We start from the raw sequence: 283,395 nt of genomic DNA on the forward strand, positions 1-283,395 counted from the left end.
AGAAGGGTTGACTTGCAGGATCCCGATTCCTCCACCAAGGATCTAACCCATCCTCCCCACAATGAAAACTCAGAATCCCAACCACCGGACTACCAGGGAATCCCCTTGTTTCTTCTCTTCAAATGGGAAATAAGTCATCAGGGTTAGATGGGAACATGCTGGTATTTACAGAAACCCTGGTGCAATTTAAGCCCTAGCTCATTATTCGCCTGAATAATGGGGAATTGGGCACCAACAGATTGGATAGGGGTTGTCTCAGGGAACATTGTAAATCCAACTACTCTCTAGTTCTTTGGGTGAATGAAGAGGGGGAGTAAAAAGACAAGAATTCTGGGCACCTGGGTATGGAGGACTTGAGAGATGATTCTAAGAAAAGATAAAATGGCCATCATGTTCCCATTCATTTCAAGAGTTCCCAGCACTGATGCCCTAAATCAAGCAGTGGCTCAAGGAGTGTAGGAGCTGGAGGGAGACACTACAAGGGCTCATGTGTGATGCTGCAAACTACAAAAGACCCATTTTATATCTTCTAATAGCTCTTTTTCTGGGAAAAATCCCAAATTAAATTATTCTAAGAAGTTAAATGAGGGGCAGTAGTTTCTCTTCCGGAGAAGGCAATGGCAACCCACTTCAGTACTCTTGCCTGGAAAATCCCATGGACAGAGGAGCCTGGTGGGCTGCAGTCCATGGGGTCGCTAAGAGTCGGATGCGACTGAGCAACTTCACTTTCACTTTTCACTTTCATGCATTGGAGAAGGAAATGGCAACCCACTCCAGTGTTCGTGCCTGGAGAATCCCAGGGGCGGCGGAGCTGGTGGGCTGCCGTCTATGGGGTCGCACAAGTCGGACACGACTGACGCGACTTAGCAGCACCAGCAGCAGCTTCTCTTCAGTTTGCAGTTGCTTCACTACCGTTAGCTCAAAATAAAGTGAATGAAAGTGAAGTCGCTCAGTTGTGTCCGACTCTTTGCGACCTCATGGACTGTAGCCTACCAGGCTCCTCCGTCCATGGAATTTTCCAGGCAAGAGTACTGGAGTGGGTTGCCATTTCCTTCTCCAGGGGATCTTCCTGACCCAGGGATTGAACCCAGGTCTCCTGCATTGCAGGCAGACGCTTTACAGTCTGAGCCCCCAGGGAAGCTCAAAATAACCCCCATGCCAAAGCAGCACGTCTTATGAAGGACTCTTCTGAACCCCTAGTTTTTAAAACAGGTGGGCAATATAGCAGTATATACATAAAATGTGCTAACAGAGTAAATCCTATGGATTCTCACCACACACACACACACACACACCCACACACGCACACACACACCCACACACGCACACACACACGAAAGGGTAACCACGTGAAGTGGTAAATTTGTTAACTTGATTATAGCGATCATCTCAGGATATATATGTAAACCAAATCAAGGTGTACATCTGAAATATAAACAATATATGTCAGCTACAATTCAAATGCTTTCAGTTCAGTCCTTTCACACACACACACACACTCTCCTTCTTTAGTAGCTAATGTCTGTATACATCTCTGTTCCCCAATTTGTTTCTAAATATTCAAAGGGAGAATGCGTGAGAATTACCTTAAGAGGAATCATTCTCTCTGAAGCGGATGAAACAAAGCTTTCTGTGTCACGGTCACTAATATGATGGGCTTTAGTCTTGACCAGAGTTTATGAAGATATTAAAGTATGTGCATGTTTGTAAATTAGAGAAGAATTAAAAGAGGATAGGAGGAACAATAATCTCACACACAAGAACACAGTCTTAAATATCTGGAATTGAAATTATCTTATTTTCTTTATTATAAGGAACATATGAAAAATCTTTCAGTCAGGAAGAGTGAAGGAGTCTTAATGATCTAGTACATTTTAATACTCTGACTTACTAGGGTGACTCAGGTTTGGGAAGGGGAAAAGAAAATGCCTTGTATCATTTCTTGATCTTATTAGATTCAAACACAGCTAGTTTGCCACATAATACAGATAGAGCTCTCACGTTGCAAGTATATATTTCCAACTTTTTAATACTTCTCCCAAGAGCTGACTTTTAGGAATAACAAAAGCCATGTATTAAAACTTTCAAAACTCCTGGTGCTGAAGTGGGAAAAGCAAGTGGGATGAGTAGCTAGTTAAACTAGACTTTTGTCTTAGCTTTTCTACTAACTTTTTGGTCTAAGCAAATCCCTTAACTTTGAGCTTTTGTATACTGTAACACTAGGACCAGCATCCCAAGGGTGCCATGGTATTAGAATGAGATAGCCTAGATGAAAGGACCTTGAAATTTTTGAAGTGCTATGTAATGACTAAATTTCAGATGATAAGATCAAAGATAGCAAAGCTGACCAATATTATAAAAGAAAGCATATTACAGAAGAGCCTAGATTCATTATAAGTTTGTGTCTCATCTTTCTCTGTCATGCAATGTGTATAAAGAAGAAAAAAAGAAGCAGGGGAGCTGGCCTGGGACAGCTCAAATTCTTACTCATTACTATTTAAGGAGTAAGTTAAGGGCCAGCTGCTGGGTCATAACCCCTGTTGAGTGGTATCTATTTGTCAAAGTGCACAGGCACTTCCGGGTTACCCTCACAGGCAATGACAACACGTCTGGTGCTGGCCTTGGCCCGGTATCTGCAGTTGGGAGCCCTGGAACTTCCAGTCTCTCTGCAGTCTGTGACCTTCACTACACCCTCATGGCAGTTCATCTGGCCATTCTTGCACTGAATGTTGGTGGTGCTGCAGATACTACGGATGTTCCAAAGATCTTCATGAATGAAAGTGTTGAAACGCTTGCACTGATGTGAAGTCATCTTCCGTCTTTGCATCATCAAGTTGCAGTAGCCGTCATTGCCTCCTGTTGTATCAGGGTCCACGTGTTGCCTCAGGAATCGTTGGTACATGCGATCCTGGCCATAGGAGGGCTGTACCAGCCCCAGCCCCAGCAGGGTCAGCAGCAAGAGCAGAAGAAAGGCCTGGGTCCTCTGGAGAGCCATCACTGCCTTGGAGATGCCTAGAGAAGACCAAGGGGCAAGGAAAATCATCCCAGATTCAACAGGAAGTGAGCAAACCCAAAGGAGCAAGGACAATTTTTGGAGCAACAGACAGGCCATTTTTCTAAGGGTTAGACCCAGCTGAGTTCCTAATTTGATACATATGGTTACTACTGTCCTTTGTTTTCAAAGATGCTGCTTCATGATGGTGGATCACACTGTGTGTGATTATAATGCTGATGAAGGACTTGCATCTTATTCCACCTACAGCCTATCCTTAACAATAATGATCAGGATTAAACGTAACTATCATTCATTTAAATGCCACCTTCTTAGTTCACAACCACGTTTTGCCTGTGCACAGAAAGACCCAAAGCTCTATGTCACATTGCTCTGTCTGCTGCTGCAGATACGCGATATGGAGTTAGGAGGAGAGGGAACTGAAGGAGTTGTGGGAAGCAGGGTGGCAGGAAGAAATGATGCTCGATTGACTCCTCACCCCAGGACCACTGGATGCAACTTCTGAAGATACACTTAGCACTTGAGTAAGAGCTTCATCACCACAGTGTACTTTTTGTTGTCTGTCCCAAAACGAATTGTGCACAATTCTGTCTCCTTTCTCTCATTTTGCTTCTTTGTGACCAACAACATGGTTTAGCAACACGACTAGCTACAGAGAAAATTTTACTTTTCAAACAAGAGCATGGATGGCCTCAGTCACGGTAACCAACTGATTTAGTAAGCAAGGAAAAATGCTATGAACAGAGTTCAATGCAGACATCAATGGGTGCTTCTCAAAGTTCTACCTACAACAGAAAATAAAATGATCTCCAAATCCTTCCAACACACACTTTTTGGTTAGAGCTTGCCCCAAAGTCTTTCTCCACTGAACACGACGATCTCAGTAAGAACCTCTTTTGATACAGCGGTCCCAAGGACCTAGTTCTGCCACATTAACTGTATGACCTTGGGAAAATTACTTAACCTCTGTCAGTATATTTCCTCAAAAGTAAAATAAGCATAAAGGTAATACCTACCTCTAAGAATGTTGTGAAGACGGAATGATAAAAATCAATGTAAAGTGCTTATAATGCCTAGCCTATGCTAAGTGTTCAGTAGGGGTCAGCAATGATTATTTTTAGCATTTCCATTTTTTCTTGGTTTCCTTTGTTCTCTTCATTCTGCTAAAATAACAACTATACTGAATTGCACATATATAGACATCCTCCCTCTTATACTGTAGAGAACCTATATTCCCAAGACATTTGAAGGCTTTTTTGCAGCTGAAATATCTCAGCTACTAGGATTTATGCTGTGTACCTACACAAATGTTTCCTCTCCAAAGTGCATGGAATTTTCTTCCTTGCATGTCACCCTTTTTCAAAGGACTGGACAATTTTGAGTTCTTTTTCTCTTATCCTTGCAAAGTCAGCAAAACATAGTGGAATAGGATTTCAATTTCACAAATGATTGACCTAAGATAAAATGACTTGCCTGTGATTAACACTTCATTCTAAATAGCTTTTTGGTTGTGAAAGAACAGGAGATCAAGAGCAAAAAATACTAGGAAGGGCTGGCTACTCAGCTGCTACCTCCATCAGCAAGTGGAGAAGCGCCCTGTCTCATTGCCACATGATTTCCTTGGAAAGTGTCATTTGTTCTAACACCAGGGCTGAGTACGCGATAATAATGCTCTAAGCAGATGCTCAGAGATGTGAGGTTTAGAAAAAAATTTTATTTATTTATTTAGCTGTAGTTGTGGTGCGGTTCCAGAGCCCACTAATTAGTAGCTGTAGCTTGTGGGCTTAGATGCTCTGGGCCACGTGGGATCTTAGTTACCTGATCAAGGATCAAATCCCCATCCGTTGCATTGCAAGGTGAATCTATTAACCACTGGACCACCAGGGAAATCCCTGGAGATGTGAGTTTTCACAACTATGATGTGATCAATGTAATAATGGTCCAAGCCTTTGACCTTCCCCATCAAGACCATAGCATTTCCCTGGTGGCTCAGTGGTAAAGAATCCGCCTATAATGCAGGAGATGCTGGTTCAGTCCCTGGGTGGGGAAGATCCCCTGGAGAAGGAAATGGCTATGCATTCCAGAATTCTTCCAGAATTCATAGGATTCCCCAGAAATCCTATGGACAGAGGAGCCTGGAAGGCTATAGTCCATGGGGTTGCAGAAAAGTCGAACACCACTTAGCGACTAAACAACAACAACAATCAGGACCATAAGTGGACAGTATTGTAAAGCAAAATAAAGTTAAAATTAAAAAAGACCATAAGTGGGCAAGAGTCTGCTTGGAAGCCCCCTTTACCTCAACAGATGGTACTGGTTGGAGAACCTGAGAAAGTGTTCTAGCAGTCTACTAAGCACTGGAAATTTCTTGCTTCCTAACGGCTTTTTTTTACTTTATAATAGTAAGACAAATTTTACAAAAGAGTTGTGGAAAATTCTTCTCCCTACTTTGGAGAGAAATGACAATGTTTTCAATTTTGAAATAGATGAAACCATGACCTACTCTTCCATCCTTTCCTCCAGAAATTGAATACTTTCTCTGAGGGCTCTGTGTGGTACCAGGATACTGGCTTCTAACCCAGGTGTTGAGGAAACAGTGCTTTTGGTCCGTTTCAGGACATGCAGGCATCAGGGGAGGCCACCACGGGGAATACTATGACTATGATAGTCATCCATAAGAAGGCAAAAATAATGATGCATAATTGTAGTTTATTAACTACTCTCTAAGTAAGATATCCAGGTATCTGTTGATGAAATTAGGTAACACCAAACTCATAGATTAATTAGCATGTTTTACAAAGACTGTCTGTTAACTTAAGCTTGTATTTACTTGAAGTGAAGTGAAGTGAAGTGGCTCAGTCATGTCCAACTCTTTGTGACCCCATGGACTGTAGCCTACCAGGCTTTTACATCCATGGGATTTTCAAGGCAAGAGTACCAGAGTGGGTTGCCATTTACTTCTTGAAACCATATCAAATTGAAGAATAAAGTATAAGCTTGGAATTTTTCTATGACCTCCCCAAGACCTCAGAGTTGCCAGGCATCAGTTGATAAAGGAAAAGATTAAAGAGAAAATAATGTAGTAATCAATTTTTTGATCTTTATATGAAATAACCATGAGACTATCCTGGGAGTGTTCCATTCAAAGCAATATCAAATTTCTTCCTGCTTAAAGGAAGAGGTGGCTACCTTGAATGGGTTTTGTTATTTATGCAGGATTTCAAATATGTGCATCTGTGTGTGAGAGAGAGAGAGGGAAAGAATGTAATTAATCTATTGGTATTTAGTCCCAAAGGGCTTCCCAGGTGGTGCAGTGTAAAGAATCTGTCTGCCAATGCAGAAGACACAAGAGGTTTGGGTTCAATTCCTGGATTGGGAAGATCCCCTGGAGGAGGAAACGGCAACCCACTCCAGTATTCTTGCCTGGAAAATTTCATGGACAAAGGAGACTGGTGGGCTATAGTTCACAGGATCCCAAAGAATGGAATATGACTGGATGACTAACACACACACCCCTTCACAGACAGGTAAATTTCATCCCCTGAATGCCTGAAAAGGAACTGACTGATACGGAAAGAGCCATTGCTCTACCATCCAACTCTCTCAGGTGAACAGAGAAAATGCAGAAAGATCAATAGACCAAGAATCAGTGAGAAGACTTTGATTCTTACTGATTTGAGAGACGTTTTATTTATGAAGCATATTGTAAAGCTGAAAAGATCAGCAGCTCATTTTCTGGATTCTTATCAATGAATGTTGCTGCAGTGTAAGGGGAAAATGCAAGGAAGGAAGAGCAGAGCCAGCTCTGGGCTACTGGCGTGGAGCAATAAAGGACTCATCAAAGTGGACGGGCAAGCCATTTTCACAGCCGATAACAATGACTCTGTAGTCTGCTGTGGCTCTGTACCGGCATGGAGGCCGGGGGGAACCTCCTATATGCTTGCAGGTGGTGACCTGGAATTTAGACTTGCTTATTCTGAGATCGCCTCTGTAAGGTTGTCCATTCCTGTTGTCACAGATGGCCTTGATGTTATTGCTGTTGCCATGAATAAAGGTGTTGGTGTCTTTGCAAGGTCTGGTCAGGTGTCGCTTTTCCATCATGCTATTACAGTATCTGTCATTCCGGCCCTTTGGGTTGCATCATAGTGCTTGTTCAGGAAGTCTCTGTATCTGTAGTCATCTTGAGCCAGGGCCAGTGGGGTCAGACTCAGACCCAGCATGAAGACCAAAAACAGGGGGTTCAGGACCATCACCATCTCTTCCAACAAAGGCTCCTGCCAAGGGCAAAAAGAGATGCAGTAGGGCACGGAAGAGCATTGCCAAACTAGGCTAAAAGGACAGGGATTTGTTTTTATGATGGGGTGCCATGAGTCAGGCATCCTCTGTCACTAGGTATATCTTTTTCTTTTCCTTTCCTCAGTGGTCTCATCTGTCTGGTCAATCGATTTCTTTGGAAAGTCAATTTAAAAGTTTCCTGAACACAACTTCCAAATGCAAACACTGTTTCCTATCCCTGAAGATCACTGAAAATTTACATTTCTATCAGTGGTAACATTAAAAAAAATCCATTCACATTTAATTCATTTATTGACTGGGTACCAGACACCGTGCTAGGTCCTGGAACACAAAGACCATTAAGACATACCAAGTGCCTCCCTAAAACAGGGTGCAGCACCCACGGGGAGATCAGCCAGGGGGAAGGATCAGAGCACTAATATACAAAGATGAGACAATAAGATATACGCTGAAAGCTATGAAGATGAGGGACTTTCAGGGAACCTTGAGCCCAGGGAAGGGCGATCAGAGAGGATTGTTGACGATGGATCCCAGGGCAAGTCAATCCATCAGCTGCTTGTGAGGAGAGCAGTGAAAGCAGTTTCACCAGGTAGTGAATGGAAGCAGAAGTAGAAGAACTGATTCCCTAAGGGAATCAGTTTCATGGCCAAATGTGGAGTTATTACTGTTTAGAAAGAACAGGGACAAGTGTGGAAGGATCTGTGTCATACCTGGGAGTGGGTCTGGGGTCAGCTGTTACAGAGAACTGGCAGAAGAGGAATTCAAGCTTACTCTTGAGAGCTTCTTGCACTGGGAACAGTTTGGATTATTCTCAGAGAATATTTTCCCTGAAGGCCTATGTGGACAGTTACACAACAGGCAAATGGTATTATCATGTGGTTCAACAAATAAACAACAAAACACTTCAGACCTTTTCATTCAATAAAAGGCTTTATAATTTGCTGTATTAATTTCTTAACATCTTCCTCAAAAGAAGGGAGAGCTGCCATCATCACTCAGGAGCAGTCAACTAAAACTGTAAAGCTCACACATCCCGAGAATGGTGTGGCACAGACACTCAGCACAGCCAGAGAGTAAATACTGTGCTTCTGGCTGGGACATGATTTTAACTCAATGATAGAAAATTAAAAATAGAATCAGACTGGCATAATTTATAACAAAATAGAAAACAAGCTTCTTATGAGCCACTAAGATTTTATTTCTTCTGAAAGTTGAGAACTGGAGTATTGCAAGGTGCCTACTGTTTATAGCAAGTAGTTTCTGACTATACCATCAGTTCTTTGGAGGAAAATTGAAAGAATAGGGCCTTTTTAAAAAACCACCATGGTCCTACTTCACATTTTACCAAAGATATGTGAATGTCCTCATGTCTAACAATAAAAAGAACTTTGGAAACTGATTTTTATAACTTGGTTTTTCAAATCATTTTCCAATGAGTAACTCATCCAATTTATAATTGGCTATGTTTTCTTGTCAATCATCACACATGCTGGAAATTCTTAGACTGGAATAAAAATCTGATCTTCAATTTATTTTTAAATGTGCTATAATCTTTGTGAATCCTAAACTTAAATAGAAGTGGTATAGTGTCATGGATATTGAATTATTCATTTTTATACTGTGCTTTTCTTGTTGTAATCAATAAACATATTTTCATATTAAATATTTTTGTAGCCCTTAAAGAGGCCACGAGTTGTAGCACTAAACCTGTAGTGATGCTAAACAATCCTGGGAGTACAACTGTAGATCTAGAAAGACAAAAGGATTCGGGATTCTGCTGCTTACATGGGAAGGCACGTCATAGGGTGAGCTTTCTAATCAGCATCTGACACTGATCTACCTTGTCTGTTTAATCGCTGTTCAGTCACTCAGTCATGTCTAACTCTTTGCAACCCCATGGACTGCAGCATGCCAGGCTTCCCTGTCCTTTACCATCTCCTGGAGCTTGCTCAAATTCATGTCCATTGAGTTGGTGATGCCATCCAACTGTCTCGTCTTCTGTCGTCTCCTTCTCCTCCTGCCTTCAGTCTCCTTGCAGTCCAAGGGACTCTCAAGAGTCTTCTCCAACACCACAGTTCAAAAGCATCAGTTCACTGGTGCTCAGCCTTCTTTATGGTCCCGAGCTCACATCCATACATGACTGCTGGAAAAACCATAGCTTTGACTATACAGACCTTTTTCAACAATGTGATATCTCTGCTTTTTAATATGCTATCTAGGTTTGTCATAGCTTTTCTTTTAAAGAGAAAGTGTGTTTTAATTTCATGGCTGCTGTCATCACACACAGTGATTTTGAGCCCAAGTAAATAAAGTCTGTCACTGTTTCCATTTTTTCTCCATCTATTTGCCATGAACTGATGGGACCAGATGCCATGATCTCAGTTTTCTGAATGTTGAGTTTTAAGCCAGCTTTTTCACTCTCCTTTTTCACCTTCATCAAGAGGTGTTTTAGTTTCTCTTCACTTTCTGCCATTAAAATGGTCTCATCTGCATATCTGAGGTTGTTGTTATTTCTCCCAGCAATCTTGATTCCAGCTTGTGCTTCCTCCAGCCCCGCATTTCACATGATGTACTCTGCATAGAAGTTAAATGAGCAGGGTGTCAATATACAGCCTTGACATACTCCTTTCCCCATTTTTGAACCAGTCCATTGTTCCATGTCTGGTTCTGACTGTTGCTTCTTGGCCTGCATACAGGTTTCTCAGGAGGCAGGTAAGGTGGTCTGGTATTCCCATCTCTTTCAGAATTTTCCACAGTTTATTGTGGTCCACACAGTCAAAGGCTTTGGTGTAGTCAATGAAGCAGAAGTAGATGTTTTTCTGAAATTTCCTTGCTTTTTCTATGATCCAGTGGATGCTGACAATTTGATCTCTGGTATCTCGCCTTTTCTAAATCCAGCTTGTACATCTGGAAGTTCTCAATTCACGTACTGTTGAAGGCTAGCTTGAAAGATTTTGAGCATTACCTTTCTAGCATGTGAAATGAGCCCAATTGTATAGTAGTTTGAACATTCTTTGGAACTGGCCTTCTTTGACATTGGAGAATGAAAACTGACCTTTTCCTGTCCTGTGGCCACTGCTGAGTTTTCCAAATTTGCTGGCATAATGTGTGCAGTACTTTTATAACATCATCTTTTAGGATTTGAAGTAGCTCAGCTGGAATTCCATCACCTCCGCTAGCTTTGTTCGTAGTGATGCTCCCTAAGGCCTACTTGACTTCACATTCTAGGATGTTTGGCTCTAGGTGAGTGCTCACTCCATCGTGGTTATCTGGGTCATGAAGACCTTTTTTTGTACAGTTCTTCTGTATATTCTTGCCACCTCTTATTAATCTCTTCTGCTTCTGTTAGGTCCATACCATTTCTGTCCTTTATTGTGTCCATCTTTGCATGAAATGTTTCCTTGGTATCTCTAATTTTCTTGAGGAGATCTCTAGTCTTTCCCATTTTATTGTTTTCTCTATTCCTTTGCATTGTTCACTCAGGAAGGCTTTCTTATCTCTCCTTGCTATTCTTTGGAGATCTGTATTCAGATAGGTATCTCTTTCCTTTTCTCCTTTGCCTTTCGCTTCTCTTCTTTTCTCAGCAATTTGTAAGGCCTCCTCAGACAACCATTTTGCCTTCTTGCATTTCTTTTTCTTTGGGATGGTTTTGGTCTTTATGTCCTGTAAAATGTTACGAACCTCTGTCCATAGCTCTTCAGGCACTCTGTCTACCAGATCTAATTCTGTGTCTACCAGAGCTAATCCTTTGAATTTATTCGTCACTTCTATTGTGTAATCATAAGGGATTTGATTTAAGCTTACATTGCACTTTTCAGTCTCCTGGGTGTGTTTTCTCTATTTTCTTGAAAAAGTTTTCCAGCAATCAATTTAACATCCCAACCTTCACAGAAAGGAAAAGTCTGCCCCCTGTTACCTGAGATGGAAATGACTGATAAGGGAAAAGGCATTGCTCTCCCATCCAACCCTCTCAGAGGGGAGCTGAATAGAGAAAATGGGGGAAGATCAATAGACCAGGGATCAGTGAGAAGACTGATTCTTGCTGATTTCAGGGACTTTTTATTTATGAAGCATATTGTAAAGCATGAAAGAAAAGATCAGCAGCTCATGTTCTGGATTCCTAGCAATGCATGTTGCCATAATGAGAGGGGGAAATGCAAGGAAGGAAGAGCAGAGCCAGCTCTGGACTATGGTCTTGGAGGGAGAATGGTCTTCTCAAGGTGGACGGGAAAGCCATGTTCACAGTGAATAACAATGATTCTGCTTGCTGTGAAGGCTCTATACCGGCATGGAGGCCGGGTGGACCCTCCTCTATGTGTGCAGGTGGTGATCTGGAAGGCAGACATGCTTCTTCTAAGACCGTCTCTGTAAGGTTCTCCATTTCTATCATCACAGACAGCCCTAATGTCATCACTGTTGCCATGAACAAAGGTGTTGGTGTCTTTGCAGGGTTTAGTCATGTTTCGTCTCTTCATCATGGTATCACAGTAGCTGTCATCGTGGCCTTTTGGTTTAGGATCATAGTGCTTCCTTAGAAATTCCTTGTACCGATCATTTTGGGCCAGGGTTTGTGGGATCAGGCCCAGATACAGCATGAAAGCCAAAAACACGGGGCTCAAGACCATGACCATGTCTTCCAAAAAAGGCTCCTGCAAAGGGCAAAAGGAGATTAAGTAGGGAACAGAACAGCATTGCCAAATTAGGCTAAAAGGGCAAGGACTTTTCTCTCTGACAAGGTATGATGAGTCAGGTATCCTTCATTACTACTTAGTGACATTCTTTTCCTTTTCTCGTTAGTTTCCTCTGTTTTGGCTATTGATTCCTTTGAAAAACCCATTTAAAAGTCTTCTGAACACAACTCCAGCCTCAGCTGATCTTTTCTATCCCTGAGGATCACTGAAAATGTACCTTTCTATCAGCTGTAACATTACAAAATCCATTCACACTCTTTAATTCAGTTATTAGCTAATTTAATAACAAACACTATATAAGTCCCTACTGGATACCCTGGAAGACAAAGACCATTAAGACACACCAAGTGCCTTCCTAATACGGGATGTAGCATCCATGGGGAGGGGATGGGAGCACCAGTTTACTGAGATGAAACAGTAAGATAGATGCTGAAAGCTATGAAGGAGAGGGACTTCTATGGAACCTTGAATCCCAGGGCAGGGGTGATCAGAGGATTGTTGAAGACAGATCCCAGGCACTCAGATCAATCCATCAGTTGACTGGGTGGAGAGCAGTTGCACCCTGAGGTGCTGAGGTGAAGGGAAGCAGACCTAATTCCCCAAGAAATAGGTGGTTCATGGCCAAAGGTGGAATTATTATACAAACTACCATACAGTTGTGCTCATTTCACATTCTAGCAAGTTATGCTCAAAATCGTTCAAGCTAGGCTTCAGCAGAATGTGATCCTAGAACTTCCAGATGTACAAGCTGGGTTTCAAAGAAGCAGATGAACCAGAGACCATAACACTCTAATGACAGAAAGTGAAGAGGAACTAAAGAGCCTCTTATTGAACATGAAAAAGCTAGCTTAAAACTCAATGTCAGGCTCGGGCCCATTTGCGCCCGTCCCATCAGCCACGTCCAGCGGGGTGGCGGGCGCGCTGCGGCCCCTGGTACAGGCCGCGGTGCCCGCCACCTCGGAGTCGCCTGTGCTGGACTTGAAGCTCTCCGTCCTGTGCCGGGAGTCTCTCAGAGGCCAGGCAGCGGGCTGGCCTTTGATCGCTTCCGTGGGCCTCAATGTCCCTGCTTCTGTTCGTTATTCCCATACAGACATCAAAGTGCCTGACTTCTCTGACTATCGTCACCCTGAAGTGTTAGATAGTACAAAGTCTTCAAAAGAGAGCAGTGAGGCTCGGAAAGGTTTTTCCTATTTGATAACTGCAACAACTACTGTGGGTGTTGCATATGCTGCCAAGAATGTCATCTCTCAGTTTGTTTCCAGCATGAGTGCTTCTGCCGATGTGTTGGCCATGTCGAAAATTGAAATCAAGTTATCCGATATTCCAGAGGGGAAGAACATGGCTTTCAAATGGAGAGGCAAACCCCTGTTCGTGCGTTATCGAACCAAGAAATTGACCAGGAAGCTGCAGTTGAAGTGTCCCAGTTGAGGGACCCACAGCATGACTTAGAATGAGTAAAGAAGCCTGAATGGGTTATCTTGATAGGTGTTTGCACTCATCTTGGTTGTGTAGCCATCGCAAATGCAGGAGATTTTGGTGGTTATTACTGCCCTTGCCATGGGTCACACTATGATGCGTCTGGCAGGATCAGGAAGGGGCGTGTACCTCTCAACCTTGAAGTTCCCTCATATGAGTTCACCAGCGATGATATGGTGATTGTTGGTTACAGACTTGGACTCAAGTTAAAGGCTTCTTTCAGTCTTCATGTCACCTCAGAAGAGTTACTTGAGAATAAGCCTTCTGTGCTTTGAATTAGTTGATTTGAAATATTTAAGAATTGCTAACAATGTGTTCGCAAACATGTAAAGTAAATTGAATTTAATGTTGAATACTTTCAAGCATTTACCTAAAAAAGCCACCATTAAACATTGTTATGCTCAAAAAAAAACAAAACAAAACAAAACAAACAAAAAAAAACCTCAATGTTAAAAAGACTAAGATCATGGCATCTGGTCTCATCACTTTACGCCAAATAGAAGGGGAAAATGTGGAAGTAAGTGACAGATTTTAATTTTTTTGAACTCCAAAATCACTGCAGACAGTGACTGCAGCCGTGAAATTAAAAGACACTTGCTTCATCCTCTAGCTCTTACAGAGGACTGCAGGAAGAGGAACTCAAGCTTATTCTTAGGAGCTTCTTGCACTGGGAACAAATAGGATTATTCTCAGAGGATATTTTTCAGTTTCCCTGAGTACATACCTACGCTGATACACCATAGGCAAATGGTATTACCATGCGGTAAAACAAGCAAACAAAATACCTTAGATCTCTTCATCAAATCAAAGGCTTTATAATTTCCTCTATTGATTTCTTAATATCTTCTTCAAAAGAAGAAAGCTGCTATCACCTCTCAAGAGCAGTCAACCCAAACTGTAAAACTCAAACATTTTAGGAATGGTGTGTTACAGACACTCAGCATACCCAGAGAGCAAATATTGTGTTTCTTTCTGGGGCACAATTTTAACTCAATGACAGATAATTAAAAATAGAATTAAATAGGCATGCTGCTGCTGCTGCTGCTGCTAAGTCGCTTCAGTCGTGTCCGACTCTGTGCAACCCCATAGACAGCAGCCCACCAGGCTCCACCATCCCTGGGATTCTGCAGGCAAGAACACTGGATAGAATATAATAAAAGAAGTCGCAAATTGCTTACAAGACTTTATGTCTTCTGAAACATGAGAACTGAAAGATATTTGTTGTTTATAGCAGGTAGTTTCTGCTCTACCTTCAGTTCTTTGGAAAAAAAATGTGACAAACAGGGCCTTTTTATAAACCACCATCGTTCTGCTCCACATCTCGCCAAATATATGCGAATGCCCTCACATCCAACAACAAAAATAACTTTCCGCTGTAAATTGGAATTTTTACTGTAAATTGATTTTTATAAGTTTTGTTTTTCAAATTGTTTTCCCATGAGTAACGCATTCATTTTATAATTGGCTATGATTTCTTGGCAATTATCACACATGCTGAGAAATTCTTAAATGGGACAAAGATTTGACCTTCAATTTATTTTTAACTGTACTATAATCTTTATGAATTCTAAATTTAAAAATAAACAGTATAGTCATGGACATTGAATTATTTTTATATTGTGCTTTTCTTACGTGTAAATCAATAAACATTTTCATGTTAAATATTTTTATAGCCCTTAAAGAGACCACCAATTATAACACCAAACCTGTAGTGATGCCAAACAGTCCTGGGAGCACAACTGTGACTCTAGAAAGACAAAAGGATTCAGGGTTCCGCTGGTTACATACGAAGGCACGTGAGCCTACATAAGAAGGTTGAGCGAAATGATCTCTCTTTCTAATCAGCATCTGGCATTGATCTACCTTTGTCTGTTTTATCTTTTCTATAGACAAATTTGGTATACTACCAAAGAATTACCAAATTATACCCTAAGATTCTTTGGTCATTCCTCAATACTGAAAGATAGAAATAGCCTCTGAAGTGGTTTCCATTAGGCACATAAGAGTATCATTTATAATAGAATCAGCAAAAGTATTTTGAGGAGGTTAACAAGAAAGTGGTAGACGGCTGGGAGAGTCACACCTCCGCCACAGCCGCTGGGCTGCCTGCCCCCCTTGCACTAAGCTCTTTACCTTTTCATGGTGTTTCAGTCTCCTGGGTGTGTTTTCTTTTTCTACTGTTTTGGAAGACACTTTTCTTGAATTGTAATCAGTTAAGTCTCCTGCTCTGCAATGGACAAATATTACCTTTTAATGTCAAAAGGAGTTGTAGAATGGCAGGCTGTCAAGGTTGGAAGTATCCTTCACTGTGAACAGAGATCAGAATCCCAGAGTCCAAAAATTTAGTAGAACCTGAGCTGGTAGTACCTGAAAGAGTCATTAGGTGGCAGTGATGGATAGGAATGTCTTCTCCCTTGCTTGGCGGTAACAGTGGGTCCCTGTAGGCAGAATCAGTATTGTACAGAGAATATTGCTGATCACAGCAGAGGGTGTGAGCTGGCAGGCCTGGCCACAGTCTCTGTCCAAACAGTCTATGCCTTAGATATTAAGACCAAGGACACCTCACTAGATACGAGTGTCAAAGCAAAAGTCACAAAGCTCAGGATATCACAAATAAAGATTCAGCTGTCATCAGGTTTCATGCCTGCCATTCCCAAACCATTATTCATGGGATCTTAAGCAAACAGTTACCTATTCACTTATAAATGTTTCTTGCATCACCACTCAGTCGTTACCGACTCTCTGTGACCTCATGGACAGCAGCCCACCAGGATCATCTGTCCACAGCATCATTTCGGCAAGAATACTGGAGTAGGTTGCCATGCCCTCCTCCAGAATAAGTGTTTCCTACTGGCGCATAATCTACAACAGGGCAGAGAGCATATTACCCACTTTGAATCATACTACATGCCTCAGAGCACACCCGCAATATATATATATTTTTAATGACTGATTTCATTTTCCTCTTCAAACCTAAATTTGCTTATCTATAAAATGAGAGTTGCTCACTGTAAAAGTCTGAAATTCCGTGGTTCTCATTAAGGCATCAGGGAATGTTTCTAGTTTCATAGCAAATGTCCAGTGACCATGGAATTATAAAGATAAGTTTGTATGGATTTAGTTGGTGGCACAGCCATCAGCTGAAAGAAAGATGATAGGAAGATGTGAGCCCAGTCTCACTGGTATGTATCTTCCCTTAAGGCTCAGGGTATAAGCCCAGCCCTCTTCACCTCTAGTTAAGGTGCTGACCCTACCTCAGGGCTTGGCACCCTAAAAAGGTACTTGTTTGTTGGGAGGTTGAAGGCCTTCATGTTCCAGTCTGGGGAGGTAAAGGAATATCTTTATTTCTGATTTACAAAATTTGCAAAATTAATCCTGTAACAATTCAGCTGAAGTTTGCTTAGACTTATTGTAATTTTGACTCCCTGAGACATCCAGAAACGAAACCCCAACAAACACACTATGGCCACCTCTGTCTAACATCTGCTCCCCCACTTCACACATTGTTTTCAATTCTCACATGTTTGCAATTCGAAACTTCTGGAAACGAGATGTAAAATGGAATTGGGAAAAAAACAAATAAGAGACAGAATGTTTGTGGCACAGAAGTGAATCTGCCTAGGCAAATGGTACAGAGCCTCACGTTTGGTCAAGGATAGTCAGACTCATTTACATAGATCCTTCTAGACCCAAGCACGTAATTAGCAGTGGAATTTATTTCAAATGTTCTTTAGATTTTTATCCTGTGTCTCAAACCAATCCCTTGGTCTTTATAAAAATTAACATTCTCGTCCTCTCCAACAGGCAATATTTTGTATTCAAGGGAGCCATCAAACTTCATGTACCAGAGAATTACCCCCAACCTTTGATGATGATGAGTAATTACGGTCAGTGCACCTTCTTTTGATCTTGGGATGTGTTCCACTTCACTTTCAAAGAGCACCCAAAACTTTCTTTCTTCCTTTTTTGCTGTACCACACAGCTTGTGGGATCCTAGTTCCCTGACAAGGAATTGAACCCATGCCTTTGGCAGTGAAAACACAGCATAGTCCTGCTTGGATTGCTAGGGAAAGCCTCCAAAATTTTCTTAAAGAAGGTAGCAGGGAAGTTTACAAGTAAACAGAGATTGGACTTCCCTGGTGATGCAGTAGCCAAAGCTCTACACTCCCATGCATGGGGCCGGGGCTTGATCCCAGGTCAGGGAACTAGATCCCTCATGCCACAGCTAAGACTGCCAGTGCCACAGCTAAAGATCCTGTATGCTGCAACAAGGATTGAAGATCCCTGTGCCACAGCTAACAGCTGGTGCAGCCAAAGAAATAAATAGATATTTAAGAAAAGAAAACTAAGAGCTGAAAATATACTTTCTGTTTCTTTTCTTGTTCAGCGTCATACAAAACCTATATTGGGGAGGTAGGGGTGAGATGGGGCTCCAGATACCCTTCAGCAAACAGCTTTCCCCGGGCTTTGGGGATTTCATCACAATTTAGAAATCTGTCCTAGCCCTCCACTTGCTCCCAGTGGCACTAATTTGCCTTTGTCTACATATAGGACATCCCCCAAAGAAATCTGTTTTCATTTTAAACTTTGGAATCCAATTCATTTTCTTCTGAGCTTGGGCCCAGAGGCTTTAAAATAGGGGAAAATAGTTTCATTAAAATGGGTGGATGGGTATAGTATATAAACAAAAAACAGACAAAGAAATAAAACAATGGATGACCCAGATGGAAGAATCTTACAAAAATTTGGAAGTTTCCCTCCAACTTCAGAGGGTTCCAGCTATTTGTTCCTTGAGATGGGTTCCAGCCAAGTGAACCTGGAGGTCCCTCCTGGTTCTGATCACACAGTGATCAGATGAACAGGGTGGAGAGACCAGGTCTGAAAATTCCCAACCCTGACAGTGACACACAGCCCAAGGACACCGAGTTTGAACAAACAGTGAGAGTCACTCACCTCTTCCCTGGGCATGATTCGGTCAACTATTAACCCACATTTGGATTACAGATTTGTTCTAGGAGGCAAAGTTTGATAAATGTGGCCTTTTGTCCCTGAGTTGGCTTTTTCTGACATCCCTGGTTTTTACTCCTGCACAAGACAGGACTGAGGTTTCATTGTTCCCATGCTATATCTGGATCCCAAAGATGTTGTTTCTTGGGCCAGCTCCAAAAACTGCCTTGTAGAAGCCTGCAGAGAAGATGGGGTCCCTCAGGAGGATGCTGCTCCACTGTACTTTCTGTTTACCCACAGAATTTGGTCTCATGAACAGGTGCTAAGTAGGTTTTATAGAACCAGGACAGCACTTCCAGAGAAGGTTATGTAACAGCTGTTAGCACCCTGCACCTGGCCTCAACCTCCCATCTATTAACCTTCAGAAATATCCTTATCATATTCCTGGGCTTCTCTTTCCTTTCCTCTTTACCTGTCCACAAACGACTGTGAGTGTCCAATCTTCCGCTATAAAATTGAATAACTCCACCATCAATGCAGGAGAAGACAATGGCAACCCACTTCAGTACTCTTGCCTGGAGAATCCCATGGACAGAGGAGCCTAGCAGGCTGCAGTCCATAGGGTTGCACAGAGTTGGATGCAACTTAGCAGCAGCAGCAATCCGTCCATAGAACTGACAATGCCAAAAGCGAGTTGGTGAATAATGAGTGATTACTTTTATTCTGGCACCCCACTCCAGTACACTTGCTTGGCAAATCCCATGGATGGAGTAGCCTGGTAGGCTGCAGTCCATGGGGTTGCTAAGAGTAGGATACGACTGAGTGACTTCATTTTCATGCACTGGAGAAGGAAATCGCAACCCACTCTAGTGTTCTTGCCTGGAGAATCCCAGGGACTGCGGAGCCTGGTAGGCTGCCGTCTATGGGGTTACACAGTCAGACACGACTGAAGTGACTTAGCAGTAGCAACTTTTATTCTAATTGTTTCTCTTTTCACCTTGGTACAATGAGGTGATGAAAACAGAAAATAAGATTTTGAAATAAAAAGAAAATTTTACTGTTTCATTAAAATGCATCTAAATGCTTGCTCAGTATGCCAGCAAATTTGGAAAACTCAGCAGTGGCCACTGGACTGGAAAAGGTCAGTTTTCATACCAATCCCAAAAAAAGGCAATGCCAAAGAATGTTCAAACTACTGCACAATTGCACTCATCTCACAGGCTAGCAAAGTAATGCTCAACATTCTCCAAGCCAGGCTTCACAGAAGGTGAACCGTGAACTTCCAGATGTTCAAGCTGGATTTGGAAAAGGCAGAGGAACCAGAGATCAAATTGCCAACATCCGCTGGATCATTGAAAAAGCAAGAGAGTTCCAGAAAAACATCTACTTCTGCTTTATTGACTAGGTCAAAGCCTTTGACTGTGTGGATCACAACAAACTGTGGAAAATTCTGAAAGAGATGGGAATACCAGACCACCTGACCTGCCTCCTGAGAAATCTGTTTGCAGGTCAAGAAGCAACAGTTAGAACTGGACATGGAACAACAGACTGGTTCCAAATCAGGAAAAGAGTATGTCAAGGCTGTATATTGTCACCCTGCTTAATTAACTTCTATGCAGAGTACATCATGTGAAATGCCAGGCTTGATGAAGCACAAGCTGGAATCAAGATTGCTGGGAGAAATATCAATAACCTCAGATATGCAGAAGACACTACCTAATAGCAGAAAATGAGGAAGAACTAAAGAGTCTCCTGATGAAAGTGAAAGAGGAGAGTGAAAAAGCTGGCTTAAAACTCAATATTCAGAAAACTAAGATATGGCATCCAGTCCCATCACTTCATAGCAAATAGGTGGAGAAACAAAGGAAGCAGTGAGAAACTTTATTTTCTTGGGCTCCAAAATCACTGCAGATGATGACTGTAGCCACGAAATTAAAAGACGCTTGCTCCTTAGAAGAAAAGCTATGACCAACCTAGATAGCATATTAAAAAGCAGAGACATTACTTTGCCAACAAAGGTCCATCTAGTCAAAGCTATGGTTTTTCCAGTAGTCATGTATGGATGTGAGAGTTGGACTGTGAAGAAAGTTGAGTGCCAAAGAATTGATCCTTTTGTTTGTTTGTTTGTTTGTTTTTTAGAATTGATCCTTTTGAACTGTAGTGTTGGAGAAGATTCTTGAGGGTCCCTTGGGCTGCAAGGACGTCAAACCAGTCCATCCTAAAGGAAATCAGGCTTGAATATCCTTTGGAAGGACTGATGCTGAAGCTAAAACTCCAATACTTTAGCCACCTGATGGGAAGAACTGACTCATTTGAAAAGACCCTGAATCTGGGAAAGATTGAAGGCAGGAGGAGAAGGGGATGACAGAGGATGAGACTGTTGGATGGCATCACCGACACGATAGATATGAGTTTGAGTAAGCTTCAGGAATTGGTGATGGACAGGGAAGCCTGGTGTGCTGCAGGCCATGGGATCTCAAACAGTCGGACACAACCGAGCAACTGAACTGAAATGCTTACTCAAAATACCTACGATGAGAAGCTACAGTTAACCTTCCATATCCACAGGTTCCCCATCCTCAGACTCAACCAACTATGGACTGAAAATATTTGAAAAAAAAAAATTCTAGAGAGTTCTAAAAAGCAAAATTTTAAATTCACTGTGTCCCAGCAACTGTTTACATAGTATTTACATTGTTTTAAGTATTATTAGTAATCTAGAGATCATTTAGGAGAAGGCAATGGCACCCCACTCCAGTACTCTTGCCTGGAAAATCCCGTGGATGGAGGAGCCTGGAAGGCTGCAGTCCATGGGGTCGCTAAGAGTCGGACACAACTTAGTGACTTCACTTTCACTTTTCACTTTCATGCACTGGAGAAGGAAATGGCAACCCACTCCAGTGTTCTTGCCTGGAGAATCCCAGGGACGGGGGAGCCTGGTGAGCTGCCGTCTGTGGGGTCGCACAGAGTCGGATACGACTGACGTGACTTAGCAGCAGCAGAGATCATTTAAAGTATAGGGAGGATGTGTGCAAATTATATATTAGTACAAATACTATGTCATTTTATATAAGGGGCTTGAGCATCGGGTTTAGGTTCCTTGGCAAGTCCTGGAACTAATTCCTGTTGAATACTGAAGGACTACCCATAATCTATGATTAATGAATGCTATATCTTTTTGTCAGTAACTTCAACAAATGGGAAGCGCCATGGTGGCTCAAACTGCAAAGCGTCTGCCTGCAATGTGTGAGACCCGGTTCAATCCCTTTGTTGGCAAGATTCCCCTGGAGAGGGAAATGGCAATCCACTCCAGTACTTTTGCCTGGAAAATCCCATGGATGGGGGAGCCTGGTAGGCTACAGTTCATGGGGTCGCAAAGAGTCGGACACGACTGAGTGACTTCACTTACCTTACCTTCAACAGATGGGAAGCAATTGCACTGCCAATTGAAAAAAATGCTCGTATATTTAAAAAATGTTCCAACAGCATGAACTTAAAGCCATCCCCTTTATTTTGAAATGTTTTTCACTCTCTCCTTCAAACCAATAGTTTCCCTGCACAAAGACACAGGAAGCCCGGGTTCTCCTTCTACGGACTTAGTGCTAGTGTACTTTTCCCTTCAGACAGAGCACATAAGTTTAGTTCTGTCCGCAAGGCTAATTATAAAAGTAGGTGATGGAGGGAAGAGATTAATCTACCAATTCCTTCATAACAAAAGATTTTAGGTCTATAAGTGTGAAACTTCTTTAGTAACAGAAGTCAATGGTTAAAGGAGGATGAAGCCCACATGGAAATAAGGATCACTCTTCTACCTCCAGGAAGCAGAAAACACTATTGACTGAGGGAGAATGGGGACAAAGTCCTACTGGCCTACCTATATTTCCAAATAAAAACAAACATCAAACATTCAGTTTTCAACAGACTCTGGGTGTTGTGCCCGTTTGCTCTTTCCCAGTTGGAGAAGGAAATGGCAACCCACTCCAGTGTTCTTGCCTGGAGAATCCCAGGAATGGGGGAGCCTGGTGGGCTGCCATCTATGGGGTTGCACAGAGTTGGACACGACTGAAGCGACTTAGCAGCAGCAGCAGCTCTTTCCCAGGTATTTCAATGTGTTCTGAGAATAGCTGACAAAGACTGTTTGCTCAAATACAGATTCAGTAAACACTAAAGAGGGCTTTCACCAGCCTGCTGGGGGCCACTTTCTCAGCCGTCTAGTTTATGAATCACGCCGGCAAATGCTTCTAACAGTAACTGGGTGAACCTCTTAGCTTTGACTGCTTATACACTCACGTCTGCTCTTTTAACAGTAGCCAGAGCCGTTCCTCTCTTTCTAGAATGATTTTCCCAAGCCAAACTAGTTTGGCTCAAAAGAGGATGTTGAGGGTGGGGAGGGTCAGTTATGGAAAGTTACCAGGAAAAGCACGATAAACAAAAGTAGGGCTGTTATGCAACTTAAGTCTTTGCCTTCTCCAGTTGGCAAGAGTTTGTAGAGATTTGGTCATCATCTTCTTCTGGGTACAGCAAGGGAGACATTCTTAGAAATGGAGGTTTCCCTTATAAATGTAAATGTTTCTTGTTACAAAAAGGTAACTCCTACTAGGTTTTCAGGATTTTCTCCTTGTCTACTGTTTTTTAGAAAACAACCAAGTTAAAATAATATGCCAAAGAGACATTTTGGGGTGGCAAATTCTGCTCCCCTACAGCTCACTTGAGATTTCCCCAGGCCCCCAAACACTGTTGAAAATCGCTTTTACTGCCCCTCCTAAATAAGCCTGTGTCGTTATCATTTGGTGTGCTGTCACAGAGTAAGAAAGTTGAGGATCCCAAGGTTCCACTAAGAAAGTTTAGATAAGAGGTTGCTGGCGAAGTGTCTCAAAGAATTTCACAACTCAGGCTGAAGGTGGGTTAAAGGGGAGAAGACAGAGGAGGAAAGGAAAACACGAGTTCCCAAATGTCAGTTATGGTTGCAAAATCTTGACAAGTTATGGTTCGTAAATCTGGCGATCATCCTGTTTTCCTGAGGAAGTGTAGCCCTCCTCGGATTTCCCTTCGGTTCACCAATTCTGCGGTCACGCTTACAGCCTATGTTCTAGGCAACAGGCGTTTCATGCTGGCGGCTCTACTCAGCTGCAGAGAATAAGCAGCGGAGTAGGAATGTGGGCTGGAAGAGGGCAAGGCAACCCACTCCAGTATTCTTGCCTGGAGAATCCCAGTCAGAGGAGCGGGGTGGGTCACAGTCCGTGGGGTCGCAGAGTCGGACACGACGGAGAGGCTAAGCACAGGAAAGTGGGACCCCTAACTGTAGAAGAACGGAACGTTTACCTTCCTTCCCATTCCTCAGCCCCTCCAGTCCGCAAACGCCTCCCCACAGAGCTCCGTACTGTCTCTGCTGAAAAGGGACTCCCTCGCCCAAATTCCCGGATAAAGCCCAAAAAAGGAGGAGAGGAGGAGATGAAGGAGCGGGAGTGTGAGCCTACCTCGGCCTCGGAACAAGTCTGCAGAAATGGGCAAGACGGTGGAAACAAGTTTTTCTCACCCGCTTCTTCTTCCCTGCAACGACGACGTCGAGTCGGGAGAAGATGCAGAGAGGTGGAGAAGGGTCGGGGTGCGAGGCTTTTTGTAGCTGGGACAGCGCCCCACTTCCACGAGGCGCTTCCCGCCAGGCCCCGCCTCCAAAGCAGGCGTCAGAGCAACCCCCGTTCTAGGCGGAACTGGTGGTTTTCTGCCTGGGCTGAGGTTGCGCTTGGAGGTCCGAGCCCGACGCTCACTGGCCAAGAGGACACGGGCTGAGGGGGCCTGCAGACCCCTGGCCTCTGCTCCAGGGAGCAAGGCTGCCTCTCCCAGGCGTCTGCTGGCGAGAGTCCAGTAAGCCAGGCAGTTTGACCCCGCACACATAACCAGCTCCAGCTACCATATGTTCGATCAGTGTACATCTTTTGTAAAACAGTTCGGAACGCGGGAAAATTTGCACTGAACAGAGCTTTTTTCAGCAATTAGCAAAGGTGGGGTGGAGAGGGGAAAAAAGGAATTGGGCTCGTCCGGGATTTGAACCCGGGACCTCTCGCACCCAAAGCGAGAATCATACCCCTAGACCAACGAGCCACCGTAAGAAAAAGCATGCAGAGGTTGTCTCTGCATCTTACTTCTCCGTCAGCAATTGGCTGCCTGGTTGCTCTGAACTTCTATTTTCTGTGTAGACGTTTACCTTTGATTTTGCTTAGCTGTTCATTATGAAGTATCACGTCTGACTCTGACCTCACTTATCCTCCTCCATCCGCGTCCTGGACCCCTCCAGATGCCAGATGGGGTGAGGAGAGGCAGCTTTTCAAGACGTCAGTCCCCGTGTCTGAACTCCAACAAGACCCTCCCTGAGGAGTCTCTTTGAGTTCCAGACTGGAGGGAACCTGGAGAGAACCGAGTTGCAGCCTGAGGGCCCGAGCTGGGGTCGACTGCAAGACTGTAGGGTCCTAAACACCAGGACAGATGCCCAGAATGTGTATCTGTCCGGCTGCTTCTACTTCGCGAGAGTGTAAAATCCTGGGGGCAGGAATGACGGGCATCAAAATACGGGTAGCCAGTATTTTGATCTATTGGAGGTGAACCAGTCTGGGGCGTGCTCTCAAAGATCAGACTCCCGAAGTTTCCTTGAATGAGAATCAAATGTTCCATTTCCGCACCTTTGCTTAAGTTATTTCCACAGTTTGAAATTCTCTTTCCCAGTCACATCCCAATTTACGTCTAAGCCTAGTCCTCCTTCCTGCCCCAGCTCAAAAAAAATTTTTTTTGGTTGTTGTTGTTGGAACTAAAAATCTGTTAACAGTTGAATGAATTAAAAGGCTCTCCTCACTGAGTGGACATGTGCGTGTAGTGAATGACGGTCTTAGGGGGTTGTCCCGCAAGTTAGAGCTCTAAGGACCGCAGAATATAATATATATTCAGTACCAACGAGTGGTGTTGGATCTTCAATTTTTGAACCTCAGGCGGCAACCTAAATTCAGTTAGACCATCTAACTCACAGGTTCTTCAGATGGTTGGAAGAGTTAGTGCTCACTTCCCCTTTTCTGAAAACCGTACCCAAGAGGACCATTTTCAAGATAACAAAACCATCTTTGTAACGGGGTGAGGTCTGGAGAAAAACACCCTAGAACACTTAAAACGATGTGAGAAATTGGAGAGCAAGCCTCACCAAATGGTTGCAACCCCCAAAACATTCCTCTTTTCCTTCGAGCCGGAGTCGAACCAGCGACCTAAGGATGTCCATACTTGAAAGCACTACAGTCCTCCGCTCTACCAGCTGAGCTATCGAAGGAAACACAAGTCCGAACTACTTAGAATTTTCTATTGAGAACATTGATAAACAGAGGTTCTGGCACAATAGCCTACTAGCTGCCAGTGTGTGGATACCACGTAGCCGACCATCTTAGGAGAAAGCCCTTCATCCACACTTGTACCGACAACCCCTCTAGAGTTGGATTCTCCTGCTTCAGAGAGGGGCTTTCGAGCAGGCCTAACCTGTGAGCTTTTCCCTGGCGTACCTAGAGCCTGTGGATCTCGAGGCCGCCCCCAAACCGTGGCGATCTGCTGGCCTGGTGTCTTCACTTCACGCACTGCCCCGGGCCTCCTGGCCTGACGGTGTGTGTCTAAAGTGGGAGCAGACACCCGGGCATTGGAAAACTAAGGGCTGAGGTGGTGTAACACACAATTCTGATCGCGCAACTGCGAACCAAGAAGGGCGGGCGTTAGAGCTCCGGCCTGGGCCTCCCTTTTCCTCACTTCCCATGCTCGCCTCCATAATCCAGGAGCGTTTGCACAAGAGAGCTGCTTCTCCCTTCCGCTCACAAGTTCACAGACTAGCGGAGGGAGAGGCTGTGACGTATAACGCATGGCTAAGCCCAGGGTTACTATGAGAATTGACTCTTGGAGAAACTATTTTAAGGTTTTCAAAGAGGTAGTCACAGATTCTTTGAGTCAATAATAAATTTAGTGACACGAGTCTCGACCCTAATTTTCCCGCTGAGACACTGAAGTTTTCGAAAACCCAGTGAAACATGGAACCTTGTCGGACAGCCTATATTCTCCCAAACGCTTAATCGCGACAGTGGACGCTGGGGAGAGGACTTGGAGCAGGACTCCAGACCTGCTCAGAGCGGGTGTAAGGCTTCGATCCTCACCGCCCTTGTGTCCCGCCGCGGCACGGGCCGCCCCCACGGCTCTTGCTGTGGTCCCGCAAAACCAGGGCGTCCTCGGAGCTTGGCAGCACTTGCCGCAGTTTGTAACAGACTGCCACAATCAGGGCGGCAAAGCAGCACTTGCCCCCTACTACTGGAAGCTAAAAGTAAGTGTTCTGCTCGGGTGTTTATTTGGGACATCTGGAAACTGGTGGGAAATTATAATTAGCGGAATTTCCGCTGGAGTTCAAGTTACGCGAGAGAGGTGGGTAGCTGGTGAAGGAGATTTTAAAAAGAGTGAAAGAATTGCCCAATAGGCCCCAGCGAGATTTGAACTCGCGACCCCTGGTTTACAAGACCAGTGCTCTAACCCCTGAGCTATAGGGCCCTGCAAGTAACTGCCGTCCCTTGCTCTCTAAAACAGCTTTTATGCTGGACCTTTATTAAGGTGTCTGTGTGTACTGGGCAAAAAAACCTGGATGTCGTTTCAATCTGTTGTTGCTCAGCCGCTCAGTTGTTTCCGATTCTTTGCAACCCCATGGACTGCAGCAGGCCAGGCTTTCCTGTCCTTCATCATCTCCCTGAGTTCAGCCAAACTCATGTCCATTGAGTGATGGTCCATTGGTGATGCCATCCAACCATCTCTCCCCTTCTCCTCCTGCCCTCAATCTTTCCCAGTATCAGGGTCTTTTCCAGTGAATTGGCTCTTTGGATCTGGTGGCCAAAGTATTGGAGCTTCAACTTCAGCATCAGTCCTTCCAATGAATATTCAGGGTTGATTTCCTTTAGGATTGACTGATTTGATCTCCTTAGAGTCCAAGGGACTCTCAAGAGTGTTCTCCAGCACAGTTCGAAAGCATCAGTTCTTTAGTGCTCAGCCTTCCTTATGGTCCAACTCTCACATCCTTGCATGAATACCGGAAAAATCGTACCTTTGCCTATCTGTTCCTTTGCCAGCAAAGTGATGTCTCTGCTTTTTAATACGCTGTATAGGTTTGTCAGAGCTTTTCTTCCAAGGATCAAGAGTCTTTTAATTTCATGGCTGCAGTCACCGTCCATGGTGATTTTGGAGCCCAAGAAAATAGTCTCTCACTGTTTCCATTGTCTCCCCACTTATTTGCCATGAAGTGATGGGACCAGATGCCATAATCTTATTTTTCAGAATGTTGAGTTTTAAGCCAGCTTTTTCACTCTCCTTTTTCACCTTCATCAAGTGGCTCTTTACTTCCTCTTCACTTTCTGCCTTTAGGGTGGTGTCATCTGCATATCTGAGGTTGTTGATATTTTTCCTGGAAATCTTGATTCCAGCTTGTGCTTCAGCCAGTCTGCCATTTCGCGTGATGTACTCTTCATAGAAGTTAAATAAGCAGGGTGACAATATACATACTCTTGACATACCATTTTCCCAGTTTGGAACCAGTCCCTTGTTCTATGTATGGTTCTAACTGTTGCTTCTTGACCTGCATACAGGTTTCTCAGGAGGCAGGTAAGATGGTCTGGTATCTCCTTTAAGAATTTTCCACAGTTTGTTGTGATCCACACAGTCAAAGGCTTTAGCGTAGTCAAAGAAGCAGAAATAGATATTTTTCTGGAGTTCTTTTGTTTTTCCTATGATCCAATGAATGTTGGCAATTTGATCTCTGGTTCCTCTGCCTTTTCTAAATCCAGCTGGTACATCCGGAAGTTCTCAGTGGAAGCCTAGCTTGAAGGATTTTGAGCATTACCTTACTAGCATGTAAAATGAGTGCAATTGTGCAGTAGTTTGAACATTCTTTGGTGTTGCCCTTCTTTGGTACTGGAATGTAAACTGACCTTTTCTTGATCTGTGGCCACTGCTGACTTTTCCAAATTTGCTGACATATTGAATATAGCACTTTAACAGCATCATATTCTAGGATTTGAAATAGCTCAGCTGAAATTCCATGTCCTCCACTAGCTTTGTTTGTAGTGATGCTTCCTAAAGGCCTGCTTAACTTCCCACTCCGGGATGTCTGACTCTAGGTGAGTGATCACACCATCGTGGTTATCTGGGTCATGCAGATCTTTTTTGTATAGTTCTTATCTGTATTCTTGCCACTTCTTCTTAATCTCTTCTGCTTCTGTTAGGTCCACACCACTTCTGTCCTTTATTGTGCCCATCTTTGCATGAAATGTTCCCTTGGTATCTCTAATTTTCTTGAAGAGATCTCTAGCCTTTCCCATTCTATTGTTTCTCTCTATTTCTTTGCATTGTTCACCTAGGAAGGCTTTCTTATCTCTCCTTGCTATTCTTTGGAAATTTGCATTCAGATGGATATATCTTTCCTTTTCACCTTTGCCTTTTACTTCTCTTCTTTTCTCAGCTAAGGCCTCCTCAGACAGCCATTTTGCCTTTTTGCTTTTCTTTTTCTTGGGGATGATTTTGATCACCGCCCCCTGTACAATGTTACAAACCTCTGTCCATAGTTCTTCAGGAGCTCTGTCTATATAAGATCTAATCCCTTGAATCTATTTGTCACTTCCACTGTATAATCATAAGCGATTTGATTTAGGTCACTATTGGAACTCTGTAGTCTCTTGCTGGGGACAGCGCAATATGGGGTCAGTGACAGGAACTACCACTAGCTTAAGAATGCAGAAATTTGCCCAATCCAACATAGTCTAATGCAGTGAAAGTTTTCCACCCTCCACCCTCTGCACATTGTGAAAACCAAGAAGGGAAATTCTACATAGAGGAAATCGTCGACCACAGATCTCTCAGACTAAATTTCGACATCCACATTTGGTTTTCTGTTTGACTTAGGACATGCACCAACCAACCGCTTGCCCCAAGTTCATTAGATTAGCGATTTCTCCACAGCTCAAGTCTTAGTGCCAGAACAGGCATTCGTTAATTCGTTCATCCCTTTATTGGATAAACACTGAACTCCAATTCTGTGCTAGGCGGAATGAGACCTCTAGATTTGGTCTTTACTTTGAAGCCAGCGGCACAGTCTTGTGGTATAAAAGAATGTTCGTTTTCATGAAGGAGAACAGTGAGAAGCAGCTGTGCCGACTGTGAAAGAGCGGTAACAGCGCTAAGGTTCACAGACCTGCAGAGTGAGCCATCACAGAGGCAGCCTTCAGGAGGGGATGGAACTTGAACTGCACTTTGAGGGCAAGTTAAGACTTACACAAGTTTGGGGACTGAGTAATCCTTGGTAGAGAAAAAAATTATGAGCAAAGTTGGAGAGAAAGACCTTGGCATCTAAAGTGCCAAGGCAGAACACTGGCTGGGGCAGATGCCAGCCCTTGTGGAAGTGAGGTATTGTAAAATAGGTTAGCAGGAGACTTAGAAAATTCTGGAAGGAAGTTATACCCCTTTAAAAATTGAACAGGGAAATTCACAAGGCATGAATATGAAGATTGGATTGAAGGGGAGAGAAACCAAAGTCAAGGGGACACCAGAGGCTGGCCATGGTACATATTGTCAAACATAAAATGTAGGAGAATTATATTATGGGATTGGAAAGGAAGGAATAAATGAGAGAGATACAGGCAAGGGAAAGTCTGCTGAAGGTAGATATGAATGAAGAAGAAATAAGAGACAATAAAGAGGAAAGAAGGATAATTCTCAAATATCATACTTTGAAGAAGCAAAATGATACTGAAAAAAGAAAATCTAAAGGAGAGATGGGTATCTGGAGAAGGCAGAGGGGTGAAGAAATGTTAGAATTTAGGCAGGCTGGATTTGAAGTGGAGATGGAGGATATAGGAATTTATGACAGCTAGGGTACTCTTGTGTCTAGAGTTCTATAGATTGTTAAGTCAAGGTAGGATCAAATTACAGAGGTCATTCATTGAGTCAGAGCCTGTAAGAATTATGTGCTCTTGAAGGAAGAGAGTACAAAGAGAAAACAGCAGATACCTGAAAATAAGCTTTCTGAATAGCCCCGTTGCAGGCCTTTGTCCAGAGAAGGCAATGGCACCCCACTCCAGTACTCTTGCCTGGAAAATCCCATGGATGGAGGAGCCTGGTAGGCTGCAGTCCATGGGGTCGCTGAGGGTCCGACACGACTGAGTGACTTCACTTTCACTTTTCACTTTCCTACATTGGAGAAGGAAATGGCAACCCACTCCAGTGTTCTTGCCTGGAGAATCCCAGGGACGGGGGAGCCTGGTGGGCTGCCGTCTATGGGGTCTCACAGAGTCGGACACAACTGAAGTGACTTAGCAGCAGCAGCAGCAGGCCTTTGTCATATGAGTGTGTCCAACATTTTTTTTTTCCATTCAACATTTTTAAAACATTTTCCTTACTGTTTTGTAATTTCAATATTGTTAGTAAGATTGTCCTAGAAAACTTGCTTTCCCACCTGGCAGCTGAGAGTGAGGATGTGACCTAGCTCCACCAATCAGATGCATCCAGAGAAGATTTCAGTTTAGAGGTGTAAATAATCTTCTTTACTCCTCTAATCCAGGAGTTAATAATTCCACAGGGAAATCCCATATTTGTCCAGTGATGAAGGTGTCAGGTTCTTGGGTTTGGGATTTCTTAAATCGATAGATTGTTGCCTTTCTTCCATTCTGGAAAATTCTCATCCATTATCTTTTTAAGTTTTTTTTTTTTTTCTCTACTTTTCTTTCTCCATTCATGAAACGAATAAATGTATATTAGACCTTCACATCCTATCCTTCATCGCTTAACCTCTCTTTCATATTTACTGTCTTTTTGTCTCCATACTCACAATCAACTACTGCTGTATTTAACCAGCTGTTAAATCTACCCACTGAGTCAACTGTAATTATAAATTGTAATTTTCAATTTTAGACGTTTTGCTTCTTTTTCAAAACTGCTAAGCCAAATTCTATAACTTCATATTATTTGCAGATATCTGCCAGCTTTTTAAAAATCTCTTTAAACATAGCAATTATATTGTTTTAATATCTATGATAATCTGTATTATGCTATCTGTTGCTTATAGTTGATTCTTACTCATGTCGAATTGTTTCCTGTGTAACTGTTCATCTTTGAATGTATACTGCTCAATATCTTTGCAAAATTATAAGCAGTGAATTTTGAGGTCAAGATGAAAGTTTCTTCCTGGAACAAAAAAAATTACATAGCTTTTGTTTCTCATATGTTCCTGAACCATTATCAGCCCAAAAGGACTCTAAAAAAGGTTCATGGTCAGACATTGCTTGGGCCTCCAAGATGATGTAAGGCCAAACTGCAAATCAGAGAAAAAGCATACCTGTGGTCCTAGCTTCCCAGTAAAAGTTGAAAGCTGTTCTTTTTATTTTCCCTTTCTAAGCTCAGCTGATTTCTGTTGAGCTCCACAACAATTACTGTAAGTGAAAGGTTAACTTCTTATTCATTCTTATCTTGTGGGCATAGCTCTTTGGGGTCCCAACTTAATATTTGGAAGAGTATCTTAGTGAATTTCCACTTTTGGTGGGTGCTGAAACTTGACATCTGCCCTTCCTTTTTCTCCCACCCAAAGGTGCTGCCAAAACTATAACCCAATTTTGCAGTAATTAGCAAATGTCTTAAGAGCTGCAAAGATTAATGCTTTCCTTACCTCTCAGATTTCATTTTTCCCTTAGATTCTGGCCTATTAGTTTCTTGTTATCATATTAGAACTTTGATGCCTTTACGAAGATTTGGTAAAATCTTATCCAATATTTTTATCATTTTTCCTCAAGGAGGTTGGTCCAATTTAACTAGCCCACAATTACTAGAAAGGAGATTAGAGTGGTAGGAGCTATAACATCAATCGTATTCTACCACATGGACTGAGAAGCAGAGAATGCATTACTCTAGAAAGGGCCTAAGGGAGAGAAAGCACAAAAAAGAAAGCAGTGATAGTAAAAAAAGGAAGCCTGTATACCTTCCAAGTCCCTAGTTATGACTCACTCCAGAGGCCTCACTGTGTTCCCTCTTAGAATCTATGAGACTTCCCTGAATTTTTACAGCAATTTTCCCTTCTATTTTAGGAAAAATTATTTTCAACTTAAAATACTCCTAAATAACACTGAAGGTATTAATACATGTCTCTACATTATAGCTTTTATCTTCTAATATTTGAATCAATATTTATCAAATGGCAGTTTTATGTTGGCCACATATACAGATCTCTGCTCCAGTCCATTTGGTCCACTTATAATTCCCCAAATATAACTCACACCTTTTCCAGTTATGATCATTTGTTTATTATTTCTTCAACTAGAATGATTTTTAATTTCTCCATACCTGTCAAACACTACTTATCCTGGAAAGATTATCTCAGTGTTCTAATTCACAATATCTTTGTTTTTTTACCAAGTAGATTTCATCTCATTTCCCCTCTGAAACCTATGAACCTCTTTCATCTTTGCTATTCCTTCGTCTTTACTCTCTCTCTCAGGATTTTGAACAGGACCCATGTAATGGAGGTGTTCCCTAGCACCCAGAAGTAAGCATCCAGAGTGCCATTACTCATTCAACTACACTCAGGCAGTTATGGAATTATCAGACTGTTCTCTCCCTCCTGAATTTCTTCATCTTATATGATATACTGTTGAAAGAATGCACCCTTTTATTTTTTTAAGCTTCCAGAATTACTTCTAAATTCTGTGTTCCTATCTATGTCTATGTCCACCTTTTGGAAATGCTACAAAAGATACAAAGAAAGAACTGAGTGAGATGGAAAAGAAAAAGGGAAGGAGATTCTACTACACTTAGTTATAAACTGCTTTATCTTGTTTTTAGAATTCAGAGTGTTAGTATACCATCCGCAGTTTTAGTACACTATCAGCAGTATGTGAACCAAGAACTTTCAGATGTACAAGCTGGATTTAGAAAAGGCAGAGGAACCATAAATCAAATTGCTAACATAAGCTGTATCACAGAAAAAGCAAGGGAATTCCAAAAAAGAAAAAAAAAAAACCACACACACACAAAACATGTACTTCTGCCTCATTGACTACTCTAAAGCCTTTGACTGTGTAGAACACAACAAAATATGGCATATTCTTAATGAGATGGGAATACCAGACCTGCCTTCTGAGAAACCTGTATGCAAGCCAAAATGCAACTGTTAGAACTGGACATGGAATAACAGACTGGTTCCAAACTGGGAAAGGAGTATGTCAAGGCTGTATATTGTCATCCTGTTTATTTAACTTATATGCAGAGTACATCAGGCGAAATGCTGGGCTGGATGAATCACAAGCTGTAATCAAGATTGCTGGGAGAAATATCAACAACCTCAGATATGCAGATGACACCACCCTAATGGCAGAAAGCGAAGAGGAAGTAAAGAGCCTCTTGAGGAATGTGAAAAAGGAGAGTGAAAAAGCTGGTTTAAAACTCAACATTCAAAAAATGAAGGTCATAGCATCTGATCCTATTACTTCAAGGCAGGTAGATGGGGAAAATGTGGAAACTGTCAGATTTCGTTTCTTGGTCTCCAAAATCAATGTGGATGGTGACTGCAGCCATGAAATTAAAAGACATTTGCTTGGAAGAAGAGCTATGACAAACTTAGAAAGTGTATTAAAAAGCAGAGACACACTTTGCCAACAAAGGTCTGCACAGTGAAAGCTATGGTTTTTCCAGTAGTCATGTATGGATGTGAGAGTTGTACCATTAAGAAGGCTGACCGCTGAAGAACTGATGCTTTCAAACTGGTGCTAGGGAAGACTCTTGAGAGTCCTTTGGGCTGCAAGGAAATCAAACCAGTCAATCCTAAAGAAATGAAACCTGAATATTCATTGGAAGGGCTGGTGCTGAAGCTGAAACTCCAATATTTTGACACTCATTGGAAAAGACCCTGATGCTGGGAAAGATTGAGAGCAGGAAGAGAAGGAGGCAACAGAGGATGAAATGGTTGGATGGCAACACTGACTCAATGGATATGTACAAACTCAATGGATATTGTGCAAACTCAATGGATATGTGCAAACTCAATGGATATTGTGCAAACTCAGGGAGATAGTGAAGGACAGGGAAGCCTGGCGTGCTGCAGTTCATGGGGTCGCAAAGAGTCAGACAATACTTGGCGACTGAACAACAACAAGCAGTTTTATGCACTGTATTCTCAGCTCCTTGAGGGGAAGGTTGTATGGGTTTCCAAAATACCTAACAAAGTGACCAGCACACAGTGGTATTAATAAATACTTGAAATGGAGAGCAAACTACTACACAGATATGTTCAGAGTAAAGGATATTATTGCCCCCAGAAATCTGGAACCCAATAGATTCTTTTAGTTTCCTCTTCCCGAAATTGTTGGTAAAACAAGCACTGAACATCTCCAAGGGACTTCCAGCTTTCATCTAACTTAAATTCCAGGATACTAGTCTGAATTCAGGGGCCAATTCTCATTTTATATGGTCACTAAACGGTGTACCTAACACCAACAGAGATGAATACCGCCCCCCCCCCACGACCCAACACACACACAGCATCCTTACAGGAAAGAGGAGAAGTAACCTAAAAATAAACACATGGCTACCTATTGAGACTGAGAATATATAAGATAATGTTTATAACAAAAGACTGGGTGAAATCCGTTTAACGTGGCATGTGCATTTAGCCCTACTGGGGCAGATTTCCTTTGAAAAATGTCTGACTTCCTTTCTCAGGCTAATTCATAATTTCAGACCCTCAAGCAGACGCACTTTTCAGTGAGAGAAGCCCCACCTAAAAAACTCATTTGCCTAACAGGGCAACCTTTGTTTCCTACACATTTGTTCAGTGGAAAGTATGTCTTCCTGAGGGTCTGGCATCACACATTAGGACTGTGAAGGAAAGTCAGGCATTTCTCAAGGGAAATTTGCCCTAGTAGGGTTGAATACCGGAGAAGGCAATGGCACCCCACTCCAGTACTCTTGCCTGGAAAACCCCATGGATGGAGGAGCCTGGTGGGCTGCCATCTATGGGGTCGCACAGAGTCGGACACGACTGAAGTGACTTAGCAGCAGCAGCCGCAGGGTTGAATACATATGTCAGGAAAACAAGGAACACTTTCAATCTCATTTTATGGAGCTAGTATCATGCAGATACCAACAAAAGACAAAGACACTACAAGAAAGGAATATTACAGGCCACTACCAATGCAAAATGCTAGCAAATTGAATTTAACAGTATATTAGAAGGATCTTCAAAATGACCAGGTAGGATTTATCTCTGGGATGGAGAGATGATTCAACATATGCAAATCAATCAATGTGATAAACTATATTAACAGAAAAAGAAGAGAGCCACATGACCACCTCTGTGCTATGCTTAGTCGCCCAGTCATGTCCGACTCTTGCGACCCCATAGACTGTAGCCTGCCAGGCTCTTCTGTCCATGGGATTCTCCAGGCAAGAATACTGGAGTGGGGTGCCATTTCCTCCTCCAGTCCAACTCTTTAGGACACCATAGACTGTAGCCCTCCAGGCTACTCTGTTCATGGAATTTTCCGGGCAATAATACTGGAGTGGGTTGCCATTCCCTTCTCCATGACCATCTCTAGATGCAAAAAAAGCATTTGCCAAAATTCAACATCCATTCATGATAAAAAAAAAAAATTCTCTCGCTAAAATAGGTATAGAAAGGACTTATCTCGACACAACAAAGGTCATATATGAAAATTCCACAGCTAACACCATAATAAACCTGAAATCTTTCCCTCAGAGATCTGATACAAGGCAAGGATGCCCACTCTCATCGCTTCTATTCAACATAGTACAGGAAGTCCTAGTCAGAGCAATTAGACAAGAAAAAGAAATAAAAAGCATCCAAATTGGAAAGAAGTAAAATCATCTCTGTTTAGAGATGACATGGTCATATATGCCAAAAATCCTAACTACTGAGCAACAACCAAAAAAACCTGTTAGAACTAATAAGTGAACTCAGTATAGTTTCAGGATATAAAGTCAACATGCAAAAATCAGTTGCATTGCTATACACACTAACTATGCAAATAGGAAATTAAGAAAACAATCCCATGCACAACAGCAATAACAACAACAAAATACTTAAGAATAAACTAAAGAGGTGAGAGCTTGAACTTTCTGACCTGTATCAAACTCAAGGACATCACTAGTCAAGTTCAAAACAACATCTGATAGCAAGTTCTAGCTACAAGCTTGTAGTTTCAAAGTGTCCCCCACCCATTTCACAACTGTGTTATCATTTCAAACCCCAATCAATCTTTATGAAATAAGCACCCTTACTTCTTCTAATTCTTGACAAACAACCTATGTAACCCCACGCTTTTTGCCTCTGTAAGCTTTCCTCGTTTTGTAATCCAGTGGGCACAATTCAAGCGCTTCTTTGAATTTGTTCCTCCTGGGCTGCTGTCTTAACAAACCCTCAAAAAAGCATTTTTTTTTTGGTCTCAACCAGGTCTCTGTTCCTGGAATTCTTGGTTAATAAGGAATGAGAAACAAAGAAAAGATAAAGAGGGATCTTATTGTCGGATGATACAAATGTTTTAAACCTTGATTATAGTGATGGTTGTACAACTTGATAAATTTGCTAAAAGAGTCATTGAATTGTACACTTACAAGGATGAATTTAGGTATATAGACCATATCTCAATAAAGTTGTTTTTAAAAAGTATTGATGGGAATAATAGAAAGAAAATAGCTATCAGGAGACTTAATCTCCTTTGTTTCAGAAATTACATTTAACATAAGTGAAACAAATACTGTTGTTAAAAGCAAAAATTGCTAGATTGAGTAAAATTAGGTCTAACTCTATGCTGTTTATAGAAAACATATTTTAAATGTAAATACATGTGTTAACAGAAATAATCAATAAACAACAGAAATAAAAAAGAGTTTGATCTGTGCCAAACCAAAGACTATAACCCAGGAGACACAGATTCAATAAGCTCTTGAACTGTGTTGCAGTGGCCTACAAAATGGGAGAAGCTTACATTGGCAAAAACTGCAAAGTTATGTAAGTTGTTTGTCAAGGTTTAGGATTAGATCTGGCAAAAAATAATGGTGTTTGTTTAACAAGGATTGCTGCTGCTACTGCTAAGTCACTTCAGTCGTGTCCGACTCTGTGCGACCCCATAGATGGCAGCCCACCAGGCTCCGCTGTCCCTGGGATTCTCTAGGCAAGAACACTGGAGTGGGTTGCCATTTCCTTCTCCAATGCATGAAAGTGAAAAGTGAAAGTGAAGTCGCTCAGTCGTATCTGACCCTCAGCAACCCCATGGACTGCAGCCTTCTAGGCTCCTCCATCCATGGGATTTTCCAGGCAAGAGTACTGGAGTGGGGTGCCATTGCCTTCTCCATCAGACACTACTGGCCAACCACAAATCTTTCAACTTTGTTCACAAAAAAAAAAGGAAAAGGATCTTTTCTAAACAGAAATAACATATGTTTTATAGGAACATCCCAAGTTACTTAAACCAGACTTGTTAAAAGCCCTGTTTACTCTTCTCCCACTATTCCATCTTTTCTCCCATTCTCCTGTCCAAGAACTCCTAAATGGTGTTCTCCCCAGCTTCCCACATGCCTAATGTAGGAATCTCTCTTTTTTTTATCTTTGGCTCACATTTTAACCTTAGATACAACATTATTTCCCTCTTCCTATTTCCTCTTTTCATATTCCAGTTTTTGTCCAGTCATAGAAAACCTCCTCTTCTTTCTTTCTTGTTAAAAATAGTAAAGCTCTAATCACAGCTTCTAAGCAAAGTGTACAAAACATCACACATGCCAAATCCCACTCATAATTCAAGTCATCCATGAAGGGAGCACAGCTGTAACCTAAGGAAGAGTTTGTTATCAGAACATAAGATCTCTGCGGGCAAGGATTTTGTCTATTTTGTTGGGCCTCCTGCCTGGAAAGTAGAAAATGGCAACCCACTCCAGTATTCTTGCCTGGAAAACTCCATGGACAGAGCAGTCTGGCAGGCTGCAGTCCACGGGGTCACAGAGAGTCAGACAGCACTGAGCACTGAGCACACACACAAGAGCGGGGCAGCCTACAGACTAAATACTTTTAAGTTCTACCAATTTTTTTACTTCTCACTGGGTTGGTAACCTAAAGTAAGTAAAAGTAACAGGAAGCTCCTCATATCTAAATTTTATCTCCCTTACATTCTATCTTTTTAGAGTCACTTTGAGTTTATTTCCTCTTTGTAAGAGACCAAGAAGGGCCATCTGTGTTCAACAGATAATGCCAGTTCGTTAACTCAAGTACTGTTTTAATCTGAAGAAGGAAAAACTCTTTGCTAAGACAAGTTTAAGCACCTATGAGTTATATGAATACTCTTAGATTCTCCTACTCATAAGAATATCTATTAACCATCCCTTTTCAAGGTTAGGAGTACACTTATACATACCTACATCAAGAAAATGCCATTATACATTACTCTCAGTAACATAATACATTAAATGCCATTATACATTAATGCCAACATTATACATAAAATGCCATTATACATTACTCTCAGTAACATTACTCTCAAGCTTTCAAAAATGCTTTGAAATACTTCAGAACGTCACAAATTTATCAAACCTACCTCTCAGGTATGTACTACTTATCAAATAGAATCTATACACCTGGCTTTTTTCTTATATCACAAATTCAATTATACCTAATGACATAACCAAGTTTGTCATTGAAAACTGTGACAAGTTTTCCATGAAAAGGCTTTTCATGTTTTTATACAAATGCACTTTTCACTTACCACCTATTTTGAAGTGAAGGTCATTCTACAGAGATTAAAAACAGAGCCAGACAGACACAGGCCTGACCTTTCCTAAATGACTACCAGTAATTGGCCACATCTCTCAAAGTGAGACAAGTTCCTTAATATTAAATAGAAGTCTTCCAATGTTTCTCTCTCCTCTAAACCTCAGACCATGTTTTAATAGATCTTTTGTTCAAAAGGATGCAAAGCACATATTCCAACTAGTATTATGTCTCTAAACTTTAAGATCTTTAATTTTCAAGAAATCAATTTAAAGCCAATAAACATAATCTTGATATTTCAACATACTCCAAAAGAAACCTCTGAATCCGTTTTCACATAAGTTTACCATTACACTTACTAAGTCATAAAAGCTTTAAACTGGCAAACTATGCTTTAAATGTTACAAACCAATTAAATGTTTAATTATAAGAAGTTGAATGCTACACTTGACTGTTAAACTACTGGGTTCCAAAGTTAAATAAGTTATTATGAAGAGTACAGAAGGTGTGGTCAGAAGCTAGCTGAAGAAAAAGGAAAAAAACTTGAGAAACTCTGTATCATGACTAAACCATAATTCAGAGCAAAATGTTTGTCTGTTATTACCATTAAGGGTAAAATAAAACACTCTGAAAACTTGAAAAAAAAGGCATAAACAACCATATGTACTTGTTTCCTAGGTTGCTAGATGATATTAAAAACAATCTCAAAATAATCATAAAGTCTGATAAATGAAACTACAGTAGACAGAATACACTTTTGAAAGTTTTGTAATTTTAGCAAGAATTTGTGAAGACTTATATTTATAATACTGATTTGACTACTTGATCAAATCATTCTAAACGGTGGTGGTTTGGGGACAAACCAGAGAAAACGCTGAAAAGTGTAACTCAAGTCAAATATACACAAGGAGGTTAAATCACCTTAGAAATATTTCACTTTAAAAAAGATTTCAAAATGGCTAATCAGAGCTATTAGCATACTTAAGTTAGTTTAAAACACTGAAAGTCATTTTATTGTAAATCAATGTTTTGATGTAAAGAAGTATCACCACCTAAAACAAGAATAAAATAAAATGGATAGTGAACTCCGTATATCTTTTCTTCACCTGTGCTTGTGAGGTCAGCTGCTAGAAGCTGATGACAAGCTCAGTCATTCTATAAATTTTATGACAATTAAAGCAAAAACTATAAAAATCAACACTTCTCAATGTACAATATTTTACCTTGACTGTTAAGTTTGAGTACAGGACAGCAAGATGGATAGTAATCTAGATTACATTTCTGGGGTTTTCTCAATTTCCAGGAATCTTATCTCAAATCCCCAATTAATCAATCCTCCTAATTCACAATTCTGATAGAATATATGATACATTCTAAAATAAAACTTTAAAGTTGCTAAAATAAATTCAGTATTTAGTTCCAATCCAAATTCTGAAATTAGCTCACTAAGGAAAAATTAAAAGAATCAGTTACAGTGTGAAAAACTTATTGAAAATCCATATTCCTCCGAATCCTCTTACTGCTCCCTGTAATTTTAAACCAAGTATTACTTGAAATTTTTGTAATTCGAAAAACTTGTAACTCTTAGAACTCTGAAACTGTCAGTTTTTTGTCAACTAATTTCTTCTTAAAATCAGTGAACTATGAAAGTCATATTTCACAAAAAAGTAAAATACTATGAGTTTTATTTTAATAAATTAATTTTATTCATGCTATTAATATCTTGTGAAGGACTACTGTAGAGTTAGAATCATATTATTTTATTACTTTCTACGTTAGATGTCAAAAAATATTTCTAAATAATTACACATAGTATACAAATATTCATATAATGTAGACAAAATGTGTAACTAACACCAGTGAGTGTGTGTGTGTCTCTGTGTTAAGGGGGAACATTCACTCCCAGTATCATGTGTAGTAAATGTTTACCAATCCACCTACAAGTGCATGTTTGCGGTTCTTCCGTTACAGGCTGATTGCTGCTAGCAGATGCTATTTTGAGAACAGCTGGCGGTATCTTTGAGTCCCATACAGTTAAAACAAGCAAACAACAACAACAACAAAATTCTAGTTCTTAGATTCAGGAACATGTCTGAAACCATATCCACAATGGCCACCCAGCTCCATTTGGAATGCCTAAACCACAGTTACTCCATTTTGACTTAAAAATCAATTCTTTTCTTTAATGGTTAAAGCAGATGTACAACCCATGTTTGACAGGTCATAAGACAGACTGTTCTAGTTAGCATAAAGTTCAAGCCAAATTGTGTATAAGCTAGAATAATGTGCCTATACCTCAATATATGAAATTTTTTCCATCATACAGATATGTTAAAAGTAAAAAATGGAAAAGACATACTATGAAAATTAACAACAACAAAAAAGCTGATGTAGCTACCTCAGTTCAGTTCAGTTCAGTTCAGTCGCTCAGTCGTGTCTGACTCTTTGAGAGCTCATGAATCGCAGCACGCCAGGCCTCCCTGTCCATCACCAACTCCCGGAGTTCACTCAGACTCACGTCCATCGAGTCAGTAATGCCATCCAGCCATCTCATCCTCTGTCGTCCCCTTCTCCTCCTGCCCTCAATCCCTCCCAGCATCAGAGTCTTTTCCAATGAGTCAACTCTTCGCATGAGGTGGCCAAAGGACTGGAGTTTCAGCTTTAGCATCATTCCTTCGAAAGAAATCCCAGGACTGATCTCCTTCAGAATGGACTGGTTGGATCTCCTTGCAGTCCAAGGGACTCTCAAGAGTCTTCTCCAACACCACAGTTCAAACACATCAATTCTTCGGTGCTCAGCCTTCTTCACAGTCCAACTCTCACATCCGTACATGACCACAGGAGAAACCATAGCCTTGACTAGACGGACCTTAGTCAGCAAAGTAATGTCTCTGCTTTTGAATATGCTATCTAGGTTGGTCATAACTTTTCTTCCAAGGAGTAAGCATCTTTTAATTTCATGGCTGTAGTCACCATCTGCAGTGATTTTGGAGCCCAAAAAAATAAAGTCTGACACTTTCCATTGTTTCCCCATCTATTTCCCATGAAGTGATGGGACCAGATGCCATGATCTTCATTTTCTGAATGTTGAGCTTTAAGTCAAAGATAATAGATTCTTTACGGTGAGAAATACTATATGAGATATTGAGGAATATTTTATTATTAAAGGGTCAATTCTATACAAAGCACAATATTCCTTTTGGTACATCCATAGAATGGACTATTATTTAGCACTAAGACCTATAGGCATGAGCTATCAAGTCATGAAAAGACACGGCAGAAATAGTATGAACTGAATGCCTATGTTTCCCCCAAATTCATATGTTGAAACACTAACCTCCAATGTAATGGTATTTGGAGACGGGTCTTTTGGGGGTACATAGGGTTAGATAACATCATGAAGATGGAGCCCTCATGCTGGGATTAGTGCCCTTCTTAAAAGAGATGCCAAAAAGCTAACTTTCTCTTTCTCTCTCTGTACCATGTGAGGACAAAATGCTTGACTGCAAGCCAGGAAGATAACTTGCATCAGAATCCAACCATCCTAGCACTCTAGACTTCTAGCCTCCATAACTGTGAGTAAATAAAATTCTGTTGTTCAAGTCACCCAATCTGTGGTATTCTGTATGGCAGCCTGAGCTAAGACAAAAAGCTCAAATGCATTTTACTAAGTGAAAGAAGTCCATCGGAAAGGCTGCATATTACATAATTCCAGCTACAAATGTTCTGAGAAAAAGGCAAAACTATGGACACGACAAAATGATCATTGGTTGCTAAGGGTTGTGGGGAGAGAGGGATGAATATTTAGAGCACAGAAGACTTTTAGGGCAGTGAAACTGTTCTATTTGATACGGTGGATATACGCCATACATTTGTCAGAAACCATAGAACTTATAACACCAAGAGTGATCCCTAATGTAGAGTTTGGGGGAGAAAGGCTCCATGCAAATGTATATGGTTGAGTCCCTTCACTGTTCACCTGAAATTATCACAACATTGTTAACCTACTATACCCAATACAAAATAAAAAATTAAAAAAAAATAGGGTGACCCCAAATGTAAACCATGGCTGGGAGTGACAATGATGTATCAGTGTGATTCATTGCTTGTAACAAATGTACCATTCGACACCACCCTAGTGTAGAATGTTGATGGTGGAGAAGGCTGTGCATGTGTAGGGGCAAGAGGTATAGGGGAACTCTATGCACTTATTCACTTTTGCTGTAGACTTAAAACTTCCCTAAAAATGAATTCTGTTTAAGCTCTCCCACAATAGTCTTATAACACATAGTCAGAGGTAAGAAACAAAAGTAGACAGAACTGGGAGAAGAAATAGAAATAAAAAAAACACACAATCATGACTGGATATTTGGACAAATCTCTCTCAGTAAGTGTTAAACAAGTAGACAAAATATTCAGTGAGATCATTGAAAATTTCATGAACACAGTAACCAATATGTGGTATTGAGAGGTAACTGGATAGATTCCTAAAAAACAAATTTTAAATAAAGTTTACTATGCATACGTCAACTAAAAATTGCCACTTGCCCTCTGCCTCTACAAGGATTAAGTCACTAGCTGCTACAGTCACTGACCTTCAACACATCCTGAAAGGAGCTCAGGGTAGGGATCAGGAATGAGGCACTCTGTGCTCTAGGAAAAACTGGTAGAACAGGGTATTCAGGTAGTTATTTTCAGGAGAAGATTTTATGAGCTCAAATTCTTGGATCTTCTCACATCTGGAAAAGCACTAAAATCATTAACAGAAACATTTTCTCCTTGTGATTAGCAGTAGGCCTCTGCCAAAATGTGTGCTTGGCTGAACATATCCCCCTTCACTCAAATCATATAGAATACTGACTTCCCCTATCCCCTGGTGAAGGGAATGGCAACCCACTCCAGTATTCTTGCCTGGAGAATCCCGTGGGCAGAGAAGACTGTCGGGTTATAGTCCATGGGATCACAAAGAGTCAGACACAGCTGAGCGACACTGCACACTTCACACTTCCCTCCGTCTTCAGAGCAGAGAGTTCCTCAGAGCTCTCTGAGACACTGTCTCCTGAGCTATAGTCTCCCTAGATAAAACTTAACTCACAACTCCCACGTTGTACATTTTGTCAGTCCACACAAACTTCAATCACTCTGCTGACAGAATGGAGGAGTATAGGTTTCGTGTCCTGGCAGACATTCTTAGGTCTGTATGATTCAAAGGAGAATACAGGTATTTTGCACATCACTGGCAAGGGTGTGCACGCCACCTTGTTGAAGCCTGTGAAACTGGCATAATAAAAAGCACATTTGGACTTAGAAGATCAAGGTAGTTGAGATTCCCTGCTCTTGCACCAAGAACCTGCAGGTTCATTGTTCATGGACTTCAGACCTTCTAGATTTCAAAGCTCTGAGGTTCTTCCACAGATGAGAAAGACCCCTGGTACTGCGTTTCCAGGATGATCTCATTTGATTAATTTGAACATGTGAAGAGCTGTCCATGTGGCCCAAGAGAGGGTAACGGTGCAAGCATTTCTCCTAGTTTCGCCTGCATACTCACCTGTCATGCCCAGCAAAACAAACACACTTGCCCAGAGACCTCAGAAGATAGCACAATTTGGTTCCATTTTTGTGTAGTTCATCTGAGATCACCAGCGCTTCTAGTCCTGGGCATCCTTGGGTTCACAGTCTATTCATGTCTTAAGGGTCATAAAGTGGTCAGTACTGTTCCTTAGTATTGGAAAGAACTTCTCCTTGTCCCTAACAGTTGTCTTTACTATTTTGCCAAGGTTTTCTGCTTTTCCCTCTCGTTTATATCTAAGACTTCTCATTTTTTCCCCCACTGCCACCACACTGAGCACACATCTCTTCCCTGCACATTGCTTTCAAGACATCTCCAGATCTTTATATCTAAGGCTTCTCATTTTTTCCCCCACTGCCACCACAGTGAGCACTATCTCTTCCCTGCACACTGCTTTCAAGACATCTGCAGATCTTTAACTTCTTTAGTTCACCTTCCTCATTTCTGCTAGAATTCAAAAATTCTACAAAACTGATCTCTGCTGCAATCAATGGTTCTCAAAGCATGGTCCCTGGATCAGTAGCATTTGCATCACCTAAAAACCTGTTAGAAATATAAATTCTTAGGCCCTTGGTCTTCTAAATCAGCAATTCCAAGAGCTGAGTCCAACGATTTGTCTTTTTAATAAGCTCTCAGGTGACTATGATGCCTGCTGACATTTGAGAGTCAGTGCTCTGCCGCTGGAGAGATGCGCCTCTCCAGTGATGTCTCTCTCCACAGCAGCAGGGAGCTCTGGCCCCAATATGCCTACCTCTTTAACCCTTGAAAATGCATTGTGGTTCATTGACAGAGATCCCACAGAGGATCTGAGTTAGCAGTCTTGCTCCAATCCCTGCTCCCTTCACTTTTATGTTAAAACTTACTGGATTTCAAGAAGAGATCTCTGTCTCTATGCCCAAATTTCCCCTTTGTATAAGGACACTAGCCATTTTGGATTACTGTTCACATTAATAACTTCATTTTAACTTGGTTACTTCTGTAAATATCTTGTTTCCAAATAAGGTCACATATTGGGGCACTGGGGATTAGGACTTCTATATAACCTTTTGGAGGGACACAATTCCACCTAGAACAAAGACCACAGAATTTTACAGGAGGCTCTGGGAAAATCCCCTTTATATGTCCAGGGAACCCCCAACACCACCATAGGATTAATTTTCTCTTCTCCTGGGGGAAATTAAGAGACAGTGACAAGTGTCTGTTCTTAAGGAAGTAAGCCAGGTCTGGGTGCTTCTTCCCTAACATAGACTGTATATTTGCAAGAGAGAGGGGTGCACAGAACATGAACATATACAATCTCCCTATTTAAAGCTCTTCGTGGAAATGTGCTCCCCAAATAGCTTTAATGTTATTAAATGGAGGGTGTGATCCGATGTCATCAAGGAGCCACAATTTCTACTTTCTTAGAAGGCAGAAAATTGGCCCAAATATCCCCCAGTCCCACCACCCAGCCTTTTGCTGCCACCTGTTCCCCGACCCCACCACCACCTCCAACAAGTCTAGGCAGTAGTTGTGAAATAATTCTGCTACAGCCACACTAGCGAAAGAGATAGCAGCATCTGGTCGTTCTGTAATTTCCAATTCGTTGTAAGGAAAAGAAGCAAGAGTTCCTTTCCGCATAGGGAACACGGAGACTCAAGTGTGTGGACTCTAAACAGATGCTCAAGCGTTTGGAAAACTGATGTGTGTGGCTACTCTTCTCTGTGTCAAGAGGAGTGACAGTGTAATGCTAACTTTCTCTCTTTCCGACTCCGTTCCCAGGCTCCTCTCCGTAGGCCTGCAGGCTCGGGGTTCTGGGTAGGATGAGGTGCGGGAGCACGCAGAGTACCAGCCTGGGCTCAGAATCATGCCTCAGTCCCTGGAGAAGGGCTTGTCTGGCTTCTCCTTCCGCAGTCGCCAGTGGTAATAACCGGGGCATGGCTACAACTGCGCAGGGGAGACAGGACCTCTCTGGGAGACGCAGAAATATATGTTCCAAAGAAAGGGACTGAAGGCTCCCTGGAAGCAGGAACCGATCCAACCTAAAAGACAGCCTTCTCTTGCAACAGGCTGAGTTGGGAAGATTCTGCTTGGGCTGACAACTAGGCAGCGGGCATTGATTGGCGTCGGCTTTTTGGGCTCTAGGCCACTAAGAGCAAAAGGGAACTAGGATATAAGTTTTGTTTCGTTTTGGTTTTTGTTTATTTATTTATGTTAATCCTTTAACGCACGCCCTATCCATGCCTCCTGGAGACTCAAGACTGCTCTCCTAGCTTCAGAATAAAAAAGTATCGAACTCAAAATTTAGCAAAAAATTGAAGTCCAGGCACGCGGAGCTGACAGGGAAAGGCAGCTTTGCTCATTTTTACTCCACCACCATCAGTATCCCCAAGCGATATGGATACTAATCACTTTTTGTCCAATCAACAAGTAGTTTTTGAGCGCTTACTGGACGCAGAGCAGAAGCTGATGTGACCCACCTTCGGGAAGCTGCTTCATTCCACACCCTAAGAGCTGCGCTTCCGGAGCGATACTTGGCTTTGAAGTTATTTCCCTTTTAGTTCCTCGAGTGAGAAAAGCTATTTGGGTTGGGTGGATACAGGTTCGAGTTCTAGTAGAGCAGAGAAGAACTTTCTTAGTGTCCTCTGGTGATATCTAGAATCAAGGTTTGGGATCACAGAGTAGAGGACAACGCTGAAAAACAAGGCAGAAAGGTATAACTAGCAAGTGTAGGGAAATACTCGGTGTGGGTAAGGTAGCGTGGCCGAGCGGTCTAAGGCGCTGGATTTAGGCTCCAGTCTCTCTGGAGGCGTGGGTTCGAATCCCACCGCTGCCAAGGTTTTGTTTCTTGATCACGTCCTCACTACAGGACCCGGATAAGGACTTGCCAAAGGGATAGCATTTAAGCTGGGGCTTTTTCAAGTTGAGAGAAGAGAGCTGGAGAGCCTTGAAAGTGCACGTGCCCCACAGCGGGCTGCCCCAGGGAGGGGAGCAGGGAGTGAAGTCAGATGGTCTCATCATTTGCTGTTAAGCCAGCAAACTTCGGGCAGTTGCAGAATGTCCCCGTGCACACTTTCTGCGGCTGACTGCCTCCGGGATCCCTACTGTTTCCTACAGGATGATCTCTATTTATCTGCTGCTCTCCTCACTTAAACGGCACCCCCTCCCTCACTCACCCTTTCTCTTTCCTTCCCTTCCAGGCAAGGGTGATAAAGTCAGGCCAGTAAAGAAGATGGGTTAAGCTAGAAGAGAATCATCGAGGGACGCAATTGCTCCTCAGTTTACCATCTGTGCCACCAGGGAAGCCCCATCAGCTCAGGGAAGTGATTTAATTCCTAGGTTTGAGTCAGCCAAGGAAGAGTACTCTGACCCTACTTAGCACATAGTGTCCTAGGATGAGTTCAAAGTCAGAATTTGAGCTCTTTAAGGAACACTCACTTTCTGACCCTAGAGGGCAGTGCCTTTTCTGCCCAATGTGCACCACCTTCGGTTCCCAAAGGGTGCATTGGATATGGTTTGGCACCTACTGCACTCAGATTTGAATCCAGGCATCTTCTCTTCCTTAAGCCCTTGAGGAGTCATTGGTTCATTTTAGTAGGTGGTGATGGTCCTGACTGGACTCATCTGACTTGTCACTAGTCAGCTTCTGAAAGTGAAGTGAAAGTGCTAGTTGCTCAGTCCTGTCTATTTGAGACCCCATGGACTGGATCCCACCAGGCTCCTCTGTCTGTGGAATTCTCCAGACAAGTGATAGTTTGGACATTTCCGTATGAAATTTCCACATGAATCAATCAGCTGATTGTTTTCTAGAGAAAAAAATATAAGAAGCTTCTTTTCTAAAGAAATAATTCAGCAGAGCCACATGTGTGCATTCTTTGATGTCTCAGCTGGTGGAAATAGGGGGAGTTATAGAATTCTGTTGACATCTTTGGGTTGTTGGTTAGATTCCAAATAGGCGCTGGAACATTTGCAAATGCTCTAAAAACGCCATTGGATGTCATGTTCCTTTGAAGTTAGGATTTTCGTAGCTTTAATTAGCAACAGCCTTCCTTTATCTTTGTAAGAGATTTATGGCAGACTGAGGAAGCCGCAAGGAATAAAACATAGCAACACTGCAGAAGGCCCACAGCCTAGTGTGTGGTACAGATTTAATTCATTCATTACTCATTTATTCATTCACTAAATTCTTCCCCTTCCTGGGTGGAAGATGAAAAATTCAGAGTCAACGAGGCGAGTAAACTTTTGCGATAAGTGCCCTGTGCCCTGAACCCCTTGCTCTTGACGTTTGAAGTTAGGACTTCAAGAACGCTTTGTATAAAGCAAAATTGAGATGTAAAGAAAGTATTACCAGAAAGAGTAGTGAATATGCGTCCAGCATCCGGTAGCGTGGCCGAGCGGTCTAAGGCGCTGGATTAAGGCTCCAGTCTCTTCGGGGGCGTGGGTTCGAATCCCACCGCTGCCATGGAAGGTTTTTGCCAGTTGCAGAAGACTGAGATCTAAAATGAGACAGACACTGCACCTACTGGGTTAGAGGCGAGAAACGGAACTTGTGGGAGCGAGGGCCAGTTAAGACTAGTCAAACCCGTTTTCTGGCGAGAACGTTTTGCTAATTAGTAAAGTTTTGATTAGTCTTCAAAAATTGATTTCACCAAGGGCATAGGGGTCATCAAAAACAAGTTTTAAAACCTTGAAACGGAAGCTTTAGGTTCAAACGCAACTCCGGAGGAGGACGCTGTCACATTCGACAAGGGACTGATAAAAGAGCAGGGGAAAGGGGGATTGGTGTCCTCCTCTTTCCCCCCTCCCCCCCCCCCATTTTCACAGAGGGAAATTCACCGAGGCTTGGCGGGCAGTGTAAAACCGAAATTCAAGAGGCAACTCTTTTGGCAAAAGCGCAGGTTGTAGCCGTTGGGTCCATACTGTCGTCAGAGTACAGCGGTGACTTTAGAGTCAGTTCCTCAGGTCCTGAGCTCTCCATTGGTCTGTTTGCTCTGGGACGCATTTACCTCCCCAAGCCCAAGCCCCGTTTCTGGTCTCCTGATGCAGACTCTGCATCTTTCTCTACCAGGAAGCGAGAAGAACAGGGAGGGTCTGAGGGAGACTGTCTGGAGTGTGACTCAACAAAAAGGCAATGTCCACCGGAGGAGGGAGGTGTTTAAATTCTTGTAGACTTGAATCAAGGATCCTGGACAACTAACTTGGAAAATTATCTCACTGCTCCTACAGCTTGCTTTCAAAAAGTCTGAAAATGTTTTAACCCATAATCTGAACGCCTGTTAGACATTTTCACCTCTTGAATTGTGAATACAGTGAACTTTGAATCTTTGCCCACATTTCAGGGGTCCAGGAGAGTGTATGGATGGAATTTGGTGTCCACTGCAATCCAGGTTGAATTAAAATGTTACACCTTTCTTACTGTCTTTGGAGAGACCCATTTTGCAGGAGAGAGCACCCTTAGGCAAAGGAGAGAACACCTTCAGGAGGTGCTGAAGGGACAAAGATGGCCCATGTCCTTAAAAGAAACATCAAGAGAAGTTTCCAGTTCCTGGCTGAATTCTCAGTCTAAAGGTCTGCATATGATTATTCCTCTTTTGCTTAGAAAACTCACATAACAAAATTGCAGTCTTTGTTTAACATAAACATTGCACCCCTGCACTCACCGAGCTGAACTAGAATGAAGAGAAACCCAGTAAAGTTCAAACGGTCTCAATTTAAATTCATGACAATGATCTCCAGTGCATCTGCATAATAATCTTACTATTTTTCTCAGTCGCTTCACTGTACCATTCTTAAAGGCTAATCTTTCCTTCCTTCTATAGTGTCTTTAAAATAGCAACACCTCAGTATCCATTCTCACTCTCAGCTTTCTATTTCACGAAGGAGACAGAAGCATTCACAGGAGAATGTCAGCATGCACGGTACTACAAGGTACCCATCCACAGGCATCTGAGGACTTTCACTCCTCCTGTTACTGTGGATGACCTAGCTAAGATGCTAGCTAAGACCATCCGCTCTAACTGCACCCTAGAAGCCATCCTTTATTGCTTACCCAAGAACATTCTTTCTAGTAGCTGTATACATGTAAATGGATATACATGGAAAAAATCAATTCATGAATTTTTCAATTAATACTTTTTTTCTGTTTGGAGGCAGTTTTATTTAAAAGAAAACTGAGCACGATGTAAAGAAAGTTCTCATATATATGCTCTCACTGCTCCTTTTCCAATATTTTCCCTTCTAATGACAAATTGCATTGGTATAATACATTTTGTTACACTTGGTGAACCAATTGTACCATTTTGTTAATAATTAAATCCAGGCATCATCCTAGCAAAATTTCTTTGTTTGCCATTAAAGATTTCTTCAAACCTGGAGAGTAAAAGAGTCTTGCAATGAAAGTCCAAGAGAATCTGAGCATGCCTAATTATAAACACACCCTGGATAACTATCCTGAACTTTCGGAACTCTTCCTTTATTTTCCCACTGGCTTGTCTCAGCCTGCATTTTAGACAAATATCTGTTACCCTATACGCTGCTCTCCTTGCACCCAGAAAGTGTTAGTTTCATCTGTAAGAGCAATGAGTGCTGACACTTGGAGAATTAGGAACAAATATACTGCAAGTTCTGACATAGAGATATAGAAACAGAAATAGAGAAAGACAGAAAAAGAAAAAAAGAGAGAGAGAGACCAAAAGCAAGAGAAAGAGACATAGAAACATGGAAGAAAACAGTGAACAAAAAAGTTACAGAGAAAAATCAGACCAAGAGGGCTAGACAGTCTGCGAGACAGAAAGAAAAAGAGAAACAAATACAGCAATTCAAGAAGGGGGAAAGTTTAAGAGAAAAGCACGAACTTAGGGATTAGAAAGGGCTCAGAAATACATCTGGTAGTAGGAAGGTGGTGGGGAAAATAAAGAGGACTGAAGCAAGGGAACCGAAAGGTGCAGGGAGTGGGAGATAGACGCTGGAGAAACAGCTACTGACAAAAATTTCGGGTCTGTGGGCAGAAAAGAAGATCCAAGTCCCTAGACTGGCCTCAGCGAGTATCGACGGGCGTGGTCGTCCCCGCAGAACCGAACGTCACTTTCTCCATCCCTTCCCAGGAAGAGTCATGAGCGCAGAAAGTCAGACTAGGTCTAGGAGAGCAGCGCAGTCCCGGTCTGGAGTGAGTGTTGAGGCGAGGTGAGCACAGAACCTGGGGCGGCAGTTGAGTGGGATGGGGAGAGGCGGTTAGAGGCAGTGATTCTCCTCAAAAGGTCTTCATCGACCCTGCAGGATGCTTTCTTCTGCTCTCCACTCCTCCGCAAGCCCGCCACCAACCAACCCACGCTTCCGTTTGGCTGACGCCCCCTTTACCCTCACCTCTTACAGAGTTTCGTACCTAGGATGGCCGGTATCCCACCACTCCGTGTAGAAAGGAGCAGGGGGGAGAAAATGAGTCAACGCGTGACTGTCCAGGCCCAGACATTCTGAAAATAGCCACCCCGGGTGCCTGACAATCAGGGAGCTGGCATGTATATCTTTCTTTGACAAGAGGGCTTGCAACTAACCAGAGGCTTGATGTACCCAGGGTCATCCAGTGTGTTGGCCTCTGCCCTTCCTGCAAAAAGGAAGGACCCGGCATGAGTCCATGCGCACCCTTCGATAGCTCAGCTGGTAGAGCGGAGGACTGTAGGTCTACTGCATGTGGTCATCCTTAGGTCGCTGGTTCGACTCCGGCTCGAAGGAAGTGCCTCACTTGCTTTTGCCTCATCATAAATGCCACCACCTCCTGGCACCTAGTGCCTCTGCCCTGCAAACTGGCCCTTGCCCGTGCACTACAAGAGCGTCTTCATTCTCACTGGACAAAGCCAATAAAGCCCTTCCAGAGTCACTTGTCTCTTCCCCAAATCCAAGGACACACGCCCTTCATCCAAAAGCAACCTAAGTAGACTGCCCCGACTCCTTCAGCATCCCAAGTCCTGTAAGCTTTTATTCACGCACCTCTTCCTGGGGAGACAAGTGCCCCCTCTCCCACTACCACTTTGCTCAACAGGGACAGATTCCTGACAAACACGTGTCCACACAGGAGCTGCCCACGGAAAGCCCTGGAGCCCAACAAGCACTTGGGTCATCTCATAGTTCATGGAAAACCAAGGCATTCTTCTTGAAAATCCTCTCACTCAGTTTCCTAGCGGGTGGGATGGAAGGAGGCGCTTAGAGGTAGTGTTCCTTTGAGGAGCAGTGAGGTTCCTGTTCCTTAGCCCCTCTCATTTTTGCAAAAACAAAGGACCTAGTGCTTGTCAGTGGAGTACATAGACATGCACCCTTCGATAGCTCAGCTGGTAGAGCGGAGGACTGTAGACTTGATAAATGTGGACATCCTTAGGTCGCTGGTTTGATTCTGGCTCGAAGGAGGTGCACTGGTTACTTTTGCCTCATCATAAGGGCCACTAGTGAAATGTGTCCACTGACATATGCCCCCCCAGCCCCAAATACCCCTTTTCTCCTGCCTTAGGAGGCTGCCCCAACAAGGCACCCTGTTGACCCCCTCCAAGCCCTTTAAACTTTTATTCACCCACCTCTCCCCAGGGACAGCAGCACCTGCTCTGCTAGTACCACTTACTCAACATGGATAGACCCAGCCACACAGTACCTGCCCGCCACAAGCCCTGGAGCCAGACAAGCACTGGGCCATGAAATGGGTCATGGACAGTGAAGGCATTCTTCTTGAAAATCCTCCCATTCAATTTCTCTCTCCTACTCGGCCTAGTCCTAGGGTGGTCCCTTGCTTCTCTCTTCTGTCTAGCCCAACGGCAATCTCTGTGTGTCCTTGTCCATTTCTCCAACTTTCTCTCTGACTCTCTCTCTTTCTCTTTCTCTTTCTCCCTCATTCTCACATTTGTTCTCTCTTTCTGTGTTTCTTTCGAATAATCCATAAATATATAGACATAGGGAGACTGAAAACCTCCATCACTATTCGTTTTATATACTGTGGGACAGGACTGCCACTCTGAGATTTACCAAGCCACTGCCAACTGTACACCTGCATTGAGAGCCACTGGCATTGGCAGCAGCAAAAGACACCAGGGCTCTCAGGATGGGGGAGAAGGCTTGAAGTCATAATGAAAACTTCAGAGGCCCGATTCACGTCTCCTGTCAGAGAACGAGGCTGAGGCCATGGGGAACCTTCAAATTCCTTGAAACTTCACAGCTTTTCTGGTTGCTATAGGAAGCTTTGAGTTCCTTCTGAAAGACTAATGATTGCTCCTACTCTGTACAATGGTGGGAAAAACACGTGCACGGACTCCCCTGCTGCTTCTGATGGAAGACATAGAAATAGAGATGGAGATAAAGACAGAGACAGAGAGAGACCAAGGGTGACTGACTGCAAGCGGAGGGGGAGATAAAGAGAGAGGAGCAGAGTTTGTGAGCAAAAGGAAAGATTTAGAGTTGAGGGAGCCCCGAGAGTAGGAAAAGTGGGGGTGGAGGGGAGGGCAGACAGTGGTGGCTGAAGGCAGCGAGCAGAAGGGGCCAGGGTTTGATGGCTGGATGTGTGGTCTGGAGGGATACACCAACTGTTCTCCTTACACAGATCAGTGGCCTGTGCTTTCTGACCAGCTGGCTTACTTAAGGGCTGGGCCCTAAGGCTACATGGGCTGAGCCTTCCCACCAACCTCCATCCATCCCCACTGAGCCAGGCTGAAGAGGCGGTGGTGGCTGGGGGAGGGTTGTCAAGGCTTGTGGGTGCAGAGAGGAAAGCCAAGGTGTGGCCCTTGCTCTTACCCCTCTGTGGGAAGGAAACTTCTGAAGGTGGGAGATATGTTTGGAAAGCATGGGAAAGAGAACTGTCATGGGAAAGAGTACAATGGTGATGGGCTTGTGACTCTCTGCTGTCCTGGGGCCCAGCTACTGGCCTCCCCTGACCCCTAAGCCCACAAACTCCTTTTCAGTTCAGGTTCTGCCTCTGCATTCAGACTGCGTTTCCCCACACATTTTCCTCTCCAGATGAGCTGCCCCAGGTCTTCCCGTGTCCCACTGCTGACTAAAAGGGGCTGAGCCCAGGGCTGTGGTGTCTCCATGGGGGTGGTGCCACTGCTGCCCCACCTTCAGCAGTGAAAGACCTTCAGGAGAAAGGTTTTATTGCTCTGTGGCCACAAAGAGTCCCCAGCCTCGAATGTGACCTTCTGCAGAGTCCAGAGGGCAGGGACCAAAAAGAGATGCTAAGGCTTTCGTTGGATATGCCCACAGACACCCCTACCTCCTCTTCCTCCCCCTCTCCATGGGAATTGGAGGTTCCCAGGTTTGGGGGAACTAACTTTGATGTTTGGGGGATGTAGCAGGGGCAGGGAGAGGGACTCTAATGACTTGGATACTCTAGGGTGAGCCCTAGTATGGTCAAATCCTCCTATCTGGAGCCTTACAGTGAGCAGTAGGGGACTTCCATGGACATGGCCCTCATCCTCACAGAAGCAGACCTGTGGGTCTTTGGATCAGGGGTGGTCACACAGGCATTGGAGGGCAGGTGGCTTGGGTGTGGCTTGCAACACCTCTGTTCTACCTGTGCTGCGTGGGTGTCCATGCACTGTTGGGGTGGTGAGCCCACACCAGATAGGATCTGAAAGGTTTCCAAGACTCCAAGTGAGGGCAAGAGGTCCAAGTCGGACAGCAGGGTGCTCTGGCTCCTCCCTTCGTCTCCCGCCCAGGAAGCCCACAGAATCTTGAGCTACTTCAGGGAGCAGTCGCCTCTGCTAAAGGAATCCGGGTCTGTGGGCAAAGGAGGGTCACTAAGGCCCCAGACTGGGCTAGCCCAATCAACATCTTTCTGCATCACTTCCCAGGAAGCCTCACTGCATGGAAAAGCAAGACTAGATCTAGGTGGGCACCGAGGCCCCTCTCTGGAGTGAGTAACAGGTAAAGGAGATAAGAACCAGGGATGGGGGTTGGGGATGAGACAGATGGAAAAGGGGAAGGAACACCCATGGAGGCCCATGCTCCTCTTTAAGAAGCAGTGAGGCTCCATTTTCTTGACCGCCTTCATTTCTGCAAAAGGAAAGCCCCAGTACTTGTCGGTGGAAGTACTTGGCCGTGCACCCTTCGATAGCTCAGCTGGTAGAGCGGAGGACTGTAGTATTTCATGAATATAGACATCCTTAGGTCGCTGGTTCGATTCCGGCTCGAAGGAAGTGCTTGGGTTTCCTTTTTTATCCATCACGAAGACCGCTAGCGCCCTCTACCTCTGCCCTGTATATTGGCCTTGGCCCTTTCACTTTCACAGGACAGAGCCCTTCTGAAGCCAATTACCTACCTCTCCTTCCTAAAATCCACAGACAAATGCCCCTCAGCCTAACAACACCCCTTTGCTCCTGCCTTAGCAGGCGAGTTAGCCACCCTCTCAACCTCCCAAACCTTTTAAACTTTTATCCATATATCTCTCCCCAGGGAAAGCTGCACTTGCTCTGCCGCTACCACTTACTCAACATGGGCAGATCCGTGACAGATAAGTGGCCACAGGGGAGCTACCCACCACAAGCCCTGGAGCCTGACAAGCACCCCTGCCATCACATGGGTCAGAGACAACCAAGGCGTTCTTGAAAATCCTCCCATTCAATTTCCCTTTCCTACTTGGCCTGGTCCTAGAATGGTCCATAGCTTTTCTCTTCTGTCTAGCCCAACGACTGTCTCTGTTTCTCTGTCCATCTCTCTCTTTCCAACTTTCTCGTTCTCTAGCTCTCTCTCTTCCTCACTCTCCAGAGAGGGAGAGAAGGTTACCAGGTCTGGGGGAACTAGCTTTGATATTTGGGGATATAACAGAATGAGAGTGTGACCACGGTTGGGAGGTGGACTCTGGTGACTTGGACACTCCGGAGTGAGCCCCGCCATGACCCCATCCTCCTGTCTGGGAACTTACAACGAGCAGTGGCAGACCTTCGAGAACATGGACCTCGTCCTTGCAGGTGAAAACCTGCGGGTATCTGGGTCAGGAGAGGCCACACTGGCACTGGAGGCCGCACTTGGGTGTGGCTTGCCATACTTCTGTGTGACATGAGCTGGGTGGGTGACCAAGCACTGTCGGGGTGGCAGGCTCACACCAGACGGGATCTTAAACATTTGTCCAAGACGCGGAGCAAAGGCAAGAGGTCCAAGCCTGACATTGGGGTGCTCTGGTCCTCCCTTCATCTCCTGTGCCTGTCCAGGAAGCCCTCAGAATCTGGAGCTACGTAAGGGAGCAGCCAGCTCTTGCCAAAGAGATATGGGTCTGTGCGCAGAGAAGGGGAGCCAAGTGCCCAGACTGGCAGCAGCATAACCAGGCTTCTGGGTGCCTAAGGGTGTGGTCTCCCCGTCTAGCCCGACATCCGTTCCCCATCACTTCCCAGGAAGCCTCACCGTGAGGAAAAGTGATCCCAGCTCGTGGTGGCAACAGGGTCAGGTCAGCACCAGAGGGCAGGTCTGGGTTTGGGTAAGAGCTGGGGGAGACGCTCAGACACTCGAGGGCCCCTCAGCGGATCCTACCTGGGTGGTAGGATCCTCTGCTTTCCTCCGCGAGCCGGCTCCCACCTCACCTACGCATCCATTTGGGTTTCAGTAACGCCCCTTTCTCCTCACCCTCTTTCCAGTTTTCTGGCCACAGAGGGCTGCTGTCCTGTTCTCTCTGAAGAAAGAGCCCAAGGGAGAGAAAATGAGTCAACAAGTGGCGGGCTGGGCTCAGATTCTGAAAATCGCTTCTCCAGGATGGCTGGCCACCACGGATCCCCGGAGTGTGCACGGCTCTTTGCCAACGGACTTCCAGCCAACCCAGAGTATGTTGTACCCGGAGCTTCTTAAAGCCTTTTGGCTTTTGCCATTTCTCCAAAAAGGAAAGACCCAGCACGAAAGTGTGTGCGCCCTTCGATAGCTCAGCTGGTAGAGCGGAGGACTGTAGATACAAAGCATGTAGACATCCTTAGGTCGCTGGTTCGATTCCGGCTCGAAGGAAGTGCAGTTGGTGATTTTGCTCCGTCGTGAAGGCCGCCGCCACCCCCGGGAGCCCAACTGCGCAAATTTACCCTTGCAAAGCAGGTTAACATCTGAACTCTCACAGAATAGGGGCAGGAAAGCCCTTCTGGAGCCACTCTCACGGCGTCCCGTGAACTGGCGCCAAGGAATACATTTGCTTCTTCTCAAGTCCACGGCTTTCAGCGCAAAACAACAGCTCCTGGTCCCCCAACCATCGCTCCCCCTTAAGGGGACAGTACCCCAACCCTCGAGCCCTTTTGCTTGTGCATCTTCTGCCTAGCACAGCGCTGTCTTTGATACCCACATTTCTGAATTCGTTTGCTACAATAGTTTTTTAGGGCGGATGGATTCTTTAGGATTTTCTACATATAAAAATCATAAAATCTCCTAGCAGAGATAGTTTTATTTCTTCCTTTCCAATTTGGATGCATTATATTGTATGCTGCTGCTACTGCAGCTAAGTCGCGTCAGTCGTGTCCGACTCTGTGCGACCCCATAGACGGCAGCCCACCAGGCTCCCCCATCCCTGGGATTCTCCAGGCAAGAACACTGGAGTGGGTTGCCATTTCCTTCTCCAGTGCATGAAAGTGAAAAGTGAAAGTGAAGTCGCTCAGTCCTGTCCGACCCTCAGCGACCCCAAGGACCTCAGCCTACCAGGCTCCCCGTCCATGGGATTTTCCAGGCGAGAGTACTGGAGTGGGGTGCCATGGCCTTCTCTGATTATATTGTATAGTATGGTATATACTATATATCATTTTGTTTTGTTTCATATTGTTTTATTCCATTCCATTCTATTTGCCTGAATTCCTTAGCTAGAACTTCCTGTACAATGTTGAATAGTGGTTGTCCACTCTTGTTCCTGAATCTAGGGAGAACATTTTCAATGTTTCACCACTAAGACTGATATTAGCTGCAGATTTTTCATAGGTGTCCTTTATCGTATTGAAGACTTCCCTTGTATTCCTAGTTTGCTGAGTATTCTCATCAGGAAAGGATATCAAGTTTGTCTAATGCTTTTTCTTTACCAATTGGAATGATCATGTGTTTCCCCCTCTATTTTGTTAACACGGCATATTATATTCATTTTCATATGTTGAACCACTCTTACATTCTTGGGGGTATATCCCAATTGGTTTTAGTGTATAATCCTTTTACTATGCTGCTGGATTAGGTTTACTGGTATTTGGTTGAGGATTTTTGTATTTGCATTCATGTGGTACAGTGGTGTATAATTTTCTTTTATTCTTATTATTTTTCTTCTAAATTTCATATGAGGCTAGTACTGGCCTCATAGAACAAGTTTGGAAGCATTCCCTCCTCTGCCTTTTGGAAGAGTTTGAGAAGGATTGGAGTTAATTTTTCTTTAAATATTTGGTAGAATTCACTAATAAAGCCATCTGATCCTGAATTTTTCTTCGATAGGTTTTCAATTATTTATTTAATTTCTTTATTCGCTATAGATCTGTTCAGATTTTCCATTTTTCAAAGAAACTTTTGAGTGAGTTTTGATAGTTTGTGTGTTTCTAGAAATTTTTCCATTTCATCTCGGTTATCTAATTTGTTGGCATATAGGTGTTAATAGTATTCTCTTACAGTATTTTTTATTTCTATAAGGTCAGTAGTAACATCTCCACTTTAATTCCTGATTTCAGTAATCTGATGGGTTTTTTTGTTTTCTTTTGTTTTTTTCCTTTGTCAGTCAAGCTAAAGATTTGTCATTTTTTTTTTTCACGTTTTCAAAAATCAACTTTTGGTTTTGTTGATTTTGTTTTTTAAAATTATTTTTCATTATTCCTCCTCTAATCTTTATTATTCCTTCCATCTGCTTGCTTTGTTTGTGTTTAGTTTGCTCTTCTTTTTTCTTAAAACTTTTCTTCTAAACATTTTTTTCAACCTTCAGATTGAAGGTTAGGTTATTGATTTGAGATTTTTTTTTAATGTGCACTTATGGAGAAGGCAATGGCACCCCACTCCAGTACTCTTGCCTGGAAAATCCCATGGACGGAGGAGCCTGGTAGGCTGCAGTCCATGGGGTCGCTGAGGGTCGGACAGGACTGAGCAACTTCACTTTCACTTTTCACTTTCATGCATTGGAGAAGGAAATGGCAACCCACTCCAGTGTTCTTGCCTGGAGAATCCCAGGGATGGGGGAGCCTGGTGGGCTGCTGTCTATGGGGTCTCACAGAGTCGGACACGACTGAAGCGACTTAGCAGCAGCAGCAGCAGCAGCATGGCGCTAAATTTCCTTCTGAACATTGCTTTTGCTGCATCCTTTAAGTTTTGGTATGTTGTGACTTTGTTTTCACTGATCTCTAAGTATTTTCTAATTTCTCTTGTGTTAGCTAATTTGACACATTTGTTGCTCAAAACTGCGTGGTTTAAGTTCTTTCTGCTATTGATTTGTAGTTTCATTACATGGAGATCAGAAAAGGCACCTGTGTAATTTCAGCAGCTTAATTTTATTGTGATTAGTTTCGTGGCCCAAAGTCTATCTTGGAGAATGTTCCATCTATATTTCTGAGGGAGATGTATTCTGTTGTCATTGGGTGGAATGTTCTATGTGTGGTCTCTGAGATCTGCACTGTTAGGTTAGCTTACCGTGTTGAAGTTGTCTATTTCCTTATTTATCTTTTGTCTAGTCTCCATTATTTACACTGGGGGTGTTGAAGTCTCCAATTATCATTGTAGGGCTGTTCAAATCTTTTTTTCATTTAAAAAATTAGAGGTAGGTTTTCTTATTAACAAGTTTTGCAAGTTCTTAATATAGCTGGATACTATTTTACCTTTGTTAGATATGTGATTTTAATATATATAATTTTCCCAACTTATAATTTGTTTATGTGTTGTCTTAATAGTATTTTTTTTTTGAGAAAGAAAACTTGTAATTTTGATGAAGTTCAGTTTATCAATTTTTCTTTTATGGACTGTGCTTTTGATTTAGTTTCTATTAAATCTGCCTAAATCAAAGTCACAGAGGTTATATCTTATTTTGTACTTTTAGAAATTAAAATTATTTTAGTTTTACATTTAAGTCTATGAATCTTTTTTTACTTAGTTTTTATAAGTCTAAGATGTAGATTAAAGTCCATTTTATCATATGAATATCCAACTGTTCTTTCGATATTTGTTGAAAAGACTATACTTTTTCCGCTGAATTTCCTTTTCTCATTGAAAATCAAGTGGCCATAAATATGTGGGTCTATTTCTGCACCATTCTGTTTCATAGATATTTGTCTGCCTTTATCACTTAACATTTCCCTCATATATTTTCTCTTAGTTCTATGTTCTTTAAGATAGTCTTCAGCCAATCCTGAAGTACCTGTTTTCTCTAAGGTTGCTTGTCCTGTTTTATCCTTCTTTTCACACTGTGGTTATTATACTCAAGGCCAGATTATACATAGGTATGAGTTAACATATATGAATTAAGGACTACGGAATAATCTCCCATTCATATTTTAGATTTGTATCGTATTTCTTGTCCTTTTTATTCAATTCTATGTGCTATTTTTTCTCCTGTAAGTTCCTCTTATGTAAAATTTGATAATGGAACTCAATCTTGTTTTCCTATGTTATTTACTTACCTTTTAAAATATGAAAAGGGGAAAGAAGAAGGGAGAGAAAAGCAATCTTTATTTTAAGAAATTTTATCATAATGAAAAAGACAATCTTCTGTATTCAATATTTTCTTTAAATCCTATCTCCCCATTCTGAACTGTGATTCCATGTGAATAGCTGTATTTCTATATTGCCTCCACTACTTTTGGGTCAGAAAGCAAGTTGTTTCTGGGAAGCTTGAATTCCTCCTGGAGTTGATAGTTCATTAGAGTTTTACATTTCCTGGCTCAGAGTAGGCCACATGGTATCTGACATTCCCCAGTGGTTGGTTGGCTAATTTTGTGGAAATTGAGTTGCCATCTTTAGGGAAATATTTCTGACATTCATTAATTTTTAACTGCAGACATTTTGTATTTAATCTAAAAACTTTGAGTTTTCTCGAAATATATACCTGATTGTTGCTACATATTTCTGACACTTTTTCATTATGAAAAATTTCAAACATTCTAAAAATAGAGAAAATGGTATAATGAATAATGGTGTAACAAACTCATAGTTCCATGAATTACCGAATCATGGCCATGCTAATTTTATCTATACCTCCACTCATTTTTTTGGAAGCAAATCCCAAGTATCATATCATTTTGCTATAAATTATTTTCTATACAGTTACCACAACAGGAATTCTACTGATGAGGAAAACTAAAGTCAAAGCGATATTAAAAGATGATTAAAATAGAAGTATAATTTGAGACTATTGAAATTCCATCATTCAACAGAGTTGTCAAGCTAGTAGTCTCCTTAGTTTAAATATTTTCCTTCTGTTCTCCATATAATGACAGGGAAAGTTTTCCAGGGTATCTTAAAAGTGAGTAATAAGGTACAGAACAGAGTAAGAAAGTCACAGGTAAAGAATTAAGCATTTTGACATTTGCTTACATATACACAAAACAACAGTAGAAAGTTGTGCAATAAAGTAATGAAAATGGTTAATTAGGGAAGGGATATAGGATGGGTGGAGGGAGGAGGAGAATTAGAACTTTAAAAATCTATACATTGTTGTATTTTTAAGTCATTTGAGTATGTTTTATATTTTTAAAATAAATATGATCTTTTCTTCTAGAATGTACTATCTCATGCAAAAACTAGGATATTCCTATGATCAAGTCAGTTTGAAAGTATTATAACAATACCAAGATCATTGTTAATTGGACAGATAGCTATGTCGTTTTTTAAAAAATTGCCTGACTTTATAGTTAGAGCCTTAAGTTTTATAGTTTAATTAAATGTTAAAAACATATATGGCTTAAGTGTGCTTTACTAGCGCTCAGATTTCATGCGTCTCTCTTCACCTCGACCTGCCTTTCTTGCAGCTCAACAAACAAGAGCCTCAGTTTCTCGTTTAGTTTTGTTCAACTTACCTCAACCAGGTCTACCTGTTTGTGATCTCACTATTTCCTCAGAATCTAAAGTGAGGAAACTTCTCATGCCTCATTCATGTTTCCAGTTAGGTATATTCTTTTCTCTAAAAGAGCATATGTCCAGAAGAATGGAATTTAGTCAAACTGAGTCTCAGGGGGACCTCTGTACAACCAATCCTCCATACTCATGGGTTCTGCATCTGGGAACTCAACCAACCGTGGATTTAAAATAATCAGGAAAAAAAAATCCAGAAAGTTTCAAAATGCAAAGCAAATTTGCTATACCAACAACTATTTACATCGCATTTACATTGTGTTGTGTGTGTGTGTGTGTGTGTGTGTGTGTGTGTGTTAGCCACTCAGTCGTGTCTAACTTCTTGCAATCCCATGGACTATAGCCCATCAGGCTCCTCCATCCATGGAATTCTCCAGGCAAGAATACTGGAGAGGGTTGCCATTTCCTACTGCATTACACTGCATTAGGTATTATAAGTAATCTAGAAATGATTTAAAGTATAGCTTACCCTTGAACAACATGGGTCTGAACTGAATGAGTCCACTTACTTGTGGATTTTTCCAATAAATATAGTACATTTTTCATTTTACATATCCATAAATTAACTAGCTATGAGAGTAAGTTTCTTTTCTCTTACAGATCACAATATGTGGAATCAAAATAAATCAAAAGGATTTGAGTACTGATTCTGACCAAACTGTTTCAGGTTTCTGCTCTTGGGTAAGTCATTTATGAATTCCTCTGATTTTGAGGCAGAAATATCAGTATGTGGGTTTTCAACTACACAGGAACTGGCATTCCTAAACCTCCCTCCCACTGCATTTTTCAAGAGTCAACTTTATATGGAAGATATGTGCAGGTTATATTCAAATACTATTCCATTCTAATCAAGGGGCTTGAACACTCATAGTTTTTTTGATATCCCTAGGGGGTTCTGGAACCGATCTGATGGAGATAATAAGAGACAACTCTACTCTTCTTCCTCTCAGCTTGACTTAACTGGTTTTCATCTCACAATACCAGCTGCTCCTCAAGTCTAGGGGTCAGAGTAGTTTAATTCACTTGTTTATTGAGCACCAAATGTGTTCCAGGCACTATGTTTGGTGGTTGTTATTATACTAAAATATAATTCCTGTCCTACAAGTTCAGAATCTGGCATGAGACACAAATGAGAAAGTAGAGTTCCAATTAGGTATTGAGACTTAGTTTAGCAGAACCAGCCATGGATCAGGTTAGAGAGTGGGCAGGAGGTGGGGTTAAGCTTCTCAGAAAAGAAGCTGATGTGTGTCAGAGTAAACTGAGTTCTAGAACATGAACAGGAATTAGTCAAGTCTTTATTCAAGGACATAAAGTGGACACAGATAGAAAAATGTGAAGAGTGGTTCAGAATTCTGAATAGTGTTTTAGGTATGTGTGTTATTTATTAGAAGATAAGGTCCAAGGCTGGGAGAAGCAGTAAAAGCTAGGGATGATGCAGGAAAGTTTCTCTTATCCCACCCTTGGGGCTACTATTGTTTCCCAACCCAAAGGCCAAGGGAGGGATTCTCAATATTAGTGTAAATCCTCAGGGAGAAAACACAATGCTTCTGTTATTGGGATATAAATATTTCCCATGAGTGCTGTGCAGGAGAAAGACGGATGTTGGCTATGGTCCTCCACAGCTGGTCAAACTCCATTCTTTCTCTCATTACTGTACTGTATTGCCCAGTAGTTTCACAGATGCTGGTTTGGGATGAGTGACAGATGAAAGCAGAAGCATTCCCACTCAACCTTTGTTAAGGGTCAGCCTCCTTTTCATCAAGCATGAAGTCTGAGAAACTTCTGTTGAATTGCAAATCTCTCCTGTGTCTTTAAGGAATTATTTTCTCTCTTTCTTATGGCTTTATTTCCTCACCAATTGGATCTCTTTTCTTTAGCAGGCACTGCTGCTAGTTGGGCTCCTAATGTTTGGTTCAGTCAATCCTCATTTTGGGGCATCACCACTGGAAACTCAAGTTTTTTCAATTGGAGGATAATTGCTTTATAGTGTTATGGTGGTCTCTGCTGTATGTGAATTAGTCGTAATTATATATAGTATATGTAATATATTATACATATATTACATATATCCCCTCCCTCTGTCACCCATTCCACCCTTCTAGGTTGTCAGAGTTCCATGCTGGGCTCCATGTGTTATACAACAGCTTCCCGCCAATTATCTATTTTACACGATCATGTATAGGTGTCATTGCTACTTTCTGCATTTGTCCTAACCTCTCCTTCCTGCTGGAGAAGGAAACGGCAATCCACTCCAGTACTCCTGCCTGGAAAATCCCATACCAGGTTCCTCTGGTAGGTTGCAGTCCATGGGGTGGCAAACAGTCAGCCACAACTGAGCAATTTCACTTTTCTTTCACTTTCTCCTTCCCGCGCTGAAACTCAAGTTTTGCATGAAGGATCCTACTTGTCAATAGATGGACTGGTTAGAAATCAACCACTTCTTCAGTCTTCTCCTTCCCTGCACTCAGGCTCATGCCAGGAGCCAGGGAGGACAGGGTCTCAAACAGAAAAACTGATAGTTTGTACATAAAACTCACCAGCAAAAAAGGTGAATATCTGGATTTAAATGGAACATTTTTCAACCATGAGAGACAAAAGGAGCTATAGGTAAGTGCATGAAGTATTTTCATAGACAGATGAGTGGTTTAAACCCTCCATATCCACCCCTTGCCTTCAAGCCTCATGCTCTTTTTTTAGTGACATACCTTGGAGCACTATGAGATCATTGTATTTTCACTTGAAGTGTACCTGTTCAAACCTAAGGCAGTGATCAGATTGTGGAAGAAACTCTTTATACAGGGAGGAGAGGGTGGACCCTAACGGTTGACCTGGCCACGGCCACAAGAAGGGACAATGTGATGCGGCCTCCTTAGGATCAGAAAGTCCCTTTATTTACGAGGCAGAAGAAAAGCTTGGAAGAATTATACCCAAGAAGAACGCACAAAAGAAGCAGCAGATTATCCACCTGCAGCCTCTTTTCCCAAGTGCTTTGCCCATCCTCAGGAACTCCAAGTGTGCCAGGCTATTGTCAGCCTCACAGTAGAAGTCATGGGAAGGACTCCAGGATGGAGCAGGACATTTCAGTCATAAAAAGGGAAAGAAAATTCTTGCAGGGTGATCCTCACCTTCATGGAGATATCAAGACTTTTAGGGGCAGGTAGGAAGAATCCTTCTATATTTTGGTTTGGGGCTCATCTTCTTCTCACTTAAGGGATAATCAGTTTCAGTATTTCAGACAGCCACAAAGAATCCTCTATGAGGGGACCAGTCCTATTGCATTTCACTCCATTACTTATTTTCTGTGCTTCGACTTCCATGTACTATGCTCACATTTTCCATTAAAAACCTCCTGTCTCTCCTATCAAATCTATACTTATTTTCAGTATTTATTTGAGGTATCACCTTTTTCCAGAATAGTTGCTGTCTAAGTTTCAGCTTGGATTCCTTCCCATGTGCCCCCTCAAGTCCCCTGGGCTTGCCTGTGACACTTCACGTGTGACACATTTTACCTTTTCTGTCATTCTCATCAGGCAGTGAGCTGCATGAGGGTAGTGACAATGCCTTACCTTCAGATCAACGAACCTAGCACCTGAGACATAATCAACCTAGAACAAAAGCTGAATGGTTTTGCTGCTAATAAGGTAATCTCTATAGAGGCTACAGGGAGATGAGATGTCAAATGAAGTCTCTAGGGGAATTGCTTTATCCTAAACAAAACGTACAAAAGTTTTCCTACTTGGGTGGGAGCCGCAGGTGAGAGATTGTAAGCAGAGAGGTGGCACTAGTGGTAAAGAACCTGCCTGCAAATGCAGGAGATGTAAGACATATGAGTTTGATCCCTGGGTCGGAAAGATACCCTGGAGAAGGAAATGGCAATCTACTCCAGCTCGTGGACAGAGGAACCTGGCGGGCTTTAGTCCATGGGGTCACAAAGACTCATACTCGACTGAAGCAACTTAACACACAAACTTTATTGCAAATGAAGACTGCTGGGTGTGCTAGAGGACTGTAGGGCTGACAGAGAACCAAGGACTTAAGGTCATTTCTCATGCTTTGCATGGCTAATGGTGATCAGTTTTCTCCTAGTAACTGAGGCTTTAAAAACAAGTTTCAGAGTATCATTGATTTGTTCTTATAATTGGTGTTAGTTTTCAGAATTGGAATTACGATAATCAGTTGGTAAGGACTTAATTTCTGAATTTATTAGAAATTCAGGAATTCCTAATTTTGTCTCTGGCAAAATTAATAGGGCCAAAGTTTGAAGAGACTTAGCTTGGTATTATGGACTGAAAAAGCTTGAGAAACTCATCTTAACATTCCCCAGAATATTTGGCTTGAAGTTGGCACTAAATTAAAATATGCGAATAACTGACTGATTGAATCAGTGTGGTTTATCCCTATTCTCCCTTTTAAATATAACTTGCTTTAAATAGGCAAGCACTTCGTGACAAACTGAGTTCTGTTAGACCGTTGGGTTGCAGGAGAAAGTCTCCATGAAAAGGCAATATTGTGTAATAAATGTACTAATGGCCTAGATTCCTATGACTCATTCTACAGCTGAGCAGATAAAGACAAACAAGGCTGGATTAATTGACTGTCTTCCAAGGGAAGTGGCAAGACAAACGTAGACTCTGGTGCCCTAACTTAGAGCCCAGAGCTTTCTCTATCACATCGTTTGTCAGCTAAACGCTGGCAACTCTTTGCATTATGAATTCATTTGCTCCTTACAGCATTTTACAATTGAGTTGCACAGAAATGTTAAGTAACTTTTCCAAGGCTACTCTGCTAGTAAGTGTAGATGCTGGGATTCAAAGCCAGGCAGTCTGGCTTAAGTTCTGGTTGAATGGGAATCACATGCTTCACAAAATCATTTTTCTTAATTTTTGTCCAGCTCAATGGATATTGTTATTATAATAATGAGATATCACCATTTGGGATCTTAGAATAGTAGATGTGAAGATGGAACCTCCTGTCATCTTCACACCTTAGTTTTAGCTACCCTTTATAGGAAATCTTCTTCAGCTCTAAAAATCAATTAGATGAGGACCTCAGGTCCTTCAAATCATTTAAAAAAATTTTTATTGGAGTATAGTTGACTTACAATGCTGTGTTAGTTTCAGCTGTACAGCAAACTGAATCAGTTATACGTGTACATATATCCACTCCTTTTAGATTCTTTTCCCATTTAGGCCATTACAGAGTATTGAGTAGAGTTCCCTGTGCTATGTAGTAGGCCCTTACTAGTTATCTATTTTATATATAGTAGTGTGTATATGTCAATCCCAATCTCCCAATTTATCCCTCCCCCTACTCCTTCATAACCATAAGGTTTATTGTTTTACATCTGTAACTCTAGTTCTGTTTTATAGATAAATTCATTCATCATACCCTTTTTTTTTTAGAATGCACATTTAAGTCATAGCATACAACATTTCTCTTTCTCTGGTTTGCGTCACCAGTATGACACTCTCTAGGTCCACCCGCGTCGCTGCAAATGGCATTATTTCATTCTTCTTTGTGACTGAGTAATATTGCATTGCATATATGAGTCACATCTTCTTTATCCATTTGTCTGCTGATGGACATTTAGGTTCTTCAAGTATTAACAGGATCTGTGACTAGAGAAAGTGGAGCTTCGTGTGCCATATCATGATAAAATAAATTTTCGGATTGTTTGGAGAATCCTCACCAGGACTGTGTTCATGCTATTGCACAGATGGGAAAGATAATGGCTCCTGGTGGAAACCAGAGCAGTGGTATAACCGAGTTCATCCTGGCGGGTTTCCCAAATCTCAATAGCACGAAAGCAGAACTGTTTTCCGTCTTCCTTCTTGTTTATCTGCTGACTCTAACAGGTAATGTGTTGATCGTCGGGGTGATAGGAGCTGATACTCGCCTGCAGACTCCCATGTACTTCTTTCTAGGTAACTTGTCCTGCCTAGAGATTCTGCTCACTTCTGTCATTATTCCCAAGATGCTGAGCAATTTCCTCTCAGGGTAAAACACTATTTCCTTTGCTGCATGTATTACCCAGTTCTATCTCTACTTCTTTCTTGGGGCCTCTGAGTTCCTACTGTTGGCTGTCATGTCAGGGGATCGCTACCTGGCCATCTGTCATCCTCTGCGATACCCCTTGCTCGTGAACGGGGCTGTGTGCTTCCGAGTGGCCTTGGCCTGCTGGGTCGGGGGGCTCCTTGCAGTGCTTGGCCCCACAGTGGCTGTGGCCTTGCTTCCTTTCTGTGAACAGGATGCTGTGGCGCAGCACTTCTTCTGTGACAGTGGCCCTCTGCTCCGCCTGGCATGCACCAACACCAAGGAGCTGGAGGAAACGGACTTTGTCTTAGCGTCTCTTGTCATCATAGCCTCACTGATGATTACTGCCGTGCCCTATGGTCACATAGTCCTGGCTGTCCTGCGCATCCCCTCAGTTTCAGGCCGGCAGAAGGCTTTCTCTACCTGTACCTCCCACTTGATGGTGGTGACCCTCTTCTATGGAAGTGCCATTTTCCTATACGTGCGGCCATCACAGAGTGGTTCTGTGGATACCAACTGGGCAGTGACAGTGGTAACAACCTTTGTGACACTGCTGCTGAACCCATTCATCTATGCCTTACGGAACGAGCGAGTAAGACAAGCTTTGAAGGACGTGTTTAAGAAGGTAATAGCAGGATTTTGGTGGCATCTTTCACTTGCTAAGAGTTTCAACAAGAAAACAGTGAGGTGAAAGTGAGGGGACGTCATCACTTAAGGGATGTCCTATGTCCAAGCCTTCTTTGTTATCTTCTCATTGTCTCCTCATCATGGATATTACCACACGACCAAATTTTGGAACCACTAAAGAACTACAAAGGCATCAAATCCATCCTTCTTCTCTTTCAGGCAAAATTCCTTGATTCTATCTCATATAAATTCACATTATTATTGATTTATCGTACTCAATACCATTATAAGAACCTCCAACCTGTGCAATCTTAACCTATGGGTCCATAGTCACCAGAGAATCTAAGAATGAGCTTCAGAAAGTGTATAAGCACTATTATTATGTAAACGTATATATCTGAGCCTATATGCGCTTGTCTGGGAAGAGGATATATAGCTTTAATTCAATTCCTAAAGAGTTCGTGTAGGATTGTCACCAAAAGTTAAAAACTAATTCTCATTAGAGTCTTTAAATTATTTATGAAAATCAAGAATCTTAAGAAAAATGCCCTATAATCATAGAAATAAATAGATTAACTGTATATTTTTGTACATACTTTCTGAAAAAAATTGCATTCACTGTTAGGTGGAAAAGAGGTAAAACAAATTTAATAAGGGACTTATTTTCTTCATGGCAATTTCAGATGCCTTTGGAAAAGCAGATCAAAAAGGAAGCTTATGAATAGTAGCATTTAATGTGGTTTTCTAATTTACACTGTATTATAAAGGTGAATTAAAGATATATTCATTCATTTTATCAGTGGATTATGTTGCTTTCATTTGTCCATCTTTTTATTACATTTGAATATCTGTTGTCCTCATTCATCTTTTATTTTTAGTAAAATGGGAATGGAATGAGGACTTTCAATATAAAAAAATTAAGAATATCAACTACTGTTGTACCTACCAAGAATCAGATTTTGTGTTACATTTTATCTACTTCATTGTATATTTGAAAGGAAATGGAGGTTCTTATTTGTGGTGACCTTGAAATCTTGGACAAATGTTTATGTATGTATATATGTATGTATGTATTCAATCATTCAACAAAGGTTTTTTAAGCATCTTTGTTGGATACTGTGATACAGTAATATATGTTATTATATATAGTGTCTATATTATATATAATAAGAAGAATAAGCAATGGTTCCTAACCTCAAGCGACTTTGGTCTTAAAGGGTAAGACTAAGAGACAAATAATAATTCAAAGACAGGGGATGATAAGGAGGTTTACAAAATAACATTGGAGGTCATATGAAAATTGATTTATCCTGTAAAGTATTTTCTTGTTAGAGAAGCTTTTGGAAGCTATCGCTCACTACATGGGAATTAACTCCATGTTGGAGTGCATTTGTATATATAGATAAAATGATTAGAAAAAATAAATATCAAAATATGGACAGGACATCAACCTCGAAATAATGTTGCAAAATTGGCAAACTGAGCATTAATATGCAAAGAAATAGCCATAAAGTTTCAATGGTCACTAGAAATAGTGATGCTTTTATCTGGTTCTATTAGTAATACACAAACACACACACTAAATATTTCGATCCTGAAAGATTCCTGATTGAGAACTAGACGAGTGGAAGGAATAAGAATAAGCACTAATTTGAGAAGGAAAAAGAATTCTTCTGGAATGATCTAGAAGTGTTGCCCAGAGAGCAGAAGAGATATTGCCTTAAAAGCTACCTAATTTCATGGAGCATAAAAACCAGAAGTCAATCCCAGAGGGATTTGTGTCAATCACAAAATAAGAGGAAGCTAAAAATAAGAATGTGTTCCAAACACACAGAACACAGCCTGGTACCTACGAGGTGCCCAAGAAAGTTGACTGTGTCTGTCTAAGCAGGAACTACATTATCTGGAATTTTCCTTTCTATATGGATCTAAATTTCTATATGGATGTGGTGAAATTTGTAGTGAGATTTAGAAGGTGAAAATGTCACACACAACAACCACTGTGTTCTGAAGATTGGCATAGAATGCCAGGCTTTGTTGCAGCTTGCACTTATCGATGCAACAGAGATGCTATTCTGCTAGTCTGCTTTTTACTCCTTGGTATGGGCTTCTGTTGGACCCACAACTCCTCTAGCACAAATGGATCTCCTCCTCCATCTCTTGGGCCAAATGCATACGTAGTTCTGTGATGAAGGCAGCCAGCTTCTCCTGCAGATCTCCCATATCAACAAGGTTGGAGATAGTGAGAGACAGATGTAGGTTCCAGTTTTCCCTTTTTATTTCATTTTGTCTTTATGGATTTCATGGTGTAAGTTTGAATCATTCTCCCCTCACTTCAATGCCCATTGGTCCTTACCTGCTCACCCCCAGGGTTACAGATTCAGGCCCAACACAAGTCACAGAAGCAAGAGCTTGATGTAAACTTTTTCATCAGTTCCCAGAATTGTAATAAATCTCTTATTTATCACTACTTACAGTGCTTCCACTGTGATTGAATCCTAAATGATACAATTTTTTTTGCAATAATAAGCTGCAGCATTTCTCCTGTTTCCCATTATTTTTCAAACTTCTTAAAGACAGAGACTGGATCATATCTGAATTTGTTTCCATGCCATCCAGAAGAGTACTTGGTAATTTGGAACACAGCAAAGTCTCATTACTTTTTTGTTTCTTGTAGGGAAAAATTACATAAGGAATGAAAAAGTGTCAAATAAGCATGCTCGCTCAATAGTGATTTGCTGGGGACACTTTTGTATAATTCAAAGGGGATCATGTTGACAATAGCTTATTAAAGGCCCATATTGGCATAGGAGTAACATAGTTATAGGCACCATAGGAGGTGAGGAAGACAGTTTAGCAGCTCTAAGATTGTACAGGCCCTGAGTCTATGGCTGAGCTCCTGAGTGGGCCTTGGAGCAGATGAGTTCAGTAGCTATACATACATAGTCAAGACCTTCCTTAAAGATCCTCATTCCAGGAAAACCATGATTTTGTGAAGTTTTGCATATGAATATTTCCCCTGGATTCCCCATCTAAAAAAAAAAAAAAAAAAGCATTGCGGCTATAGGAAGTATTTCAAGATCTGCCAATACAGAAAAGATTTTAGCAGTAAAGACTTTGACAAGTTTTCCAGATGTTCTCTGTGACTCCTAACATTCCCCAAGCAGTGAGGATGACATAGTGGGTCTCAGCACCAACAAGCAACAAAATTACCTGTTGGAAGTGTCATCAGTAAAATAAACTCGGAACTCAGACTCAGCTGTAGAAGGTGGTGCTGCTCCTCTCAAGTAGAACCCAGAAGATAAGCTCCCAATTTCCACCACTCTAGAAAAAAGTACCTACTGAATCCTTAGCCAGGTGCTCTGTTTCTGATTCCCAATGGACATTACTTTCTCAAAGATCCAAAGATCTTATTTGAGATAAGAAATTCCCACATCTCTCCCACATAAGATCATCTTAAACTATTTCTGCTTTTCAGAACTAATTTTCCTTTATCTCCCCCCTCAAGCTGCCTGGGTATTCTTTAATTTGCTCCTTCGAGCCTTTTTTTCAAGTGCTAAAGAGTTCCTTGTCTTGATTGTAGCCAGTACTTCTGCTTCTTACCATGATAATGGAAGGAGGATGGAAGGAGGACAATGGAAGGAAAGTGGCACAGACGCCACTTTCATCTGTGCTACTGATAAAAACCCTTAAGAGACAGAACATACCAAGGTCAAGGAGTGCACTTTTGGCAACCCCAAGATACCTTTGCCCAGGTTTCAGGTCAGGGCAGCAAAAGATCCACTGATTGTCCTTGAGTGGACAATTAAATAATTGTGAAGCTATCCCAAGACCTCCAAGCTAAATATGTGAACTGTCTAGGTCCTCCCCTTCTCACTCAAGATACTAAGAAAGATTTACTTATCTGTCCACACCTTCCCCTCATTCTTCATTCCATGCAGCACAGTCATCTTCCCTAAACTTTTTGCTTTAAATGCTGGTAAAGATTGTCAGTGGGCCCTAAGCAAATAAAGAAGCCATCGGAGCAAGTGACTGTCGTGAGCCTTCCTTCTCTAGTTCCTTCACTCATGGGTATTTTGTTTTCACATTTTTAAACATTAATGATCACCAGGGCCTGTCCTTAAATTCTCCTTCTCTATATAATTGCTCTTCCCTGTTGGTTTTTACCCACATCACTGCTAACTGCTCTAAGTTTTTTATTTGTAAAATTCCTTTCCGGATCTTTCTCTTGAATCTAAGGACTTTATATCCAAATTCTCACTGGGCATCTCCACCAGTAGTCATTCAGCAAACACATTAAAGCCCAGGCTAGACAGTCACCTGTCTCAGTAGAGGGTCAATCTGTCAGGAGGTCCTGGCAGATTCTACTTTCTCCCCTCCCTCCAATCACCAATCACAAAACTCTTTATTCTTGCCTGGTCACAAAACCTTTCTAAGAGAAGAAACTTGCAAAGGACAAATACGATCAAGTCAGACAGAAATCTTGTCAAAGATCCCCCTTGGATAAGCAGTTTAGGAAGACAGGCAAGTGTGAAGGCCTATCATACCAGTGGATTCTAAGTCTGAGCGACTTCCACAAATCGGGATTAACCATACCCTAAGGTCACAAGTAGACACTGGTTTTCCAAGTGAGCAATCAAAGTGAAGAGTCTGGTGGAGTCTGGTGGATTCTTGCCAGAAATGGCAAGACAACTGTTACTATGTTATACTGTATTTTGGAAAATAATGCCTTAAAATGATTCAATTGTACTCCCTTTGGACGGCGTGGATGCCTGAACCCCTTGAGCCCAAGGGTTCCCGGAGCCCCTATTTAGCATTGGGAAGACCGCGTACAGCACTTGCGACTAGGAAGACAGACTAGGGCCTCAGGAAGAGAGTTCTGTCAGGCGTTGCAGCCCCAGCACACCTCCGGGCACCACCCTACTCCGTGTGAATGCCGAATGAGAAGCGCACTAGTTTTCTTTCCCGCTCGAAGTGCCGACGTAACATCTGCCTGAGCAAGATATTCCTCACAAAATATCTAGAGGGGCCTCTGTCTACAACGAAGTCCTTGAGTCAGGTCAAGGTTGAAAGGGACTTCGCCTAAGTGGATCTAGGCTTAGTGGTGTTGGCTTCATTTAGCTTTAAAGAGGGGGAAAAGGAAAAAAAAAAAAAAAAAAGAACAAGCACCGGGGCTCGTCCGGGATTTGAACCCGGGACCTCTCGCACCCAAAGCGAGAATCATACCACTAGACCAACGAGCCAAGCTCTCCAATCTGTCTTCCTTTTTAAGAATATTCATTTATTCTGTTCGCTGCATCACGTTGTTTGAAGACCATTTTTGATTCCTCTCCTAAGCCCAGCAATTTTCTCCAGACTTCAGGAGCATCAGCGTACGGATTCAGCGAAACCTGAGCCACAGCGTTCCAGAGGTAGAACTGTTCAGTAAGGGACTCAGGTTGAGCTACTAGTCCACCTGTGGACCCTCTTGCGAGGGTCTGAGTTCTTACAGAGTTAGAACAAACTTCCCTGCAGGTGGCCTGGAGTTAGAGAACACGTAAAGACAAAAAACCACATTGATTTCATCGAAAGCCCTCCCGCCCAGGGTCAAGAGCTGAGGAACTCGATACCACGCCCCTGCGGAGGTCAAATACTGGAACCACTGCCTCAGCCTGCCCACTGTGTCAACACCCTGTATCATGCTCTTGCTGTTTTCTTTCAGCTTAATTTAATGAACTTTGTACTATAAATCTAGATTTAAGGCACGCTTCAAGGGAGCGCGGAAGGCGGCAAACGTCGGGAAGAGTCGACCATTTCCAATACTTTCTTCTTTAGAAGCCTGCCCTCGCCCGCTTCTCCAGCACCCAGAAGGTGGGGGGTGGAGTGGGAAGGGAGAGCGTTGTCCTTACTCCGCAGTCTCTTCTACTTGGGGAACGAAGCTGCTGGGCTCTAGCTTGTCTGCCTTGGTCACACGGTGCACCGCGCACCGAGCATATTCCTGGCTCAGGGCACAAACTTGATAAACAACGAACGCAGGGCTCAATATCCGCGCCAGATTGCTGGGCGGGCTAAGATGCGAGGGAAAAGAAGGGGACAGCCCCCTTCCCAACCATTCTCTGCATCGCCACTTTCTGTTGATTCTGGAATTCAGGTTGGTTATTTAGAAGAGCTCTGAGACCGAGAGAGAAGCAGCTGCCGCTCAGACTCCGAGCTGTTGGCAAAGAGTGTTAAAGGACCGAGGGAGAGGTTACTCCTCTTCTAGTCTATTTCTGCTTCAGGGATCCTGGAGGCATCTCAGACCCAGGCTGACTAAGACTGAACCTGGTTCCACTGATAGATCGTGGTGGGGACGGCCTAGACCCCTGAATGTCTTCACCTCGAGCACGCTCTGGGCTTTGAGAAGTCCGCCTTTCTTTAAACAAGAACAAAGCCTAGTATTAGTCTACGAGAGCTGTAGCAGTTACTTTTACAAGAATCCAAGCAGATAGGAGACAATGACGTGATGCCGTGTCTCGCACCCTCACCTACCCCACTTTATCCCAGGGCCGCGCTGGTGGCCCTGGTGTTGCCCAAGTTCAGGGACTTGTCAGGCCTGAGCCTGAGAAGCACGCAGTGTGGGCGCTACCAGTGCTCTTCCAGTGACTTACATTCCCGTTTGGGCCTAGTCAAGAACATATTTATTCTTCGTATATAAAGAAGCGCTTCCTTCCAAAGAAATTCCTTTTAATTTTTAAATATCTATTACATTTTATTTGAATGTCATCTAGTTGCAGGTTTCAAAACTTAGGGAAGTCGATGGTAAAAAACGTATTGCGCGTTGGCTCCATAGCTCAGGGGTTAGAGCACTGGTCTTGTAAACCAGGGGTCGCGAGTTCAAATCTCGCTGGGGCCTAGAGAGAGTACCCTCCCTAATGAGGGTGGTGCTTCCTGCGCTTTTCTTTCTTACACTGACTCTTGAAAGTAAAGGAAGCAGTGTGTGAAGTTTCAGGGAAAATTATCTTCTGAAGATTTGAGAGGAAAGATAATAGGATTGGCGGAGTCCACATAACTGCGTTTGAGGTCAAGAATAAATCAACCTCGGCCAACAGGTTGATCCTCCGGCTCCCACCGGAGCGTGGAGTCCTGCGCATTTTCCCACTTGCAACCTGCCTGACTTCCCAGTTTTTCCTTTGTTTCTGGAGCGAGAACTGATTTGCCGATTACTCTGGAACAGCTCAGCCCAGAAGCTGTGCAGATACACCCCAATCCGGACGATTTCTGCTCTTTTACTTCCTCAGACTCAGCCTCTGGGTCCTGCCCCAGGCTACTCCAGGATTCAGTCTACCCTAGATTCAACTCTGGAGATTTCTTGACCTCCAGTTTAAGCCCGAACTTCAAATACAAAGAAGCTAGGCCACTCACTGGCTGTTACTATAATGCTCAGTAGTCGACACTTTATCATACTAGACGTACCCTTTGGTAGTTCAGCTGGCAGAGGGGAGGACTGTATTGGTGATAAAGCTTCTGTTATCCTTAGATCACCGGTTCGGTTCCGCCAAGAGGAAGTGTTTAATTTTTCGTTGCAATCTCCTATTCAACTAGGTTTTATCTCCTAAATCAGTACTGTGGAATGTTTAATTTGATTTTCAGGCAACAAAAGAACAACTTTTTGCCGACCATAAAACTCAATGTTATATGTTCTCTCTGTGATCATGCATTATAAGTGATTCGGTTTACTGAGAAGATATGAAATAACGGTTGGAGAAGGAAATGGCAACCCACCCCAGTATTCTTGCCTAGAGAATTCCGTGGATAGAGGAGCCTGGTGGGCTGCTGTCCATGGGGTCGCACAGAGTCGGACACGACTGAAGAGACTTAGCATGCATGCATGCATTGGAGAAGGAAATGGCAACCCACTCCAGTATTCTTGCCTGAAGAATCCCAGGGATGGAGGAGCCTGGTGGGCTGCCGTCTATGGGGTCGCACAGAGTCGGACACGACTGAAGCGATTTAGCAGCAGCAGCAGCATGAAATAACGGTACCCTTTTAAGATTTGAATGGTATCTCCTAATCTTGAAGACCAGCTAGTCTTAACTGAATATTGGGTAATATCCCTCAACCCCTTCCCCCAGCCCTACAATATTCCCTTACCATGAATAATTTATACTAAGCAATTCAGAGTTTAAAGAGAAATACTGTAGAAATATCTGTCCTTCAAAAGAGTGTGAACAAACAATGTAGAGAATAAGCAATGCAAAAAAGCAAAATATGCATGTGGGAATGTTCTTTCAATAATAAGAAATAAATACTGATTCAAACTAGAGGATTTTGTTTCACCACCAAATTACACAGTGTTTACTTTTTAATACTGGCCAGGATACAGTGACAAAGACTTTCTCATAAAATTGTCACTACTTTCTGGAGTAGTACAATTGGGCGATATAAATCAGGAATCTTAAAAAGACATTGTGTTTTAGAAAAAAAAAAGTGGACATTGTGTTTCATCAAGTATTCTTTTCCTACTCCTAGAAATTTATCATTCATTTTTGGAAAAAAGGAAATACAGCAAAAGATGTTTATCTGTGGGTAAATTGTATTCTGTATAATTTAAGTATTTTTTAAAAATATGCTACATAATGCAAAGGACATTTTTTAAAAACCAGAGCTTTAACCTTACAAATGATGTTTAAAAATACACCATGCCACAGTGGAAGAATACGAAACTAAATATATTCTTTCCATACAATCCAGCAATCACATTCCTAGGTACTTATTCAAATGAGTTGAAAACTGATATCCACACAAAAACCTGCCCATGAACCAGCTTTATATGTGTATTATCTTCAAAACTGGGGAACGGTAAAGATGTCCTTCAATAAGTAAACAAACAAAACTGTGGTACATCCATACAATGGAATACTATTCAGCACCAGGAAGAAATGAGATATCAAGCCATGAAATGGTATGGAAGAACTTTAAATGTGTATAAGTGAAAGAAGCCAATCTGAAAAGGCTACATACTGTATGATTCCAAATATTCAGCTGGAGGAGGAAATGGCAACGCACTCCAATATTCATGCCCGGAGAAGCCCATGAACGGAGGAGCCTGGCAGGCTACAGTCCATGGGGGTCACAAACAGTCCGACATGACTTAGCGACTAAACAACAACAACCACAAATACTCAACATTCTGGAAAATGCAAAACTATGGAGATGATAAAAGGGTCAGTGGTTGTCAGAGGTTATAGGGGAGGGAGGAATGCATTGGGGAAGCCCTGAGTATTTTTAGGGCAGTGAAATTATTCTGTATGATACTTTAATGATGGTAGATATATATCATTGTACATTTTGTCAAAACCCATAGAATGTGCCACACTAAGAGTAAACCGTAGTGTAAACTAAAGATTTTAGAGGATTTTCCCCCCCTCTTCACAAAGCACAAAAATATGATCATTGTGTGTATGTGTGTGTCTTAAGATTTTTCTTAGTGAGAGGTGGATAGAAAGGAAAGGCACTGATCTGGAGGAGTCATCAAAGTGAAACAGCAGATGACCTGTGAGGGCACAGAAGATAATTTTGATTGAGGAGAGGGAATGACATAAAAAGGAAGGCAGAATCAATGTGTCACCAAAAATCCCAAGACTTTGGTTCCTATGCAGAATCCTTGTTGTCTGCTCTGTACCTTTCATTCTTCAAGGCGTTGCAGGGAAATACTCTACCTCTTTGAGAGAGCTGTACAGCCGGTGGGATAACAGGGGCTGAAACAGCTGAGAAGGGCAATGGGACAACCATTCTGATAGGGCACTACTAAATAGACCCTGAGTGTGTCCCTTCCTCTTTCCCACACTGAGTTAGGTTCTCAACAGGCATTGCAACTGGGTGATTCAGAGACCAGGACAGTCTCCAAGGTAAGTGAATTCACTTAGAAGGGGCAAAGCAGTGGCTAAGCCAACATTCACAGAACACTCCACTGGGCTTGACATCCGGAGTCAGCCAAAAATCAGCTTTTAAGGGTTTTGGAATCACAAACCCACCTGCAAAGTCAAATTCAAAAGAACCATTTACCTGCCCTGCCCCAACCCTTAAGGCAATAATGCCTGAGTGAGAGCTGGAAGCCTGGAAGGAAATGGCTTTCTGCATGGATGCATTCATTCATCATCTTCAGTTACAAGAGTAATGTGATTAAAACTAAATCAAGTCTGTGCAGGTTATTTCCAGAGCACAGAGCTGCAGCTCCTAAACCAGTGTTGGCTCCCAAACCAGGGCTGATGGGGGCTATGGGGCACTATCTAGGAAGTCTTTCCTACTGGATGGTGCCTAAGCCAGGTCATGAGAATGATTCAGTGTGAGTGTGGATTTTATAAGAGGAGGACAGAAAGAATTCCCCCTTGTGAGAATGCAAAAGTTTAGATACAAGCAAAGTGAGGTGCAAACAACTAGTTTGAGCACAAGTTATTGAGAAGAAACCCGAGCTAACCTGGTTTGAAATAAGCATTTCAGAGCAGGATTGAAAGGTTTCGTGGAAATTCTTGCGAGAGAGAAAGGTTTTCATGGATTCAGCTTGAATTATACTACTTCTGATTTACAGCTATACTAAAACACACCGTTGGCAGCGGTGGGATTCGAACCCACGCCTCCGAAGAGACTGGAGCCTAAATCCAGCGCCTTAGACCGCTCGGCCACACTACCACGAGTGGTCCAGACACCTCGTCCCTGAGCTGTTTACTACGGTACCCGTGCTCATAATTTTGAATTTTCTTGAGTAGGTGGAATTTCCCTCAGTGTTTTCATTTATCCCTAAGGACCTGAGCAAACTCGGAGAGAGGAGAACCCATTGTATTCTCACAGGCCTGAGAAAGTTGTCAATGATTATTAGCGCAAATTTCCTTGAAAGACCTTTTCTTTAACCGAGGCAATTCCACGCAGAAAGGAGGGGGAAAAAATCTCACTGGAGACTTATTGCAAGTGGTTTCAGAAGACTAAGAAACTCCCCTCTGTTGGGTCGTTGGTCTATGGCTGTGAAACTCACAGAGAGAATCAGGTCGGAGATCAGATCAAGCAACAGGTTCGCTTCCGTTGACGGATGTGGCACGCCTGTCGCCGATAGACAGGAAAATCCTTGGTCGCATTCCCTGCAGGCTCGGTCAGAGAGAGAGATTGGTCTACTTTTCCTGAAAGTAGCACTCTGGGATAGACCCACGCACACGCGCACTGCTGTAGCCTCTGAACAATTTCCCTTACAGAGGGACCAGTGTGACTGACTCCCAGAGGGTGGTTACATCCAAGAACTTTCCCACACCGGGGAGGGGTGTGTCCGAGTTTCCATGGGTTACCGAGCCGCTAAGCTTCAGATCTTTTCTTTCGAATGGAGTAGAGGGAAAGGAAAAGTTTTAGGAGTGCTCCCAGCCAGGGATCTTCAGCACCCAAGTGGAATCGCATACCTGTCGATCTGTGCTCCGCGGTAAACCCTGGATTACAAGCCACCTTATTCATTGCTCTTTCTGATTGGCCATTTCTGGGTCTCTGGATGCAGAAACTCTCCTAGGAGTCTCATTAAAGTTTCCTAACTTCCTCTTACTCCCCGCCTCCATCACTCCAAAAAACCACACCCTGCTTTTGCCTGCCCTTGCCCCAGAGCCTCGGAGGTCCTTTCTCGGCGGCCTGAGGGTTCGCGGTCAGGGTCAGGCGTGCTTCTCTGTATTTTCTTGGTACGAAAGTCTTGCTGGTTCCCATCTTCGATGCCAGGAAGCGGGGTGGGGTGGGGAGCGAGGAACACGGAAGAACTTCTAAAAAAGCTGATTGGAAAAAAAAAAAAAAAAGCTGATTGGAAATAGGGCTCAGGAAGCACCGAATGAACGTAGAACCAAGACGGGGAAGCAGGAAATGGGAAAAGCTGGGGCCACTTTAGGAAGAGTTTAAGGCCAGAAGCGGGCTCTCCTCGCACTCCCCATCAGCTCCCTACTGCCGCCAATCCCGGTGCCCTCTGGGTCAAGTCCCCTCCACCCCCCACCTCATCTCACCCCTCTCCCACACTGGGTTAGATGCTTCCTGATCGCTCTTTTTCGCTCTTTCCCTCCCTCTGCTCCCAGTTGACAGGCAATCTGAGCTCCCAGGGTGGAACTGGGTGTCAACCTGTGGGCTCCCACCTAGTTCTTTCTCTCCAGAAGGTACCGGAGTCACGAGCGTGGCCATCTCTCGGAGATGGTCAGCAGCAAAGGCCAGCGAATCTAGCGGAAGGTGTGGCTTCTATGCCCCATATCACTGGAGATGGAGGAGCTCAAGTACCTGTCTTCAGCCCCTTTGGCAGAAGTGGACAACTTACAAGAAACTTCAGTTTGTGTTTCCACGCTTTTTGAGGACCCTCAGAAAAAAAGTGTGTGTGAGCTTATTGCCTTGAGCAGTACACGCTTCTTTGCAACAGGTCATAAGCAGTGGGAAGACTGATGCTAATCTCAAATTGGAGAGAACCTAGAGATCGTGTGCAATAAACTTTGTGCATAAGACTAGGAAGCATCAGATTGAAAGACAGAAAAGGCCTGGGGTTCTTTACTACCAAAAGGATGTAGGGATGGATGCGAGGAGAGAGAACAAGTGTTGAACATATTTATCAAATTATTTTGTCTAGTAGTGAACCAGGTGAGAAACTCAGGGTCTATGGATTGGTCCTGGGAAATCTCACATGGAGGCTTTTGATTAGAAGATTAAGTGAGATCATATTTAGGTCTCAGTGCTAATTTGGTAAACATACACATTTAAATAAACCACAGCTTCTGTAAATGTTTTGACTTTTTTTTTTTTTTTTACAAATATGGATTCCAAAAAAAGTACAGAGATTCTGGTAAGATGGAAGTGACCTGAACCCTTGATTATTTATTTATTTTTTAGTTCTAGGTCAGGGCAGTGAAAAGAACCAGCTGACAAGAAAACACTTGATCATTACAGCAGAGGTCCCTTTGATTCTAAGGGACTGCATGTTCAGGCTCCACAAATTGACAAGCTTCAAAGCATTTTCTTATCAGGACAAAGTACCACAGTCTCACCTGCCATTCTGAATTTCCTTTACTAACCAGTGTGCATGGCCTCCCCTATTCAATCACCTGTTATCGCTCGAGCACTCATTGTCTCCTTAAACTCACAGGATTCTTCAATGGGGAAAGTATTTTGATCTGTTCATCACCGAAGTGGATCATCTGTTAGACTGATAGAGACCTGAAATCAGAAGTCTTAGCTTTCCTAGTGGAATGCCAGCCTTGCCAAATACTTAATTGACCAACATCTGAAGCCCTTTGGAAAAATGCCTGATAGAGATAAGTGTGATGTTTGTCTGGCACATGCCTATTCTTTCCATTTTCAGTGTTGGGTACTAGTATTTTAGGCTCTAACATTCTGCAACATTACAGGAGAATTTAACCTTGGATTTCCTGCTATCCATACCTTGTCAATAGTGTAAATGATGAAAATTTATACACAAGTGGGAAATTTACTTTAAGACCTTGATGCTCAAGGTACAGTCTAAGAACCAGCAGCATCAGCATCTCCTGGTAATTTATTAGGAATGCACAATCTCAGGCCCATGAATTGGAATCCTAATAAATTCCTCCAAAGTTAGAGAACTGTTATAAGTACTCTATTTTCCAATCTATGCTTCAACTGTTCTATTCTCTATTTAGGGCATTTTAAAGTTCCCACCAGACTTGCACTACATTGCAATGTAAGTCTCTCACCCTAGCTTCAGTAGAGAGCCATCCAATTACTGGCTTGGCTCCCATCTGCAAGCGCTATAAAAATCTCACTAAAAGTTCTTTATGACCCCATGGACTGTAGCCCACCAAGCTATAGAATTCCATAGAATTCTCCAAACAAGAATACTGGAGTGGGTAGCCATTCTCTTCTCCAGGAGATCAAACCCTGGTCTCCTGCACTGCAGGCAGATCCTTTACCATCTGAGCCACCAGGAAAGCCCACAAAAATCTTACTAAAAATTAAATACTGGTAAATAATATGTTCCTTTTGATGAATGTATCAGATAGTCTTTTCAGCATTTATTGAGTCCCTACTTAAATATTTAGTAGCTTTTTCATAGTCTCGTGTGTTTAGTACATTGACCATCAGAGTAATACAAAATACTGTGATGTATTTATACTTACAACTTTTCTAAAATAACTATTTGAAGAAAAAGGAGAGAAAGGAAAGGGAAATCTTTCCCCTTATTTTCAATAGGAAGAATTAAGCCTCTTATTTTAAATTTGTATTTGTCTTTATAATGTTTACTGAGGTTTATGGAAGAAGTGGGACAAAAGGGAACAATCTCACCAGGCTGATTGCCTCTGCAAGCTTCAGGTGAAAAGAAATGTAACCCTGAACATGCTCAGCCAAAGGGAAAGAGGAAAGTTATGAGACATTCTTTTTTGTTTCTATTCATCCCGCTGGTAGCAATAACCTCCTTCTCCTCCACCCCCGCCCCCCTCGCCCAAATTCAGTCACTACAAAATATTGTAATAGTCTGGCTACTTTGGGTTTTGGGAAGATCCCCTGGAGGAAGTCATGGCAACCCATTCCAGTATTCTTGCCTGGAGAATTCCATGGACAGAGGAGCTGGGTGGAATACAGTCCATAGGGTTGCAAAGAGTTGAACACAACTGAAGAGACTCGGCAAGCATGCTTTGGGTTCAAGAAGATAAAATCTGACGTACACTTGATTTTCTTCTTTGATTTCTCTACTACCTTGTCTAGCTTCTGACTCCAGTTCCAGAGTATCCAAGTACTCAGAGGGCAGCTTCTTGATGAACACACAAGAGTAATTATAATGGATTTAGGCACTTAGGATTAGGTAATGGGGAACATGAACCAAGAAGCACTGCGAAACTGAGAAACAGAATCTTCTTTTGGTTCTTCAAGGTATATTACAACCGACCCCACATCCACCAAATAAATCTGTGCTCTCCATTTGGTCAGGTTAGAGGAGGTGCAGAAAATAAATAAGGTTATTATCCCTGTTGTAGCAAGCTTGCAGTTGAGTGAAAGAAGATGTTTTCTGTCATACATACAATATAAATCTAGAAGAATGAATACCCATATACGCACCACCATTAGGTGGTAACACGAGTAGTAACTGATACGCCAGAGTGAGTGCAGCCTTAGTTTCCCAAGGGTCAGAAATCTAGGGAAACTAAAGAAAATAAATTTAAGAAAGCATAAGTTGAGGCTAGTACAACTTTTTTTTTTTTTGGCTAAAATTTTGCAAAGCCTTGCTCCTTGATATTCTGGATAAATAATCTATGTACCTTAGAAACAAGTCTATCTATCCATAGATGTACTTGGATGCTACTAAGATGAATAATTGATTGGATTCTCTTAATTGTGCCTACTTTTCTATATAAATTCTTGACCTTTTAAGGTACTTTAAGGTCAGTGAAAATGCAGGGTCTTCAGCCAAGGATATCAAGGAAGTCTCTTTTGTGGGAGAAAAAAAAGCTCCTTGAATGGCACACAATGCATTTTCATGCAAGTAGTTAAAATGGTCTTATTTGAGCTCATTTTTTCTACTTGGGCACTTAGAAATTTATTTTTGTCTACAGCCTAGACAATATGTTCTGGAAAATTATTTGGTTCCTTAGGGTATTGAAAAGCTGTGAGGTAGTGTTCCTGACAAAAATATATAGGCTGAATCCAGTTGGAGTACTGAATCCCCTCCTGTATTCTTGCCTGGAGAATCCCATGGACAGAGGAGCTTGGTGGGCTACAGTCCATGGGATCGAAAAGAGTTGGACACGACTGGAACGACTTAGCATGCAGAATGTGAGACTTCTGAGAGCTGCTATGAAAAAAGAAGGGCTGAAAGGAGGGGAATTTTCAAATTGAAAAGACAGAATTGAAAGAAACATTAAAATTAAAAGCAGCGAGAAACATTGTTTGAATCTAGTTTAAACAAAAAATTGGAGGGAGCCAGTTGGGGAAATTTGAAAATATGGACTATTAAATTACGGAGTTATTATAAATGTTGTTAGGTCTAACATGGTACTGAAGTTATGCTTTTATTCTTAGTTCTTATTTTTAGGAGATGTCTGTTAAGTATTTAGGTATGGAATTTAAAGTTTACAGTAACTTTCAGATTTCTTGCAGATTTAATGATCTTGGGCAAATGACATTAAAAATTAGTGAGTACACGAGCAGGCCTATAGTGAGAGAATCTAAACCTTACTAAATAAAAGTGGTTCACTTCTTGGGCTTGCATGAATCAGTCCTCTTCCTCCCCAAAGTTCTAGTCTATGGCTATATTTGCAGTAAAAAATAAGTACAAGATTTTTTGTAGTTAAATACAATTTTAGTTCCTGTTTACTAGCTTAGAAAAACAGGATCTCTAAAAAGTGAAAACGAAATCCTTTTTAAAAAATTGTATTATTCATACCAAGTATACATGCAAATCCGTATGTCTTTAAGGAAATATTAAAATTTTCCTCTCTAGCACCTCTTTTCCCTGCTTGCTCCTAACCCTGGACCTTTGAGAGACAATAATTCCAACATACAAGCAAGAGTTAGGGGCTCTTGCTTCAGAAAAGACAAAAAACCGCGTTGTAAACCTCTTCTCACCTTCTCTGTGGATTTCACCGCCACATAAGGAAAGGGAGTGCACCATAACCTCCCTGCCTGTCGGATACCCTCTATATGCGCCTTTTTATTCTCAGGTGGGTCTCTCGAGTGCCCAGGTATCTGGAGTTCTGTCATATGCATCCTTTCTGGGCAGCAGAGGAACAGAAGGCAATGTCTCAGCCGACTATCAAGGTAAGGGACTGGAAGACAGTCTAGTAGCGACTCTGCTCAAAGCAGAGTCTTTTCGAGTGGTTGACACGACGCAGAAAGTTTTCAATTTTGCAGCATACCTTGGATTTTTGCTTGGATCAAAATCCCATTTAACACAGTAAACTTACTAAAAACACCTATAACAGGGAAGATAGAGAACCAGCATACACACGAGGGCTCCATAGCTCAGGGGTTAGAGCACTGGTCTTGTAAACCAGGGGTCGCGAGTTCAAATCTCGCTGGGGCCTACCACTCGTTTTTTTCCCCCCTCCTAAGCATTAAAGCAGTGGCTGCAAGACAAGGGTACCCATGCGGCTGTTCCGGCAGATCTCCCCTGTCTTCGGCAGAGCGTGATAAGACAGACTTTCAGGCCAAGTGGACGTAGTTCCCCTGCTGCTGTCCTGGTCTGGATCACAGCTGATAAATCCTCCGCTGCGTCAGGCACGCGCTCGCTGGGGAAACACACGCATTTCTGCCGGTAGAAGGCACTCAAACTCGTATTTCTTTGAGAAACGCCTAGTGACGTGGCCTAGTGACGTGCGTGAGCCTTGAGGCGGAAACAAAAGGCAGTCTTACTGTGGCTCGTTGGTCTAGGGGTATGATTCTCGCTTAGGGTGCGAGAGGTCCCGGGTTCAAATCCCGGACGAGCCCTTCTTTGTTTGCTTCCGGTAATGTATTTAAAATACATGTGCTGTCGTATTTTGTTCTCTCCACTCTGCTTTGAAAAGTTGCGGCAGAGGACCCCCTAGGGATGAGAAACGGTAAAGTTACGGAGAACTACGAGTTAGTTTTGAATTCTGTCTGATGATCCATTCTTCACTCTCCTGGCTGGCAGGCTGACGTGGCAGCTCCGAGCGCTTGTCTCTAGACCTCTCAGTGCATCTGCTGTGAAAGGGAAATGGTTGCACGTTCCCTTTCCCTGCCTAGCGCCAGGGATCGCGTTCAGTAAAATAAAAGAGTGTATGGGAAACTGAAGAAAGGAAGGAACAGGTTGCCCTGACTGGACTGACTCCTTTTTTTTTTTTTTTCTACACACAACCATTTCAATATTTATTAGAGGATTCTTTAACTTAATTTCAATATGCAATCATTAAAAGAAAAGAGAAATAGGAACAATACATATACATCAACAAACTGGGCCAGCCAACACCTAGACTTAAACAGTGTGCTGGGAAGTCCTGAGTAACTGCAATCGGGAGTCCCAAATGGGAAAAGGTCTCAGGCAGCGTGTCCGTGCCACAGGTGAGACTTCAAATTGTTATTTTGGGGGTTCCTACTTATAATCCCAGGCCGCAAAGTGATATCATAATCAGTTTGTGTCCCCAAATGCAGCTCTGGTTTGACTTTCACCTTTTCACAATGCTGTTTGTTTCACCTTGTGAGTCATAGGATTTCGTTAGACCTCAGAGGTTTGGCCGTACTCTCAGGGGCTCAAGGATTCCAAGATCTACTCTTTCTTATCTAAAGTACTGCCTACTTCCTGTGCTTGAGGGAAGGTACAGAATCTGGGCAGTGTCCAGGCAGGTCAGAAACAAGGTCGGAGGCTTGTTCTCCTGCTTCTGAAGCCTGAACAAGACTTCTTCCATTTTAATTTCCCTAAAAGTTGACCTCAGGATTATTTAGGTTGGAGAGCATAGAAATAAGGCAAAAGAAAACAAGTCTTCTTAATTCTATAAGTCAAGTAACAATTGCAGATAGTCAACAGAAATAAAGTGACCAAAGACACACAAGTAATGGGTTAAACATTGCAGAGAACAATTTTTGAGCAGTAGAGGATTTAGTAAAGAAAAAGTTTCAACATAAATGAGAAGTATGCTTTCATACATCAACTCTTACTTCCATTATCTTATTGGCAGCAATAGTGGTAACGATAGAATGTTCTATCAAGGCACAATTGCAGTTATCTGTGAAATTTTGTAACTTTTTGGTTCCTTGCAAAATTTTACATAAAGGTTCTAAGGAAAATATAATATTAGGAATAGACAAAGTAGGAAATAACATCTGAGTCCTTAATAAAGAGTTCTCATAGGAGGAAAATAATAGGTGGTCCTTTTTCAATATAAATGATCAACATCTGTTAGGCTTCTGGAAAAAGGGTTCCTAACTGATACATAGAAGTAGTTTCTACATCATTGGTTACAATACAGATAAACTGAGGGGCTATTTCAAAAAACATATTAAAGGATTTAGGGAAGATAGTCCATTCACAACAGTTGGTGGAGTACTCCAATAAGCATGATTCCTCAAATGTGAGAAGCTGGTCCCCGTAGCAGTCCTTAGGTAGCTTTGCCACAGTCTATCAGTAAGTGGGTACAGTTTTAAAGTAGCACATGAAATTGGCACATAATTCTTGTATTCAAGGCTTGAGCTGTATCTTTAGCAGTGCTTTATAATCTAGAAAACAGGTAAATTTTGTCCATAGACAGTCAAATTTAAGAAAGGACAGACCTTGTTGGCAGGGCAGGAGAAGTTATCCCGAGTTTGTGTCTGGCTCATGTTTCTCCAGCCTGAAGATTCCCCAATAGCTTCCTTCGTATTTGTCTTTTAATTGTAGCCTATCCTTGAAGGTTGAGGCGTGAATGACAATCCTCATTACAGGCTTAGTTGAAGAATAGTCTGTATGTTGCTTTTTCTCCCAGATGGCCACATTTCTGGTGTGCCCACAGAGTCAAACCTTTTAAGTCACTGGAATCTGGATAGACTTCTACTGCTTGGATTCAGGCCTGAATAACAGAGTTATGCCATCGTCCCGTAGAATTTGGAACACTGTGAGCATCTACATGAAAGACTTTGACTTCCCTGCTGGTTCAGATGGCAAAGAATCTGCTACCAAGCAGGAAACCCAAGGTTCAACATCAATATTCTTGACTGGAGAATTCCATGGATAGAGGAACCTGGGGAACTAGACTCCATGGGGTTGCAAAAAGTCAGGCACGACTGAGCGACTAACACTTTGACTTCTTTCCCCTGTACTTTTAACGTACCAAATGAGTGACTCCATTTTTTAAAAGAAGAGGAACTCCGTGTTACACTCTCGGCGAACTTTGGACTGCACACCTGGGAAGCCATAGAGATAAAATACCAACAGCCAAGCAGGCCTCCCTGGAGAATAAAAACCAGACCAGGCAGACCTGGTACCTCTACCTCCTGGAGCCAGAAGGAATGCAATGTCCACTATGTAATCTTAATAATACTTATTGATGTGGACTAAAGGGATGGCATCACTGTCTCGATGGACATGAGTCTGAATGAACTCTGGGAGTTGGTGATGGACAGCGAGGCCTGGCGTGCTGCGATTCACGGGGTCGCAAAGAGTCCGACAGGACTGAGCGATTGAACTGAACTGAACTGAAACTCTATGTCCAGATAGCTTTAGAATGTAAATTTATGGCTGTAACCTGATTGTATCTCTTACTAACATTGTCCAGAGTGGACTTTAGAGAATTTGGAGGTGTGGGCTTGGGCATGTACACTTTGTATAAAAGGTTGTCACCAAGTCGATAGGGGTCCTTGGCTAAGGAGGAAACTCTGCCTGGGACCGGTGTGTAATAAACTGCACTCAACTATCCAGGCTGTTCTTCTGAGTGAGTTTGCTTCCCAGAGCGTTTGGCTGTAACAAAACTGCCTGGAAACTTCAAATAGAGCTAAATACAAACTGCTTTTCCCGCCCTTGAAGGAACGCGGGTCTGAAATGTACTAACATAATCACCATTTTAAGCGTGTGTGATATATTATCCTTTAAAAGAGTTTTTATGCAGTATCATATACTGTGGTGTCTTTATTTTTTTTCTCTTTCTCCTACTCCACACTGCCTGTTAAAAAACAGGCAAGCAAACAAACAAAAACCAAAATTAAAACAAAACAAAACACTCATGTAGAGTAAGGTCATCTCTAGCGGAGGAATTAGAATGATTGTTGTTCAGGCGCTCAGCCGTGTCCGACTCTGCGACCCCGTGGACAGTGGCACGCCGGGTTTCCCTGTCCTTCACAGTCTCTGGGAGCTTGCATGATGCCATTTAACCATCTCATTCTTCCTTCAATCCCAGCAGCAGGGTCTTTTCCAATGAACAGAAACAGGGGAAGTCGCAAAACTGGGCCAGTCCAGATTGTCTATCGCGAGAGCAAAGTCAAGAAACTGTATTAAAGTGGCAGGATCAGCGGAGTCAACGATGTTTGATCCGCATAGTTTCAAAAACCACCTGGCAGCGGTGGGATTCGAACCCACGCCCCCGAAGAGACTGGAGCCTTAATCCAGCGCCTTAGACCGCTCGGCCACGCTACCCATTGAGGGCAAGGCGGAAACATACTGTATATGATCCTCTCTCCTCTCAGTCCCTCCACACCCAGTGGTTTATATATTTATCGCTTGGGGGAGGCTCTTCGTATCTAACCCCTCCTTCTTCCTGATATGATTTGCTCTCTTTCTTCTTTGAAGCCACAGTGCTTGAGATTTATGGGAACAGTCTTAGTGCACAAGAGCGTCTCGAGAGGCTGGACAATCTTTGTTAGTTCTAACGGGTACCGAGCGCCTGCCTGGGCCGGGTACAGTCTGGTCGCCCGGGAGAATCGGCCCTCCCGGGTCTTGGGGTTGCTTTCCATGGAAGGCGCCACATGGCAAGAGCCTTTGGTTCTTGAGAAGCTGAGTCTGGAGTCCTGCGGCGAGAAAGCGCCTGGATCTTCCTAAAGGAGACGCAGAACCTCGCCAGGCGATGAGTTCTATAGCTTACAAGGGAGAGCCAGAAAAGTTCCAGCCTGGCCGAGCCCAGGAACCAGTCAGTAATGTGCCGAAGCCTGAAGAAGCCTCCCACTTGGGCCCCAGTGTCCAGCCCGCAGCGGACCGAAAACAGATGCTCTGTCAGTAACACGGGGCCACTCCCCTCCCCAGTATCACAGGATCACCCCTCGGCGTGTGACTGTCCCTACTGCAACTGCCTGCCTTCGTTCCCGCAGCGTCTTTGGCTCATTCAGAAGCGAAAACATGCGGCGCAATTATTTTTTGTTGATCCTGAATTTTTTTCTTAAAAAAGATCTGTGGAATAGCAATCCGTAATGTGGACGAGAGTGCAGTGATTTATTCTTCCACTAGGTGTCACCCACGTACATAGCAAAAAATTTTACAACCAACTGTAGACGTGGCTGAAAGTTTCTTTACTAAAGTTTGAAAAGAAAGACTGGCTTGTGTGGCTCGTTGGTCTAGGGGTATGATTCTCGCTTAGGGTGCGAGAGGTCCCAGGTTCAAATCCCGGACGAGCCCTATTTCTTTTCCTTTTCTAGTCAGCTGTCTTTCCCTTGCCTTCCATAAAGCCTGTGACTTGTTGATGTTTCCTAGTCAGCTGTCTTTCCCTTGCCTGCCTCCCATAAAACCTCTGATTTGTTGATGTTAAACACCATCACGTTAAACAAGCACCCTATGTAGCTAATAGTACAGTAAGGAGCACCATTTTATACTCCACTATTACAGATTTAAACATATCTTTAGACAAATACTCCTTGTTGTATTGTTAAATCACGAGGATAAATGCCAGATGTTATTAAGCATATTTCATATAAAATTTCTTCTACAAAATCATTATTTCTAAAGTCAAGTATCATTTCTCTTTTGTAGTTTCTTGTTATTAATCAGGAAGTGTTCCTTCAGAACTTAGGGAGGTGGAAATTTTCCTCTGCAGTAAGCCTGTGGCCCACACTGGGTTACTGGGACCTCCACAAGTCAACAAGCGTGACCACATGTCTTGTCACAGAAAGCCTGGACTCCCTCCCTCATTCAAACCTAACATTCCAGGGCCCTTGGGTGTGTTAGTAGGGGTGCGGGAGTTTCTTGTAGAGTAGCACCCTGGGAAAGAACTTCTTAACAGGGGTGCTCATACATGCCTGCAAATTAGCCTCAACCTGTAAATCTGTTTCTAACCATTCACTGGGGGTCCAACCCCAAACCAATTAAACCAAAGTCTTTGAGGATGGTCATTTCATAACAGATCTTCAAATGTAATTAAGGTTGGCCTGGGAGTTACAGATGCTACCTAGTCGCTCTACAGGCCACAGCTGGAGACCACGCCCAGCATCCCAGCAACCAGAAACCCTGCATCCCATTCCACCTGCCTCAGAATCACCCTCTTCCAGCTGGTACTTCCTCTTCACTCCTTAAGTTTAGTTCTGAGTACAATCTTTTCTCTGGGATATGGGGTGGGAGGGCTGGTAACTCTCATCCTCTACACAAGGGCTAGACTCTCAGTTTGTGACCTTCACCCTACTCGCTCCCTACCTGCTGGATATGCAGTGTTCACACCCCCTTAATTAAGTCAGATGCAGTCTGACTCACCTGATGAACAAGACCTAGAAACCACAAGTAATTTTTCAGTTCAGTCAGTTCAGTTCAGTCACTCAGTCACATCCGACTCTTCTCAACCCCATGGACTGCAGCCCATCAGGCTCCTCCACCCATGGGATTTTCCAGGCAAGAGTACTGGAGTAGGGTGCCATTGCTTTCTCTGCTGAAGTACTTAGATAACAGTATTTGATGCATAGTATTTTCAGAGTTGTTTTAGAGATATTAAAACCCCCCACCAAATGGAAGATGTTAACTACTTCATGACCATGAGCACATAGTCCCCAGCCTCCAGAGCCTAAGGACTGATACTGTTAACCCCTGTGACAGTGCCTGTTCCCTCACCATCAGCCAATCAGAGAAGTGTGCATGAGCTGATCGCATACCCTGTGACCCTTTCCCTCACCTGGCTTTTTAAAATGTTTAGGAACTTCCCTCATGGTCCAGTAGTTAAGATTCCATGCTTCCACTCAGGGGACACGGTTCAGTCCCTGGTCAGGGAACTAAGATCCCATATACTGCACTATGCAGACAAAAACAAAAATGCTTTCCTGAAACCCTTCGGGAGCTTAGACAATTTAGAGTATGAGCCACCTCATCTCCTTCCATGGCCCTCCAATAAACTTTTTTCTTGCTCCAAACTCCAACATTTCAGTTTGTTTCACCTCACGGTGAGTCAGGCACACAAACTTGTGTTAACAGAGAGAACGATCCTATTAAAACCTTTGTTGTTGTTCAGTTGCTATGTTATGTCTGACTCTTTGTGACCCCTTGGACTGCAGCAAGCCAGGCTCCTCTGTCCTCCACTATCCCCTGGAGTTTGCTCCAATTCATATCCATTGAGTTGGTGATGCTCTTTAACCATCTCATCCCAGTAGCATATTGGACACCTTCCAACCTGGGGGGCTCATCTTCTGCTGTCATATTTTTTTGCCTTTTCAAACTGTTCATGTAGATCTCCAGGCAAGAATACTGGACTGGGTTGCCATTTCCTCCCCCAGTGGACCATGATTTGTTGAAACTCTTCACTATGACCCGTCCATCTTGGGTGGTCCTGCCCGGCATGGTTCAAAGCTTTATCAAGTTATGCAAGCCCCTTCACCATGAGACGGCTGTGATCCATGAGGGGGATTAAACCCTAGGAGAGAGCAGATCATTGCTCTGCTTAAAATCCTTTGATATATCTCTGTTTCATTTCACATTTTATCAAACTTCTTGCCATGACTTCAAAAATCTCTGCATGACTCTGCCATTTCTTAGACTCCTCTCACTTTTTTGACCTCATCTCTTATGTCTCTCCCATTGTCAGCTGTGTTCCAACTACATTAGCCTATGGTCGTTCTCAGAAATGCCCACCTCAGTGCCTTTGCACATGCTCTTCTCTCTGCTTTGACTCTTATCTGAGCCAATCTTACTGAGCCAATCCTGCTTTTAAGATCTCTGCTCAGATGTTATCAGAGTGAACTCTGTATGAAATAGCACCCACTCCCTTTGCTCTCTGCTCCTCCGTCTCTACTTTAATTACATTCTTTGCATAGACCAGCACCTAACTTTTGCTGGTGCTCCTGCTGTTGTTTAATTCTCCCTCCTCAGCCACTAGAACGGAAGCTCCGTGAGGACAGGACATTGTAATTGTTGTTTTCACTGCCAAAGTCTATTTCAGAGGCTGGAACAGTTCTTAGCACCTAATAGATACTCAAGAAATATTTGTTTAATAAACTGTGTGGATTGTTTTATTTATTTTTAACCACAGAGCAAGGTCCTAACTGCCAGATCACCAGGGATTTCCCTGTGTGAATTATTTTAAATCAAAAAGGAATCCCTGGGGACTTCCCTGGCAGTCCCTGGTTAAGACCTTGCTGCCCCAATGCAAGGGATGGTGGTCCAATCCCTGGTCAGGTAGCAAAGATCCCACATGCTTTGGGGCCAAAAAAAAAAAAAAAAAAAAAAGAACCCAAAACATAAAACAGAAGCAATATTATAACAAATTCAATAAAAACTTAAAAAATGGTCCACATTAAAAAATAGTTTAAAAAAGAAAAAGGAATCCCTGATTCTGGATGCCGAAGGGAATAAGGAGCATGGAGGTATTGGAGCTTGAACAGAGGGCTCTTGCAGGGTCAGGTATCCTATGCATGTGCCATCTTCTAAGAAAGCCTGAGAGCGGGGCCATGTGTGCAATATATTCTTTGGCAGCTCTCCTCGGTCACAGTATGGACCTGCAAATGCTTTACAGAAGCGTTGAAAGGTTCTCCCAACTGGACATAAAGAAAGGTACAAGGTGGGCTCTCGCAGCTGTAAATTGTGCCTCAGTGCCACTGACTTCTGTAGCAAGCTCTCCCCAGGCAGAGCTGCTGAAGTACAGAGTTGCTTGGGCAAATTCTGAACCACAGGGTGTTTTGAGGTCACACTGTAGGGTTGCATTTAGCAGGGCTATTCTGTTAGAGCCTGTAAAATAATGGACTTAATAAGATGAGGAACAAAAGTCCATAAAAGGGAGACTGCAGAGGAAGAGGAGAAAGAAAGAAAAGGAGCTGTATAATCCAATAGGACTTTATCACCTTCACTTGACCAGGTTTCGTGATAAGCGATCTGTGACTGTGAGTCAAAGAAACAGTGCTCACACGTAGGGAGAATGCTGGGAGGAGTATATAAAACAAGAAGTGAAAACCTGTTGATGGTCACAAGACAGGTATTAATAGTCAAAGTGACTCTATTCTCAGGGGCTATGACCACCAGTTAAAATCTGCCCCCTTGTGGACAAACAAAATATACCATGAGTTTTCCATTAGGGTCTTGGAGATGATTGATTTAATCCCCTTGCAGTCTAAAATCCTGAAAGTGAAAGTGAAGTCGCTCAGTCCTGTCCGACTCTCAGCGACCCCATGGACTGCAGCCTACAGGCTCCTCCGTCCATGGGATTTTCCAGGCAAGAGTACTGGACTGGGGTGCCATTGCCTTCTCCGCAGTTTGAAAGCAGCAATTCGAAAATATCTTTTCTTCAGGTGCTCGGGCTTCTTTATGGTCCAGCTCTCACATCCGTACATGACTCCTGGAAAAAAAAATAGCTTTGACTATTCCGACATTTGTCGGTGAAGTGATATCTCTGCTTTTTAATATGCTGTCTAGGTTTGTCACAGTTTTCCTTCCAAGGAGCAATTGTCTTTTAACGTCATGGCTGTAGTCACCGTCTGCAGTGATTTTGGAGCCCAAGAAAAGAAAATCTGTCACTGCTTCTACTTTTTCCACATCTATGTCCCATGAAGTGATGGGACCAGACGCCATGATCTTAGTTTTTTGAATGTTGAGTTTTAAGCTAGCTTTTTCACTCTCCTCTTTCACCTTTATCAAGAGAAGTTTTAGTTTCTCTGTTTTCTGCCATTAGAGTGGTATTATCTGCATATCTGAGGTTGATATTTCTCCCTGCAATCTTGATCTCAGCTTATGATTCATCCAGCCTGGCATTTCGAATGATGTACTCTGCATATAAGTTAAATAAACAGGGTGACAGTATACAGTCTTGTTTCCAAATTTTCAACCAGTCCACTGTTCCATGTCCAGTTCTAACTGTTGCTTCTTGACCTGTACACAGGTTTCTCCGGTGGCAGGTAAGATGGTCTGCTATTCCCATTTCTTTAAGAATTTTCCACAGTTTCTTGTGATCCACACAAACCAATCAATCCTAAAAGAAATCAATCCTGAATATTCACTGGAAGGACTGACGCTGAAGCTGAAGCGCCAACAGTTTGGCCACCTGATGCGAAGAGCTGACTCATTGGAAGAGACCCTGATGCTGGAAAAATTGAGGGCAGGAGGAGAAGGGGGCAACAGAGGATGAGAAGTTTGGATGACATCACCGACTCAATGGACATGAGCTTGAGCAAACTCTGGGAGATAGTGAAGGGCAGGGAAGCCTGGAGCACTGCTGCCCACAGAGTGGCGAAGAGTTGGACACGACTCAGTGACTAAACAACAGTAGCTTTCAGATTAAAAACTAATTTTCAAGGACCTCGTTACTTTTTGCTGAATCTTCCGTGTGCATTATATGGAGGTGGATCTTATAGGGGGAAAAGCTATATTACTGTCCAGGGACATGGTGTTGGTGGGATTAAGCTGAACTACTTATTAAAGTACATGGCATCCCATGGATATACAGGGAAAGCAGAAAATAGAGCTAGCACCCATTAGCAAAACTCTTGAGTTGTTTCTTTAACTAAAAGTGAAGGTTCAGAGTGACAATCAAAGATTTAAAATCTTCAGGTAGAGGTGAATCAACATTTTTCTTTTCTTGTATTGATCTTTCTGATGTTATGTCCATATAGGGCTATAGGCTTCCACCAAAAAGCATCAAAGAGGATTGTTAAATTTTGCCAACAATAGGCTTTTGATACTATTTTTGATGGTGAAATCTAGTTCTTTTAGGACATTCACTCTTAGATTTTTCCATTCAATCAGTATTTAAAGAGTATTTATTGAGCAAACACTTGCTGAACGTTTGCAGTATTCCAGGCTCTGTGCTTGGAACAGAGGTTACTTCAGGGAACCGGACAGATGCTGTTTCTACCCTCATGAGACACTCAAATAACTTTTCAAAAGCTGAGGAACACAGTTAATTTAATATACTAGTGATAAGGACCATAAAGGAAAAGCACAGAGTGTGATGCAAGCAGAACAGAGACTGTCCATTTAGGCTGGGGCTTCTGGGAAGGCTGGCCTAAGGAAAGGAGGGGCACACAGGGTTTAAGCGGGTAGAAGGGGAGGGGTGAAGGGGATAAGGCACATAGGCAGGAACTAGACGTAAAATCTTGAGTTGACAGGAACCCTGATGAGTTCAGGGATCTGAAAAGAGGAGTTTTAGGAGGGTTAGGGAGACAGGGAGAGTGGTTTGGGGTGAGGCTCCTTTGCGTGGCCTGGTAGGCAGAGGTAAGGACTGTGGTCGTTATTTTAAGACTTATGAAAAGCCACTGATACAGTTTAGGTGTGGGGGCGGGCAGGGGCGGTGGAGAGCACAGGCACAGAACTAAATTTGTGTTTTCCAAAGATTACTCCGCATAGTAGGGTTGACAACAAAGCCATGGAGAACCCCTGTGTCAGCTTTCTAAGGAGCAAGCCCAGAGCCCCACATCAGGGAAGTTTAGGGATGAATGTGTTTTATCAACTCTAAAATTGTTCGTTGTTTTCATCTCGTGCATTCCGCCAACTCTGCCAGTTCCCAGCCACTTCAGAGGAGGTCAGTGAGGCCTATGGAATTAAACTCAGGGTCACAGAACTATTTAGTAGCAAAGCCAGTGTAAAGAGAGGAACCTAGCTTCCATGACTCCCAGACCACTGCTCATTTCACTCTAGCTGGAGGCCTCTGAGGAGGGAGGGTGTTTTTCTTTTTCTTTTTGTCGGTGGTGGGCTTTATTTTTGGTTTTGTTTATTTATTTATTTATTTTTAATTTGGAGAAGGAAATGGCAACCCACTGCAGTACTCTTGCCTGGAAAATCCCATGGACGGAGGAGCCTGGTAGGCTACAGTCCATGGGGTTGGAAAGAGTCGGACATGACTGAGTGACTTCACTTTCACTTAAAAAAAAATTGCATCTGGGTTCTTTAAGGCCTTCATAATGACTGGGATCAGGAAATCATCATTTGAAGGAATCTTATCTGATTTTCAGGGAAACTGGAATTGACCCCCACGAGGACAGCAGAGATGGGAGTGGTAGTGTGAATGTGGGGTGTGAATGTGCTTGGAGGTGCTGCAGGGGAAGGATGGGTTAATGCTCCTTCCTCAATGTGGACTCAAGGGAAACTGTTCAGGGCTCGGCCTGGGACACACATGAGGAGTCAGGTACATTATGCTCAAAGCTTTCTCAGAAGTAGGCAACAGAAAGGCTTACCAAGTAGCTATTAGATATAGTTAGGGCAATCTCCCCTCAACCTGACCTCCCCTGGCCTACCACTTGGTGGCTGTCATTTCAGGAAGACAAGAAAATTACCAAAAAAAAAAAAAAAAAACTGGTTTGCCCCCAAGGGAGTGCAGTCCCCCACACTGCCTGTGTGCATAGCCTGTGGCTGTACCTGCAAGGCTGAGAGGTTAATAGCCTCTGATTCAGAACATGTCCTGCCCAAATCAGCAGCAGCTTGTTTTTGGACATAGGCAAGCTCCAGTCTACCTCACCTGGATGGAGACAGGTGAGGTAGTGGGAGGGCAGTTGGAAGAGGGCCCAGAGGCTTGTGAAGGTATTGAATGAATGCCTTCCTGTATTTCTACTGGCATGAATCCTGCCAGTAACAGCTTATCTAGGAAACAGCTTTGCAGTTGCTGAAGGTAGCCAATCAAACCTTCCAGAATAGGGTGGCTTCATGTTTGTTTGTTTGTTTGTTTGTTTTGCAATAGTGTTTCCTGATTTAGGGAAATATATTTGTGACCAGAATGCCAATTCCCTAAGCTGTTTCACAGGCTATTCCATCTCACTCCTGAATCAGAGTTCTGCTCCCCATTTGGGGGACTGTTGCCTGGGCTCTAGCCCCTTGTTTCTGCATAGCTCACCCTGACTGCTCAGGTGGCACTCATGGTAAAGAACCTGCCAGTGCAGGAGACTGTAAGAGATGCAGGTTTGATCCCTGGATTGGGAAGATCCCCTGGAGAAAGGCAAGGCAACCCACTCCAGTATTCTTGCCTGGAGGAGACTCCAGACGGGAAAGAGGAGGCGCGCATTGAGTCAAACACTGAGCACACAGGCACGTGTAGCGCCCTGACCCCAGCCTGGGAGGCAGAAAGCACAGAACACATGGCTGCTCCCCCAGCGTGGAGGGAAATAGAAGTGGTGGCCAGAGAATCCTCATCTTAAGAGGATAGCTTTCGGGGTCATTTAAATGCAGTTCAGAGCCTTTATTTGCAGAAGTAAAAGGAACACTTGGCAGCGGTGGGATTCGAACCCACGCCCCCGAAGAGACTGGAGCCTTAATCCAGCGCCTTAGACCGCTCGGCCACGCTACCCACTGAGAGAACAATAGGGGATGGGGAGGGTGACTTGAGGAATATACTTTGTACAGTGCGCTCTCCTCCGCTTCCCTCCGCAGCCTGTGGTTCGTATATTTATCGTTCAGAGGAGGCTGTTCGTATCTCTTTCACCACCCCACCCGCCTCTTTTCTTCCTGATTTATTTTGCTTGCTTTCTTCTTTGAAGTCACAGTGCTTGAGATTTATGGAAAGAGCCTTATTGCACAAGAACGTCTGGAGAGGCCGGACAACCTTTATTGATCTTATGGTCAAATTCTTCCTTTATTCTTTTCTACCACCTCTATTTAGAGATGAAGGAACTGTGACTCTGAGAGGTGACATGGCTGAGAAGCGACCCAGAAGAAGAAAAAGATTTGAAATCTTTCATCCATTCCATAAACCTTTTTTGATCTCCTGTGAGTACCAGGCAGTGTGCGAGAGCAAGCAAGTGCATTAATCTGGCTCTCCAGAAGCACACTGCATTGGGGAGAGAAAGCCAAAGACATTCTTTGCCACACCACTGAGTAGTCACTACTGCTAAGTTGTGTACAGGAAGCTGGGAGGAAAGCTTTCTATGGCACTCAAGGATAAGACGAAGTGGTTAATTCAAAAAGTTCCTGGAGGAACTGATAAAGTCCCATGCCCTTTGCTTGGCAGTCAAGAGATATTGCTTGATAGGTGGACTTATGTCAAATGCCTGAGAATTTGTGGGAACCAGCAGAAATTGCAAGCTCCACTTCCAAGGTTAGAAAGAAGCTTGAGCTATCATCTGACTGTTGTCCACATCAGAGTAATACGTGAAAATGGTTTGGGAGGGCTGCTTGGTGAAAATGAACAGTGAAGAAAGAAAACAGATTCCAACTCAGAAGCACTTCCCACCTTCTGTCTTAAGAGTAGTGCTTTTAGTGGGCATCTGGATGATAAAGAAATAGGGAGGGAGAGCTAGAGGATGGTGGAGGGTGGGGGTGAGAAGTACTTTCTGCTTTAACCAAGCTTCCTAAATTGAAGGTGTTCACAACTGTTTCTCTGCCAGTCATCCCCGCTTCCAAGGCAGACACACATGTTCTTACTACTCCCTTCCTCCCTGCCTGACCCTGGAATCTCCCTCCCTGGTGGAACTCAGATCTCGCCAGTTTATCTCCAGGGTGTTGAGTAATCCACATCATAATGGAAAACTTAGCTTAGTTGTGGGGTGGGTGCCACTCTACAAATTATGATGCTATTTACCAACTCGAGGCTCATCTAGTGTGGTGATCCTTAAATATCAGGGAACATTATAATCACCAGCGATGGGCTACTAATTACAAATGCAGAATCCAGGGCCTCGTCTCCAGAGATTTTGATTCTATGGGTCTAGGGTAAAGCCCAGGTTTCTGTATTTTTCATCAGTAGCCAAGGGACTCTGATGGGTTTCCCTTAGAAACCACCACCTGCACCTTTTTTTTTTTTTTTTTAATCTGCGGGAGCCAGGTAGTGATAGACGAAGGAGTGGCTGAGGACTGACTGTGAGGTCACCAGCCCTTCCACAATATGCTCCCCACCTTCCTTCCATTCCCATCCTTTGGCACGGGCAATTTGTGCTTCCTCAGCTTTATGGTAAAGTACTCAGAAGATGCATCTTCAAGGGGGCCCCTTGCCTCTTCTTATGGAGTAATGAGCACCCCTCAGGCCGAGCTCCTTTGAAACTCTGTGGTCACCGCTGTGGATGGGCATGGAGGCCCAGCACTTGAGGAAGAGGACATATAAAGGTGATGAGGGGAGTAAGCATACCCTATATCAGAGTGGCCAAGAAAAAGGACAGTTTGAAAAGGACACCTGGTGAAGGGCCTGCTGATGGATGGTAGGACCAGTAGATGTACGAATCCGTGTTAAGGTATTTTTTTCTCTTTTGTTATTAAAAATGTTCAGGAAGTCTGTTAAACTCCACATCCTTGTGTTTTGTGTGTATTAGTGAATATAGGGCAGGTCTGTGTCCAGGCTTTGGGAGAAGGGTGAAATAGGCCAGAAACAGCTACAGCCCCATGGAGAAGCACTTGTGAGAAGCCAGGGACGAACCAAGAAGAAAATCGGAGCATCTGTTTTGCACAAGAGATTAAAGCGCTCCCCAGAGATCTTCTTGAACAGTTGCAGAAGGGAACTAGAATGCTAATAGTGATGAAGCGTGGAGCTTGGATTATTGTTATACAAGGGAAGGCAATCTCCCAAATCTAAAATATTGGATTTATTTAGGTTACATCCCCTTTGGCTTATTATTTCCTTTGTTACCACTCAGATGCCTGGCTCCTAGTTTGCCATCTATGTCTCCTCATCCCATGCACTTTTTCCCAAATGATCTTTCATAGAACCCTGTTCCTTTGACTGTTAATAGTGGTGTCCCTCAAATGACGCTCCAAGCTCAAATCAATTTGAAATATCTTGAATTAAATGCAACTAGTCAAGCTTCTTTAATGCTGAGCTTCTCAGAACCTCACGCTCTGTGAATCTTGTGACTGCAAAGGAAAGGATATAATGAACAGTGTTTCCTCTAACTTTAGGTCATGAAACTCTTTTCTTGAAGTACACTCATTAACATTTTACAGAACGACATTTGCCTGAGGCAAGGTGGCCCTCCAGTGTTTTTTGTTTTGCTTTTTGCTCACACTAGGTGGCATGTGGGATATTAGTTTCCCAACTAGGGACTGAACCCATGCTCCCTGCATTGTGAGCATGGAGTCTTAACCACTGAACCACCAGGGAAGTCCTTCCAGTGTTTCTTCTCTCCTTCTCTCATAGTAACAGGGAGCCAGAATTTTAGCTGGGCACATGCACACCCAGAATAAACCCTAAGTTTCCCAGTGTCCCTTGCAGTTGGGTCTGACCACGCTATTGCCAATGAGATATAACTGGAAATAGTGTGCGAGACTTTGGGACGTGTCCTCAAAAGGCAGTGCATGCCCTTTCCCTACCTTTCTTCTCCCTGCCGGCTGGCTGGACTGCAGACTGGAAAGCTGTGTTCAGAGCAGCCTTCTGGACTGTGACACAGAAACCACACAATGAGAGAGAAGAAGCCAGCATCTTGGGACACCTCACTAATCGTAGGCTAACTACCTTAGGTTTCTCTCTGGTGGCTCAGAAGGTAAAGAGTCTGCCTGAAATGTGGGAGACCCGGGTTTGATCCCTGGGTCAGGAAGATCCCCTGGAGAAGGAAATTACAACCCAGTCCAGTATCTTGCCTGGAAAATCCTATAGGAGCTGGGCCAACTACAGTCCATGGGTCACAAAGAGTCAGACACGAATGACTTCACTTTGTTTACATAAGAAATAAACATTCATTTTGTTTAGACTATTACTTTGAGCTTTCTATCATTAGCAGCCATTTGGGAAGCATGTAAAAGTGATCTTTTTAGGCTTTTTTTTTTTTTTCCTCAAAACAAGCTGTATATTAGGACATACACAAAGTCTAGGGATTTACACATAAGCTAACAAAAATAATAAAGGATATTCCAAAAAGGATACTTGGAATAGGAGAGGGCCTTAGCTGATTAAATGGGCTTCCCTTGTAGCTCAGGTGGTAAAGAATCTGCCTGCAGTGCAGGAGACCTGGGTTCAATCCCTGGGTTGGAAGATCCCCTAGAGAAGGAAATGGCAACCCACTCCAGTATCCTTGCCTGGAAAATCTCATGGACAGAGGAGCCTGGTGGGCTGCAGTCCATGGGTTTGCAAAGAGTCAGGCACGACTGAGCGACTAACACTAACACTTAGCTGATTAAGAGTATTTAGAATCAATAAATATATTCTAACAAATATACTAATTATAATTGTTCAAAAATTTTCTTCTAAAGCTTATGTCTGTCTCTCTATATATTTCAGTTCAGTTCAATTCAGTCGCTCAGTCATGTCCTACTCTGTCCATCAGCAACTCCCAAAGTTTGCTCAAACTCATGTCCATCGAGTCAGTGATGCCATCCAACCAGCTCATCCTCTGTCGTCCCCTTCTCCTCCTGCCTTCAATCTTTCCCAGCCTCAGGGTCATTTCCAATGGGTCAGTTCTTTGTATCAGGTAGTCAAAGTATTGGAATTTTAGCTTCAGCATCAGTCCTTCAAATGAATATTCAGGACTGATACATATATATCTTTGCTCTCCTTCCCCTATCAGTAGGTCCAAGGGCTCTATACAAATATGTATGTATTTGAGTATAATAAACTGTTTTTCTTTCAATAAACTTCATTTGTCAAAGACAAATACAGTACTGTAAACAGTCTCCAAGGGCGTTGGCCCCGTGGCCCCACTCTTCAATCTTTCCCAGCATCATTTCCAATGAGTCAACTCTGTACAGACAGTTCCTCAGAATCCACGGGAATTCTGAGTTTTCAGAGTCCAGAATGGTGCAGAACACACACCCAGCTGCTTAAGCTCATCCAGTCAGTAAGGTGAGCAAAAGGTCCCCTCCAGTCCTCATGCCTCCTTCATCCATCACTTCGTTTCTTAGCACTCCTGAGACAAGCTTCCTGGGTTCTTAACTGGAGGGCATTTAAGCACCAGCCCTTGGTGCTTCACCACAACACTCTTAATTGTTGTGAGTCAAATCCAGGGAAGGGACCAAGGAGTTGGAAATGTTTTCCTTCCTGAGTGGAGCTTGTTCAGGGTACTCTTGACACGAAGCCTACTTGTAAGTGGCAGCAAACAGATCATAACAACAATGAAAATAAAAATGTAAATTACATAATAGATTAAAAGGTATAAATGAAATAGAAAAGAAAAAAGTAGAGCATGTAAGTGCGGGTCAGGCATGTGTGGGCTAGAATTTCAGGTGGGTTGGTCTGCGTGGGCCTCACTGGCAGACTTGAAGGAGGACAGTGAGTGAGCACAGCATCTGTGAGGGACAGACATCGGGCGTCCGGCGGAGGGGGTGGCCAGAGCAAACACCACAGGCAGGAACCCCCCGACCTATACAGAAAACACAGCGAGAACAGATATGGATGGGGTGCGAATTTGTCACTAATGTGGCTCTTCTCAACTCCCACTGATTTTGTCATTCCCTTCATATCTATTAGTTACTGTTCTTGTTTAGCCACCAAGTTGTGTCCAGCTCTTTGGAATCCCATGAACTGCAGCATGTCAGGCTTCCCTGTTCTTCACCATCTCCCGGAGCTTGCTCAAATTTTTGTCCGTTGAGTCAGTGATGCTATTTAACCATTTCATCCTCTACTGCTCTCTTCTCCTTTTCCTTCAATCTTTCCCAGCATCAGGATCTTTTCCAATGAGTCAGCTCTTCCCATCAGGTGGCCAAAGTATTGGAGTTTCAGCTTCAGCATCAGTCCTTCCAATGAATACTCAGGACTGATTTCCTTTAGGATTGACCGGTTGGATCTCCTTGCAGTGCAAGGGACTCTCAAGAGTCTTCTCCAGCACTACAATTAGAAAGTATCAATTCTTTGGCGCTCAACCTTCTTTATGGTCCAACTCTCATGCCCATACATGACTACTGGGAAAACTATAGCTTTGACTATATGGACCTTTGTCGGCAAAGAGATATCTTTGGTTTTTAATATGCTGTCTAGATTTGTATTGGTTATTATTCTTCTCTAAAGAAGAACTTTCCTTTATCACATGAAAGATATTTGGCTACCCTGAAATATAATTCCTACAGGCTAGGCAGAGTAAATGTGCAGCTCTTATATTTTAATTATCAATTTTCATAAGGATTGATTCAGACTCAGAGGGGAATAGTGATCTTTGTCTTTTCACTGATGTGTCCCAAGTGTCTAAAATAGTGTCTGGCACAGGTAAATAAATAACATGTGAATGAAAAAATTTCCTCATGCTGCTGCTAAGTCACTTCAGTCGTGTCCGACTCTGTGCAGCCCCATAGACGGCAGCCCACCAGGCTCCCCCAGCCCTGGGATTCTCCAGGCAAGAATACTGGAGTAGGTTGCCATTTCCTTCTCCAATGCATGAAAGTGATAAGTGAAAGTGAAGTTGCTCAGTCGTGTCCGACCTCAGCGACCCCATGGACTGCAGCCTTTCAGACTCCTTCATCCATGGGATTTTCCAGGCAAGAGTATTGGAGTGGGTTACCCATTGCCTTCTCCTAAAATTTCCTTATAGTAGGTGACAAAAATCCTGTATAAATAGTGACAGAGGAAACTAAGTCTTAGTACAACTACGAGTCAAGAATTGAGTGTGAACCCTGCACTCAAGGAGTTTTTTAAGGGAATTTGATAAGAATGTTAGTCTCCTGGTTAGTGCTATTGGCTAATAGATGTTTCTAGATGTCCCTGGGTCCCTAAGGAGGAAAAAAACCATAATAACGATCACGTTGAATTTCTCTCAGATTAGTAGGAAAGAAGACCTAGAATTAGCTTTAATTTGATATAGAAGCAATAAGGTGACGCAAATTTTCTTGCCTAAGTTTGTAGAATAAGATCTATACCTGTTAGGCAGCAAAATATTTGTTACAATACTGCACTGATTTTTTTAAGTGAATCAGTTATCAGGAAGGGTCTTTTTTTCCCCCCCTTGATATCTTTCCAGACATTTTTGAAGAACATTCAAGAACATATTTGTTTTCACAAAAATGATATCATATTTTGTACTTTATTTTATAACTTTTCATTTAATTCATCAGACTTAATGGAAAAGAATATGAAAAGGAATGGGTACATATATATCACTGAATCACTTTGCTGTACATCAGTAACTAGCACAATATTGTAAACTACCCATGCGTGCGTGCTAAGTCGTTTCAGTCATGTCCAACTCTTTGTGACCCTATGGACTATAGCACTCCAGGCTCCTCTGTCTATGGCAAGAATACTAGAGTGGGTTTCCATACCCTTCTTCCAGGGATGGAACCTGTGTCTCTGATGTCTCCAACAGTGGTAGGCGGGTTCTTTACCACTAACGCCACCTGGCAAACCTGATTAAAAAAATATAATTTATCAGACTTACCTAAATTTTTATTTTATTTATTTATTTAAAAAACTTTTAATTTTGTATTGGGGTACAGCCAATTAATAGCATTGTGATAGTTTTAGGTGAACAGCAAAGGGACTCAGCCATACGTATACATGCATCCATTCTTCCCCAAAACCCGCTCTTGGGAGGGGTCTTGCTCTGGTTACAAGGTACTGATGGGAAGGTGGGGGCACAGAGGGACAGGTGGAATCCAGGAGACACAGAAGAGCTGGCGCCATGGAGAAGGGAGGCGCTCAAGCCAGAGATGGAGAGAGATGGGGGAGTTAAAAGGGAACTTTGAGAGTTTTACAGCAGATGGAGATTTTTAAAACTAGTTTTCTGTTATTGTTTGTGTGACAGCTGAGGCCCTGCGCCCAGGGAGGACTCCCACACTCCCAGGGAAAGTCAAAGCAACCTCCAAATATCTGTTCCGTCACATTTCCTCTGCAGGAGAGAGCAAGTGAGCCTAGGTCTGTCTGGAACGTTCTTGGATCCTGTGGGGAAAATACCCTGGACGTCTCTATACTCTCTATCCAAGACAACTTCAGTGGTGTCTATAATACTGTTTGCTAAAAGCTGGTGCAATTGGATTTGCTTGGGGAGATTTGGGAGAATGGTGAGCTCTTTAGTCTGTCTGTCAAGTGCTGCTTTGCAGATCACTCCACATGGTGGCCAAGAACAACAACATTCATTCAATCCTAAATCTGGAGGTTGAACTCCACTAGGCAATTCTTGCTTGAGGTCCTGTATGTGGTTTCATGCACAAGGAAGTGAAATGGGTAGAGCAGTCTGGGCATCTCCCTCGCTGTATGGCCTCCCCTCATGTGGTCTCAACAGTCAGACTTCTTTCTGTAGGACACCCAGAGTCAACATCCTAGGAGAACCACTGCCCAGTGGAAGCTTGTGACCTTGGCTGAGAGGTCACCTGATGCTACTTGATGGGAGCAGGCACAGAAGCCCACCCTTGTTCTCAGGAAAGGACAGAGACTCTGCATCTTGCTAAGTGAATTTCCAGATGTTCAAGCTGGTTTTAGAAAAGGCAGAGGAACCAGAGATCAAATTGCCAACATCCACTGGATCATGGAAAAAGCAAGAGAGTTCCAGAAAAACATCTACTTCTGCTTTATTGACTAGGTCAAAGCCTTTGACTGTGTGGATCACAATAAACTGTGGAAAATTCTGAAAGAGATGGGAATACAGACCACCTGACCTGCCTCTTGAGAAACCTATATGCAGGTCAGGAAGCAACAGTTAGAACTGGACATGGAACAACAGACTGGTTCCAAATAGGAAAAGGAGTACGTCAAGGCTGTATATTGTTACCCTGCTTATTTAACTTCTATGCAGAGTACATCATGAGAAACGCTGGACTGGAAGAAGCACAAGCTGGAATCAAGATTGCTGGGAGAAATATCAATAACCTCAGATATGCAGATGACACCACCCTTATGGCAGAAAGTGAAGAGGAACTAAAAAGCCTCTTGATGAAGGTGGAAGTGGAGAGTGAAAAAGTTTGCTTAAAGCTCAACATTTAGGAAACGAAGATCATAGCATATGGTCCCATCACATCATGGGAAGTAGTTGGGGAAACAGTGGAAATAGTGTCCGACTTTATTTTGGGGGGCTCCAAAATCACTGCAGATGGTGACTGCAGCCATGAAATTAAAAGATGGTTACTCCTTGGAAGGAAAGTTATGACCAACCTAGATGGCATATTCAAAAGCAGAGACATTACTTTGCTGACTAAGGTCCATCTAGTCCAGGCTATGGTTTTTCCAGTGGTCATGTATGGATGTGAGAGTTTGACTGTGAAGAAAGCTGAGTGTTGAAGAACTGATGCTTTTGAAATGTGGTGTTGGAGAAGACTCTTGAGAGTCCCTTGGACTGCAAGGAGATCCAACCAGTCCATTCTGAAGGAGATCAGCTCTGGGATTTCTTTGGAAGGAATGATGCTAAAGCTGGAACTCCAGTACTTTGGCCACTTCATGCAAAGAGTTGACTCATTGAAAAAGACTCTGATGCTGGGAGGTACTGGGACCAGGAGGAGAAGGGGACGACAGAGAATGAGATGGCTGGATGGCATCACTGACTCAATGGACGTGAGTCTGAGTGAACTCCGGGAGTTGGTGATGGACAGGGAGGCCTGGCATGCTGCGATTCATGGAGTCACAGAGAGTCGGACATGACTGAGTGACTGAACTGAACTGAACTGAAGGGAGTGGTAAGATTCCAGAAGAGACTGTGGGATAGAAATATACTGTGGCCATTTTGGGGAGAAATACAATCTGCTACATGGCTTTAAGGTGAGCGAGGCGTTGGGCAACTGCAGAAGTCTTGCAAGGGTAGCCAACCACATCTGTGAGACATGAATAGGCTCCACAGTTTCCTGAGGAAGTTGAAGCAGCTGGAGGTCTTTGCACATTTCTCTCCCTCCATGCGTTCTCTCCACTGGTGGCCTCTACACAGCCAAACTTCTGACGTGGCAGCTAAAGGCATCCACAGTGAATGTTTGCTTCCTCCACTGTCCCTTTGAGGCCATTGCCTTGTCCCAGACAATGTAGGACATGGGTCAGTTTCTAGCCGTCCTGGAGTAGAGCTCATTAATTTGACAGGATGAGTCATGAGAAGAATTACTTATGTTGTTTTACATCCTGGCACTAATATTAGTTTCCAGCAACTATCTGCCTCCTGCAGTCTTCTTCTGAGACAGACCTGAGACTTAGCAAAGGGAGAACGGTGGGAACTTTAGGTTGAATGCATTCATCTGACAATCTCTTTCCTTCTTTCTCCCCTCCTCCTCCTTCTCCCCCTGCCCTTCCCCCCTGCTTCCTTCTTCTCCTCTTCCCCCTCCATCTCCATCCTTCCTTCTTTCCCTCTTTTCTTCTTCCCTCCCCTCCGTCTTCAGGTGCACAGAACTAAGTTGATCATATTCTGTTTACAGCCTCTTTGGTTTTATTCAATTTTATTATTTTTCCTTTTTATGCTTGATCCTTGCTTCTATTTCTCTCATTCTCATGGGCATCTGTCTTAGAGTATGTAATCCACGTTCTTCCATCCTATTTAGATATTGTATATCCTTGGAAAATATATTATTGTGGGAACATGCATGTTTTCAATGTAAATCAACTGGCAGTGATTTTTCTTTTTTCACACAGCACCATGTTTTTGAGTTCTATACATGTTGCTATTTGTAAAACTAGTGCATTATTTGAAGCTGTTTTATGCTATTTTATTTTATGTATCTAAAACATCTCTACTTGTCCATTTCTGTCATGTGGAACATTTAAGTTACCTTTAGCTCTTTTCTGCCACTTATCATGCCATGATGAACATCCCTGCACGTATCCCATCTGGAAGAACTCTGTTGGAGTCTATGCTCATGGTCTCAGATTATACCCATTCATAATTTCACCAAATACTTCCGGATTACTTTCCAATATCACTACACCAGTTTTTCAAGCCTGCTAACATTTTTTCCAGCACTTGATGTTAGATTTTCTAATTGGTGATAATCTGGTGGTTATAAACCACTTATCTCTTGGTTATGTTAATTTCCATTTATTAGATTACCAATACAGTTAAGCATTGACTTCCTCTTCTGAAATCGACTTTTCATAACTTTTGACTATCTTTTCTCCTCTGGAGTGTTTGTGTCTTTTTATTGTCAATATAAAGGAAATCAGTCCTGAATATACATTGGAAGGACTGATGCTGAAACTGAAACTCCAATACTTTGGCCACCAGATGCAAAGAACTGACTCATTGGAAAAGACTCTGATGCTGGGAAAGATTGAGGGCAGGAGGAGAAGGGGAAGACTGAGGATGAGATGATTGGATGGCATCACCGACTTGATGGACATGAGTTTGAGCAAGCTCTGGGAGTTGTTGATGGACAGGGAAGCCTGGCGTGCTGCAGTCCATGGGGTGCAAAGAGTTGGACATGACTGAGCGACTGAACTGAACCACTGAAAGAAGGAATTCCTTATGTCTAGGTGTTAATCACTGGAGAAGGAAATGGCAACCCACTCCAGTCCTCTTGCCTGGAGAATCCCATGGAGGGAGGAGCCTGGTAGGCTACAGTCCATGGGGTCGCAAAGAGTCGGACACGACTGAGCGACTTCACTTCAGGTGTTAATCTTTGGTTGGTTTTAGGCATTACAAATGTTTTCTCCATTTGGCTGTCAGTACTATAAAACATTTAAACCCGGTCTCGACTCTATTGCAAAAGAGTAGTACTCTGAAATAAGAGATAAGCCTAGTTGCATTTGTTGAGGATAAGTTTTGTAACAAGAGTTGATTCCTCGCCTGTAAACTTAGTATCACATCTGTATTTTAGCAATTTGGAAATCTTGGCAGGAAACACTGAACAAGTTACAATACATAGAGTTCTTTTTTTTATACAACAGAAATGTTTTTGCAAGATGTGCAAATCAAAATTTGTTAATTGAAAATTTCACCAACAATTAATTATGCACTTTTATCTTTGTGACATTTTTTCAGCACATACCAAAAACAGGACAGTTTGAATTGTGAAAGGACAGCCAGAGTGAAAATTTGGGGAAGTAAATAAAAACCTCCTGTATGTTCATTTTCATGGTCTGGAATTATGCTTTTATTTTTATTGAATAGAAAGAGACACATTCTTTGAAGACTTTTCCAGGACTGTCTCCTAGACAAATTTTACCCCCCGAATAGCTTTCTACCTGACAATTAGAAGGACATATACAGATACATACAAAGGAGACTGTGTAGCTGTCTTTCCAAAAGAGAAATCATTTCAGAGCAAAAAAGAGCAAAATTAAGTCCATTTTCCCATTCGTATATCAAACACTGTAAGATTTTGGCAACAAAAATAATTCTATTGTCTCAATACTTGAGCCACTATCTTTTACTTAACACCGTTATCTGCAAAGTTTCCATGTAGGTGTCCAATGTATACTATAAATCAGTGGTTCTCAAATTTTGCTGCATATTAGAGTTACTGGGAAACTTTTAATATATTCAACACTCAGGTCTAACCCAACACTAAATGAAGCAGAGTGCCTCAAGGTGGCATTTAAAAATGCCTCAGAGAGTCCTAAGTTCAGCCGAGTTTGGAAATCATTGCCATGCTGTCTGAGAGCCAAGGGCTTTATCAAGACTCATGTTAATGTCCAGGAATTGTTTCTGCCCTGTTCTGGACACCACGTGGGAATGAAATTTGCTGAAACTGGAATTCAAGGCTTAAAGATTGAGATGGTGAGATTTTTATTATTCTTGCCATATCGTGTCTGTGCCTGAAACTTTCTGCAACTTATTTCTTCATTAACGAAATGGAGATAACAACTATTTCACAGGTTTGTAGTAAGGACTGATGAAAATTTGGAGAATAACTAGACTCAGGACTTTAAGTGTTTTGAAAAGTCACTGCTTGTTTAATGAGGACACAAACAGGACCTGCCATACACAACTGTCCCTCTGAAAATAACTTCTCTTCCTAAAGGCAGCCAAGCACACTCCCCTCCTACAGGCTCCTCCCTTTCTGCTCTTTCCACTTGGACCTGCCCACACTCAGCTGGCTCCCTACCAGTTGTTGTCTGGGAACAGTGAGACACAAAGGACTTTCTGAGATTCATGATCAGAAGGATATGTTGTCTATGAGAGTTACAGCAAAAAGGAAAGGTGAGAGGGTCTAGCACAAAGCCAAGTAAGATGGACAGAAGGAGAGGTTGGGAGGGAAGGATTAGTAGACAGTGCTAAAAAGCATATGGAATTGGGTAGGATCAAGGTTAAGACAATTATGGGAGAGAAAGTTGTTTACTAATAGGAATAAAACAATCAGATATGGGGTACTTTTAATAGCTTCTGTATGTTCTGCTTTGTATTTAAGCATTCTGATGGATTTAGGAGAAATAGGTGATGAGATACCAACTATTAAGAAGCTGTGGAGACCACCACCACCACCAAAACCCAGGAATAATTAGAGTACTGTTCAATGCCAGCCTGAGAGCTGAAATGGTCAGAAAAGGCTTTCTTGGGGAGCTGTACCTCTAGCTGGACATTGCTGGGTTAGCATGGTTTTATTAACAGAGAGAAGGAAATAAAATATCAAAGGCTAGGGGAGAAAGTCCCTGGGTCAGGAAGATCCCTGGAGTACAAAATGGCAACCTATTCCAGTATTCTTGCCTGGAAAATTCCAAGGACAGAGAAGCCTGGTGGGCTACAGTCCATGGGGCCACAAAGAGTTGAACATGATTGAGCAGGCATGCACAGGGGAGAAAGTCAGTGGATGGGGCTGGTGGAATCTGATCACTCTCCGATATTTGCTGTCTTCTCTTCCTCTATAGGAATTAGACCAAAACATGTGAAAGATCTCATACCTCTGATGATACTAATGGTGATAATCTTCCTGGTGCTTCTGTTCTGGGAAAATGAGCTGGATGAGGAAGCAATGGCGGCCACTTTAGAGCAGTTGCATGTGGATTACCCTCAGAGTGACATTCCGATAAGGTACTGCAACCACATGGTCATACAAAGAGTCATCAAGGAACCCAACAACACCTGCAAAAAAGAACATTTCTTCATCCATGAGAGGCCTCGAAATATCAATAGTGTTTGCAATTCTCCCAGGATGGTGACTTGCCAAAACTATGCCCCCAGTCTCTGCTTCTTGAGTGAAATCAAGTTCAAAATGACAGTCTGTAAGCTCACTGAAGGCACCAGATATCCTGCCTGCAACTACCGTGTTTTCGCCACAGAGGGGTTTATTGTTGTCACTTGTGATGACATGGGGCCAGCTAAAATCGAGAGATACACTGAATAATCTGAGACCAGCATCAGAGTCTGCTGTTCTCTCGTCTCCTGTCTCAGAGGCACTGGTGCTGGTTTTCCTGCATCCTCTGGACATGGGGTCATGCCTAGAGTGAAATGCATTTATCCTTCCACTATTGCTGAGCTGGAATCTTTTTATTCTGCTTCAATAAAAAAAAAATCGACTGAATTAAACCATAAGCTCTGTATGTGTTTTAATTCCTTCTCCATTTTCTGTGGGTCATTTGGTGAGAACCCAGAGTGAATCCTATGCAGGCCTGAAATTAGGTAAGGGAAGTAAGGTATTCATTTGACACCCAAAATTTGAGGAGCACCAAAATCCCCAGAGTCATATAGACAAATAAAATTTTAAGGATCAATATAAAAATCCCTGATGAGCAAAATATCGGAATTTTAAATTAAGACCCGTTCTGACAGGGTTGGATTTAGGATGAGGTGGGATACATGAGTTATAACAGTGTAGGGTCAGATCCTGTTAGTTAACATTTTGATATTTGTTCAGCAGGGTTTATTTTGCATTAAATTTATTTGTTTGTTTCTTTGTTTTTATTGGAGTATAGTTGATTTACAATGTTGTGGTCCTTTATTCTGTATAGAAAAGTGACTCAGTTATACATATATTGTTTTTCCATTAAGGTTTATCCTAGGATATTGAATATTGTTCTCTATACCATAAGAGAGTCCCTTGGACTGCAAGGAGATCAAACCAGTCAATCCTAAAGGAAATCAGTATTGAATATTCATTGGAAGTACTGATGCCGAAGCTGAAGCTCCAACACTTTGGCCACCTGATGCGAAGAACTGACTCCTTGGAAGAGACCCTGATTCTGGGAAAGATTGAAGGCAGGAGAAGGGGACAACAGAGGATGAAATGGTTGGATGGCATCACTGACTCAACGGACATGAGTTTGAGCAAGCTCTGGGAGTTGGGAATGGACAGGGAGGCCTGGTGTGCTGCAGTCCATGGGGTTGCAGAGAGCTGGACATGACTGAGCAACTGAACTGATACCGTAGGACCTTGTTGTTATCCATTCTAAATGCATATAATAGCTTGCAACTGCTAACCTCAAACTCCCAATCCATCCCTTCCTCGTCCCCTCCCTCTGGCAACCACAAGTTTGTTCTTTATGTTGTGAGTCTGTTTCTGATTCATGTGTGCGTGCTCAATTGCTTCAGTTGTTTTGGGCTCTTTGTGACCCTAAGGACTGTAACTCACCAGGCTCCTCTGTCCATGGGATTCTCCAGGTAAGAAAAGGGAGTGGGTTGCCATGCCCTCCTCCAGGGGGACTTCCCAACCCAGGGATCGAACCCTTGTCCCTTACATCTCCTGCATTGGCAGACGGGTTCCTTACCACTGTCGCCACCTGTGAAGCCCATTTCTCTTTCGTAGATAGGTTCTTTTGTGTCATATGCATTAAATTTATTTTTTAATGTTGCAATAAAATACTGTTTATCTTGATTATTGGGCTATTAACAGTTTGTACCTGCAGAGTGAGTACTTCATTCATCTCACATTCATCCTAGACTTTATCCTAAGTGTAGAGGGAGTAGGGGTCATCTCTTAAGGTCTTCTTTAAGGATGACGTGTATAACTCAAGCTGTACCTGCTCTTATTCAACAGCTGCCTCTGCGCCTTGAAAGAAAAGGAAAAGGAGATCAGAAGAAGCCTAACTGGTCAGAAGCCACTTCCCTTAAAGTCTAGAAAGAAATGGATAAAGATTTCCCAGGGAAGGATCAAGACTCTCAGGGTTCAGTCTATTTCCTCTTGGTGTCCCCAGAAGGAACAGAGATTACTTTGACTCAGACTAATCATTCTTTCCCCTTTTAGTTCTTACAACTGGACTGTTTGTTTAGTTCCTCCTCATTTGCTATGGACAGAGGGTCTTTAGAATGAGAGGGCAAAGGAAGAGAAGGAAGGGAAATAGAGACTCCTAATTCTGGGGATGTGATTAAGCTCTGTTTCTCTATATCAGTTTCCTCATCTGTAATGTGAAGAGATCAAACTAGGTAATCTTTGAGCTTCTTTCCAGGTCTGTTCGGAGAAGGCAATGGCAACCCACTCCAGTACTCTTGCCTGGAAAATCCCATGGAGGGAGGAGCCTGGTAGGCTGCAGTCCTTGGGGTCATGAAGAGTCGGACACGACTGAGCGACTTCAGTTTTACTCTTCACTTTCATGCATTGGAGAAGGAAATGGAAACCCACTCCAATGTTCTTGCCTGGAGCGTCCCAGCGACGGTGGAGCCTGGTGAGCTGCCGTCTATGGGGTCGCATAGAGTCGGACACGACTGAAGCGACTTAGCAGCAGCAGCAGCAGCCAGGTCTATTACTCCACAATTCTATTTCTTAGGGAATCTAGAATCTTTTTGGAGTTGTCAGAGATAGGGATTAGTAAGAAAAAAAGGGGTGATAGGCAAGTAAGGGCCAGGTTATGGGGTCACTAAATCTGAGCTATGACAGTTTAGTCCTGTGAGATCCAGACACTCATACACTGAGCTAAAGCAGACACAGGCAGTACATAAGCTTTAGAGGGCCTGGTCTGTTCTTATCTTTTCAATTGAGAGACTTCAAACTATTCAATTATTTATTTGTACTTAATTCAAGGTCAGATCAACCTATGCTAGTTGGTACTCTGTCATTGGTAAACATCAAGTTCTAACAGACTGGTGACATTTATGGAGGACAGGGAGTGACAGTCATTTGTAAAGAACACTTGGCAACCTTGTAAGTAGAGGCTTACCTCTCTGGGGTAGCCCTTTTGCAGCTGAGTTCCCTTACTCCTTTCTCTGTGAGTAATGAATCCCATGGTCCCTGTCTTTATGAAAGTGTGGGTGTCACCAGGGAAGCAGAGCCCCCAGTGTCAGAACAGAAGATGAGAAGGAACAGCTGGCCCCTATCGTGTGACAGGTTGGGTCCTGGTAGCAGAATCATTTCCTGGGAAAATGTAGCTGAAATGGGGTTTTGCTTTTTGTTTTTTTGAAATGCTTTAGGCCTATGTTTCTATGTTCTGATTTCTGATTCCTTTTTCTATCTCTCTCCCTAGGCTTAATTGTCCTTTCTTTCCTTCTCAGTACTTTTCCTTCCCTTCCTCCCCTAACCTCCTTCTTTCTATTTAAAAACAAAATCTTGCAGATAAATGCATTCCCATTAAAGCAAGTAACTGAGACTGTAAAATGGAATCTATCCTCGGAGTATGTTCATTTTCCAAAGATCAAATCCCCATTCAAATGAATTGTGACGTTTTAGGCATTTGTAGTTTGAAAGGAGTCAGGGGCATAGTGTTTTAAAATGGGTACCAGCAACCCCAGGCAAGCCCAGGTGGCTGTGAATTCTTCCCTTGTAAAATGTTTTAGAAAAACTGGGTGTTTCTGTACTGTTCTTCTTGTTTATTTTTCTCCTTGTTGTCTCCTGTTTTCCGATTAGCACCTCACTATTGATGTGATGGTAGAGGATATTTAGGATGCAGTTCAAATCCTTCTTCCCTCCTCCCTTCAACCTGTACCAAGTCTGTGCTCAAGGCACACAGATGAAAACATCCACTGAATTCTTAATAATCTATCAATAATCAATCAACCCAATTACTAAGGCTCATGTATTTTTGGTACTGGGTCTTTGCTCTAATTTCACGCACAGGACAGAATAGGGTGTACTCACAGGAGGGTGGGTCACACTGATTTGACTGGAACAGGTCTGTATACCAAAATAATCGGTGATCATCCTTGACAGGCAGGTTGGGATTAGATCAAATAGAATTTTGACCAAGTGGACTCAGAAGATTAGATTACTTTGTAGAGACAATGAGAAATATCTCAATGTTCCTGAAATAGTGTCACTGCAAGTGTGTTTTTAGAAAAGTAGTGTATTGAAGGAATTAGAGGGGCAAGGACTAGTGATTAGGAGGTAATACAGTAGATACAAGTAGAAGGGAAGGAGGCTTTAGAGGCGGGAGAGAAAAAAAGGGGAAAAAAGGGGGATGTCATTCTAGAGCAAGAGAATTATTACCCCCAAATAACCATTCCTTCTGGGATTCTCATTGTGAATTTTCCAGCACTGACCTCAAGTAAAGGACTTTCTACAGTAGTCAAACTATGTTATGTTGTTGGCAAACATTATGAGAAACTAGGACATATATAGTTCATTCTTCCTGTAGAGAAGGAAAAAAAGCAGAGGCTATTTTCCAGGCTCAAGAAATTTCCAACTTTAATAAAAAGGAGAAAAACTGTACCAACTATCTTCAAAAATTAAAAAAAATTATGGATAAAATCAAGCACAATATTATCTATTCTGCAGGGTTTCAAAAACAACAACAAAAATTACTTTGGGTTGAAGTAGAAATAAACAAGGAAGATTTCACAAAAGAAGAAGCAATGATACTGCCCAAGGGCACTGGGATTCTGACAGCCAAGGGGGCACTGCATTCAGTTCTCCGAGCATCACTGGTTCCACTTTGTCTCCTTCTTCTATCTCAGACAATTCTGCCTTCTCCTTCTTGCACCCCCTTCCGTTAGACCCAGTAAGAGAAATGCCCAGGAAATGAAGACAATTTCACTTCTTGCCTTGCAACAATCTGGAATCTTTCTCCACATGATCAACTTGACAAATGAACTGGTAAAGACAGAAATTCCATGACTGAGAATCAGTGGGAAAAGAAATGAGAGATGGGAAAATATCATGGTGGTTTTTTCACGTGGCTGCCACGTGCCAGGTACTGTGTGAGGCTAGAGGATCCGCAGCAATAGTGAGGAATGTGTTAGATGAGATTATTGGGACCCGCTGCAGAGATTACAGATTTCACCAGTGAGATTATAGATGAGATGAAAAGAAAGAAATGACTACTTGGTTCTGGGTACTTTAAACATATTACCTTATATAATTCTCATATTTTCTTTTTTTTCACAAGAGGAAACTGAAGTTAGTTACAAATTGCTTATTAGTGGATAAACAGGGGTTTGAAGTTGGATCTTCAGACTACACAGCTGATTGTCTTTTTCCTATCTCATCCTTTCATTAACAGATGTAGATGTCTTAGCTTACATGTAGGACTCAACCCTGGGAATGTCATAAAGAAAAGAGAGTTACTTGTTTAATATTTTCTTCATTTTTATCTTTTAGTTTTTACGGCAGAAGAGTTTGTCCTAGATCTGAGATGGAGATCATCTTTCTGCTGCTACTTGGCCTGGGGGTAATTTTTGCAGGAGTTTCAGAAAGTATAATGGAGATAATTAAAGAAGAATTTTTAGAGAAAGAGATGAAACATGACATGGCAAAAAGTGACCAGGAAAAACACACCATTGAGGTATTAATAAATTTGACTGTGTCATATAAAAATACCAGCCTCAGAATGTCCAAAGATTTGTCTTCCTCGTTATTGACCTTCAGAAGATTACATTATAGCCTGTCCCCCAAACGCAATCTAGGTAATAAATATTACTGCAATGACATTACAGTCTGGAGGAAAGTTTCAGAAGCTAATGGGTCATTCAAGTTGAGCAATAACTTCATCCATGGCTCCGTGGAAGTGGTCGATGGGGTCCCCAAAGCCCCCAGCTGCAAGTGTGGACAGACTTCAGGCATAAGCTGCTCTGAGACTCCAGAACTAAGGACCACTACATGCCAGTTCACTGTGGGCAAACAATCTCCCAGCTGCCAACACCATGGTGTTACTTCATTAAAGAAAATTTTGGTGGTGCTGACAAGTCATTCTCTGATGAGCTGGTTAGTTAGTGTCTCTAACATGTAAATCCCACAGAACTTTTCATTATTGGTTATTGCTTTCTATTATCCACATCTATCCTTTCAGCACTATAGGAAACTCTTAATTATTTATACCAACTGGAGAGATGAAACAAATCCACAACTGTAGATAATTCAATTGAAATGTATAGCTGATGCTGGAGTGTAGTGCATTCTCTCTTTCTCTCTCCCACATACACATATGCATGTACAAACTTTCTCTGAACCAAACTGAATTCCATCCTAGCTCAGCTATAAAGCCAAGAGCAGAGTTTACCCAACTTGACAAAATTAAGGAGAGAAGGCTCCAAACCAGTACAGAGTATTGAAAGTTAACTGTACTGCCACTGAGATGATTCAGAGAAATAGTGAATGACAGGGGGATATTATTATCATTGTTTCTCTTCAAAGAAAATGTACATTTATGCATGAACACAAGTGTGAGTGTCACCTATGAAGCCATGGGATCTGCCTGTTCTCTAGAAGATGCCAAAAGAAAAAGATCCTTTGGTTTAGCTGTTGCCTTCAGTCAACAGCTCCAGCCCTATCCAATCTCCATTCCTCCATCTTTTTCCCCTGTCTATTTCACAAGTTGCTACAGAGAGAAAAAATAAAGCCCCTATTGTAATTTTTACTCAAGCATAGTCTTGATTTCCAGGGTCCCTGGGAGAGGAATGGCAAGCCATGGAGGGATAAAGGAGGTAGAAAGAAGGGAAATAGCAAGTCTATGCCAAGTCTATTTGTAAATCTTTACAGTTCAGCACTCTACGTAAAACTGGACAGTTATCTTGTTCACAAATGTGCGTGTGTGTGTTCTCGATTCCTCATCATACATCCTCCCTCTATCCTGAGACCCTTTTTTAATGTCCTAATTTTATTTTAAGGCAAGGAATAGTGACTTTATTCAGAAAGCTGGCAGACTGGGAAGACGGCAGACTGGTATACCCAAAAAACCATTTTCAATGTCCTAATTTTAAGTAAAATGCATGTAAATAGAATGCTGTACATCACTCTGTCTATAAATGTTCCTAATGTTTTTCATATCTGGTGCAGAATTCTCATTATACTGAAACCACAAAACTCTGACAATCAACCAATATGCAACATTAGGACAGATGTTTTGATATCTTTTAGCTGAAATTTTCCTTGTCAATATGATAGCTGCTTAAATAAACAATCACTATGATCTCGGCCAAATATTGATAGTTATGTTATCAGCAATTATTTTTCACTTGGCAGCTGGAGAAGAAACTTATAGAAGTGCCTAGAGTTTGAGATCCTCTTCTCTGTGGGGGGAGACTGCAAGGGCCTGGAAGGGAGCCACATCACTGGTTTCCATTCTAGGGCTAGTTCCATGTAGCCAGGCTGGAGCTACCACCCACTCACCAAGCATGAGATGGGCTCTGTCCGTAGTGGAGCAGTCTAGTAGGTCTCCTCTTGGCTCAAACTTGGTTCAAATTTGAGTAACTTCTTTCCTACTATAGAGTTCAGCTCTGGGTGATGTCATACTAGCCCCAGAGACAATAACGATACTAGCTCTAATAGAGGTTTTTGGTAATATGTAAGAAAAAGTAAGGCGTCTCTTGTGGCTCAGTGGTAAACCATCTGCCAATGCAGGAGACATCGATCCCTGGGTTGGGACGGTCCCCTGGAGAAGGAAATGGCAAACCACTTCAGTATTCTTGCCTGGGAAATCCCATGGACAGAGGAGCCTGGTAGGCTACAGTTCATGAGGTTGTAGAGTCGGACATGACTTAGCGACTAAACAACAACAAGAGAAAGTAAGTTCAGCCTAGTTCAGAATCTAGTACAGATTTATTCCTTGATCAGGAAATAAGAACAATGACCCAGCAGAACAGATACCTCTTTCCAGATCAAGAGCATTTTCTAAAGGGTCTTAATTAAGACCAAACCTTTCCAATTCTCAGAAGAAATCAGGAGCTCTTGCTTCCAAGTCTTTGGTGATTTGATCTCCCAGAATCTACCTAATCATCAAACTATGAAGTCTGAAAGATGTCAAATGTGAAGATGCCAGAGACCGTTAGACCTTCCGAGTGCTAGCGCTCCTCACCCTCAAAGTCAGTCACCTCTTCAACATAATAGCATCTGAAGATCCCTAATGGTGACAACAGGCAGAAGATTTCAGATTCTACAACAGTAAGCTTTCATCATGAAAACTTTCACCTTTTCTGCTTCCAAACCACAGAGGCCCCTGCTCCACTCCCACCCCCTGCCCCCTGCCTGTGTCTGTGGAAAAATTATCTTTCACAAAACCAGTCCCTGGAACCAAAAAGGTTGAGACTGCTGATAAAGATGATGATTTGTTCAAGGAATAGCCACAGAGAAAGGGGAGCAAAAGCCCATGTGCCCAAACAATTGTGTGAGGCAGAGTTATTTTGCCAACCTGGATTGTTCAACTCGGGTCTGATATACGAGAGAGAATTAAACATATCTTAAAATCCGCTGTACTTTGAGATTCTGTTCCATCTTCTTAGCTTTACCCGAACACATTTTAAAACTTAAGGAACTGATATTAAATACAAATCCCTGGGCCTCAATCCAGAACAATTGAGTTCTGTGTATTAGAGATAAGACTGGAGCTGGCTCTGATGACTTTAAGTGTGGGACCTCATGGGAGAGTCTGAGTAGGCCGTGGGGTTCGTCTTGCATAAGGTCAGAGAGCAGGGCCAGGTGAGCCGGCAGAGCCCTGGGCGTGTGAGAGCTGCAGGCTATGCTGCTGGCGTGTGCTCTCCTTGTCTCCCCAGCTCAGGCTGTTCCAAGAACTCCGTGTTCTTCATGACAGAACTGTGGGCTGAGCTCTTTGTCCTGTCACAATCAGTGCCCCTTCTGAGAGCTCTGCTGGGCCCAGGAGGCAGTCTGTTAGTGGAAGTATTGGAGGAGCAAAGTTGGGAAGATGGGCTCTCAAAACACACCTCCACCAAGAGTAGTGACTCTTACTTCTGCCTTCATCTTCTGTCCCTTCCTCATCTGACTTTCATGTTTTCTTCTGTGGATCAGATCGTGTCCTCAACTTTACGTCGCCTTTTTATACTCTGTGTCTTCTGCTTATTTGGCTTCCAGACTTTGCACCACTTAACTCTATGTTTTCTTCTTTGTGTATCTTGTATTCAAAGTCACTATTCAGATAAAGAGTGATGAGTTGGACAGATTTCTAGAACCAGGCCAGCCACCCACAAGGCTTTTACTCAAAGGCCAATATTCAATCTGGCCTGGCTTCAACCCCAGTGGAGCAACCTGTTCATCCACAGCTCAAGGAACACGTAGCCCTGAGTTGCCCAGGTGGAAAAGGACAAGAACAGCACGAACTGCTGAACTCACTCTGGGAACACATCCAGCCCTTTCAGAGGAGTGCCTCCGAATCACTCCCGTGTCTGCTTCGGAAATTCTGTCTTGTCTTCCTTTAGAAAATTCTGAAATTGCTCAGCTGTCTTTATAAAAATCATATTCATTGTTAACATTTTTATGAGCTGCTTCTTTTGGGGCCTATTTACCAGGCACTATGATAATAGCTAACTCGTTTGAAAAGACCCTGATGCTGGGAAAGATTGAGGGCAGGAGGAGAAGGGGACAACAGAGGATGAGATGATTGGATGGCATCACCAACTCAATGGACACAAGTTTGGGTAAACTCTGGGAGTTGGTGACGGACATGGAGGCCTGGCGTGCTGCAGTCCGTGAGGTCACAAAGAGTCGGACATGACTGAGTGACTGAACTGAACTGAACTGATGATAGTAGCTGGGCTTCCCAGGTGGCTCAGTGGTGAAGAATCTACCTGTCAACGCAGGAGACACAGGAGATGCAGTTTCAATCCCTGGATGAGGAAGATCTCCTGGAGAAGGAAAGAGCAACCCACTCCAGTATTCTTGCCTGGGAAATCCCATGGACCGAAGAGCCTGGCAGGCTACAGTCCATGGGGTTTGCAGAGTCATACACAACTGAGCACCCACACATGATTATAGATATGAACATCACTTAATGTGTGGCAAATTATATTGACGTAAATTTAATCACAGTTCAAAATTACATTCATCATATATATTTTTTTATTTTCTAGTTTTAGTCCTCATGTCAGGCAGTCACCTGTAAATTAATTATAAAAGTGAAGGTATATTCATGGAGGCCTAGAGTGGCTGAGTAGACCTTTGGGTCCAGTGGGGAAAAATGTGATGATATTATGTGAGATGGCCTGTTATGGAAGCACAGTAATAACAGAATGGTTAATGAGTAAAATGTATTTACAGGTAAGCAATTGAGAAACATTCATACGTAAGGCATTATACCAGCTACTGTGGGAAAAAAGCATAATGAAAGACGTGTGTAGCCTGTACTGGATACAGGCTCATAAAATCGTACCTGAAGAGAGGAACATGTCTCTGTTGCTTGAAGTGAACAAGGCAGGCACTTATAAATGAAGACTTAAAACCTTGAACTTGTTGGACAATCCATTAAAATAGCTAAAAAATGAATAAAGAGAAAACAGTACCAGGAGTGGGAAGAAACATGAAAAGAGTAGGTGGAAATATAGTTGTCGAGACATGAATGCTAGAATAAATAACTTGAATGATTTTTTTTCCTCATAAGATTGCAGAAGGCTGAATGGCTCTCAAAGATATCCAGGTCCTAATCTATAAAACTGGTGAATGGGGCTCCCCTGGTGGCTCAGTGGTAAAGGATCCACCTGCCAAAGCAGGAGACAAGGGTTTGATCCCTGATCTAGGATGATCCCACATGCCAGGGAACAACGAAGCCTGTGGGCCAGAACTATTAAGCCCTTGATGCACAGCCTGAGAACCACAACTGCTGAGCCCTCGTGCTGTAACTGCTGAAGCCTGTGTGCCCTAGAGCCTGTGCTCAGCAACAAGAGAAGCCACTGCAATAAGCCTGAGCACTGCAGCTAGAGAGCAGTCCCCACTGGACACCCACACAGCAACGAAGACCTAGTACAACCAGTAAATAAATAAACGAAAATTATTAAAAATAAAGAATAGAAATTGTCTCTGAAGTGTTGGGCACTAACGCCATTCATGAGGGCTCCATCTTCATGTCCTAATCACTTGCCAAAGGCTCCATCTCCTAATGCCACCATATTAGGAATTAGGATTTCAACATATGAATGGGGGGCGGTTACATAAAGATTTAAGTTGTTTAGATCTCTTTTTTCCTGTATCCCGTTCAGTGAGGTTTTGTCATATGGTCAGATTTGAAATGTGGTCAGATTCACGCTACAGACATTCATGTGCAGGTTTTTATGTGAACATAACTTTTCAGGTCAGCTGGGTAAATACCCAGAAGCATGAATGCTGGGTTGTATGGTGGGTCTCTCTTAAGCTTTGGAAGAAACTGTCAAACCATCTTCCACAGTGGTACATTATTTTGCATTCCTACTAGAAATGTCCCAATTGCTCCGCATCTTCACTTGTATCCCTTGAACTTTGACATCTCTTCTCATTATTCAGAACAGTGTTCAATAGTGAGAAAATGAAGTAGTGAATGCATACACTGGCTGTAATACACTCTATTTTAATCTTTTTTTTTTCTTTCAGTTTGTTTCCATAATCAAACAGTAATAGTCACTGAAGGGCCAGGAGCTGGCGAAGCCTCTTGTTCTTTCTTCCCAAGGAAAAAGGATTCGGTAATCACCCCTTTGAGAGTAAAGAATTTCCATTCCCTACTTTACTTTTTAACATATCTATGAGACTTTTGAATTGTGTGCCATGTTGACACCCAGTTGACATCTACACATAATTTATATAACTTTTATAGTCGTCCCAAATATATAGTTGTCTGAGACATACACTAATTCCTTTTATGATGTATTTATATTTAAAGCTTATTTTTATTGAGTTTAAATTATAAAACAATGCATGTTCATTGTAAAAATTTCAAAGCAGGAGAAAGTGAATGTCCGGTTTCACTCTCACATCCACTCTGGTGTCTAATTTTAAAGTAGTCCTTCTGATTACTGCTCATGTCATTGAGCTTTTAAACATTTTGAAAATTGCTCCTGGAGATAATCAGGTCAATATGTTTATTGTGTATAATCGTAGGCCTTCTCTTCCACATATACATAGATTGGTGTACTCCCAGATAGATTTTTTAAAAGCATAAATTTGATCATATTATACATTTTTAATTCTGAGACTTGTTTTTCCCATAAAAAATATGTCCTGGTGCTCTTTCTACATCAGTGGAAAGATCCATTCATTCATTGTGTTAAACTTATCATTTTAAAAATAATTTTAAGTCATAGGAAGCTGAATAATTGTACACAATCCCAGGTCCCTTTCATCCCAGCTTCCCCCAGTGGTAGCATGCTATGTTAACTACAGTGCAATATCAAATAACAATACTGTTAACTAAGCTATAGGCCTCATTCAGATGTCATCAGTTTTTACATGCAATCAGTGTGAGTTTTAAGTCAGCTTTTTAACTCTCCTCCTTCACTCTTATCAAGAGGCTCTTTAGTTCCTCTTCAATTTCTGCCACTAGAGTGGTATCATCTGCATATCTGAGGTTGTTAACATTTCTGCAGTCTTGACTCCAGCTTGCAACTCACCCAGCCTGGCATTTCGCATGATGTATTCTGCATATAAGTTAAATAAAAGGGTGATAATATACAGCCTTGTCATACTCCTTTTCCAATTTTGAGCCAGTCAGTTGTTCCATAAAAGGTTCTATGTAAGGGTCTAAACTAAGATCATGGCATTTGGTTCCATCACTCCATGGCAAACAGAAGGGGAAAAAGTGGAAGCAGTGACAGATTTTCTCTTCCTGGGCTCCAAAATCACTGCAGATGGTGACTGCAACCACAAAATTAGAAGATGCTTGTTTCTTGGAAGAAAGGCTATGGCAAACCTAGACAGTGTATTAAAAAGCAAAAACATCACTTTCCTGACAATTGTCCTTATAGTCAAAGCTAGGATTTTTCTAGTAGTCATGTACAGATGTGAAAGTTGGACCATAAAGAAGACTCAGTCCCAAAGAACTGATGCTTTCAAACTGCGGTGCTGAGGAAGACTCTTGAGAGTTCCTTGGACTGCAAGGATATCAAACCAGTCAATCCTAAAGGAAATCCACCCTAAATACTCACTGAAAGGACTGATGCTGAAGTTGAAGCTCCAATACTTTGGCCACCTGATACAGAGAGCTGACTCATTGGAAAAGACCCTGATGCTGAGAAAGACTGAAGGCAAGAGGAGAAGAGGGCAGCAGAAGATGAGATGGATGGATGGCTTCACTGATTCAATGGGACATGAACTTGGCAAACTCTGGGAGATGGTGAAGGACAGGGAAACCTGGCGTGCTGTTGTTCATGGGGTCACAAAGAGTCAGGCACAACTGAGCAGCTGAATGACAGAAGTGTGAGTGTGGGTGTAGTTATATGCAATTTTATCTTGTGTATAGATTCATGTAATCACTATGATAGTCAAAATACAGAACTGTTCCCTTACCACCAAGGAACTCTTCCACCCTTGGTAACTACTGATTTGTTCTCCATATCTATGATTCTTTAATTTTGAGGTAAAGGAATGCATATAATGTGTAGCCTTTCTGTTTGTGTTTTTAAATTAAATCTTTTATTTTGGGATTATTATAGATTTACATGCAGATGTAATAAATAATCAAGAGTAATCTATGTACTGTTTACCCACTTCTCCAATGATAATATTATGTAAAACTGCAGTACTATATCAAAATTGGGATATTGACATTAACACAGTCAAGGTACAGAACATTTCTGTCATGGCAAATATCCCTCATGATCTCCTTTTATAAGCACATTACACCGCCCCTCACCCTGGCAGCACACACGCACACATTCACATGTATTTTTTCCAGCTTTGTTTGGATATAATGGACATAAAATGTTGTGTGACTTTAAGGTACATTTAAGGTCCCTGAATATCTTTTCATGGCTTGTTAACTCATTTCTTTTTAGTACAGAATAATATTCCATTTTCTGGATGTAACTATAGTTTATTTATCCATTCATCTATTGAAAAACATCTTGATTGCTTCCAAGTTTTGGCAATTGTGAATGAAGCTGCTATAAATATCTGTGGGCATGTTTTTATGTAGATATCCATTTTTATCTCCTTTGGGCAAATACCAATGAGTACAACTGCCAGATCGTATAATGAGTATGTTTGGTTTTGTAGGAAATGTGAAATGTCTTCTAAAACAATTGCCATTTTCCATTCCTACTGGCTACTCCTTTTCTTCTAAGGGATTCTTGTCCACAGTAGTAGATATAATGGTTATCTGAATTAAATTCGCCCATTCCCATCCATTTTAACTCACTGATTCCTAAAATGTTGATGTTCAATCCTGCCACCTGTACATCTTCTTTGGAAAAATGTCTATTTAGGTCCCCTGCCCCTTTTTTAATTGGGTTGTTTGTTTTTTCTATTGAGTTATATGAATTCCTTATATATTTTGGATATTAATCCTTATCAGAAATATCATTTACAAATATCTTCTCCCATTTAATAGATTGTTTTTGCATTTTTTTGATAGTTTCCTTCACAGTTCAAAAACTTTAAAGTTTGGCCCCATTTGTTAACTTTTGCAATATTCTTTTGGATCAGTCTCTTCAGACAAGAGAAACAATAGCAATGACAAACCTAGACAGTGTCTTGCAGAGACATCACTTCGTCAACAAAGGTCCATATAGTCAAAGCTCTGGTTTTTCCAGAAGTCATGTACAGGTGTGAGAGTTGGACCATAAAGAAGGCTGAGTGCCAAAGAACTGATGCTTTTTTTCCCCCAATAGAAAGCAGAAAAATAATTTATTCCAAAAAATGGCAGAAATATGAAATTTATCTTGAAATTCATTCATACTTTGGTATAATAAACTATGATATAAGTTTGTGGGACAGATTTTCCCTTGAACATGTTCTCCTACTGACTGCCCCACTGGAGACTTTTTATCATCTAACAGTTTTTAAACATTTTCCTGATTCTCATGTTGTGAGCAGGCAGGAGCCATCTTCAAATCCACAGAATTCCAAGGAGAGAGTAATGTTATTTCTCAGGAGAACAGCACTTTAGATCTCAGAAGAGTATACATAAATATTTTACAGAGGCAGCATAGTTTAAACAGGCACATCATTCATCAAAGTGTAAAAAGGGCGACAGGAAAAAAGCACTACATTGTAGAATATGATATTCAAATGTGGGTGAAAATTTAAGGCAGCTGATGGCCACAGTCAAGGGATGTGGTCTGGGTATGGAGGTGTTTTTTCATCTAGAGGAGTTCTCTGCATGATCTCAATGACTCAGTATGGTGAGCAAGACAATTCCCCAAGGCCAGTGATATTTGAGGTACCAGAATGTTTCATTTTCAACTGTGGTCCAAAGAGAGGGTTGAGGTGGGCCTGAATTGCAATCAGCCAAAAGAGATAGCAGCAAATGGAACAGGTCACCAACACAGGGATAACAACTCCCTGCTTGGGATCCTTAGGGATGAATCAGAGCATCTGGAAAGCCAGTGATGCTCCAGAACACACTCGTCATGGTAAGAGACACGGTGAGGCCAGTATATACCATGGTTGCTGTGGAAGGTGCCAGCCCTGTCAAGTTACCTCACTTTAATCCCATCCTGAATTGATGCTTTTGAACTGGGGTGCTAGGGAAGACTCTTGAGAGTCCCTTGGGCTGCAAGGAGAACAAGCCAGTAAATTCTACAGGAAATCAACCTTGAGTATTTACTGGGAGAAGTGATGCTGAAGCTGAAGCTCCAATATTTTGGACACCTGATGTGAAGAGCCGACTCATTGGAAAAGACCCTGATGCTGAGAGAGATGGAAGGCAAAAGAAGAAGGGGGCAGCAGAAGATGAGATGGTTAGATAGCATCACTGACTCAGTGGACATGAGTCTGAGCAATGGGGAGCAGCACTGGAGCAGGAGATAGAGCAGGAGCCCCATGTGTGTTGGAGGGCACACGGGGTAGGTCCTGGCAGGCTGGTCAGAACACTAGGCAGTTATCAATTTGGTGTCTCTGCACTGGGACTGAAAACAAGAAAGTCTTTGTTCTGACTCTTTTTTAAAAAACTTTTCTTTACTCAATTATTTAGCTGCACTGGATCTTAGTTGCTGCACTCAGGACCTTCGATCTTCATAGCAGCATTCAGAATCTTTGAACACTCAGAATCTTTGAACATTGCAAACTGAGTCTTAGCTACTGGATCACCAGGGAAGACTCTTTGCTCTTACTCTTCAATAGTAGAAACTCAGTTTCTTAGCAGGGGACCAAGTCCCACCGGCTTTCAAACTAGCTAAAGGGGTTAATCTTCTCAGTGTCAGGCCCCAGTGCTGGGGTGTCTAATATATGACTCATTCTGTCACTCCTCTGAGAGGATCTTCAAGTTTGTGATATCTCCTTCCTATTCTGTGTCACTTACAGGTCTTGATGAGATTTGGTGCTGAAAGCTCAGCTTCTGTCTACACCAGTGCCAAATCAAATCTCAGAGAGAGTTTTGGTTGCCTTTTGGATAGCTTTATTACTTTACCAGGCAAAGGGGAACACAGCTCCTGGCTTGAGAAACTATGTGTCCCTACCCAGGAGGAGTTGATGAAGAGTTTTATAACAACAGTGCCCAAGGATGGGGTTGCTGACAAGCTTAGGTTGTGTGCAGGTCTCAGATGGTTGGGTCTTTTAATCCCGATGAGTTTCTCAAGTCTTCAGGTGGTTTCTTGGCTGCTCCTCCCTCTTGATTAGCAATCTGCCCTTTGGAACTCAGGGAAGGCCACGGAGGCTGGAGTCTTGCCTATGAGAAATGGGACACAAAGAGGCCTCTACAGGGTCCCACTTGGTTTCAGATTGCATTTCCTCCTCCTACCAGACTCCATGCAGGCCTTTCTTTACAGCTTTGGTTGTAGAAGAACCTTTCTGCTAGTCTTCAAGTCATTTGCAGCAAAAGTGCCTCTCTACGTAGTTGTAGGTCTGATGTGTTCTAGTGGGAAGGTAAGCTTATGGTCTTCCTACTTCACCATCTTGGTCCTGTCTTTGGGGTTTTTACATTGTTCATGAATCTAACTTTTTGCACATAAGTAAAAAGTGAAAGTGAAGTCACTCAGTCATGTCCATCTCTTTGTGACCCATGGACTATAGTCGGCCAGGCTCCTCCATCCATGGGATTTTCCAGGCAAGAATACTGGAGTGGGTTGCCATTTATTTCTCCAGAGGATCTTCCTGACCCAGGGATCGCACCCAGGTCTCCCACATTACAGGCAGATTCTTTACCATCTGAACAACCAGGGAATCCCTTTTACACACAAGGAGTACATAAAAGAGACTCTTGATGAAAGTGAAAGAGGAGAGTGAAAAAGTTGGCTTAAAGCTCAACATTCAGAAAATGAAGATCATGGCATATGGTCCCATCACTTCATGGCAAATAGATGGAGAAACAGTGGAAACAGTGGCAGACTTTATTTTTGGGAGCTCCAAAATCACTGCAGATGGTGACTGTACCCATGAAATAAAAAGATGCTTACTCCTTGGAAGAAAAGTTATGACCAACCTAGAGAGCATATTAAAAAGCAGAGACATTACTTTGCCAAAAAAGGGCCATCTAGTCAAGGCTATGGTTTTTCCAGTAGTCATGTATGGATGTGAGAGTTGGACTATAAAGAAAACTGAGGACTGAAGAATTGATGCTTTTGAACTGTGGTGTTGGAGAAGACTCTTGATAGTCCCTTGGACTGCAAGGAGATCCAGCCAGTCCATTCTAAAGAAGATCAGTCCTGGGTGTTCATTGACGGGACTGATGTTGAAGCTGAAACTCCAATACTTTGGCCACCTGATGCGAAGAGCTGACTCATTTGAGAAGACCGTGGTGCTGGGAAAGATTGAGGGCAGGAGGAAAAGGGGATGACAGAGGATGAGATGCTTGGATGATATCACCAACTCAGTGGACATCAGTTTAGGTAGACTCCAGAAGCTGGTGATGGACAGGGAGGCTGGCATGCTGTGGTTCATGGGGTCTCAAAGAGTTGGACATGACTGAGCGACTGAGCTGAACTGAGCTGAATATTTGATTAAATGTATGTCACATGTTTACACATCCTTCCACTGATGAACACTTCAATCATTTGTTTATTGTGAATAGTGCTGCTTTGAACATGCATGTACAAATATCTGTTTATGGTCTTGCTTTCAATTCTTCTGGGTATATATCAAGAAGTGAATTTTTAAATTAAATTTCTTTCAATTTAGAACCACTAACAGAACCACTGACTGTAACTGCCCACCCTAGCCCAGCATCATAGTAATCACTTACAGGAGTTATCTTAAACTAGAGGGTCTAGTAAGGAATACAAATCCAACAAGCTACCAGTAACCAGAAGAATACAGGAAAGATCAAAAGGAGAGAGGAGATTCCTGTCCATAAGGCCCAGCAACTTCCCAGAATCCTTGCTGGACTCCATCTTGACTGACACATGTTCCACCAGGAAGGATCCAAAGGTAAACCCAATTACCATAAAGCCCAACACTGCAATCCCATGCAGAACATTTCTCCTGGATTTCCTTACCCTACTACTCTCCATCCAGGCCCCTCTTCCCAATAAAATCTCTTGCTTTGACAGCACATGTGTCTCCTTGGACAATTCATTCCTACTTTGTCTCTGTCCATTCGGTGCCCCTCTGTAAGCTCAGATACTCAGGACATCACAGTGACCCTAAGGGGAAGACATGATTTGAACTGAGCAACAACTGTGTTTCGGTGGAGCCATTGACCCTCTGGGACTTCCAAGTGGCACTGATGGTAAAGAATCCACCTGCCAATGCAGGAGACCTAAGAGACACAGGTTCAATCCCTGGGTTGGCATAATGCCCTGGAGTAAGAAATGGCAACCAATTTCAGCATTTGTGCCTGGAAAATTCCACGGATAGAGGAGCCTGGCAGGCTACAGTCCATGCAGCTGCAAAGAGTCGGACATGACTGAGCACACACACACACACATTGACCCTCTAATGACCCGTAAGGATCGCATTATTCTCCAGGTTTTCTCATTTTGACCCCATTCTCAGCTCAGTTATGGGTATGAAGGCCTGAAACATAAATATTGCCTCCATATGTTTGTAAAAGTATAAATTTAAATATGCCTAAGGTGAGATTTCCGCCCCCCCCCCTGAATTTAATGGAGAGATACTTTGGGATTTACTCACAAAGGTAAGTCTAATTCTAAAGACTGAATGTTTAGACTCTCTTTTTATGCAACCATTCAAGCTAAGGAACTGACATTTCCTGATGCTGATAAAGGGTAGGAGTTCGCTGATATGAAAATGTGGCATTCTGAGAAATTGGCACTTAAAATTGGATAACATGCCCAAATCAGCTCTTAAAGACACATTTCTTCAATGACACTTTCTCAGATTTATTTATTTAACTTTGAGAAACTGACAACTTTCAAGACCACAATAAGAAATAAACTGCTCAGAAACAGCAGTTGAATAAGGTTATGTTTGGGGCTCCCCCTCCCTCACTATGTAATCCTTATTTCAAACATTATTTGGGACCACGTTGTAGATATCTTCTGTGTTTTGATTTTCCCCCGCCTTTTCAAATGGACATTTGCTACTTTTGTATTTGGTGTCCACTCCTTTGTTTATATTGCAGGGGAGCAGCCTTTTGTCAGCAACTGCAGTTCTACTGGGGTTTTAACTGTGTGATTTTGCATTTTCTTCTCAGAAAAAAGCATGAACTTCAGGTGGACCAAAAAGAGGAACTCACATTTCTGGATTTATTCACATGACAAAAACAAGACCAATCAGAAAGGTTATTTTCTCTGTTGGATGAATGTGAGAGAGGATGGCATATCTTTCAGTGACCCTACATAGTGTTATAAAGGTGGTAATGATTTACCCTGCCATTCTGTGGAGAGGCCCTGCCTGCACATGAACTTAGCAAAGAAAGCAGAGTGGAGTGAGAGAGAAAACAAGAGTCTAGTGAAGGACTGGATTTCTTCATCCTGCTGTGTGCCCTGGACGTCTGCCTCTGTGAGTCAGTATAGGTCCTCTTGGGTTTAAGTTAATTTTTTGCACTCTTGCCCCTGGTCTGGTTAAAACCAGACATTCCCCTTGCTGGAATATTATGAATATTCTGCATCTGTAAAATTTCATTGATTAATATATTTGTATAGTCTGGAAAATAATCCATTCTAAGAATCTATAATTCGATGAATATAGAACACTGATTATCTCAAATATTAGCTCTTACAGTTATAATTGTAGTGGTGTTTTTGCTGTGTCCATGAATACATCCATGGCAACTTAAACTTTCCTTAAATTCTTGGACATTTGTTTTTGAAGTTGAAATTTTTGTTCCTATGCAGTAAAACTTGCTGTCCATATTGCCATCTAAAATATGGTACATAGAATTCAAGATATTGAAATTGGGGGGAAGTATCAGATTTTTAAAATAATTTTTATTACACTTGCCAAAGTTTTCACTATAACCAGAAATATAGGATTATTCCCCTTATCACACTCTCACCAGCAATGAATTTGGAAACTTTAATAGTTATTACCAGTTTGAAAGATACAAATTTCACTTTTATTCTGTGGTTGGGGCTATAAAATTATTACATGATTATTGTCTATTGATGCCTCATATTAAGCTGTATTTACAAATCCTGCCTTTCTTCTTTAAAGAGATTTACACTGAAAACACTTAATGACCCCTCAGAGATATATATTCATGTACCTAAGGAGCCTTTGACTAGTCTCAGTTTTTTTAAACTGTAAATAGAGTGTTCTGACCTGGGAGTCAGGACCCATACTTGAGAAGAAAATGCTCTAGACAGCCTCTCTCAGGCCCCTCCCAGCCTATAATCTAAGCTGCCTTAACACTCCCAAACAAGTTTAAAAGTAGAGGAATAACCTTGTGAATTTGTTTAAAGCGCAAATTTCTGGGTCCATTCATAGACACAACAAAATGCTTTTTCACTCTCCTCATTCACCCTCATCAAAGAAGCTCTTTAGTTCCCCTGCGCTTTCTGCCATTAGAGTGATATCATCTGCATACCTGAGATTGTTGATATTTCTCTCGGCAATCTTGATTCCAGCTTGGGTTTCTCTAGCTGATCATTTCACATGATGTACTCTGCATAGAAGTTAAATAAACAGGGTGATAATATACACCCTGGAGATACTCCTTTCCCAATTTTGAACCAGTCCATTCATTGTTCTACGTCTGGTTCTAACTGCTGCTTCTGACCTGCATACAGGTTTCTCAGGAGGCAGGTAAGGTAGTCTTGTATTCCCATCTCTTTAAGAATTTTCCACTTCGTTGTGATTTCGCAGTCAAAGGCCTTAGTGTAGTCAAAGAAGCAAAAGTAGATGTTATTCTGGAATTCCCTTGCTTTCTCTATGATCCAATGAATGTTGGCAATTTGATCTCTGGTTCCTCTGCTTCTTCTAAACCCAGCTTCTATGTATGATAAATTCTCTGTTCATGAACTCTGAAGCCTAGCTTGAAGGATTTTGAGCATTACCTTGCTAGCATGAGAAATGAGCACAATTTGAACATTTTTCAATGTTAAAATTGAAAATTTAAAAATTAAATTTACTATTTAAAAATGAAAAAAAAAAAAAAGGTAGTTTGAACATTGTTTGACATTTCCCTTCATTTGTTTGGAATGAAAACTAACCTTTTCCAGTCCTGTGAATCATTCAGAAAAAGAATTATCAAATACATAAGTGAAAGTGTTAGTTGCTCAGTCTTGTCTGAGTCTTTGTGACCCCATGGACTGCCAGGCTCTGTTTCTGTGGGATTCTCCAGGCAAAGATTCTGAAGTGGGTAGCTATTCCCTTCTCCAGGGACTTTCCCAATCCAGGGATCAAATTGGGTCTCCTGTTTTGCAGGCAGATTCTTTATCATCTGAGCCACAAGGGAAGCCCCGTTAAATACATAAGGTAACTTTCTAAAATTAATTAATTTTTTAATTGAAAGATAATTGCTTTATAGAATCTTGTCATTTTCTGCCAAATATCAGCATGAATCAGCCATAGGTATACTTTTTTCCCCTTTCGCTTGAACCTCCCTCTCATCTCTCTCCCCATCCCACCTGTTTAGGTTGTTACAGAGCATAAGGTCAGTTTTTAACTTAGAGATGAGTGAATGAACTTTATTCTCCAAATGATCAGTACTGAAATTACATATAAACCATGTGAAAAAAAATCACCACCTCTTTTACTTCAATATAAATTCCAGATGGATGAAAGGCTCAAACTTTCTGAAAATCCATAGACATAAGATAGCATGTAAGTGAAAATACATATACTTGGGGGTGAGAGAAGATTTTGAGAAGCCTGAAACCACAGCATGAATTCATAAACAAAGGATGAAGAGTGTAGAGGATATACAAAATGAAGGGCTGTCCTGGCCCTGGTGCTACAGGAGCCTCAACGCTGCTGCCCATGCTTACCCTGTCCTGCTTCCTGCAGCCCAAGACACCACAGAGAGCACAAATATTGATATCCATCTCTACCTTGGTCAGGGTCTCTGGGTTATTTTCAATATTAGAAAATAACTTGGGTTTTTCCCCATTGGAAGACTTCTCTTCTACCAAGAGCACAGTGTAGTAAACAAACGAAAAAACCAGGAGACTGTTCTGCAGCAGCACAGCTAGGCTTTGTGGAGCATGGAAGTGTTTTTACAGCTCTCCGGTGGCTCAGAGACGAGTTTAGTACTGGCCACTTTGGTGGTCTGTGTGTTTCTGGCAGTCTCTTCTCCTAGAGTTACACAGTCAACCTAGGGAAGGAGGTATATTCTAGCCTCAGGTGGGGAAGCGAGACTGAAGGCAGTCATACAATAGCACTGAGGAACAGAGATGTGAAGATCAGACTGACTTGTGAAAAAGGCTTGAACCAAGATTCTGCCAGACCTAAAGTAAAATTTGAAGCAATGTCCCATCACAAAGAGATACTGTTTACTATCAAACAACAACAAAGCTATAAGAATATCTTTATCATAAGCTTGTTTGGATGATGATGTATGTTTAGTGCTGAACTCAGGGCTTGGTGTATACTTGCCTATGATCTTCAGTTCAGTTCAGTCGCTCAGTCGTGTCCAAGTCTTTGCGACCCTATGAATCTCAGCACGCCAGGCTCCCTGTCCATCACCAACTCCCAGAGTTCACTCAGACTTACGTCCATCGAGTCAGTGATGCCATCCAGCCATCTCATCCTCAGTCGTCCCCTTCTCCTCCTGCCCCAATCGCTCCCAGCATCAGAGTCTTTTCCAGTGAGTCAACTCTTCGCATGAGGTGGCCAAAGTACTGGAGTTTCAGCTTTAGCATCATTCCCTCCAAAGAAATCCCAGGGCTGATCTCCTTCAGAATGGACTGGTTGGACCTCCTTGCAGTCCAAGGGACTCTCAAGAGTCTTTTCCAACACCACAGTTCAAAAGCATCAGTTCTTCGGCGCTCAGCTTTCTTCACAGTCCAACTCTCACATCCGTACATGACCGCAAGAAAAACCGTAGCCTTGACTAGATGGACCTTAGTCGGCAAAGTAATGTCTCTGCTTTTTAATATGCTGTCGAGCTTGGTCATAACTTTTCTTCCAAGGAGTAAGCATCTTTTAATTTCATGGCTGCAGTCACCATCTGCAATGATTTTAGGCATTGTTATTTATTATTTTTATTTTTACTTCAAGGCAACCATAAGAAAGTACTTAATTCAGCCGTTCAACTTTGCTCCTCTCTTTTCCTATTTCAAGCACTGCCACTCTTTCGGGCGGTCAATATTCCCAGTATCAGGATATCTCCAGCCCTGTCCTTAACATATTCACTCTCTGAAGCTTTGACCATACAAAGAATAAATGAGGCAAAAGACCATGGGCAAAGATAGGCCAAGAAGCCTGCTCTCTAGTGTACCTAAGGTACTTGGCCTTCCCCTGGGAAGAAATCTTCCTTGGAGAATTCTTGTTCAACAGTCAGATCTGGACAGGGATTTAAAAGAGATCAACAGACCCAAGAATCCTCTATGAATGATGACATTTTCCACTAAATAGTAGACTGTGCCCTGATGTCTAGCACTTGGGCCTATTTTCTAGACCACGGGTCACTACTGCTCAGGCTCCCTTGTTGTTGATGTTGTTGTTTAGTCTCCCAGTCATTTTCGATTCTGTGACCCCATGGACTGCAGTAAGCCAGGTCTCCCTGTCCCTTACCATCTCCTGCAGTTTGCCCAAGTTCATGTTCATTGTGTTGGTGATGCCGTCCACCCATCTCATCCTCTGACACCCTCTTCTGCTCTCACTCTTTCCTAGCATCAGGGACTTTCCCAGTGAGTCATCTGTTCGCATCAGATGACCAAAATACTGGAGCTTCAGCTTCAGCATCAGTCCTTCCAGTGAATATTCAGGCTAGATCTCCCTTAAGATTGACTGCTTTGATCTCCTTGCTGTCCAAGGGACTTGCAGGAGTCTTCGCCAGCACCACAGTTTGAAGGCATCAACTCTTTGGCATTTTGCCTTCTTTACGGTCCAACTCTCACAACCATACGTAACTACTGGGAAGACCATAGCCTTGACTATATGGACCTTTGTCAGCAGAGTAATGTCTCTGCTTTTGTCTAAGTTTGTCATCGCTTTCCTGCCAAGAAGCAACTGTCTTCTGATTTCATGGCTGTAGTCACTGTCCACAGTGATTTTGGAGTCCAAGAAGAAGAAATGTATCAACTTCCACATTTCCCCTTCTATTTGGCATGCAGTAATGGGGCCAGGTGCCATGATCTTAGTCTTGTGTTTTAATATTGAATCTTAAGCTGGCTCTTTCACTCTCCTCCTTTACCCTTATCAAGAGGCTCTTTAGTTCCTCTTCACTTTCCGCCATTAGAGTGGTATCATCTGCACATCTGAGGTTGTTGCTATTTCTCCCGCCTATCTTGATTTCAGCTTGTAACTCATTCAACCCGGCATTTCTCATGACAAACAGAGTTACAGCAGACAGCCCTGTCTTACTCCTTTCTCGATCCTGAACCAATCAGTTGTGCCATACAGGGTTCTAACTGTTGCTTCTTGACCCCCATCCAGGTTTCTCAGGAGACAGATAAGATGGCTTCCTTAAGGAATGTTTTTCTTGAAGTCCCCTAACATGATTAGCATGAAGCATTATAAAGATGTGCCTCAGAAGTAGGTGCCATATTAAATATTTCCATTTCTTTTTAAATAGTAGAATTCTTGAAAGAATATAAGGAACCACCCAGTTTCCCACATTTGTGTGGTAAAGACAGTTGTTCATGTATATGACAGGTATTGGAGAAATATTAGTGCAGCCTCCAGTGGGGTGAATAGACATGGTGACGCACACATATGGAAGGAAAGCTGTGGCTGTGCAGTCTCTGATGAGGAGGGTACCATGATGGCACATAAGCACACAAGATGGGAAGAATTTAGAGATAGGAAAATCTGAGACGGAACCATGAAGTCTTCCTTAAAGAAAAGATTAAAAAAAGACTCACAAGGTCAGTAATGTACCTTAGTGAAAGAGTTCTTCTGAGTGGGGAGAGGTGGCCGAGGAGACTGTAACTTGGACCCACGATTCCAGGCAATGAGGTGATAATAGTATTTAGACCAATCCACACACATTTGGTGCTCATTTGACATGATGGATCTTGCTTGATCCCTTGTGCAAGGGTATTGATGGTCAGAAATGAGCAAGAGGAGAAAGCCAGAAGATGAAGAATGAAGTGAAGTGAAATCACTCAGTAGTGTCCAACTCTTGTGACCCCATGGACTGTAGTCCATCAGGTTCCTCTGTCCATGGGATTCTCTAGGCAAGAATACTGGAGTGGGTTGCCATTTCCTTCTCCAGGGAATCTTCCTGATCCAGGAATCAAACCCGAGTATCCTGCATTGCAGGCAGATTCTTTACTGACTGAGCTATGAGGGAAGCCCAAGATGAAGAATGGTCCTCAGAGAAGCAAGATGTTGGTGAGGGGGAAAGGGGGATCATGTACAGCTCTTTAGAGCAAGTTCTTAACTCCAGGAAGAGAACAGATACATTTACTTCAGAAGGAGGGAGTGCATGAGCCTCTTCTCTGCCTCCTGCCTCAGTGCCCTCTTGACTTCTTGTCCTCTTTCCCTTCCTTCCTGCCCTTCACCTCTCTCTCGCTCTCTTCCTTGGTTCTTCCTTGTTTCCTTCTCTCTCTCTCTCTCTACTGTTGTCTCTCTCTGCCTTTCTCCTCTTCTCTCCATTTTCCTTCACCTTTCCCTCTCTTACCCACAGTCTTTTAGATTGAATATAGCTCCCCTAAGGTCACCTTGGAGTAAACATTTCACAGGTATTGAGATAGATCCTGAGTTGTCAAATTTTAAACGGTCCAAAGTCTTAGAGCTCAGAACAGCGAAAGGTGGTAGAAATGGGCCTGCACAGGAACAGAAGGCATAGCCTCACAGTGGACATAACTCCTTCTCTCTTGTATTCCCTCCAGGAAAACATGGGGACTCTGATCAACAAGCAGCTCCTGTTTCTGCTCTTCCTGCTGCTGAAGCCACTGCAGTTTGTGAAGATAACTGATCCACATTTATCACCTGAAAGACGACAAGAAATAGAAGACTATATAAATGACTTATATGCTACAGGGCCTACCAAACCACCTACCAAGGAAACATTCAAAACCCGTGTCATTATTGATTCTGAAATGCCGTTAACTGACCGAGAATACTGCAATCTCGAAATGAAGATGAAACGTGTTCACAATAGGCTTTATTGTGTGAAAGAGCATTTCTTCCTCCAAGCATCATATGACGACATTCAAAAGATCTGTCATAACATGTTTGTGCAGTGTAAAGATGGGATTAGGAAATGTCACAGGAGCCGGAAAATAATATCAGGAGTGCATTGTGTTTTAACAAGTGGGGTCATGATGCCATTTTGTGAATACATATCGTCTTACAAGGAGGGATGGGTCTTTATCACTTGTCAATGGGAAGATAATACTGGAGAAATTATCCCTGTGTCTGTAACTGATATTTTGGCCATATAAAGAACCATCCACCAGGAAAATCTCTTTCCCTCCACCCCTCTAGAAGTATATTCTCTAAGATGTTAAAGCAAGAAGATAGAATCCTATTCTTACTGATCCTTACAAGTCAAACTTGAGAATGGAAATTTTGATCCCATTTACTTTCATCATTCACTGCCTGCCCTTTTTCTCCTTACACCAGGCAAAGGAAAGGTGGGCTGGATTAGGAGATAGTGCTCTGAGACATGGATTCAAACAGGTCACAGAGTTTAGCACACTTTGAATTTTTTATGTGGATGAATGCCTGCAGGGAAAGGATGACCAGCACCAAGAGGAATAGGAAATGTTTCCTGATAAGTGAAAGTGAAAGCCCCTCAGTCGTGTCCAACTCTTCGTGACCCCATGGACTATACAGTCCATGGAATTCTCCAGAATACTGGAGTGGGTAGCCTTTCCTTTCTCCAAGGGATCTTTCCAACCCAGGGATTGAACCCAGGTCTCTCACATTGCAGGCAGATTCTTTACCAGCTGAGCCACAACAGAAGCTCCAAAGTTGTATCCATGTGAATTTCTGGTTCAGTAGAAATAATAAAGTGCATCGATGTAGCTGGGTGTCTCTGGAATGCTTATGTGGGGTTTTTGGGTTTGCCTGACCTTCCTCTGTGACACAACTTGAAACAAAAAGAATTGAAGGGACTTTCTTGGTAGTCCAGTGGCTAAGATTCTAGGCTCCCAATACAGGAACCCTGGGTTCCTGTTCTGGTGTTGGAATTAGATCCCGCATGCCTAATCCAAGAGTTTACATGCCGCAAATGTAAACATGCCACAAGCTCCAACTAAAAATTTGGATGCCACAAAGAAGATCAAGACCTCGAATGCTACAAGAAAAGCCTGGCACATTAAGTAAATAAATAATTTGTTTTAAAGAAGAGTTGGGAACCCCCTGTAACACTGTGAAATTCACATTCTTAGTTGGTATATCTGCAGAATTTTCACTTGTTCTCTTCTTTCCATGCCATACAATACTCATGGGGACAGGAAGATATAGATATAACAAGAACCATCTCAGCATGAATACCTAATATTCAGAATAGCAAACTCCCCAAAGTACTTTCCAGCTGTCCAATGCTGCTTTTGTGAATTCCCACATCTTGGTTTCTTTTCTTTTCACCATTTATTAGATTATAGTTGATTTACTATATAAATGTTAGTTGTTTTCAGGTGTACAGAAAAGTAAATCTGTTATGCTTATACATAGTATCCACTCCTTTTAAGATTCTTTTTGCATATAGGTCACTATAGAGTATTGAGTAGAGTTTCTTGTGTTATACACTAGGTCCTTATAAGTTGTCTACTGTTTATAGCAATGTGTATATGCCAACCCCAATCTTCTAATTTGTCCCCCCCACATCTTTGTTTTAGCTTAGCCATCACTGTTTATACAAATCCAAACTTTCTGGCATGGTCACATTCATTCACCATTTCTTTTTCTCACCTTGCTGTAGCTGCGGCTTCATCTGAGAAAATTCCACTTCCGAGAGTGGCTGGAGATCCAGTATGAGAAAAGAAACCTGTCTGTCCCGTTTTGGTAACAACTTCTCCCTCCCTTTGTAAAATTCCTTGATACCCTTTGATCATTATTCCCTATAACTTACTGAAAATGGAATAAAAAGGAGTGGGGAAAGATGGGAGGGAGAGTGCCTATCATTCTTACACATTTCATTGCAATCCAATCTGCACGTGTCCTCCATCCCCATCTCTACAGGGACATCCATGGGACATGCCTATCTCCATGTCCCATTCCCTATCCTTGTCTTTAGACTCAGAGCTAGGTCCTTATTTATCAACAAGGGCCTAGGGTTCAGTGCTGCCAGACCCCAATTCTGTGACTAAGAAAATCAAACTTCTAGACAGCACTTTTACATGGAAACTCATAACTTTTAATTGTAATTTCTGAGTGAATGAGGATTCCGTCAAACATTTGAGGTCACCATGATACCTTCCAAAACCACCTTTCTAGACATCAGCTGAAGAAATTCTCCACATAGGCTAGCTTGGATATGTGCCTGGGACCATCTCATTTGCATCATGTTCAAGTCAAGTATCTTGGGGTTCTACAACATACAATAAATATATTTATTTTTAATGTAATCATCATAATGTATTTCTTTTTCTCCAGGTAAATTATCAGATCATTACACATTCTGTAATTAAAGCCATGGAAACAGAACAATGATTATTTACACAGATTGTTCCTCTTATCTAATATTACGTATAAATCTAGATCTTGACTCCTACCCACTAGATTCCCTATGATAACGCAGTTCGTGAGGATAGTTGATGAGGGTTTGTCAGACGAACACATTTACTTTCTGCTGTGTCTTTGTGCTAAACCTTTGAATAAGAAGAGGAATGAATGTGGATTGCTTCATTACATATTAACATTCTTTATTAATAATACAATTAAGATAAGGTAAAATGGTAATTTCCAGCTTTATTCATATTAAGATTGCAAAAGATTATTGTCCTGTGCCCTTAGCACAGTCTCCTCTCAATAAAACAAAACTACTAAGGTGAACATTATCCCATTACAATTTATTCTTTTTGTTAGTGTCCCTTGAGATGATGCACATTAATTTTACTTAAATGTGGTGAAATTATTTATCCTTTTGTGATGGTTTGTTTTCCTCAGCATAATGACTTCAGCTTTCATCCACATTGTAGCATATGTTCGAATTTCCTTCCTTTTGAGGGCTAAATAATATTTGATGAAATGTACATAACACATGTTGTTTATTCTTCCATTTACTGATGAACACTTCCACCATTTGCCTATTGTAAATAGTGCTGCTTTGAACAGAGATGTACAAATATCTGTTCCAGTTCTTAGTTTCAACTCTTGTGAGTATATACCAGGAAGTGAAATTTTTAGATTTTTAGCTGTTTGAAATGTGAGAGTCAAACAACACTATGTTCAATATACTGATAATTTATAACTGAATGAGAAACTGTAATGATGCCAATCAAAATACACACACACAGAAAGAAACTGAACTTTCTGATTTAGTAACACAAATTCAGATAATTTGACTTTTTTAATTACGTAAAATAGTTTGAACGTGAAAGTCACTCAGTCATGTCTGACTCTCTGCAACTCCATACAGTCCATGGAATTTCCCAGGCCAGAATACTGGAGTGGGTAGCCTTTCCCTTCTCCAGGAGATCTTCCCAACCCAGGGATTGAAACCAGCTCCCCTGCATTGTGGGTGGATTCTTTACCAGTTGAGCCACTGGGAAAGCTAAATAGGTTGAAGGAACCTAAAATAACAACCAAGGTAAATTTTGCTGCCACCCTTAAGAGTTGAAATTTTGATGCAGATATGCTGAATTTAGAAAAAAAAATTCACACTTTTTTTGCATCTGGGTTTGAGAAGCACTTTCACACTGCACATATTTTTAAATTAAATGTAATTTACTTTAAACCAGATGTAACCAGGTTTGTAAAAAAATTTTTTTGGTGTCTTTTGCCATAGGAATTATTATATTATGTGATTTGTTTCAGGCAAAGTTTTCTGTGCGCTTATGTATATGGGTATGTAATTCAGTCTCTCTGTGTAAGCAAGTCTTTCAATCGTTTTCTTTATGCCTGTGTGCCTCTTTTGTATAATAATGACATTCTTGGTAGTTTCCTGGTAGTCTAGTGGCTAGGATTCCATGCTTTCACTGCCATGTCCTGGGTTTAATCCCTAATTGGAATACTGAGATCCTGCCTGCTGGGCAGCACGGCCAGAAGAAAAGAAACGAGAAACATACCTTATTCAATCCTAAGTATGAAAAAAAAAAAAATGCTACTATACTTGTATCAATATCCTTAATGTTTTCTAAATATTACTTTGATCTCAAGTCCAACATACATTGGGAAGCGAGAGAATGTGTGTGTGTGTGGGGGGCGGGGCTACATGGAATGAACACTGGAACCTATGTTGTTTTTACTGATATGCAGCCAATTGTCTCACTAGATTTATGTTTCTCTTCCCAAGAAAATCTATGGGATAATCTATCCCACCATATTCCATACTTCTATTTTTCTACTAATCCTAATCTGTCAGAAGGACCAGATAATGAAATCAGTCAAACCAGTGGCCATATCTTGGATATCTTAGTCATTTCCTTCTAAACGCACACTGAGGGGCATTTCAGGTGCTCCAGGCTGGTGGCTCAGACAGTAAAGAGCCTGCCTGCAATGCGGGAGACTCAGGTTGGATCCCTGGGTCTGGAAGATACCCTGGAGAAGGAAATGGCAACCCACTCCAAAATTCTTGCTTGGAAAATCCCATGGATGGAGGAGCCCGGTAGGCTACAGTCACAAAGAGTTGGACATGACTCAGTGAATTCACTTTCACCTTCAGTGGTTAAAACTCAGCACTTCCACTCCAATGGGCACTGGTTCAATCCCTGATCAGGAATCTAGGATCCCACCTATGCCTGGTGTGTCCAAAACTAAATAAATAAATACTTACATTGTCATCTGATCTGTAAAAATCCTTTAAATAAATTCACATTGACATTACATGAAGATATACTAGATATCAATGCAGCAAATCTTTAAACATTTTTGCGAAATCATACAAAAAGGGCTAAACAAGGCATGAGCAAGTATAAATTTGCAGAAAGCTACAATCGAGAGAAAATTCTGTCATCTGAGACCTAGTTTGACTCCATTTTTGCAACATAAGATGTTAAAATTACTCTATATTTGTGCTCTGAAGGTTGATTTTCAATTACTGAGACACTCTTACTTGGTGTGTCTCTACTCTGTGCACTTCTGGAAGCTCCAGATACTTAAGCCATCACAGTGATCCTAAGGGGAAGAAATGTCTTGAATTCACCAAAAGGTGTGCATTTCAGTGAACCCACTGATCCTCTAATGGCCCATAAGGATCACATTGTTCTCCAGGTTTTCTCAAACTGACCCCATTTTCAGTTTAGTTATAGGTCTGAAGGTCTGAAGCATAATTATTGCCTCTGCTGCTGCTGCGAAGTCGCTTCAGTCCTGTCCGACTCTGTGCAACCCCATAGACGGCAGCCCACCAGGCTCCCCTATCCGTGGGATTCTCCAGGCGAGAACACTAGAGTGGGTTGCCATTTCCTTCTCTAATGCATGAATGTGAAAAGTGAAAGTGAAGTCGCTCAGTCATGTCTGACTCTTACCAACCCCAGGGACTGCAGCCTACCAGGCTCCTCTGTCCGTGGGATTTTCCAGGCAAAAGTACTGGAGTGGGGTGCCATTGCCTTCTCCAATTATTGCCTCTATATGATACTAAAAAGTATAAATTTAAAGTTGCTTAGGGTGAGATCTTTCTTCCAGAATTTAATAGAGAAATACTCTGGGATCTACTCACAAAGGTAAGTCTAATTGTATGGACTAAGTGTTTAGACTCTCTCTTGTAGTTTAACTATCCAGACTGAGAAATTGACATTACCTGATGGTGATAAAGGGTAGGAGTTCGCTGATACCAGAACGTGGCATTCTGAGAAATTGGCACTTAATATTGGATAACATGCCCAAACCAGCTCTTAAAGATACATTTCTTCAATGACGCTTCCTCAGAATTATTTTAGTTTTGAGAAACTGACAGCTTTCCAGATCACTACAAGAAATTAACCCTTTAGAAAGAGCAGTTGAATAAGGTTATGTTTAGGGCTTCCCCTCCCTCACCATGTAATCTTTATTTCAAACATTATTTGGGACCACGTTGCAGATATCTTCTGTGTTTTGATTTTCCCCCTGCTTTTTTCAAATGGACATTTCTACTTTTGTATTGGGTGTCCATTCCTTTGTTTGCCTTGTCCAATCGGGAAAGATATTTGTTGTATTGGATAACTGTCTCTGCTAGTCTGTGGAGAGGCCCTGCCTGTGCATGAAGCTAGCATAGAAAGCAGAGTGGAATGAGAGAGAAAACAGAGTGAAGGATTGGATTTCTTCATCCTGCTGTGTGTCTCAGACATCTGTTTCTGTGAGTCAGTACAGGTCCTCCTGGCACTCCCGTCACTAGTTTCTTTGGCACTCCTGTCGCTAGTTTTTGGGGTTTTATTCCCCTCTCTTAATATATATATTTTATTGAAGCATAGTTGACTTAAAATGTTTCAGGTGCACAGCAAGATGATTATACATATACACATATATTATTTTAAAAATTATTTTCTACTCTAAGTTATTACAAGATATTGACCATAGTTCCCTGTGCTATACAGTAAACCTGGTTGGTCATTGCATATCTATTTTTTAAATTAGAAATCTGGCCTTGTGTTCATACTAAGTCAAACTAGTAGAATCAAAATGTCATAAAATTTTTAGCTAGGCAAAAATTTATAAGTTTTCTAAAGTATATATTGTACATATTATTTATATATATGTATACAAAAGTTTTCTACTACTCTTCATAAAGGCTTGAGAAAGAACATTAAAAAAAAGTTATGATTTGAGAGAATAGCATTGAAACATGTATGTTATCATATGTGAAACAGATTGCCAGTCCAGGTTCTATGCATGACACAGGGTGCTTAGGGCTGGTGCACTGGGATGACCCAGAGGGATGGGATGGGGAGGGAGGTGGGGGGGGAGGTTCAGGATGAGGAACATATGTATATCCACGGCAGATTCATGTCAATGTATGGCAAAAATTCCTACAATATTGTAAAATAATTAGCCTCCAATTAAAATAAATAATTTTTTTAAAAAGAAAGAAAGAGATGTGTACCCCAGTGTTCATCACAGCACTGTTTACAATAGTCAGGACATGGAAGCAACCTAGATGTCCATCTGCAGATGAATGGATAAGAAAGCTGTGGTACATATACACAATGGAGTATTACTCAGCCATTAAAAAGAATACATTTGAATCCATTCTAATGAGGTGGATGAAACTGGAGCCTATTATACAGAATGAAGTAAGTCAGAAATTAAAACACCAATACAGTATACTAACACATATACATGGAATTTAGAAAGATGGTAATGATGATCCTATATATGAGACAGCAAAACAGACACAGATGTAAAGAAGACTTTTGGACTCTGTGGGAGAAGGCGAGGGTGGGATGATTTGAGAGAATAGCATTGAAACATGTATATTACCATATGTGAAACAGATTGCCAGTCCAGGTTCAATGCATGACACTGGGTGCTCAGGGCCGGTGCACTGGGATGACCCAGAGGGATGGGATGGGGAGGGAGGTGGGAGGGGGGGTTCAGGATGGGGAACACATGTACAGCCATGGCAGATTCATGTCAGTGTATGGCAAAAATCACCACAATATTGTAAAGTAATTAGCCTCCAGTTAAAACAAATTAATTAATTTTTTAAAAAAGTTGGAGAAATTAGAAAACATCAACTAAATGAAATGGAAGCACTGAATATGAAATAGAAAAAGTGAAATAAACTAGATAAAAGCAAAAGATCATCATATAGTCCAGTTGTCTTTAAACATGACCGCTCATTAGACACTTAATCTGGAGCTCTGGAGGAAAAACAGTAACACCTGGACATTTGTATTTTTCAAAAAACTTCAAGATAATTCTGATATGCATCTGGATTTTAAAAAGTGATTACAGGTTTTTCTGTTAAATCGTAGTTTTGGTGATATAGAGTTCTACTATTTTTCTGTTGATCAGTTATGATACAATGGTATTGAGTAGTTACATAACCACAATAGGAAAAGATGTTTATCAGTTTTCACAATCATATCCAGACAAAAATAAAAAGTAATAACAATTGCAAGCCATGATGGGAACATGATTAACCTAACAGTATAAAATAATTACATACAATTTGGGGGGTCAAACAGAGTGATGTGGTAAGTGGAAATGCGTACACGCACATGTTTTCATCCTCCCATCTGGTCTATGTCTTTTGGTTGGTGCATTTAATCCATTTACATTTAGGGTAATTATTAATATGCATGATCCTATTACAGTTTTCTTAATTGTTTTGGGTTTATTTTGTGTAGGTTTTTTTCTTCTCTGTGTATCCTACCTAGAGAAGTTCCGTTAGCATTTGTTGTAAAGCTGGTTTGGTGGTGCTGAATTCTTTTAACTTTTGCTTGTCTGGAAGCTTTTGATTTCTCCAGCAAATCTGAGCAAGAGTCTTACTCAGTAGAGTATTCTTGGTTGCAGGTTCTTCCCTTTCATCATTTTAAATATATACTGCCATTCGCTTCTGGATGGTAGAGTTTCTGTTGAGAAATCAGCTAATAGGAGTTTCCTTGTATGCTGTTTTTTGTTTTCCCCTTGTTGCTTTTAACATTTTATCTTTGTTTTTAATTTTTGTCAGTTTGATTACTATGCATCTCAGTGTGTTCCTCCTTGGGTTTATCCTGCCTGGGACTCTCTGTGCTTCCTGGACTTGGTTGATTAGTTCCTTTCCCATGTTAAGGAAGTTTTTAGCTATTATCTCTTTGAATATTTTCTCAGGTCTTTTCTCTTGTCTCCTTCTGGGACCCCTATAATGTGAATGTTTGGTGTGTTTAATGTTGTCCCTTAGGTTATCTTGTTTCTTTTCATTCTTTTTTTCTATATTCTGTTCTGTGGCAGTGATTTCCACCATTCTGCCCTCCAGGTCATTTATCTGTTCTGCCTCAGCTATTCTGCTATTGATTCCTTCTAGTGTATTATTCTGGAGAAGGCAATGGCACCCCTCTCCAGCACTCTTGCCTGGAAAATTCCATGGACGGAGGTGCCTGGTGGGCCGCAGTCCATGGGGTTGCTAAGAGTCGGACACGACTGAGCGACTTCACTTTCACTTTTCACTTTCATGCATTGGAGAAGGAAATGGCACCCCACTCTAGTGTTCTTGCCTGGAGAATCCCAGGGATGGGGGAGCCTGGTGGGCTGCCGTCTATGGGGTCACACAGAGTCGGACACGACTGAAGCGACTTAGCAGCAGCAGCAGCAGTGTATTATTCATCTCTATTTGCTTGTTCTTTAGTTCTTGTAAGTCTTTGATAAACATTTCTTGAATCTTCTCCACTGTTTTCCCAACTGTGTCCCAGTTATATCTGGGACATAACTTTCTCCTTTTCATCATGGTTAGTTTTCTGTAATGTGGTTTTTGTTTTAGTTGCTGTGGGACTTTGCTTTTTGCTTCTTCTGTCTGCCCTCTGATGGAGGAGGCTAAGCAGCCTATATAAGCTTCCTGATGGGAGGGACTGGTAATGGGAAAAACTGGGTCTTGCTCTTGTGAGCAGGGCCTTGCTTAGTAAAGCTTTAATCCAATTATCTGCTAATGGGTGGGGTATCATTCCCTCCCTGGTAGTTGTTTGGCCTGAGGCTCTATGGTAGGGTTAATAGCGACCTCCAAGAGGGTTTATACCGAAGGGAACCTTCCTGACCTGCTGCTGCCAGGGCCCCTGTCCCTGTGTTGAGCCCCTGCCAACCCACACCTCCCCAGGAGGCCCTCTGACACTAGCAGGTAGTTTTGGTTCTGCTACCCTCCTGTGGAGTTGCTGCTCCTTTCCTCTGGGTCTTGGTGCTCATAAGATTTATTTTGTGCCCTCCAAGACTGGCAACTCTGTTTCCCCCAGTTCTGTGGAAGTCATATAATCAAATACTGCTAACCTTGAAAGCCAGATTCCCTGGGGAAGCCCAGTCTCTTTGCCAGATCCCCAGTCTCTTTGTCAGATCCCCAAACTGGGAAGCCTGACATGGGGCTCAGAACCTTCACAGCAGTGGGAGAACTTTGGTATTATTGTTTCCCAGTTTGTGGGTCACTCACCTGGCTGGTATGGGATTTGACTTTATCATATTGCACCCCTCCTACCATCTAGCTGCAGCCTCTTCTTTGTCTTTGGACCTGGGCTATCTTTTTTTGGTGTTCCAGCATCCTCCTGTCAATGATTGTCCAACAGCTAGTTGCAATTTTGGTGCTCTCACAGGAGGAGATGAGTGCATGTCTTACTCTGCCATCTTGAACAGCCGCACTCCTGTCACTTGTAACCAGACATTCCCATTGCTATATTATGAATAGTCTGCATCTGTAAAATTTTATTGATCAAAATATTTGCTTATTCTCATAAGTAACCCATTCTAAGAATATATGATTCAATGAATATTAAACACTGATTATCTCAAATATTAGCCCTTATAGTTATGATTGTAGTGGCATTTTTGTCATGTCCATGAACATATCCAAGGTAATTTAAACTTTCTCTAAATTCATTGACATTTATGTTTTCAAAGTTGAACTTTTTGTTCCTATGCAATAAAACTTGCTGTCCACATTTCTATCTAAATTATGATGCTTAGAATTCTAGCTATTAAAATGAGGGGAAAGTATCAGATTTAAAAAATTTTTAATTACACTTGCCAAGGTTTTCAATGTCACCAGAATATAGGATTTACCCCCCTTATCACCCTCTCACCAGCAATGAGGTTGAAAGTATAATAATTACCAGTTTGAAAGATGCAAATTTAGTTTTTCTCTTCTGTGGTTGGGGCTATATAATTATTATATGATGACTGTCTATTAATGCCTCATATTAAATTCTATTTACAAATCCTGTTTGTCTTCTTAAAGTGATTTACACTGAAAACACCACTGAATAATCCCTTGGAGATATATATTCATGTGCCTAAGGAATCTTTGACTCATCTCAATTTTTAAAAATATTTTGGATAAAGAGTCCTGATCTGGACTCAGTATCCACATTTTAGGAGGAGACATTCTAGATAGACAGCCTCTCTCAGGCCCTTCCCAGTCTATAAACCTAAGCTTCCTTAACACTCCCAAGCAAGTTTAAAAACAAAGAGGAAAAGTTAGGTCTAACCAGCTGTTTGTACACCCATGTTCAAAGCAGCATAATTCACAACAGCCAAAAGGTGAAAGGAATTCATCTCAATCTCTATCCAGAAACATTTACTGAAAAAGCCTAACACTTTTGCCACTTTAGGAGGATGTTTTCCTCATAATAAGTACACTTTTATGTAGAGTAAGAAATCGATTCTCAAACTCTAGTGGGTTGAGTATCACCTCGTGAATTTGTTTAAAGTGCAAATTTCTGAGTCCATTCACAGAGATCCTGATTAATCAGGTAGGATGAAAAACCATCGAGTATATATTACACAGGAAGTAAGGCAATTTTGCAGTGTGAGGTTACCAGAAGAAACCTTAAGAAACATTGCCGGAGTGTACGTCACACTGTCTATTCTGTGCTCTCTGTCTCTGCGTTTGTCTTTGTCCTTGTCTGTCTGTCTGTGTCTTTCTCTGACCATTGATAGTTAATCTCTATTCCTACCTTCAGCCCTAATCTGCCACTAATTTACTTTCTGCTGTGTCCCTGTACTAAGTTTTTGAATAAGAAGAGGAATGAACGTGGATTGCTTCATTACATATTAACATTCTTTATTAATGATAATAAGTAAAAGCTTATAGTTGGCACATGAATAGTAAACATAGGATCAAAATACAATATAGTCAGAAAAAAAGAATTATTAAACACATAGGTAACTTTTAAATTAGAGATGAGACAATAAATATTATTCCCTGAAGAACTGGTGCTGAGATTACATAGAAACCATGTGAAAAAATAACCCACCTCCCATTATACTTCAAAATAAATTCCAGATGGATGAAAGGTTTAAATTTTTAAAAATCCATAAAGAAGTAAGATAGAGTGAGAGAAAATGCATATCCATGGGGGTGAGCAAAGATTTTAAGAAGCCTGAAACCACAGCATGAATTCCTAAACAAAGGATGAAGGGCTTAGAGGATATACAAAATGAAGGGCTGTCCTGGTCCTGGTGCTACAGGAGCCTCAGCTCTGCTGCCTATGCTCACCCTGTCCTGCTCTCTCCAGCCCAAGACACCACAGAGACTCCAGGGTCCCCTTTCTGGGAATGTGTGCAGAGCTCCCTGGTTTGAGCCAATGGGATCACTCTGCTGAAGGGACTTCTTCAGGAGGCTGATGAGAGAGTGAAAGCAAGGGTGTGAGGAATGGCTTCTGAACATGCTCACACACAGAGTGCCCTCTCCCACATCAACACTTAGGATCAATTGTTTCTTTCTTGGCCCATTCTCTGATTTCCTATCTTCAGATTTCCTCTTCTCTATGCTCTGTGATATGTGTCCCCATATCGACCTGATTGTAGCACCACCTGTCTACTCACATATCTACAAACTGGATCCACCCTGGAGTCAAATATTGATATCCATCTCCACCTTGGTCAGGGTTCCTGGGTTATCAATATTAGAAAATTACTCAGGTTGTCCCAGTGAAGGACTTCGCTTCTAGCAAGAGAACAGTAGAGTTAAAAACAAAACAAAACAAAACAAAACAAAACAGAAAGCTGTCCTGCAGCAGCACAGCTAGGCCTTGTGGAAAGTGGATCTGTTTTTCTTTTTCTAACAGCTCTCTGCTGCTAAGTCGCTTCAGTCTTGTCTGACTCTGTGACCCCATAGACAGCTCTCTAGTGGCTCAGAAATTATTTTAGTACTTGTCACTTTGGTGGTCTGTCTGTTTCTGGCAGTCTCATAGGATTACAAAGACAGCCTAGGGAAGGAGGTACACTCTAGCATCAGGTAAGGAAACTAGACTGAAAGAAGCCATAGAATAGTACTGAAGAACAGAAATGTGGAAATCAGGCTGACTTGTCACAAGGGCTTGAACTAAGATTCTGCCAGACCTACATGTACACACTGCTATATTTAAAATGGATAACCAATAAAGACCTATTGTATAGCACATGGAACTCTGTTCAGTGTTATGTGCCAGCCTGGATGGGAGGGGTGTTTGGGGAAGAATGGTGGTGGTGTTGGTTTAGCTGCTAAGTCGTTTCCAACTCCTGCAACCACATGGACTGGGGCCTGCCAGGCTCCTCTGCCTACGGGATTCTCCAGCCAAGAATACTGGAGTGGGTTGCCATTTCCTTCTCCAGGGGATCTTCCCAACCCAGGAATCGAACCTGAGTCTCCTGCCTTGCAGGCAAATTCTTTACCAACTGAGCTATGAGGGAAGCCCTATGTATATATATAGCTAAGTTTATTTGCTTTTTACCTGAAACTATCACTACATTGTTAATTGGCTATACCCCAGTACAAAATGTTTTTGGTGTTAACAAAATAAAAATTTTTTTAAAACCAAAAGATTCTGCCAGACCTAAAGTAAGATTTCAGACAACATCCCTTCACAAAGAGATCCTAAATACAATCAAAACAAAAACAATATTAAAAAGAATATCTTTATCATAAGCTTGCTTGGATGATGATGACCAGGAGGAGGAGGACGTAGAGTGCTTAACTTAGTGCTTGGCACATAATTGCCTGTGATCTTAGCCATTGTTATTTATGATTTTTATTTTTACTTAATGGCAACCTCAAAAATATACTTATCTCAGCTGTTCAGCCTTGCTTTTCTGTTTTCCTACTCCAAGCTCTGACACTCAGGGGAAGTGAATATTCTCAGTATCAGGATCTCTCCAGCCCAGTCCTTAACACATCCACTCTCTGAAGCACTGATGATACAAGTGAAACCGTTTACCTCAAACTGGGACTTGAACTCACGTGCTGGGACTCAAACCCAGCCAAAACCCAGCTTGGGGCTTGAACCCAACGTGGCTGGGACTCAAACCCATCCCAAACCCACAGTACCTGGTTTCAGGGCCTAAAGAAGTTCAGATTCTTGGTGTCTCATCCCAGAAAGAATTCCGTGAGAGACAAAGTGATAGGTAAGAGATGGATTTATGCAGATTCAGAGAGAAGCATACTCCACAGACGGATTGTGGGCCATCACAGAGGGCAAGTGAGGCTGTGAAATGTGGCATGATTAATTTTTATAGGCTGGGTAATTTCACATGCTAATGAGTAGGAGGATTATTCCAACTATTTTGGGGAAGGGGTGGGATTCCGTCCACTGGCCCACTCCTTGGTCTTTTGACAGTGCTTTGGAACTGTCCTGGCACCTCTGGGTGTGTCATTTCACTTGCTGATTGAAGATCAAGGTCTAGTCTTGCCTGCCATCTTGGTCCCATTTGATTCTAACTGGTTTATATTGTGTCCTTGGGCTATGTCATTCTTTCAAAAGTTGTGCCCTGCCCTTTTCCCTCCTGTTACACAAGGACTCAATGAGGCAAAGAGGCCATGGGCAAAGATAGGTCAAGAAGCTTGCTCCCTAGTGTACCTAAAGTGCTTGCCTTTCCCTGGGAAGAAAGCCTCTTAGGAGAATTAATGCTTAACCATCAGATTTGAAATAGAAATAAAAAATGATCAATAGACCCAGGAGTCCTCTATGAATGATGACTTTCCACTATAGTAAACTGCACCCTGATGTCTAGAACTTGGGTCTGTTTTCTGGGCCACAGGTCACTACTGCCCTGGCTCCCTTAAGGAATGCTTTTCTTAAAATCCTTAACATAATTAGTATGAAGCATTATAACGACATGTCTCAGAAGTAGGTGCCAAACTAATATTTCCATTTCATTTTAAAGCAGTAGAATTCTTGAAAAATATAAGGCATCTACCCAGTTTCCCATATTTGTGTGACAAATACACTTCCTCATGTATATGACAAGTATTAGGGAAATATTAGTGCTCCTACAGTGGGGTGAATAGACACGGAGACACACACATGTGGAGGGAAAGTTGTGACTGTGCAGTCTCTGATGTGAGGGTACCGTGATGGCAGATAGGCACACAGGATGGGAAGAATTTAGAGACAGGAAAACCTGAGAAGGAAACATGAAGTCTACTTTAAAGAAAAGATTGGAAAAAGACTCACAAGGTCAGTAATGCACCTGAGTGGAAGAGTTCTTCTCAGTGGGGAGAGGAGGCAGGGGAGACTGTAACATGGACCCACAATTCCAGGCGATGAGGTGATGGTATTTACACCAACCCACACACATATGGTGCTCATGTGACATGATGGATCTTGCCTGATCCCTTGTGAAGGGCACTGGAGTTTAGAAATGAGCAAGAGGAGAAAGTCAGGAGATGAAGAATGGTCCTCAGAAAAGCAGGATGTTGGTAAGGGGAAGCGGGGATCAAGTGCAGCTCTTCTCAGGGCAAGTTCTTAACTCCAGGAAGAGAACTTGAGAGAACTTCTTTACTCCAGAAGGAGAGCGAGCACATGAGCCTCCTCTCTGCCTCTCGCCCCACTGCCCTCTTGACGTCTTGTCCGCATTTGCCCTTCTCTCCTGGCCTTCATCTCGCTCTTGCTCTCTTCCTCAGTTCTTCCTCGTTACCTTCTCTCTCTGTTTCTCTTCACCGTGTCTCTCTCCATCCCTTTCTCCTTTTCTCTCCTTCTTCCTTCACTTTTCCCTCTTACCCACAGTCTTCTAGACTAACTGTAGGTCCTCTAAGGTCACTTTGGAGTAAATATTTTCCTGGTATCGAAACAGAACTGAGATGTCAGTTTTAAAACTGTCCAAAGTCTTCGAGCTCAGAACAGAAGTAGGTGGTAGAATGGGCCATACACAGGAACCGAAGGCACAGCCTCACAGTGGACATAACTCCTTCTCTCTTGTATTCCCTTCAGGGAAATATGGGGACTCTGATCAACATGCTGCCCCTGTTTCTGCTCTTCCTGCTCCTGAAGCCACTGAAATTCGAGCTGATAATTGATGGTTCTTTAATAGATAAAGAATTTGAAGAGCATTTAGATGGTACAAGTCCTACCAGAGCACCTACCAAGGAATTATTCAAAGCCCATGTCATTATTGATCGTAAAAGACCCTTACGTGATCCAACATACTGCAGCAATGAAATGAAGATAAAAAATGTTCACCGTAGGCTTTATTGTGTGAAGGAACATTTCTTCCTTCAAGCATCGTATGAGGACATTGAAAAGATCTGTCATAACACGTTTATGTCTTGTGGCGAAGAAGTTGGGACTTGTTACACGAGTCATAAAAAAATAAAAGCAGTGCATTGTGTTTTAACAAGTGGGATCAAGATGCCAGATTGTGAATACACTTCCTCTTATGAGAAGGGATGGGTCTTTATCACTTGTCGATGGCAAAATGATATCAGAGAAATTATCCCTGAATCTGTGGTTGGTATGTTGACATCCACCGGGAAAGTACCTTCCTCCCAACATTCTTAACGTATATTCTGAAAGACGTTAGAGCTAGAAGACAGAAACTTATCCTTACTGATCCTTACAAGCAAACTTGAGGATGGACATTTGGATCTCATTTGCTTTAGTCATCCACCACCTGCCCTTTTTCTCCTTGCATCAGACAAAGGAAAGGTGGGCAGGGCTAAGATATAGTGCTCTGAGATGTGATTTCAGTCAAGTCATACAGTTCAGCACGTTTTGAATGTGTTGTGAGGATGAATGCCTGAAGGGAAAGGATGACCATCAGCAAGCCGTTAGGAAATGGGTGCTGAGGTATGCTTCAAAGTTGTATTCATGGAATGTCTGGTTCAGTAGAAATAATAAAGTGCATCATTGTAGCTAGGTGTCTCTGGTATGTTTATGTGGGGTTTCCGGGTTTGGACTGATCTTCCTTGTGACACAATTTGAATCAAAAAGAATTGGAGGGACTTCCATGGTGGTCCAGTGCCTGTGACGCCAGGCTCCGAATGCAGGGGGCCAAGGTTCCATTCCTGGTTGTGGAATGAGCTCCTAAATGCCAAAACTAAGAGTTTACATGCTGCAAATATAAACATAAAAATGCCCCAACTAAAAATTCAGCATGCCACAGAGATCAAAGATCCTGCGAGCTGCAACTAAAACCTAGTGAAGCCAAATAAATAAGTAAATTATTATTTTTTTAAAAAGAAGAAGTACTGGGACCGCCCTGAGACATCATGAACTTCATCTTTCTAGTACTGTATTTATAGAATTTCCATTTGTTTTCTTCTTTCCATGCAACACAATACTCATGGGATCTTGAAGATATAGACATAACAGAAGCCATCTTAGCATCCCCTGGTAGTTAAGCTGGTAAAGAATCTGCCTGCAACGTGGGAGACCTGGGTTCAATCCCTGGTTTGGGAATATCCCCTGGAGAAGGGGATGGCTACCCACTCCAGTATTCTGGCCTGGAGAATTCCACGGACTGTATAGTCCATGTGGTCACAAAGAGTTGGACACGACTGAGTGACTTTCACTTGCCTATCTTAGCGTCAACATCTAAACATTCAGAATAGCAAACTCCTCAAAGTACTTTTCAATTGTCCAATGCCACTTCTGTGGATTCCCACATTTTTGGCTTTTTCTCTTTTCTTTGTGTTTTTTTTTAAAAAACTAGTTATTAGATTATAGTTGATTTACAATGTTATGTTAGATTCAGGTGTACAGAAAAATGAATCTGTTATACTTTTACATAATATCCACTCCTTTTAAGATTCTTTTCCCATAAAGGTCATTACAGAGTATTAAACAGAGTTCCCTGTGTTATACAGTAAGGCCTTATTAGTTATCTATTTTTTATGGTAATGCATATATATCAATCCCAATTTTCCAAATTATCCCTCCCACATTTTTTTTAGCTTAGTTATCACTGTTCACAAAACAATTCCAAACTTTCTTGCATAGTCACTTTCATTCACCATTTCTTTTCCTCACCTTGCTGTAGGTGTAGCTTCATCTGAGAACATTCCACTTCCAAAAGTCTGGAGATCCAGTGCGAGAAAAGAATTCTATCTGTCCAGTTTTGGTAACAATTTCTATCTCTCTTTGTAAAATTCCTTGTTGTTTGATGATTATTCCCCATAACTTACTGAAAATGGGATAAGGAGGATTGAAGAGGGGAATGGGAGCGGGAGTGCCTGTCACTCTTGCACACTTCATTTCAATCCAGTCCATGCGTGTCTTCCATCCCCTTCCTTGTCTTCAGACTCAGAGCTAGGTCCTCACTTATCAATATGGCCCTGGGCCCAGGGCTGCCAGAACCCATTCAGTGACTAAGAAAATCAAGCCTTTAGAAACCTTTCTTCACATGGAAACTCCTGGCAGTCAAAATTGTAATATCTGAGTGAATGAGGATTCCATCAAACTTTTGAGAATCACCATGACTTCCTCTAAAAGCCAACCATCTAAACATCAGCTGAAGAAGTCCTCCACATAGACTAGCTTAGGCATGTGCTCTGGACCATCTCATCTGGGCCCTGTTCATCTCGAGTATACTAGAGTTCTACAACATACAGTAAATATATTTACGAGAGTATAGTATAGTAACTAAGGCCTGAAATCACCATAATGTATTCATATCTCCTTTTCTCCAGATAAATGATAATATCCATACGTATTCTATAATCAGAGCCGTGGAACTAGAACAATGATTATTTACACAAATTGTTCCTCTTACCTATTATTGCATAAGAAATCCAGATCCAGCCACTACCCAGTGACTTCCCTAAAATAAGTCAAAACAGTAATCTCTAGCTTTATGCATATTAAGATTGTAAAAGATTATTGTCCTCTGCCCATTAGTACTCTCTCCTTAATAAAACCAAACTAATAAGGTGAGCATTATCGATTCCTAAATTCCCATCGCAATTTATTCTTTATGTAGGTGTCCCTTGAGATCATGCACATTCATTTTGTTTAAGTATGGTAACAATTATTTATCCTTTTGTGCTAGATTATTTCCCTTAGAGTAATGTCTTCAAGTTTCACCCATACCGTAGCATATGTTAGAACTTCCTTGCTTTTGAAGGCTGAATAATATGCCATTAAAGGTACATACCACATGTTTATTCTTCCATTCACTAGTGAACACGTCCACATTTATGAATAGTGCTGCTTTGAACATAGATGTGCAAGTATCTATGTACAAAATTTATACAGATGAATTTTAATTTGTTAGCTGTTTGAAATGTGAGAACCAAACAACACTATTTTCAATATTCAGATAAATTATAACAGGGTTAGAAACTGTGATGATGCCAATCAGGGCACACACACACACACACACACAGAAAGAAACTGAACTTTCTGTTTTACTAGGACAAATTCTGATCATTTGAGTTTTCTAATTATGTAAAAGAGCTGGAAGACACCTAAGATAAGAACTGAGGGAAGTTTTGCTGCACGCTTGAGAGCTGGAATTTTGATGCAGACCCTTGAATTTAGAAAAAAAAAAATCACACTTTTCTTGCACCTGAGTTTGAAATGCATTTTCACATTGCACATATTTTTAAATTTATTTTTATAAGAAGTTGCTGGTTTTTTAAAAATTTGTGGTGTCTTTTGCCATTAGGAATTATTATTTTGTGATTTGTTTTAGGTAAGATTTTCTTTGTAGTCATGTATATGAGTATGCAATTCAGTCTCTGTGTGTAAGCAAGTCTTTCCATCATTTACTTTATGTCTGTGCTCCTCTTCTGTGTAATAAGGACATTCCTGGAAGTTTTCTGGTAGTCAAGTGGTTAGGATTCCGTGTTTTCACTGCTATGTACCAAACTGAATCCCTGGCTGGGAAACTGAGATCCTGGCTGGACATGGCTGAAGAAAGAATCTCTGAGCTTGAGCATATCTCAATAGAAGCATTTAAAACTGAAAAGGAAAAAGAACAAAGACGGAAAGAGGAAGAATAGTTACCAGGCACTTGGGGAAAAGGGAGGATGTGAAGTTATTGTTTAATCAGTACAGAGCTTCAGTATGGGATGATCATAAAGATTTGAGAGATGGATAGTGGTGACAGTTATACAGTAATGTGAATGTCCTCAATGCCACTAAACTCTATAGTTACAGACTCTTAAAATGTTAAGTTTTATTATGTACATTTTACCACAATAAAAATAATGGGAAAAATTTAATATAGAAGACAAGGCAGGGACTTCCCTGGTGGTCCAGTCATTAAAAATCTGCCTGCCAATGCAGGGCACAAAGATTTGATCTCTGGTTGGATTCAAAAAACTGAGATCACAGCACCCAGTCCCATCACTTAACAGCAAATAGATGGGGAAACAATGGAAACAGTGACAGATTTTATTTTCTTGGGCTCCAAAATCACTGCAGATGGTGACTGCAGCCATGAAATTAAAAGATGCCTGCTCCTTGGAAGAAAAGCTACGACCAACCTGAAAGTGAAAGTGAAGTCGCTCAGTCGTGTCCGCTCTTTGCGACCCCGTGGACTGTAGCCTACCAGGCTCCCCTGTCCATGGGATTTTCCAAGCAACAGTACTGGAGTGGATTGCCATTTCCTTCTCCAGGGGATCTTCCCAACCCAGGGATTGAACCCGGGTCTTCTATATTGTAGACAGACACTTTACCATCTGAGCCACCAGGGAAGTCTATGGCCAACCTAGACAGCATATTAAAAAGCAGAGACACTACTTTGCCAACAAAGGTCCGTCTAGTCGAAGCTATGGTTTTTTCAGTAGTCATGTATGGACGTGAGAGATGAACTGTAAAGAAAGCTGAGTGCTGAAGAATTTTTTTGAACTGTGGTGTTGGAGAAGACTCTTGAGAGTCCCTTAGACTGCAAGGAGATCAAACAGTCAATCCTGAAGGAAATCAGTCCTGAATGTTCATTGGATGGACTGATGCTGAAGCTGAAACTCCAATACTTTGACCACCTGATGCAAAGAACTGACTCATTGGGAAAGATCCTGATGCTGGGAAAGATTGAAGGCAAGAGAAGAAGGGGACAACAGAGGACGAGATGGTTGGATGGCATCACCGACTCAATGGACATGAGTTTGAGCAAGTTGCTGAGTCGGACACGACTGAGCAACTGAACTGAACTGAACTTGAACTAGGCTTCCCTGGTGACTCAGATGGTAAAGAATCTGCCTGAAACAGAGAGAACAAGGTTCGATCCCTAGGTGGGGAAGATCTCCTGGAGAAGGAAATGGCAACCCACTCCAGTATTCTTGCCTGGAGAATTCCATGGGCAGAGGAGCCTGACGGGCTACAATTCATAGGGTCACAAAGAGTCAGAGACGACTGAGCAATTTCCCTTTTTCCATTGGGAACTAAGATCCTACATGCTACACCGGAGCAACTACGCCCACATGCCACAACTACCAAGCTGGCGCTCTAGAGCCCGTAAGCCGCCCAGTGCCCTAGAGTCTGTACTATTACGCATCAAGAGAAGCTAACGCAATGAGACATCTGTGCACAGCAACTAGAATAGTTTGCTTGCTACAACTAGAGAAAGCCCGCAGGTAGCAACGAAGACCCAGTGCAGCCAAAAATAAATAAACATTTTAAAATACATGTATATTAAAAAAGAAAAAGGAAGAGATCTTTTTTATTTTTAAAGGAAGATATATCCTCTGTCTCACCATGATGCAATGGGTAAAAGCAAAACTCCTGGTATGAATCTAGCCTTTCTTGGCACTCTAGGACTGTTAGGTAGCCAGTCAGATGAGTAGGTCCCACCCCATCCTGGACAGTTTGTCTTTCTCTCTCCCGCCTGGACTCTGGTGCTTGGAACATGCCTAGAGATCCTCCCTCTTGTGGTCAAGGAACACAACAAGATTTCCAGCCACATCAAGACTAAGCAAGATAAAACCACCAGCACAAGTTGGTGCAAGTGGACCAAGACTTAAAAGATGATTCAAGGTAATCTGAGATTCATTATGTCATATCTGTAGTAAATTAGCTTTGTGGTTTTTGCCCCCCGCCCAACCCCCTTGGGTTTTGCTTGAGTGCTTATGGGTAAGGACCTGCACACGAGGAGAAAATTATATAACCTAAAGCTGTCAAAAAATTTGTCAATGCAGGACACAATGAGGAACCACCACTCTAAAACACTCAACCCTATCCTATTGCAAGCCTGCTTCTGGTTTCCAAACAACCTGCTCTCATCCTTTCTTCAGAGTGTGCTTTCCCTCTGCTTAATGAAACTCTTGCTACTTAAAACTGCTGTATACCTCTAGACTGAATTCTTTTCTTTTGAGAAGGGCAAAAACTGAAGAAATCCCCATTTTGCCAGTGACAGCACTACATTCAGATCAGCCCTCATAATCCTGTATCTCTGAGCCTTTGGCAGCTTTCCTGGTAGCATCTTCCCACCCTCAGTGATCAATAGAAAGAAGAGTTAGGATCCTCTCTTCCCATGCACTGCCTACACTGTACTAGGCAAGAACTTTTAAGTGACTACCATTGGTCCCAGTTAATGCATCCACTCCCTGTATACTTCCTAAAGCTAGAATAGCAGTGAACACCTCAGAGTTAATGTCAAAACATCAGACACATATTGCTGATTTTTCTACAGGAATAATTACATCGATTTATATTGTCATCAATAGTATATAAGCCTCTTTTTTCAAGAATGCCTTAAAAACTGGTTTTGTTCTTTGTTTAAATCTCTGTTAATTTGACAAGTGACACATTGTGCCTCCTTCGTTGATTTTATCTACACACATAGGATTTTTGACCCAATGACTACAGCTCTTTCAGCCAACCCTAAATGGCTTCACTTCAAAGTGATTGTAAGGCCTTGATCCCTTAAAGTTAGGTCTTTCTCTTTCAATTCTGTGAGGAAGGGGGAAGAGGACACATATTTCAGAAATTTAACAATAGGACGTAGGAGGGTTTGACCCAGTTCTGAATATCCACATCTTCCAGCCTCTACAAACTACTTTCCATGATAATTTCACAGTTGTTTCTATTTTCTCCTATGGTGTTATGAGTTCCTAATCTTCCCAAGATAGATTGGAAAATGGGGTCCTCCTGATAGCTGCTAATCTCAGTACACTTAGGCACACTGTAGTTTCAAAATGATCTTTATTTTCTCCCCCATGAAATGTTACATCATTCTAACTCTCTGAATTTCACAGGAATTTTTCTGAATTTAGATCATGAAAAATTTTTAGATTTTTCTCTGAATTTCAGAGGAAAGTTAACACCTCATTCCTTGTGGCTCCAAAACTTCACAGACCTGGCTCAGAGATTGCAATCTGGTTGGAAAGAAGAACTAGAGCATTTGAATTAAAGTTAAATTTACATAGTATGAAAGAATTCTCAATGAATTTATAGTCAGCATACATGAAAGTTTATTTTACTTTTTAAAAAAACTTTTTTTTTTGGCTGCACTGGGTTTTTATTGCTGCATGTGGGCTTTCTCTTGGTTGTGGTGCTTGGGCTTCTCATTGCAGTGGTCTCTCTCTCAGGCTTTAGATCGTGCAGGCTTCGATAGCTGAGGTGCATGGGCTTAGTTGCCCCTTGATATGTGGCATTTTCCTGGACCAGGGATTGAACTCATGTCCCCTGCATTGACAGGTGTATTCTTAAAGACTGGGCCACCAGGGAAGCACAATTATTTTAAATTCTTCAATAAGAAGCATATTATTCTGCTTTGTTCTTTACCTTAGACTGTACGTCTATTTGGAGATGGCAGTAGTGCTCTGACTGAGATTATGAGGGCACTATCCAAGGCATTGCAAGTAGGATCTGCTGATCCTACTTAATCATATGTTGATTCGTTTACTCAATAAGTATTTATTTAGTGTCTATGTATGCTGGTTGCTTTAACAGCTATTGGGCACACAAAGTGAAATATGAGTGTGTGGTTATAAGTTTTAAATTATTTCTAAAACCAGAATTCAAACAGATTCAGGCATACGTGATTAACTGCTAAGGCAGTGTTTGAAAGGTTCTAGCTACAAGAGGAGAATTGCTGGAGAGAAAGGATTCACGATAGAAAAGAAAATGAAAATTGGAGTAGAGAAGCAAGAATGGTCTTTCACCTTCATCCACCTCCCCATCCCACACTTCATATCAGTTCAGTTCAGTTCAGTAGCTCAGTCGTGTCCGACTCTTTGCCACCCCATGAACTGCAGCACACCAGGCCTCCCTGTCCATCACCAACTCCCAGAGTTCACTCAAACTCACGTCCATCGAGTCAGTGATGCCATCCAGCCATCTCATCCTCTGTCGTCCCCTTCTCCTCCTGCCCTCAATCCCTCCCAGCATCAGAGTCTTTTCCAGTGAGTCAACTCTTCGCATGAGGTGGCCAAAGTACTGGAGTTTCAGCTTTAGCATCACTCCTTCCAAAGAACACCCAGGGCTGATCTCCTTCAGAATGGACTGGTTGGATCTCCTTGCAGTCCAAGGGACTCTCAAGAGTCTTCTCCAACACCACAGTTCAAAAGCATCAATTCTTTGGCACTCAGCTTTCTTTATAGTCCAATTCTCACTTCCATACATGACTACTGGAAAAACCATAGCTTTGACTAGACGGACCTTTGTTGGCAAAGTAATGTCTCTGCTTTTTAATATGCTGTCTAGGTTGGTCATAGACTTCCTTGGTGGCTCAGACGGTAAAGTGTCTGTCTACAATGTGGGAGACCCGGATTCAATCCCTGGGTTGGGAAGATCCCCTGGAGAAGGAAATGGCAATCTACTCTGTATTCTTGCCTGGAAAATCCCATGGACAGAGGAGCCTGACAGGCTGTACCGTCCATGGGGTCACAAGGAGTCAGACACGACTGAGTTCACACAGATGATGATGGTTATGAACATCACCCGATCTATGGCAAATTAGAGATTACTAAAGTAAAAACAAGGACCTGCTCACTGTGCTATCTTCTTTGTTCTCAGGAAAGGGAAAGAAAAACTCATTTTTTTCCTCTTTTCATTGCACAGAGTGGGGATAAAAATCATATGAGACATAGGTGGTTACTATTAAATGATTCCATCCAAAACCTCAAACTGATGAGGCCTAAGGAGATAGAGGTAGACCAAGCCGAGGCCTCATGTGAGTTTTAAGAATTACATGTAAATATATAACAGAGGTGCAGAGTAGACACTACGGTAGAGAAATAGAGAATCTCATCTTCTAACTACTTTTCACCCCCTGATCTTCATTTCAAAGGCTCTGGCATGGAACAGCAACAAAAGAAAATTCAAATGGAAGGATCAGTAGATACAGTTCTTACTTTGGGAATTACAGTTTTGGGTGCATTACTGACCTGTTTGTGAGCTTGGAGGACCACAGAAATTATTTGCATTTCATTACCCTCACATGACTCTTCTTAATTTTAAGACTATTACAGGCAGAAGTTAGGCTCTTTGGCAAACTTTCAGCTCTCTTAAGCCCCAGCCATGACCCAGACTGAGATTCCCAGTGCACTTCATCCTTTATATCCATCTCATAATTTATAACCACAGGTTACAAGGAAGCTTTGTGGGATACTCAAAATGCAGTTAAGTATTGACTAAATTTCTACAGTCCATAGGGTCACAAGGAGTAGGGCATGAGTGAGCAACTGAGCATTCAAGCACATGAAATGAACAAAAAGAATTTCAAGTTAAATTTAAAAGCCTATGGAATAACTATGTATTTTCATTTTTTAATATATTAACCAATTTAATGAAGATAACGGCAACCTCCTTCAAAAGGTCCCATGCAGTACCACACTCAGTGTCTCTGACTCTGTAGCAGGCCACCGCCGACCCACGCTTCCACCAGAGACTGCTGGACACTCTCAGGCAAGTTTGGGTCAGTCTCTTGTGGGGTCACTGCCCCTTTCTCCTGGGTTCTGGTGCACTCAAGGTTTTGTTTGTGCCCTCCAAAAGTCTGTTTCCCCAGTCCTGTGTAAATTCTATAATCAAATCCCACTGCCTTCCAAAGTCAAATTCCCTGGGGGTTCTCAGTCCCTTTGCCAGATCCATAGGTTGGGAAATCTGCTGTGGGTCCTGGAACTACGTTAACAGTTTGAGAATTTATTTGGTATAATTGTTCTTCAGTTTTGTGGGTTGTCTGCTCGGCGGCTCTATGCTATGGTGGGGTTAATGGTGACCTCCTCCAAGAGGGCTTATGTCATGCTCAGGACGGCCCTTGCCCCTGCGGCAGGCCCCTGCTGACCTGTACCTCAGACACTCAAACACTCAAAGGCAGGTCTGGCTCAGACTCTGTGGAGTCTCCTGGTGCAGACAAGGTTTTGTTTGAGCCCCCTGAGCATCTCTGGTGGGTATGGGTTTTGATTCTAAACGTGATTTTGCCCCTCCTACCACCTTGCTGGGGTTTCTCCTTTGCCCTTGGATGCGGGGTATCTTTTCTTGGTGGGATCCAACATTCTCCTATGGATGGTTGTTCAGCAGCAAGTTGTAATTTTGGAGTTCTCACAAGAGAAGATGACCGCACATCTTTCTACTCCGTCATCTTGAAGGGATGCTTTATCTGCTTCTGACAAGTGTGATCATCCATTTCTATGTGTGTTATGATTTCTGTTCCTAGAATAAAGCAGATAGATATCCACACACTTGAGATATACACCTGCAATGCAGGGGACACAGGTTCGATCCCTATAGGTTGGGAACATCCCCTTTCTCTTGAGCTCCAAATCAGTTCTGCAGTGCCTCCATTCTGATGGTTCTTTTGAACCTTTTGTATAAGTCTTTCTCTGACTCTTCCCAGGGATTATCTATGTGGAAACTTCTAAATGAGATAGGAATACCAGACCACCTGACTTGCCCCCTGAGAAATCCCTATGCAGGTCAAGAAGCAACAGTTAGAACCAGACATGGAACAACAGACTGGTTCCAAATAGGACAAGGAGTATATCAAGGCTGTATATTGTCACCCTGCTTATTTAATTTATATGCAGAGTACCTCATCAGAAATGCCAGCCTGGATGAAGCACAAGCTGCAATCAAGATTGCCGGGAGAAATATCAATAAGCTCAGATAGGCAGATGACACCTCTCTTGTGGCAGAAAGTGAAGAAAAACTCAAGAGTCTCTTGATGAAAGTGAAAGACAAGAGTGAAAAAGTTGGCTTAAAACTCAACATTCAGAAAACTAAGATCATGGCATCTGGTCCCATCACTTCATGGCAAATAGATGGAGAAACAGTGGAAACAGTGACAGACCTTATTTTTCTGAGCTCCAAAATCACTGCAGATGGTGACTGCAGCCAAGAAATTAAAAGACACTTACTCCTTGGAAGGAAAGCTATGACCAACCTAAACAGCATAGTGAAAAGCAGAGACATTGCTTTACCAACAAAGGTCCATCTAGGTCAAAGCTATGGTTTTTCCAGTAGTCATGTATGGATGTGAGAGTTGAACTATAAAGAAAGCTGAACGCTGAAGAATTGATGTTTTTGAACTGTGGTGTTGGAGAAGACTCTTGAGAGTCCCTTAGATGGCAAGAAGATCCAACCAGTTCATCCTAAAGGAAATCAGTCCTGAATATTCATTGGAAGGACTGATGCTGAAGCTGAAACTCCAATACTTTGGCCACCTGATGTGAAGAATTGACTCATTGGAAACAACCCTGATGCTGGGAAAGACTGAACACAGGAAGAGAAGGGGACAAGAAAGGATGAGATGGTTGGCTGGCATCACCAACTCAATAGACATGAGTTTGAGCAAACTTCGGGAGTTGGTGATGGACAGGGAAGCCTGGCATGCTGTAGTCCGTGGATCTCAAAGAGTTGAACATGACTGAGCAAGTGAACTGACTGACTGAACCAATTAAACTCTCACTGTTAAAACCAAAATAAACTTAATAGGTGCTCTGGAAAAACTGCTTTGAGGGCAGCAAAACACATCAACCCTTCCAGCTTCTGTTCCTCAATAACCTGATACCATCAGCACACCCTAGGGTGCTGCCCTGGGCTTTCTGTTTTTACTGAGGACCAGGAAAGGAGAATAATGACTCCAGTTCTTACTGGGAGATCTTGAGAAACCCCTGGGGCACAGCTGGCACATGATCAAAGGACAGAGTTGACAGGTTAAAAAAAAATAATACAGAACATTCTGTGTGTATTCCATGCACACCTTATTTTCAGTCATTATTCAAAACACTTAGAGGTCAACTTGAGGTAGGAGATAGATGGGCCCCAGGCTAGGCGGTTACAACTGACCTCCTGTTTACATTTGGTGGGGCAAGAAAAAGACTGGTTTCAGACCAAACACAACTAGCCTCCTGTTCGCATTTCCTGAAACAGAGATAGACGGGCTCCGGTTAGACATGTACAACCAGTCTCCTGTTTGCTCTCCCAAATGGAGGTAGCAACTGAAACAGGGTAAAAAGCCAGGCTCTGTCTCTGCAGGTGTGGACACCTTAAGATAACAGTTGTGGCAGGAACAGGGAAGGACTAAACCTTGTTTGAGTAAAGGATCAGAAGTTCATCTATTTCTCACCCTTCGGGCAAGGGAGACATTTCGCACATGCAGAGGGACTCCCTGGGGGTCAAAAGGGGACACCACCACGTAATATGCTAGTACCTGACCCCATAGGCCTCTGGGCTGGAATCCATCTTGAACAAAAGTTCTGTGTGTGTGTCAGGAGGGCCCTAGGGTAGACCAGGTGTGGAAAAAGAAACTAGATAATTGGCCAAATGTAAGCAAAGACCCCAAAGAACTATCCTAAAGAAATGACTTAATCGGTTTCTTTACTGCACTTCTTACTTGCGGGGCGGGGTGGTGCGTCCACACCCTTTCTCTCTGGATGTTCATCTCTGCCTTGCTTCTATCTTAACAAACTGTGTCTCTGTATGCTCTCCCACTTGTTGTTGTGCTATCTTTAATAATAAACTCTGTACCTGCATTTACAGCTTTTGCTTCCAAAAGAAATGTATTTTTCACATTTTACTGGGCAAAAATCCAGTGAAAAATAGCTTCTGCTTCTAACCCTTGCTGGTCTGCTGGCAAGGATTACTGGTTTTTAATCCAGGCTACTCAGGTTCAACTCCTGAGCAGGGAATAAGATCTCGCTTCCCACCACTGCCCACTTCTGCTTCTCCGAGATCAAGCTGTTCTCCTTAAGCAGGAATGGGTATTGATAAAAATCATGAAGCAGCGTGTCTAAGCTTCAGTACACTTACTGCAGTACACTTCCAGCCTGTAAGTACAAAATAAGGTTACACTTACACTTATACACTAAAACAAATTTTAAAGATTCCAGATGCTCATGTCCCCCAAATAGGAATATTGTTGCTGTTGTTCATCCCTCAGTTGTGTCCGACTCTTTGTGACCCCATGGACTGCAGCACGCCAGGCTTCCCTGTCCTTCACCATCTCCCAGAGCTTCCTCAAACTTATATCCATTCATTGAGTTGGTGATGCCATCCAACCATCTCTTCCTCCGTCGTCCCTTTCTTCTCCTGCCTTAAATCTTTCCCAGCATGAGGGTCTTTTCCAATGAGTCAGTTCTTCGCATCAGGTGGCCAAAGTACTGGAGCTTCACCTGCATCATCAGTCCTTCCAGTGAATATTCAGGGCTGATTTCCTTTAGGATTGAATATTTAATCTCCTTGCAGTCCAGAGGACTCTCAAGAGTCTTCTCCAACACTATAGTTCAAAAGCATCAGTTCTTCAGTTCTGAGCCTTCTTTATAGTCCAGCTCTCACATCCATACGTGACTACTGGAAAAACAGAGATTTAGTATTCCTTTGGAAGCTATGGGGGAAGCTATGGGGCTTCCTTCATAACTCAGTCAGTAAAGGATATGCCTGCAATGCAGGAGACCCAGGTTCGATTCCTGGGTCAGGAAGATCTCCTGGAGGAGGGCATGGCCACCCACTCCAGTATTCTTGCCTGGAGAATCCCATGGGCAGAGGAGCGTGATGGGCCACAGTCCATAGTGTCGCAGAGTCAGGCACGACTAAAGCACTGAGCACAAACACGCAATGTTCGTTTAATGGATGACTTCTGAAGCCCCTGATGGTGCTGACTTCATATGTTCTCAGAGTTCTTTCAGATCCTTCTCTCTGCGCTCTCTGGAGGGGTCACGTGTGCTGACTGTTGTGTCTGGGGATGTCACAGGCCTGTCTTCACACCTGTGACCCTGCTTCCAACATTGTCGCAGCTTCAGGGGAAAGAGCACGGCTTCCTCTCTACCTACAGGTCTGTCTTTCCCTTAACTGTCCAGAGCAGAACTATGACTAGATAGAAATATACTTAAAATTAAATTTTAAGTAAATAGAAATGGTTAAAAACATAAACAATAATAAAATATTCAGGTATTAATATCCTTGTGTAAACTCTCTTTTTGCTTTTGGGGATATTTTCAGAGGGCAGAGTCCTATAAGTAAACTTCGTGGGTTACATGAGTATTTGATTTGTTGTTGTCACTAAGGTGTACATCTATGTTTTGTGCACTTTTCTTTGTGTTATGCTGCTGCTACTGCTGCTAAGTTGCTTCAGTCGTGTCCAACTCTGTGTGACCCCATAGACGGCAGCCCACCAGGCTCCGCCATCCCTGGGATTCTCCAGGCAAGAACACTGGAGTGGGTTGCCATTTCCTTCTCCAATGCATGAAAGTGAAAAGTGAAAGTGAAGTCACTGAGTCGTGTCCAACTCTCAGCGACCCCATGGACTGCAGCCTACCAGGCTCCTCCCTCCGTCCATGGGATTTTCCAGGCAAGAGTACTGGAGTGGGGTGCCATTGCCTTCTCCTCTTTGTATTATACTTCAACTTTAATATGTTCATTTTTTTTTTTCTGGATCAAAGTGAAATTGCATTTAAAACTTAATGTGAAGCTTCCCTGGTGCCTCAGTGGTAAAGAATCTGAGACCAGGGTTCGATCCTGATCCAGGAAGATCCCACAAGCTGTGGAGCTGCTGGGCCACAACTGTTGAGCCTGCACTCTCAAGCCCAGGAGCTGCAGCTACTGAGCCCACGTGATGCAAATACTGAAGCCTGTGCACCCTGGAGCCTGTGCTCCACAACAAGAGAAGCCACCACAACGAGAAGCCTGCACACCGCAACTAGAGAGTAGCCCCGCTCACCGCAACTAGAGATAGTCCACGCAGCAACGAAGACCCAGCACAGCCAAAAATAAATAAATATATATGTATATACAAAAAAAAAAAAAGAAAGCTCATCATTGGCTGTGACTGCAATCACTGACTACGACATCTTTTGTTTACTTATGTGATGGCAATATTTTATTTCTCATCCTTCTAGTATATGCTGCAAATAAAATTTCCCTGGGTAATCTGGATATTTGGGTATTTTATTTACCAATTTTTTGTGATATATTTTCTCTTCCAGAGGCCTTAAAATTTATACACTGAATTATGCCTGATAGTTTGTATCTCATTTGACATTATAAATACATTTTCTTGCATTTTCTGCTTTGCTTTTGAATTGTGATTTTTAAACAGCTTACATTTAAAATATTTAATTCATACAAGATTATTTTTAGTGCATAATGTAAGGTAGAAATCCAGCTCTACTAACTTTCAAAAGCTAGTCCAATGTGTCTTCACTGGTTTGAAATTCCTCTATTTCAGCTTCTAGCAAAGTAGAATAAGTGATTTTGATAGGGACAGAGTAAAGGGGTGAATAAATGATTAGATAGTTAATCCCACTAGGAGATTATAGGTAGAGAAAAAAGGATGGGCGATCCCTGTAAGTTAATGATTACTCAAGAAAGCAGGTTTGCTTAACCATAAAACCAAGCAGATTGGCTTAGCAACAAAGCCATGCAACAGAAGCATGAGACAGGCCCCCAGACAATGAAACAATGGTGGAGTAAGACCTACACTCTGCCCGGTGATGTCAACAAGTTAACGACCCTTAGGACAAACTCTGTGTACACAAAAATAGTGATTTATGGAAAGGTGGCATTTGAAAGTGAAAGACCTTCATTATACTGAGGCTTGAAATAATTTTTCCATAGTGCCATGACCATATAGGGCCCAAAACTCTACCACTCAACATGCAGGATGAGATAATGATGGAAGACTTGAAAAATGAGGAAGAAGGTGGCCTACTCCCCCACCCCACTTAACCTTTGATTTTAAAACTGTAGCCTATAAGTTCTCAGGGCACAGCACCCTCTTGCCCACCTACTTGTAAGCCTCACAAGCATCCTATCCTAATAACTCACTTCTTATCTATTATTTTGCTTCTCACCGAATTCTTTCTGAGTTGAGACATAAAGAACTGGAGAACCTCAGAGCTCCCTGAGACTCATTTCTGAGGTTTCAGCTTCACACCAGCCTTTTACTAAAATAACTGGAAGAGCTGTTGGGGGGAGGGGGTGGGGGAAGGATTTTAGATCTCTTTGAGGGCATCACAGAGTGTAGAGCTGGTGATGAACTGTTGAGCCAAATTTTAGCAAAGTGCCTGTGCTGAGCCTGGGACTTGGGGTCACTTTACTGCCTCAAGGCAACGCCAGCTTCAAGAGTGGCATATGAGAAGGCAAGAAGAGCTTCACTCAGAATCGCAGGCATGAGGGAAAAAAGTTAAAATTTGAGACCTCAGGATAAGGAGACACCTGTCAATAGCTAAGATTTTTAGCTTGAAACACTTAGAACCCTGGTGAATAAGTTTACCTAGGATTGCTAATGGTCCAAGCCCCACTCCTTGCAAGAGGTGAAAAGAAAACCTCATAGAGGAAAGTAGCATCTTCCAGATCTCAAAGTTATCGTTACAGCTTTTCATATGCCCTATTCAATACACCACAAAAAATAACTGTATCCAAGAAAAAAAGTCATCATGAAAACCAACAAAAGACAGAAAATAGATGATTTCTATATAATCCAGTAAGCAGAGTCATTAGACAAGAAATTTTAAATTATAAATAAGTCCAAACACGTAAAAATATGCCCATTCACAAATGCAGTGTGATAGGCGCACTCCCGTTGTGCGTGTCCTGAACAATCTGCTCTCCCTGAATGTGGCAGGACTTGTGAACATGATGGGATGATATTGTGGTTTACGAAGCAGTTGACTTTCCTTGGTGGGCCTGATTTGATTAGGTGTACCGGGATCTTCTAAAAGAGATTTGAAGCTTGGGAGAGATTTGATGGAAGGGAATTTTCCATTGCTGGCTTTACAATGGAAGGGGAACATGATAGGGAAGAGCAAGTGGCCTCTGGTCTCTAAGAATGACTCCTGGCCAACAACCAGCTAAAAGACAGGGACCTCAGTCCTACAACCAAAAGGAAACAAATTCAGCTGACCACCTGGATGACTTTGCAACTTAATTCTTCCCCCAAGTCTCCAATTAAGAATGCGGCCAGCTGACTTCTGAAATGAGACACTGGTCAGAGGACTCATTAAAGCCAAATCAGGCCTGCAGAACTACGAACTCATAAGTAGGCGTTGTTTTAAGCCATCACATTTGTGGTAATTCATTATACAGCAATAAAAAATGAATACAAGGAGGTTGAGAATTTTGGCAGGCAACAAAAATCAACGTCAAAAATAAATGGAATACTAGAACTGAAAACTGCTGATGGCGCGGGGAAAAAATCCTCAGTTCATAGGTTTAAAACCAGATAGACACAGTGGACCCTACAGTGTAGGAGGGTTCAAATTCCTTCACATCCTTAACAATAAGTCGCCAGTTGCAAGTTGCAACAAGTTGCAAGTGTCAATAACACTTGCCATTTGCATAGTTTTTTTGGTGATGGATAAACAAATTGTGGGATGTACACACAATGGAATGTTAACATTTATAAAAAGGAAAGAATTACTGGTACACACTGCAATGTGGAAAAACTTGGAAAACATTATGCTAATTGAAAGAAGCCAGACATGAACTGTCAATCCTTTATGATTCCATTTGTGTGAAATATCCAGAATAGATAAATCCAGAGACAGAAAACAGATTAGTGTTTAACAGGAGATGAGGAGAGTAAAGAACCAGGAGTGACTACTTAAAGGCTCAAGTTTTCTCTTGTGATGTGAAATATTTGGGATCCATAAAGGGATAGTGGTTACATAATAATGTTAATGTACTAAATACCACTGAATTGTACATTTCTAAATGTTAATAGTGTAGTATTATGTGAACTTTACTTCAATTAAAAGAATCAGGTCACAGGTAATTGCCAGAAAGGACTTTTAAAAAATAAAAAATAACATTACTGAGACAGTTTAGTAAATTGTGAATAAAGTCTTTAGCTTAGACAATATTATTATAACATATTAATTTCCTGATTTTGATAATTATAGATGTTTAAGTGAAAGTCTTTGTCCTAGGAAATTCACAGAAGTATTTAGTAATAGAGACATTATGTCTGAAACCTTCTTTCAAACCATTTCCCCCCCAAATGATAGAAAAAACTGTAAAAACAAAGAGTGGTAAAATGTTAACATAAATAAAATGTTAACAAGGGCTTCCCTCATAGCTCAGTCAGTGAAGAATCTGCCTGCAATGCAGGGGACTCTGGTTTGATTCCCGGGTCTGGACGATCCCTTGGAGAAGGGAATGGCTACTCACTTCAGTATTCTTGCCTGGAGAATCCCATGGGTAGAGGAGTCTGGCAGGCTACAGACCGTGGGGTCCCAAGAGATGGACACAACTTAATGGCTAAACCAACAGCAAAATGCTAACAACTGGGGAAAGGAAGAACTTTTGTTTTTGCTTTTGCTAATTTTACATGTTTTCTCTGTCTGATAAGAACTAGCAGTTCTCAGAAGTGACAGAAAGGGTAGTGTGACTTGTCATCAGCACTTGAATCTCACTGGTAATATGGGAAATGTGAACTATTAAGACAATGAGATATAATTGCATCTGTATCATAATTTGGAATTCTTAGTATAGAGAAACACCATGTAGGCAAAGGGAGATGCACAGGAAAGTTCATTAAGGCATTATTTACATAATAAATATTTGGAAAATTAAATGCCCATTTATAAAGGAAAAATAAACATCCCAGTATACTTGTAGAATATAGCAGTAAAAATTAATGAACAAGATTTACATATCTTAGTGTTGATAATCTCAGTAACAATGTTGATTGTTAATTGCAAATAGCAAAACAATATGCATAACAAGATAATTTACATATATTTTGAAAACACAAAATATTATACTACATGCATATATATTGTTTACAGTACATGCATAGCTAATGAAAGCATAAAAATGTCTATGGGAAGAATAGCCACCAACATCCCTTTCCTAGTTACTTGAGGAAAATGGGAAAAAAGAATGGAGGAGTAGTGTTAGATGTATTGCTGCTAAGTCACTTCAGTCGTGTCCGACTCTGTGACCCCACAGATGGCAGCCCATCAGGCTCCCTCGTAGATGTATTTGTATCCCTTTAATTCTTTTTTAAAAAATAATTTTGTTTCCAAAAGAGGTGGGGGTTCCAGAGCTTGCCACTCAAAAGCCAATAAAAAGGCCAGATTGGCAGAAAGGAACGTTTACTTTATTTCAGATGCCAGCAACTGGTGGCCAGTGGCAGGGTGGGGGAGAGGGGTGGCAGACATCTGTCCAAAGCCCTACTCTCTTCCTATAAACAGGGCTGAGAGCTTTGGTAGACAGAGTTGTTGGGGGGCTACATGCAGATATAGCACAATCATCTTCAAATCTGTCCTCAGTGGTCTGACCGGTATCATCTTGGTTTTTTTAGGTACAGTTAACCTTCAGTTCCAGCATCCATTTGTTCCTACAGCCATTTCTCAGAATTGCGGCAGCTCATGTCCTGGGTACAATCTGGTCCTCTTGTAGTTAACTTCTCCACCTGGGATTTTAGTATCTATAAGATAGCTCACAGGATATGGCTCAAAATATTGTCTGTAGTCTTTGAGAGAGAACTAAAGGTCTTTGACTATGCTTAATGACTACGTTATTACTTGGTCCCCATTGACTGTTTTCCTTTGTTTCTGCATTTCTCACTTCTCTGGTTAAACTTATTTTTTGATTAAAGTTCTGCACAGACAAAAGGCAGGCAGAGGACATGGCGGGGTGGCAAGGACCTGCTCCACTTCAGTTTTAATAACTGAACCAAATAAAGCTTAGCATTAACATTTTTAAAATGTTGATGGAAATGTGCAATTATTTTTTATTCTTTTCTATGTGTTTGACATTATTGTTAAAAAGAAATCAAAGAGATTATAGGTTTCTTAAATGTGGAGATGGGAAATGGAAGAGAGAGGAGTGTTTAATTTTTTAAATGATATTAGAAACTAAGAAACATTCTAATGAGTCTGGTCATGAGATTAGTTTAGGAATAATAATTTATAATAGAAACAGGAAAAAACTAGTGAGTCACTAACAATTTGTACCTATATGTTAAATTCTTTCTGTACCAAATATTAATAGTTATATATTGTAACATCTAATGTTGAAATTTAACCACTATACAGAGACACATCATTTTGATTTTTATCACTCAAATAATTCAGATTAATTGGTAAAGACACTGGAGAAGGCAATGGCACCCCACTCCAGTACTCTTGCCTGGAAAATCCCAGGGGTGGAGGAGCCTGGTGGGCTGCAGTCCATGGGGTTGCTAAGAGTTGGACACAACTGAAGCAACTTAGCAGCAGCAGCAAGAAAAGAGTACTATTCAAAAATTAATCACATTCATCCACAGAAAATTCTGATTCATTTGTTGGTTCATATCTTTCCAGATTTTATTTCATAAATAAGTGTTGGAGCACTCAAATTTATTACAAAAGACTGAGACGGGTAAAAGCCAAGCACCTACCTCACAGATCCTGATCATGAAACTAGTGCATTGGCGCCATCTGGTGGTCAATCTCACACATGTTGTAGATGCTGGGGGTTTTGTTATTTTTGAGAAATAAATACACATAGGAGGAAAAATTAGGCTCTACCACTTCCTTGTTAATATATATACATACACATATCTTTTTAGCAACATTGAATTATCTTTATTTTAAGGAGAAATGTACTTGCCTAAGGCTACACGACGGAGAAGGCAATGGCACCCCACTCCAGTACTCTTGCCTAGAAAATCCCATGGACAGAGGAGCCTGGTAGGCTGCAGTCCATGGGGTCGCTAAGAGTCAGACACAACTGAGCGACTTCACTTTCTCTTTTCACTTTCATGCATTGGAGAAGTAAATGACAACCCACTCCAGTATTCTTGCCTGGAGAATCCCAAGGACGGGGGAGCCTGGTGGGGCTGCCATCTATGAGGTAGCACAGAGTCGGACACGACTGAAGCGACTTAGCAGCAGCAGCAGCAAGGCTACACGATTAGTTCTATTTGTTTGCAAAGTTCTTTTTTTTTTTCACATATTGAATCCATATCTCTTTGAAGACTGCACCTACAAAACATGAAGTAAAAGACAAAAAGCAAAAGCAAGAGGGGTAAAGTCTTAATAATTAATAATTAGAGGCTAAGATCTGGAATTAGTGTATTTTGAGTTATTTGAGAACTGCTTTTCTTTTTTTTGTTAATAAAACAAAACCAGAATGCTTTGAAAAAGTAACAACAGAAAAAGAAAAAACACTTGGAAAATAAACATGCTGATGTCAGGAGGAACAAAGGAATCAGTAATAGGGTCAAAAGATAAGTCAAAGGAATTTCCAAGAAATTCATTCCAAAATAAGAGAAAAAAGAATAGATAAGAAAGTCCAAAAGATCCAATATCTGACACTTTGTTATTGTTCAGTCACTAAGTTGTGTCCTATGCTTTGTGACCCCATGGACTGCAGCACATCAGGCTTCCCTGTCCTTCACTATCTCCCATAGTTTGCTCAACTCATGTCCATTGGGTCAATGATGCCATCCAACCATCTCATCCTCTGTTGGCCTCTTCTCCTCCTGCCTTCGATCTTTCCCAGCATCAGCGTCTTTTCCAGTGAGTCGGCCCTTTGCATCAGGTGGCCAAAGTATTAGCGCTCCAGCTACAGCATCAGCTCTTCCACTCAGTATTCAGTATTGATTTCCTTTAGGATTGACTGGTTTGATCTACTTGCAGTCCAAGGGATTCTCAAGAGTCTTCTCCAATACCAGCTTGAAAACATCAGTTCTTCAGTGCTTAGCCTTCTTCATGATCCAACTCTCGTAGAGTTCCAAAAGAAAAGAGGAGAAAGAAAATTGACATTTTAATGAAATAAGTTTCCCAGATCTGAAGATTTGATTTTCTAAATTAAACCCTACCACCAGATCAAGAATTTCCTTGTAGCTCAGTTGGTAAAGAATTGGCCTGCAATGAAAGAAGACCTAGGTTTGATTCCTAGGTCTGGAAGATCCCCTGGAGAAGGAAATGGCAACAACCCACTCCAGTATTCTTGCCTGGAGAGTCAGATATGACTTAGCGACTAAACCACCAACATGACCAGTTCAGTTCTGTTCAGTCGCTCAGTCATGTCCGACTCTTTGTGACCCCATGAACCACAGCACACCAGGCCTCCCTGTCCATCACCAACTTCCAGAGTCTACCCAAACTCATGTCCATTGAGTTGGTGATACCATCCAACAATCTTATCCTCTGTCATCCCCTTTTCCTCCTGCCTCCAATCTTTCCCAGCATCAGGGTCTCTTCCAATGAGTCAACTCTTCGCATAAGGTGGCCAAAGTATTGGAGTTTTGGGTTCAACATCAGTCCTTCCAATGAACACCCAGGACTGATCTCCTTTAGGATGGACTGGTTGGATCTCCTTGCAGTCCAAGGGACTCTCAACACCAGAGAAGAGTCTTCTCCAACACCACAGTTCAAAAGCATCAATTCTTCGGCACTCAGCTTTCTTTACGGTTCAACTCTCACATCCATACATGACTACTGGAAAAACCATAGCTTTGACCTAGACAGACATTTGTTGGTAAAGTAATGTCTCTGCTTTTTAATATGCTATCTAGGTTGGTCATAACTTTTCTTCCGAGGAGTAAGAGTCTTTTAATTTCATGGCTACAGTCACCATCTGCAGTGATTTTGGAGCCCAGAAAAATAAAATCAGCCACTGTTTCCCCATCTATTTGCCATGAAGTGCTGGGGCCAGATGCCATGATCTTAATGTTGAGCTTTAAGCCAACTTTTTCATTCTCCTCTTTCACTTTCATCGAGAGGCTCTTCGGTTCTTCTTCACTTTCTGCCATAAGGGTGGTGTCATCTACATGTCTGAGGTTATTGATATTTCTCCCGGCAATCTTGATTCCAGCTTGTGCTTCCTCCAGCCCAGCATTTCTCATGATGTACTCTGCATATAAGTTAAATAAGCAGGGTGACAATATGCAGCCTTGATGTACTCCTTTTCCTATTTGGAATCAGTCTGTTGTTCCATGTCCAGTTCTAACTGTTGCTTCCTGACCTGCATACAGGTTTCTCACAAGGCAGGTCAGGTGGTCTGGTATTCCCATCTCTTTCAGAATTTTCCACAGTTTGTTATGATCCACAGTTAAAGGCTTTGGCATAGTCAATAAAGCAGAAATAGATGTTTTTCTGGAACTCTCTTGCCTTTCCAATGATCCATCGGATGTAGGCAATTTGATCTCTGATTCCTCTACCTTTTCTAAAACCAGCTTGAACATCTGGAAGCTCACGGTTCATGTATTGCTGAAGCCTGGCTTGGAGAATTTGGGGCATTACTTTACTTGCATGTGAGATGAGTGCAATTGAACGGTAGTTTGAACATTCTTTGGCATTGGCTTTCTTTGGGATTGGAATGAAAACTGACTTTTTCCAGTCCTGTGGCCACTGCTGAGTTTTCCAAATTTGCTGGCATATTGAGTGCAGCACTTTCACAGCATCATCTTTTAGGGTTTGAAATAGCTCAACTGGAATTCCATCACCTCCACTAGCTTTGTTTATAGTGATGCTTCCTAAGGCCCACTTGACTTCACATTCCAGGCTGTCTGGCTCTAGGTGAGTGATCACACCAGCACGCTCCAGAACAAGACACAATGATTTAAGCATATCGATACTATACTTAAGCATATCAGTGTGAAAATTGAGGACACGGTCATTAAAAGATCCTAAAAGTGAAAGTGTTAGTCGCTCAGTCCTGTCTGACTCTGTGTGACCCCATAGACAGTAGCCCACCAGGCTCCTCTGCCCATGGGATTTTCCAGGCAAGATTGTAAAAGTATGCTAAAGAAAAAAAATAACTTTAAGACTCAAAATGGCATTAGGCTTTTCAACAATAGCATTAGATGATAAAAGACTATGAAGCCAAGCATTTTCACAATTCTGAGAGATTCTTGGTGGTGGTTTAGTCATTAAGTCATGTCCAACTATTGTGACCTCATAGACTGTGGCCTGCCAGATTCCTGTGTCCGCAGGGATTCTCCAGGCAAGAATACTGGAGTGGGTTGCCATTTCCTTCTCCAGGGGATCTTCCCAACCCAGAAATCAAACCCTATCTTCTGCACTGCAGGCAGATTGTTTACCAACTGAGCTACAAGGGAATTCTTACCAGTCTGTAATGCCATACCCAGACGAATTATCCATCACATCTGAGAATAGAATAAATACATTTTCCAGTATGCAAGAACTCACAAAATGTACCTCCAAAGCACAATTTCTTATGAATTTACTTGGCAATAGAATCCAACAAGAATACATAGAAGAACTACAAGTTCTTAATTACCTGGATAACCATGATGGTGTGATCACTCACCTAGAGCCATTAGGTGAAATGTCACTCCTAGACATTCTGGAGTGTGAAGCCAAACCTGTCTTAGGAAGCATCAATACAAACAAAGTTAGTGGAGGTGATGAAATTCCAACTGAGCTATTTCAAATCCTGAAAGATGATGCTGTGAAAGTGCTGCACTCAATATGTCAGCAAATTTGGAAAACTCAGCAGTGGTCACAGGACTGGAAAAGGTCAGTTTTCATCCCAATCCCAAAGAAAGACAATGCCAAAGAATGTTCAAACTACCCCACAATTGCACTCATTTCACATGCTATCAAGGTAATTCTCAAAATCCTTCAAGCTAGACTTCAACAGTATGTGAACCAAGAACTTCCAGATGTACAAACTGGATTTAGAAAAGGCAGAGGAACCAGAGATCAAACATTCACTGTATCACAGTAAAAGCAGGAGAATCCCAGACAAGCATCTGCTTCTACTTCTGCTTCACTTCTACTTCTGCTTCACTGATTACACTAAATCCTTTATCTGTGTGGATCACAACAAACTGGAAAATTCTTAAAGAGATGGGAATACCAGACCAATTTGTCTGTCTCCTGAGTAACCTGTATGCAAGTCAAGAAGCAACAGTTAGAACCAGACATGGAAAAATGGACTGGTTCCAAATTGGGAGCTGTATATTGTCATCCTGTTTATTTAACTTCTGTGCAGAGTAAGTCATGTGAAATGCCAGGCTGGATGAAGCACAAGTTGGAATCAAGATTGCCGGGAGAAATATCAATAACCTCAGATATGCAGATGACACTACCCTTATGACAGAAAGCAAAAAGGAACCTAAGAGCCTCTTGATGAAGGTGAAAGAGGAGAGTGAAAAATCTGGCTTACATTCAAAAAGCTAAGATCATGGCATCCGATCCCATCACTTCATGGCAAATAGATGTGGAAACAATGGAAACAGTGACAGACTTTATTTTCTTAGGCTCTAAAATCACTGCAGATGGTGAGTACAGTCATGAAATTAAAAGACTCTTACTCCCTGGAAGAAAAGCTATGACAAACCTAGACAGCATATTGAAAAAGAGAGACATCACTTTGCCAACAAAGGTCCATATATTGAAAGCTATACTTTTTCCAGTAGCCATGAATGGATGTGAGAGTTGGACCATAGAAAAGGCTGACTCCTGAAGAACTGTGGTGTTGGAAAAGACTCTTGAGAGTCCCTCGGATAGCAAGGAGATCAAACCAGTCAATCCTAAAGGAAATCAACCTTGAATATTCATTGGAAGGACGGATGCTGCAGCTGAAGCTCCAATACTCTGGCCACCTGATGCCAAGAGCCGACTCATTAGAAAAGACCTGATGCTGGGAAAGATTGACGATAGGAGGAGAAGGGGGCAACAGAGAACGAGATGGTTGGATGGCATCACCAACTCAATAGACATGAGTTTGAGCAAGCTCCAAGAGATTGTGAAGGACAAGGAAGCCTGGCGCACTGCAGTCCATGGAGTTGCTAACAGTCAGACACGATTGAGCAACTGAACAATGATCAGACCAAGGAACAATGACATGGCATCCAGACAAGAGGGGTGCAGGATATCAGGTGAAGTACAGACCTACTGGGTCAGTGGTTCTAGGAGAGAAGTCTCTAAAGAGAGGAAGTACTTCATAGAAAACTCAATTTGATTGAGAGGATGGATCAACCTGAGGTCTACAGCTTGCAGAAACTGCATAACAAAGAAGACAAAAATAAACTTCCAGAGGTACAAAATGTTTTTTTAAATTATGCTGTTTCTGAATCTTCAGAAACATAATTTGCGTAGTCAGTTCAGTTCAGTTCAGACTATTTGTATAGTCAAAATAATGTAAATACTTTGCATTGATTTTTAGTGTTAGAGTACATGAACCTAAGCTTTAATTTTGATTACAGAATGAAATCTTAATAATGAATAATCATGACAGTGTAAGACTAAAGGAGAAATCACTGAATTTGGGAGACAGTAGAAAAAGAGAATGAAGGGAAAGATAAGATGTTAAAATCCTCATCTTGCAAAATTGGAACTTAAAATATACATCACATAGCTGAACCAGATACTAAGAGAGTTAGTGTATTATTAGGTTAGAAAGGTAAGCAACAGAGAAACTAAAAGATAGCTATATTAGGAGGAAGAGGAGAAGGGCGTGAAGTGTATTTGAGCTAAACCTTAATCTGCTTAGCCACTTGATGGATTAATAAGTAGAGAAAGAAGACTTTTCTAGAGATAGTGAGGCAAGATCTGGAAATGGTGCCTCTTGGCCCCACTTGGACTTGGACTGGAGAGTTGAAAAATCATGGGGAGAGAGACTGTAGCTTTTAATTGTGGGCATGTACTATTTTGATAAATACAAATTGTGACCTGAGTGACAGAGTTTCTATTTGGCATGATTAAAAAAAGGTTTAAAAATGGATGGTAGTGGTGATTGTATAACATTGTGAATGTAATTACCACTGATTGTATACTTAAAAAATGATTAAAGTGGCAAGTCTTATGCTTACATCTATTTTACTCCAATGTAAGTGTGTTCTGAGATAACATTCATCTTTTGCTGAGCCCACCTCCTATAATACCTCTGCTTAGGCATTTGATTTGGTCCTAGAATTTCAGAAGATGGATTTAAGTGACCACAACAGCAAAGATGAAAGAATTGTGGAACCAGGGCATTACACAAGTCATCAGGAGGATACTTTATTATCTCTGGATGTGATGCTGCCTGTTCAAATTTTATTCTCAGTAAACAGGGCCTGCCAAAGGAGAAAGTTCCCATCTTACAACTGACATTTTAAAAAAATTCTTGTCTTGAGACTTTAACTAAATATTTTTCCATTTTAGGATTAACACTAAAAGAGTTGCTTCAAAAGTAGCTGAGATGACTAAGCTAGGTAAAACAGATTACAAAAGAGAAGCCAGTGAATGAGAAGACGCCTGACTATGGGGATAGTTTGTTGAGGCTGGTACAGATGAGCTCAAGGGTGGTAAACACTGATGATGGCCTTGTCCACTGAAGGGCAGGTGGCAAGACTGAAGGCGGGTGAATGGTGGGCTCTCCATGGCACTTGCACAATCTGAGTTTGATGGTGTAATTTTCCTCTAGGAGAAATTTCTGAGACATGTTTCCTCTGTGTATCTTCCTACATGAAGCCAGATTCAGCACCCTGAAGGTGTGATTGATGATACTATGCAGCCATTATGAATAATCCATTTAAATTTAAAGGGTTTTATGTTTATGTTTACAGAGTAACAGAATCTATATGCAAAAAGAACGTTTATGAGAATTTGTATCAGGAAGTGGAGAGAATCTCTGGGAAGAGGAGATGCTGAGTCACTAAGAATTGGTTTAGGTGTGGCCTGTTTAATAAAAGGTATGCAAAGTTCAATGATAATGAGATGCCTTACTTTGCCTATAAACTATCAGGGATTAAAATAAAATAGTATCAAACTATGCAAAGGATATAGAGAGGTGGGTCCATTCTGTACCCTGGTAATGGAAGTGTAAGTTTAACTTATACTTCCAGAGTGGGGCAGAGTTAGAGTCAAGAGCCAGGCAAGGACATGATACAGAGATGTTACCTTATTTGACCGTAAGCAGAGTTGTCTCTAGGGTGTGTGGCCCTGGCCAATTTTTTTTTCTTTTGAAGAGTGATGACTAATGTGGCCCCTGCCCGTATAAACAATTTGACTTTTAAATAGATTAGAAAAGTCATAGGCCCAAGTGAAGTACAGCGACTTATCATTGATGATTTAGAATTATGGGTAGAGGATTACTGCTTAGTCCTACTAAGAAACTACTACTAGCTACTTGCTTATTTGCTAATTGTCCAGTCAGTGCACATACAGACTTTTGTTACTAGCCGGGCACCACCTCTTCCTGTTGGATCAAAGAGATATTTGTTCATGTTATTTATTGTCAGAGGCATTATTCCTGGATAATTTCATTATCTCCCACCACATGAAAAAGGTAGCACAATGCCACAACTCTTCAAAAGCTGTCTGGAATCGTAGAGATCTTCCTCTTTCTGCAGTTTCCATAATGCCACTTATTTCACACCAGCTCTATCATGACTCATGACACCGAATCATTCACCGTGGTGCCTGTGAATACCAGCTCCAGCGCCTCTATCAAAGGTTACTTTGTTACTCTATTGCGTTGATAATGACCACAAACGTAGGCAGTGTTTTACTTAGTCCAGTTTATGTTGTTATGACAAAATACCACAGACTGGGTATCTTATGAATGATAGAAATTTGTTTCTCACAGCTCTGGAGGCTGGAAGTCCAAGATCAGGGTGCCAGCACAGTCAGCGCAGAAGTGGCAAGGGAGCTCTGGGGGATCTCTTTTGTAGAAGCATTAACCCCATTTATAAGGCTCCATGTCCTAATTCCCTCCCAAAGGTCCCACCTGCTCACACCATCACGTGGGGCATCAGGATTCCAATATGTGATTCTGGAGGGGATACATATTCAGACCATAGCACCAAGAGTAAACAGGAAAATGAGAATAAATTTCTGGCCATGTGAAATTTGCCATCTGGAGTTTTATAGTGTAAACATAAAACTACACATCTAACCATATCTTCTCCTCAACTGCTTTTTTTTTTTTTTTTGAGAACTGACCTAAGAATTTATAGTTTTCTTTTCTTTTTTTTTAATCGGAGCGCAATTGACTTACAATAGTATATTAGTTTCAGATGTACAATTTTCGTGAACTCTTTAGGCCATGATGACCACATTCCTAGAATGCCACCTCTTTCATAACTGACTGCACCATACTCCTGCCTTCCACACACTTGCCACCATCTAGGAGGACAGGCAAGGGGTCCATGAGCAGAGCAAAAGAGCAACCCCATTCACACAAGGAATGACCATACTTCATCTTGCACAGGTTAAGAGAATATGTCATCACCTGTCAATCAGAGGCAAGAGAGGGCATTGATCTGAAGTGCTCCACTGGCACCGCAGAGCCATTATCTCAAAAGTCTTTACAGGAGATAGGAGCAGCCAACCATGCCTCCTACGGTGTGGAGCCTGCGAAGGGGTGGGGTCCACCCTGGGTGCCAGCAGTGGGGAGCTCACAGTGTAGCGAGGAGTGCTATGTTGCCCTTCATCCTCAACTGCTGTAGGCTAGAAGAAGCAGAGCAGTATGAACAAGGGTCCTGGGGAAGCCTCATATATATGCACTCAATTCCAAGGGTGAATAGTGACCATCAATAACCCAGAGTCCTAAATTCATTCTGTGTCCAGGATATATTTGAGTCACGAAAAATCAATTTGTCAGCACCATTCTGGTGACCCACTGCTGTGTGATCCCACAAAAGAAATACCACACCAGCCAGAGGGAACTGTCCACTTACCAGGCACCCTCCTGGAAACAGGGCCTAGCTTCCCGGTCCATAGGTGAACTTTTACAGGGCAGCTGGTTGGCTCTACACATGGAGTAAGGGAGCAGTGTCCTGAAGGGGAGAAATGGGACTCGGGCCCATAGAAGTCCCAGTCCAAGCTCACAGTACCTGATTCAGATGGCACTGCTGGCCCCAGTCAGTCCCAGACACCAGAGGAGAACTTCCTAAGTAAAAGGCACTTCAAAGTATAAGGGACCCCTGAGGGGCTAGGCTCCAGATCAGGGTCCTGTTCACTCAGGTCTGAGGACTGCACTGGCCCCAAGTATGTGAATTAAACGGCCATCAAGGGATGGAATCTGAGGAGTTCTACAAGACGCCACATATTCACATACTAGCCAAGTGATCAAAACTGAAACTGGAGCTAATGGTGGTGCATATTGTATCACAGCGCTGCTTCCAGAAGAATGTTGTCAAAATGCTTATGCTTTCCATGAGCAGTGAGCCCAGCAACATCACCACCAAAAGCAGCTGCCATTCATGGAGCTCTACTGAAGGCCATTTAATCTCATAGCATTTTCATAACAACCCTGAAGTAGGTACTATCATGATCTCATTTTACAAATAAGGAATCTGAAGTTTTGAGAAGCAGGAGCTGAGTTGACTCTTTCCTCCCTTGCTATATGAATTAGTTAATAATCTGAGTAGATTACTTTATAATCTTACCTAGATATGAGTCTTTAGGGTAGTCCCCATGGTAAGTGTATTAGATGAACAAAGTCAGGTGAAGGGCTTAGAAAAGCCTGTAACAACTTTTCTCAACTAGAAACACTAGTTCTAGAAGCTGCTGAAATCTGTATGCTCAGTCGTGTCCGACTATTTGTGATCCCATGGACTATAGCCTGCCAGGCTCCTCTGCCCATGGAATTTTCCAGGCAAGAATACTGGATCGTGTTGCCATTTCAGAAGGGAGGAATTTCATGATGAAAAAAATTTAGAAATGCTGAATATGACCTCTGCCTATTAGAGAGGCATAAGGCATATTAATATTAAAGGTTATGCCAACTGCATGAAAGAAACCTACTTAATTCTGTTTAACCCAGCACCTCCCAAACCATTTCAGCATCTCTATAAGCAAGAATCCTCCATTCAAATTACAGATCAGCCATTTATGAGTTGGGTGACCTTTGTCCAGGCAAACTTGGACTTTCTGAGACTGTTGCTTATTACCTGCAAAATGGAATTAATAAAATACCGCCTCCTTTCAAGACCTACATAAAACCAAGCATGGACAGCACCTGGTATACAGTGCCCAGCATACATCGGTAGTTTCTTTCCTGCTTGTCTTAAAAGAATTCACATAGAGTCCCCAGGAACATGAATTAAGCCACTCAGCTCTTTTTATTTGAATGTACAATATTTGATAGAAGTCAGAAAACTTGCTTGTCTTACATGATTCTATGTTTAATACACTTTCTATAACTTCTGAGGAGGTACTGGATAATCAGTAAGCAGGTAACCATTGATCAATAAATGTATTGAAAATTAAAAGAAATTTATAACAGAGTTGTCTTCACAAAAATGCTCATGGTCTCACTAAATGCTCAAATTAATTAAGGGCTAACTAAATAGTATATATACAGAGTTGTCTTCACAAAAATGCTCATGGTCTCACTAAATACTCAAATTAATTAAGGGCTAACTAAATAGTGTATATATAGGTCCCAATCCCTTACCTGAAACTTTTAGGGCCAATGCATTTTGAAACAGAATTTTTAGGATTTTAAAAAGCAACATTGTGTGGGTATATAAGATACATTACTTATGCATCCCTAGAAGAGTTTATCTGAGGCAGTATTCATAATCAGACATTTTGGTATTTCCTCAGTGAAATGTGTAATAGTCATTGTTGTTGATTAGTTGGTAAGCCGTGTCCGACTCTTAGCGACCCCGTGGACTGCAGCCCACCAGGCTCTTCGGTCCATGGGATTTCCCAGGCAAGAACACTGGAGTGGACTGCCATTTCCTTCACCAGGGGATTTTCCTGGTCCAGAGATCGAACCTGCCTCTCCTGTGTTGGCAGGTGGATTCTTTACCACTGAGCCAGCAGGGAAGCCCCAAAAATTACAGAGAATAAATAAAGATAATAATTATATTAACAGAGTTCAGTCAGACTTACATCTCACTGAGTTTGGGAACCACTTTGAAAGAAAACCTTTCAGTTTTCAGAGCTTTGGGAATTTAGGAACATTGGGAAAAGGTTTGAGAATCTGTTATATGGGCTAAACATATACCCTGGAAGTGCAAAGTGGGAGATACATTGAAGCCAGAAGACTTTGTGAAAGTTCTGTGAATCCGGCATCATTTGAGCTATGTGTGTGAAAGTCGCTCAGTTATGTCCGACTCTTTGTGACCCTGTGGAGTATATAGTCCATGGACTTCTCCAGGCCAGAATACTGGAGTGGGTAGCCTTTCCCTTTTCCAGGGGATCTTCCCAACCCAGGGACTGAACCCAGGTCTCCCACATTGCAGGTGAATTCTTTACCAGCTGAGCCACAAAGGAATTAATTTTCTATTTCTGATGAGTGAAGTTCCCACACCTTATCAACCCATTACACCTACCAAGCTATGTTTTCCTGCTTAAGCCACTAGGAGCCCGCAGAAGGCTTTGTAAATTGCTTTCCTGAAATAGGAAACTGAACTGAACTTCCTGAAACAGTCTCTATAGTCAGATAAAAGCCTAACCACTGAGATTTGTGTAAAGTGGAGAACGAAAGAGGGCGATAGAGGTACTCGGTGGAGTGTGGGCACGCATAAGGAGGGGAGCTGTGGGAACCTAGGAGAGGATGTAGTCTCATCTGTGCGTGGAAACATATTGGCTTCCGTTTCTTGCCAATTCCAGTCTCCTAATAGTTCACCCCACACAATGGATCCTTTGTCTTATGGTCAAGATGTCAAACTTGGAATCTTTCCCATCCCATTCCCAATCTTCAGTGTTTTTCGTTTACCTACTGGATGGCTGATTTTCTCTAATAGCCATTCTTCTTTCCTCTCTCACACCTCACTTCTTTTTTTTTTTTTTCTCCCTTGTCTTAAATCATCTTTTATCTATTTCTCCTGAAAAAGATCCTCCATCAGGAAGGGTAGAAATCTGCCTTGTCCAGGGCCTTGCTTCATGCCACTCCTCAACCCACTTCTGAAATGTCAGGGCAGCCCACAGCTGTAGACACACTTCTGCCCAACAACACTGCTCCTGAGAGGTCACTGCCAGGAGAAATGAGTCAAAGGTATAAAGGGAAATATTGAAATAGGGGAATCTGAGCAGAGACTGGAGGCAAAACATTTAAGTGGTTGCTTGCCTGTAAGAACAGGAAGGATAAGGGAAATTAGGGACTAAATGATGAAAGAATAGGAAAAGAAAAGCCAGACGGAGTAAGACAAACTTTTCCTTCCTCCAGTCTCCCATTTATGGATGTCCCTGACTCTTGAGTGTGTTACTGTCTAGAAGGCTAAAGCAGAAAAAACCCTAGGGAAAGGAAATCTCAAAATCAAGTCGCATAGTGAATCCTTATTGCCATTTTCAAAGAGCTCTTCTGTACCCCTGCCTGTCTAAATTATTTCCTGATAGATTTGAATTCAGAGGAAATAGGCTGGGGCAACCACTTACACCCTCTATTTATTCAACCCCATAGCATTTCTCCTCTGAGTAGATCCAGTCTCTTTTCTGCTGAAAATATTTTTTCACCAACTTTCTAGTTTTTCAGAACAAAAAAAGGAAAGAGGTACTGAGTAAGAATAAAATTCTCTCCAATCCCATTCATTCTACATCTACTGAGCACCTAATGTGAGCATTATTCTACTTATTGGACATAGTTTTTAAAAGACAGTTCTCTCTTCTCATCAGTCTCCTGACCCACCCTCCCTCTAAATCCCTATGCCAAACTCTTTATAAGACCAACATCTTCTTACCTGGCATGGCATGAGAGATCAGTGTTGGCTGAATGAATTTCTAAAAGGATTCAGAGAAAGAGTAGGGAGAGCCCCAAAAGAAGAGGAAAACAAGACTAGGAGAAAGTGGCTGGGGTTGAGGGAGAAACAAAGGGAGGGAAGAGAAGATGCAAAATGATAGGTAGTAAAAGATGGGAGAGAAAAGAGTTGAGAAAGGTCAGGAAAATGAATGCTGTCTTTGCCCCAGAACATGTTTGATCTCAGTCTGCACCACCATAGTGCTGTACCAAGGTGATACACCTACAACCAGGGGTCAGGAAAAGAAACTTTGTCCATATGGTTTTTCAAATACAGTCACAGGTAGTCACTTTAATTTGCATCTACAGCAGAGAAGTGCTTCCTGGGAAGCCCAGGAGGTTTATGTGAGTGCCCTAGAAGCTCATGGTGGCTAGCTGGGAAGGACATGGGTAAGGATGCATTAAACCCTTGTACTTCACACCTAAAGGCCTCCAGACCAGGGAACAGACTAATGACCAAGATCATAAAAGAGAATGTCTTATCTTTTTCCAGGACAAGGGATAGACTCCAAGAGACAGAACCTATAGAGATCAGACATCATCACCCTCTTCTGCCATGTCTAATCCCAGGAACAAAATACAAGTTGGTTGAACCCTAGGGAAAGAAGATTTATATTTCTGTATTCCTCAGAATAGTCCAGCTTCTCTTGCAGAATACTTAAGGATGAGAACAGTAAGGAAAAGGAGTGAAAGGAAGACAAAAGTGAGAAGGTGAAGAAAAGAAAAGTGACTTCACGATTTAGATGTTATCTGGACTTTCATGTCACTACAGGACATAAGAATGTACTTTTCAAGAATAAAAGTTACATAATTACAGTGAGGAATCACTTGGCCTGATTTGGATAACTTGCAGAATGTCAAATCAAAAGGACGGGGGCTTTTGTGGCATTTGCCTTCCTTGAGATCACAGGCAACAGCAGGACTCTTACAGACAGCTTTGACTGTATCTGGTTCCTCATGGATAAATACGTACTGGGGTATGCAAGGGTGGTCTTTTGACTTCAAATTCGGTGCCATCAGGGCATTGCATTCCCTATCCATCATATCAGATCTAAGATAGTGTTTGTTGCTCTGTGAAAGAACCTCAGCTCTGAGCATCCTGTCTCCTCCAACGTCATCTTCATTGACGATGGTGTCTTCGGGTGGCACCACTTTGTTGCTAACCAGCAAGGTTTCTGTGCTTTGGCTGTCTAGTCCCTCCTTGGTAGCCTCAGCTTTGTCCTGTGAGTCACTGGACAGAAACTCATCCAGTAGCTGATCACTTTCCTCCAGGACAGCTGCGGCCATCTGGAGTCCCAAGCCGAGGCCCACCCCTAGGCCCAGCAGCAGCAGCAACATCATGAAAAAGATCTGCACCAGAGTCAGCTTCATTTTGCCTGGTGGGAAGAAGGGAAACAGAGGACTGACTTTGAGATGAAACTTGGCTCCATTAGAGATCCTAAACTCCCCGAAACCCCGAGAGCATAGTCTTTGGGGTCTTCTCCTCCCCCTTCTCCACATTACCCATCCCTTACCCAAGGCCGAGACCCTTTCTCACTCTTTTCCCATTCTCCTGCCCTCTCGTTCATTCCTTGTTGCTGTGGAATAATATGTGGATCCTGCAGTACTGCAAGATGACCAGGGAAGCTGTTCTGTAATTGGTTCACATATGCGGAATCAGGGGGGAAGGTGGACATCAACTGACTTTTAAACAGAAATTAGTTCCAAGTCACCAAAAAGAATAGGTAAAAAGACAAATACAGTGTCACTTTTTCCTTGAGAGAAATTCTTGTAGTAACTCTTATTCTCAATAAAGGACTAGAATTACCATAGGAGACCAGCTCCCTATTTTTTTTCCCAAATTTATTTTTGCTCATTCAAGTATTTATTATTCTCCCAGCTACCCACCTTCCCCGCAAAAGATCAAAAGGAATAGAAAAAGTACTATAGTTCATTTTCACTCCTAAGTTGAGGCTGATGGGGAAGGGCGATTGGGCAGGGGACAGTGTGGGGAGGGAGCCAAATTTCCCCTTGCTAAAACTGCATCTTGTCAAGCCAAGTCTTTTCGACTATTATAGATCTCTTAGCACGTGGGTATTTCCTGCTACGTGGGTATTTCCTGATGATTAGTTTTTATACTCTTTAAGGAGGATAGGGACTAAGAATGAAACCAAAATAAACCAAACAAATGAGCATCTGAGTTCCCCTACTAATAAGGATCCTAAAGAGGCTGAGAGAAGGAGTGTGTACCTTTGTCCTGCTATGCCAGCTTCATGCTCCTATCAAAGACAGACCATCTCTACCAGAAAAAAATCATTGCTATAAAAAACATTTTGGGGACAATTGATAATATAAGAATATTGTCAATGGAGTAGATAGGAGTGCTATGTCAGTGTTTGATATGTGGAATTTGAAATTTATACTACAGTTGTCAAAGAGCTTATCTTTGTTCTTAGAAAATTAATCCTAAAATATTGCTCAGGGGCATGATACAAGCAACTTACTCTCCAAGATTCAAAATAAAGATCATATGGGGAATTCCCTGGCTGTCCAGTGGTTAAGACTCCATGGTCTCACTGCATAGGGCCTGAGTTCAACCTCTGGTTGGGGGAACTAAGATCCCATAAGCCAGGTAGTGTGGCCAAAAAAAAAAGGTAGATCATATATATGTCTGTGCATGTGTGTTTACAGAAAAAGAAAGAAAAATGGTTTAATGAGGGAAAGAACAATTTTAAATATCGTGACTGGACAAAGGGTATTTAGGAGTTCCTTGTATTATTGTTGTAACTTTTCTGTAAAGTTACAAATATTAAAAATAATTTTTTTTAACCATGATGCACAGCTTATGGGATCTTAGTTCCCCAACCAGGGATCAAACCCAAACCTTCCACAGCAAAAGCATGAAGTCCTATTCACTGGACTACGAGGGAATTCCCTTCAAATATTTTTAATTTTTAAAAAAGAGAATTTCTCATGTTTTTCCCTGGAGTGCCTAACGACACTGTGACTTACCTACATACCTAGATAGCTTCAGAAATGCGTGTGTCTTCTTGGTTTCCAATTTTGCCCCTCCCAGGTTTTCCTTTTCTCGGAAAAATACCCTGGATGCTGGTCTGGAGAAAAATGGTTATCCTCTTGTGGTTCCTGTGCTCTTAAACCCAGACTTACTTCCTACACCCATTTCCACTCCCACTCCCCCTACCCAGCACTGAATAAACACACAGCCAATTGTCCTTTCTGCTCCCACGAACACTTTGAAGTAAGGCCACTTGGATATTGAAACAGATCCAGACATCCAAGACAGGAAATATCTCCAGTCTGGAAAACTGCAAATGGTTTTATTTACCCAATCAATTGTTCCACTTCTGAGTTATACCCTCTATCCTGTTGTTCATAGCAGCCTGACCTTGCCCTTAAATTTCAGTCATTTCCTTATATTTTCTACATGTATTTCCTTTCAACTTTCCCTGTCATTTCTGAAATCTCAGAATCTTTGGACTGTATTTGGTTCCTCCCTCCAACATGGCTATTTTGCTTTTTGCATTTTAGAACTGTATCATGACTTCATGAGATTTGGCTATTTGAGTCAATGATGATTGTTTACCTGTCTTTATCTATGAAGCCTATCCCAGCACTCCATTCTCCAATTCCTGTTTCCAATCCTCAGCCAATAAATTCATGTCAGGTTTTAGAAACCTGATGATTTAGTCCTAAATAAGAGAGTATCCATAGCAGCTATCAGTCCCTATAGCCTTGGTGAATAAAGTCAAGAGGTTACAGTGTTGATTCTACTCATTTCTTTAGCTGAAAGTGACATCATGAGATATTTTTAAAGCATCCTGGAGCTCATTAAAGAGGCATGAAAATCCTCTTTAGACATAGAGAACTTTAGGAGGATGATTTGCTGTCTTTCAGGCAGGAGTTCTCAAATGGTGGTCTAGGAACAGCTTCTGTGATCTGCAAAGTTTATCAGGCTGAATTCTACACTGCCAATGTTGATTCACAACAACAGTAATAACAGCGTGCATGCTTAGTCGCTCAGTCATGTCTGACTCTTTTCAACACTTTGGACTGCAACCTGCCAGGCTCCTCCGTCCATGGGATTTTTCAGGCAAGAATACTGGAGTGGGTTGCCATTTCCTTCTCTAAGGGATCTTCCTGACCCAGGGATCTAACCCAGGTCTCCTGTCACTATTGCAGGCAGATTCTTTACCCACTTAGCCATGGGGGAAGACTAATAATAACAGCAACGAACTGTTATGGAGCAGTTACTTCATGATGGGCACTTACTGCATTTCACCCTCCCAATTTGCTCATGCTATCTGTCTTTGGTGTCTGTTCCGCCCTTTCATTCTGACATGAAGGCGGAGTAAAGGTGCTTCTGCTGAGCCCAATAGCTGTCTGCAGTCAGCAGGGATAAAACATCCAACTTTATACACCATTTGTTTCTTTATGAATGTTAACTCATGTCAGACTCTTTGCGACCTTATGGACTGTAGCCTGCCAGGCTCCTGTATCCATAGGATTCTCCAGGCAAGAATACTGAGGTACATTGCCATGCTCTGCCCCAGGGGATATTCTCCTTCCAGGGATCGAACCCACATCTCCTGCGTTAGCAGGTGGATTCTTTACCGCTGAGCTATTGGAAAAGCCCCCTGCTTCTTTATAATTGGTTACTATTAGGGATTTGATGGAGAAGGAAATGGCAACCCACTCCAGTGTTCTTGCCTGGAGAATCCCAGGGACAGAGGAGCCTGGTAGGCTGCCATCTATGGGGTCGCACAGAGTCGGACACAGCTGAAGTGACTTAGCAGCAGCAGCAGCAGGGATTTGAGGGAGAAGGCAATGGCACCCCACTCCAGTACTCTTGCCTGGAAAATCCCATGGATGGAGGAGCCTGGTGGGCTGCAGTCCATGGGTCTGCAAAGAGTCGGACACAACTGAGCGACTTCACTTTCAGTTTTCACTTTCATGTATTGGAGAAGGAAATGGCAACCCACTCCAGTGTTCTTGCCTGGAGAATCCCAGGGACAGAGGAGCCTGGTGGGCTGCCGTCTATGGGGTCGCACAGAGTTGGACACGACTGAAGCGACTTAGCGACTGAAGCGACTTAGCAGCAGCAGCAGCAGCATCAGCAGGGATTTGCGGGAGAAGGAAATGGCAACCCACTCCAGTATTCTTGCCTGGAGAATCCCAGGGACAGAGGAGCCTGGTGGGCTGCCGACTGAAGCAACTTAGGAGCAGCAGCATTAGGGATTTGAAATTGACCCTTGATTCTATATGAAGAAAAGATCTATGTCTGTGGTCTAAGTATGACCGTTAGGCTGGACAGGTTTTTAAACTTTATTTAATTTTTTTATTTTGGGGGCTGGGCTGGGTCTTCCTTGCTGTGCAGGCTTTTCCTTAGTTGCGATGAGCAAGGGCTACTCTCTAGCTGTAGTGCATCAGCTTCTCATTGTAGTTATCTTCTCTTGTTGCAGAACACAGGGCTCTAGGCCTGTGGGACTCAGTAGTTGCAGCTCGTGGGCTCAGTAATTGCAGCTCCTGGGCTCTAGAGCAGAAGCTCAATAGTTGTGGCACACAGGCTTAGCTCCACAGAATGTGGGATCTTCCCAGATCAGGAATCAAACCTGCGTCTCCTGTATTGGCAGGCAGATTCTTTATCACTGAGCCACAAGGGAAACCCTGGATAGGTTTTTATTCTTGTTTTTCCCTTTTCTAGGCTACAGTTTTCACATCTCCTGTAGCTCTTCATAGGGATGACATAAATACTATGCAATGCACTGCATGTAAAAGGGTAAATGTGTTAGCTTTTGTTATAATAGTTACGGACTGCTGCTGCTGCTGCTGCTAAGTCGCATCAGTCGTGTCCGACTCCGTTCGACCCCATAGATGGCAGCCCACCAGGCTCCCCTGTCCTTGGGATTCTCCAGGCAAGAACATTGGAGTGGGTTGCCATTTCCTTCTCCAATGTGTGAAAGTGAAAAGTGAAAGTGAGGTCGCTCAGTCATGTACTGACTATGGTGGAGGCAATGAAGATGATGGCGACCTCCTTCAAAAGGTCCCATGTACACACTGCTGCACTCAGTGCCCCTGACCCTGCAGCCGGCCACCGCCAGCCCACACCTCCACTGAAGACTCCTGGGGACTCACGGGCAAGTCTGGGTCAGTCTCTTGTGGGGTCACTGCTTCTTTCTCTTGGGTCGTGGTGCACAGAAGGTTCTGTTTGTGCCCTCTGAGAATCTGATCACAATCACAGAAAACTAACCAAACTGATCACATGGACCACAGCCTTGTCTAACTCAGTGAAGCTATGGGTCAAGTCATGTAGGGCCACCCCAGACGGAAGGGTCATGGCGGCGAGTTTTGACAAAATGTGGTCCACTGGAGAAGGGAATGGCAAACCACTTCAGTATTCTTGCCTTGAGAACCCCATGAACAGTGTGAAAGGCAAAACAATAGGATACTGAAAGGGGAATTCCCCAGGTTGGTAGGTGCCCAATATGCTACTGGAGATCAGTGCAGAAATAATTCCAGAAAGAATGAAGAGATGGAGCCAAAGCAAAAACAACACCCAGTTGTGGGTGTGACTGGTGATCGAAGTAAAGTTTGATGCTGTAAAGAGCAATATAGCATAGGAACCTGGAATGTTAGGTCCATGAATCAAGGAAAATTGAAAGGGGTCAAACAGGAGATGGCAAGAGTGAACATTAACATTTTAGGAACCAGCGAACTAAAATGGACTGGAATGGGTGAATTTAACTCAGATGACCATTATATATACTACTGTGGGCAAGAATCCCTTAGTAGAAATGGAGTAGCCCTCATAGTCAACAAGAGTCCAAAATGCAGTACTTGGATGCAATCTCAAAAATAACAGAATGATCTCCGTTTGTTTCCAAGGCAAACCATTCAATATCACAAGTCTATGCCCCGGCCAGTAATGCTGAAGAAACTCAAGTTGAACGGTTCCATGAAGACTACAAGACATAAGCATAGGACTAGGTATATAAAGCCATGAGGCTGGAGAAGACTGAGTGTCAGGAGAAGGTCGATGTTCTACTTTGTTGCTTTTTTTTTTTTTTAAAGACAGGAAAAATAACAGTTTGCTTATTGATAATAAAGACCAAGCAGAGAGGAAAAACTGATAAGGCAGGAGAGAAAGCAAAGAATTATTAGAGCAATGATTCTGAGTGCTCAGACTCTGAAGGCGCCTTGCCTGGGTTTATGAGTGTAAATGTGTTATTTTATCTGTGAATTACACTACAGGATAGTAAATGGGGCATACCACATGTTTTGCTATGAAAGATTGGATCTGGTGATATAGTTGAGAACCACTGGTTTACAAGAATTAGTGGTGGTCAGGGTTGTTTCTCCACTGTGGACAAGGGAATTTCCGCCTCATTTTTCAGTTGCAAGTGTTACTCTTTAGTGATAATTGGCTGCATATAAGAATCCAGGTCAGCCCTGGGCTGGAAGATTTCCAGTTGTGAGGAGTTTCTTAGGATGGGAGACAGAAACAAAAGAAGGGAAAGAATGCTAAACAATGTCTTACTAATAAGGAATCTAACTCTGTGTGCCAAATAAATATTAGCTTTTTTTTCCTAGAGTTTTTGTCACTCACACACTCTCCAGATACACAAAAGTCTTGGTTTGAGGGGGGTCATTTTTTTCAGAACTGGAAAGATTATTTGAGATGACCTGATATCTAAACACAGACCTTCATTAGATCCCAGAGTGCTCAAACGTGTGCAGAACTTAGCATCCGTTTACCCTAACCCACAGAACACAATGAGGTCTGGTCTACTAACGGTATTTGGCAAATATCTTGCTAGTGAATACTTCCTTATTATATTATGTAGCGTAGTTCTTACAGAAATGATTCTAGAGGTTATGCTCTGCTCAAGCGTGGCCAGCTGAGGGGACAAGTAGACAGTGAAACCTAACACATGCTCTGCTTGACAAACTGTACAAACTGGAAGAGAATTGACATCCCTGAGAGGAAGTGACTTTTCTTCCAGTTCATGCAAATGTGGTGATAAGGTTCTTTTCTGCCTGAGCCACCAGGGAAGCCGTTAGGTTTTCTGGAGACCGAAATAGATAGCTTTGCATTTTGGCTCGGAAATGACTTCATATGACCCTTACAACTTTTTCACAAAGCCAGAAGCTCTAGAATTTCTTCCTTCCTTCCCCCTCGCCCCCTCTCTTTCTTTCTTCCACCAAGGACTTCCCTGGCGGTCCAGCGGTTGAGACCCCTTACTTCCACTAGTGGGCATGGGGTCGGATTTCTGGTCAGAGAACTAGGATCCCTCATGCTGCCCAGTGAGGTGCAGCAAAAAATAGAAAAACAAAAAACCGAGGCCACATTGGTAGTGGGTGGCAGGGTGGAAGAACAGGAACGGGACCCAGATCTAACGACTCCCACAGATTGTTCTTTCTCCTACACTATCCTCCTTGCCCCTGATAGTTTGTTCCAGCTGAAGTCATTTCCTCATGGATCTAGAGAACAATCAGTTACCACTGATGCCCAAAACTATCTTGCAAATGTAAGATAGATATTTTCAGCTATTGTTGAGAATCGTAACAGTTCACATTTGTAAAATGTGATACACAGACTGGCTTGCAATTTGTAGAACCCAGCCCTTCTAACCTCTGCCAGATCTTTCACTCTTATAATTCTTTTATCCCCCTCTAATCACTGCAATTCTTAGATATCAATCACTCTAATTCTTGCCTGGAGAATTCCATGGACAGAGAAGCCTGGTGGGCTACAGTCTATGGGGTTGCAAAGAGTCGGACACGACTGAGCGACTTCACTTCACTTCACTTCAATCACTGCAACGCTCCTAATTCAGGCTTTTACCTCTTCAGGTCCTGACTAGGCCTTGGACCATTTGGTAGATGACCCTATGGGGATTTTATTGCACCATGTCTTGTTCTTTCTAAATGAGTGACTTTGGCAGCTTCATGACATTGGAGGAGTTTTGTTAATAACATATGATCCATGAATGAGCCCACAACCTGATACAACAGGAACTTTCAGAACCAACAAAGTCTAAATAATGAGCTCCCCCAAATCACGTCCGACCTTTGACTCCGCTATCCAAGCTCTCTGTCCTCTCACGGCCTACACCTTTGCTACACCTTTAGGAAAGATGCCAGCTCACTGACATGCTGGATTGTATTCTGTACAAAAATTACACTCATCCATTTTTATCAATCAATGTACCATTCACTGACTTCTTTGAAACAGGTTGACAATTATCTTTTGAGACATTTTATATAGCATTAAAAAAAAATGATTTATTAACTGGTTTTGCATGCCAAAGAAGCACATAAGTTTCCCTGTAAGTTACACTACAGTAAGTCCCCTACATACAATCCTTCAAGTTGTGAGCTTTCAAAGAGGTGAACGTGTGTTTGTATGTGCAATCACGTAAGTTAGTTCACTTGTCTGGTGTACACTGCCATGTGCATACATCCTCTAGAAGTGGTTGTGCTTTTGTGTACTTTACTGTACAGAGTACAGCAGTACAGAATCTTTCAAGCCCGGGATGTCCGAAAGCAAATGTAAAAGCAGAAGTAATGTAGTCGGTACTGCTAAGAAGCACCAAGCAATGGTGGAACTTGCTGGCCAACACAGGGAGCTAACTAATGAAGACCTGATGGAACTGGAGGCCCAGAGAAAGGATGAAGAGAGACAAAAGGAAGAAGTGACTGAAGAATCGAAGAGTTTTACAACACAGGAAATGGCAAGGAGATTTTCTCTATTTGAGGAGGCACAGGACCAGAACATAGAACAATATAGGAAGGTTGCAGCAGGCATTCATAATACAATCCAGGGCTATTGTGTCATCTGTGACGAGAAATAAAGGGCAACTACCAGACATCACTGGATTGTTTTTGCAAGAGGGTGGATAGAAGTGAAGGCTTCTTTCATGGCTCAAAGGTAAAGAATCTGCTTGCAATGCAGGAAACACAGGCAGAGTTCAATCCTTGAGTCAGGAAGATCCCCTGGAGGAGGGCATGACAACCACTCCAAGATTCTTGGTGGGAAAATCCCATGAACAGAGGAGACTGGCAGGGTACAGTCCATAGAGTTGCAAAGAGCTGGACATGACTGAAGTGCCTGACCATGAGCATGACGAGACAGAATTGAATGCAGCAGGGAAGCAGAACCTGTGCCATCAGCGTCAGGCATGAGTGAAATTGCAGCTTGCCCTCTGTCTCCTTTGCTGATGATCCTTCAGCTCTACCATCTCACCCCTCTTCTCTCTCCTCCAGTCAGTAACTCTTCTTGCTTGTTCATTGGAGCCAGCATCTGTATGCCAGCTGTTGTACTGTACTACTGTACTTTTTAAGATACTGTACTGCAAGATTAAAAATGCTTTCATTTTGTGTGTGTTCATTTTTCGTATATTACTTGTGTAAAAACTAATATAAAAAAACCAGCCCATGGGGTCGCAAAGAGTTGAACATGGTTGAGCGACCTTTACTTCACTTCACATGTCCACGGATGCAGAAACCAGGAATACGGAAGGCCAGTTGTACGGCGCCATTCTATGCCTACAAGGGACTTGAGCATCCCTGGATTTTTATATTCATGGGGGTCCTGGAACAAATCCCCTGTGGATACTAAGAGATAACAGTACAGGTTTTAAATTAACACCACTTAGGCATCTTTCATACCAAACCAGTGAACTGAGTCAGGATTTCTAGAATTCTTTTTGGTCAAAAAGCAGATAGCTTCTGAGACTGCTGACTCAAGAGTCAACAACACAAGAATTAGCTGTATAAGACCAAATGAACTAACAGGGAACATTTGTGGTTATTTGTTAGGAATATTGTTTTAATGTTCTACATTAATGTTAATGTTTTAATGTTCTATTCTGAATATATTAACATAAATAAGGCTTTTTTCTTTCTTCTTAAACTCTCGGTAAGCCAAAGAAAACTATTAGACTCTGCTTTTTTTAACTGAAATAAACATTTAAAGATAATATTTAATTCTAGCTGACCCACACACTTGAGCCATAAATTTTCCAAATCTCCTTACTTTTCTTGGCAATATAGCTATTTGCATAGATTCGGTAAGAATCTGCCCTCTTTTTTACTGAAATATAAGAAAAAAATCAGTTATGCAACCAAGACCTTGTCCAGATATCACTTCTGACAATAATGTTCATTTAATCTGTATGATGAAATCATATTTACAAAGTCTTCTCAGGGAACTCATCTAGGACCTGGCTTATCAGGTCCCAGGTTTGCAGGAGGTAGGAAGACCACTTACTGGCCACGAACTTTAAGAAATCATAAGAACCTTGAGAAGAAAGGGATTTACCCAAATTTATATGTACTATGGGTAAAATCTGGTAGAAAGAGTTTCCTAGGATCAGGCTTGGTTTTTCTAAATTCAAGATAGCAAATAATAGAGCCTTTTGAAAGTCCAATCTGAAATTCTTTATGGAAAATTCCAGAAGAAAATACTTTTGTGGCCTTATCAGTAAATAAAATTCTAGATTTATAAAGAAGACTTAAGGAACCTATATGATAAATTAACACTCTTGCTGCACCTGCACAAATAATCAGGCCAAACCAACCGTCTTGCCCTTTTGCTTTTTATATTTTCCAGTAAACTGAGAGTTTCTTAGTCTATCTGTCTTCTTTTCTCAGTGCCTAGCCCAGTGTCTGGCATAAAGAAGGTAATTAACATTATTTATTAGAAAAATCAATATCAGGGGACTTTCCTAAGTGATCCAGTGGTTAAGACTCTGCACTTCCACTGCAGAAGGCATGCGTTGGATCCCTGATCAGGAAACTAAGATTTTACATACCACTTGGTGTGGTCAAAAAAACAAAAAGATCGAGTTATGAAATTGTATTTGCACCTGATTTCAACTGCGAAGCAGTCAGGAACACTAGGGAGGCTGGGCGAGGAGCTGTCCACACCTGATTCTCCAATCCCACCTTTAACTCAGGGAGAAGGTGAGTCCTAAAAACAAACTCATAATTAGCATTAAAAATACTTTAGGAATAAACAAGCACATAGTCAAAAAATAAAATGAAAGGAGAAATGAAACAAGACAGGCAAAACTCTGATTATTGTTGAAGTTGTGTGTGGTGGGCACTTGAAAACTAATCATACTTTTTCATAATAAAGTTTTTTTTAAATTACCTTGAAGGAAAAGGAAAGGGTAACAAGGAAATCTGAGGGCTTCGTGTGGGAGGAAGTAAGCTCAGGCAGTTTTTCTGTTCTGTTTAGGGTTTTCTTCATATAATATTCAAACTACTCTGAGTCACCTCTGCTTTGCCCTGCTAACAGCTGGCGGGTGGGGTTAGGAGGAGATATGCAAAATGTCAGAGGTTTCAGGGAAACTTGAGCTCTGGGAGGAAGTGCTCAAGTGGCCTTGAGTCAGCCCTGAGTACTGGTAAGATTCGCTCCACAAGGGCCTTTGGCTAAGCCAGGTCAGATCTGAAATGGCCAGTGGCCAGATATTGCCCTGAGCAAAATAGGAATGGAGTGCTCTAAAGTCTAAGAACAAGGCAGGGGAGAGGCGGAGATGTTTGTTGGCCGAATCAGTGCCAGAGGCCAGGAGAGAGAAGAGGAAAGGTAGGGGGCACTGCGCCCTCTAATTGTCATTCCCTACCTCAACAGAGGGAATCTGGAGGCAGTGGAGCCCTAGGAGAAGGAAAGCAGGAAAAAGAACGGAAGTTGTCCATTTGCATTAGACTACAAACATTCCTTGGGTTTAAAGTCAGTATCAACTTAGCCAACACAACATTGTAAATCAATTATACTCCAAGAAAAATGAATTTGAAAAAATTTAAAAAATAAAAAAATAAAGTCAATATCAACTTAGTGTGATTTCCTTTAACAAGGTACACTGCCACTGAGAGATGAAATAATAACCAACATTTATGAAGTGCTGATTAAATGCCAGGGAATTTCCTTAAGCACTTTATTTACAGTCTCTCATCTAATACTGTGAGGTAACTGATAATATATCCTCATTTTATAAATGTGAAAACAAAGCATTAGGAACTTTCAATGAAATATTCAAGATCATAGAGCTAGGAAATGACAAGGACAGCATTTGGACTTGGATCTGACTAAAAAATGATGTTCTTGGAAGTTCTAAGATAGACAGAAGAAGCATGGAGATAGACCCTCAGGTCAGGGGGGCATTCTTGTCAATTCCTGTGGTGCATAGCGGTGCTAGACACTAAGAGTGAGAGAGAAAAAACACTAGGAAAGAAATGTGCGGTATGTTTGTCTCTTGGCAGGAAGGTGACCATTTGTGAAATGGCTGGAAGGTAATTGTAACACAATTCTTCTACAACGGCCACAGAATAGTGAAACAGTAAACTTCACAGAGAAAGGACCAGTCTTCAAACAAATGTCACTGTGTGGTGTTTCAGCTTGAGGCAGCCGTCAACCAAGTTTTAGTGGAACCACACTTATGTCAAATAGTAAAAAAGCCTCTGAAGTCAAAAGAAGATATACCAGTTAAACTGGTGGCTTCTTAGGACTTCTCTGGCAGTCCAGTGGTTAAGACTTTGGGCTTCCTCGGCAGGCATCACAGTTTCAGTCCCTGGGTGGGGTACTAAGGTACTGCACGCTATGTTGTTGTTTAGTCACTAAGTCGTGTCTGACTCTTTGTGTCCCCAAGGACTGCAGCACACCAGGCTTCCCTGTCCTTCACTAGCTCCCAGATAGTTTGCTCAGATTCGTGCCCATTGAGTCAGTGATGTTATCTAACCATCTTATCCTCTGCCACCCCCTTCTCCTTTTGCCTTCAATCTTTCCCAGCATCAGGGTCTTTTCCAGCTCTTCACATCAGATAGCCAAAGTATTGGAGCTTCAGCATCAGTCGTTCCAATGAATATTCAGGATTGAGTTCCTTTAAGATTGACTGGTCTGATCTCCTTACAGTCCAGGAGATGCCATGTGGTACTACCAAAACAACATCAACAACCACAATCATAAACTGGTGGCTTCGAATCTTTTAATCACCAAAGACCATGTTATTACTCCCAGACCTCTTGCATTCTGATAAGCTACACTTGTTAAGCTACAATGATTTCTCTGGCTTAGACCGAGGTGAGTTAACAAAAGCATCCAGCAGAGCCAGATGGCCACACAGGCAGGGCTTCAGGTGGTGGAGGCAGCGAAATGACCCAAGTCACACTGGGTTCATCCTCAACTCACAGGTCCATGTTTGATTCTGTCTGTGCTTCTGGAAGTTTTCAGTCTCACAGGACTGATTCACACCAACCAATCCCAAAGTAGAACAATAAACAAGAGCTACATTGAGAAATTTGTGTAGTGAGAAATGAGTCTGCCTCAATATTTTCTCCCTGACTTCAGTGGGAAAGCAAACCAGGAACAGATGTTTGCTTGGTGAGCAGGGGTGGGGAGTAGTGTTGAGGTTCATTCAGGCAAGGATGAGGGTGAGGAAATATTTCTCACTCAGAATTAATGACAGAGCCAGCGTCCCACCCTTGACCAGTAGTGACTTACAAGGAAGCAGTTCCCCAAATTTAGAATTTCCCTTTCTAATCTCTAAGCTTCTCAATCTCCTCCTTAAAATACATTAGTATGCTTGTTGGTTGGCATTCTTTTAAACTCCACCTATTTCAAGGCAGGATTAAAGGTAGCTTACAAAACTATCCACAATAAATGCAACACAAATCAAATTTGGGTAGGAGTAAAAAGGCAGGATACACTTTGACTGATTATATTTTTAGTTGTGAGGATGCTAAAATCACTGTACTCCCCTAAGCCTGCATTTTGGTCCCCAAACTGGAATCTGTGAAGTGGGCCACCCTTACTCCACTGATTGGAAATTTCGGTAGTTTGCTTTTACAAATGGTGGGGTCAAAGGAAGAAAAACACACAAACTAAAAGTTGCAAGCTGTGTTTTATTCAGCGAACCTATTGAGGACTATAGCCCAGGAGACAGCCTCTCAGATAGCTCTGAGGAATTGTTCCCAGGAAGTAAGGGAGGGGCTGGGGTATATAGAGATTTTTGCTGAAAAACAAACAAACAAACAAACAAACTGTAGTAGTACATCCAAAGATTACTGCTAATCACAAAAACAGACATCTTGGGTTAATGACTTTAGTTCTTTTCATGTATGGGTAGATAAACTGTCTAGGGCTCACTGAAATTGCTCCTTAGATATGCATCTTAACTATCTAGGGCTGGTATCCTGTACTTTTCCATCTTGAATTCCTCTCAGGGGTATAGCCCAGCTGTGGTGTCAGGGTGGTTGCACTGACTTGGCGGTGGCAACATTTGCTTTTTACTGGAATGGCAGGCGATGTTCTTTTTCCACAGTGGCTACTCTTTACCAATGACAGATCTAACCTGATTTAATTTTCAGATGGCACCAAAAATTTCAAGTTTTAAGGAAAGTTTGCTGCTATACTTACGAATCACCACAATTTACTTTTCTCATTCATATTAACAAAAAAGAAAAACTTGCCAAAAAGTGTTTGATAAGAATGAGATAACAAGGGTTGCCATAATGGATTGATATCATTCAAATAGACTTAGTTTTAGTTAGCACATGTCTTATTTAGACTAAACTGGTGATCTTCATTAAAATTTCTGAAATGTTAAAATTAGCTCACAGATCCCCGTGTTTACCTTCTTATACCCAGGAACGATTTTAAAAAGACAGACAACAACTATATCAAAAAACAAACAAACAAAAAAGTCTAAGTCAACAAAGTAATCACAGATGCCCTTCAATTTGCAAATCAGATATTTCCTTGCACAAAGAATTGTCCCAGGGGAGCAACTCAACTAAAATTTCAGGGTAAAGGAGCTTGCTTTCTCTTCATGAAACTGTGTCTGGTGCTCTGGTCAAGTAATGATGTTCATCAGGGCAACTGTCCGTTCAAATAACACAGACTCTTCCACATGAAGCGCCTTATATACACTCTAAGGTCAGTAGATGTATAAGCCAGTCCTATGGGCATGATGCTCCTAAATAACGGGTTGCAGACCAAGGACAGAACCACTCACTGAGGAGAAATTCTACCTTTTCTGTACTTGAGACCAGGGACCAAGTTCACTTGGGTGGGCGGACTCTGGTGCAGAACGTGGCACAGAATTAGGGCATTGTAAAGCCTGGTGGAGCAGAGAGGAAGGAAGGGAGGGAGGAGAAAGCAAAGCTCTCCAGTCCACAGCCTGGAGGAGAGCTGTGTAGATGAACTCAGGGGAGAGGAAGTATCCTGGACTCCTCGCAGAGATGCCCTTCTGACAGACTTCCAGGTTCCCATGCTCTTGGGAATTCTCCTTCTTATCTCCCCTAGTACTCAGCTGCTTTGATTCAGCTGACCAGGTAAGTGATTGAAGTTCTGTCTTCAGAGATGGACTAAGAATGTCACCTGCCATATCAGTAAACAAAGAATGTTGGGGTCATCAAGCCATCAGCCACTACAGCTGCCCCCAGGTGGTGAGCCCTGAGGGAACACAAAACACAGAAAAACAGGCTGCCATCAGCCACTACAGGCACTCCCAATGGTGTACCTGAGGGGATTCAGGATGGGAAAGAACAGGATACTGGCCCCAGACCACTGAAATGCATATCAAAGGAATGATTTCAATGAGGCCAGACTCTTGTATCTTCCCACACACAGAAAAATGCTAAAATCATTAAATTGAGGTAGTCGCTCAGTCATGTCTGACTCTTTGTGACCGCATGGACTGTAGCCTGCCAGGCTCCTCTGTCCATGGAATTCTCTAGGAAAAAGTACTGGAGTGGGTAGCCATTCCCTTCTTCAGGGAAGCTTCCTGACTCAGGGATTGAAACCAGGTCTCCCACATTGCAGGCAGATTCTTTACCATCTGAGTCACCAGGAAAACTTCAGCTTCCTTTAATTAACAGTAATCTTTGGAAGCTCTAATACCTAGTTTATGTTGCAAAACTTTTATATATACTGGCGCCTCCCTTACCTCTTGGGAAGAGCTCCTCAGAGCTTATCCGAGAAGCTATCTTCAGGGCTTAAGTCCTCAGAAAGTCCGCTGAATAAAACATAATTCTCATTGGACATGTGTGTATTTTTTTTTTCAGTCAACAGAGAAATAAGAAAAAGGAAAGCATTTAGAATCTGTTGCAAAACATATTGATAACTAAGACATATGCAGACCTTACTGAATTAATCTTGATCTTGTGCTTAGCCATTCGGTCGTATCTGACTCTTTGCAACCCCATGGACTGTAGCCCACCAGGCTCCTCTGTCTATGGAATTCTCCAGGCAAGAATGGTAGAGTGGGTTGCCATGCCCTCCTCCAGGGGATCTTTCCAACCCAGGAGTTGAACCCAGGTCAGATTCTTTACCTTCTGAGCCACCAGGGAAGCCAATGTTGATCTTAGGTGAGATAATGGTAATGTTGTTACGTAGGAGAATGTCATTTTTAGAGATGCATGCCAATGTATTAAAAAATGAACTGCCATGATGTTTGAAACTATTTAATTTCAAATGGCTCAGGAAAAAGGAAGTATATATGAGGCTAATTGTTAAAAATTGATGAATTAGGTGTAATAAATGGACTATTGCTTGCTATATCAGTAAACAGAGGATGTCACAGTCATCAGTGATTATAATTACAGCCAATGGTGAGCTAATGAGCCCTGAGGATACTCAGGATGTGAAAACATAGCCTAGTGGCCCCAGACAGCTGAGGTGTACATCTAAGGAATGATTTCAGTGCTCAGACTCTTCTATTTTCCCATACGTAGAAAAGTAGTAATTTCCTTAACTTGGCATATCTGGTTTTCTTTAATTAATAATAATCTTTTGATGTTTAGACTACCTGCCCTTGTTGCAAAACTGTTATATATCTCAGCTCCCCCACTGGCCTCCTCAGAGCAGTTCTATCAAGGTTACTTGAGACGCTGCTTTCCAGGCTTGAGGTCCTAAAAGTTCCCACTGAAAAAAATGTAACTCTCCACTTTTAGGTTGTGAATATTTTTTTAGTTCACAGGTGGAAGTCATGCTAGTGTTCGATGCACTATCTTTCTACTGTTCTTCAGGCTTTAAGATTTTCAAAGAAACAGTTGCAGAGAAAATGGACTTTACAATTTTCCAAAATAAACAACTAAGATTTACTGTATAGCATGGGGAACTATATTGAGCGGTTTTTAATAAACTATAATGGAAAAGTTTTTTAAGAAAGGATATATATACATGCATACGTATAACTAAACCTCTTTGCTGTAACCAGAAACTAACATAATGTTGTAAGTCAAATATATTTTCAAAACAAAATTTTTTTAGTCCATAATAAGTACACCAAACCGGTAACAGTGCTTATCTTGGCTGAGGCAACATAGGGGTTCTTTTTTGTCCTTTGTATAATCTAGTTGTTCAACATTAACATATGTTGTTTTTGTAATCATATAAGATTTTTGTTTCAATTTTTAAATATGTATGCACATATGTTTTTTAAAGGCCACTGCAAGGACTCTTCCTTCGGCTCCTGTGGCCTCTCTCAGGGCCAAACACCACCCTGTCCCAAGGCCCCAGCAAAACAAGCCTCCTACACAGCATATTTCTCCACAGGTGCTTTCCTGCGCCTCATCAGCCCCATGTCTCTCTTCCCCAGAAACACTTTCCTCATGAACTACCGCCCGCACAAACACACTCGCTCTAAACTACTCTCCCAGAACAGATGGCTCTTTTACCACTGACTGCACCTTTGCAAGGCTGTTGCCCATAAATCACTCCTTCTTCAAAGTTCCTGTGTAACCCTTCCACCATCTATCCTTTCTAACTTACTGCTTCAGTCCCCTGGTGAATTTCTCCAGGTGCACTGCCAAAGAGTTCTCAGTTGCTGACTTTCCTGTCGGCTGAAGTAGTGAATTGCTTCCACTTTGGTCTGAGATCAATCACAGCTCCGAGCTCTTCCTTTTCTAGCCCCCTAACTCCTCATCTCGTACCTTGCAGCTGATCAAGAAGAAATGGACATGCATAAAATTATATATATATACTTATTGCAATTATTGCAATATAATTATGTTTTACTATATATATATATGTAGTTATTGCAACATGAGTGTACAGGATAACATTGACGGAGGAGCCTGATAGGCTACAGTCCATGGGGTCGCAAAGAGTCGGATATGAGCAACTTCACTTCACTTCCATATAACTTAAGTGTTGGAGAAGTGTAGTTTTGTTACTCGGGCTTTTGAAACAAGTCCTAATATTTTAACCTGTGTTGGAAAATTGTACCAGAGTTATTCAAACAAGTCCTATTGTTTCAAGCTACTTGTTTTGAATAGAATTTTAGAGCTTTTAAGATCAAAGAAATTCCTTTATGACTTTGCCAAATACTCACCTAGCCCTTACTTCCACACTTGAAGAATTTAATCACAAAAGAGAATATAATTTCCTTTTTGTGGAGTTCTTCACAAATTGAGTGGAGTCTGTTTTCTGGTCTAAATTTTTTTTTTTTTTTTTTGCCTCACTCTGCACATGTGGAATCTTAGTTCCAATCCACACCCCCTACAACGGGAGTGTGAAATCTTAACCACTAAAGTTTTAACCACTGAACTGCCAGAGAAATTCCTTCCAGTCTAATCTTAACTTTCCAAAGTTACGCAAAATAAATTTAACTCTTCTTTTATATCAACAATCTTTTAGAATGGTAGAAGACAGTTTTTCACTACTCTATTTCATCTCCAATTTGCCACAAAGTGGAATTCCATTGGACCTTTTCTATTAGCCTAAACATGTGATGCGTTTCCACACATTACCCTCCCATATCACTCTCTGTAGATTCAAAGATACAGAGACAAAAGTTGTGACTATTAGTCCTGGTTTAATCATTCTTTTGCTGTGTGTGATGGTGGGAAACTCAAGTGACCTATCACTAAGCCTCTTGTTTCATCTGAAGAATGAAAATGAGAATAATATTAATGATAATTGCTTAAGTCTCCATAAATGCCCAAACTAAAAAGAACAAAGAATGTAAAATATTTTGTCGATTGTAAAGCACTCTGTACCTGTTACATGCTGTGGTTATTCACATTAAAGATTCAGTCAAAGCAGGTGAATCTCCCCCTTCCCCCACCTCATTACAGATTAAATTCTTCTCTCAGTTCAGTTCAGTTGCTCAGTGTCCGACTCTTTGCAACCCCAGGCACTGTAGCATGCCAGCTTCCCTGTCCTTCACCAACTCTCACAGTTTGCTCAAACTCATGTCCATCGAGTCGGTGATGCCATCCAACCATCTCATCCTCTGTCGACCCCATCTCTCGCCTTCAATCTTTCCCAGCATCAGGGTCTTTTCTAATGAGTCAGCTCCTCATTTGAAGTGGCCAAAGTACTGGAGCTTCAGCTTCAGCAGCAGTCCTTCCAATGAGTATTTAGGACTGATTTCCTTTAGGATTGACTGGTTTGATCTCCTTGCAGTCCAAGGGACTCTCAAGAGTCTTTCTCAACACCACAGTTCAAAAACACCAATTCTTCGGTGCTCAGATTTCTTTAAGATCCAGCTCTCACATCCATGCATGACTACTGGAAAAACTAGCTTTGCCTAGACAGACCTTTGTTGGCAAAATGATGTCTTAGCTTTTTAATGTGTTGTCTAGGTTTGTCTAGCTTTTCTTCCAAGGAGCAAGCGTCTTTTAATTTCATGGCTGCAGTCACCATCTGCAGTGATTTTGGAGCCCAAGAAAGTAAGGCTTGTCACTGTTTCCATTGTTTCCTTGTCTATTTGCCATGAAGTGATGGGACCGGATGCCATGATCTTTGTTTTGAGTGTTGAGTTTTAATCCAGCTTTTTCACTCTCCTCTTTCACTTTCATCAAGAGACTCTTTGGTTCCTCTTCACTTTCTGCCATAAAGGTGGTGTTATCTGCATATCTGAGGTTATTGATATTTCTAGCAATTTTGATTCCTTCTCTACTTGGCTTTTTTGGCTTTTTAAATAAACTTTGGCCACACGCTTTCACATTCAGCATCAATGGATTCTTTGGAATGACTGTGGCAGCGATTGCTCTCATGGAATCGGTTTATTTATGATAACAATGGTCTAGTCTCATCCTTTTTAAGATGCTTCCACAAAATAGCTGAACTTCCCTCAGTACTGGCCGTTCGGCTACATTCAGTAAACTTTATAATTGCTCCCTTACCTACAGATCCCAAAGCCTAGCCACATTATTTGAGAATGTCCCAAAATCTGGAGGGTTTGGGGTCTCCAGGCTGAATTTTTGCATTGAGATTCTGGGAAGGAAGGGTTATGTTGTTGTTGGTTAGTCACTAAGCCATTTTCTGACTCTTTTTGTGACCTCATGGACTGCAGCATGCCAAGCTCCTCTGTCCATGGGATTTCCCAGGCAAGAATACTGGAGTGGGTTGCCATTTCCTTCTCCAGGGGATCTTCCTGACCCAGGGATCAAACCCAAGTCTTCTACATTGGCAGGTGGATTCTTTATCGCTGAGCCACCAAGGAAGTCCAAGGAAGGGTTCAGTTCCCTAATATTTTTGAAGAGTAACATTACCCTGCAAGGACAACCTTGCCAAGCTTTCTCTGCTGCCCTCTTGTGGATAGCTATCAAGTCAAAGTCAAAGCTATCAGTGTGGACTTATTTCATTATCAAAAGTCCCTATCAAACAGTACAGCTGTAACTGTACTGTAACCAAGTCATAGCATACTGCATCAGCGACCTACTCAAGGTCCCATGTAACTCCCAGTCAACAGTAGAAACCATCTAGTCTCCTCCTTCATATTGGCTCTATTTCAAGATGTCTACCATTGGTACAAATTAATTAAAAAAAAAAAATCAATCCTCTTTCTTTGACCTCACATGTTTCTTTAGCCACTTCTTTCCTGTGTAGCAAAATGTCTCAAATGAGTTGTTTGTACATGCTGTCTCTACTTCCTCATCTCTTATTCTTTCTGGTGTATAGTCCAATTAAGGTGTTGAAAAACATCAGTACAGGGTAATGATAGCAAGACCTGACACAAACATCACCTGAATAAATCAAACACACTACTTATCCAAAGGGTACAGAATAAATTCAGCTCAATTAGAGAGATGATGAAATCTTTCAGTTCAGACCAAAGTACAAACATCTTAGAAATCAAACTTATTGGGATTGACATATACACACTGAGGGCTTCCTCGGTGGCTCAGTGGTAAAGAACCCACCTGCCGAGCAGGAGACATGGGTTTGATTCCTGGGTTGGGAAGATTCCCTGGAGAAGGAAATGGCAACCCTCTCCAGTATTCTTGCCTTGCCTAGGAAACCCCAGGGACAGAGGAGCCTGGCGGGCTACCATCCATGGGATAGCAAAAGAGTCGGGTACGCCTTAGTGACTAAACAACAACAAAAGCAATAAAAACACTACTCTATATAAAATAGAGAGCTAACTAATAAAGATCTACTGTATAGCACAGGGAACTCCACTCAGTACTCTATAATAACCTATGTGGGAAAGAAATGGAAACAGAGTGGGTATACGTGTATGTATATCTGATTCATTTTGCTGTACACACGAAACTAACACAGCACTGTAAATAGACTGTACTCTAATAAAAGGGTTTTTTTAAAACAAAGAAGTACAAACATCTTAATTCCAACACCTTCACCAGAGGGTGTATTATTGCTGAAAATGCTAAGTAAGCGAGAGTCATATTAGGGCCTATGGAACTCTATGTACTCATAAGCAAGGAAGGATATGCCCCCAAGCCCTTCAGGTAGAAGCACCTCATGTGTCTGGTTTATACAATGCACAATCCTATTGCAGGGTTCAGTTGGGTTCTCTAAGGTGCCTCTCTCAGACTCCTCAGGCTAGTACATTCTGGTCTGAGAACATTCCTGAGCCCAGTATTGTGTAACCATACCAGGGATCAGTTTTCTAGATGTTTAGGAGTCCTGCTAACAAGCCTTTAGATCAACCAAGGAGGTATACTAAAGTAATGAGCTGGTAGGTAAGAAATATTTTAGATGCTGGACATCCATAAAGAATGGCAGAATGGCAGAAGATATTCAGAGTTACCCTTACCATGTTTCCATGTTTGGTTTTTAAGCACTGGTGATTCCTATCCATTTGTGAAGGAGAGAGGCAATTTGGGGGAGCAAGCATTCAAGGCAACCCAATGACTTTCTTCTGTCTCTCAGATTCAAAATCTTGCAGGTCTATCAGTGGATGTCCAGAGTGAGAACCTTCCCACCTCCAAAACAAGCAGATCAAAAAACCACTGCACCAAACATCAAGTTTATTTCTTGATGGCAGTTAAATTATTTCCATACTTTGTTTGGTAGAGTGGGTGGGATACTAACAATGGTAGAAGCTCTACATTATTATTTAGAGGGAGCAGTGGAGATTAAAACTGTGAACTGGAATTAACCCGAGACAGTTTTTGAAGGGTAAAAGGAACACTGGATAGACCTAGAACATGTCAGGCTACACATAAAGTCGTACTAAATTCCAACTAATCTCTTATTATGAAATTATAACTAAAGTTCAAGTAGAAATAGCTCAAAATAAAATAGGAAAAGGAAAGACTAAGGCTAAAATCAAACAGCTGGCTGACATTCATTTTAAAAAAATGAATAAAAGAGAGAAGGGAAAGAGAACAAGAAAAAAAAGAGATTTGCAAGGGAGCTAAAGTAAACCTTCTAAATGAACATACTTAGGATGGAAGCGAAAATGAAAACCAGTGGGGGTGGAGGGGAAGGGCTCTCTGACTCCAAAACAGGAGAACAAAGACAGATTAAACCCAAACAATATCAAGTCTATTTTAGGCCAAAGCTGCAACTCTGGAAAAAAGATTGAAGATAGGAAATTTTACATTTTTGTTAAAATCCAAATTTACAATAACAGAAAAGCAAGGCAGATAGCCAGTATTTATTCAAAAGGTGTCCCTTAGAAACAAAATGTAATTATGAAAAGCAGAGGCCTATTTACAAGGAAAAGAGCAATGCAAATCTAAGCCAGATCAAATTTAGATGAAGGCACAGCAAGGAAGAAACAGTTTCATTCTCTTTCACTTTCTTGTTTTAAAGGGACATCAGGCGGCATTATCCCTTCATATGTACTCCTAATACTAATCAACAAGCAGGCTGGGAAATAGCTAAAAACAATCAAGAAAAATCCAAGCATATTCTTCCTTAGGTTCTAAAAAATTTGACATAACAGCCCTGTGTTCTTGACAGCATTGACCTAATTCATGAAGCAAGCACATTAATTTACTAAAGGGCATAGATCTCCAAGATATATTAAGATAAAATAAAATAGCAAAGTACAGAACAATATAAATAACATGCTAGCTTCAGTGTATTATAATAATAGGAAAAAAAATTGTATTTGTATTTCTTTGTATTTTTTTATAAATGCTGGAAGAATATACAAGAAGCTAATAAAAGTGACTCCTAGTGGGATAAGGAGGGAAGGGCAGATGGAGGACAGAACTGAGATGAATATTTTCACTGTATACATCTTTTTCTTTGCTTAACTTTTTAGCTATGTGATTATATCACCTATTCAAATTTTAATCTAAAAGGAGAAAACTAATTTGAATTAACTGTATATTTTCATTTCTAAATTTTGCCTTTATGTTTCATTTTATAACGACATTTTCTTTCAAACACTACAAAAGACTGCAACCAGATTAAAAATTAAATACGTCACACCACCCAGCTTTCTTTGAGGTGAAATCAATTCTACCATCAAAAAAGCCTCCCTGGTTCTACGTAGGCTTTAGTCCGTGAAAATATTTACTATAGTGTGATTTTCAACTAGCAGTCAGTTAAAAAGCCTTCAATGGCTGGCCATTTGCCTAGAAAATAAGATTCTTACTGCTCAGCCTGAAATCAGAGCCCTAAACAATTTAACCTCTCTCCACCTTATCTCCAACTGCTCCTTCTCATGATTTCTTCAATTTTACCATTCAATTTGTTAAATGATTAGAAACACCTGAATTTGACTGTGTATATTGTCTTCAGTTATATCTTCCTCATCTATCTTTCCTGTAAAGCCTACCTCAAGTCCTACCAATCCTTTTCCCACTCCCAATCCTCAGTAGCACATATGATCATTGGCACTTAGCATATGCTACGTTTCACATTATTATATTGCTCTTTCAAAAACAATTTTTCTAAACAGTCATCACTAAGTCCGAGCTCACTCTGCTTGCCGCACAACAGGCCAATAAATCTGAGAAAAAAGGTTTTGAGGCAAGGAATCCAACTTTATTTGGCAAGCCAACTGACCGAGAAGATAACGGACTAATGTCTTAAACCACTAATGCCGAAGAAGATGAAGTTGAACAATTCTATGAAGACCTACAACACCTCCAAAACCTAACACCAAAAAAGATGTCCTTTTCATCACAGGGGACTGGAATGCAAAAGTAGGAAGTTAAGAGATACTTGGAGTAATCGGCAAGTTTGGCCTTGGAGTACAAAATGAAGCAGGGCAAAGGAGTTTTGCTAAGAGAATGCATTGGTCATACCAAATACCATCTTCCAACAACACAAGAAATGACTCTACACATGATATAACCAGATGGTCAATACTGAAATCATATTGTTTATATTCTTTGCAGCTAAAGATGGAGAAGCTCTATACAGTCAGCAAAAATAAAACCTGGAGCTGACTGTGGCTCAGATCATCAGCTCCTTATTGCAAAATTCACGCTCAAATTGAAAAAAGTGGGGAAGACCACTAGACCATTCAGGTATGACCTAAATCAAATCCCTTACAGTTAATATATTGGAAGTGACAAAGAGATTCAAGGGACTAGATCTGATACAAAAAGTGCCTGAAGAGCTATGGATGGATGTTCGTAACATAGTACAGGAGGTGGTGACCAAATCCATTCCAAAGAAAAAGAAATGAAGAAGGCCAAGTGGTTGTCTGAGGAGGCCTTATAAAGAGCTGAGAAATGAAGAGAAGCAGAAGACAAAGCAGAAAGGAAAAGATAAACCCAACTGAATGCAGAGTTCCAGAGAATAGCAAGGAGAGATAAGAAAGCCTTCTTAAGTGAACAATGCAAAGAAATAAGGGAAAACAATGGAATGGGAAAGACTAGAGATACCAGGGGAACATTTCATGCAAAGATGGTCACAATAAAGGACAAAAATGGCAAGGACATAACAGAAGCAGAAGATATTAAGAAGAGGTGGCAAGAATACACAGAAGAACTGTACAAAAAAGCTCTTAATGACCCAGATAACCACAATGGTGTGGTCACTCACCTAGTGCCAGACATCCTGGAGTGTGAAGTCAAAGTGGGCCTTAGGAAGCATTGCTACAAACAAAGCTAGTGGAGGTGATGGAATTCCAGCTGAGCTATTTCAAATCCTAAAAGATGATGCTGTGAAATTGCTGCATTCGATATGCCAACAAATTTTATAAACTCAGCAGTGGCCACTGGAAAACTGGAAAAAGTCAGTTTTCATTCCAATCCCAAAGAAGGGCAATGCCAAAGAATGTTCAAGTTGCTGTGCAATTGCACTCAATCCCTAGCAAGATTATGCTCAAAATCCTTCAAGTTAGACTTCAAAAATACGTGAACAGAGAACTTTCAGATGTACAAGCTGGATTTAGAAAAGGCAGAGGAACCAGATATCAAATTGCCAACATCCACTGAATCATGGAAAACTTCTGCTTCATTGACTACGCTAAAGCCTTTGACTGTGTGGACCACAACAAACTGTGAAATATTCTAGAAGAGATGTGAATACCAGACCACCTTACCTGCCTCCTGACAAACCTGCATGCAGGACAAGAAGCAACTTTTACAACTGCACATAGAACAATGGACTGGTTTCAAATTGGGAAAGGAGTACATCAAGGCTGTATATCGTCACCCTGCTACTTAACTTATATGCAGAGTACATCATGTGACGTGCTGGGCTGGATGACTCAAAAGCTAGAATCAAGATTGTGGGGAGAAATATCAAGAACCTCAGATGATATCACTTTAATAGCAGAAAGTGAAGAGAAACTAAAGAGCTTCCTGATGAGGGTGAAAGAAGAGAGTGAAAAAGCTGGCTTAAAATTCAATATTCAAAAAACAAAGATCATGGCATCCGGTCCCATCATTTTGTTAACAAAAATAATATAGTCACAACCTGAAAGTAGAGAGTTATTTTATTTGGTGGGAATGTTTAGAACTCCAAGCCTAGGAGATAGTATCTCAGTAGCTCTGAGAAAACTGCTCCAAGGAGACAGGGGAGAAGTTGAGCTAAATACAAGTTTGCAACAAAGGGAGCAGGCAGTCTGAACATCAAAGATCAGGTATCAAGTTAAGAAATTTAGCATCTTATGTGTGGGAAGATACAAGCCTCTTGGTTCACTGAATTCATTCCTTTCATATTCTCATCAGCTATCCGGGGCCAATCCTGTTTCTTACATTCTGCCAGCTCCTCAGCAGTCACTGTGGGGTGTGGCAGCATCCTCTGGATCTAGGTTTTGGAAGCCCTGATTCACATTTGGAGGCCAGAAATCACTGAAGGCTGTAACATTTCTTGTTGATTAATGTGGCATGAGATATTTTCATTTTAACTTCATAGCAAATAGATGGGGAAAAAGTGGAAACAGTGTCAGATTTCATTTTCATGGGCTCCAAAATCACTGCAGATGGTGACTGCAGGCATGAAATTAAAGACTCTTGCCTCTTGGAAGAAAAGCTATGACAAACCTAGACAGTGTATTAAAAAGCAGGGACATGACTTTGCTGACAAAGGTCCATATAGTCAAAGACTACTGGTTTTTCCAGTAGTCATGTATGGATATGAGTGAAAGTGAAAGTCACTCAGTCACGTCCATCTCTTTGAGACCCCATGGATATACAGTCCATGGAATTCTCCATGCCAGAATACTGGAGTAGGTTCAGTTCAATTCAGTCACACAGTCATGTCCGACTCTTTGTGACCCCATGAATTGCAGCATGCCAGGCCTCCCTGTCCATCACCAACTCCCGGAGTTCACTTAAACTCATGTCCATCGAGTCAGTGATGCCATCCAGCCATCTCATCCTCTGTCGTCCCCTTCTCCTCCTGTCCCCAGTCCCTCCCAGCATCAGAGTCTTTTCTAGTGAGTCAGCTCTTCGCATGAGGTGGCCAAAGTATTGGAGTTTCAGCTTCAGCATCATTCCTTCCAAAGAACACCCAGGGCTGATCTCCTTCAGAATGGACTGGTTGGATCTCCTTGCAGTCCAGCTGTTCCCTTCTCCAAGGGATCTTCCTAACCCAGGGATTAAACCCAGGTCTCCTGCATTACAGATAGATTCTTTACCAGTTGAGCCACTGAGGAAGCCCAAGAATACTGGGTTGGGTAGCCTGTCCTTCTCCAGTGGATCTTCCTGACCCAAGAATCAAACTGGGGTCTCCTGCATTTCAGGCAGATTCTTTACCAGCTGAGCTACAGTTGGGCCATAAAGAAGGCTGAGTGACAAAGAATTGATGCTTTCAAACTAGTGCTGGAGAAGACTCTTGAGAGTCCCTTGGACAGCAAAGAAATCAAACCAGTTAATCCTAAAGGAAATCAACCATGAATATTCATTGGAAGGACTGGTGCCAAAGCTGAAGCTCCAATACTCTAGCCACCTGATGTGAAGAACCAGCTCATTGGAAAAGACCCTTATGCTGGGAAAGATTGAGGGCAAGAGGAGGAGAGTTGACAGAGGATGAGATGGTTGGATGGCATCAATGGACATGAGTTTGAGTAAACTCAGGGAGATAGTGAAAGACAGGTAAGTCTGGTGTGCAGCAGTTCATGGGGTCGCAAAGAGTCAGACTTAAGGAGTGAACAACAGCAAATGTCTCAAAACAACCATCTTGTGTGTTTGCGTGTGTGTCTGTGTGTGCTCATGGGGATAGGGGTGGGGGGAGGGGGTGTTGCTGGATACCAGGGTCTTTTATAGAACCAGAGAGAGAAGCTGTGAAGAACTTAAATCAAAAGGCTTTTGACATTGCCTCTATCTCTCCCTGAAAGAATAGAGAGAGAGAGAGGCAATGAGGAAGTAAAGTCAAAAGGGCTACCAGTCTTGCAAAACATCTCTGGGAATGGCCAGCCTCTGGAAGTGATGTTTTAATCTCTTCTCTCTTGCAATTATTCACAGGTGGGCAGGGTTCTTTGAGTCAGGCCATTATGTATGATTATAACAATAAAAGCAGCAAAAACAAGTCAAAGAAATAGTTTCAATGTGGAGTCAGAATTGGCTCTTCCCTGCAACACAGTGACAGTATAACACACAAAAAGACTAAAAGTAGGCATAGAGGGTACAACTAATCTACTCCCTCCCCCCGCCCACTTTTTAATGCATATATCCTGTCTTCCGTCTAAACTGCAAGCACTTTGTCTTTTCACCAATTTATAGTATGGTTTTAAAGACAATGTTCTATAATAGAGTACATGATTAATGATAGCATTGATAAAAGTAAGGATGACCCTGACTGATGGGGTGGCCTTCCCTGTGACTCAGCAATAAAGAATCCACATACATACAGGAGCTGCAAAAGGCGCAAGTCCGACCCTGGGTCTGGAAGTTCCCCTGGAGGAGAACATGGCAGCCCACGCTAGTATCCTTGCCTGGAGAATCCCATAGACAAGAGGAGGTTAGTGGGCTACAGTCCATGGGGTCACAGTTAGACATGACTGAAGCAGCTTCACAAGCACGCACAACTTGATGGAGTATGTGTGTTTTGACATATTCAATGAGACTCAAGAAACTGAACCCACTTCTCAAGCATTCTGTAGACCCCTCTGGAGAGTTTTTCCCCGAGAACTACCCTTCTCTATTTGGCCCCTAACGTCTTGACTTTGTGCTTTTATTCTTTCGCTCACCTCAACAGATACATTCATTTGGGCTGAACTGGTAGACATTTTGAAATTGAAAATACTTGATAAACCAAATGTGGTGTAGCCATACAACGGAATATTGTTTGGTTATAAAAGGAATGAAGTACTTATACATGTGACAACTTAGATGAACCTTGAAAACACTAGGCTAAGTGAAAGAAACTAGTCATAAAAGTCTATGTGATTTCATGTATGATTCTAGTCATAGAATCATGAAAAACAGTCCAAAGTAGTTCACTCTGAAATGGAGCAAGACCCCATGGTCGTTGAGTGCCTATTCCCCCCACCCCCTGCCCACCCTCACGATGTCCTCTGCCTGCCTTTTGTCTGCAGAAAACTTTAGTCAAAGAATAAGTTTAATTAGAGAAGTGAGAAATGCTAAAACAAAGGAAAACAGACAAAAGAGAGTAAAAATAATAATGTAGCCATTTTAAGCACAGTCAAGGACCTTTATTTCTTTCTCAAGGGCTTTATATAATATTGTGAGCTGTATCCTGTGAGCTGTCTTACAGACACTAAAACACCAGGTAGAGAAGTTAACCGCATGATGACCAGACTGTACCCGGACATGAGCTGCCACAGAATTGACTGCAAAGAAACGGGAACAAATGGACCCTGAAACTAAATATTACCTGCACCAGTCTTGGTGACAATCAAGATGATGCTGGTCAGATCACTGAGGACCAGATGAAGATGACTGTTACAGAGGACTATGCTGTTTCTGCGTGTAACTCTCCCCCCTCCCAACTCTGTCTATAAAAGCTCTTACCCCCCACTTATTGGGAAGGTGGGGAGTAGGCCTTTGAAAAGATGTCCACCACCCTCACCTCACAGTCGCCAGCATCTTAAATAAAGCAAATTATCCTTTCTATCAAAAGACTCTGATGTTGGGAGGGACTGGGGGCAGGAGGAAAAGGGGATGACAGAGGATGAGATGGCTGGACGGCATCACCGATTCAAAGGACATGAGTTTGAGTGAACTCCAGGAGTTGGTGATGGACAGGGAGGCCTGGCGTGCTGCAATTCATGGGGTTGCAAAGAGTCAGACATGACTGAGCAACTGAACTGAACTGAACTGACTGATCCTTTCTATCAGCCTGGCCTGTCTATTGGCTTTTGAGCAGCCAGAGGTAGCAAAGCCTTTGACTGTGTGGATCACAATAAACTGTGGAAAATTCTGAAAGAGATGGGAATACCAGACCACCTAACCTGCCTCTTGAGAAACTTGTATGCAGGTAAGGAAGCAACAGTTAGAACTGGATATGGAACAACAGACTGGTTCCAAATAGGGCAACGAGTATGTCAAGGCTGTATATTGTCACCCTGCTTATTTAACTTCTATGCAGAGTACATCATGAGAAACGTTGGGCTGGAGGAAGCACAAGCTAGAATCAAGATTGCCTGAAGAAATATCAATAACCTCAGATATGCAGATGACACCACCCTTATGGCAGAAAGTGAAGAACTAAGGAGCCTCTTGACAAAAGCGAAAGAGGAGAGTGAAAAAGTTGGCTTAAAGCTCAACATTCAGAAAACGAAGATCATGACATCTGGTCCCATCACTTCATGGCAGATAGATGGGAAAACAGTGGAAACACTGGCTGACTTTATTTTTCTGGGCCCCAAAATCACTGCAGATGGTGATTGCAGCCATGAAATTAAAAGACGCTTACTCCTTGGAAGGAAAGTAATGACCAACCTAGACAGCATGTAAAAAGCAGAGACATTATTTTGCCAACAAAGGTCTGTCTAGTCAAGGCTATGGTTTTTCCAGTAGTCAAGTATGGATGTGAGAGTTGGACTATAAAAGAAAGCTGAGGGCCGAAGAATTGATGCTTTTGAACAGTGGTGTTGGAGAAGACTCTTGAGAATCCCCTGGACTTCAAGGAGATCCAACCAGTCCATTATAAAGGAGATCAGATGGGTGTTCATTGGAGGGACTGATGCTGAGGCTGAAACTCCAATACTTTGGCCATCTGATATGAAGAGCTGACTTATTGGAAAAGACCCTGATCTTGGGAGGGATTGGGGACAGGAGGAGAAGGGGACGACAGAGGATGAGATGGTTGAATGGCATCATCGACTCGATGGACATGGGTTTGGATAGACTCCGGGAGTTGGTGATGGACCGGGAGGCCTGGTATGCTGCTGTTCATGGGGTCGCAGAGTCGGACACGACTGAGCGACTGAACTGAACTGAACTGAGGAGGGTAGCATGGAGTAGGGAGTGGGGAGGATACAGAATGATAGCTAAAGGGTACAGATTTCCCTTAGAGATGATAAAAGTGTTCTAAAATGGATTCTGATGATGGCTGATTGAGCATATCTGCATATATACTAAAAATCATTGAATTATACACTTTAAATCGGTGGATTTTATCAAATGTGAATTATATCTCAGTAAAGCTGTTTTTGTTTTTTAAATTGAAGACATTTTGTGTTCATGTTTCTTTCCAACCTATATCCCCTTGAACCTAGAATTCTAGGGATTTAGAATTAATAATTATTACTATTACTTGCCTGTACCTACTTTCCTTGTCATAGCTTAGTTTGTACTATAAAGAATACACAATTATCTGTCACCATGAAAGTATATTTAATGTCCTAACATGAATACAGTAATATATACACGTATAAAGTAGGTGAGTCCTACACTTTGTACTTAGATCTAAGTAATTAGACTTTGGAATTAGGATATCAAATGCATAATCTTTCTTATTAGCCTAGTATTTTATTATGAAATACATGACACCTTCTAAATCTAAAAGGCTAGAAGGACTTCCCTGGTGGTCCAGTGGTTAAGACTCCACTCTTCCACTGCAGGAGGCATAGACTTTATCCCTGGTTAGGGAACTAAGATCCTGCACACTGCAAAGTGGCCACACACACACACACACACAAAGTCTAGACACCCTTTTAAAGCTCTAGAAATGCCCTTAACTATTCCAAGTCTCTCTGGGACATATTTTTCAGATGGCACTATTCAGGTTCCTGACCCACCACACTGCAGATCTGGGGTACGAAAGCCCAGCACCAAAAATGCAGCCCTCTTCTAACCTCCAAATGCCCATCTGCTATGTCTCCACGTCTTCTGTTCTAGTCACACCTGTTGTGACAGTGGCCCCTGAACATGCCTAGTGCTTTTCATTGCTCTGCACTTTGGCTCACCCTCATGTGAAATCCTTTTCCTCCCTTGGTCAACCCTGAAGACTAAGCTCAAAGTTAAAGAACCTTTCTCTCAGTAACCAATCCTCACAACCCAGTTTATCTTTTAGGCTCCCATAACATGTGACTTGTACCTATTTTATACCACCTTATATGGACAGGTAATAGCTTTGGAAATGTGGATTTCTACTGACAGGAAATGAAGAGGAACTAAAGAGCCTCTTGATCAGGGTGAAAGAGAATGAAGAAGCTGGCTTCAAACTCAACATTAAAAAAACTAAGATCATGGCATTCAGTCCCATCACTTCACGGCAAATAGAAGGGGGAAAGGTGGAAGCAGTGACAGATTTTCCTTTCTTGGGCTCCAAAATCACTGCAGACAGTGACTGCAGTCATGAAATTAAAAGACACTTGTTCACTGGAAGGAAAGCTATGACAAACCTAGACAGTGTATTAAAAAGCAGAGATATCACTTTGCCAACAAAAGTTCAACCAGTCAAAGCTATGGTTTTCCCAATAGTCATGTAAGGATGTGAGAGTTGGACCATAAGGAAGACTGAGCACCGAAGAATTGATGCTTTTGAATTCTGTTCCTGAAGAAGACTCTTGAGAGTCCCTTGGACTGCAAGATCAAACCAGTCAATCCCAAAGGAAATCAATCCTGAATATTCGTTGGAAGGACTGATACGGAAGCTGAAGCTCCAATATTTCGGCCACCTGATGTGAAAAGCTGATTCAGTGGAAAAGACCCTGATGCTGGGAAAGATGGAAGACAAAACAAGGGGGCGGCAGAGGATGAGTTGGTTGGACGGCATCATTGACTCAATGGACATGAGTTTGAGCAAACTCCAGGAGACAGTGAAGGACAGGGAAGCTTGGTGTGCTGCAGTCCCTGGGGTTGCAGAGTTGGACACCACTTGGAGACTGAGCAAAATGTCTGTAGGGAACTGTAAGGCCCTTGAGAGGAAAAGACCATTTTTATATTCTGAACTTAACATTCTCTTAGCTCAGTGTTAAACAAGTATTCACTAACTTGATGAAAAGAAGAATGGATGAAAGGAGTCGTCATAGTGCCCGTCCAGGATGCTTTTTGTGTTGGGTTCAGCTAAGTAGGTCAGTTACCAAACAAAGGATTATTTGTAAGAGTTCTGGAAAGCTTTCCTGCCAAAATTTCTCTTCCACATTATACTACTACGAATTGAAATGTTACCACTGTTGGAGGCTCACCCAGCTCTACCCTCTCCCAAAAGGCAAACAGGCCTGAGGAGGTGGGAGTAGTATGTCTTTCAAACATGCCAGTCAGCTGAATGCAAACTGAGAAGCACAAAGAGTTCAGTGAGCCAACAAGTCACGCCTGGGCTTATGTCACGGGGAAGTGCTGATCAAGCAGAGTGAAAAGAAAGGCTAATGTCCAGGAAAAAGCAATAGGAGGAAAGGGGGTGGTCCGAGAGGCCAGGGTATGAGTCAGCCTCGCAAGGGCTGGCAGCACTCTCATCAGCAGTGGCATGGCAAGCAGCAGAGAAAAGGGTATTTGCCATTGCACTGTGAGAATGGAGGGAAGGAGTGTATGGCTGCCGTGAATTATGGCAGATGTCTGGGTCAGGGAACTGAAGGAGATCAATAGGAAATACAACTAGGACTTAACAAAGAAGGGGCAACGATGGAACACAAGCTGAGATCAGTGAACTAATTCAGATACTCACGAGCAGACAGAAACTACCAGGAAGCAAAGGGGCAGAGGAAGACTGATCCGAGGGAAGTAGCCATCAGGTGCCAGAAGTTAGCCTTTCCTTATCTTCTAGCACGTCCTCTCACTTTCACCTCTTTGCCTTTGCTTCATCCTACCCTGAATTCACATACCCCCTCATCTCAGTTCTTCGCTGTCTGAGAAGCAACAGAGTCAAACAAAATGTGGTCTCATGATTGCTTTCATGTCACTCTCGGTCCATATCCCAACCTTATCCCAAACTACATAAAAATGAAGAAATTTATTTCATCTTTCTCTTTATTCTCAAAATACAATTGCATAAAAATCCAACAGGAACAGGCTGTTCCCTGTATGGTCTCCAGTGCTCTGAGGCAGAACTGAGCCCCTAGGAATGTGAGAGGACCATCTTAAGCCAGTAATAGTTACTGTCTGAGCTCGAGGGCCCAAAACCAAATCCCTGGATGTGTGCTGGGGCTTGGGCTCCAGTTCTTGCAGAGGAATAGGAGTGGAAATCATTTTGAGATGACAAACTGACCAGAAGAGCGCTCAGCAGCAGTAAGGTCTGGTGGGAGAAGCAGGGAAGGTGACCCTCCTTTCTGCTGCCAACTAAGGCAGAGGCACGTGACTCCAGCAAGGGCTGAAGTAGGTAGCAGCTCCTCGGATCCCATAATGGAGAGGCCAACCCACGCCGGGGCTAGTTAACTGGAGTGCTGGGACAGTGGAATGCTAGCCATAAGAATGGAGACAAACTGCTCCAATCTCTGAGCAGCTTGCTTCCCGGCCTCTAGTACTTCCTCGTGATTGGCCTTCCCCTGGCTCTCATAATCCAAGATGACCTTGTTTGTGATGAGTGAGAAGCCACAGACTCGAAGTCCACAGTGTCTTGCGACTATAACTTCTGGTACCGTGCTCATGCCTGATGTGAAAAAAGAGGGAAATAAACTGTCAGAATCCCCAAATGACCCTTAGCCTCACCGCCATTCACCACCTTGTTGACAATTTGACACTAAGAAAACATCCAAAGAAGCAGCTAAATTAGTGTCAAGCTTAGGTTGTTCTGTATTATCTAAAAAGTTGGGCTTCAGGGGGCTTTACACATTTCTTATAGTATCACCACTGCAAGGCTTTATTTCTATCTCTGTGTGTGACCATTTTAAGTCAATTCTATTGTTGCAATTCTATTTTCCAGCCAGAGGTATACAAGGTGCCTATGATATTTATTAAATAATCAAAAACAGTTATCACACAATGGACAGTTCTCACATTAGCATTACACTGGTTAAAGTCCTTGGTGCTGGGTGGTGGGTTGAGGCTACAGTGCAAACCCCTCAATCACCTTTAAAGTCAGTTAATTCAATCTTCCCTTAAAGCAGACCCCTACTTCAGTGTATCATCTAACGCTACAATCTTTTACTCTTTTCCAACCTATTTTACCAGGATCCTCTCTTCAAGCCTCCAAGTCAAGGGAGTTCCTTGGCAATCCAGTGTTTAAGACTCTGTACTTCCAATGCAGGGACTGCAGATTCAATCCCCGATTAGGGAACTAAGATCCCACATGCCCTGCAGAGCAGCCAAAAGAAAAAAAAAAGACAAAACAAAAAAGTCCCCCCAAATTATGAAGCCACCAGCCAAGTTCCCCTTCTCACCAACAGCATCCGCCCCTAGCTTCTGCAGCAGGTGACACTCTGCCACAGTCTCATAATTGGGGCCCGCCACCATCACGTAGGTGCCTTCCTGTAACTCGCTCTGCTCCCCCATTTGTTTCCAGGTACTGTGAGCTTTCTGCCTCATATCCCGGTCGTAGGCATCAGACATGGCAGGGAAACGAACTCCAAACCTAGAGCACAGGTTGGATTATCTCAGATTAATGGAATACAGCGAGCTCTCCCAAGTTGACCCATCTAAACAAAAAGAAGCAGGAGAGATACCTTTCATCATTGGGCCCTCTGAGAGGGTTCTCACCACTGAAACCAGGTAGGTTGATGTGATCACGGATCAGCATGATATCGCCAACCTCAAAGTTGGGGTTGAGCCCTCCAGCTGCATTGGTGACCACTAGGGTCTCCACACCCAGAAGCCGGAAAACCCTCACTGGGAATGTCACCTTAGAAGAGAAAAATAAACATCGGAGAGTTTTCTTTAAAATTTTACCAATACACCCAAGCAGAAAAACATGACATACATCATCAAAGAAGAGAAAGGAGGGGACCAAAAATCTACCTTGCTTAAGCAGCTAGGTAGTAAAATAGGAGAGAGAGGTCTATGTCCCTTCTTCCAGACCCAGTCAGGCTTGTGCCTCTGTTTTACCTTCCAGAGCGGGTAGCCTTCATACATGTGGAACCTGCCCTGCATCATCACACAGGCTCTGCCATTCAAGATCCCAAACACCAGTCGACCAGCATGACCTGGCACTGTATGCAGAAAAGAGAAGGAAATGCATGGAATGAAGCTTTCATACAACACATATCCCCTGAGCACCTACACTGGCCCGACTCACCCTGTTCAACATGTGAGGGTATAATTAACCAATAGAAAACATCATCCTCTCCACTCTCAGAAACTTTAAGTCTGGTGGAGGTGTGCTCAGCCGCTTCAGTCGTGTCCAGCTCTTTGTGACCCTATGAACTGTAGCCCGCCAGGCTCCTCTGTCCATGGGACTCTCTAGGCAAGAATAATACTGGAGTAGGTTGTCATTCTCTTCTCCAGGGGATCTTCCCAACTTAGGGACTGAACCAGGGTCTCCTGTACTGCAGGTGGATTCTTTACTACTGAACCACCAGGGAAGCCACGGGTGCGGGAGACAGAAAGTAATCATAAACTTAGATACAAGTACACTCTGAGATTAGGGCGATGGGGGCTAAGATGTTCAATGTGAATATACACCATTACTTCTTAAAGAAACTTTAAAAAGGCTATGAACAAGGAAACGGGCCGACACTGGACCCATACAAGTCTTTTCTGTGACTCACAAAATAGTCCTGTGGGAATACATGCCCTGTATGTGACAGGTAGGGGCATGGGACTGCAAAGATAACTCCTCACACAGACATAGTAAGAATTATTACTATTTCTTTCATCTACCATTTCTAAAGGGAATCAATGGTCTGGGAGAACAACCAAAACAAAGAGGGAGAGTTCAGGGGGTACTCAGAGATTGAGGAGCATATAAAAAAGTTACCTGTAATAGAGCAGAGGTGATTCAGTTAGGAAAACCCAAGTAGAGTATAAAAAATAAATTGACAAAGTTTAAAAGGATTAACCACTTTTCACTGAGTGCAGTGCCCTTGTCACTGGGTAGAGTGGCAGATGGAGCCAAAGTCACTACTATCTCCCTTAGAAACTTTGCACTCCCTTCTCTCTACTATTTCCTTCTCCAACCCCATTGCCACTCCCTGCTCTGGTCTCCTAGTCTTATTCCAAAGGGAATGAAAAATATCTGTTAAAAGTCTTAACTCTGCAGGGAAAAGAGGAAGGAAGGCACAATCTGAAAAATTAATAATAAACCAACAGAAGTTAGTCCTGAGAAATTAATAATTAAATCAAATAAACTACCCTTGTCCTCGAATAAGTAAACTAGGCCTTTCTCACCTGACCCTCCTCTAAGCCTCACCCTTGGCATGAGAAACTCCCTCAATCAGGGATGGAACCCAGTCCCTGCAGTGAACTGGGGAGTGTTAGCCACTGGACTTCCAGGGAAGTCTGGCCTTGGAGCCTTCTGGCTGCTATTGAGATGCTCCATACACTCTCCTCAGATCCCTCAGAGCTCCACTGTGCATAGGGGGCCCTTCCCCACCCCCAACAAAGGTCAGTGTGAACCAAGTCTTGTGTTTTCATATATTACCTGGGTGTTTGTCTGCAAGAACACGGCAGTCAGTGTGTTCATTTGTTGGTATGTACCAGTGTGTGCCTTATTCTAGGACTGGAACTAGAGTTGGGGAGATTGAGAATGGTAGGAACACACAGGATAGGGTGAAGGTAGGGGGTGGGGTGGGGGTGGGGGGCTGACTTTGTCCCGGGAGGTCACAGGCACTTCTTTCTCCATGTGGGATGCAGACTGAAAGAAATGAGTGAGGTGTCTGAGGATGTGGTGACCACAGTGTGTGGGGGGAAGGGATGTCTAGGGGAAGTGTTGTAAAGCTTTAAGGAACTGAGTCATTAGGCGTAGGAAATACGTCATCATACAGTACCAGTGACACACACACTTGCTCTGTCTGTTAAAACGTTTCTACTGGAGGAATTTCTTTCTAAACTCATTCTGATTCTTGATGGGTTTTTTCCCTCTCTCACAACAGTTGTTGCTCAGCAAATGCTACAGAGGATACCCAGGATCAGGCATAGAAGTGTTGCCCTCCCATCACAATCCCACCAGGATCCCTCAGTCTCATCCCCTCTTCCCGTCGCCAGTACCTGTACTTTGCGGAAAGTTTGGTATTTCACTGTAGTCAAAGGTCTGGGCTTGAGTTAATCTGTTAATCAGACCTCCTAACCCAGAACCACAGATCACTGCCACTTGAGGTCGGTGTTTGGTGTGAGACAAAAGCCATTTTGCAGTGTCTTGATAATCTTCATATGTAAATCTAGGGGGAAGAAATGGAAAACCAAGGTGAGATTCACTCCCAACCCAAGGGTATCATAAACTAATAACCTTCAGTGTAGAAAGGCTGGCAGGGGTACCAAGACGACAGGGGATACAGAAGTTGGCCAAAGAGCTAGAACAAGCTACTGCACGAAGAAGCAAATCCAGGCCAAGCGCTGCTTGTCAAGGGCTGGGGGAGAGCTGACCGTGCAAGTTTCTCAGCAGCAGTCTGTGAACACTATGGACTCTGGAGCCCACCTCTACAGACTGATCATTCTGGGGAGAGGCCCCAGAATCTACACTTCTTACCAAAGTGCCTCAGGTAATTGTCGTCTGAAAACCAGGTTTCATAATTCTGGCCTGGAGGGAAGCAGAACTCTATCTGGATTCTAGTCCCAATTTTGTCTTTTTAAGCAAGTTAACTTGTGCTTCAAATTCTTTCCTCTAGGGTAAAGCAAGGAAATGTGATTGGCCTCACCTATTGTATAAGCTCTGTTTGAAAATGAATTAAAAACTTGCTAACAAGCTCCAAAGACCTTTGAGTCCATAAAATCATGGTACAGGTCCACAGAACTTGAACCTTTTTTTTTTTTTTTAAACAACTCTTCCCCCTGCCTGTATCTTTCCTCCCTGCCTTCTCCCATCTTTCCTTCTCTTCATCAAGATCCAAGGTCCTTTGCCTTTCAGAGACCTAAAGACATAACCAGACATCCCCAACAATTAACTGAGAATTTTTCTCACAATTCTAGTCCAATTCTCTCATACCTATCTGGAAAAAACAAGGAGAAGGGAGGTGGGGAGACTGAGGTGTGACAGAGCTGAATACAATTAACCAACCAAACCTCCAGAGGAAACATGTTTCTTTCTCTTTTTTTCAAAGGTACTGCCTTGGAAACCAGATGACTACCATACACTGGGCTACCCTCAGGCAAGCAGCTGGGCCAGGGACAGGGTGGGGGCAACAGAACTGGGGTCAAAGGAAGATGGAGATGAGAGAAGAGTGAGATAGTAAAGATGAATCAAATATCATCCCCAAAAGGTGCAAAGGAAAGGAAAATAATTGTGAAGCCCTGGACCATCAAGCACGTCGGAGCCACAGCTTACAGGACTTCCTCATTAGCCATCAATATCCCAAGAACGCCCCGAATCCCTGGGCACCCTAAAGCCACTGTGATCCCTAATGCTGGGTAGGGATTTCAAAGACAAAAGCAGAAATAAAGGTTTTCAAAGGCAAGGGCGCGAGAGAGTGCGGGGTGGGAGAGTAAGGCTGAAGGAGAGGTGGCAGGGAATGGGAAGGATCTGTTAGTTTCATGAGTAGGAATTTCGTTTTCTTGGAGAGGCCATCCGCAACTTAACTGGACCTCCAACTTGGAGGGACGAGAAGAGAGAGTACGAGGAGTGCTCTCTCCTGGGAAGGACGAACACTAGATGCAGGCACCAAAACTACCTCGCGGCTTTCCCTACACACTCGAATCGGAATCTGTGACGAGCACGTGGGTTCAGAAGACCTCTTCCCCGATACGTGGGTGGAGGAGCACGCTCTCTCTATACTCACTTCAGTAAGAGCGTGGCCCAGCGCACGCACGCACACACCGGCTCCTTTAAGGAGTAGTCCGCGGCTTACTGGCCTGTCCCCTTCCTGCTCTGGCGGCGCCACCCTGCTCGCTTCGGGCGCGCGCCCCTGCCGGGCCGGCCGCACCACCGCCCTGCTGCCTTGCCCCTGATGCCGGGCTCCAAGCCAGGCATATCTGCATCTCCGGGGCACTCGTTCCCTCTCTTGGCCCTCTCGAGACCCAGAGTGCGGTGTTTTCAGGGCTCGAAGACAGCCATTTCCTCTCCCCAGGGGCCTCCTGGATCCCCTGGGCCTGGCCCCCGCCTTACCCATTCTCCATGGTCCCGAAGACGCCGTCTCGATGAGTTTGCCCTTCTCCGTTCATATCGGCTCCGCTGAGCTCAGCCGGCTTCAGCCACCGAGTGTTATCCACACAGTTAGCACACTGTTTGCACCGCGCTGGCTCATTATATCCCCAGCGCCAGAGTCCCCAGCCAATGGCAAGCGAGTACGCAGCCGGCCTTGTCTCCATGGTGACCCGCCCCGATTCAATAGCCCCGGGCAAGGCTGTAAATCCAATCTGAGTTCTTTCCACCCCCAGTATTTTTCTCCAGCTGCACTTTACCTTAGGAGGAGGGGGTAGGGGAGACGGGGCGGAGGGAGATGGGAGCATCCAGTGTTGTGTCCCTGCACCCAGTCCTTACAGCACGTGGGGTTTCCAGCTGGGAAGCCTGAGCGGGAAGAGGGTTAGAAGTCCGGGAGGACAGAATTCTGGAAATAAAAGCAAAAATAAACAAATGGGATCTAATTAAAATTAAAAGCTTCTGCACAACAAAGGAAAATATAAGCAAGGTGAAAAGACAGCCTTCTGAATGGGAGAAAATAATAGCAAATGAAGCAACTGACAAACAACTAATCTCAAAAATATACAAGCAACTTATGCAGCTCAATTCCAGAAAAATAAACGACCCAACAAAAAATGAGCCAAAGAACTAAATAGACATTTCTCCAAAGAAGACATACGGATGGCTAACAAACACATGAAAAGATGCTCAACATCACTCATTATTAGAGAAATGCAAATCAAAACCACAATGAGGTACCACCTCACACCAGTCAGAATGGCTGCGATCCAAAAATATGCAAGCAATAAATGCTGGAGAGGGTGTGGAGAAAAGGGAACCCTCCTACACTGTTGGTGGGAATGCAAACTAGTACAGCCACTATGGAGAACAGTGTGGAGATTCCTTAAAAAATTGCAAATAGAACTACCTTATGACCCAGCAATCCCACTTCTGGGCATACACACCGAGGAAACCAGAATGGAAAGAGACACATGTACCCCAATGTTCATCACAGCACTGTTTATAATAGCCAGGACATGGAAACAACCTAGATGTCCATCAGCAGATGAATGGATAAGAAAGCTGTGGTACATTTACACAATGGAGTATTACTCAGCTGTTAAAAAGAATTCATTTGAATCAGTTCTGATGAGATGGGTGAAACTGGAGCCGATTATACAAAGTGAAGTAAGCCAGAAAGAAAAACACCAATACAGTATACTAACACATATATATGGAATTTAGAAAGATGGCAATGACGACCCTGTATGCAAGACAGGAAAAAAGACACAGATGTGTATACGGACTTTTGGACTCAGAGGGAGAGGGAGAGGGTGGGATGATTTGGGAGAATGGCATTCTAACATGTATACTATCATGTAAGAATCGAATCGCCAGTCTATGTCTGACACAGGATACAGCATGCTTGGGGCTGGTGCATGGGGATGACCCAGAGAGATGTTATGGGGAGGGAGGTGGGAGGGGGTTTCATGTTTGGGAACGCATGTAAGAATTAAAGATTTTAAAATTAAAAAAAATTAAAAAAAAAAGAAGTCCCGGAGGAGAGCCTCTAACCACCTGTCTGCAACCCCATTCCTGACTGTGTCTACAGCAAATCAGGAGAGATTTGAAAAGAGAAAAATTTAAACTGCAGATCCTGCAAACTCGGAATAAAATTAAGTAGCCTCTCTCTGAGTTCCTTCCTGAACAAAGGAAAAAGGGTCCATTCTACTTCCCTGGTGACTCAGATGGTAAAGAATCCGCCTGCAGTGTGAGACCTGGGTGCTGCTCCCTGAGTGGGAAGAGCCCCTGGAGAAGGGAACAGCTACCCACTCCAGTATTCTGGTCTGGAGAATTCCGTGGACTGTATAGTCCATGCACTGGAGAAGAGAATGGCAAACCACTTCCGTAGTCTTCGCTTGGGAACGCGGTGAACATGTGACACTGAAAGGTGAACTCCCCAGCGAGGGTATTCCTCAGGCCTGCTTGACTTCACAGGCCACCATATCTGGCTCTCGTGAGTGACCACACCGACATGGTTATCTGATAGGTCACAAAGAGTAGAACAGGACTGAGCAAATTTCACTTTGGATAGGCTAACCTGGAGGTTATAGGATTTGGAAAAACATATAGCCCTACCAGAGAGACTCTAGGCTGCTTCAGGCCAAATTACAAGGAGGGAGCACAGCCCCACCCATCAGCAGAAAATTGGATTCAAGATTTATTGAGCATGGCCCTGCCCTTCAGATCAAGACTCAGTTTTCCCCACAGCCAGTCCCTCCCATCAGGAAGCCTGCACAGGTCTTTTATCCTCATCCATCAAGAGGGCAGTCAGAATGGAAACCATAACCACAGAAAACTAACGAAAATGATCACATGGATCACAGCCTCCTGTAACTCAGTGAAAGTATAAGCCAGGCAGTGTAGGGCCACCCAAGACAGATGAGTCATGGTAGAACGTTTTGACAAAATGTGGTCCATTGGAGAAGGGAATGGCAAACCACTTCAGCGTTCTTGCCTTGCAAACCCCATGAATAGTATGAAAAGACAAAAAGATAAGACACTGAAAGATGAAGCCCCCAGATTGGTAGGTGTACAACAGGCTGCTGGAGAAGAGAGGAGAAATAGCTCCAGAAAGAATGAAGAGGCTGAGCCAAAGCAGAACCTGGAATGTAAGGTTCATGAGTCAAGGTAAATTGGAAGTGGTCAAATAGGGGATGGCAAGAATGAGCATTAATCTTTTAGGAATCAGTGAACTGAAATGAATGGGAATGGATGAATTTAATTTGGAAGACCAACTACTGTGGGCAAGACTGTCTTAGAAGAAATGAAGTAGCCCTCATAGTCAACAAGAGTCTGGAATGCAATACTTGGGTGCAATCTCAAACATGACCAGAAGGGGCTCAGTTCGTTTCCAAGGCAAACCATTCAATATCACAGTAATCCAAATCTATGTCCTGGCCACTAATGCTAAAGAAGCTGCTGTTGACTGGTTCTATGAATACCTACAAGACCTTTCAGAACTAACACCAAAATAAGATGTCTTTTTCATCATGGGTAGGTAAGATGGTAGGTGGGCAGACACACTGAAACCATACTCACAGAAAACTAGTCAATCTAATCACACTAGGACCACAGCCTTGTCTAACTCAATGAAACCAAGCCATGGCCACGGGGCAACCCAAGACGGGTGGGTCATGGTGGAGAGGTCTGACCGAATGTGGTCCACTGGAGAAGGGAATGGCAAACCACTTCAGTATTCTTGCCTTGAGAACTCCACAAACAGTATGAAAAGGCAATATGATAGGATACTGAAACAGGAACTCCCCAGGTCAGTAGGTGCCAAATATGCTACTGGAGATCAGTGGAGAAATAACTCAAGAAAGAATGAAGGGATGGAGCCAAAGCAAAAACAATACCCAGCGGTGGATGTGACTAGTGATAGAAGCAAGGTCCGATGCTGTAAAGAGCAATATTGCATAGGAACCTGGAATGTCAGGACCATGAATCAAGGCAAATTAGAAGTGGTCAAACAAGAGATGGCAAGGGTGAACATTGACATTCTAGGAATCAGCGAACTAAAATGGACTGGAATGAATGAATTTAACTCAGATGACCATTATATCTACTACCGCGGGCAGGAATCCCTCAGAAGGAATGGAGTAGCCATCATGATCAACAAAAGAGTCTGAAATGCAGTACATGGATGCAACTCAAAAACGACAGAATGATCTCTGTTCGTCTCCAAGGCAAACCAATCAACAATATCACAGTTATCCAAGTCTATGCTCCAACCAGTAATGCTGAAGAAGCTGAAGTTGAACGGTTTTATGAAGACCTACAAGACCTTTTAGAACTAACACCCCAAAAATGATGTCCTTTTCATTATAGGGGACTGGAATGCAAAAGTAGGAGGTCAAGAAACACCTGGAGTAACAGGCAAATTTGGCCTTGGAATGTGGAATGAAGCAGGGCAAAGACTAATAGCATTTTGCCAAGAAAATGTACTGGTCATAGCAAACACCCTCTTCCAACAACACCAGAGAAGACTCTACACATGGACATCACCAGATGGTCAACACCGAAATCAGATTGATTATATTCTTTGCAGCCAAAGATGGAGAAGCTCTATACAGTCAACAAAAACAAGACCAGGAGCTGACTGTGGCTCAGATCATGAACTCCTTATTACCAAATTCAGACTCAAATTGAAGAAAGTAGGGAAAACCACTAGACCATTCAGGTATGACCTAAATCAAATCCCTTATGATTATACAGTGGAAATGAGAAATAGATTTAAGGGCCTAGATCTGATAGATAGAGTGCCTGATGAATTATGGAACGAGGTTTGTGACATTGTACAGGAGACAGGGATCAAGACCATCCCCATGGAAAAGAAATGCAAAAAAGCAAAATGGCTGTCTGAGGAGGCCTTACAAATAGCTGTTAAGAGAAGAGAGGTGAAAAGCAAAGGAGAAAAGGAAAGATATAAGCATCTGAATGCAGAGTTCCAAAGAATAGCAAGAAGAGATAAGATAGCCTTCTTCAGCAATCAATGCAAAGAAATAGAGGAAAACAACAGAATGGGAAAGACTAGAGATCTCTTCAAGAAAATTAGAGATACCAAGGGAACATTTCATGCAAAGATGGGCTCGATAAAAGACAGAAATGGTCTGGACCTAACAGAAGCAGAAGATATTAAGAAGAGGTGGCAAGAATACACAGAAGAACTGTACAAAAAAGATCTTTACTACCCAGATAATGATGATGATGTGATCACTAATCTAGAGCCAGACATCCTGGAATGTGAAGTCAAGTGGGCCTTAGAAAGCATCACTACGAACAAAGCTAGTGGAGGTGATGGAATTCCAGTTGAGCTGTTTCAAATCCTGAAAGATGATGCTGTGAAAGTGCTGCACTCAATATGCCAGCAAATTTGGAAAACTCAGCAGTGGCCACAGGACTGGAAAAGGTCAGTTTCCATTCCAATTCCAAAGAAAGGCAATGCCAAAGAATGCTCAGACTACCGCACAATTGCACTCATCTCACACGCTAGCAAAGTAATGCTCAAGATTCTTCAAGACAGGCTTCAGCGATACGTGAACCATGAATTTCCAGATGTTCAAGCTGGTTTTAGAAAAGGCAGAGGAATCAGAGATCAAATTGCCAACATCCGCTGGATCATGGAAAAAGCAAGAGAGTTCCAGAAAAACATCTATTTCTGCTTTATTGACTATGCCAAAGCCTTTGAATGTGTGGATCACAATAGACTGTGGAAAATTCTGAAAGAGATGGGAATACCAGACCACCTGACCTGCTTCTTGAGAAATCTGTTAGTAGGTCAGGAAGCAGCAGTCAGAACTGGACATGGAACAACAGATTGGTTCCAAATAGGAAAAGGGGTACGTCAAGGCTGTATACTGTCACCCTGCTTATTTAACTTATATGCAGAGTACATCATGAGAAACGCTGGACTGGAAGAAACGCAAGCTGGAATCGAGATTGTCGGGAGAAATATCAATCACCTCAGATATGCAGATGACACCACCCTTATGGCAGAAAGTGAAGAGGAACTAAACAGCCTCTTGATGAAAGTGAAAGAGGAGAGTGAAAAAGTTGTCCTAAAGCTCAACATTCAGAAAACAAAGATCATGATATCCAGTCCCATCACTTCATGGGAAATAGATGGGAAACAGTGGAAACAGCGTCAGACTTTATTTTTGGGGACTCCAAAATCACTGCAGATGGTAATTGCAGCCATGAAATTAAAAGACGCTTACTCCTTGGAAGAAAAGTTATGACGAACCTAGATAGCATATTGAAAAGGAGAGATGTTGCTTTGCCGACTAAGGTCGGTCTTGTCAAGGCTATGGTTTATCCTGTGTTCATGTATGGATGTGAGAGTTGGACTGTGAAGAAGGCTGAGTGCCGAAGAATTGATGCTTTTGAACTGTGGTGTTGGGGAAGACTCTTGAGAGTCCCTTGGACTGCAAGGAGATCCAACCAATCCATTCTGAAGGAGACCAGCCATGGCATTTCTTTGGAAGGAATGATGCTAAAGCTGAAGCTCCAGTACTTTGGCCACCCAATGCTAAGAGTTGACTCATTGGAAAAGACTGATGCTGGGAGGGATTGGGGGCAGGAGGAGAAGGGGACGACAGAGGATGAGATGGCTGGATGGCATCACTGACTCGATGGACATGAATCTGAGTGAACTCCAGGAGTTGGTGATGGCCAGGGAGGCCTGGCCTGCTGCGATTCATGGGGTCGCAAAGAGTCGGACACGACTGAGCGACTGAACTGAACTTCATCAAAGGGGATTAGAATGCACAAGTAGGAAGTCAAAAGATACCTGGAGTAATGGGCAAGTTTGGCTTTGGAGTACAAAATGAAGCAGGACAAAGGCTAACAGAGTTTTGACCAGAGAACGCACTGACCATAGCATACACTCTTCCTACAGCACAAGAAAGGCTCTACACGTGGACATCACCAGAGGGTCAATATAAAAATCTGATTTTATTTGCAGCTCAAGATGGAGAAGCTCTAAACAGTCAGCAAAACAAGACCTGGAGCTGACTGTGGCTCAGATCATGAGCTCCCTGTTGGAAAATCCAGGCTTAAATTGAAGAAAGTAGGGGAAATCATTAGGCCATTCAGGTCTCACCTAGATCAAATCCCTTACGATTATACAGTGGAAGTGACAAACAGATTCAAGGGATTAGATCTGATAGAAAGAGTACCTGAAGAACTATGGACAGAGGTTTGTAACATTGTACAGGAGGCAGTGATCAAAACCATACCCAACAAGGAAATACAACAGGCAAAATGGTTGTCTGAGGAGGCCTTACAGATAGCTGAGAAGCGAAGAGAAGCGAAAGGCAAAGGAGAAAAGGAAAGATGTGCTGATCTGAATGCAGAGTTCCAAAGAATAGCAAGGAGAGATAAGAAAGCCTTCTTAAGTGAATGATGCAAAGAAAGAGAGGAAAACAATAGAATGGGAAAGGCTAGAGGTCTCTTCTATGTACATCAAGGCTGTATATTTTCATGCTGCTTATTTAACTTCTATGCAGAGCACATAGAAAATAGAAAATTAGAGATAACAGGGGAATATTTCATGCAAAGATGGGCACAACAAACGACAGAAACGGTATGGACCTAAAAGAAGAAGATAAGAGATGGTAAGAATACACAGAAGAACTATACAAAAAAGATCTTAATGACCCAGATAAACATGACGCTGTGGTCACTCACCTAGAGCCAGATATGGTGGACTGCGAAGTCAAGTGGGCCTTAGGAAGCATCACTATTAACAAAGTTAGTAAAGGTGATGGAATTCAAGCTGAATTATTTCAAATCCTAAAAGATGATGCTGTGAAAGTGCTGCGCTCAATATGCCAGCAAAATTGGGAAACTCAGCAGTGGCCATAAGACTGGAAAAGCTCAGTTTTCATTCTAATCCCAAAGAAGGGCAATGCCAAAGAATGTTCAAATTACCCCACAATTGCACTCATTTCACATGCTGGCAATCCTTCAAGTCAAACTTCAACAATATGTGAACTGAGAACTTTCAGATGTACAAACTGGATTTAGTAAAGGCAAAGGAATCAGAGATCAAATTGCCAACATCCACTGGATTGTAGAAAAAGCAAGAGAATTCCAGAAAAACATGTACTTCTGCTTCATTGACTACACCAAAGCCTTTGACTGTGTGGATCACAGCAAACTGAGGAATATTCTTGAAGAGAGGGGAATGCCAGACCACCTTACCAGAAACCTGTATGCGGATGAAGAAGCAACAGTTAGAACCAGACATGGAACAACAGACTGGTTCAAACTTGGGAAAGGTGTACATCAAGGCTATATATTTTCACCCTGCTTATTTAACTTCTATGCAGAGTACGTCATATGAAATACTGGGCTGGATGAAATGCAAGCTGGAATCAAGATTGCCTGAAGAAATAGCAATAACTTCAGATATGCAGATGTCCCATCACTTGCCCATCATTGGATGGGGAACCAATGGAAACAGTGACAGACTATTTTCTTGGGCTCCAAAACCCCTGCAGCCAGTGAGTGCAGCCATGAAATTAAAAGATGCCTGCACTTTCAAAGAAAAGCTATGACAAAGTAGACAGCATATTAAAAAGCAGAGACATCACTTTGCTGACAAAAGGTCTAGCCAAAGTTAGTCAAAGGTCCGTATAGTCAAAGACTACTTGTTTTTCCAGTAGTCATGTAAGGATGTGAGAGTTCGACCATAAGGAAGACTGAGCACCAAAGAATTGATGCTTTTGAATTGTGTTGCTGGAGAAGACTCTTGAGAGTGTCTTGGACTGTAAGATCAAACCAGTCAATTCCAATGGAAATCAATCCTGAGTATCCATTGGAAGGATGGATACTGAAGCTGAAGCTTTTGGGTACCTGATGTGAAAACCTGATTCAGTGGAAAAGACCCTGATGTTGGGAAAGATGGAAGGCAAAACAAGGGGGCAACAGAGGATGATTTGGTTGGACGGCATCACTGACTCAACGGACATGAGTTTGAGCAACCTCCAGGAGACAGTGAAGGACAGGGAAGCCTGGTGTGCTGCAGTCCCTGGGGTTGCAGAGTTGGACACCACTTGGAGACTGAACAACAAAATGTCTGTAGGGAACTGTAAGGCCCTTGAGAGGAAAAGACCATTTTTATATTCTGTACTTAACATTCTCTTAGCTCAGTGTTAAACAAATATTCACTAATTTTATGAAAAGAAGAATGGATGAAAGGAAGAATAGTCATAGTGCCCCTCCAGAATGCTTTTTGTGTTGGGTTCAGCTAAGTAGGTCAGTTACCAAACAAAGGATTATTTATAAGAGTTCTGGAAAGCTTTCCTGCCAAAATTTCTCTTCCACATTATACTACTACTAGTTGAAATGTTACCACTGTTGGAGGCTCACCCAGCTCTACCCTCTCCCAAAAGGCAAACAGGCCTGAGGAGGTGGGAGTAGTATGTCTTTCAAACATGCCAGTCAGCTGAATGCAAACTGAGCAGCACAAAGAGTTCAGTGAGCCAACCAGTCACGCCTGGGCTTATGTCACGGGGAAGTGCTGATCAAGCAGAGTGAAAAGAAAGGCTAATGTCCAGGAAAAAGCAAAAGGAGGAAAGGGGGTGGTCCGAGAGGCCAGGGTATGAGTCAGCCTCGCAAGGGCTGGCAGCAGTCTCGTCAGCAGTGGCATGGCAAGCAGCAGAGAAAAGGGTATTTGCCATTGCACTGTGAGAATGGAGGGAAGGGGTGTATGGCTGCCGTGAATTATGGCAGATGTTTGGGTGAGGGAACTGAAGGAAATCAATAGGAAATACAACTAGGACTTAACAAGGAAGTGGCAACGATGGAACACAAGCTGAGATCAGTGAACTAATTCAGATACTCACAAGCAGACAGAAACTACCAGAAAGCAAAGGGGCAGAGGAAGACTGATCCGAGGGAAGTAGCCATCAGGTGCCAGAAGTTAGCCTTTCCTTATCTTCTAGCACGTCCTCTCACTTTCACCTCTTTGCCTCTGCTTCATCCTACCCTGAATTCACATACCCCCTCATCTCAGTTCTTTGCTGTCTGAGAAGCAGCAGAGTCAAACAAAATATGGTCTCGTGATTGGTTTCATGTCACTCTCGGTCCATATCCCAACCTTATCCCAAACTACATAAAAATGAAGAATCGTATTTCATCTTTCTCTTTATTCTCAAAATACAATAGCATAAAAATCCAAAAGGAATAGGTTATTTCCTGTGTGGTCTCCAGTGCTCTGAGGCAGAACTGAGCCCAGAGGAATGTGAGAGGACCATCTTAAGCCAGTAATAGTTACTGTCTGAGTTTGAGGGCCCCAAACCAAATCCCTGGATGTGTGCTGGGGCTTGGGCTCCAGTTCTTGCAGAGGAATAGGAGTGGAAATCATTTTGAGATGACAAACAGACCAGAAGAGCGCTCAGCAGCAGTAAGGTCTGGGGGGAGAAGCCGGGAAGGTGACCCTCCTTTCTGCCGCCAAGTAAGGCAGAGGCGTGTGTCTCCAGCAAGGGCTGAAGTAGGTAGCAGCTCCTCGGATCCCATAATGGAGAGGCCAACCCACGCCGGGGCTGGTTAACTGGCGTGCTGGGACAGTGGAATGCTAGCCATAAGAATGGAGACAAACTGCTCCAATCTCTGAGCAGCTTGCCTCCCAGCCTCTAGTACTTCCTCGTGATTGGCCTTCCCCTGGCTCTCATAATCCAAGATGACCTTGTTTGTGATGAGTGAGAAGCCAAAGACTCGAAGTCCACAGTGTCTTGCGACTATAACTTCTGGTACCGTGCTCATGCCTGATGTGAAGAAAGAGGGAAATAAAACTGTCAGAATCCCCAAATGACCCTTAGCCTCAGCTCCGTTCACCACCTTGTTGACAATTCGACACTAAGAAAACATCCAAAGAAGCAGCTAAATTAGTGTCAAGCTTAGGTTGTTCTGTATTATCTAAAAGATTTGGGCTTCAGGGGGCGTTACACATTTCTTATAATATTGCAAGGCTTTATTTCTATCTCTGCGTGTGATCATTTTAAAGTCAATTCTAATGTTGCAATTCTATTTTCCAGCCAGAGGTATACAAGGTACCTACGATTTTTGTTAAAATAATCAAAAACAGTTATCACACAATGGACAGTTCTCACATTAGCATTACACTGGTTAAAGTCCTTGGTGCTGGGTGGTGGGTTGAGGCTACAGTGCAAACCCCTCTAAAACCCACCTTTAAAGTCAGTTAATTCAATCTTCTCTTAAAGCAGACCCCTACTTCAGTGTATCATCTAACGCTACAATCTTTTACTCTTTTCCAACCTATTTTACCAGGATCCTCTCTTCAAGCCTCCAAGTCAAGGGAGTTCCTTGGCAATCCAGTGTTTAAGACTCTGTACTTCCAATGCAGGGACTGCAGATTCAATCCCTGACTGGGGAACTAAGATCCCACATGCCCTGCAGAGCAGCCAAAAACAAAACAAAACAAAACAAAAAAGTCCCGCCAAATTATGAAGCCACCAGCCAAGTTCCCCTTCTCACCAACAGCATCCGCCCCTAGCTTCTGCAGCAGGTGACACTCTGCCACAGTTTCAAAATTGGGGCCCGCCACCATCACGTAGGTGCCTTCCTGTAACTCTCTCTGCTCCCCCATTTGTTTCCAGGTACTGTGAGCTTTCTGCCTCATATCCCGGTCGTAGGCATCAGACATGGCAGGGAAACGAACTCCAAACCTAGAGCACAGGTTGCATTATCTCAGATTAATGGAATATAGCAAGCTCTCCAAGCTGACCCATCTAAACAAAAAGAAGCAGGAGAGATACCTTTCCTCATTGGGCCCTCTGAGAGGGTTCTCACCACTGAAACCAGGTAGGTTGATGTGATCACGGATCAGCATGATATCGCCAACCTCAAAGTTGGGGTTGAGCCCTCCAGCTGCATTGGTGACCACTAGGGTCTCCACACCCAGAAGCCGGAAAACCCTCACTGGGAATGTCACCTTAGAAGAGAAAAATAAACATCAGAGAGTTTTCTTTAAAATTTTACCAATATACCCAAGCAGATAAATATTACATACATCATGAAAGAAGAGAAAGGCGGGAGACCTAAAATCTACCTTGCTTAAGCAGCCAGGTAGTAAAACAGGAGAGAGAGGTCTATGTCCCTTCTTCCAGACCCAGTCAGGCTTGTGCCTCTGTTTTACCTTCCAGAGCGGGTAGCCTTCATACATGTGGAACCTGCCCTGCATCATCACACAGGCTCTGCCATTCAAGATCCCAAACACCAGTCGACCAGCATGACCTGGCACTGTATGCAGAAAAGAGAAGGAAATGCATGGAATGAAGCTTTCATACAACACATATCCCCTGAGCACCTACACTGGCCCGACTCACCCTGTTCAACATGTGAGGGTATAATTAACCAATAGAAAACATCATCCTCTCCACTCTCAGAAACTTTAAGTCTGGTGGAGGTGTGCTCAGCCGCTTCAGTCGTGTCCAACTCTTTGTGACCCTGTGGACTGCAGCCCACCAGGCTCCTCTGTCCATGGGACTCTCTAGGCAAGAATAATACTGGAGTAGGTTGCCATTCCCTTCTCCAGGGGATCGTCCCAACCTAGGGACTGAACCAGGGTCTCCTGTACTGCAGGTAGATTCTTTACTACTGAACCACCAGGGAAGCCACGGGTGGGGGGAGACAGAAAGTAATCATAAACTTAGGTACAAGCACACTCTGAGATTAGGGCGATGGGGGCAAAGATGTTCAATGTGAATATACACCAGTTACTTCTTAAAGAAACTTTAAAAGAATGAGAAAGTCATAAGGCAAGAGAATAAAAGAAATAAGTAGGTAATAGAACAGTGGGTAAAAGAGACTAAGCGCGGAATAATGAATGCAGTGAGTGTCGTAATCACAGACCTCTTTTCCAGAATTTTCAAAACTCTCAAAATGCATATTCTTATGACCATAACTAAGCTATATGCTTCCTGACTCATGAAAGGAAGCTCATGGTATAGCCTAGCTTCCTAAAAAGGCTATGAACAAGGAAACGGGCTGACACTGGACCCATACAAGTCTTTTCTGTGACTCACAAAATAGTCCTGTGGGAATACATGCCCTGTATGTGACAGGTAGGGGCATGGGACTGCAAAGGTAACTCCTCACACAGACATAGTAACAATTATTACTATTTCTTTCATCTACCATTTCTAAAGGGAATCCATGGTCTGGGAGAACAACCAAAACAAAGAGGGAGAGTTCAGGGGGTACTTAGAGACTGAGGAGCATATGAAAAAGTTACCTGTAATAGAGCAGAGGTGATTCAGTTAGGAAAACCCAAGTAGAGTATAAAAAATAAATTGACAAAGTTTAAAACGATTAACCACTTTTCACTGAGTGCAGTGCCCTTGTCACTGGGTAGAGTGGCAGACGGAGCCAAAGTCACTACTATCTCCCTTAGAAAACTTTGCACTCCCTTCTCTCTACTATTTCCTTCTTCAACCCCATTGCCACTCCCTGCTCTGGTCTCCTAGTCTTATTCCAAAGGGAATGAAAAATATCTGTTAAAAGTCTTAACTCTCCAGGGAAAAGAGGAAGGAAGGCACAATCTGAAAAATTAATAATAAACCAACAGAAGTTAGTCCTGAGAAATTAATAATTAAATCAAATAAACTACCCTTGTCCTTGAACAAGTAAACTAGGCCATTTCTCACCTGACCCTCCTCTAAGCCTCACCCTTGGCAAGAGAAACTCCCTCAATCAGGGATGGAACCCAGTCCCTGCAGTGAACTGGGGAGTGTTAGCCACTGGACTTCCGGGGAAGTCTGGCCTTGGAGCTTCTGGCTGCTATTGAGATGCTCCATACACTCTCCTCAGATCCCTCAGAGCTCCACTGTGCATAGGGGGCCCTTCCCCACCCCCAACAAAGGTCAGTGTGAACCAAGTCTTGTGTTTTCATATATTACCTGGGTGTTTGTCTGCAAGAACACAGCAGTCAGTGTGCTCATTTGTTGGTATGTACCAGTGTGTGCCTTATTCTAGGACTGGAACTAGAGCTGGGGAGATTGAGAATGGTAGGAACACACAGGACAGGGTGAGGGTGGGTGTGTGGGGTGGGGGTGGGGGGCTGACTTTGTCCCGGGGGGTCACAGGCACTTCTTTCTCCATGTGGGATGCAGACTGAAAGAAATGAGTGAGGTGTCTGAGGATGTGGTGACCACAGTGTGTGGGGGGAAAGGATGTCTAGGGGAAGTGTTGTAAAGCTTTAAGGAACTGAGTCATTAGGCATAGGAAATATGTCATCATACAGTACCAGTGACACACACACTTGCTCTGTCTGTTAAAACGTTTCTACTGGAGGAATTTCTTTCTAAACTCATTCTGATTCTTGATGGGTTTTTTCCCTCTCTCACAACAGTTGTTGCTTGGCAAATGCTACTAGGATGCCCAGGATCAGGCATAGAAGTGTTGCCCTCCCATCACAATCCCACCAGGTTCCCTCAGTCTCATCCCCTCTTCCCGTCGCCAGTACCTGTACTTTGGGGAAAGTTTGGTATTTCACTGTAGTCAAAGGTCTGGGCTTGAGTTAATCTGTTAATCAGACCTCCTAACCCAGAACCACAGATCACTGCCACTTGAGGTCGGTGTTTGGTGTGAGACAAAAGCCATTTTGCAGTGTCTTGATAATCTTCATATGTAAATCTAGGGGGAAGAAATGGAAAACCAAGGTGAGATTCACTCCCAACCCAAGGGTATCATAAAATAATAACCTTCAGTGTAGAAAGGCTGGCAGGGGTACCAAGACGACAGGGGATACAGAAGTTGGCCAAAGAGCTAGAACAAGCTACTGCACGAAGAAGCAAATCCAGGCCAAGCTCTGCTTGTCAAGGGCTGGGGGAGAGCTGACCCTGTAAGTTTCTCAGCAGCAGTCTGTGAACACTATAGACTCTGGAGCCCACCTCTACAGACTGATCATTCTGGGGAGAGGCCCCAGAATCTATACTTCTTACGAAAGTGCCTCAGGTAATTGTCATCTGAAAACCAGGTTTCATAATTCTGGCCTGGAGGGAAGCAGAACTCTCTCTGGATTCTAGTCCCAATTTTGTCTTTTTAAGCAAGTTAACTTGTGCTTCAAATTCTTTCCTCTAGGGTAAAACAACGAAATGTGATTGGCCTCACCTATTGTATAAGCTCTGTTTGAAAATGAATTAAAAACTTGCTAACAAGCTCCAAAGACCTTTGAGTCCATAAAATCATGGTACAGGTCCACAGAGCTTGAACCTTGTTATTTTTAACAACTCTTCCCCCTGCCTATATTTTTCCTCCCTGCCTTCTCCCATCTTTCCTTCTCTTCATCAAGATCCAAGGTCCTTTGCCTTTCAGAGACCTAAAGACATAACCAGACATCCCCAACAATCAACTGAGAATTTTTCTCACAATTCTAGTCCAATTCTCTCATACCTATCTGGAAAAAACAAGGAGAAGGGAGGTGGGGAGACTGAGGTGTGACAGACTGGAACATAACTAACCAACCAAACCTCCAGAGGAAACCTTTTTCTTTTTTTTCAAAAGTACTGCCTTGGAAACCAGATGACTCTACCATACACTGGGCTACCCTCAAACAAGTAGCTGGGCCAGGGGCAGGGTGGGGGCAATAGGACTGGGGTCAAAGGAAGATGGAGATGAGAGAAGGGTGAGATGGTAAAAATGAATCAAATATCATCCCCAAAAGGTGCAAAGGAAAGGAAAATAACTGTTAAGCTCTGGCCCATCAAGCACGTAGGAGCCACAGCTTACAGGACTTCCTCATTAGCCATCAATATCCCAAGAACGCCCCGAATCCCTGGGCACCCTAAAGCCACTGTGATCCCTAATGCTGGGTAGGGATTTCAAGGACAAAAGCAGAAATAAAGGTTTTCAAAGGCAAGGGCGCGAGAGAGTGCGGGGTGGGAGGGTAAGGCTGAGGGAGAGGTGGCAGGGAATGGGAAGAATCTGTTGTTCAGTTTCATGAGTAAGAATTTCGTTTTCTTGGAGAGGCCATCCGCAACTTAACTGGACCTCCAACTTGGAGGGAAGAGAAGTGTTCCCGAGGGACGAGGAGTACTCTCTCCTGGGAAGGACGAACACTAGATACAGGCACCAAAAGTACCTCGCGGCTTTCCCTACACACTCGAATCGGAATCTGTGACGAGCACGTGGGTTCAGAAGACCTCTTCCCCGATACGTGGGTGGAGGAGCACGCTCTCTCTATACTCACTTCAGTAAGAGCGTGGCCCAGCGCACGCACGCACACACCGGCTCCTTTAAGGAGTAGTCCGCGGCTTACTGGCCTGTCCCCTTCCTGCTCTGGCGGCGCCACCCTGCTCGATTCCCGCGCGCGCCCCTGCCGGGGCAGTTCGCACCACCGCCCTGCTGCCTTGCCCCTGATACCGGGCTCCAATCCAGGCATATCTGCATCTCCGGGGCACTCGTTCCCTCTCTTGGCCCTCTCGAGCCCCAGAGTGCTGTGTTTTCAGGGCTCGAAGACAGCCATTTCCTCTCCCCAGGGGCCTCCTGGATCCCCTGGGCTTGGTCCCCGCCTTACCCATTCTCCATGGTCCCGAAGACGCCCTCTGAATGAGTTTGCCCTTCTCGGTTTATATCTGCTTCGCTGAGCTGAGCTCGCTTCTGTCACCGAGTGTTATCCACACAGTTAGCACACTGTTTGCACCGCGCTGGCTCATTATATCCCCAGCGCCAGAGTCCCCAGCCAATGGCAAGCGAGTACGCAGCCGGCCTCGTTTCCATGGTGACCCACCCCGACTCAATAGCCCTGGGCAAGGCGTTCACCCGCTGTATCTTTCTCCAGCAGCACTCTAACTTAGGAGGAGGGGGTAGGGGAGACGGGGCGGAGGGAGGTGGGAGCATCCAGTGTTGTATCTCTGCACCCAGTCCTTACAGCACGTCGGGTTTCCAGCTTGGAAGCCTGTGCGGGAAGAAGACTAGAAGTCCCGGAGGACAGCCTCTAACCACCTGTCTGCAACCCCATTCCTGACTGTGTCTACAGCAAATCAGGAGAGATTTGAAAAGAGAAAAATTTAAACCTTAGACCCTGCAAACTCGGAATAAAATTAAGTAGTCTCTCTCTGAGTTCCTTCCTGAACAAAGGAAAAAGTGTCCATTCTACATCCCTGGTGACTCAGATGGTAAAGAATCCGCCTGCAGTGCGAGACCTGGGCGCTGCTCCCTGAGTGGGAAGAGCCCCTGGAGAAGGGAACAGCTACCCACTCCAGTATTCTGGTCTGGAGAATTCCGTGGACTGTATAGTCCATGCACTGGAGAAGAGAATGGCAAACCACTTCCGTAGTCTTCGCTTGGGAACCCCGTGAACATGTGACACTGAAAGGTGAACTCCCCAGCTAGGGTATTCCTCAGGCCTGCTTGACTTCGCAGGCCACCATATCTGGCTCTCGTGAGTGACCACACCGACATGGTTATCTGATAGGTCACAAAGAGTAGAACAGGACTGAGCAAATTTCACTTTGGATAGGCTAACCTGGAGGTTATAGGATTTGGAAAAACATATAGCCCTACCAGAGAGACTCTAGGCTGCTTCAGGCCAAATTACAAGGAGGGAGCACAGCCCCACCCATCAGCAGAAAATTGGATTCAAGATTTATTGAGCATGGCCCTGCCCTTCAGAGCAAGGCTCAGTTTTCCCCACAGCCAGTCCCTCCCATCAGGAAGCCTGCACAGGCCTTTTATCCTCATCCATCAAGAGGGCAGTCAGAATGAAAACCATAACCACAGTAGACTAACCAAAATGATCACATGGATCACAGCCTCCTGTAACTCAGTGAAACTATAAGCCAGGCAGTGTAGGACCACCCAAGACAGATGAGTCATGGTAGAATGTTTTGACAAAATGTGGTCCATTGGAGAAGGGAATGGCAAACCACTTCAGCGTTCTTGCCTTGCAAACCCCATGAATAGTATGAAAAGACAGAAAGATAAGACACTGAAAGATGAAGCCCCCAGATTGGTAGGTGTACAACAGGCTGCTGGAGAAGAGAGGAGAAATAGCTCCAGAAAGAATGAAGAGGCTGAGCCAAAGCAGAACCTGGAATGTAAGGTTCATGAATCAAGGTAAATTGGAAGTGGTCAAATAGGGGATGGCAAGAGTGAGCATTAACCTTTTAGGAATCAGTGAACTGAAATGAATGGGAATGGATGAATTTAATTCGGAAGACCAACTACTGTGGGCAAGACTGTCTTAGAAGAAATGAAGTAGCCCTCACAGTCAACAAAAGAGTCTGAAATGCAATAAATACTTGGGTGCAATCTCAAACATGACCAGAAGGGGCTCAGTTTGTTTCCAAGGCAAACCATTCAATATCACAGTAATCCAAGTCTATGTTCCAGCCACTAATGTTGAAGAAGCTGATGCTGAAGAAGCTGTAGGTCTTTGAAGACCTACAAGACCTTTTAGAACTAACACCAAAAAAAGATGTCCTTTTCATCATAGGGGATTAGAATGCAAAGTAGGAAGTCAAAAGATACCTGGAGTAATGGGCAAGTTTGGCTTTGGAGTACAAAATGAAGCAGGACAAAGACTAACAGAGTTTTGACCAGAGAACGCACTGGCCATAGCATACACTCTTCCTACAGCACAAGAAAGGCTCTACACGTGGACATCATCAGATGGTCAATATCAAAATCTGATTTTTTTTGCAGCTCAAGATGGAGAAGCTCTAAACAGTCAGCAAAACAAGACCTGGAGCTGACTGTGGCTCAGATCATGAACTCCCTGTTGGAAAATCCAGGCTTAAATTGAAGAAAGTGGGGGAAATCATTAGGCCATTCAGGTCTCACCTAGATCAAATCCCTTACGATTATACAGTGGAAGTGACAAACAGATTCAAGGGATTAGATCTGATAGAAAGAGTACCTGAAGAACTATGGACAGAGGTTTGTAACATTGTACAGGAGGCAGTGATCAAAACCATACCCAACAAGGAAATACAACAGGCAAAATGGTTGTCTGAGGAGGCCTTACAGATAGCTGAGAAGCGAAGAGAAGCGAAAGGCAAAGGAGAAAAGGAAAGATGTGCTGATCTGAATGCAGAGTTCCAAAGAATAGCAAGGAGAGATAAGAAAGCCTTCTTAAGTGAATGATGCAAAGAAAGAGAGGAAAACAATAGAATGGGAAAGGCTAGAGGTCTCTTCTATGTACATCAAGGCTGTATATTTTCATGCTGCTTATTTAACTTCTATGCAGAGCACATAGAAAATAGAAAATTAGAGATAACAGGGGAATATTTCATGCAAAGATGGGCACAACAAACGACAGAAACGGTATGGACCTAAAAGAAGAAGATAAGAGATGGTAAGAATACACAGAAGAACTATACAAAAAAGATCTTAATGACCCAGATAAACATGACGCTGTGGTCACTCACCTAGAGCCAGATATGGTGGACTGCAAAGTCAAGTGGGCCTTAGGAAGCATCACTATTAACAAAGTTAGTAAAGGTGATGGAATTCTAGCTGAGCTATTTCAAATCCTAAAAGATGATGCTGTGAAAGTGCTGCGCTCAATATGCCAGCAAAATTGGGAAACTCAGCAGTGGCCATAAGACTGGAAAAGCTCAGTTTTCATTCTAATCCCAAAGAAGGGCAATGCCAAAGAATGTTCAAATTACCCCACAATTGCACTCATTTCACATGCTGGCAAGGTAATTCTCAAAATCCTTCAAGTCAAACTTCAACAATATGTGAACTGAGAACTTTCAGATGTACAAACTGGATTTAGTAAAGGCAAAGGAATCAGAGATCAAATTGCCAACATCCACTGGATTGTAGAAAAAGCAAGAGAATTCCAGAAAAACATGTACTTCTGCTTCATTGACTACACCAAAGCCTTTGACTGTGTGGATCACAGCAAACTGAGGAATATTCTTGAAGAGAGGGGAATGCCAGACCACCTTACCAGAAACCTGTATGCGGATGAAGAAGCAACAGTTAGAACCAGACATGGAACAACAGACTGGTTCAAACTTGGGAAAGGTGTACATCAAGGCTATATATTTTCACCCTGCTTATTTAACTTCTATGCAGAGTACGTCATATGAAATACTGGGCTGGATGAAATGCAAGCTGGAATCAAGATTGCCTGAAGAAATAGCAATAACTTCAGATATGCAGATGTCCCATCACTTGCCCATCACTGGATGGGGAACCAATGGAAACAGTGACAGACTATTTTCTTGGGCTCCAAAATCCCTGCAGCCAGTGAGTGCAGCCATGAAATTAAAAGATGCTTGCTCTTTGGAAGAAAAGCTATGACAAACCTAGACAGCATATTAAAAAGCAGAGACATCACTTTGCTAACAAAAGGTCTGTCTAGTCAAAGTTAGTCAAAGGTCTTTATAGTAAAAGACAACTGAAATGGTTTTTCCAGTAGTCATATAAGGATGTAAGAGTTGGACCATAAAGAAGGCTGAGCTCCAAAGAATTGATGCTTTCAAATTGTGTTGGAGAAGACTCTTGAGAGTCACTTGGATAGCAAGGAGATCAAACCAGTCAATCCTAAAGGAAATCACCCCTGAACAGTTATTGGAAGGACTGATGCTGAAGCTAAAGCTCTAATGCTCAGCTACCTGATGGGAAGAGCCGACTCATTGGAAAAAACTCTGACTGTGGGAAAGACTGAAGGTGGAAAGAGAAGGGTGCGACAGAGAATGAGATAGTTGGATTGTGTCTTCAGCTTAATGGACATGGGTTTGAGGAACCCTCGGAGATAGTAAAGAATAGGGAAGCCTGGAATGCTGCAGTCCATGTGTTGCAAAGAGTTGGACACATCTGAGCAACTGAACAACAATCAGGGATCTAAATCTAGACCCAGAGGAGAAGAAAATGTTTCTAGTGGCAAGAATTCCGAGATCATCACAGGAGGATGCAGCAAATCCCCTTCTCTGGGTGTTTTCAACCAAATTCCTTATGGGTATTAAGCTTTGGGATTCGGTAATGAGAAATATTCCAATAGTCGTGTATGGATGTGAGAGTTGGACCATAAAGAAAGCTGAGCGCTGAAGAGTTGATGCTTTTGAACTGTGTTGTTGGAGAAGATTCTTGAGAGTCCCTTGGACTGCAAGAAGATCAAACCAGTGAATCCTAAAGGAAATCAGTCCTGAATATTCACTGGAAGGACTGATGTTGAAGTTGACACTCCAATACTTTGGCCACCTGGTGTGAAGAACTGACTCTTTGGAAAAGACCCTGATGCTGAGAAAGATTGAAGACAGGAGGCGAAGGGAATGACAGAGGATGAGCTGGTCGGATGGCATCACCAACTCAATGGACATGAGTCTGAGTGAACTCCAGGAGTTGGTGATGGACAGGGAAGCCTGGCATGCTGCAGTCCATGAGGTTGCAAAGAGTTGGACATGACTAAGCAACTGAACTGTACTGAACTGAACTGAATGAGAAATAGGAATTTCCCCCATGTTCTCCAAATTATGTCATTTATAAAATATTTCCATACATTCTTTACTCATTATTATGGATATATATTTTTTAAGTTGTTGAATAAGAAATAAATAATAGTATTTACAAAGAATTGTAGTCTGTAACAGATAGTCAAATGCTGTAAACTGTCAGTGAACATTATTGGGTGGTATCCTAATAGCAAGCAAAATACAGCTGTCAGTCTGTTTTGGTAAATAAGTTTTATTGGAAAACACACACACACACACACACAATTCCTGGATCCTTGAAACAGACAAAGGATGGGGATAGGGTGGGGATAGAATGAGAAAATAACAGACAATTTCTTGATTTACACAATAATTGATGCAAGGAATTCAGATAATTAGAGAACTTTTCCCCCAAATGAAATTTTTTGTAACAGAACTACTAAAAATAACATCTTTGTAAGAATTTAGCTATTTTCTGCCCCTACTTTTATAAGCTTAACCAAATTCACGTCAAATCACAAATCAATGGTCCTTACTTAGTTATTGGAATCCTCCACCTATTTCCACTCTCCTGAACTCGAACCGTTCCTGCCGGCCTTTTTACCCAACACCATGGCTCAAACCAATGTTTCCTAGCCCTGTTTCTAACTCATTCATGATCAACTATGTACTAGAACTGTTCTTGTGTTAGGGACATAAGAATAATGACAATATGGGTGCATATTCAGTTGTGTATGACTCTTTGCAACCCCATGGACTACAGCCAGTCAAGATCTTCTGTCCGTGGAATTTTCCAATATATATAAAAACAAAAATAACATATATAAAGAACTGAGTGCAGTGTCAAATGACTGATTTATTCTATCACTATTATTGGTTTATTATTATTATTATTTTCCTTATTCATCCAGTAATTTTAGCAAAGGTAACAAATGGGTGGTCTAAAAGTAATGTTTCACCTTAGAAATGTGTGTACAATTGAGACATGGAAAGCATGATTTTGAATGATGGATAAGTTCAGTCATAAGAAAAAATCAGCCCAGGGATAATATCTACCAATATTCAATTGCTGAAGGTTGTTTTTTTTTTTCCTTTTAATTTTCTTGGTTGTGCCACATGGCATGTGTGATCTTAGTTCACCAACCCATATCCCTTACGTTGGAAGCATGGAGTCCTAACCATTGGACACTGGGGAAGTCCCTGAAAGGTTTTTTTAATTTATTTTTTAAATTTTTATTTGTTTATTTTTGGCTGCTCTGGGTCTTCATTGGTGCATGCAGGCTTTCTCTACTTTTGTGAGCAGGGACTGCTTTTCCTTTTGATGTTTTGGCTTCTTGTTGCAGAGCACACAGACTTAGTTGCTCCATGGCATGTGGGATCTTCCCGGACCAGGGATTGAACCTGTGTCCCTTGCATTGGCAGGCAGATTCTTAACCACTAGACGACCAGGGAAGTAAAAAAATATTCTTGTTAAACACCCCAAATCCAATTCAGTTTACTCAAAAGACAAGAACAGAACATAACTATTATTATTTTTGCTGTGCCACTCAGCTTGTGGGATCCTAGCACCTGACCACAAATTGAACCAGGCCCTTGGCAGTGAAAGCACCAAGTCCTAACCACTGGACTGCCAGGGAATTCCCTTAATTAAGTTTGTTTTTTGTTTTGTTTTATTTTAATACTTTTTTATTTGGCTGCACCTGGTCTTAGTAGTAGTACTTGGGACTTCTGAGCTTTGTTGCGGCATGCAGGATCTTTAGTTGTGGTGTGTGGGATCTAGTTCCCTGATCACAGATTGAGCCCAGGCCCACTGCATTGGGAGTACAGAGTCTTAGCCACTGGCAACTGGGAAAGTTCCTTAATCAATTAATTGTAATGGTCTCTGTCTAAAGTAAGCGAAGATGATCTTCAATATATCTACAAAAGGAAAACTGGGGAACAAGACTCAATCTTCTGTAGTGTTTTTCCAGTGTCATTCAAGGAAGAGTCAGAAGTGTATATAAATATTCTGGGCACCAAAGAAATGTACTATTATATGAAAGGCAAGGACGATTTACCAGATTGCACCTTGGCCAGGGCCAAATAACCTTCAGACCCACACAACATACTTTATTCTGAATTCAAGTACAGAAACCAAGCTTCTATACACAATCATTTGGACCCTAACCTTTTTAATCTCAAATTCACCAGTGGCCTAGTGAGAAGTCTCCTCTATGAGGCCCAGCAGACCTCTTGAGGACACATTTTAGTGGTCTATCCACCAAAAGGTCCCAGGCCCCAGATTGCCTTAAACCCTACCTTGGGTCCCTTCCTACCCCTAACCTTGGCTGGTTAACATCGCTCACTACTTTCCACAGGACTTTTTTTCCTCACAGGATTTTTACCTTTCAAGGGAACAGATTTAGACATTCTGTCTGCGTGTGTATTTGGGGTACTAAGAACACTGGTAAGCAGCTAATACTTAATGGTCACATATGTGAAATATCTACTAAATGTCTATTATTTCTCTTTAGGCCATCACAGGCCAAGTCTCCATACTCCATTTTGATCTGTTTTCAATATCCCAGTCCAGAGGTTTCCAGTTACTCAGTTTATAGGGTACTTAGGATCTCAGCAATATTTTCACAGCACATCTAGATCAAAAGAAACACCTAAGAGTTTTGCTTGGTGCCTGACAACTTAGTAACCATTTGAAAAAAAAATAATACACATAAGTTAAAAGAAAATATTTTTTTTTCTTAAATAAGCACAGATAGTTACTAGTGGACTGTGTGTGCCTGTTGGGCCCTGCTCAACTTCTAAAACCTTGGAGTCCAGCACTTTTACCCTCATTTCCTGTTCCATGCTGATTTTCACACAGTTCTTATTTTTTTTTATCAAAGGGTCCTTCTAAGTCTGGCTTTGCAAAGATATTTTATTATGAAAATAAATGTAGCACAGTCCAGTGTTTAAGTTGTGAACTTCCTTGAGCTAGCAGTTTGCATAGCACACTAGAGATATGTCTGATATTGCTGTGTTCCTCTTAAATTTTTTAAATATCCCATGGTACCCCTGTGAATTTGCCCCTTGGCACAGAGTCTGAGAACTATGGCCCCATGGCCCCGGGGCACTCCTTGCCACCTTGTTCCTAAATGTGTCCTGTAAATGAATGAACTCTAATCAAACTACTTGTGAATTCCATGGAATAAATTCCATCTCTACTCCTTACCTACCAGCTGTGTGATCCAGAACAAGTGAAATAAATCTTGTTATGCCTCAGTTTTCTCTGTTAAATGGTGATAATAATGGTATTTACTCTTATTGCAAGGATTAAATAAAGTGCCAGTTAAATGTTCAGATGGGTGCCTGGAATTACAGTAAGCACATGGAAAATATTGGCTATTATTTTTTATTTCTCTAGACTATCTAAACATGAATTGGATCAGAACAAAAACTAGAGGTATGCCCAGCCCATTTGCAGCAACTCTAACCCTGAATTGTTTAAAACAGGAGCCACTAGCCAAATGTGACTATTTAAATTTAATAAAACCGAAAGGCAAAATTAAACAGTAAAAATTAGTTCTTAGTTATACTAAGCACATCCCAACTGCTCAAAAGCCACAAGTGGCTAGTGTCTACCACACTGCATAGCATAGAAATATTTCAATCACTACAGAAAGTTCTATTGCATAACACTTTTCATATCTTTTCTAGTTACTGCTTACCCTGTATCCACATTTTTAAAAGCTAGAACTATGTTTTATCCTGTATTTGTAAGGTTCCTGTAGTCAGGAACCGCACGATCATCAACTTTAGGGTGATTTGGCTCATTACTGCCTTATTACCCCTTTTCTATCTTCTTCTCACGCCTCCTTCTATTTCTGAGGGACTCCCATGGCCGGGCACACATGCAGTGACACATCCATCTTCTATGCTCAATATCAAGGAAACTGGAGAATGGAAGTGCTTGGCTCTAAATCACCAAATATTGGCTTATGGAGCGGAAAGATGTCTCGAGTTAGTGACTCCCAGCGGCAACATTTATAGAAGCAGGCTCAACATCTTAGGATGTTTTAGGCAGGAAACATGTTTATTCCTGCCTCTTGCCTGAAATTAGTCTCTCTGTATCACAAGATAGATGCTTCCCTGTTTAAATACCTATCCTACTATCACAACAATCTTTTACCTTCCATTTTCTACAATTCCTGAAATTAAAATATTAGTTTAGTTTTTATCCTGGTAGCAAAAGGATCACTTTCATTTCTGTGTGAGATCTCTATCTGTGCCTCAGTCAGTAGGCACAGTAGGAGTAAAGTGACCTAACACCCTCATTCCCAGATAGGGAAGCTGACTACACCCTAAAAGAAGGGACAAAGATCTGGGGCATGGAAAGGACCTGGAACAGAAGGGAACAAATGTTCACAGTGATAAAGAGAAATAATCTCTTAAAGTTAGAATGCACCCTACCCCACTCCATCCAACTCTGACACTACTCCTTATCTTAACTCACTCTGCATATTATCAAAAACATTCTTTGCCCTGGAAGTGGAGTAAGGGTCTGTGTTGGTTTCACATGGGTGATAAACTACCACTTCAGTAAGGGGTAAAGAAGAAATAGGGCACGTGGAAAAGAGAAGTCAATTGGGACGCCAGGTAGCAGAAGCCAGGTGGATATCTCCAGCCTCATTCTTGGTCATCTACCCAATGTGACAGTAGTTGCCACTTGGTTGGAAGCCTGAAGAAAAAAATGCTTCCAAATCTTTGCAGTTCCTTTCTTTATATCCTCCCACTATGGAGTCTCATGGACTATTTCAAAATTCATATGTTGAAGCCCCAACCCCAACTGACCATATTTGGAGACAGGGCCTTTAAAGAGAAAATAAGTTAAGTGAGATCATAAGGGGCCCTAACTCCTTTAAAGAAGAGGAAAAGACAGCAGGAATATCTGTGTACAGAGAGAAGTCCATGTGAGGACACAGTGGAGAACGCAGCTATCTGCAAACCAAGAACAGAGGCCTGTGCTGACACATTGATCCTGGGCTTCAAGGCTCCAGAACTGTGGGAGAATAAGTTTCTATTGTGATAGCTCAGTTGGTAAAGAATCCACCTGTAATGCAGGAGACCCCAGTTCGATTCTTGGGTCAGGAAGATCCCCTGGAGAAGGGACAGGCTACCCACTCCAATATTATGGCCTGGAGAATTTCATGGACTTGCAAAGAGTCGGACACAACTGAGTGACTTTCACTTTCATTGTTTAAGACACCCAGTCTGTGATATTTTATTATGACAGTCCCAGCAAACTAATATACTTTCAAGGCCTGATTTTTCTCAATCTAAGTGAGAAACTCCCATCCAATAAGTAAGATACCCAGTACTGGGGGTAATACTGAAACTATTTACTTGTATAGTACAGGAACCAACCAATCAGAACCAATGCCAGCCATAAAGAACTGATGCCAGCCACACTGGAGTGTCTTAGCTGAATATCCACCCTGCTTGGAACTACAGCTGACAATATTGCTCAGTATAGAAATTTACCTTCAAGATACAGCTTAAGGTAATTAAATCATTTAATTGTCATTTGTCTGACATGACTGAGTGACTTCACTTTTTAAAACAATTTCTATGGGCTAGGCATTGAGCATAAAAAGGGATCCATCCCAGATACCATGCACTTTGCCACCCCTGAATTTTTGCCCTTTTCCATCTGCCTAGTAGATGATGTGAGTGCAAAAGCATTAAACCATAGTCAGAAGACCTGGATTTTTTAAAAAAAAATTGTTTTACTACTTCATGCAGTGAGAAAAAGCACAAACCATGAAGAACTAAGGTGTTGTCAGTGAGAGGGTGCTAGAAAGGACTTGTTATACAATTAGGCTTTTGTTAAGAAATTTTAAAAGGATTTAAAGAAATGGGATTTTGCTCTGGATTGGGTGCTGTCAGGAATTAGGGCAATTCTATAATTGGGTATCTAATCCATTTTATCTAGAAGCAGAGAAGACTACACAGAGGCTAAAGCTCTAATAAGTAAAGAAGTAGCAGTCATTCATAGTCGCTGGAGGAGGGGCTACTGGGGATTTTTCAGCTTGGAGAATGTTCATGTTTTGACTGTGTTCAGACCTGATTGCAGAGTGGTCTCATTTTTAAGGAGAGCTGGACTTTTAATCTCATTTAAATCTTTGCGTTAGCTTAAATGACTAGCTTACAGAGCCTCAGTTTTCAGACTGCAAAATAAAAAACAACCTTGCCTTCCCTGCTCAACTTACAGTGGGTTTTGAAATCAAATGAATATGGATATAAAACTGCTTTATTAGCTATGAACAAATATCACTACTTTTTGCATCACTCTGCCTACTGACCCACTCAAGGCAGAGCTCAAATCCAAGTTATCCACGCACAATAATATAATAATCCTTTATGTTTTTAAAAGATTTCTTTGGCTGCTCTGGATAGAAGTGATTTCCTCTTTCCTTGAATTTATAGACTGTTTAATTCATATCCTATGAAGCATGTGTTGCACCATGAATTTCTAGATATTTAGAAATTCTAGATATCTAGAATTGATATTTTTCCCATGTAATAAAACATTACCTGTGTTGATATTTTATTTTATTCTCTCTCTTCTCTTGGTTGCATCACGTGGCTTGTGTGATCTTAGTTCCCCAACAAGGGACTGAACCCAGGCCCTTGGCACTGAAAGCACGGACTCCTAACCATTAGACTACTAGGAGATTCCCTAGGGTTGATATTTTATACTGTGAATTTTCACATTGCTATTCCTCCCTACCCAGAGTTTAAGTTTCTTAAGGAGTGTCTTTCACAGAGTAGATACATAACAAATGTGTATAGATGTATTGCTTGCTGAAATTCTACCATTTACAGTAGGTTGAAAAACATGGCCATAACATTTTGCAGCTCCTCCCATCAAGAACTGAAGTCCTACAGGAAAAAAAAAAAAAAAAAGAATTATAAGTCCTTTTCCCCACACCTTGAATCTGGGCAGGCCTGATGACGTGCTATGACCCTGAATGAGGTAGGAATGAAGCTATACCAGTGCTGCAGCCTAGGCCTAAAAATGTCTTGCAGCTTCTCCTCTCGCCCTCTTGGACCATCACCCTAAGTTCCACCTGCTATAAAGAAGCTAGCTGAACCAGTATACACAATTGCCAGACATGTGAAGAGTCCATCTTGGACCATTCAGTTATTTTCATGAATGAGCCCAGGTGAGACCACTGAAAGAACGGTTCAGACAACCTGCAGAATCATGAAGAAAAAAATGTATCATTTGGTTGAGTGCTACTTATTATGCAGCAAGAGATAATGGAAGACCAGAAGAGGGATTCCTCTCCTTCACACTCATAGGAATTTTTCCTGCTTCTTTTAGGGCCCTTCTCAAAAATTACCTTGCTTTCTGGATATGTCTCTTCTGACCACCGCCAGGTTGTAATATCACTCAGGGTGAGACAATTGACTCATCTTAGATTTCTTCTAAAGTACTATGCCTAGAACTATATGTAGTCAGTGATGAGTCCATTTGCCAAGTACATAATGGTTCCTTCCAAGGAAGTCTTGGAAATCAGGTCCCAAAGGAATTTATTAGAAGGCACTTCCAAATGAGAGCATTTAGAGAGTCATTGTACTTCCCTTGACCCTCTCTCACACCTACATGGGTAGAGGATAGGCTAGCATTAAAAGAGCTCTGTAACAGGAAACATACAAGGATTATTGCATCATATCTCTCCTTCAGTGACTCACATATTAGTCAGAAAGACTATTCTTCCTACTGGTTAACACTTACCTCTTCATTTACTTCTCTAGCACATATTTCTATATTTAACCTATGATGAAAACATCACCAAGAGGCCAAACTACTGAAAAAAAAAAAAGCCATTCTACTCAAACATCCTCTAGGATCCTTGGTACTATATCCAATTCTCCAACTCTCCCACATTTTTATAAACCTAGATGAAACAAACATCAAACATGGCTTTGGTGAGGGTGAGAAGAATCACAAAAGAACAGGTTGTGGAATGATGTGTAACCAAGGTGCAAGTAATGAACCCTACTACACTCTAGAGCAAACACTTGAGCATCTGTACGCCCAGAAACAACAGAAAGAACAGCAGACTGGCCTGTTACCCTGTGGAGCTACAACCCCCTCTCCATTTTGTATTCAGAGGTTCTTTAGTTCTGAATTTTCTGTGGGACCTACCTGGCCTGGGAAAGCTGTGTCTAAAAATCAGAATTCAGGTGAAGTCTCCAGCTCCTTTAGCAGCTACAAGTGCTAGAAAAGCAGCAGTTCTTTTTATTATTAAGTATTTGGGGCAGGCTGCACTTTCCTATGTTAGGCTCAATAGAGAGGCTTCTAGCTAAACCAGTCATGGTCCTCAGAGTTGTGTTTTTCAATTTCTTGTTGCTTCATCCATTTAAGACAGTCACACTTTGGGTTATGAAATGGCGGAAATTGAAGTGTGGTTCAGACTCTTGTAAAAATCATATAAGATTGGAGAAGAAAGCTGGTCCGCAAAGGTTGGGTTTAGAGGTTACTGAGAGACCCTTAGGATTCTGCTTTCGTTTCTTGGAAAGGGTAAGGTAAAACCCTCACCTGAGGGTTTCTTCAGGGAAAGGCAGCCATTCAGAATTATTCTGTTAAGGAGCCCCTACGGTTAATCCGTTCAGTTCAGTCGCTCAGTCGTGTCCGACTCTTTGCCACCACATGAACTGCAGCATGCCAGGCCTGCCTGTCCATCACCAGCTTCCGGGGTTCACTCAAACTCATGTCCATCGAGTCAGTGATGGCATCCAGACAGCTCATCCTCCGTCGTCCCCTTCTCCTCCTGCCCCCAATCCCTCCCAGCATCAGAGTCTTTTCCAGTGAGTCAACTCTTCGCCTGTGGTGGCCAAAGTACTGGAGCTGCAGCTTCAGCATCATTCCTTCCAAAGAAATCCCAGGTTGATCTCCTTCAGAATGGACTGGTTGGATCTCCTTGCAGTCCAAGGGACTCTCAAGAGTCTTCTCCAGCACCAGCAGTTCAAAAGCATCAGTTCCTCTGCACTCAGCTTTCTTCACAGTCCAACTCTCACATCCATACATGACCACAGGAAAAACTATAGCTTTGACTAGACAGACCTTTGTTGGCAAAGTAATGTCTCTGTTTTTCAATATGCTATCTAGGTTGGTCATAACTTTTCTTCTAAGGAGCAAGCGTCTTTTAAGTTCATGGCTACAGTCACCATCTGCAGTGATTTTGGAGCCCAAAAAAATAAAGTCTGACACTGTTTCCCCATCTATTTCCTGTGAAGTGATGGGACCAGATGCCATGATCTTCATTGAGCTTTAAGCCAACTTTTCACCCTCCACTTTCACTTTCACCAAGAGGCTCCTTAGTTCCTCTTCACTTTCTGCCATAAGGATGGTGTCATCTGCATATCTGAGGTTTTTGATATTTCTCCCAGCAATCTTGATACCAGCTTGTGCTTCCTCCAGCCCAGCGTTTCTCATGATGTACTCTGCATATAAGTTAAATAAGCAGGGTGACAATATACAGCCTTGACATACTCCTGTTCTATTTGGAACCAGTCTGTTGTTCCATGTCCAGTTCTAACCGTTACTTCCTGACCTGCATACAGATTTCTCAAGAGGCAGGTCAGGTGGTCTGGTATTCCCACCTCTTTCAGAATTTTCCAGTTTGTTGTGATCCACACAGTCAATGGCTTTGGCATACTCAATAAAGCAGAAATAGATGTTTTTCTGGAACTCTCTTGCTTTTTCCATGATCCAGTGGATGTTGGCAATTTGATCTCTGATTCCTCTGCCTTTTCTAAAACCAGCTTGAACATCTGGAAGTTCATGGTTCACATCTTGCTGAAGCCTGGCTTGGAGAATTTTGAGCATTACTTTATTAGCATGTGAGATGAGTGCAATTGTGCGGTAGTTTGAGCATTCTTTGGTATTGCCTTTCTTTAGAATTGGAATGAAAACTGACCTTTTCCAGTCCTGTGGCCACTGCTGAGTTTTCCAAATTTGCTGGCATATTGAGTGCAGCACTTTCACAGCATCATCTTTCAGGATTTGAAACAGCTCAACTGGAATTCCATCACCTCCATTAGCTTTGTTTGTAATGATGCTTTCTAAGGCCCACTTGACTTCACATTCCAGGATGTCTGGCTCTAGGTGAGTGATTATACCATCGTGATTATCTTGGTCGTGGAGCTCTTTTTTGTACAGTTCTTCTGTGTATTCTTGCCACCACTTCTTAATATCTTCTGCTTCAGTTAGGTCCATACCATTTCTGTCCTTTACTGAGCCCATCTTTGCATGAAATGTTCCCTTGGTATCTCTAATTTTCTTGAAGAGATCTCTAGTCTTTCCCATTCTGTTCTTTTCCTCTATTTCTTTGCATTGATCGCTGAGGAAGGCTTTCTTATCTCTCCTTGCTATTCTTTGGAACTCTGCATTCAGATGCTTATATCTTTCCTTTTCTCCTTTGCTTTTCACTTCTCTTCTTTTCATAGCCATTTTGCTTTTTTTGCATTTCTTTTCCATGGCGATGGTCTTGATCCCTGTCTCCTGTACGGTTAATAGACCTGCTAAAATGTTCCTATTCAGAGCAGTCAGATATTTCCCAAGATTACAAGCTGGAACCAACTTCCTTTGATTTCTGGGTACTCCCTTCTTATGACAATGAGGTCTTTCCATTCCTGCACTTGCATAACTAAAGGAAATTACTTCAGTTACATTGTGAAACAAAGATCTCATTAAGGTGACTCACTTTTATTCTATCATCCATCATCAATCCCAGAGTAACAGTCTACTCACCCTGCATTCATATGACTAAAGAAATCCTTCTAAATCATTGCATAACTTTGTCCACCTGTACCTGCTCTACCCAGAACAGGTAGAACCTTGAATCCTCAACAAAGCTGAAACAAAAAGTTCCTTTAAGCCACAGGAGGGAACTCTACACATTTCATTTCTGTCTGGACCCAGACAGAAATGGATCCCCTTGATAGATTTGAAAAGTAGTCATTTGCTATGCAAGTAGAGGATGGATGACTATGGATGAAAAGAAGAATGGCTAGGTGGATTGGCTGTATGTTTAAACACAGGAGCTGCTTAAGAGCTTTTCCTATGCTTGTTAGAATAAACTCTGTTAGCAGGCTCGTGGCTGGTGGTGAGGTTGAGACAAGTCTAAAGGCTGTCTCTATGCCAAACACGAACAAAAATATCCTCGGACTTGATTGGTTAACTCAGTCAAAACACTCTTATCACGCATATCTGTTTACAACTGGGGGCCAGAAAACCAAGTAAAACGATGAGACACCCCTGTAGTAACAGAAACAGATTCATGTAAAGAAAATTTCATAATTTAACCGGAGATGCTAGGAGGGTGGATTCTGCAAGGCAGCTTTCTGGAGAAGCCGGTCTTGAGTCCTGTTCCAGAGGTGACTTCAGCGAGGAAGACTAGGGTAAACATCTTAATATTTTAATCCATTTCTTCCTGGCATATCTTCACTGTGCCTTTTCAAGGGTATTCCTTTGAGTAGAGTGGCTAACTGATGCCTATCTTTTCTACTCTCCGTGCTCAGAACAGCCCTAACTTCCTCACGCGTTTACTGCCTCTCTTTGAGCCACGCCCCCAGGTTCTGGGGCTAAGTTCCGGCCAATAAAGTTGCGCCCCAACGATCGCCGGCCCAGGGAAGGGAAGCCTCCAGCCAATGAGAGGCCAACTATAACCGCAAAGAGTAGAAAAGTCTTTTAGTGGTGTCTTCAGGCCAATGAAGAGCAATGATTATGCGCCGGCTCTGGGCTACCGACAGATCACGGGCGGCTTCCTGAAACACGTGACCAGTGAGCTGAAGCAGCCCTGCCCCACCTCCTGGTCTGGAGGTAGCGCGATGGGCCACGCTTCCAATGGTTAGAAGAACTTCTCGTCACGTGCAGTTTTTGCAGGCCCAGCGGCGTCCTGAAAGTCATGTGACAGTTGACGTTGGCGCCAAGCTTCCCAATGGAAAACAAGAGCTGCCTTCACAGGACCAGAAATTGCTATGTCTCCGCGAATAACAGCACGGCGGGGCGGGGATAGCCTATCACGTGCTGCGGGGCGGAACGGGGCGGGGCAGGCCACTGGTTGCGGGGCGAGCTGGGCGCGCGGCGCGCAGGCGCCCTGGGGACCCGGTAGCGGCGGCGGCGGTGGTGTCTGCGGTGACGGCAGAGGCGAAAAGAGCCGTATCTTTGGCCGAAGCGGGAGGCGGCGGTGGCGGCCATGGCGGCAGATGGAGAGAGATCCCCCCTGCTCTCCGAGCCCATCGACGGTGGCGCCGGTGGAAACGGATTAATGGGGCCGGGCGGGAGTGGGGCTGGGCCCGGGGGAGGCCTGACCCCCTCCGCACCACCGTACGGAGCCGGTAAACATGCCCCGCCCCAGGGTAAGCCGGGGCGGGGTCCGAGGTGTTCCCAGGGGTACTCTGACAGGCGGAGGGGGCGGGGCCGAGGGCGGAGGCGGGGCCCAAGCGCCAGGTGCGGGGCTGTTGCACCTGTGACTGGGTGAGGCTTCCTTTCCTCCGCAATCGCCACCGCAGCTTGGGAGCAGAAGGGAGCTCTGAGGAATCTGATGGAAGCACTGATCATAACAATCACGCTGAGCTTGTCAGAAGGGTTGAGGACCAGAAACAGTTGCCTTACTCCATGTAGCATCAGTGGGGGTGTCTGCAAGTAATGCCAGCCCTTCTTTTTACCTTCCTCTCCAGCCTTTCCCCCGTTCCCCGAGGGACACCCAGCAGTGTTGCCTGGGGAAGACCCACCCCCCTATTCACCCCTGACCAGCCCGGACAGTGGGAGTGCTCCCATGATCACCTGCCGAGTCTGCCAGTCTCTCATCAACGTGGAAGGCAAGATGCATCAGCATGTAGTCAAATGTGGCGTCTGCAATGAAGCCACTGTGAGTTATACAAATCTGTGAAACGGGCCCTGTTTTCTGGATCCTCTTTCTGATCCCTTGATTCTAGACCCGGACCTTCAGGCATTGGCCAAGGGCCTTTCATGAAACCCAGGTTTCAGTTCCAGGAGTCTCACACATCATTTCCCCAGAAGCCACTCACCAGCCTAATATTTACCATCCCTCATCTTCATACCTGTCTTTATACTTAAGCTTAGTTTTAGTTTGTAAATCTCATGTTGTATGCCTTTCATTTCTCTGTCCTGGCTAAGATTTTCTCTCTCTGATCTCTTCTCAGAAGGTGTTTTTGGAAGAACAGGGATTGGGATTAGAGATTTGCTTACTGATGTCCCCATTATTCTCTAGCCAATCAAGAATGCACCCCCAGGGAAAAAATATGTTCGATGTCCCTGCAACTGTCTCCTTATCTGCAAAGTGACTTCCCAGCGGATTGCCTGCCCTCGGCCCTACTGGTGAGGAGGAATAATTTGGGGAAGGGCATTAGTAGGGAAAATTGGAAAGCCTAGGAAGGATGCATGTTTACAGAGAATGTAAAGGTGAGAGAGCCTGGTGTTTATTTAGAAGGAGAAAAAGCTAAGGGCTGCTGTGTCTCTAGAACATTGTAGCCATCTTTCTCATCTCAGTAAAAAGATTAGGATAAAAGACTACTCCGTCTTTAGGAAGATGGTAGTCTCAGAGACTGGGTGAATTATCCTGACGTAAAAGGGACATTAGAGACCTTAAGTTTAAGCAGTACTCTTCCCACAAGTATTCTCTGGGGGTAGGGCTGGCAGTGCAGAGAAGCAGAGAGACTTCTAAAGGCAGGGAGTAGGGGATGTGAGGGAGGAATAATGTAGGGATCCTTAGGATTAAAAACTTTCTAAATAGAATCTTTTTCTCCTATACAGCAAAAGAATCATCAACCTGGGGCCTGTGCATCCAGGACCTTTGAGTCCAGAACCACAACCTGTGGGTGTCAGGGTCATCTGTGGACATTGCAAGAATACTTTTCTGGTGAGGAGAAGTATTAGGAGGCTGGGGGTAGGGAGGGGCAGGAGTGGAAATGTAGTCATGAATGTATTTCTGAGTTATGATAATGAATCCTGAAAAGGTCTGTTCTATGAGGAACCATTTCCCCACCTCCCAATGCCCCAGGGCTCTCACTGAAAAAGACCCTGCTTCTACTATTAATTGGTTTCTGCCTTTTCCTTTCTCCCTAGTGGACAGAGTTCACAGACCGAACCTTGGCCCGTTGCCCTCACTGCAGGAAAGTGTGAGTGATTAGGGAGCAGCATCCTTGAGCTGGGTAATGAATAGGGTAAAATCTACAAGGCCATTCCAAGTATCCATTTCTGTTTGCCTCCCCACAGGTCATCTATTGGGCGCAGATATCCGCGAAAGAGATGTATCTGTTGCTTCTTGCTTGGCTTACTCTTGGCAGTCACTGCCACCGGCCTTGCTGTGAGTAGACCTTGATCCAGCCCCTTTCATTCTGCAGCCTCATCTTCTAAGGCTAAGATTGGGGAAATAGCTATCCTAAAAAGAAGTGAAACTGAAGGGGGTTTTGTTTGTCTTGTTTCAACAAACAAGATGACTTAAATTTGAAGGAGACTGATAAAGTCTTCAGTGTTACTATTAGAGTTAAAAACAGCTATCTTCTTTATGTGGAGGATAGAACAAAGAAGTGACTTAGATTCAGTTGCTATTAGGAAGTTGTCAGACATGAAGAAAAACTGACAGGTGTCTGGGATTGTTTGAGTATCTTCCTGCCGAGCAGAAGGGAGTTGGACAACTGGGCCTTTTAAAACATCCCTGAAGGTGGCCACATGTGGATAGGAGACAGAAACTGAAGCTTGAGTTGTTTGTTACTGTTACTAAGCTTCCTGGAAAGTTGTGAGAGATCAACAGTAACCCCATTGTTCTTCTTCATCTTCTTCAGTTTGGCACATGGAAGCATGCACGGCGATATGGAGGCATCTATGCAGCCTGGGCATTTGTCATCCTGTTGGCAGTGCTGTGTTTGGGCCGGGCTCTCTATTGGGCCTGTATGAAGGTCAGCCACCCTGTCCAGAACTTCTCCTGAGCCCCACGACGACCCACAGACTGTGCCTGGCCCCTTCCTGGTGGGGACAGTGACACTATAAAGGGAGCCATGGTAAAAGGCTCCCTGGGCTTCTATAAGGGGAGCCAAGCAGCTGCCTTCCTTTTCCCTGGGGAGAGGTAGGAAGGAACCAGGCCCTCACCTAGGTTTGGAGGGATAGGTAAGACCACTGCTGGCCATCTGTTTTCCAACAGTTGCTGTGTTTAGGGTGAAGTAGGCGAGAAGTTGCCCCTAAACCTGGGTCCAAAAAGGCAGGTCTAGCCTTGTCCTTCCTATATGCTCCCTGAGAGCCATTCCTGTCCCTTACACATTCCAGGGCAGGGTTGGGGTGGGTAGCCCTGGGGGGGTTTCCCTCCCTCTTGTGCACCATTAGGACCTTGCTGCTGCTATTGCACTTCACCAGGGGCTGGCTCTGGTCTCAGCACCCTCAGTCTCCTCTCCCCCCGATTCTGTGTCCTGTGGGGGTGGGGTCAGCTGCTGCTCTGTACAGAACCACAGGAACTGATGTATATAACTATTTAATGTGGGGTATGGTCCCCTAGTCCTGTATTTCCCATAATTCCTCCTTTTCAACCTTACGCCCCAGTTGCAGTTATTTAACTGGGCTGGATAGGGTTGCTGTCATGGGAGAGGTTAGGGAGTCATCCTGTGCTTGTAAATAAATAAGGTCATGACTCTATTCTTTTCCAGTTGTTAATCTGTGTGTATGAAAGGATGAGGGGAATTTGTAACCCCATGAAGGGATAAAATACAGCACCACTAAAGCTGAAACTATGGCTCTTTATTTTCACAGGGACAGTTCAAAGAAAGTATCAGTAGCTTTTGTTTAATGTAAAAAAAGAAAAAGAAAAAAGCACCACCCCTACACAAACACCCTCCTTGAGAACTTACATCCGTTATTAGAAGCCTGGTTAAAGGATTCAGTTTAGAAGGGAAATACAATGCAGATTTCTCTAGATAGCAGTTATTAAAGAAGTTTGGGGTAAGAATTTTAAAGCTAGCTTGGTGGGCTTATTTCCCAGGCTCAACGTGATTTGGAAGAGGTGTCACAGAGCTAGGTATAGGGTAATGGGACAGTGGTCACTGCCCAGAGCCTTGGAACGGATTTTACTGTCACACAATGCAGGCAACAGAGACTGAGATAACAAAAAATAATCAAGGCGCCAACCAACGTTTTTGGATCGCGCATTCATCATATAGGTCCAAAAGGTGTAGGCATAGGCCGTGTTGGGATAGAGGTGCCGGAAGCTGTCAGTGAGTGGCACAGCCTGCAGCAGTTCCCCAAAGCCCTGCCGCTCTTGTGGAGTGAAGCCAGCATTCTTTTTATTTCCCTTTGGGTTGCGAAGGTCAATTTCTTCATGAGCCACGTTGAGGTCCCCACATAGCACAAGGGGCTTGCGGGATGCCAAACCCTTCAGGAATTTGCGAAAGGCTTCATCCCAGCGCTGGCGATACTCCAGGCGCACCAGACCTCGGCCTGCATTAGGCACATAGGCTGTCACCAGCACAAACGCATCATATTCAGCCACAATCACTCGGCCTTCCTGATCATGTTCTTCCTCACCTACAGAAATGATGGAACAATCAGCAAAAAGAAGTTTTAAGAAAAGGGAAAGGAGAGAATAAAAGAATCAAGAATCGGGGCTGGACTGGGATACCAGCAATTTAGTTTGGAAGCACTGGGCTTTTAGAAAATCAGTGGGGTCTCACCGATGCCATAGGAGACTTTGAGTGGGCACTGGCGGGAGAGGAGGCCCACACCACTGTACCCTTCCTTGTCTGAAGGAGCTGACCAGTACTGATGGGGTAATCCAGACAGTTCTTGAAGTTCAACTGGTAGTTTGTTCTCGGAACATTTGGTCTCTTGGAGGCACAGGATGTCTGGGGCTTCTTCCTTTATCCACTGTAAGGGAAATTAAATGTAGAAAAAGTATTATCAATTCAGCAGCCATTTACTGAAAAATCTATATGCAAAGTACTAGAAATATACAGATGAGACACAGTCTCTGCAGAAATAACATCTAGCAGCATAATATTAAAACTTAAGGGCAGAAAGGCAAGAACAGTGTGACATGCAACACGGAGGAATTGTTTTCCCCAAAAGGCCCTGGATAGCCAGCTAAGATTTTTAAGCGGTAGTTATTTAAATGTTGGCTATGCAAGAAATAAAATGGAGCAAGTCCAGTAAGGAGGTTTTCCCAACATGCCAGGAAAGAGATGAGGACATTATAAATAAGAAAATGGCACTGGAAATGTTGAAATGGCATTTGAAAAATAACAAGGTTTTTCGGGTGAAAACCTAGTACCTTTCCCACAAGAAAACTATCGTGCTAGGGACTAAGATGGAAAAAGATGATTAAACCCTAAGATCAGCCTCTGCACCCCCTTAATTCCACTCACATCTAAACCTTTCTTCTTAATCCAGGCTCGAAGCCCATCCACATTCCACGAGCAGATCTTGAGTGTGGCTGATTTGCCACTGGGTGAGGTTTTCTGATCTGGGGGGTCTTCATACAGAACTGCGCCCTCTCCTACTGCCTCTTTTTCGTTCTTTTTCGCTCCTGCCTTACTCTTCTTCGCCTCTGGCTCTATAAAATAAGTAATACATAATGGGATATAAGTTGGCGGTATCCAACTTTGATCCAGAGTAAACTATAGACCCACTAAGAGCCTGCAGCTGCCGCGACTTCTTCATAAATGAGAATACTGTCGGTGTCGGTCTGGACTTTCCGTTCAACGGTCCGTACTTCCCGTTCAACTAGGTAATTATAGACATCCCCATCGCCGCCTCTGGGGAGAGGGGCCCATTTCATTCTCTTACCAGTCTTGGGCTCTTCCGCGTCTTCGACCACCGCTCCCTTTTTCCCACGTTTCGGCATCACTGTAATGTAGGCCCTTCTGCACCAGTTCCACTTCGCCCACTGAAGCAGTATTTTGATCGCGTTGCCTACAAGTGCAAAGAAGTCGTGAAACCAGCTAGAGCAGAAGACTCCACCCTCAACGCCCACGTACCAAGTACCGCCTTTGAAACTGTATTATCTCTGAATTCTTTCCCCGCCTCCGTGCACCATCAGCCTTTCAGCCCCTCACCCCTCAGACTAGATCATTTCATCGTGTCTTATACACTTCTCGCGAGATCCGCCCTCCGGCCAAATGAGGGACTTAATTGAGAGTCCCGACCTAGCCTTGCGAATCAGACGTCCAGAGAAGCTGCTAAGATGGGCAAAACAACACAAACCCTTCAGCTGACCTGCTTCGGCCCCTGTCTGCCTCCTCCTTAACCCAGCACAAAGAATGGAGCACGCCGTGCCCCACGTGGGTAACTGGCGTGGTCACGTGATTTGAGATGCTCATCCAGGGGTGGAGGAATACGGGTCATTGGTCTAGTTGTACCACGTGACTCAAAAGCTTCCCGCCCTTCTGGACTCCGGGACACTGAAGGCCCCACCCTCCATTCTTGGACTGTTTATCAATATGCCGGATTCACAACTCTTTCTGCCACCCTGACTAGAGATCCCAAAGCTGTGTAAGAGAGAACAAAATCAGTGGAAAAGGCTGGGCTGGACTATCGGAGAGAAGCAGAGGAACGGATAGGAATTTAAGGAGCAGACGCCGGCTCAGCGTTCCCGGCAGTTAAGCGAACAGGCCCTCGAAGGGGTCTTGATGGGTCGTCGTAACGACAGAGATTGGGACCGGCGCTGGCGCGCTACGTACGGGAATATTTTGGTAGTTGTTGTTCTGGTTGGCGCGGCTGCTTAGCAGCCACTGGCTCATCCTCCTACTCTGCGACCCGGAGTCTGCGTCCCAGCGCGGACTGGTGAGGGCTCCTTGGCTCCAGTGCTAGCTCGGAGCCATGCCGGCGGTGCTGGGTTTGGAAGGCAGCGCCAACAAGATTGGCGTGGGAGTGGTACGGGATGGCAAAGTACTGGCGAATCCGCGGCGGACTTACGTCACGCCTCCCGGCACAGGTGAGGATTTGCGGATTTGTAACTCGTGGCGCAATTTTCCGCACAGCATCCCCTGCCGTCTTTCTAAACGTTGGTGAAGAGTGCGCATTGTGTCTCATAATTTTTGATCCTAGTTTCTGAGATTATGTAACGGTAAAAGGGCTTCCCAGTTGGCTCAGTGGTAAAGAATCTGCCTGCAGTACAGGAGACTTGAGTTCGATCCGTGGGTCGAGATCCTCTGGGGAACGGAATGGCAACCCACCCCAGTATTCTTGCCTGGAGAATCCTATTGACGGAGGAGTCTAATGGATTACAGTCCATGAGTTGGACAAGACTAAGCACGCACACACATTATCCCGAAGCTGATGGGTAGAAGAGTTACAGGCACTTGAAACTGGATCTTCTGAGTTGTTCAGCCTATACTGACCACCTTTTATGTGCTAATTATCGGCTGCCCTTAGAATATTCGGTAGTTGTTTTTGGACTTCTGTACTTTGTTCTTAAAATGGGAATGATATTACCTGCGTCATTTGGTCTGGAGAGTTAAAGTATCGGATACACTGACAACTTTCCGTAAATGTTATTTCTAAGCTCTGTTGTCTTTGCTACCTTTCCCCCAAACACCTCCTTCCATAGGAGAGGGCAGCAGGCTTGTGTATACCTGAAAAGCCTCCCTGAACAGGTGATGTTGTAACAGGTTACTCGTTAGAAATGGATATATATGTTTAGCACTCAAGCTTCTCGGCATTTGGCACCAAGCTGCAAAGTCGCTTCAGTCGTGTCCGACTCTGCGTGACCCCATAGACGGCAGCCCACCCCCCCGTCCCTGGGATTCTGCAGGCAAGAACACTGGAGTGGGTTGCCATTTCCTTCTCCAATGCATGAAAGTGAAAAGCGAAAGTGAAGTCGCTCAGTCGTATCCGACTCTTAGTGACCCCATGGACTGCAGCCTACCAGGCTCCTCCGTCCGGAGGATTTTCCAGGCAAGAGTACTGCAGTGGGGTGCCATTGCCTTCATTGGCACCAAGAATGTGAAGATAAAACAGGCAGTGCTTTGAGATGCTCATGGTTAAGCTGGGAAAAGTACCGATTAACTATAATGCTGTAATTGTTACATGTTACATATAGTATGTTAATATAAATGATGTTACCATGCACAGTGTTTGTAGAGTCACAGGGCATCACCAAAAAGTATGAGATAGGTATCATTGAGTCCTGAATAGGAGTTAGTTATGAAGAAGGGCATTGCTCAGAGCTGTTTAGCTTAGCTGAACAGGCTGAAAAGACTATATCTGAAGACAGGATGTTTGAGGAAAAGGGAGGGGACTCTTCCTACCCTACTGAAATGTCTGTTTTGACTTCTAGGTGCCTTTCTGTAGGAAAATTCTTAGGATCTCTGACTTGTGTCCGTCTCCTAGGATTCCTTCCAGGTGATACTGCTAGGCACCACCGAGCTGTTATCCTGGACCTGCTGCAGGAGGCACTAACAGAGGCTGGATTAACCTCTGAGGATATTGATTGCATCGCATACACCAAAGGTATAGCTAGAAGTGTGCACAGCAGTGGAAGAATATACCTGGAACCCAGCTAGGTCAAAATAGTCTGCACCTCACCTTTGAAACCACCACTACATCCGCTGTACCTTCACATCCCCCGCTTCCCTCAACTCTGTTTTTCCCAATCTCTATAGGATTCTAAGCCCTATTCTGTCCCCATAGGTCCTGGCATGGGTGCCCCACTGGTTTCTGTGGCTGTTGTGGCCCGTACTGTGGCCCAGTTATGGAATAAGCCATTGCTGGGTGTTAACCACTGTATAGGTCACATTGAGATGGGCCGCCTCATCACTGGAGCCACCAACCCAACTGTGCTGTATGTCAGTGGAGGAAATACACAGGTATTTAGAATTCTTCACGGTTCTTTTTTTTTTTTTCCCCTCAGATTTTTGGGTATTTTTAATAACTGAAACAAAACAGATCTAAAACCACAGCTTCTAGAAGAACCATCTGTTCTTGCTGGTTTTGTATCTTTCCTCAAACTTGACCTTGACCTCTTGTTGGGATGCACATTTAAGAGCAGGGTATCTGAAGACATTCTCCTTGGCCACAGTTTTTTCCAAGGGGATACCTACAGAGTACCTTGTGGGCTTGAAGTGGTATACTTCAAGTTACAAACTTTCACAAAAGACTTGCTCTCTGACCTCCTGGCAGTTTTCTTCTTGCCCATGGTAGCTTTCACTTTGTACCTTGCTAGCAAGGTAGCAAGATCATAGGTGTTCATGATGACTGGCCAGGGGCATCACCACCTCCCAGGTTTCATGAACTTGGCCATTTTGACAGAAGCCATTCAGGACTACAGCAGAAGAGTTCCACCAGTCCTTCTTAATTTCTGAGGCACTGTGCTAGCAACTTTCACTTTCTGCCTGAGTGGTAGGAAAACTGGGCTCATCTGAAGCTAAAAAGTGATACACTGGAACATTGGATGACCTTTATACGTGGCTATCGAGATGAGGAATTTCCAGCTTAGAGAAGGAAAAAATAGTAAGGATTGAAGTGTTTAAGGATTTTTATTTTCATTATTTTGAAGCTTATTTTTCCTATGAATGTTAGCAATTAAAATTAAGGGGCACTTGGCAGTCCAGTGGTTAAGACTCTGCTTTCAGTGCCAGGGGCACGGGTTCTATCCCTTGTCAGGGGACTGAGATCCTACATGCCTCAAGGTGCAGCCAGAAAAATTTTTTTTAAAAAAAAGAAACTAAAGGGTACTATCTCATTTGTTTCTTTACAACATTTGTTTTGTTTTAGTTACTGATGGTAAATATATAGGTTTGTTTTTTTTTTAAGAGTGAAAATGTAAGTAATTTAAATAACATTTTATGAATGGTGGAAGATGTTTTAAATTTATAGATGAAGCCAGAGTTGTTTGGGATACCTTACAAGATCTTTTTAAGTTGAGATGGGAGAACTCTAGCCTTCCTTTTCCACCTAACACCTGATGGGATTATTGTCCAGACTGATTCCTCTCTCCTGAAAGGATTATATTCCAAAAGTTCATTTTGTGAAATAGTTATTAAAGATGAAGCATGCATTTCTATGAAAATGACGTGAGAACTTTAATGGGTAGAGAACAAGTAATTGGTTGAGGCCTGAAGGATATTTATTGTACAAGGTTAGAAACTTAGGGTGTGGAAAGTAACAGTGGAAGCTTACAAGATTTACTTGAGATGAGCAGTGATGGAATTTTCTCTTTTCCTCTTTCCCTTTAAAGCCTGCTTAGGTGTGAAAAACAAGATGATTGACTACAGAATTTTTCTTTATGCTTTTGTTTCCAACCTTTTATCAGTAGAGTAAGGGCTACATCAGAATGGAAGAAAATCCCTAGCAGCACCAGAAAGGGAAAGGGACTTAACGATCCTTTGGAAGTACTGTCAGAAGTCTGGAGCTTAAGTGTCAGTGGGTGATGAATACTCTCTGTGCTAGAAGTTGGTCCCATATGAAGAGTGGACAGAAGTCGGTTGCCAGTGCTGAGCTGGATGAGCAATTAGTCTGACCCAGTATGGAATTTTGGGGTTTTGTTTTCGTTGTTATTGCTGCACCAAGTGGCTTGTGGGATCTTAGTTCTCCTGCCAGGGACTGAATGCATTTGCAACCAGGTTCAGGGAATTCCCTGGGATTTTTGATTTTTTTTTTTTTTTTTAACTCTACCTTAGTGGTTTCCAAATATTACCACCCTCATAGGATAATGTTGAAGAACTCTGGTTCCCTGCCTCCAAGAAGGAAAGCTTTCCCTAGTCCACACTGTCTTGACTGCTTTTAAAGGAATATCAGCAACCTCCAAGCTAGAAAAATGTATCCAAAATGGTAATTTACTTCTCTCCCCTCCTAGGTTACCGTCTTTAGACTAGAAGTCTATTCTAGGAATCTTTAGGGTGTATATAGACTTCTCAGAAGTGCTATTCAAAAGTACCTGTTGAGGGACTGGGAAAGTACTTTATTTCCATTGGTTATTGAAGTTCTAGTGGCCACATTGATCCTCTGCTATGTTCTTCCCCAAGCCAAATGCTCCTCTTTACAGACTTGAGGTTTCATGGACATCCTCATCACCCTTAGGTGATTGCGTATTCAGAACATCGTTACCGCATCTTTGGGGAAACCATCGATATTGCTGTGGGTAATTGTCTGGATCGTTTTGCTCGAGTGCTGAAGGTGAGTCATTGAGGCTACAGAGAATATAAGTTGTGAATGAATTTTGGGAGAGCTATGGAAAAGGAAAGGGAAGATAAATTAGCTTCTTTTGCTTCATAGATACCTGCCTTCATCCTGTTTTTCCTTCTAGATTTCCAATGACCCAAGTCCAGGCTACAACATTGAGCAAATGGCAAAGCGGTAAGGGGAATAAGGCAGAAGGAGGCTGACTGGTGGGGTGCCAAGGATTTCCCTGTGTATGTATTAATGAGCTTTGGGAGGGCTTTGGAGGGTGAGCAGCCAGCTGACTACAGGCTTAGTGCCTCATATACTCACTCCCACATAGAGGCAAGAAGCTAGTTGAGCTGCCATACACTGTAAAGGGGATGGACGTCTCATTCTCTGGGATCTTGTCTTTTATTGAGGTGAGTGTGGGGAGGTGAGGAGATGGGCACTTTCATGCTTTTTAGTGAAGTGTGCGAGTTTTGCTCAGTGTAGTATTTTCTGTAGTATATAGCATAGTACTGGCCTATGTTAGATGCTGAATAAATTCATCTAGCAAATACCTATTGAACATCTTTTGTGTACCAAGTGCTGTTCGAGGTAATAGTGATACTAGATGGAGCAAAACAAAAATCTGCCTACTTGGAGCATGCATTTCATGGGGCATGGAAGGAGGGAGGGAGACAGAAAAAGAAACAGACAAAGAAATGGGAAAAAAATAAAAAGGGTCAGACGGGGATAAGTCTGGAGAAAAATTTACCAGGGTGAGACAGAAGGTGAGAGGCCAGGCATTCATGATTATTGAATCTTGAAAGAAGGCTGCTGGTTTTATATATATAGATATAGCTCAGTGCCAGTGAAGAGCAAGATATACGATATACTGGTATGGGTGAATTGTGGTAAAATATAGCAATCCTCCAAGTGTGCTAGTTTTTTGCTCACATGTCACCCCCAGTTCACTGTTTTATCTGTTTGCCCCTGTAACTACAGGACATAGCTCAGCGCATGCTGGCCACTGGAGAGTGTACTCCCGAGGATCTGTGCTTCTCCCTGCAGGTAATGAAGTGAAGAGCTGGGATAGAAAGGTGGAGCTGACAGAACTAAACTGGGATCGCCTCTGATGTTTTCAACTTGTCTGTCCCCCACAGGAAACTGTGTTTGCAATGCTGGTCGAGATCACAGAGCGGGCCATGGCGCACTGTGGCTCCCAGGAGGCCCTCATTGTGGGAGGTGTAGGATGTATGTATCATTGAACTGACCTTCTCTTTTGTATTTTGGGGCATGTGCATCTTGCTCCTGATACTCTTAATCTCTAAGGGTTTGGGGAAATTACTTATTTTGTTTCTGTCCTATGCTTCCCAGTCCTTGCCCCTACTTCATTTTCCTAAGTCAGTGCACATGAGGTGTATAGCTAGACTGGAGAAATGGCTAAAAATAAGCTAATCGTACCCCTGCCTCTGTAGGTAATGTGAGGTTACAGGAAATGATGGAGACCATGTGCCAGGAACGTGGAGCTCGGCTTTATGCCACAGATGAAAGGTAAAGGCCCTCCCACCCACACATACTTTTTGTCCCTCCAGTTGCTGTGATTTTCTACCCTTAGATCATGAATTGCATATGTCTTTTCCTTCCCAGATTCTGCATTGACAATGGAGCCATGATAGCCCAGGCTGGGTGGGAGATGTTTCAGGCTGGACACAGGACCCCTCTCAGTGAATCTGGGATCACACAGAGGTAAGTGGCCCCTGGGAGGAGGTAGACAGCATTATATGGGAGGTAGGCAAAAATCCAATAGGAAGAGGACCCAGAATCATGAGGGCAAAGAAGAATGGAATAAGGGTTAACTGTCCACCAAGTTTTTCCTTTTTTTTTCTCTTTTAAACAGGTATCGGACAGATGAAGTAGAAGTGACCTGGAGGGACTAACAAAGTTAACAGGATTGGAGTATTTGGTGCCCTGAGTGGAGCCCAAGGGACCCTAGGCCTTAATCTCTGTCCTGACAAGGCTTTGGACTCCCTTGTCTCATCATTTGAACCTCAAGAATTGACTCAGTATTAAAATATTTTTGGTTTTATATGTTGGCAATTGACTTGTGTTCTGGAAGAATATACATTTGGCAGTGGTCAAATCCTTTTGATGGGTCGATGGATAAGGAGGGCAGGGGTCGGAGCAGCACCCTGGCGGACTGCAGGTAGCCTTGGGAGCTGCTGCTCTGGAGCTAAAGTTGAGGAGAATCTCTGAGATATTCTAACCTTCCCTTAGGAATGCATTATCATTGGTACTATTTTAGCATCAGGTCTTGTGTTAATTGCTTTACATTCATCACCGTGTTTAAATTCTTTGAAGTGTAGGTACTCAGGATTTCCCTGAAAACAGCCTGAAGCCAGATATAATTTCATACTAATTGATAACTCAAAAGTAAAACTGTCCCTCCTGCATACACTTAAGCCTACAGACATTTCCATTGGCAGACCAGAGGGAGGCCCTGGGTACGTGTCCTGCCACAACCACCAGAATTAACCTCATCATGCACTTTTATTTATACCAGTCACCATAAGAAGTGTGACTATCAAGTCACCTCTCTTTTAAACTCTAATAACCATTACTCTCCATTCCCTTTTTTGTCCCTGTCCACCCGCTTCTTTAACTCTTGCAATTCTTTTTGTAATCTCTGAAGTTAGCAGCCAGTCATTAGCAGAAATCCCATGTATCCTCAGCATCATCTCTGAATGTTCCCTGTACATGGTTGTGCTCTGAGCCCTGGTTTCTCCTAAGGATTCTGCTGCTCCTGCCTCCTGTAGTGGCGGTGGGTTCTCTCACACCCACTGTAGCTCTAGGCCGGCCTGGAGGCAGTGTGGGAGGCCGCATTTTTCCTCATGCTGCTATTAGACTACTCTCATCTCTAACATGCCTCAGCTTTAAAACAATATCTGTCATAAATCTTGGTGCTTTAAATACCCATATAGATTATCTTGCTAACACTGAACTGGTCTCAGTTCTTTGCACCTCCACTGATCTTTTCCTATAGTCCCACTTCAGCTACTCCTTCCTCTGGTCGTATTCCAGCCCTACTGCTAATCCATATCTCAGTCTCAAACATCCCACTCTCCCACCGTTACTTCCTATTTTTCCAATTGACTCCACGTGTCTTCACTTCTGTCCTGCAACTAAGTGCCAGTCATGAGCACCTCATTGCAAACAACTAATCTCTTTTGCTTCTCTTGCTTTTGTCACACTCAACTCTTGACTGACTTTATGCCTACACCCATTCAGCTGAAAGGGCTAGGGAAAAACAGCCACGTTGACTTTAAATTCATTACCAAGAAACTTCAGTGGGTCCGTTATGCTAAAAGTAGTATTTGCTAGTCTTTTCACTTGCCCTCCTTTTTGGGGGGGTGGGGTGGAACTCTGTGTTGCTTGCAGCATCAAAGTTGGGAATTCTCTACTTACCACTTTTCTGATCCTGTTTTATTCCTTCTGATCCCTCACATCTCCAACATCCCCTTCATTGTTTTTGGTAGAAAATAGAGACAGTGAATAGGTTCACAAGCTTCTACCACTACACTTACCATAACTTCCAGCATTTATACCCATATGCTCTGCTTTCTCTCCTGTTACTGTATCTTTTTTTTTTCCTCATTATTTTTGCTGTTGTTTATATTTTTCTCTACTGTTGCTACATACCAGTGGTTCTCATCTGGGGCTGAGTTTGCTCCCAGAGGGCATTGGGTTGTAACCGAGAGGTGGTGCTCTGGGTGGAGGCCAAGGCTGCTGCAGTGTAGTTTACAGTACACAGAACAGCTTCCCCCAACAGAATTATCTGGGGTGAAGTGTCATTTGTGTCAAGGTTGAGAAGCGTTGCTCTAAACAAACTGCCTAGGCTCCCTTCCAAATCCTTGGATAGCTTGTCCCAAGCTCTTTCAAGGACATCTCCCATCTTTCCTGTAGGGTCAGTATTTTCCTTTCTTGGAGCATCCTATATGCTGGAGCATGCAAATCACGCTGTCATTTTTCTCATCTTAACAAAGACCCAAATCTCTCTTGACCCCATTTCCCCTTCCAATTGCTTCCAATTTTCCTGTTCAATTTTTTAAAAACACGAGTTATTTTTAAAATTCAGGTATAGTTGATTTACAGTATTATGTTTCAGATGTATAACAGTGATTCAGTAGTTTTATAGATGATACTCCACTTAAAGTTATTATAAAACACTATATTCCCTGTGCTGTACTAATACATCTTTATAGTTTATTCATTCTGCTCTGTTTTATAGCAGAATATCTTTTTTTTTTTTATAGCAGAATATCTTAAGAGTCATCTGCACTTCCTCTCCACCAGTTTCCTATTAAGTTGACTGCACCCAACTGTTACCATGATCACCAGGACATGCATGAACCAAATCCAATGGCATCTTCTGCTTCATCTTACACAGGCTGTCAGCAGGATTTGGCACACCCTCTTAGAAACATTGTCTTTACTTGGCTTTAGGACATAATCTCTGGTTTGCCTCAGTTGCCTTTGCTGGTTTCTCCCAATCTCCATAGCTCTTGAGAGGTCAGTCCTTGGACTATTTCCTATTTACATACATACTTCGAGTGATGTCATCCAGTCTTACACATTAAAGCCATTTCATTGTGGTGGGCTCCCCATTTTTTAGCTCCAATCTGGACTTATATCCCGAATATCTAGTTGCCCTCAGCATTTCTAAAATGCTTGGATGCTTAATAGGCATCTCAAAGCTAACATACACAAAATTGAGCTTGTCCCAGCTGACTGCTGCAGTCTTCGCTATTTCAGTCAGTGACAACTCCATCCTTATAGTTGTTCATGTCAAAGTGCCTTGGTATTACCCCTGACACCTCTCTCATCTCCAGTTCATCAGATCACGTTGACTTTACCTTCACAATCTATCCAGAATCTACTGCTGGACTTCACTGCTGCCATCCTAGCCCAAGCCAGAATTATCTATCTCCAAGATTATTGGAGGAGCTGGTCTACATGTTTCCACCATTTCCCTCTTATAGTCAGTTCTCATCGGCAGTCATTCAGAGTGAATAGTATTAATGTGGAAGCCAGATTATGTCACTCTTCTCAAAATCCTCCCATGTGTTCCTACCTCAGAATAAAATCCAGAGTCCTTTCAAGGCCTGCGAGAACATCCATGGTCTGCCCCACCCTTCCCCCTCTACTGCTTTGACCTTATTTCCTGCCACTTGTCATTCACTCTGCTCCAGCCTCCTCTGTCTTTTCTTCCTTAAACACAGCAGGTCTATCTCCCCTAAGGTCTTGCCCCCTCTGCCTGGGAGGCTCTTCCCAGAGCTCTTGGCTCAACTTAGTTTAGTGAGGTCTTTTTGACAACCCTACTTTAAATTGTACTCCTCTTGTGCTTTCTAGCCTACTCTCCTGTTTTATTTCTCTGCATAGCACTAATCACCTTGTAATCTAATGGTTGTATTTATTATGTTCTTTGTCCTCTTGTTGGAATATAAACTCCCTGAGAGGAGGAGTATCTTGTTTTATTCATTGACATATCATCTCACAGTACTTAAAATAGGGTCTGGCACATAGTGGACATTGAATTAGTATTTGCTAGCAGGTATAGCTCCATGGTGGGCTTCCCAGGTGGTGCTAGTGGTAAAGAAGCCGCTTGCCAATGCAGGAGACGTAAGAGACACAGGTTCAATCATGGCAGTCCAGTATTCTTGCCTGGAGAAACTCATGGACAGAGGAGCCTGGCGGGCTACAGTCCGTGGGGTTGCAAAGAGTTGGACTTGACTGAAGTGACTTAGCATGCACTCATGCGTAGCTCAATGGTGGAGAATTTGACTACAATTAGTATTTGCAGAATAAATGAATAAATTTATGGGAAACTAAACCAAAGAAATAAAGGACTATAAAATACGACTTGGGCAAAAAAATTTTAAAAATTGAGATCACATGAGCTTGGAGACAGTTTCTGATTACTTATTACGTAGGAAATGATGATAAATATTCTTTCTGTTTTTTACAAAGGATAGACATAAATGGGTTGAAATGCATTTAGGGGTAGAGGTCTAAAGTGGAAGCTTTGAGATGGAAGATAGAAGATGAATTCTTGTATTTGAGAACAGGAATGATCTGTTTCTCTAGGCTCAGGGAGTTTTCAAGTTTGTTATTACACCTTAGCCTCAGGTATTTATTTGTAAATTTTTATTAATATCATGAGGTGGAATGGATTTTGGAGAAGGGCTGTCTTTGGCACTGTAGCTGCAGTTCGTATTGTTCAGTGGAGGAGGGGTTCTCTCCTTAGGAAACTTTAAAGTGAAAATGAAGTCGCTCAGTCGTGTCCGACTCTTTGCAACCCTATGGACTGTAGCCTACCAGGCTCCTCCATCCATGGGATTTTCCAGGCAAGAGGACTGATGTGGGTTGCCATTTCCTTCTCCTGGGGATCTTCCCGACCCAGGGATCAAACCCAGGTCTCTCACATTGTAGGCAGACGCTTTACCATCTGAGCCACCAGGAAACTGGGCTGTTGTAAAACCCTTGTATGGGGCTTCCCTGGTGGTCCAGAGGTTAAGAGTCCACCTGCCAATGCAGGGACACAGGACCCATCCCTGGTCTGGGAAGACCCCACTGCCATGGGGCAACTCAGGCCCATGTTCCACAGCAACTGAAGCTCACATGCTCTAGAGCTCATGTTTGGTAACAAGAAGCCACTGCAACGAGAAGGCTGCACACTGCGACTAGAGAGTAGCTCCCACTTGCAGCAACCAGAGAAAACTAGTGTGTAGCAACGATGACCCAGCACAACCAAAAATAATAACAAAACCCTTGTACGTCCAAAGCTTTGGGCCACACAAGAGTAGACCCGAAGTTTGTGGAACCAGGAGATTAAAATGGCTCCTTGAGTCCTAAATTATGAACTCCTAGCTGTCTCACTTCCTGAGCCTCTTACTAACAGTAAAGGATCAGAGTGTCCTGCTGATTTTCACAGATGAAGGCAATAGGAACATGAGGCCCCTGGACAGCATCTTCAGCCAGCTCAGGTATAGCACCCCAGGGCAGGCTGTTGGGATGACAGGTAGGCTCCTGTTACAGAAGGCTCTGTGAGAAAGAGAACCTGTTGCTCGGCTTCTCTACCACTGAACTAGTCCAACCCCTGAGGTCTGTGACCCTGTAGCTTGGAATCTTCCCAGACTCATGTCTGTGAGAGCAGCCATAGGACTTCATGAAGGCACATGTGCCGCTCTGACTGCCTGGTTAGGAAAAGCAAGCAGGACCAGGGTAAGCACCATTGTCAGTCTGTACTCGGAGACAGCTGCCCCACTTTAATGGGGCAGTTCCTGTATACCCACCTGCTTTGGGTTTGTCCACAGGTCCTGCTGAGAGGTATAGCCTGAAGGAATAGGAGTGTTGAGAGAGGTAGATGTCGGGTCCCCCTTTGGTATGGCTTCTGCACTCTGTAGAAGGCCACCAAGTCTTCAAAGGCCTTTTGGCTACAGAGACAGTAAACCCCAGATTCGACAGGGAACAGAGAGTGTGTCCCCTGAAATTTCTGTCCTTGGGAATTTAGATATAAAGGGCTTCTTTACTCTTTAGTTTTTTCTGTTTTGTTGGCATTTCTTCCAAACTGGTAACCATAAGCCTGTTCAGACATACTTAGCTGGAGACTCGAGCCACTCTCCCCACGGCCAGTACCCACCATCACAGAAATCCCTCTTTTGTCAGATTTTGGCTCCTCCTCCCTGAATCCACTTAAGTCATTACTGATTTTTGGGCATCTACTCTATGCTGGGAAATGGGTTAGGTAAGATTTATCTCTCTAATCTTCCCCTCTGGTTCACTCACCTGGTCATAGTCAGAGAGCCCACAGAGGCAAGACTGTGACTCTCAATATCTGCCAAAACACCAGCCATACTGGTGATCTGACACTAGGCAGCACCCACTCTGTACACCTACGCCAGTCCTATTTCCTCAAACATCTCAAGGACTTCCCTGCTGGTCCAGTGGCTAAGACTCCACATTCCCACCACAGGGGGTATGAGTTCAGCCCTTGGTCAGGGAACTATATCCCCACATGCTGTAACTAAAAAGATCTCACATGCCACGACTAAGACCTGGTATAGACAAAGTGGAAAAAGAAAAAAAAAAAAAGGCCCAGCATCTCAAATCATGCAGGAACCTGGAAATGAGATTTAGGACACACAACCTAAATGTGTCCTAAATGTGTCTAAATGCAGGAGAGAACCCCCAACCCAAAGCAGCAGGACTGTCTGGGTACCACCAGTGCTAAAGAGGAATAGAGTTGGGGGAGGACCAAATTCAGTAATCAAAGTACACCACACAATTCATCAGTGAAATGAAGGATGGAGAGAACTGCCGAAAAGGGGGATAGGGGCCTTCAGTTCAGTTGGTCAGTCGAGTCTGACTCTTTGCAGCCCCATGGACTGCAGCATGCCAGGCCTCCCTGTCTATCACCAACTCCCGGAGCTTGCTCAAACTCATGTCCATCGAGTTGGTGATGCCATCCAACCATCTCATCCTCTGTTGTCCCCTTCTCCTACCGTCTTCAATCTTTCCCAGCAT

At 42.6% G+C, this 283,395-nt stretch overlaps 14 protein-coding genes, 17 non-coding genes and 2 pseudogenes across 48 annotated transcripts; 18 read left to right on the forward strand and 15 right to left on the reverse strand.

Annotated features, from left to right (window-relative positions):
- Window positions 1-1,784: 1,784 nt before the first annotated feature.
- Window positions 1,785-26,070, reverse strand: LOC101114275 (ribonuclease 4). 2 transcript variants are annotated; one of them, XM_042252210.2, is made up of 2 exons: window positions 25,959-26,070; window positions 1,785-3,012 (listed from the first exon to the last, which is right to left on the reverse strand). In XM_042252210.2, the coding sequence occupies exon 2, from the start codon at window positions 2,993-2,995 to the stop codon at window positions 2,552-2,554; it is 444 nt and encodes a 147-aa protein (XP_042108144.1). In that variant the 5' UTR covers window positions 2,996-3,012; window positions 25,959-26,070; the 3' UTR covers window positions 1,785-2,551. The 2 variants fall into 2 exon arrangements, with proteins under 2 accessions (XP_042108144.1, XP_042108143.1); XM_042252209.1 differs by lacking the exon at window positions 25,959-26,070 and adding an exon at window positions 23,960-24,014.
- Window positions 6,678-24,014, reverse strand: LOC101114959 (angiogenin-2-like). Its single transcript, XM_042252208.2, has 2 exons — window positions 23,901-24,014; window positions 6,678-11,958 (listed from the first exon to the last, which is right to left on the reverse strand). Exon 2 carries the CDS (start codon window positions 11,938-11,940, stop codon window positions 11,497-11,499), a length of 444 nt encoding a protein of 147 aa, XP_042108142.1. The 5' UTR covers window positions 11,941-11,958; window positions 23,901-24,014; the 3' UTR covers window positions 6,678-11,496.
- Window positions 6,678-24,014, reverse strand: LOC105615654 (angiogenin-1-like). Its single transcript, XM_042252207.1, is given in 3 exon segments — window positions 6,678-7,149; window positions 7,152-7,287; window positions 23,960-24,014. Coding segments are annotated over 2 exon segments (444 nt in total). The 5' UTR covers window positions 7,270-7,287; window positions 23,960-24,014; the 3' UTR covers window positions 6,678-6,823.
- LOC106990653 (cytochrome b-c1 complex subunit Rieske, mitochondrial-like) lies at window positions 12,859-13,801 on the forward strand (annotated as a pseudogene).
- On the reverse strand, window positions 24,454-24,525 carry TRNAP-UGG (transfer RNA proline (anticodon UGG)). Its single transcript has one exon. It is a non-coding gene; the product is annotated as a tRNA-Pro (tRNA).
- Window positions 25,643-25,732, reverse strand: TRNAY-GUA (transfer RNA tyrosine (anticodon GUA)). The gene is given in 2 exon segments: window positions 25,643-25,678; window positions 25,696-25,732. It is a non-coding gene; the product is annotated as a tRNA-Tyr (tRNA).
- Window positions 26,071-26,906: 836 nt separating the features above from the next.
- TRNAT-UGU (transfer RNA threonine (anticodon UGU)) lies at window positions 26,907-26,979 on the reverse strand. Its single transcript has one exon. It is a non-coding gene; the product is annotated as a tRNA-Thr (tRNA).
- A 20,552-nt stretch (window positions 26,980-47,531) lies between these two features.
- Window positions 47,532-47,613, forward strand: TRNAL-UAG (transfer RNA leucine (anticodon UAG)). Its single transcript has one exon. It is a non-coding gene; the product is annotated as a tRNA-Leu (tRNA).
- Window positions 47,614-49,157: 1,544 nt separating this feature from the next.
- Window positions 49,158-49,239, forward strand: TRNAL-AAG (transfer RNA leucine (anticodon AAG)). Its single transcript has one exon. It is a non-coding gene; the product is annotated as a tRNA-Leu (tRNA).
- A 3,176-nt stretch (window positions 49,240-52,415) lies between these two features.
- Window positions 52,416-52,505, forward strand: TRNAY-GUA (transfer RNA tyrosine (anticodon GUA)). Its single transcript is given in 2 exon segments — window positions 52,416-52,452; window positions 52,470-52,505. It is a non-coding gene; the product is annotated as a tRNA-Tyr (tRNA).
- Window positions 52,506-53,083: 578 nt separating this feature from the next.
- Window positions 53,084-53,173, forward strand: TRNAY-GUA (transfer RNA tyrosine (anticodon GUA)). The gene is given in 2 exon segments: window positions 53,084-53,120; window positions 53,138-53,173. It is a non-coding gene; the product is annotated as a tRNA-Tyr (tRNA).
- Window positions 53,174-55,850: 2,677 nt separating this feature from the next.
- TRNAY-GUA (transfer RNA tyrosine (anticodon GUA)) lies at window positions 55,851-55,941 on the forward strand. Its single transcript is given in 2 exon segments — window positions 55,851-55,887; window positions 55,906-55,941. It is a non-coding gene; the product is annotated as a tRNA-Tyr (tRNA).
- Window positions 55,942-57,641: 1,700 nt separating this feature from the next.
- On the forward strand, window positions 57,642-57,731 carry TRNAY-GUA (transfer RNA tyrosine (anticodon GUA)). Its single transcript is given in 2 exon segments — window positions 57,642-57,678; window positions 57,696-57,731. It is a non-coding gene; the product is annotated as a tRNA-Tyr (tRNA).
- Window positions 57,732-68,511: 10,780 nt separating this feature from the next.
- LOC101116235 (olfactory receptor 6S1) lies at window positions 68,512-70,239 on the forward strand. The gene is given in 1 exon segment (XM_012181063.4): window positions 68,512-70,239. A coding segment is annotated over 1 exon segment (996 nt). The 3' UTR covers window positions 69,508-70,239.
- A 4,375-nt stretch (window positions 70,240-74,614) lies between these two features.
- On the reverse strand, window positions 74,615-74,686 carry TRNAP-UGG (transfer RNA proline (anticodon UGG)). The gene has a single exon. It is a non-coding gene; the product is annotated as a tRNA-Pro (tRNA).
- A 1,555-nt stretch (window positions 74,687-76,241) lies between these two features.
- Window positions 76,242-76,314, forward strand: TRNAT-UGU (transfer RNA threonine (anticodon UGU)). Its single transcript has one exon. It is a non-coding gene; the product is annotated as a tRNA-Thr (tRNA).
- A 3,694-nt stretch (window positions 76,315-80,008) lies between these two features.
- TRNAL-UAG (transfer RNA leucine (anticodon UAG)) lies at window positions 80,009-80,090 on the reverse strand. The gene has a single exon. It is a non-coding gene; the product is annotated as a tRNA-Leu (tRNA).
- Window positions 80,091-86,376: 6,286 nt separating this feature from the next.
- Window positions 86,377-86,449, forward strand: TRNAT-UGU (transfer RNA threonine (anticodon UGU)). The gene has a single exon. It is a non-coding gene; the product is annotated as a tRNA-Thr (tRNA).
- Window positions 86,450-86,780: 331 nt separating this feature from the next.
- On the forward strand, window positions 86,781-86,852 carry TRNAP-AGG (transfer RNA proline (anticodon AGG)). The gene has a single exon. It is a non-coding gene; the product is annotated as a tRNA-Pro (tRNA).
- A 3,549-nt stretch (window positions 86,853-90,401) lies between these two features.
- On the reverse strand, window positions 90,402-90,483 carry TRNAL-AAG (transfer RNA leucine (anticodon AAG)). The gene has a single exon. It is a non-coding gene; the product is annotated as a tRNA-Leu (tRNA).
- A 900-nt stretch (window positions 90,484-91,383) lies between these two features.
- On the forward strand, window positions 91,384-91,455 carry TRNAP-AGG (transfer RNA proline (anticodon AGG)). Its single transcript has one exon. It is a non-coding gene; the product is annotated as a tRNA-Pro (tRNA).
- A 7,974-nt stretch (window positions 91,456-99,429) lies between these two features.
- TRNAL-AAG (transfer RNA leucine (anticodon AAG)) lies at window positions 99,430-99,511 on the reverse strand. Its single transcript has one exon. It is a non-coding gene; the product is annotated as a tRNA-Leu (tRNA).
- A 9,335-nt stretch (window positions 99,512-108,846) lies between these two features.
- Window positions 108,847-113,441, forward strand: RNASE12 (ribonuclease A family member 12 (inactive)). Of its 2 annotated transcripts, none has more exons than XM_042252211.1 (2): window positions 108,847-108,952; window positions 112,778-113,441. In XM_042252211.1, exons 1-2 carry the CDS (start codon window positions 108,886-108,888, stop codon window positions 113,251-113,253), a joined length of 543 nt encoding a protein of 180 aa, XP_042108145.1. In that variant the 5' UTR covers window positions 108,847-108,885; the 3' UTR covers window positions 113,254-113,441. The 2 variants fall into 2 exon arrangements, with proteins under 2 accessions (XP_042108145.1, XP_004010974.2); XM_004010925.5 differs by lacking the exon at window positions 108,847-108,952 and adding an exon at window positions 112,019-112,112.
- A 104-nt stretch (window positions 113,442-113,545) lies between these two features.
- On the forward strand, window positions 113,546-119,626 carry RNASE11 (ribonuclease A family member 11 (inactive)). Of its 6 annotated transcripts, none has more exons than XM_042252215.2 (2): window positions 113,546-115,580; window positions 118,372-119,626. In XM_042252215.2, the coding sequence occupies exon 2, from the start codon at window positions 118,406-118,408 to the stop codon at window positions 118,997-118,999; it is 594 nt and encodes a 197-aa protein (XP_042108149.1). In that variant the 5' UTR covers window positions 113,546-115,580; window positions 118,372-118,405; the 3' UTR covers window positions 119,000-119,626. The 6 variants fall into 6 exon arrangements, with proteins under 6 accessions (XP_042108149.1, XP_042108152.1, XP_042108147.1 ...); XM_042252218.2 differs by having other exon boundaries at window positions 113,546-115,507; XM_042252213.2 differs by having other exon boundaries at window positions 113,546-114,506.
- Window positions 119,627-128,284: 8,658 nt separating this feature from the next.
- Window positions 128,285-128,563, reverse strand: LOC114114950 (V-type proton ATPase subunit e 1-like; annotated as a pseudogene).
- A 4,326-nt stretch (window positions 128,564-132,889) lies between these two features.
- Window positions 132,890-140,597, forward strand: RNASE9 (ribonuclease A family member 9 (inactive)). Of its 6 annotated transcripts, none has more exons than XM_042252220.1 (3): window positions 132,890-133,021; window positions 134,884-134,934; window positions 139,458-140,597. In XM_042252220.1, exon 3 carries the CDS (start codon window positions 139,464-139,466, stop codon window positions 140,010-140,012), a length of 549 nt encoding a protein of 182 aa, XP_042108154.1. In that variant the 5' UTR covers window positions 132,890-133,021; window positions 134,884-134,934; window positions 139,458-139,463; the 3' UTR covers window positions 140,013-140,597. The 6 variants fall into 6 exon arrangements, with proteins under 6 accessions (XP_042108154.1, XP_042108153.1, XP_027826490.1 ...); XM_042252219.1 differs by having other exon boundaries at window positions 132,890-133,017; XM_060419028.1 differs by having other exon boundaries at window positions 132,924-134,262.
- Window positions 140,598-140,811: 214 nt separating this feature from the next.
- LOC105613766 (inactive ribonuclease-like protein 9) lies at window positions 140,812-156,440 on the forward strand. The gene is made up of 3 exons (XM_042252903.1): window positions 140,812-140,894; window positions 144,981-145,125; window positions 155,517-156,440. The coding sequence occupies exons 1-3, from the start codon at window positions 140,812-140,814 to the stop codon at window positions 156,081-156,083; spliced, it is 795 nt and encodes a 264-aa protein (XP_042108837.1). The 3' UTR covers window positions 156,084-156,440.
- A 30,459-nt stretch (window positions 156,441-186,899) lies between these two features.
- On the reverse strand, window positions 186,900-192,650 carry RNASE10 (ribonuclease A family member 10 (inactive)). 2 transcript variants are annotated; one of them, XM_042252221.2, is made up of 2 exons: window positions 192,542-192,650; window positions 186,900-190,918 (listed from the first exon to the last, which is right to left on the reverse strand). In XM_042252221.2, the coding sequence occupies exon 2, from the start codon at window positions 190,911-190,913 to the stop codon at window positions 190,275-190,277; it is 639 nt and encodes a 212-aa protein (XP_042108155.1). In that variant the 5' UTR covers window positions 190,914-190,918; window positions 192,542-192,650; the 3' UTR covers window positions 186,900-190,274. The 2 variants fall into 2 exon arrangements, with proteins under 2 accessions (XP_042108155.1, XP_042108156.1); XM_042252222.2 differs by having other exon boundaries at window positions 192,534-192,650.
- A 31,860-nt stretch (window positions 192,651-224,510) lies between these two features.
- On the reverse strand, window positions 224,511-234,232 carry LOC101105064 (purine nucleoside phosphorylase). Its single transcript, XM_027970071.3, has 6 exons — window positions 230,689-234,232; window positions 228,639-228,808; window positions 226,539-226,642; window positions 226,160-226,335; window positions 225,878-226,068; window positions 224,511-225,147 (listed from the first exon to the last, which is right to left on the reverse strand). Exons 1-6 carry the CDS (start codon window positions 231,030-231,032, stop codon window positions 224,930-224,932), a joined length of 1,203 nt encoding a protein of 400 aa, XP_027825872.2. The 5' UTR covers window positions 231,033-234,232; the 3' UTR covers window positions 224,511-224,929.
- A 6,167-nt stretch (window positions 234,233-240,399) lies between these two features.
- On the reverse strand, window positions 240,400-246,927 carry LOC114114873 (purine nucleoside phosphorylase). The gene is made up of 6 exons (XM_027970070.2): window positions 246,809-246,927; window positions 244,757-244,926; window positions 242,429-242,532; window positions 242,049-242,224; window positions 241,768-241,958; window positions 240,400-241,037 (listed from the first exon to the last, which is right to left on the reverse strand). The coding sequence occupies exons 1-6, from the start codon at window positions 246,817-246,819 to the stop codon at window positions 240,820-240,822; spliced, it is 870 nt and encodes a 289-aa protein (XP_027825871.1). The 5' UTR covers window positions 246,820-246,927; the 3' UTR covers window positions 240,400-240,819.
- A 16,890-nt stretch (window positions 246,928-263,817) lies between these two features.
- Window positions 263,818-267,375, forward strand: PIP4P1 (phosphatidylinositol-4,5-bisphosphate 4-phosphatase 1). Of its 2 annotated transcripts, none has more exons than XM_012182284.3 (7): window positions 263,818-264,086; window positions 264,408-264,598; window positions 264,962-265,068; window positions 265,504-265,609; window positions 265,816-265,868; window positions 265,966-266,056; window positions 266,535-267,375. In XM_012182284.3, the coding sequence occupies exons 1-7, from the start codon at window positions 263,924-263,926 to the stop codon at window positions 266,676-266,678; spliced, it is 855 nt and encodes a 284-aa protein (XP_012037674.3). In that variant the 5' UTR covers window positions 263,818-263,923; the 3' UTR covers window positions 266,679-267,375. The 2 variants fall into 2 exon arrangements, with proteins under 2 accessions (XP_012037674.3, XP_027825870.1); XM_027970069.2 differs by having other exon boundaries at window positions 263,818-264,065.
- An 81-nt stretch (window positions 267,376-267,456) lies between these two features.
- On the reverse strand, window positions 267,457-269,992 carry APEX1 (apurinic/apyrimidinic endodeoxyribonuclease 1). Of its 4 annotated transcripts, none has more exons than XM_012181085.4 (5): window positions 269,947-269,992; window positions 269,518-269,643; window positions 269,097-269,284; window positions 268,407-268,599; window positions 267,457-268,260 (listed from the first exon to the last, which is right to left on the reverse strand). In XM_012181085.4, the coding sequence occupies exons 2-5, from the start codon at window positions 269,573-269,575 to the stop codon at window positions 267,743-267,745; spliced, it is 957 nt and encodes a 318-aa protein (XP_012036475.2). In that variant the 5' UTR covers window positions 269,576-269,643; window positions 269,947-269,992; the 3' UTR covers window positions 267,457-267,742. The 4 variants fall into 4 exon arrangements, with proteins under 4 accessions (XP_012036475.2, XP_004010439.2, XP_012036476.2 ...); XM_004010390.5 differs by having other exon boundaries at window positions 269,935-269,992; XM_012181086.4 differs by having other exon boundaries at window positions 269,877-269,992.
- Window positions 269,993-270,374: 382 nt separating this feature from the next.
- Window positions 270,375-276,901, forward strand: OSGEP (O-sialoglycoprotein endopeptidase). Its single transcript, XM_004010389.5, has 11 exons — window positions 270,375-270,664; window positions 272,062-272,181; window positions 272,362-272,537; window positions 274,750-274,845; window positions 274,976-275,025; window positions 275,171-275,249; window positions 275,818-275,883; window positions 275,976-276,066; window positions 276,291-276,366; window positions 276,463-276,561; window positions 276,713-276,901. The coding sequence occupies exons 1-11, from the start codon at window positions 270,550-270,552 to the stop codon at window positions 276,750-276,752; spliced, it is 1,008 nt and encodes a 335-aa protein (XP_004010438.1). The 5' UTR covers window positions 270,375-270,549; the 3' UTR covers window positions 276,753-276,901.
- Window positions 276,902-283,395: the final 6,494 nt, after the last annotated feature.

Source organism: Ovis aries, chromosome 7 (genome assembly GCF_016772045.2).
Source record: "Ovis aries strain OAR_USU_Benz2616 breed Rambouillet chromosome 7, ARS-UI_Ramb_v3.0, whole genome shotgun sequence".
NCBI classification, from domain to species: domain Eukaryota; kingdom Metazoa; phylum Chordata; class Mammalia; order Artiodactyla; family Bovidae; genus Ovis; species Ovis aries.

What these genes read in the sequence shown, in the direction of transcription:
- LOC101114275 (XM_042252210.2), bottom strand. Translation starts at nt 2,995, where the DNA reads ATGGCTCTCCAGAGGACCCAGGCCTTTCTTCTGCTCTTGCTGCTGACC.
- LOC101114959 (XM_042252208.2), bottom strand. Translation starts at nt 11,940, where the DNA reads ATGGTCATGGTCTTGAGCCCCGTGTTTTTGGCTTTCATGCTGTATCTG.
- RNASE12 (XM_042252211.1), top strand. Translation starts at nt 108,886, where the DNA reads ATGCGTTCTCTCCACTGGTGGCCTCTACACAGCCAAACTTCTGACGTG. An exon ending in GGCAGCTAAAGGCATCCACA is followed by an intron (nt 108,953 to 112,777) that starts GTGAATGTTTGC and finishes CTTCCTCTATAG; the next exon opens with GAATTAGACCAAAACATGTG.
- RNASE9 (XM_012181079.4), top strand. Translation starts at nt 132,916, where the DNA reads ATGAACTTAGCAAAGAAAGCAGAGTGGAGTGAGAGAGAAAACAAGAGT. An exon ending in TGCCCTGGACGTCTGCCTCT is followed by an intron (nt 133,018 to 139,457) that starts GTGAGTCAGTAT and finishes TATTCCCTCCAG; the next exon opens with GAAAACATGGGGACTCTGAT.
- LOC105613766 (XM_042252903.1), top strand. Translation starts at nt 140,812, where the DNA reads ATGCCACAAGCTCCAACTAAAAATTTGGATGCCACAAAGAAGATCAAG. An exon ending in AGAAAAGCCTGGCACATTAA is followed by an intron (nt 140,895 to 144,980) that starts GTAAATAAATAA and finishes TTTTCAGTTTAG; the next exon opens with TTATAGGTCTGAAGGTCTGA. An exon ending in CTCCAGGCGAGAACACTAGA is followed by an intron (nt 145,126 to 155,516) that starts GTGGGTTGCCAT and finishes TATTCCCTTCAG; the next exon opens with GGAAATATGGGGACTCTGAT.
- RNASE10 (XM_042252221.2), bottom strand. Translation starts at nt 190,913, where the DNA reads ATGAAGCTGACTCTGGTGCAGATCTTTTTCATGATGTTGCTGCTGCTG.
- LOC101105064 (XM_027970071.3), bottom strand. Translation starts at nt 231,032, where the DNA reads ATGCTCCCATCTCCCTCCGCCCCGTCTCCCCTACCCCCTCCTCCTAAG. An exon ending in TTCGGGACCATGGAGAATGG is followed by an intron (nt 228,809 to 230,688) that starts GTAAGGCGGGGG and finishes TCTTCCCCCTAG; the next exon opens with ATTTACATATGAAGATTATC. An exon ending in AAGGCTACCCGCTCTGGAAG is followed by an intron (nt 226,336 to 226,538) that starts GTAAAACAGAGG and finishes TTCTCTTCTAAG; the next exon opens with GTGACATTCCCAGTGAGGGT.
- LOC114114873 (XM_027970070.2), bottom strand. An exon ending in AGAGGGCCCAATGAGGAAAG is followed by an intron (nt 241,959 to 242,048) that starts GTATCTCTCCTG and finishes CCTGTGCTCTAG; the next exon opens with GTTTGGAGTTCGTTTCCCTG. An exon ending in GCTAGGGGCGGATGCTGTTG is followed by an intron (nt 241,038 to 241,767) that starts GTGAGAAGGGGA and finishes TCTTCACATCAG; the next exon opens with GCATGAGCACGGTACCAGAA.
- PIP4P1 (XM_012182284.3), top strand. Translation starts at nt 263,924, where the DNA reads ATGGCGGCAGATGGAGAGAGATCCCCCCTGCTCTCCGAGCCCATCGAC. An exon ending in GCCTGCCCTCGGCCCTACTG is followed by an intron (nt 265,069 to 265,503) that starts GTGAGGAGGAAT and finishes TCTCCTATACAG; the next exon opens with CAAAAGAATCATCAACCTGG. An exon ending in TCACTGCCACCGGCCTTGCT is followed by an intron (nt 266,057 to 266,534) that starts GTGAGTAGACCT and finishes CATCTTCTTCAG; the next exon opens with TTTGGCACATGGAAGCATGC.
- APEX1 (XM_012181085.4), bottom strand. Translation starts at nt 269,575, where the DNA reads ATGCCGAAACGTGGGAAAAAGGGAGCGGTGGTCGAAGACGCGGAAGAG. An exon ending in CGCGGAAGAGCCCAAGACTG is followed by an intron (nt 269,285 to 269,517) that starts GTAAGAGAATGA and finishes CTTATTTTATAG; the next exon opens with AGCCAGAGGCGAAGAAGAGT. An exon ending in CAAAGTCTCCTATGGCATCG is followed by an intron (nt 268,261 to 268,406) that starts GTGAGACCCCAC and finishes TCATTTCTGTAG; the next exon opens with GTGAGGAAGAACATGATCAG.
- OSGEP (XM_004010389.5), top strand. Translation starts at nt 270,550, where the DNA reads ATGCCGGCGGTGCTGGGTTTGGAAGGCAGCGCCAACAAGATTGGCGTG. An exon ending in GGATCTTGTCTTTTATTGAG is followed by an intron (nt 275,250 to 275,817) that starts GTGAGTGTGGGG and finishes CTGTAACTACAG; the next exon opens with GACATAGCTCAGCGCATGCT. An exon ending in ATCTGTGCTTCTCCCTGCAG is followed by an intron (nt 275,884 to 275,975) that starts GTAATGAAGTGA and finishes TGTCCCCCACAG; the next exon opens with GAAACTGTGTTTGCAATGCT.